The 223,357-nt window shown below is 41.7% G+C and overlaps 2 protein-coding genes across 5 annotated transcripts; one reads left to right on the top strand and one right to left on the bottom strand.

The window, feature by feature from the left end:
• Nucleotides 1-15,793: 15,793 nt before the first annotated feature.
• On the bottom strand, nucleotides 15,794-150,070 carry LOC144600165 (drebrin-like). 4 transcript variants are annotated; one of them, XM_078411640.1, is made up of 15 exons: nucleotides 149,895-150,070; nucleotides 66,018-66,073; nucleotides 51,910-52,022; nucleotides 49,630-49,704; nucleotides 45,756-45,905; nucleotides 44,771-44,848; nucleotides 42,589-42,740; nucleotides 36,830-36,902; nucleotides 31,631-31,738; nucleotides 29,773-29,850; nucleotides 28,181-28,295; nucleotides 25,406-25,549; nucleotides 21,120-21,835; nucleotides 19,242-19,326; nucleotides 15,794-16,164 (listed from the first exon to the last, which is right to left on the bottom strand). In XM_078411640.1, exons 1-15 carry the CDS (start codon nucleotides 149,990-149,992, stop codon nucleotides 16,100-16,102), a joined length of 2,106 nt encoding a protein of 701 aa, XP_078267766.1. In that variant the 5' UTR covers nucleotides 149,993-150,070; the 3' UTR covers nucleotides 15,794-16,099. The 4 variants fall into 4 exon arrangements, with proteins under 4 accessions (XP_078267766.1, XP_078267767.1, XP_078267769.1 ...); XM_078411641.1 differs by having other exon boundaries at nucleotides 36,839-36,902; XM_078411643.1 differs by lacking the exon at nucleotides 31,631-31,738.
• A 34,105-nt stretch (nucleotides 150,071-184,175) lies between these two features.
• Nucleotides 184,176-223,041, top strand: LOC144600164 (zinc finger matrin-type protein 4-like). The gene is made up of 7 exons (XM_078411639.1): nucleotides 184,176-184,293; nucleotides 197,577-197,680; nucleotides 198,539-198,628; nucleotides 203,876-204,035; nucleotides 207,793-208,011; nucleotides 215,215-215,314; nucleotides 220,571-223,041. The coding sequence occupies exons 1-7, from the start codon at nucleotides 184,209-184,211 to the stop codon at nucleotides 220,644-220,646; spliced, it is 834 nt and encodes a 277-aa protein (XP_078267765.1). The 5' UTR covers nucleotides 184,176-184,208; the 3' UTR covers nucleotides 220,647-223,041.
• Nucleotides 223,042-223,357: the final 316 nt, after the last annotated feature.

Raw genomic sequence — 223,357 nt, 5'->3', positions numbered from 1 at the left:
TAACTGTTGATTTGCTAAATTCCAAATGTCGTCGCACTTCAAAAAGCTGTTAATTAATTGTAATGTGCTGTGGGACATCCTGAGGTAGTGACCTAACACTTCAAGTATGCATGTTGTTTTGTTCAATAACTTCATTTTTGTTATGCTATCTCATGCATCCCTTGAAGATATTGGTATGACCAGGATCCCTGTGTGTAAGGAATATTGGTTATTGATTGATACTTTACTGTCACGTGTACTTGTACTGCAAAGCATCTCACTGTACCAAGTAAGCAAAGGGCGCCGACAAAGTTACAAATTAGTCCCTCTTCCTTATTCCCACCCCAGTCCCTCTTTGTTCTCGGCGGCCCCCCATGCTGGGTCCCTCTTCGTTCTCAGCGCACCCCCCACCCCCTCCACGCCAAGTCCCTCTTTGTTCTCGGTGGCGTGATACTCTCCCATGCTGACTTCTGAAGGACTCGTTGTTTCACAGAGCTGAGTTAAGTCTGTCTTTAATGAAAAGACATTTGGATACTTAACACCACCTTGGTGAATTGTATTATTTGATTCTGCCCATTTATAATTGGACTTGTTGGTTCAACTGAGTAAAGACAACCCTATTCTGTTATATAGAATTGTTAGTCCTTTATTCTTGTACTTGGGGCTGGTGTGTGCATGTTGGAAGGAGGACGGGTGCTTATTTTGTTATTCCATCCTATGTTCTGTAATAATTATGATACTTCATTGTGGGGTGTGCAATGCCTTTCCCAGCCTCTACTCACATCAGGCTCTTCAAAGTTAAAGTAGACATACCACCAGGGCAGCTTGCAACCCAGTGATATGAATATTGATTTCTCTAACTTCAGGTAGCCCCGACATTCCCTCTCTATCCCTCCCCCACCCAAGTCGCACTAGCTTCTCGTTTTCACCCAACAAACATGCTAACAATGTCCTTAATCATCATTATTTTTTTGCATAACTTTCATTCATTGTTCTTTATCTCTCCACATCATCTATATCTCTCATTTCCCTTGTCCCTTATCAGTCTGAACAAGGGTCTCGACCCGAAACGTCAACCATTCCTTCTCTCCAGAAATGCTGCCTGTCACTCTGGTTTTTTGTATCTATCTTTAATTATTGGTCTACAAAAGAACAATAAAAATACTGTTTAAAAAAAAATAGAGAGTTGAACAAACCTTAGAATTTCAATTAACAAATGAATCACAAAACTGGTTTCTGTCTCCACAGTATGGTATGTGGTATGTGGTTAAATTTTTTACTTCTATTGAAATGTTAAACATCTCAAAAGTATGAAGGGAATTTTGCACTAATGTTTGAGCTATTTAGCTGCCTTCTGTTTGGAACAGAACTTGTTGGTTAATCATTGAAGGACAAATGTCCTCTTATTAGAAAATAGCTGCTAGCTATAATGTCTGCCATGAAACACATGACAGTTGTTTTATAATGGGTGTTCCACAATATGACACACTGCTGCTGAGAGCCACTTCTTTAAATATCCTGAAGGACTTGAACAGAATTTGGCCCAGACCTGACACACTGCTGCTGAGAGCCACTTCTTTAAATATCCTGAAGGACTTGAACAGAATTTGGCCCAGACCAAATTTCAGCCAATTGATTTTTGCAATATTGGTAATGAAATATGGAAACGGGCCCTTTAGTAGCCCACTGAGTCCACACTGATCATCAATCAATCACCTGTTCATACCAATTCCATATATCCCACTTTTGCATTCATTCTCTGTACATTTGAGGCAATTTACAAAGGCCAATTAATCTGCAAACCCCCACATCTTTGGGATGTGGGAGGAAATCAGAGCACTGAGGAAACACGGTGAATTTGTGCAAACTCCACAAAGACAGCACTCGAGGTCAGGATCAAACACAGACCTCTAGCACTTTGAGTCAACAGCTCCTCATTTGCAAGTGCATTCCTAGAAATTGAGCAATGATAAAGTTGCTGATGTAGTTCCAGAGACCTGGGTTCATCCAGACTCCTGGCACTGTGTGGATGTGCATGTCTTACCTGTGACTGTAGATTTCCTTCAGGTTCCCTCTCGTATCCAAAAAATGGGATGGTAGTTTAACTGTCCCATGTGTCATTGATCAGTAGAGTTAATGGGCATGTGGATGGGAATAAGTCATCATAGATAAACAATAGGTTCGTGGAACTGATGGGATTGTTCTAAGAAGCAGCATAGATTTGAGATGCTGAATAACTTCCCACATTGTAAGAAAATAAGAGTAAACAATCACAGCGTGGTCTTTTGAAGAATTTCATGGGAATTGCTCCCCTGTGTGATATTTTTTCTCACTATCACTGAAAAACAAATTATCCGGTCGTAGCCACAATCATGGGAGCTTGTGGTGTGTAAATTAACAGTTACTTCCCCACGTTATAGCATTAGCTACATTTGGAGTGCAAAAAAATATATTGACTACAATCTAGAAGTAATGGAAAGCACAATAATCTATTTTTTCCCATTTCCATGGAAAAATATTTCATCACAGATTTAGATATCAGATTAAATTCAATCCTCTTTATATAAAAAAAATTGTGTATCTCCACTGAGGGCTAATGTTCACTTTTCCAACACTTATCATTGGATTCTTGGGCTCACAGTCAATAAGTAAAAGTTTATCTTGTTACATATGCAGTGGGGTTTTCTAGGAGTTTCACAATTTTTCATTTGGTGAGTGATGGCAATTGTTGTGCTATATCTCTTGGTGAAAAATCTGCAAGTCATTGCTCTTTTGACCATTCTATATTTTTCACCCCCTTCCCTCCCCACACCATATATCAGATTAAGAATGCAACGACCACAGTATCAGAACAAATGACTAACTGAGTCTGTTTTGAAAAGGGATTTGTGGATATCTCAGCAAGCAAATCTTTCACAAACCAACCTCTGACCTGCTTTGGAATGTAGTTATGTTGTTTGTTCCTCCAATTGAAATGTTTAACTTCTCGAAGACAAGAGATTTTTTGTAGTGAAATGTGTTGAACTATTGAGTGTTCTGATGAATTATGTGGTCAAACTAGAAGTGGAGCCCAACAGCAAATTATTGAAAGAGAAATAATCACAATCTTTGAAAACATCTATTTATTATAAAAAATGTGACATGATGTGGCAACTCACGTAATAGCAATTTCATAACAACAAAAGTATTATACCATTTTGAACTCTACGGCTCTTTAAAACCACAAACTGCAAATTGCTTTGAACATCTTGTACTTGAGCCTAGTCTGTTCCACACCTTTGTTTTGATGCACGTCTTCCCCAGCTGGGGAAATTGTCAGCCTGATTTGTGTTTGATCTGCATGAACTGTGCCAGAGGAGGCCTGACTATTGGATCAGACAAAATTGTGTCTTGAATGCAACTCACAATCATACATTGCTAATCGTGGGGCCCAATTGTACATATAATATGGAACATAGAACAGGACAACACAAGAGCAGGACTGGCCCACAATATCTGTGCTGTACATGATGCTGTCCACCTCTTATCTGCTTGACCATATTCCATATCCCTCCATTCCCTGCATTTCCATATGCCTATCCAAAAGTCTCTTATGTGCCACTGGCATATTGGCACCACCACCACCAGTTCCAGGCACTCGCCACCCTCTGGGTTAAAAAATACTTGCCCCCTCACCTTAGGCCTATGCCCTCTAGTATTTGATTATTCCCTCCTGGAAAAAGATTCTAACTGTCTACCCTATCAATGCCTCTCATAATTGTATATACTTCTATCAGGTCTCCCTGCAACTTCTGGCATTCCAGAGAAAACAATTCAAGTCTGTCCAACCTCTCCTTACTGTTAAAGTTCATGCCATTAATTGAATGTTTTCCCATTTTGACTTCCCAAAGTGCAGAATGGAAAAATTCTATTTGCCTTTTCTCCACTTATTTAGACTTTAGACTAGCAACGTGGAAACAGCCCTTCGGCCCCACCAGCGATCACCCCGTACTCTAACTTACACACGGGGCAATTTTTGTGGGAATATGGGAGGAAACCGGTGAAAACCCATGTGGTCACAGGAAGAACGTACAAACTCCGTACAGACAGCGCCCATAGTCAGGATTGAACCCAGGTCTATTGTGCTGCAAGGCAGCAACTCTACCGTTGTTCCACTGTGCCACCCCTATAGCTGCAACTGATCTACAGCCATCTGTATATCTTGGCAGCCTCCCTCACAATCTGTGGCCCCAGAAATCCTAGTGTCATCTGCAAACTTACTAACCAACTCATCTACATTTACGTCCAAGTCATTTCTATATTTCACAAACAGCACTGGTCCCAGCACAGATTCTTGTGGATCTCTATTGGTCACAGATCTCAAGCCTGAATATTGCCCCTTCCGCCATAATCCTCTGTCTTCTATCAGTAAGCCAGTTCTGAATTCATTTGACCAAGTCACTGCTAATCCTGTGCATCTTAATCTTCTGGATCGGCCTACCAAGGGGAACAAATGCCCTACCCTCATCAATTACCTTAGTCTCCTCTTTAGAAAACTCAGTCAAGTTAGTAAGACATGACCTGTGGTGTATAAAGCAATGTTGACTCTCCCAAATTAACCCATTATCTTCCAAATAGGAGTAAATCATATCCCATGGAAACCTCTGCAATGGCTTGCATTTGACTGACGTGAGGCTCACAGGCACTAAAATTCCTTGGATTGTCTCTACTTCCCTTCTTAAATAAAGGAACAACAGCTACATTCCAGTCCTCCGGGACCTCACCCATAGATATTGATCAAGGCTCCCGTAATCTCCCACAATCTCCTCCTTTACCTCTTTCAATAACGGGATTTATCTACTTTAATGATCTTCAAGAGCCCCATCTCCACCTTCTTCTTAATCTCAAACAGCCCTTGCGTATTACTATTCTCCACACTGGTCTCACTGTTCTCCATGCCTTCTCTTTGGTGAAATCAGATGCAAAGTACTCATTTAGTGCCTTGCCTACATCCCCAGACTCCAAGCACAAATTCCCTCCTTTTTTCCTTGAGTGGTCCTTCCTTCTCCCTGGTTACCCTATTGTTTTTAATATAGGAATTTTAAAAAATTGGGATTTTTTTTTCTCCAAAGAGGCCAAAGCTATTTGTTGGCCTCTTTTGGCTCTTCGAAACACCCACTTTAGTTTTTTCCTCCATTCTTCATATTCTTCAAATGGCTCGTCTGTTTCCATCCTCTTAAACCTTGCATACACATCCTTTTTTTTTTTGGACCAAATTTACAACCTCTTTGGTCATCCAAGGTTCCCTTACTTTGCCATCCTTGTCCCTCCTCCTTACTAAAACATGCCTCACTCTAATTTAGTACCTACCTGAGAGGATTTTTTTTTTTAGAGATACAGCGCGGAAACAGGCCCTTCGGCCCACCGAGTCCGCACCGCCCAGCGATCCCCGCACATTAACACTATCCTACACACACTAGGGACATTTTTTACATATTACCTAGTCAATTAACCTACATGCCTGCACGTCTTTGAAGTGTGGGAAGAAACCGAAGATCTCGGAGAAAACCCACGCAGGTCACGGGGAGAGCGTACAAACTCCGTACAGACGGCGCCCGTAGTCAGGATCGAACCTGAGTCTCCGGCGCTGCATTCGCTGTAAGGCAGCAACTCGGCCGCTGTTATCCGTGCCGGATAATATCCATTTAAACCAGTTATTGCTGATTAAAGCCAGCTTGCACCAATTAAAGTGGAGGTGGTTTGTGAGAAAGGCATTCCTCAGGTAGAAACAAAGAACCACAGATGCTGGTTTATATCAAAGATAGACACAAAGTGCTGGAGTAACCCGGGCAGACAGAACCCGGGCAGACAGAACCCGGGCAGACAGAACCCGGGCAGACAGAACCCGGGCAGACAGAACCCGGGCAGACAGAACCCGGGCAGACAGAACCCGGGCAGACAGAACCCGGGCAGACAGAACCCGGGCAGACAGAACCCGGGCAGACAGAATCCACGGGCATGAACATTGAAGTGACTGATCATGGGCTGGAAAAGGTAACAGGATTTGATAGGTGGGGAGGTCAGAGGTCTTCATCCCCCAGGAGACCAGGAGGTCAATGTGAGCATCCATACAGCCTGATTTGGATGTGGTGCTGCAGAATGTTTAATGACTTTGCATCTGTTCATAATGTCTCACTGAATGTGTGACCACTGTTGCGACCTTTTCTGCTGCATATTTTCATCACTCAGTCACCAATAACCTCTCAGACAGGGTTCATATGTGACGTTAGAATGCTCCATCACACTGTCTCTCTTACTAACATCCCGCACCGAATATGTTTCTTGCAGCAGCTCTCACGTAATTGGCACGAGGTGCCCTCAGCGGCTGGGGGTCCGGTGCAGATCCCTTCAGCGAGCCCTCAAATGTTCATACCATCTAAGACCATGACATTCTCATACTTGGAACTCTTTCGCGTGTGCCTCTCCTCAACCTTCACTCTTTTTGGATTCAGCTAGTTGCTGACTGTGTAAGTAATATCCTCGCATTTATTCTGCTGCAACTACAGGGGCAGCACGGTGACGCAGTGGTAGAGTTGCTGCCTTAGAGTTGCTGCCTTACAGCGCCGGGGTTCGATCCTGACTGCGGGTGCTGTCTGTATGGAGTTTGTACTTTCTTCCCGTGACCAAGTGTGTTTTCTTCGGGTGCTCTGGTTTCCTCCCATCTCCAAAGACGTGCAGATTTGTAGGTTAATTGGCTTCAGTCAAATTTATAAATTGTCCCTGGTGTGTAGGATAGGGATAGTGTGTGGGGATTGCTGGTCGGCACGGACTTGGTGGGCCAAAGGGCCTGTTTCTGCGCTATATCTCTAAGCTAAACTAAACTCTAACCATGACCTGACCACTTTCCTTTCCTGACAAGCAAGCTCTCCTCCTGCTCAGGCAGTGAGCAACGAGTGAGCAACGAGAGCAGACTGAAGAAGGCACCAAATTACTTGAATTGACAGTGGCAGCCATTAGCATGACTTAAGCCAGCAGTTAATACAGAGACAGGATGTGCACATGGTGAGTCTCACAAACAGATAGCCTGCAGCAGAAGCATGGAGAAAGTGTGGCCAGGATGCTAATTCCTGGAGGATGAGGCCGCAACAGCTCTGCAGACGGGGACCAAGGAGACAGCCTTCGGAAGGTGGCCTGTTAGTTGTGTAATAGAACACGAGGCATTGACAGCTCTGCCTGACGGGTATGTAGATCACAGAAACTATTTTGTTAGTTTAAAGGTCTTTGTGGGGCCCTAAAAATGACATAAAAGATCCCTATCATCCCACCTAATTTGTTTATGAACTATAAGCATTCTGCCTTCACATACCCACCACTTGAGATATTTCACTTTGGTCAGAAAATCTTCACCTCTTGAAGTGCCAGATCTGAATTTAAATTCTTTAAACAGTCATACTTGTTTTTACCTCAAGAACCACCCGATGAATTTACTCCAGGTTAGTTTAGTTTTTCGCTATTACCACTCTCCATTCATCTTTAAGTTCCGGTTGATCTTCTCAATGATATGTTTGCAATTTCAGTCATTTTTTGATACTTGATAGCATGATCCAAATTTTGTGAGATTATTGGTCAATTTGTGAGGACTCATAAATCATCTTGCATCTCATTCCATCTTTCTGCAATTTATTATACGCTTGTGTTGGTGTGGGTCTGAAACTCATGAATGTCTCAGCAAATTTTGGTCCCGTAAATTCAAAATCAATGCTGGTGTTGAGGATGCTTGAGATGTTTACACCATTGACCATTTGATGAATATTGCAGATTTTTTTTCAAATGACCATACATGCAATGCCACCTAGTGGTCTCCAATTTTATTTTTTTTGCATCCAGAGTCCGTCCAAGCTGAATTAAGACTCCAGTGAAAAGATCCAAAATCCTTCTCCCTTCCTCCCACCCCTATTCCTTCACCATAACTTATTTCTTATGATAGCGATGTGTACTCACATGGGGCAATGCCAAGTTTTAGCCAGGGATCCATTACCAGTACCTACCTTACCCCAGCAGATTTAAAGGTGTATCTCCATCTATCATTGTTCTTAATTTTTAACAGTCCACCAGAGGGCAGACTGTTCTCAGATTTCCAATGCATGAAGGTTGTTTAACTCAAAATAGCCAGACATTGATTACATTTCTGAAGACAAAAGAGATAGTAAATGCTGGAATCCTGAACAAAATATAATGTGGTGGAGGAACTCAGAGGATCAGGCAGGTTCTGTAGAGGGGATGCTCAGGTGACATTTTGGGCCGAGACCCTTCTTCAGACTGCTGTGGAGGGGGGAGGGTGGCAAGTGATAGGCGGATACAGGTAAGGGAGGTGATTGGTAGATGGGTGGGGATAGTGGCAAAGAATAGAGGTGAACAAAAGGGTATCAAATAAGGAAGGAAGATGGGCAGTTATGTAAATTGACAACCAAAAAGATTGACGATGGCAAGGCTATAGACAATGCCTATCTGGACCTCAGCAAGGTCTTTGATAAGGTTCCACGTGGTAGTGTGCTCTGGAACAACAGATCGCATGGGATCCAGCGAGAGCTAGCTCACTGGATGCAAAATTTGCTTCATGGAAGGAAGCAGAGGGTGGTGGTGGAAGGGTGTTTTTCAGACTGGAGGCCTGTGACGAGTGGTGTATCTCAGGGATCGGTGCTGGGCCCATTGCTGTTTATGATTTATAAAAATGATTTGGATGAGATTATACAAGGCATGATTAGTAAGTATGCAGATGACACTAAAGTGGGTGGTATCATAGTGAAGTCAGTTATCAAAGATTACAGCCAGTTCTTGATCAGCTGGGCAAGTGGGCTGAGAAATGCCTAATGCAGTTGAATGCAGGTGTGCGTGGTAGAGGGATCTAGGAGTACAGGTGCATAGTTAACTGAAAGTGGCATCACAGCTGTCATGAAAAAATAGATCATTGAACAGTACAGTACAGCAATGAGCCCTTGGCCCACTATATTTGTGCAAAGCAAGATGCTTCCATCACCATATTTGACAGTGCGTTCCAGGCCCCGATAACTCTGTAAAAAAACCTGCCCTGCACATCTCCATTAAGCTTTCCCCTCTCACCTTATAGCTGTGCCCTTTAGTGTTGGACATTTGCACCATGGGGGAAAAAGGCTCTGACTCTCCACCCTATGTCTCTCATAATTTTATATACTTATATCAAGTCTCTCTTCAACCTCCAACATTCCAGAAAAAACAATTCGTCAACCAACCTCTCCCTGTAGCTGAAACTCTCTAATTTAGGCAGCATTTTAGTAAACCACCTCTGCACCCTCTCCCAAGCCCCCACATGTTTCCTGCCCTGGGGCGACCAGAAGTGCACATAATACTCCAAATGCAGCCTAACCAAAGTCCTATAGAGCTGTATCCTGACACTTATATTCAATGCCCCAAGCAATGACTGCAAGCATACTATAAGCAGTCTGTAAGCATACTATACATCTTACATTGGCCATCATCTGTCAGGATATTGAATATAGAAGAACCCCGGAAAAGGGCAGGCAGCTGGCTCGGGCAGAGCCCTCTTCTGCCTGGCGCCGTAACTCAAAGATGGCCAGCTTGGCTAGGCCTAGGAGCAACCCATCCACGACATCTTCGGCAAGGGTGATCTTATTGAGATGAATAAAATCATGACAGGAATAGATGTCTTTTTCTCAGAGTAGGGGAATCAAGAATCAAAGGGCAGAGAGGGCAAAGATTTAATAGAAACCTGAGGGGCAACTTTGGTCACTGAGGTTGGTAGATTTATGGGATGAGCTGCTCGAGGACACATATTGCTGGACTAACTCAGCAGGTCAGGCAGCAACTCTGGCGTACATGGATAGGTGATATTTTGGGTCAAAACTGTTTGTGTGGTTTTGTGCATTAACCAGCATCTGCAGTTCCTTGTTTCTACATTTTGAGCAGTTAGAAGATGTAGTTGAGGCAGACAGTATAGCAGCATTTAAAAGGCACATGGACAGGTACATGGATAGGAAACGTTCAGAGGGACATGGCCCAAATGCAGGCAGATGGGACTAGCTTAAACAGGGCATCTTGGTCAACATGGCAGGTTTGGCTGAAGGGCCTGTTTCTGTGTTGTATGAATCTTTTGGAGTATTGCATGCAGTTCTGGTCACCACATTCCAGGAGAAATGTGGATGCTATGGGGATAGTGCAGGGGAGGTTCACTAGAATGCTGTCTGGATTTGAGGGTTTCCTTGCACATTCCAAAGACGCGTACGTTTGTAGGTTAATTGGCTTCTGTATATTGTCCCAAGTGTGGTAAGATAGAACTAGTGTGTAGGAATGAACTGCAGATGTTGGTTTACACCAAAGATATTCACAAAATGCTGTAGTAACTCCGCGGGACAGGCAGCATATTGAACTAGTCTATGGATGGTTGGTGTGGACTCGATGGACTGCTCTCTAGGGTTCAGATGGAATGTTTAACATCACCACAATCATTTCTGCCTTATTTTTTCCAAAGCTCGGAATGTTTCTATGAAAACATGCTGTATCTCTAAACTAACCAAAGAATGGTTCCATTTCCAGATACACCAACTGGTGAGCTAACATTAATTTAGCCTGTTTAAATGCACTTGTTCACCATAAATATGTCAACACCCTGTCTACAACTGTCTACATATATTTGGTCTCACTACTTTTATTGGCAAAAGACTTGAATTCCAGAGGTGGGAATGACCAGGATCATGATCAGTTGCAGGGGTGATTAGCAAAGGAAAATATCAAATCAGCTTGTAAGAACTTGAAGGAATTGCAGTATCCCGATGGAGTCCCACTCATGGATGCTCCTTCCCATTCATGATGACATTTGCTGAAAATTACATTGTTCCAAAATAATAATCTCATTATTTTGGATGACATTTATTTCCAAATGAATGACAACATTATGCTTATTTCCTCACGTGGCTGAATCTCATTACCAATGCTCATTGTGTAGCTACTTTGTGAACAAACACCATTTAGATAAAAAGTTGTTAATGAGGACATATAAATGAACAATTCATTTAGGAACACAAGAACAAGAAAAGGTCACTTAACACTGAACTTCTATCCTCTCTAGACCTTTTCATTTCTAACCATCTACCCTCTGTAGACCTTTTCATTTCGAACTCCCCTTAGACTACCCTGGACGGCATTCTACCCTCTTTACACCTTTTCATTTCAAACTGCCGGCAGGATATCAACCGTCTTAAATTTTCTACTCCCCTTACCTCACCCCCTCTGAACGTAGAGCCCTTCACTCACTTTGTAACAATCCAAAAATTATCATCGAACCTGCCGAAAAGGGTGGTGCCGTGGTAGTCTGGCCCGCTAACCTCTACTAGACTAAGCCTAGGCACCTCCTCTTGGACACCTCCGCCTACTTAGACCCATTGTTTCTGCCAGCTCTTGCCCCACTGAAATCATTTCCATATACCTTGATTCCATCCTATGCCCCCCTGATCCAATCCATCTCGCAAGCCCAGGCAAATATGGAATATTCAATGCCACTCTCCAGTCCACATTATGAAGTGGTGTCACTAAACAAAGATTTTCCATAATTTACAAATGCCACATGTCTGCTTGAAATTCACTTCTAGACTGATCTTAGTAGGAGATTCTCTTTGCAATTTATGCTTTAAATGTTTTCTTCACTGCCACAGTTTCTCCCACCATCCCATTGCTGTTTTCTCCGATAATGGAAAGCACAGTGGCACAGCAGTAGAGTTGCTGCCTTAGTGCCAGTAACACGGTTTCAATCCTGACTACTTGACTATGGGCGCTGTCTGTATGGAGTTTGCACGTTCTCCCTGTGCCGGCATGGGGTTTTTTCCGGGTGCACCCATTTCCTCCCACATCCCAAAGATGTGCAGGTTTGTAGGTTAATTGGCTTCTGTAAAAAGCTCCTAGTGTGTAGGATGCACAACTGGGATTACACAGAACTAGTGTGAACGGGTGATCGATGGTCAGCATGAACTCAGTGCGACAAAGGTCTTAAGGTCATAAATGATATTAGGTGTACAATTACGCCATTTTGCCCATCAAGTCTACTCCACCATTCAATAATGGCTGATCTATCTCTCCCTCCTAACCCCATTCTCCTGCCTTCTCCCCATAACCTCTCACACCTGTACTAATCAAAAATCTCTGCCTTAAAAATATCCACTGACGGCTTCGGCAGCCTTCTGTGACAAAGAATTCTACAGATTCACTACCCTCTGACCAAAGAAAATTGTCCCCATCTCCTTCCTAAAGAATGTCCTTTTATTCTGATGCTAAGTCCCAGACTCTCCCACTAGTGGAAACATCCTCTCCACATCCACTCTATTAAAGCCTTTCACTATTCTGTATGTTTCAATGAGGTCCCCCTTCATTCTTCTAAATGCCAAAGGGCCTGTTTCCATGCTGTATCTCTAAATTAAAAACTACCAGTAATTGTCTCTAGAGCTTTTACAGTAATTTGAATGATTTAAGTACCTGACATATGGACCTCACTTACATTATTATTCTAAAAATACATCTAAAATCCCCCCACAGAATAATAATTAAGCCTTTCAATAAAGATTATATGATAGCCATGCCTGATTCAGATCACAACAATCCAATTCAATTAATCAGATCCTCCGTCATGGTCCAGCATTATTTTGGGCATTAATCTGATGATGTCAGGGGAGGGGGCGGGATTAAGATAGGATGTAGTCGGAGACAGGAAGTCTAGTCTGAAGAAGGGTCTCGACCCAAAATGTCACCCATTCCTTCTCTCCTGAGATGCTGCCTGCCCCGCTGAGTTACTCCAGCATTTTGTGTCTACCACTGCCAGGGATTTTCTTTGAACATCTCCCTTTGTAATGCACAAAACAAATGCTGCATATTGAATTATATTAGCAAAAGTTCTATCCTTGAATAGGATTATTTTGGGGAAACTGGTGCCCGTGCGTCTTTAAGTCAATCATTCAGAAGCCTGGTCAGAAAACACCACAAACATTAGGCAGCAAAACCTACAGGGCTCACTGCTACGTCTAACGTGGGAATAGTTAGGAAAAAAATTGTTGGAGATATTTGGCAGTTCTTAAGAACATAAACCAAAGCAGGGTAAGGCTATTGAGAATTCTGTTCCGGCTCTACATGTTTCTTATAGCTGCTTTTCTGTAATAATGGGGACGAGCTGTGGAGTATTTCCCTGACTGAGTTTGCCAAACAGTTATGTACAGCTAAGCTGGCTCTCTGATTCAGTTAGCGTTGTTACTTTCTTATAGCCTTGTAAATAATCTTCTATCAAATGCAAATGGATGACGGTGGAACAGCAATGGCAGGAATTTCTGGGAATAATCCAGAAGATGCAGGATCATTTCATTCCAAAGAGGAGGAAAGATTCTAAGGGGAGTAAGAGGCAACCGTGGCTGACAAGGAAAGTCAAGGACAGTATAAAGCTAAAAGAGAAGATGTATAACATAGCAATGATGAGCGGGAAGCCAGAGGATTGGGAAACTTTTAAAGAACCACAGAAGATAACTAGAAAGGCAATACGGGGAGAAAAGATGAAGGTAAGCTAGCCAAGAATATAAAGGAGGATAATAAAAGTTTCATTAGGTATGTGAAAAGGAAAAGATAAGTTAAGACAAATGTGTTGTCCTTGAAGACAGAAACAGGTGAATTTATTACGGGGAACCAGGAAATGGCAGACGAGTTGAACAGGTACTTTGGTTCTGTCTTCACTAAGGAAGACACAAACAATCTCCCGGATGTACTAGGGGAGAGAGGATCAAGGGTATTGGAGGAACAGAAGGAAATTGACATTAGTTAGGAAATGGTGTTGGGTAGATTGATAGGACTGATGGCTAATAAATCCCCAGGACCTGATGGTCTGCATCTCAGGGTACTCAAGGAGGTGACTCTAGAAATCATGGACGCATTTATGATTATTTTCCAATCTTCTATAGATACTAGATCAGTTCCTGTGGATTGGAGGGTAGCTAATGTTATTCCACTTTTTAAGAAAGGTGGGAGACAAAACAGGGAATTATAGACCAGTTAGCCTGACCTCGGTGGTGGGGAAGATGCTGGAGTCAATTATAAAAGATGTAATAGCGGCGCATATGGATAGCAGTAACAGGATCGGTCCAAGTCAGCATGGATTTACGAAGGGGAAATCTTGCTTGACTAATCTTCTGGAATTTTTTGAGGATGTAACAAGTCAAATAGATAAGGGAGAACCAGTGGATGTAGTGTACCTGAACTTTCAGATAGCCTTTGATAAGGTCCCACACAGGAGATTAGTGGGCAAAATTAGAGCACATGGTAATGGGGGAAGGGTATTGACATGGATAGAAAATTGGTTGGCGGACAGGAAATAAAGAGTAGGACTTAACGGGTCCCTTTCAGAATGGCAGGTAGTAACTAGTGGGGTGCCGCAAGGCTCGGTGCTGGGACCGCAGTTATTTACAATATATATTATTGATTTAGATGAAGGAATTAAAAGTAGCAATAGCAAATTTGCAGATGACACAAAGCGGGGTGGCAATGTGAACTGTGAAGAGGATGGTATGAGGATGCAGAGTGACTTGGACAGGTTGGATGAATGGCAGATGCAGTATAATGTGGATAAATGTGAGGTTATCCACTTTGGTGGCAAGAAGGCAGATTATTATCTGAATGGTGTCAGATTAGGAAAAGGGGAAGTGCAACGAGACCTGGGTGTCCTTGTACATTAGTCACTGAAAGTAAGCATGCAGGTTCAGCAGGCAGTGAAGAAAGCTAATGGCATGTTGGCCTTCATAACGAGAGGGTTTGAGTTTCGGACCAGAGGTCCTTCTGCTGTTGGACAGGGCCCTGGTGAGACCATATCTGGAGTATTGTGTGCAGTTTTGGTCTCCTAGTTTGAGGAAGGACATCCTTGCTATTGAGGGAGTGCACGAGGTTAATTCCTGGGATGGCGGGACTGTCATATGTTGAAAGAATGGAATGACTGGGCTTGGATTTACTGGAATTTAGATGAGAGGGGATCTTATAGAAACATATAAAATTATTACGGGATTGGACACGCGAGATGCAGGCAACAGGATCCCGATGTTGGGGGAGTCCAGAACCAGGGGCCAGTTAAAGAATAAGGGGTAGGCCATTTAGAACTGAGATGAGGAAAAACTTTTTCACCCAGAGAGTTGTGAATTTGTGGAATTCTCTGCCTCAGAAGGCAGTGGAGACCGATTCACTGGATGCATTCAAGAGAAAGTTAGATAGAGCTGTTTGGGCTAGGGATATGGGGAGAAGGCAGGAACGGGGTACTGATTGTGGATGATCAGCCATAATCACATTGAATGGTGGTGCTGGCTCGAAGGGCCGAATGGCCTAATCCTGCACATATTTTCTATGTATCTATGTATCTATTCAATTTCCCTTTGAATTTTAGTAACCGACTGCTTTCTCAACAGTACCTCATGGTACTGCATTAAAAAAACATGCTCGTTTTTCTTGCTCTCCAGCCTTCCTCCCACTGGAGTTAGTTTTTTTAAATTTACTCTATTCTGCCATAGCTTGGAAATAAGATGCTAAGGCATTGATAGAGCTAACATTAAAGCACTCTGAAGATAGTTGTCTATTTGTTACTTTGGTATGCTACAAGTGTTTATCTAGAAATCAGGTCAAGTGAAAACACAGGTTGGACATCACAAGTTATGAGCAAACAAAATGCAAGTAGTACAATTTCCAAGAGGGGATGAAATAGAGCAAGCAAGGAACGACAAGGCCAGATTGTATGGTATGTATGTACAGATGAGGCCTGGTTTGAAAAGCTGGATTTTCAGAAACTGTTTATTTTCATACAACAGCAATTAGCATTTCACAAAATTTGTGCTTTTGAAAATGGTACTTGAAAAGCAATTGGTGATAGTTAACACTGCTAGTCACATAATATCAGCTTCAGCAGACTATACCTAGCAGCTGTGAGTGGAATTAATATACAATAAGGTTAATTTAGAAAATAATACATTCAAATTATTACAATTAAAAATAGTAAACACAGACTAAAATGAAAACTTAGCAGTTTTTGTCATTTTCATTTACGAAGCATATTTGTCATACTGGAGGGCATCACACAACAAACTCAGTCTGCGGGGGAATGATCCGGGTCTGTGTCAGTATCATTGTCGCAATAAGTAATATCAATTTCTGAAAACAAGAAGGGAGAAACAGTAAGATGTCCCCATGGTTACACGGCAAGTATGCAAATAGCTTGGTTATAATATTCTATAGCAAGGCATATTCACCGGGTTGTGGATTATGACGCACAGACTCGAGAATGGTTGGATGCTCCTGGAAAGTGAGCAGGCTTAATGTGTGTGAGAGGAGAAAGAAAGGGCAATGGGAGGGCAGCTGTAAAACAATGTGGTAGGAAAGAGAGCAATTTTCTATCCAGGAACAGAGAGAGGGCAGCCGTTATTATACAACAAATGGAGAGCAGATAGATAAAGACAACAGTAATTTGGAGAAACTCCACACATTTCTGAGCATGCTTGCAAAATTAATTCCATAATTTTCATTCTCACCATCTGGTTTGGGGTTTTGGCTGGGAATTCAAGTAGGTGGCAATGTTTATTTCAGTTATCTACAATTCAAAATGGACTCTTCCCAAGAGTAAAATACCAGAACAACTATTTCTGGGTTGTTTTCGACAAATACACAAATTTTAAACAGATCCTCAATGATAATGATCATAATCACCTTATTGATCAAGAAATGTAATGTTGATTTTTTTCCCCTGAACTGCACTGTGGGGAAACCTTACCCTGTTAAGACTGCAATGGTTTAAGAAGGTGGCTTTTCACCATGCGCTCAAGTGCTATTAGGGAGTGGCAATAAATTCTGCCTTGTCACCACACAAAAGCATAAAAAGATATCCTATTGCTCATCCAATATTGTCCCCTAGTGCCTGGGTAGAAGCTTAGACGTATGCACAACTAATCAGTAACCATCTCTGTAGGCAGCTGAATGTCGGTTTTATAATCAATAAATAAACAAAATCCCACATTCCTCTCTTAGATCTTTATCACATCAGAGTCTCAATATTTCCTGATGTATTGATAAAGAAAATTCTGCACAACCATTCTTGATGTCATTGACACCATTATCTGATGAGGTTATGAAGATGGAAGTTTGTAGGGTGATCAAATTACAATCCCTTCTGCAAAACCTGTTTATTTTGTCTGGATAGAGCATGTATCGCAATGTGAGTGCAATGAGTATTTATTTCTACTAATCATAAAATATGCTTAGACATTGAATTTTGAAAGTTTAACCAACGCAAACCAATCCAGAAACCTACTTGGAAAAAGTATGTTTTACATCGAATCTCGATGAATGTTTCTGTGCAGAAATTATTCTTTCATTTTGGCTTTAAGAACTTAACTGCTGGCTATCAATATATATATATATATACTACTGACTGATCCCAATTGCTTGAAGATGGTCAATCCATGGAATGAAAGTGTTGATTGTATTTAATTTTAGTAATTTAACTGATTTTGAAATTGGGTGTGCTAAAATTATTACTGTTTCTAATTTAGTTGCACTCTGAGACTATATTGCACTCTGACAATATTGTTTGTAATTAATTGAAAACAACATAATTTTAGCAAATGCATTGTAACCCCAAATTCAAAACCCCCCCAACCCTTGTGTTGCACCCTTGTGTTTGTTACCTGTTACTGAGGACACCTCATTCCCTTGGTATGCTGGGTTAAAAAAACTATATAAACAACGGGACAGTTTCAAAGGAGTTACTATTTCTTGGACTTAAGACTATTAAAAACTTTGGAATGTGCAAAACGGTGACGAGGTGGTTCAGAGAAAATGACTGTATTGATCAAATGCACAGGTTGGGCAGAGAATAATAATTTCAGCAGGCAAATCCAGAAGGAAGGCATAATTTTAAAATTAGAGCTAAAGTTAACTTGGGAATCAATTTTGTCAGAAAAGGTTTTAAGAATGCAGCTCTGTAGAAATTATAGAAATTATCATAGCTAGCAAAATGTAAGAGCACTATTATACAGGGTGGATACACTGGATAAATCCATAAAATGCCTTATTCGTATGTCAACTACAACAATCAAAAGTGGCAATTGGTGGTTATCAAGTAGGGATAGTGGGCAGGGAGGTCCTGTCACAGCACATTCCCTTAAGACATGTTTGTTGGTCTGTACTTGACCACAAGGACAGAGGTCAGTGTCTGCAATGCCCCATCTTTTTATGTTGGCTGCGAAGCGACCAGCACCAGTTCATAGCCTGTTCAGTTGAACCCAGGCCTTCCTGCGGAGGTTGTTGCCTGGAGGGTGTGGTGACCAGGTCTCAAAGTATGGCTGGAGTCCTTCTGGGACAGCTAGTGCTGCATTGCTCACTGCATCCAGACTCTCAATGTATGGGCGCAGAGGCTTCCGTGAGCACAACCAGCATGGGGCATCCTTCTCATAAAGGATGTCATGCAGAAGGTGGTTAGACATAAAATGCTTGTGATTAAATGGACAGGGATCTGATGCGATGAATGTAAAATTCACAACAGTGTACATCCCAATTGGCATCTTATATGCGCTCCTGCATAGTATAAGAATTGTATTTGACTGGAAGCCTGTGACTAGTGGTGTACCTTGGGGTTCGGTGTTGGGCCTATTGCTGTCTGTCATCTATATCAATGATTTGGATGAGAATGTACAAGGCATGATTAGCAAGTATGCAGATGACACTAAAGTGTGTGGTATTGTAGACAGTGAAGATGGTTGTCTAAGATTACAGTACGATCTTGATCGGTTGGGCTGAGGAATTTTTAATTTAATTAAAACAGAGAAATGTAAGGTGTTGCATTGTGGGATGTCTAACATGGACAGGATCTACACAGTAAATAGTAGGACTCTGGGAGTGTTGTGGAGCAGAGGGATTTAGGAGCGCAGATGCATAGTTTCTTGAAAGTGGCATCACAGGTGGATAGGGGTGGTCAAGAAAGTGAGGGAGGAGGGGGGGGATGACTTATGGATCTGGTTTGTAGTGTCATCTTTGTTCTCCAAAGTCATCCTTACTCCTGGTCATTTAACATAGAAGGAGGAACCTGAGAATACTCAGATGTCCTGGTCTGTTTCCCCTGCACTTGAAAGAAAGGAATGATTGAGATGGGAGAGAATACATGTTAAGTACAAAGTGCCTTTGGGAAGTTCAAAACTGTGAAGCGTTAGCATGACAGGGAAAAGTCAGCTTCTCACCTGGTATTTTACTGCCAGTTTCTTCTACATGTGATTGGAATTTAATATAGTCATCCTGCGGTGGACTAAAAAAATCTTCAACAGCCTGTAGAATATAAATCATAACAGTTAATGAAAATTATAGGATGCAGCAAGATATACTGAACTGTATCTAAAATTATTCAGACAAAAGATAGCAAGTGCTTCACAGAATTATTTGACTTGGAAGCAAAGATTTGACAATTAGGGTTTTCATTTACATTTTACTCTCTATGATGATCTATTGCTTAGAAAAATACCTCCCTGAAAAAAAAAGAGATCAATTAGGTTTGATTTAAAAATGAGACAAATATGGGAATTTAGCCCAGCTGCACCCTTCCTTTCTCCATCTGTGACTCAGTGTAGAGCACCTGTCTTCCATCGCCTTCCATGCTACTCTGACTTGAAATCAATGGGTACTGTTCCTTCTGAATAGAATCACAGGAGGCGGTTGGAGCTTCATTATGCCAGAAATGGCTCTTTGAAAAAGTGTTAATAATGTGCCAATGCATCGTGTTCCAATTTGTGATGTTCTAATTATTCCCCAGTGCTTTATTATGGTCTTATAGATACAGCATGGAGTCTCGCCAAACAATAATCACAGATGCACTAGCTCTATGTTATCCTACACACTAGGGGCAATTTACAGAAGCCAATTAACCTCCAAATCTGCACGTCTTTGGAATGTGGAATGAACTCGGAGCACCTGAGAAAACCCACATGGTCACAGGGAGAACATACAAACTCCATACAGACTGCACCCATAGTCAGGATCGAACCCAGGTCTCTCGAGTAGTGAGGCAGCAACTCTATGCTGAACCACTACTGCCAATATGAATCCATAAATCCATATGAAATTCACTTTAAAAATTACTATTGAACCTGCGACTAACAGTCTTTTAAGCAGGTCAATTTAGATTTTAGCAAATCATTGAAAACTTACCTCCATCGCTTTTGCAATTAATTTTATATCCTCTGGTTGGAGACAGTGGGGACATATATTGCTTAGTTACTCTATCAAAATCCTCAACTGTTAACATGGTCCCCTTGAGGATATAGATTCAACAAGAGATTACACAAGGGTTCAGAAAGTCAAGGCATCAAACAAATTGACAAAAAAACAAAGTGCTGGAGGAATTCTGAGTCAGGCAGCATCTGTGGAGGGAAATGGATAGATGATGTTTTGGGTTGGGCCCCTTCTTTAGCCTGATTTAGACTATCAAACAAATTAACAAACTGTATATACAAATCTCAATAGGTTGTATCAGGTAAAAAATTAAGGCAGGAAAGAAAATTAATTGCAACTCACTCTTTTATTTATTTATGCCTCAATAATCTCTTGGAATGTTTGCATTGTAAATATATCAAATGTTTTTTGGGCACTCCTATATTAGGTTTGGTATTTTCAGTGTCAAAATTGACTCTGCCTCAACATTTCATTTCATCTCATCTTTAGAACGGCATATTGTATTGTATTTTACTATTTCCAACACCAGCTAAACCTGTAATCTGAGTGATTGTCAGTGAAGTGCTACATTGTACAGCGTACACAATTGGCTCACACTTCATTCATTTCAAATATTTCCCTTACCAATCCAAAAATTTAAAGTCAAGAAGAATGTTTGCTCAAGGCTCAGTTTATGCATAAAATTACTGAATGTAATATGTCCTGCATCGTTGTTAACTGTCCGACTACATCATTTCTAAAGCTAACTCTGACATGATGGTACATTTTGATTAATATCATATCAAACAGTTGAACTCCATACCCTTGCTGTAACTGAAACCAAATTAAAAATGCTTCCTGCTTTCAAGCATAATAATGGGCAACTTGCAAGTATCCTTTTTATGTTATCTTACCTCTACATCCTGGGGCTTGGGCAATTCCTGCATTCCAAAGCAAAAGTCTCCACTCATCTGGTGTGAGCTTTCAAGCTCTATCAGGCTTGGAATATTTTCCCACTGCTGTGAATCAAGGCAGTCTGGAGGTGGTGCTGGCAATCCTTCATTATTATCAAAACACAGCAAGTTGTCTTCCGCATTTCCTTCACTGTTCTGTGGCTGCTGTTGTTGTTGCCCTACTTCAGTAGGCTCTAATTCCGCATATTGCCCTGCTGATTCCTGGAGGTTTACAAGCAGTTGGCTATTTGCATCAATGTCTGCAGGTGTCTCATCCAGTGGTGGCCTTTTCATATTTAAAATCAGTTCCATGTTGTCATTATTGGTGTAGATCAATGGCTTCTCTGCGATAACACTGTGGGATTCAGATGGCAGCTGGTCTATTCCATTGGGCTCCATAAAGTCCAGTAAGTTCTCATTCACTTGTGGAAAATTGTCATTCGTTTGTGGCTTCCCAATGTCTACCAGGCTTTGTCCCTCAGTACTTGTGAAACCTCGCTGGTCAATGTGCACTGACTCTTCAGTGTGTACGAAGCTGGGTACCTCAGGCCATATGGGGATTGGGGTGTCAATATCTATCAGGCCAGGTTCTTCAGTATAACTTGGCACATTCTGTTCTGGTAATGGCTCTTCACATCGAATCAGTGGCTTTTCTGGAAAGGTAGGTGTAGTCTTGTCTAGATAGAACACAATTGATAGAGTCATTAAATTAAATGTAGGCATGTCTCAAGTTACTTGTTTTCCCTATGGTGCTATTGACCCTTTGAGTACTTGCCGTCCATCTACTTATCTACTTACTGCTATAATAAATTGTGTGCCACTCTCTGGCCATAGAAATGCACTGTATCAAAATAATTATAGGTTTGGTCTCATTCCTAACCTTTTAACAGAGCCCTGAAAATTTTACCTGTTTTATTTTGATTCTATTCCCTTTTGAAATTTACAACTGAATTTATTTATAGCACTTTTGTATGCAAAGCATTCCTGATCACATCTACTTGTGTATACATTCTCCTCGTGTTCCCTCTAGTTTTGTTTATTCACACCACAGTGCACCACATCTACACTGACCTTATTGCCCATTTGCACTAAATCCCATTAGCCTGCAGTCGGACCCTATCCATCTAAATGCCTCTAAATACCAGCTGGCAGGATTACTTGTAGATATCTTTAACCTCTTCCTACTCCAATCTGAGGTTTCCACCTGCTTTAAGAAGACTACGGCCATTCCAGTGCCAAAGAAAAACAAGGTTGTGTGTTTAAATAACTACCATCTAATGGTTCTGACATCCATCATTGTAAAGTGCTTCGAGAGACTGGTCATGGCTCACATCAACTACCTCCCAGGCAGCCAAAATTCATGTATTGCCGAAACAAACCCAAACCAGATACCATTTCTATGGCCCTACATACATCTCTGGAACAACAAGCTAGCAAGGACACCTACGTTTAATGATTATATCTCTTCCTTCAACATTATAATTGCAATCAAACTCCTGGATCCAAGACTCAGTATTCCCCACTGCAACAGGATTCTGGCCCATAAGCATGGCAATCAGTAAGGATAGGCAACAAACATCCACCACGATAATCCTCAACACAGGTGCCCTGCGAGGAGGCTGCATTCTCAGTCCTTTACTATACTCCTTACACACTAACAACTGTGCAGCAAAATTCTGCTCTAACTCCATTTACAAATTTGCAGATGACACCATCGTAGTTGGCCAGATCTCAAACAATGACGAGACTGAGTACTGGAAGGAGACATGGTGTCAAGACAAATACCTCTCCGTCAATGTCAGCAAAATGAAGGAGATTGTTTTTGGCTTTAGGAAGCGGGATGGAGCACATGCCAGATAGTGCTGAAGTGGATATGGACGAGGGTCATACAGCATGCAAACAGGCTCTTCAGCCCACCTTGCCCATGCTGACCAAGAAACCCCATCTAAACTAGTCTCACATGCCTGCATTTGGCCTATATCCTTCTAAACCTATCCTTTCCATGTACCTGTCCAAATGTCTTTTAAATGTACCTATCACAATTACCTCCTCTGGCAGCTCGATCTATATACCCATCACCCTTTGTGTGAGAAAGTTGCCCCTCAGGTCCCTATTAAATCTTTCTCCTCTCGCCTTAAACCTATGTCCATGGTGATGAAGTACTTTGAGAGGTTGGTTATGGCAACTCCTACCGCAACAAGAACCTGGACCCACTACAATTTGCCTACTGCCACAACAGCCAATATTATTGTTTGTAAAAGACAGACACAAAATGCTGGAGTAACTTAGTGAGTCAGACAACATCTCTGGAGAAAATGGATAGGTGACGTTTCAGGTCGGGACATTATGGTATTTACGGAGTACTATGTTTACATATCTGTTGTGCTGCTGCAAGTAAGATTGTAATTGTTCCACTTCAGAACATGTGAAAAAACACACTTGACTTGTGGATTATTTTCCACTTGGATTTCTTCTGAAGTTTTCATCAAAGTCTATCACTACGGAATGCTTCACAAAGAACAAAATACTTATAAACTGGTCATGAGCTAAAATGTACAGCCGCAGAACAATCTTTAGAACTTCGCTGGTTTACAGATATTTGCATCATTGATAGCCACAGGTGAGGTGCCAGAAAACTGCAGTGTGGCTAATTTATGTCTTTATTAAATAAAGCCTTTGTTAAATAGCTGCGAGAAAAAGCCTGGGAACTAGAGACTAGTGAGCCTTCCATCACTGTTTGGTAGATTATTGGAGGAGTTTCTGATGGGCAGGATCTACATGCTTTTGGAAAGGCAAGGACTAATTAGAGATAATCGGCATTGCTTTGTGTCTCATCAATTTTAATTTTGAAAATGGTGATTAAATGGTGATTAAAGATTAATGAGGGCAGTGCAGTAGATATGGAATACATGTATTTTAGCAAGTCCTTAGACTAGTTGCTGACTTGTAGGGTGGTCTGGAAGGTTTGGATCACATGGCATCCAGTGTGAGCTAGCCACTTGGAAACAAAATTAGCTTGTCGGAGTCAGATGGTGGTGGTGGTAGAGGGGTGTTTTTTTAATCTGGAGCCCTGTTATAATGGAGCACCACAAGGATCGATGCTGGGTTCACTGTTGTTCATTATTTACATCAACCATTTGCATATGAATGTAGGTGGCATGGTTAGAAGGCTGAAGAAGGATTTCTACGATTACAATGTGTGTCTTGAACAACTCTGCCAGTGGGCCAAGGAATGGCAGGTGAAGATTAATTCAGAGATGTTGCAGGGTGGTAAATGGTAGAACCATGCAGAATGTTTTAGAACAGAAGCCTAAAAGGGTGTAAGTACATTGTTCCCTGAAAGTGGCGACAAAGGTGAACAGGGTGGTAAAGAAGGTGTTTTGCCTGCTTTCGCTCATCGGTTGGGATATTGAGTGCTGGAGTTGTATCATTATGTCATAGATGTTGGCGAGGCTATATTTGGAGGACTGTGTATAGTTCTGGTTGTACTGCTATAAGAAGGGAGTAGGTGAATTGGAAAGAGTGTAACAAAGATGTGTGATAATGTTTTCTGGTCTGGAAAGTTTGAGACAAAAAGTATCCTACAAGTATCCTTCTTATCCTACAAGAAGCTGCAGGATAAGCTGGGTCACCTTTTCTCACTGCAGAGTAGGAGGTTGAGGGGCGACTTAATAGAGGCATCTCCAATCACGATAGGCGTAGATAAGGTGAATAGCAGTCTTTTTCCCAAGGTAGGAAAGTCAAAAACTAGAGGGCATAGGTTAAAGATAAGAGGAGGTACATTTTCATACAGAGGAAGAAGCACATATGGAACGAGTTGTCAGAGGAAGTGGAGGAGGTGAGAACAATTACATTATTTATAGAACACTTTGACTGGTGTACGGGTAAGAAATATATGGACAGACATGCGCTGGGCACAGGCAAGTAGGACTAGTTTGCTTGGTTGATATGGATGAATTGGGCTGACCGGCTTGTTTCTGTGTTGTATAGTTCTATGACTCTTTTCACTTGTTTTACGAGTCTTCTTCAGCTACAAAGAAATATAAATAGATTTACAGATGTTTGACAGTTATACTATAGCAAAAAGAGAAATGCCCATTATTAAGTGAAGCGAAAAACACCAGTCTCTTTTTTTTTAAATCAATTTTTGGACTTTGAATTCTGCCTGATGTGAATGCATCAAACAAAGCCTATGATAATACTTCGATGTTTAAACATTCAGTTCGCTTTATTGATGAGATCCATACCTGCGTCCAGAATTAAATTTGGAAGCTCTTCCTCTACAGCTTTTTCATTCTCCTTATATATTGGTGCTGCAACAATGCTTGGATCAGGAGCACTGAAGGATGTTATGTCTTCCAATCTGGTCGGCTCAAATTGGGTCTGGTGGACTGTGGAAAGGGTTGAAAGCAAAAATCAATATAGAATAACTGCCAAATCTCAAACTTAAAAGGAAAAACTATGAAACATAACTTGGTATTTTTTAAAATATATACATTGCTTGGTCAGTTAGGCAGAATAAATGATCTAGAAGTTTGATAATGTGACCACTGGGAACTTGTGAAACTAATTAATCTTAAAATAATCAGAAAATTAACAATACGAATGTTTTAATAGAGGTGTATGTGGTAGTCAAAAATACTCATGCACGCACTCAAGAACAAAACTTGTAGAAGATAAAATGACTTTTTTAGATGAGTTGTGATTAAATTTTAAAATGCTCTTTACAAATAACCTAGCAGATTATTTCACAACCTTTATTTGAACATGTTTACATGCAATGGAGGATTTAATTTCCTGAGAGTAGTCATCAGACTTTTCCACAAACATTGCCAAAGAGATTTTTCTTGTTAGGGACAATAATTAACCAAGGACTAAAATGCCTCATTCTTTTTATTTTAAACGGGTTTTGCCTTTAATTAAAGGATTGATTAAAATGATGAATCAACTTTATGCCCCTTGCAAAAATGCAGAGTAATTCATTCTGTACAGCCTGGACTAATGACTGTAAAAGGCTAATTTTGCTTGTCAAGTATCGGAATTGATATACGAACATCTTTTCCAACATTGGCAGAATCCAAATTCACCTTGAAAGATTGAAACTTTGACACAAACAGCACGCAAGGATGACAATCAAGTGAAAGTTGATATTAGAAGGTAAGACACTAGCTAAGTACTGGATTTGCCTTTGAGGCACACAAGAGTTTACCTTTGTAGCACTCAGGAGAGATAGGATTTCAGAAAGTCAGTGGGATGGACCTTACCTTCTATTGCACAACAGAAGACAAAAGATGGAACTGCTTTTTTGGCACACAGAGAAGACGACATTGAAGCAAACAACAAAAATAGGAAATAGACACAAAAAGCTGAAGTAATTCAGGAGGTCAGGCAGCATCTCCGGAGAAAAGGAATAGGTGACGTTTCGGGTCGAGACCCTTCTTCAGACTGAGAGTCAGGAGAAAGGGAAACGAGAGATATCGATGGTGACACAGAGAGATATAGATGATGATAGAGATAGAGGACAAATTAATGAAAGATATGCAAAAAAGTAACGATGCTCAAGGAATGGTGGAGCCCGCAATGGCCCTTGTTAGTTGTGGGCTAGGTGATAACGACTTACACAGACAATGAAATTCAATAGGATGACAGTGAAATTAGTACGACGCCTGGGGTGGGGGAGGGACGGAGTGGGAGGGGGTGCAAGGGTTACTTGAAGTTAGAGAAATCAAAATCTATTCTGCTGGGTTGTAAGCTGAAATGGCTGAATTGTAAACAAAGATAGGAAGGCGGAACTTGCTTTCTGTGGCTGGCAGGAAAAGACAAATGAATTGGTTTTCCAGTATGTGTATGCCAGGAACATGAAACTGCTTTCTAAGTGACAAGAAAGGCAGGAACATGAAACTCTTGGGGGCATGCAAGGACTGCGCAATAGTTGAAATGAGACAGTAACACGTACAGTCAGAATCATTGGGGCAGTTGAGGATGATTCCTTCTGTACAGCCTGGACTAATGACTGTAAAAGGCTAATTTTGCTTGTCAAGTATCGGAATTGATCTACGGACATCTTTTCTTACATTGCCAGAATCCAAATTCACCTTGAAAGATTGAAACTTTGACACAACACCCCCCCCCCCTTTCTCACCAACTCTGTATCTCTTCCCATCTGGCCTTAGGTTGAACATGAGTATTTACCCCCTACACCTGGCTGTACTGAACAATCGGCAGTAACGGACACTGTCTCTCCCCGTCTTCCGTTATCACAAGGGTTTACTGTATCAGTAAAACCTTTTCCCCGAGCTGTAATTCAACTTATCCCTAAGTGGCTCAACTTCAACCAATTAAACTAACCATTACATCTGGACTCTGGGATGAGTGATCCCAGACTCAATTACATTAGCTGGTCCAGCTGAATACATCTTCACCACTTGTCTAGTTACTTAATTTGAGACAACCGAACATGCTTCCCCCTTTGTGTCCTTTCGCTGTGAGGTGCCCTCCCTCCTTTTTCAGCTGCATTATTTGATTCAATCACCATTTCTAACTTCTATCTGACATCATTCACACCACTCTGCAGAACTCCCGACCAGATTATTCAACATGATTAATTCCATTTCATGCTGTGGTTATTTCATAAGCCTCTGATATCTCTCGATACCACCGTCAATTAGATGTCATGATTGTTCTGTTACAGCCCAAGTGAAACATTGACATCTGCTCAAGGTATCATGTTAAAAACATTAATTATATTAGATTAAAATTTTACCAGTAGCATTTGGCTTTACATTATGTTGTTTACCTCAAATCTTGATGGTGATCGTCTCGCTGCAATCATTTCAACAAGCATCCAAACAGATAGTAATGTGAGCAACTATTTTATTTTAACTGACATTCAAATGGATTTGATGATGGACAAAACTATTAACTCTGCCATTTCAGTGGAAGGAATTTCATGTGAATTAGAAGACGAGGAAAGTCAAGAGGTTGATGTCGTGGCAATGAGAACAATAGAGATTTTTTCCTACCTGGTCTTTGACCTGAAAATTGTGCAGTCTCAAAACTTGTTGTCATGGCTCTTTCTCGCTGCTTAAAAAATTCCCTTGGATTTCCATCCCGCAGTGCAATAAGGGCGGCAGCTTCCTGATGGGAGAACACATGAAAGAGTTGAGCTACTGAAGAAGGTACTTCTGATTGAGAATGATCAGCCATGATCACATTGAATGGCGGTGCTGGCTCGAAGGGCCACATTGAATGATCAGCCATGATCACATTGAATGGCGGTGCTGGCTCGAAGGGCCGAATGGCCTCCTCCTGCACCTATTGTCTATTGTCTATTGTCTTACTACTCTGGGGTGTTTCATATGCATGGTTATGAAGCTTTTGTGAATCACCTTTCGCACCATGTGCCTTACAGGAGGATAAGGTACAACATCTAGGGTTTACATAGAGCCTAGTTTAGATACAGAGTGGAAACAAGCCCTCCGAGCCACCAAATCCACACTAACCAGCAATCCCCACATACTAACACTATCCTATACACACCAGGGACAATCTGCAATTTTACCGTAGCCAATCAACCTACAAGCCTGTACGTCTTTGGAATGTGGGAGGAGACCGGAGATCCCAGAGATTACCCATGCACATCACAGGGAGAACATACAAACCATGTACAGACAGCACCTGTAGTCAGGATATAACACGGGTCTCTGGCACTGTAAGGCAGCAGCTATACTGCCACGTCACCACCCAGCTTCACCGGAAGAATGGAAGAGCTTGGAATGGGAATCAGACAGGTGACTGGACCTTTGGATCACATTTATAGAATTATTATTGGTGAGCTAGACTCTATTTAGTCTCCCCACCAAAAAAGCGACTACGTTGGGAGCCTCAAATATGCAGCACTAAATTGGAAAAGTACAAATCGCTGCCTCACCTAGAAAGGGGAGTGGGTATTTGTAGAGGCAAAGAGTGAACCAAAGCATCTTGGCATACCTTCTCTACACCTGAACACTTGCGCCATTCAAAAATCCAGATTTCATAAAAGATAATTGATATGAAAAGAAAATTCTCCATGACAAGTGCGTCCTGTTGGTGGCAGTGGCTACAACGTGAGCTGCAAAAACAGCCACGTCAACCGGACTGTGCAATGGGTGAAGGAGGGCTTACTGGTACACCTTGTGAGTTAGAGTTGGCGCCTGAAGCCGGAGCTGGGGTAGCAGTGCGAGCCGGGGTGGTGTCGGCAGCTCCATCCGCTTCAACTGAAATCCGTTATAAAGGGATCCCTTAAAACAAGAGTTTACTGTAGCTTCAATTATGTCATCACTTATCCAGCCCTGCCTCTTCCAGGGCTAACACTGTAGAAAGGTTGTGTGAAGAGCTTGTTGATGCAGAATTCGCACCAGTGAAAATGAGAGGCTGGAGGTCTGACAGAGTTAGACTCTATCTAAACTCGGCTGCAGCCGCGGGCAAAATGCTCAGGAGTTTCTGTCAGATCAAATCTATTTTTCCAATACTATTATTTGTCACAACATAGCTCCGAGATTATTTTCAGTATTCCGTGCACAAATCAATTTAAAACTTACGAATGAATCACATTTTGAGCACATTAAATACTCACTGCTGCTTTCTCAGCTGAATCGCTGATCTTGGATCCCCTGTTCTCTTCATCCTCTTCTATTCCCTCCTTCTGCATTTCCTGTTTGGAAATGGATATTTGTTTATGAGCATCATTTGAATATCATTGCTAAAAATCATACTGCAGCACTTTCTCCTATTGCCACATTAAATCTGGATGGACTCATGTCGGTGAGCAAGGGATGATTATCACCATAGTGAAATGAGAAAAAACATTGCTAAAATTTATAAAATTAAGCATACTTTATCAGTATAGGATTAGAGCAGCTACCATCATCTCAATACATTAGACGGATAGAGTCACAGAGTCATGCAGCATAGAAACCGGCCCATTCGCCCAACTTGCCCACAAGGAATCAGTGCCCCATCTACACTAGTCCCACCAACCTGTGTTTGGCCTTTTTGCCTCTAAACCTATCCCATCCATGTACTTGTCCAAATGTTTCTTAAATGTTGTGATAGTACCTCCTTCAACTACCTCCTCCAGCAACTCATTCCATACACCCACAACCATCTGTGTGAAAAGGTTACCCCTTGGGTCCCTATTAAATCTTTCCCCCCTCACCTTAAACATATGTCCTCTGGTTCTTGATTCCCCTGCTCTGGGTAAAAACCTTAGCATTTATTCTATCTATTTCTCTCATGATCATATACACCACTATACGATCACCCCTCATCTTCCTGCGCTCCAAGGAATAAACTCCTAACTTGCTCAACCTCTTCCTATAACACAAGCCATGGCAGCATCTTCATAAATCTTCTCTACACGCTTTCCAGCTTGAAAACATCTTTCCTATAACAGGGTGACCAAAACTGAACACAATCCTCTAAATGTGGACTCACCAATGTCTTGTACAACTGTAAAAGAACCTCCCAATTTTTACTCTCAAAACTCTGATTGATGAAGGTCAATGTGCCGAAAGCCTTCCTGATCACCTTATCTACCTGTGATGCCACTTTCAAGGAACAAAGCACCTGCACTCCTAGATCTCTCTGCTCCACAGCACTCCTCAGAACCCTGCCATTCATTGTGTAGGTCCTGCCCTGGTTAGACTTCCCAAAACGCAACACCTCTCACTTCTCTGTATTAAAATCCACCTGCCCAACCGATCAAGATCCTGCTGCAAATTTTTACAATCATCTTCACTATCAACACTATCATCTTCACTATCAACAATACCACCCACTTTAGTGTCATCTGCAAACTTGCTAATCATGTCTTGTACATCCGCATCCAAATCATTAATAAGTAACAGTTACAGGCCTCCAATCCAAAAATACAATCTTCCACTGTCACCCTGTGTTTCCTTCCATGAAGCCAATTTTCTATCCATTCAGCTATCTCTCTTTGGATCCCATACAATTTAACCTTCCAGAGCAGCCTACCATGCGAACCTTGTCAAATGCTTTGCTGAAATTCATATAATCAACGTCTACAGCTCTGCTGTCATCAACCTATTTGGTCACATCTTCAAAAAAATCGCGAGACGCAAACTCCCACATATAAAAGCATGCTGACCATCCCTAATCAGCCCTTGTCCATATCTTTTTATATATCTTTATACATATATATATATATTTATATCTTATATCTTATCCTTCAGAATACTCTCTAGTAACCTTCCAACCATTGATGTTAGGCTCACTGGCCTGTATTTCCCTGGCTTTTCCCTGCAGCCATTCTTAAATAGAAAGCACAACATTTGCCACCCTCCAGCCTTCCGGCACCTCATAAGTATTTAATGATGACTCTTAAATCTCAGCCGGGCACCTGCATTTCCCTCTCTAGTTTCCCACAGTGTCCTCGAATATATCTGATCAGGCCACGGAGATTTGTTTACCTTCGTACACGTTAGAACCTTCAGCACCTCTTCGATGTAATACTGACTGCCCTCAAGACACTTCCATTGACTGCCCCAAGTTCCCTGGTCCTCATGTCTTTCTCCATGCTAAAAATAGAGGAGAAATACTAATTGAGGACTTTGCCCATCTCCTGTGGCTCCAGTGTTGACCGCTTTGATTCCCGAGAGGCTTCATTCTTGCTCTGGTTATCCTTTTTCCTTTAATGTGTTTATAAAATCTCTTGGGATTATTCTTACTATTATCTGCCAGAACCATCTCCTTCTCCTTTTTGAACTCCTGTTCCTTTTTTAGCGTGCTCCTCAGTTCCCGACACTCCTCCAGGGATAGGCATGATCCAAGCTTCCTATACCTGCCCCATGCCTCCTTCTTATTCTTGACCAGAGCACCAATTTCTCTTATCATCCAAGCTTCCTTATGCCTTCCCCTTCACTCTAACAGAAACGTGCATGATCTGGACTCTTGTCAGCACTCTTTTAAAAACATCCCAATTTCCAGACATTCCACCCCCCTCCCAACAATCTAGTTTAAACCCCCCCCCCCCCGTGTGGCACCAGCTATCCTGCCTGGCAGAATATTAGTTCCCCCCCAGTTAAGGTGCAACCCATCCCTCTTGTACAGGTCACCCCTGCTTTAGAAGAGATCCCAATGGTCTGGAAATCTGAATCCTTGCCACCGGTACCAACTCTTCAACCATGTATTTGCCTCCGATACCTTCTTGTTCCTACCCTCACTAGCATGTGGCTCTGGAAGCAATCCAGAGATCACTACCCTGGAGGTCCTGCTTTGTTACCTAACTCCCTATACTCATTTTCCTGCACCTCATTCCTTTTCCTACCTATGTCATTTGTGCCAACATGCACAACGACGTCCAGCTGCTCACCCTCCCTTTTGTGAATGTCATGCTGCCACTCTGAGACACCCTGGACCCTGGAAACAGGGATGCAATATTTCATCCTGAAGTCTCGACTGCTGCCTCAGAATCTCCTGTCTACACTCCTAACAAAAGAGTCACCTACCACTATGGCTCTGCCTGATGTCGCCCTTCCCTGCTGAGCCTCGGAGGCGGCTTGGTGCCACTGCCCTGCCTGGTACTGCTGCTCAGCTTTGATATATCATCCCTCCTGTCCCCGACAGGAGCCAAAAGGGTATAGCTGCTTTGAAGGAGGATGGACAGAGGGGTCCCCTGCACTCCATTTCCCTTCCTCGTGGTCACCCACCTTCTCTGTCCCTGGACCTGCCATCAATTTTTATGCTTCAATTATAAATTCAAAGTTAGGTGCAGTGTGGATGACATGTTCAGGACTAAATAGAACTGAAGCTTTAGAAGAACATCATACTCTATTATGATTATGGGTCTTATTGATTACTAAATAATGGGATTATCAATAAATTGTGCAAAGAGTGCCTGGAGCATGACACTGCACTTCCTGTGACTAGATTATTGACGGGTTTGTTTTTCAGATAACCATATTCTCAGACAATTTCAGGCTTTAATAATATCTTCAATAATAATAAAAAATAATATTTAATAATAACTTCAGAGTATCAACTTCTCTCATGGAATAACTTTCCCCAACTAACTGATTTCAGTGTCTAGGTGTAGGGAATTATCCAACATATGCACCCATTCCCCATCTCAGAAGCACTTTTATTTCAAATTGATGTTTGAAATATATAAAATACTGGCATATACATAATATCAGCCTGGGTTAAGATCTATTCAAAAGTACCTTGGTTGTTCAATATAATATTTTCCAGCAGGCCAAACTGCTAGCATATTAAATTTTACACCTTATCTTATTTTAGCTCATTTTAAGTTAGATTAGATGGTAACAATAAATCTTTGTCCCATTTACAAGATTGAAATAAGATGCCTCATTTATGTAGAAAATATGAATGCCATCTTATTCCCTTCCTGTACGAGTTTAACTTTCCACTTTATTTAGAGTAAATGACTGAAAATAAATATATTAACCTAATTACTTATATAAAAGTAGTGTCATGGTCAAATTACTGGACTGGCACTCAGAATTCTGAATCACTGGTTAAGACTTGATTGTTCATATTCCATAATGGTAATTGGGGAATTTAAATTCAATTAAAAAAATGACCGAATTGCTGTTTAAAAAAACATCGAGTTCACTAATGTCCTTAAGAGAAGGAAATCTATCATCCTTATCCTGTCTAAACTCCAGGCTGACAAATTGTTTTCTCGGCTTTGGTGTAATCAGGGATGAACATGACATTAAGCAGTGCCATTAAGCATGTACAGCTCATAGAACATAGAAAAGTACAGCATAGGAATAGGCCCTTCGACCCACAATACCTGAGCTAAACATAATGCCATCTGTCTACACATGATCCATATCCCTCCATTCCCTGCAAATCAATATACCTATCTAAAAGCCTCTTAAACAAAACTATTGTATCTACCTCCACCACCTCCCCTGGCAGCACCAGCCAGCCATCCACCACCCTCTGTGTAAATATCCTTGCCCCGTACATCTCCTTTAAACTTTGCACCATTCACTTCATAGCTATGGCCTCTAATCTTGACATTTCCACCGTAGGCAAGGCAAATGTGGGTCCCTTGAAGACAGAAGCAGGGGAATTTATTATGGGGAACAAAGAAATGGCAGACGAGTTAAACCGTTACTTTGGATCTGTCTTCAATGAGGAAGATACACACAATCTCCCAAATGTTCTAGGGGCCGGAGAACCTAAGGTGATGGAGGAAATCCACATTAGGCAGGAAATGGTTTTGGGTAGACTGATGGGACTGAAGGCTGATAAATCCCCAGGGCCTGATGGTCTGCATCCCAGAGTACTTAAGGAGGTGGCTCTAGAAATAGTGGAAGCATTGGAGATCATTTTTCAATGTTCTATAGATTCAGGATCAGTTCCTGTGGATTGGAGGATAGCAAATGTTATCCCACTTTTTAAGAGAGGGAGAGAGAAAACGGGTAATTATAGACCAGTTAGTCTGACATCAGTGGTGGGGAAGATGCTGGAGTCAATTATAAAAGACGAAATTGCTGAGCATTTGGATAGCAGTAACGGGATCATTCCGAGTCAGCATGGATTTACGAAGGGGAAATCATGCTTGACAAATCTACTGGAATTTTTTGAGGATGTAACTAGGAAAATTGACAAGGGAGAGTCAGTGGATGTGGTGTACCTCGACTTTCAGAAAGCCCTCGACAAGGTCCCACATCGGAGATTAGTGGGCAAAATTAGGGCACATGGTATTGGGGGTAGGGTACTGACATGGATAGAAAATTGGTTGACAGACAGAAAGCAAAGAGTGGGGATAAATGGGTCCCTTTCGGAATGGCAGGCAGTGACCAGTGGGGTACCGCAAGGTTCGGTGCTGGGACCCCAGCTATTTACGATATACATTAATGACTTAGACGAAGGGATTAAAAGTACCATTAGCAAATTTGCAGATGATACTAAGTTGGGGGGTAGTGTGAATTGTGAGGAAGATGCAATAAGGCTGCAGGGTGACTTGGACAGGTTGTGTGAGTGGGCGGATACATGGCAGATGCAGTTTAATGTAGATAAGTGTGAGGTTATTCACTTTGGAAGCAAGAATAGAAAGGCAGATTATTATCTGAATGGTGTCAAGTTAGGAGGAGGGGGAGTTCAACGAGATCTGGGTGTCCTAGTGCATCAGTCAATGAAAGGAAGCATGCAGGTACAGCAGGCAGTGAAGAAAGCCAATGGAATGTTGGCCTTCGTAACAAGAGGAGTTGAGTATAGGAGCAAAGAGGTCCTTCTACAGTTGTACCGGGCCCTGGTGAGACCGCACCTGGAGTACTGTGTGCAGTTTTGGTCTCCAAATTTGAGGAAGGATATTCTTGCTATGGAGGGCGTGCAGCGTAGGTTCACTAGGTTAATTCCCGGAATGGCGGGACTGTCGTATGTTGAAAGGCTGGAGCGATTGGGCTTGTATACACTGGAATTTAGAAGGATGAGGGGGGATCTTATTGAAACATATAAGATAATTAGGGGATTGGACACATTAGAGGCAGATAACATGTTCCCAATGTTGGGGGAGTCCAGAACAAGGGGCCACAGTTTAAGAATAAGGGGTAGGCCATTTAGAACGGAGATGAGGAAGAACTTTTTCAGTCAGAGGGTGGTGAAGGTGTGGAATTCTCTGCCTCAGAAGGCAGTGGAGGCCAGTTCGTTGGATGCTTTCAAGAGAGAGCTGGATAGAGCTCTTAAGGATAGCGGAGTTAAGGGGTATGGGGAGAAGGCAGGAACGGGGTACTGATTGAGAGTGATCAGCCATGATCGCATTGAATGGCGGTGCTGGCTCGAAGGGCTGAATGGCCTACTCCTGCACCTATTGTCTATTGTCTATTGTCTATAGGAGACTTGCTTGGATTAAACTTCATCTGCCATTTCTCCGCACATTTCTGAAGTTGATCTATATCCTGATATATAATTTGACAGCCTTCCTCACTGTCCACAACTCCAGCAATCTTGGTGTCATCTGAAAATTTAAAATAATTTAAAATAAAATAAAAATAACCCATTTATATTTACGTCCAAATCATTTACACATATCACAAACAACAGTGGTCCCAGCACGGATCTGTGCAGAACTCCACTGGTCACAAATCTCCAGCCAGAATAATGCCTTTCCACCACAACTCTCCGTTTGCTATGAGTAAGCCAGTTCTGAATCCACACGCCCAAGTCATTGTGAATTCCATGCACCTTAATCTTTTGGTTCAACCTACCAAGGGGGACTTTATCAAAAGCCTTACTAAAATCCAGGTAGACAACATCCTCGATACCCTCATCAATCACTTTTGTTAGCTGCTCAAAAACTCTCATAAATGAATAAATAAACATACTCAATCCGTCAAAGTAATGGTCTTTAAGGGTTTGTGTTGGTGGCACGTGGAATGCAACGGCACTTTTTTGATTGATTTATTGTATGATGCAGCTTGGAAACAGGCCCTATCAGCCCATGCCGATCATGATTATCCGTGCACGCTAGTTCTAATAATTGTTAAAACCTACAAACCTTTGCTGTACAAACTCATGAGAAGGTGTGAGAAAGATTACCAGGTTGGCTTGAAAATGCTGAGGTCAGTGAGTGTCAGGAGTGAATTGTTTTGCAGCATCCAGTTACGCAGGATACTATAATGAGAAGTAGCTACCTCACTGACCTTGTTGATGTTCTGGCCCAATGCATCTTTGATTTCATTGACTTCCAAGCTTTGCAATTTTTTCCTAAAATTAGAAAATACATTTATACAAAGTAATTAATTTAACATGAAAAGGCAATTATCTTGCTGAGGTCGCCTTAAAGCAGCATTAAATAGGGCCTCTTCCCAACCCTATCACATCAACCAACTTTTGTAGGATATACTTTCAATGTTATTAAACTCAGAATTAGCCACCATCATATTGTTTGGTCCATTGTCCTCCACTTTCACATGGTGAAAACTATAAAACCTGCAGTACAAAGAGCTAAGTTATAATTGGTAGAATAATGCTGTTGTCCCCAGGAAAAGTAAGTAAACGAAAGATGCCAGTATTTGTCTGTTCAAGAGATTCAAGATTCAAGATAGCTTTATTTGTCATCCAATATTGGACGAAATTCAGTCACCCACAGTCCAACAATAAAAGCATTAAATAAGCATTAAAATTACACAACCCCAAAAAACCCCCAAAACACAGTCCAACAATAAAAGCATTAAATAGGCATTCAAATTACACAACCCCAAAACCCCCAAGAACACAGTCCAACAATAAAAGCATTAAATAGGCATTCAAATTACCCAACCCCAAAAACACACAAAAAAGAAACATCCATTAAAGAAACATCCATCACAGTGAGTCTCCTCCAGTCCTCTCCTCACTGTGATGGAAGGCCACAATGTCTTTCCCTTCTCCTGCTGTCCTCGCCCGCAGTCAGGTTGTTGTGGTTGCAGGCCGCACCGGACGGTCCGCAGCGGGCCAAGCCCAAGGCGAGTCGCAGCCGCTCCTGCAGCCTCCGAAGACGGCCGGCTCCGCCGATGATAAGTCCGATCCGGGGCGGGCGAACACGCTGCTGCTGCTGCTGTTGCTGCACGTCGGGGCGGTCGTGGCTCCCGACATTGAAGCCCCCGCCCAGCAGAGAAATATCCCGCGGCATATCTTAGGCCGCGCCGGACGGTGAAATGTCCTCGACCCAAGCCCCGCGATCCGGGGCGGGCGAACCCGCTGCCGCTGCCGGAGCTCCCGATGTCGGCATCCACGCGGCCCGAGCCTAAGGCGAGTCGCAGCCGCCCCCGCAGCCTCCGAAGACGGCCGGCTCCGGTGATGGTAAGTCCGATCCGCGGGCTCTGCGAACCAGAGCCCTGGAGGCCGACAGCTCCAGGAGTTGGGCCGATGGTAGGCCGCAGCAGGAACGGAGACACCACCCAGAAAACAAAGGTCGGGTCTCCGTTCGGAAGGGACACATATTTACAATGTTACAGTTCCCCCCCTCCCCCCCACATACACACATAGTACACAAACACAAAAACACCACATCACAACTACAATTAAGACAAAAAAAAACAACAAAAACACAAAGACAAATGGACCGCAGGTGAGCCGCAGCTGCTAGGGCAGCGCCGCCATTTTGGTCGATATGAAATAGCAATTAGCAATATGGAGATGGACAAATTGAACATTATTACCATTAAAATGTTGAAGGATCACGAAGGGACAAAAATAAGGATTTTTTAAGAAAGTCTAAAATATAGTAGTAAATACCCCATACAAAGTATCTCACACTTGCAACATTCTTCCTTTTTCAGAAGACTTCCAAATTTTACTGATATATTAAGATTCATTATGAAGTAACAGAAATAATACTTCTAAAATTTTCATTATCAGTTACCTAATTCTCCAATCTATATTTAAGGAAAAGGGATGAGAGCGGTCCCAGGAAACTAGAGGACCAGGACAGGCTTTTTTTTTAATGCAATGAGCCATGGAGCTCCTTCCAGGCTACAACGAGTTGCTCTTGGCAGATGGCAGGGTGTTTTTTTCAAAGAAAAGATTTGATGAGCGTCTGCACTTTGGGAGATTGTGCAATGCTATCAATGCTCACACCTGTACACGGCAGAGGTAGAGTTGCTGCCTTACAGCGCTTACGGACTCGGTGCACCTATAAGCATATAAGTGTGAGGTAGACACAAAATGCTGGAGTAACTCAGCAGGTCAGACAGCATCTCTGGAGAGAAGGAATGGGTGACATTTCGGGTCGAGACCCTTCTAAATGTGAGGTGTTGTATCTTGGACATTCAAACCAGAGCAGGACCTTCACAGGGCTCTGGGGAGTGTTGTAGAGCAGATGGATCTAGGAGCGCAGGTGCATGGTTTATGGTTCTTTGAAAGTGGCTTCACTGGCAAATAGGGTGGTCAAGAAGGGTTTTGGTACATCAGTTAAGGTATTATGTATAGTAATTGGAAAGTTATGTTACAGTTGTATACAATGTTAATGAGGCTACATTTGGAGTAGTGTTCGGTTTAGGTTATTATGCTATAGGACGGATGTTGTTAAGCTGGAAAGAGTGCAGAGAAAATTTACGAGGATGTAGCCAAGATTTAAGAGGGTGAGCTACAAGGCGAGGTTGGGCAGGCCAGATTATATTCCTTGGAGTACAGGAGGATGAGGGGTGATCTTATAGAGATGTACAGGATCATGGGGGGAATAGATAGGGTGAGTGCAGCCATTTACACAGAGTAGGGGAATCAGGAAGAAGAGGTCATAGGTTTAAGGTGAGAGGTAAAAACTTTAATAGGAACCTAAGGGGCAATGTTTTCACTCAAAGGGTGGTGGGTATATGGAACAAACTGCCAGAGGAGGTAGTTGAGGCAGGTAGTATATAACATTTAAAAGACATTTGGACGGGTACGCGGATTAAAGTTTTAGAGGGATATGGGCCAATGCTGGCAGATGGGACATTAGATACGGCATCTTGGTTGTCATGGGCAAGTTGGGCCAATTGTTATAGTGATTCAAGCCCTCTTGTTTCTATGTTTAAACTTCCACATGCAAAATGTGCCAGAGAGCTAGGGAACTAAATTGGAAAGCCGCACTGAAATTACAGTACTCCATTAACTAACACCTGCAACAATTGTTATGTGTTGGGAGGTGTAGAGAAAACTTACAGCACCTTAGCACTAGTGCAGAAGTTGGAGTATCATGGTGCTCCTGGGACGATGTGCAGAGAGTTCCACCAACTTAAGGTCAGTCTGGTAGACAGGCAATTGCAAAGGAAGGAGAGAAGGAGGCACCAACACTCTCCTTGGCTCCACCATGGCTGCAATGAACTCCTGCCTGGTTTATCACCATTTGCAGGTCCTGTCCCAAAGCTGTCATCTAAGATTTATGCAGCTTCATTTTCTGAGCTAGTGGGTGGGAGCATTACATCAAGTTGCAGTGTGTCTTTGTTATCGCTGTGCTTTTGGTGTTTCTATGCTGGATGATCAGATATAGTTCCTGGCTATCTGAAAACTAAGGGTCTGCTGGGGAATATGATGGGAATGAAGATGTATATACTTGAGCCATCTGCAGATTGTAAATCAGATTAGATTGGGTGCGGAGGTAAAGGAAGATGAACCGAAAGATAAAGTATGAGGAGAATAGCACCCATATTCTAAAAATGCTCAGCACCATCTCGTCCACAGCGATCCAGACGTGCCTGTGATTCCCCTTGCTTAGATCCTGTTGGCTCCAGTTATGTACCACCTGGTTGTGTAAGAAAGAGGACAGTGTGCCAGTTAACTGTGTTTGGATGATAAGACTGTCAGAATTGAATAACTGGCAGCAAGTCCTAGTTTTGAGAAGTGGCTATGAACTATGCAGCATTGCCAAATATGTGAGGATTTGTTGAAGCATGTGGAAGTTAGGTATCATCCTGATTGTTTGGGAAATAATGGAAGGATGGTGAAGGGAACAGTGTGTCAAGCAAATGTTGCCTGTCTGACATTTTAATTATGACGTTTGACACTGACCAATCTCAATTGTTTCCAAACCGCTTGCAACGTGCATCCAGGTCTCAGCGTTAGACTCCTGCCATTGACCTGCATTGATATTTGCTGCCAGTAGCTATTAACTGTGGGTCTGACGCACAATTTGCCCCTCAAGATGCAAGGAAACGCTGTTCTTTTCATTTTACTGAAGCTCAGTGCCTATACTCCTTCACCTTGTTCTTAACTGTATCTCAGGTCAGATTCACTTCCAGCACCTTTCAGGGCACAATACACATCACCTAACTTAAATAGTGCCATCACGTTATAAATTTAGGTTTACTGCTGATATGTACAGCCAATGAATACTGACATTGGAACTAATGAAGACCTCAACAACTGATGACAGAAGAATTCTCTCTATAATAAAGAAAAATCCCCAAACACCTGTCCGACAGATCAGAAACACTCTTCAGGTGTGGATTTGTCAATGACCACTGTCTGCAGAAGACTTCATGAACAGAGGCTACACTGCAAGATGCAAACCACTGGTTAGCCGCAAAAATAGGATAGTCAGGTTAGTTTGCCAAAAGTCCTTAAAAGAGCAACCACAGTTCTGAAAAAAGGTCTTGCGGACAGATGAGACGAAGATTAACTTATATCAGAGTGATGGCATGAGCAAAGTATGGAGGAGAGAAGGAACTGCCCAAGATCCAAAGCATACCACCTCATCTGTGAAACAAGGTGGTGGGGGTGTTATGGCCTGGGCATGTATGGCTGCTGAAGGAATTGGCTCACTTATCTTCATTGATGATACAACTGCTGATGGTAGTAGCATAATGAATTCTGAAGTGTATAGACACATCCTATCTGCTCAAGTTCAAACAAATGCCTCAAAACTCATTGGCTGGTGGTTCATTCTACAGCAAGACAATGATCCCAAACATACTGCAAAAGCAACGATGGAGTTTTTCAAAGCTAAAAAAATGGTCAATTTTTGAGTGGCCAAGATAATCACCCGATCTGAACCCAATTGAGCATGCCTTTTAATATGCTGAAGAGAAAACTGAAGGGGACTAGCCCCCAAAACGAGCATAAGCTAAAGATGGCTGCAATGCAGGCCTGGCAGAGCATCACCAGAGAAGACACCCAGCAACTGGTGATGTCCATGAATCGCAGACTTCAAGCAGTCATTGTATGCAAAGGATATGCTATAAAATACTAAACATGACTACTTTCATTTACATGACATTGCTGTGTCCCAAACATTATGGAGCCCTGAAATGGGGGGACTATATATAAACACTGCTGTAATTTCTACATGGTGAAACCAAAATGTGTAAAAATACCCTTTATTAAAATCTGACAATGTGCACTATAACCACATGTGATTTTTTTCTTTTACAAATCTTAAATTGTGGAGTACAGGGGCAAATACAGAAATAATGGGTCTTTGTCCGAAACATTATGGAGGGCACTGTAGATATCAATCAGCAGGTGAGGACTGATCAAGCTCCATATTCTTCGTTTACTTTTAATTTAGTCTCTTTTATCACTGATAATCTTTGTATATGGACATTCAAGCGAAACGTAAAGGCAAGAGTACTTTTGTGTTTGTAACACAAGTGACAATTGGTAGCAATTTAAAAGATTACAATGTCTTTGAAAAAGTATTTCCAGCAATTTGTCATTGGATGATGTCAGAAAACCCACAAGATCCCAGCATCCTTTAAAGCAAAATAAGCTAGCCTGTAATCATTCCCTGCTGTTATTCTTTCTGCTTTTCAAAATCATGAACTGCTGGTAGACATCTCAAAGTGAAAGTGCCATTATTAAAGTGGCTTTGCTGTGCAGAGATGATAATGCTTTTGAATCACACAGCAAGCATTAAACAACTCACAGCACCGTCCTCAAGACAATTTTCCATTACCCGCATGTATGGAACATGTAACCCACACAGCAACCATACCTTTCTTCTTCTATCTGTTTCTCTCGTTCTCTGTATCTTTGCTCTCTCTCTTCTTGTTCTTTCTTTTCTTGCTCCATTCTCTCTCTCTCAAATGTTTCTCTTTCTTCAATCACTTTTTTACGCTCCTCTTCTTTTCTCAGCTCCTCTTCTTTCTGGAGGGAAGGAAACAATAAGAAAATGTGAGATCAGAAAAGACATACTGCAGTGGTTCAGGAGGAAAGGGCCAATGATATGTGTATTAGCACATCCTTCACGGGGAACAGAGAGCACTTTACACTTAATGGAAGGAAAATGATTTTGCTTTGATGGAACAGAAAAAGAATTAAAAACAGAAAATGTGGAAGAACAGCAGACCAGGCAGCCGGAGTGGGAAGTTAAATAGTTAGTGTTTCAAAACTGGGACCTTTCATTAGAAAGTTGGTGTACTGTTGAAGGGTCCTGTATAGAGAATGTTAACTGATTCTTTTTCCACAGATGCAGAATTTAAAATATATATTTTATTTCTAACTTGCAGCATCTGCAGGCTTTTATTTATATTCATAGAAACATTCTTAAAAAAAAGGAGCAGGCCATTTAGTCCCTCAAGCCTTGCTTCACAATTCAACAGCTAATCTACTACTTCAATATCCCTGTAAAGAACAATTATCTTATCTTCAACTTGACACATTAACCGTCCACAGATGCTGGCTGAACTGCGGAGCGTTCCAGCATTTGCTGTTCAAATTTCAGTTTTATTGCTGATGTTCTCATTGTTAACTTTCATCTGGACAATCAGAATAGGTCAGCGATTCATCTGTAATAACCTAAATACACTTAAAGAGGAACATTTGACAGCAAACATTGAGGGAAAATATCAGTCTTGGTCGAACTGGATTTATATCTTGTGTCATCTGCTTGAATCGTTCATTTGAGGTTGCTGAAAAGCTTGCCTGCACTCCAGGACCATAGAGCCAGTCCCAGGATTATAGTCCTGAGAACTATGCATTGGCCAATTTCTCTGTAAATTGGAAACATCCATTTTCCATCCCATATCACTTTCCATACAATTGCTATATATTTTTTAAATCTCACCGAATATTCACCCTAATGCTACCTGCCATGAAACCACTGGAAATATATACCACATCCAGTCATTAATGAATACTATGAAATATTTTATTATTATTGCTAATAATAGTACAACGCTTGAATTTTTTTAAACATATGGGAGAATTTGTGTTAAGTTGGATTTCTGTAAATTAGGTCATTTGTAGCATGGGAAGCCACTGTTTCTGGCATTTTCTGAAAATAAAGATACAGTGAATTAAATACTGTAGAAGTAGGTCCTTTAAGTAGAATTGATAAAATATGGCTACTTTGCAAGTTTTCCAACTAGGGTTGGGAGGCGAGATAGCGGAAGAAAAATATGTCATGCTTTCTTTTGTCATTGTATAAATTATATGGCATTGTTTCCAATTGTTAAATACATTGCTTGCCATTGTCAGTTTGTGAGTGTTGTGTTAATCCAGGCTCCCAAATAATAACAGCATACTTTATATTACAATATTTATACACTGCGCTCCATAATGTTTGGGACAGTCCCATAAGTTATTTATTTGCCTCTGTACTCCACAATTTGAGATTTGTAATAGAAAAAATCACATGTGGTTAAAGTGCACATTGTCAGATTTATTAAAGGGTATTTTTATACATTTTGGTTTCACCATGTAGAAATTACACCTGTGTTTATACATAGTCCCCCCATTTCAGGGCACTGTACATAGCACTAATTGTCACAGTGGATTTACAATTGTCAATAACTTGTCTTCAATGACAACCTTCAACCTAGTCCACACTTCCCAATAAATCCCAATAGTGATGATGATCAGACATGAAATATGTGACATGAACCATTCTGTTTCTGGTATTGTGAAATTTAGGAACAGAGTTGGAACCAATTCAGAAAGTTCAAGTTATGCCTGTGATGTATCAGGGCAGATCCAGGCAACCTAGGCTAATCCTGGTCAGCAAAAAATAATTTTAGAGTTGCTATTTCCATCTACCAGACTTATGGAAAAGTCCTATACATATTCCGTGATCAATAAATCTATTGCTTAAACAACATAATGTAGAAGAAAGAGAACAAAGAAAGCAAAAATGACATTTTCCCATTGGTAACATCTCACAATGATTCGAGTTGTACCTTTGCTTGTGCCCAGAATAATTCTCGATTGATTCGTTTCATTTCAATTGCAGCATTGGTCTTTTGGTATGTTGTTCCCTGCAACAAGGCAACATGAAGAAATGAAATCAATTGTTATTGAAAGATGGAGATTATTGCCACTGAAAGACAAGCTGTTCTGCACGACTAATTTGATCTTTGAAATTTGCAATATTGATTTGATCCTACCTACAACCATTTGACATAGAAAGAGGAAGTTTTGCTAAACATCTCTGGGACTTTATACTTCCTACTTAAATTTACGTAGGCTTCTAATGATCAATCAAATCGGGTACCAGGAGCACTAAGACTATCCGTTGTCAGTCATAGCTACATACAGCATGGAAACAGATCTTTCAGCCCAACTCGTCCATACCGACCAAAATGCCAACTGAGCTAATTTCATTTGCCCACATTTGACTCATATCCCTATAATCCTTTCCAATTATGTTCTTTTAAATGTAGTTATTGTACTTGCCTCAACCACTTATTTTCAATCTTTTTCCCTCTCTCCTTCAATCAATGCCCACGAGTTCTTGATTTCCCTATTCTCCCCTCCCCCTCCCCTCAACCCCACTCGCCCCCACCTCCCTCCCCTGTCTGCAGGCATTATATTATTTTTGACATAAATACCACACTCATCCCAAAGATGCTTAGTATTGGTGCAAAACATCACTCTAAAGCCCAGCAATTCTTCCAAATTGATTATTTAATGTTTCTCATTTTGATTAACCTTCCAACACTTATATGTTAAACAGTAAAACTATGATACAATCAATCATTTTACACTAAAGCACAACTATCTTTCAGTATACCCCCATCTTGATTGGGCAGATATACTTAACATTCAACCTAATTACTTTAATTAGCTGAAAGGTTGTGAATGGATAACCTGTACATGCATGTCTTCCACTGCCAGTCTCCAACACCGTGTACCTTAATTATTGTCAGATAGTCTTTTACTCACCACTGGGCCCAGTAAATCTTCGTCCTCTTTAAGGTGGAGTCGGCGTAACACTGGGCTTGAAATGTGCATAGTGCCATTAATCAACTTCTGCCGTATAGCAGTGGAATCCACATCCTCAGGACTGCTGGCATTAACAATAACATTTGCCCCCTGTTTTGGAATTAGGAAAAGAGAGTAGGTAAAGCAGATAGGTAAAATTAAGCATAATCTTTATAAGGAAGCTGAAAAGCATTGTTTAAAACATCCTCCACTCCCTTTTCTTCCATTTCCCCCCAGCCGTTGAAGGAACTGATTGCAGTTTGTCATGATATAAGGTCATAAGGAATAGGAGTAGAATCAGGCCATTTGGCCCATCAAGTCTACTCCACCATTCAATCATGGCTGATCTATCTCTCCCTCCTAACCCCATTCTCCTGCCTTCTCCCCATAACCTCTGACACCCATACTAATCAAGAACTAACCTTCCAATACTTATGGGTTAAACACTAAAACTACGATACAATCGATCATTTTACACTAAAGCTCCACTATCAGTATACCCCATCATGTTTTCCAGCTCATCATCAGCCCCATCTTGTTTGTGAATGTTGCTAATCTTGGTTTACTTTATATTTACACCAATGGTAGGAAAATGCTTGAGATCTCTTGCAAGAGATCTTGCAATTACATTTTGTGCAGAACAGGATAATAAAGGACGGTCAGCAAGGCTGGTCCATGGCAGGCATCCTCTTACACACTGGATTGAGTTTTTTGAGGAGGTGACATAGGTGATTGATGAGAGGTGGTCAGTGGATGTTGCCTTCATAGATTTTTTTTAAGTTCTTCATGTTAGCCTGATCCAGAAGAAGCATAGGATCCATGATGGCTTGGTTGTTTGATTCAGAACTGGCATAACTTAAAAGACAGAGGGTAGTGGTCGAAGGGTGTTATTCTGGATGGATGTCTGTGAGCAGAGGTGTTCCATAGGGATCTGCGCTAGGACTTCTATTATTTGGGATATATACAGTATAAGTGACTTTGAGGTAAATGTAGATGGGCTGTAAGTTGTAAGTTTACAAATGACACCAAAATTGAAGGAGTTGCAGACGGTGAAAAAGGCTGTCAACGGTCACGGCACGATTTAGTTACAAAATGGGTAGAGAAACAGCAGATGGAAATTAATTCAAGCAAGTGTGAGGTGTTGGGGTTTGGGAGGTTGAATGTAAGGGAAAAATATACAGTTAACACCATTGATATACAGAAAGACCATGGGATCCAAATCCATAGTTACAGAGGTTCAACTGCTAGAGCACTGTGCAATTTAGTCGACTTAACCAACGAAAATTTAAGAATTCCAATGTACATTTGCAAGAAGAAATTCGGAGACCAGGCTATTGTGATAAGTGGAGAGATTGTTTACACATATTTTCTAGAGTTTTAGAAGGGTGATATTACACAAACATATTTATCTTTATATGCTAGATGTTTCCTGTGATTAGAAACTGTAAACTAGGCTCACATTCTCAAAATGAAGGGCTGGTATTTATGATCAAAATTAAATGAGGAGAACTTTCTGCAGTGGAAGCACATTTGGAATTCTCCATCCTGGAAGATGGTGAATGATAATGTTTTTTTCCCCAGTTAGTTAACAATAGATTCTAGGCTACTAAATGCTTGAATGGACTTGGAGCCAGAATCTGAAGGCACGGTGACATGGCAGTGAGTGCTGCCAGTCTTGTAACCCAGCTTTTGATTGCAATTTTCAGTGCTGTGGCTGTGTATATTGTGATAGTCACTGATTGAGTTTCCCCTGGGTGTTCAGGTTTCTTCCCATTTTCCAAAGTTGTGCTGTGGATTACTGGTTATTGCAAATTACCCCTGGTGTAGGTGGGTGATAGAAACATTGAGGGAACATACACACACAAGAGAGAAAAAGTTACAAGAAAATAATTGGTGATTAAATGGGACAAGTGACAATTTTTTTTTTTTTTTAACTGGTTCTATCATACATAATAAAGTCATAAAGTCATATACATACAGCACAGAAACAGGTCGTTCCAGCCAAACCCGTCCATGCCGACAAGGGTAGCCCACAAAACCAGTTCCATTTGCCTGCATTTGACCCATATCACTCTAAAGTTTTCCTATCAATCTATGTGACCAAATGACTTTAAAATGTTGCAATTGTGCCTCCTTTGCGATACTTTGTCTGGCAGCTCGTTCTAGTGAAAAAATTGCACCTCAGGTTCTTATAAAATCTTACCCCTCTCACCTTAAACATATGCACTCTAGTTCAACCTCTTCTACTGCATTTGGCTGCCTTTACATCTTCGAGATCTAGCATAGACTTGGTGACGGTTTCGCTAAACGGTGCTCTGTCTGTCAAGGCCAGCTGGATCTCCCAGTTGCTATTTTAACCCCCCTTCACATACCAACCTTTCTATCTTGGGCCTCCCCCATTAGCAGAGTGAGGCCCTATGCAAACTGTAGGAACAGCACCTCATATTCCGCTTCAGTAGCCTCCAACCTAAAGAATGGATCGACTAGGCTTGTATTCACTGGAACTTAGAAGGATGAGAGGGGATCTTCTAGAAACATATAAAATTCTTAAGAGATTGGACAAGCTAGATGCATGAAAAATGTTCCCGATGTCGGGGGAGTCCAGAACCATGAGTCACTGTTTAAGAATAAGGGGTAGGCCATTTAGGACTGAGATGAAAAACTGTGTTGTGAATCTGTGGAATTCTCTGCCACAGAAGGCAGTGGAGGCCAAGTCACTGAATGTTTTCAAGAGAGAGTTAGATATAGCTCTTAGGGCTAATGGAATCATGGGATATGTGGAGAAAGCAGGAACAGGGTACTGATTTTGGATGATTAAATAATCATATTGAATGGCGGTGCTGGCTCGAAGGGCCAAATAGCCTACTCCTGCACCTATTTTCTATGTTTCTAACCAAACGGTATGAACACCGAATAGATAAATTTTAAGTAACACCCTCCCCTTACCCTTCTTTCTTGTGGACCCCCACTGCACCCATTTCTCTGACTGCCTTGCCTTTCTATCCTGTAAGAGGCAAAGGCTTGCTGAAGTCCATATCAACTACATCTATGGGTCTGCCCTCATCAACCTTCTTGATTACTTCTTGAAAAACAATCAAATTCATAAGACAGTCCCCATGAACAAAACCATGATCTAAAAGAATAGTAATTTCTATTGAATGAGCTGGTTACCTATTAGTGCATTAGTGTTACCTATTAGTGCATTAGTGCATTACATATATGTTGTTGTTGTTGTGTTTCTTGTATGTGCCTCGAGAGCAAGCATCAGCAAGATATTTCACATATAGTTTATGGTAGATATCGACATTCCAGCTGTTCTGTAAAGATTACTGCATATGAGCCGAGAGCTTGAAACAAATTATCATCGCAATACAATGAGACCAACTCCTCATCAGCTCCAAACATCCCAGCTCGTTATCAATAGCCAGACTTCCATATTCGTGAAGGCATATAGTCTTCCCAGCACTCTGTAAGTTCCTAAACCTTTCAATTATTAATTTGAAATTTCACTTCATAAGAATGGCAATTACATCTAGCAGCTGCTCCCAAGGAACAGCATAACTGAAGCATTTTGACATTGGATGATTCGCTTATTTTAATCATTCAGTTTATGAATCTGCAGCAGACTAAGACTCAAGTAGCAGTACACAATTGACGAGGAGAACTCATTCAATGGGTTCTACTGAGGCAGATAATGTAAAAGTGCCTTACTTGATAAATTGGGTAATTGCGAGGAAAGCATATTTCTCTGACTTAACAGGTCATTGCCAATGACTGAATTAAATCTGGGGCAATTTATTTTGCCATAATATTAAGTAAACAAAGACACACTTGCCTGGAAAAAGTCTGCAATTGTGGGCACGTGGCTCGCACAGGCGCATTTTCGATGATCGTCCACATCTTCACCCACCTAAGGAAAAAAATTACAAAGTGAAAGCCTCACCAAAACAGTTTCAAATACTGCAGTTTATAGGAAAATAATCTCTCAGATCACTCTCACGTCAAATGACTATCCAAATTGAATAAGAAAAAGAATAGCAAAAGTAAACCCTCTGGAGATTGATGAAAGAGGAGGAGTCTATTGCGATTGCTGGTGGAATGAAGCAGCAATAGGTTGGGTCTTTCAGAGGATACTGAGAAGTGAAGCATGGAGCTGTCGGTTTTGCTCAGAAGAGGTCAGTCCCAGGATAGCTGCAAGGGTACTTATGGGATGGTTTAGAAATTTCCCACAAACTCAAGTCATCCCTGCAACAGCTTTTTTCTCCTATCGTTAACAGGATAAACAAAGGTTGTATAATTAAAGCAGCTGAAATATACAATAAACATAAAAGTTTAAAGGTATTTATACCTTGAAACAATGATTTGGATGTTGTAGCGAAATGCCAGCAGCTCTACACCTAATTTCCCACATAAGAGCAAGTTTAAGAATTCCACATGAGCATGTGTGAAAGAGGAACCCCAAAATCTGCACCACAGCTGTGGTTCATTGTTTCTTTGTCAATGGCCCACCAGTGGACTCCACATAGATTCCAGTTTGCCAGCATTTACAGTGGGGCTTCTTCATTAGAAATGGATGTTTGGACCTGCACACTTATTTAATAGGAGAACAATGAGCATTTTAGGTCAAAGTATGCAGTAGTATTCATAGATTACTTAAAAATTGTTTTAATTTAAATGTTTTAAAGTTTAAAAAAATTTCAATGCCTTGATCATTTCAAGTATTTTAGAAGTTTAGTTTTGAGATGGAGTATGGAATCAGACCCTTGGGCCCACCATGTCCATGTCGACCATCAATCCTCCGTTCACAGTAGTTCTGTTATACCACCACCATATTCACTTCCCCATCGCCCGGCGCGGCTCGGCCGCGGGACTGAACAGCGCCCGGTGCGGCTCGGCCGCGGGGCCTTCCATCGCCCGGTGCGGCGCGGCCGCGGGACACCATTCTGCTTTAGTTAAACATTTTGTTCAAGATGACAGCGCCGTTGTGTTTGGCTGCCTGCCACTGTATGTTTCTTTTTTTTCCTAATCAGATGTGCAGCACTTTGGTCAACGTGGGTTGTTTTTAAATGTGCTATACAAATAAAATTGACTTGACTTGACTTGACTATACACTAGGGGCATTTTATAGAGGCCAATTGACATGTCTTAGGGATGTGGGAGGAAACCGGAGCCACCGTAGGAGACCAATGGTCAGGAACAAACCCGTAGGAGACCAATGGTCATAAACTCCTCTTTGATTTTTCCTACCACTTAAACACACTACCAGGTAACTTACCAGCACATTTTGCAGTGTGGGAGAAACCCAGGGGATGACAAGAAGCCTGCGCAGTAGCAGGAAAAACATGCAAACTGCACAAAGGCATGTGCCTACGTAGGATTGGATTCTGGAACTGTGAAGCAGAATTGCTAATGGCTAATTGTACGCCACCCTAAATAAGCTGCAGTGGACATCCATGCTGAGGATCAGCTAGCCTCTTTCGGCCAGGGAAATCACAAGGGCAGGTCTGAAGCCTTTTTGTCGGTCAGCGGTAAGAGCAGGCTGCTCACAGCTGACATGCTAGGAACTTACTATACATTTATTTTTAGTGCCAGATGGGTCATAAGTAATAATTATTACTCAAAAACTTACTTGACCTAATGTAATTAGGTGTAACATTTTCTATAAACATCAGAAAATGGAAGTTAGTTCAAGTAATTTCCTTGAAATCTCCTGAGTAAATGTCCAAAAGCACAGAATGTAAATTCATATGTAGGAAGGAACTGCAGATGCTGATTTAAACCAAAGATAGATATAAAAAGCGGGAGTAACTCAGTGTGTCAGACAGCATCTCTGGAGCATTTTGGGTCAAGACCCTTCTTCAATCTGAAGAAAGGCCTTGACCCGAAATGTCACCTATTTCTTTTCTCCAGAAATGCTGTCTGTAAATTCATACTGGGTTACTAATCCTCTCCCCAGCTTTTGAATTTCCGCATTAACCACACAAACCTGAAAGACATTGTGGCTGTCAGTTTCAGCCGGAACACATGCAGTCGTGTCCTTGGTATACTCTGGAGTATTCATTTTTGGCGATTAGCATCCATTAAAAACAATGCAACGAAAATGAAAACCACATACCCAGTTTATCAGGACATATTTGGGCAGGCCAGAACCAGAGTCCTTGATGCTGCAGAATCCATACATCACACTTTGATTGTCAAACTTTGTGGCGATTTCCTGCAGACCACCCGCTGAACCGTGAGAAGGAAACACTTGTCAGAGATGTTAAGAGCACATAAAAAATGACCGTGGTCTTTCCACAGATCTGAATCTTGCTTTGAAATAACACTGCCAGCAATAGGTTTTAGCCTTTACACATCTGAGGGATTAACCTTTCACTCCCCAAATTCCTTGACTAATTGGTGGGCTTGTCAGCGTAAAACAAAGACCAGGAACTGTCTGGATTGCTCAATTCTGTTAAAAATTCTGCAGAACGTGGGACATTTTAGCTGATGAAAGACAGGAGAACTCTGGGATCCGAGGCTCCATACCATCTGTTGCTCAAGTTTACCTGCTTCATTTCAGTAAAGAAAAAATTTCATAATCATAATGTGTTTGTGCGAGGCCAGGGAACAATTAACACCCGTCAATGTGAAACATAGCTTGTTTGAATATTAGTATGCTCTAGGGCATTCATTCTTGATGACTTGCATTCATTAAATACAATGCAATTAAAATGATAACCACATACCCAGTGTATCAAGACATATTTGGATAGGCCAGAGCCAAAGTCCTTGATGCTGCAGTAAAGGCATGACCCAAGGTGAACAGACATAGTGACAGGAAAGGGCAAAAGAAAGATTGGTATTACATAAGAAACAAAAGGAGTAGGTCATTTGACCTTTTCTGCATAATTTGTCCTTTGGTTGATATTTTATCTCAGCTCCTCTTTCCTTATCCCTTGATTTCCTTGCTATCTAAAAATATATTACTGGCAGTCTTGAATATGCTCAGTGACTAAGCCTCCTCAGCCACCTTGGGGCATGAATGACAAACATTCATCACCCTCTGGGTGAAGACATTTCTTCTCATCTTAGTTCTGAATGCCTGACCACTTATTTGGAGACTGTGGGCTCTGGTTCTAGACATCTCAGTTAGGAGAAACAAACTCTGCATCCACTCCATCAAGCAATATAACAATTTAGTATGTTTTAATGGCATGATGGTGTTACAGTTAAGGCTTTTTAACTGTAGTTGCCTTTAAGTCCAATTGTTTAACACTTCTCTTTCCTGCAATGAATAACCAAACATAATTTTGTTCACTCAAGATGGAAAACCATACCAAACAAACATCCCCCTGTCTTTATGTGTCAATCTTAGAATTCAACTGATCTTTGAGAGCAAGATCTACCTCTGGGGTATGTAATAAGTGCTCTATTCTGCATTACATTTGTACATGAGATCTTGTGTTAACGTCTCATTATTTTTCCTCCCAATTTCACTACAGAGATGAGAATAACACTACCAAAGATATGCTAATAGAGATCATCTTATCTTTCTTTCAAACTCCTACAAATTTCTAGTAAAGTGAATTAGTCTTTTGATATTAACTCAGAAAATTAAGATCTTAAACCTTTAAAAAAGTTTAGAGCAAATGATCAAAGGAAATTCCAGTTTCCATTTGTTTTTTTAATGTGTGCACGTGGATATTGCTAACATATTGGGGCATGGTGGCAGGTCATGTAAGTTTCCTTATTGGAGCTATTTATGATGTTTGACCATCACTGCAGAACCTCAAACAGTGGGTAGGTGGGGACTCGGCGTGTCCTCTGTGTTCAGAGGTGGCATCGTTGAGGCCTATTTTGTCAGGATGTAAGACTAGTCTTTCTCAAGGACGGTATACTTGGTGGCATAACCAGGTCTTGAAATGTATAGCTGCAGCAATTGAGAGGAGGAGAGCACTGGTGAATTTAGTATCCGTTAGGACTGTAGAGTATAGATATTCATTTTGTCTGTGAGGGAGAGAAAGTTTTCAGACGGGCCTAATTTTGATAACCCTATGTTCTTTAATAAAACATTTAATAAAATTCCTGAATTTACACAATATAAATTAATAATTGGAGGAGACTTCAATTGTACATTAGATTCATACTTAGATAGATCATCAATGCAAAAAAAAGTAAAATCTCAATCAAGTGTATTTCTAAATTCATTTATTAATACCACTAATATTAAGGATGTTTGGAGAATAGAAAACCCAACTGGACGGGAATATTCATTTTACTCACCAGTACACAAAACATACTCAAGAATAGATTATTTTTTAGTTGACTCTACGTTTATTCCATTTATTTATAATTCAAAATACCATAACATTATAATTTCAGATCATGCACCGGTAACATTCATGATTAAATTAAATGGAATGTCCGAGAAACAAGCATATTGGAGATTTAACCCACAAATTTTGAACGAAAAGTCATGCCAGGAATATATTATTAAACAGATTCAAATATTTTTTGAGGTAAATGACAACCCCGACACACCTATTTCTCTTATGTGGGAAACGTTTAAAGCGTATGTTCGAGGTACATTAATTTCTGCTCAAGCTTTTTATAATAAAGAGAACAGGATTAAGCAACAAACATTGGAAAGTGAAATTAAACAACTAGATATAGAAAATGCGAGAATGCCATCTACTCTAAAACATAATAAAATTGCTGTATTGAAATATAAACTAAATAAAATGTATTCAGAACAAGTAATAAAACTTTATCAAAAAACAAAACAATTACATTTTGAATTTGGAGACAAACCACAAAAACTATTAGCACGTCAGTTACGAAAAATGGAAGGGGAAAAAATAATTCAGAAAATTAGAACAGAGACAGGAGAATTATTAAAAATGCCCAAGGACATAAATGATAGATTTCTCCAATATTATCAGAACCTTTATTCAACTAAAACCGTAGCACAATCAGAAGGAATAGCAGACTTTTAAAAAAAATGTAATTTACAAGGTTTAGATTCAAAAGATAGAGAAGTACTAGAAAGGGAGATTACGATAAAGGATATTGAGGAGTCTATTGGTTCTTTAAAAAATGGTAAAGCAGTAGGACCAGATGGTTTAGGCTCCGAATTTTATAAAAAATTTTATGATTTGCTTAGCCCACGTTTACATAGACTGTATGAGTATATATATACTCAACAGAAACTTCCAGATACTCTAAATGAATCTATAATAACACTTATTCCTAAAGCTGATAAAGATCCGGAAGACCCGGGATCATACAGAGCAATTGCACTTTTAAATACAGATCAAAAAATTTTAACTAAAATACTAGCGCATAGATTAAGTACAGTGATGAATAAATTAATACACCCTGACCAAACAGGCTTCATTCAGAAACGATATTCATACTATAATCTAAGAAGATTATTTAATATTATATATTCCAAGAGAATTATTAATGAAGATCTAGCAATAATCTCACTTGATGCTGAAAAAGCATTTGATCAGGTTGAATGGTCTTATTTATTTTCGGTGATGGAAAATATGCAGCTAGGGGAGAAATTCTGTACATGGATAAAACTGTTATATACAAATCCCACGGCCAGAATATTTACAAACCAAAGGTTGTCATCGAAATTTAGCCTATCTAGAGGTTGTAGACAAGGATGCCCGTTATCCCCATTATTATTTGCGCTTGCTATTGAGCCACTGGCAGAAAGAGTTAGGGGGCATCCGGAAATACATGGATATAACACAAAGGACACAGTGAATAAAATTTCTCTATACGCAGATGACGTATTAATTTACATTACAAAACCAGAAATTAGTATTCCAAACTTATTAAAGCTAATAACCCAATTTGGTTCACTTTCAGGATACAGAATAAATTGGAATAAAAGCGAAATTATGCCAATAAGGGAACATAATAAACAGATAATACAACAATTTCCATTTAAAATAGTAAATGAAAAATTTAAATATCTAGGTATCTATGTAACTAAGATATATACATCATTATTTAAAGCAAATTTCCCCCCATTACTGAACAAACTACATAAGAATATTCAATATTGGAAAACACTCCCTATCTCAATGGTTGGCAAAATTAATGCCATAAAAATGATTTTTTTACCGCAAATATTATACCTTTTTCAGACAATTCCGATATATCTGACAAAAAACTTTTTAAAAAAATTGGACTCTATTGTTAATGATTTTATCTGGGATTATAAGAATCATAGGATAAACAAAAGACACTTGTGTAAATCAAAAATAAATGGAGGCCTGGCTTTACCCAATTTTTTGTTTTATTTCTGGGCAGTTAATATTAAAAATATGAATTTCTGGTTGGAAGAAATAGATCATCAACCAGACTGGTTAAAAATGGAAAAGGAAGATTGTTTACCTTTTGATATTGGTTCGATATTATTTGCTACGTCTAAATTAAACAAAAAAATTTATAGGGAAAACCCTATAATATTTAGTGCTATACGAATTTGGAAACAATTAAAAAAGACATTAAAATTAGATAATTTATCACTTTTTCTTCCAATTGTGAATAATCCTTTGTTTAAGCCTTCATGGGTAGACGGGGGTTTTACACAATGGAAGGATTATGGAATTAAAAATATGGGACAACTTTATAGGGAAGGCACTTTTCTGACATTTCAGGAGTTGCAACAGACTTATGGTCTTCGTGGAAATGATTATTTCAGATATCTTCAACTTAGAGATTATGTAAAATCGAACTCCCAAAATTTTCGAATTAGAAATTCAGAAATTCTTGATGAATGTTGGAACAAACATCCTAATACAGAAAAATTAATATCTTATATATATAATATCTTATTAGACAGTGACATTCCCTCCACGGACTTATACAGACAAAAATGGGAAAAAGAATTAAACCAAGTAATTACGAAAGATACTTGGGAAGAAAGTTTGCAACATATACATCAGTGTTCACTAAACGCCAGACATTCTCTAATACAATTTAAAGTAATACATAGGTTACACTATTCAAAAACAAAACTACATAAAATTTTCCAACATATCTCACCTAAATGTGATAAATGTCAACATTTAGAAGCTACATTATTTCATATGTTTGCAAACTGTATAAAAATTAAAAAATTCTGGGTAAATATTTTTAGCATAATATCTAAAGTAACCAGCACACAATTGGACCCAGATCCAAAATTAATTATACTCGGAATATTAGAATTAAATCAAACATTTAGAACAACACAAAGAAACTTTATGGATTATAGTTTAATAACAGGAAAAAAATTAATTCTAAAATTTTGGAAAGGCCCTACGGCCCCCACAATCAAAATGTGGATTATAGAAATGACGGAGACCTTAAACGTGGAAAGAATCAGATTCTCCCTGTTGGATAAACAGGAATTATTCATTGGAATATGGTCTCCTTTTATTGATTACTTAAAGGGTCAGAATGGTTCAGCACAGGAACCTGACTAGCACTCGGACTAAAGAATGGATGAAATGCTATACTTTGAAATGTACGAATATATCTCGAATGAAGTTTTTGTTATTTTAATAAATTTCTCCACTCTTCTTTAACTAACTTTTTCCTTATCTTTATAATCTGTTTTTGTTTTTGTTTTTATTTTTCTTCTCTCTCTTTTCTTTCTTTACTTCATCTATTTCTTTAGTTCTATCTAGTTTAAAAAAAAAAAAGGGGCAAAAGGTATTGGAGACAATATAATAATAATTGACAATATTATCAATTTAAAAATGTATGACTGTAAAGATGTAAACAGGTTATGTACCTATCTCCAATAAAAAATTTATCTCAAAAGTTTTCAGACAGGCATAAGTTAGGTCAGCTAAAAGGAGCTAATGAGTGGCAAATGCAAGTAGACGGGACGAAGGCTAGTTGTTCCGCAGGGAATAATTAGTTCTAGTTTGAGGCCAGATATAGTGTTATGGTCAGTTAGTCAGCAGATAGTGTATTTTATAAATATAACAGTGCCTTGGGAGAGCTCAGTTGATGAGGCTTATGAAAGGGAAAAGCTTAGGTATGTAGATTTGACAGCAGAAATTAAGCAGCAAGGATGGAAAGCAAGAGTACGTTGAGTAGAGGTGGGATGTAGAAGTTTTATAGCGAGATCAACCACATTGCTATTTGGAGAGCTAGGGATTCGCGGGCAGAGTTTGCGTCAGGTTGCAAACGAGCAGTCAGAGGAGGCAAGGCAGTAGGTGGATTTGATGGAAAAGATACAGTACTAGTTGGGGGTAGAAAGGTAATGTATAACATGTGGTAAATGTATTCCTTCTGGTTTTATATGTGAGGGTGATATTAGTGGCGCTATGATTGTTTGTTGGAGGGTTAGGATAAGTGTAAGACAGTACGTGGATGTTTAGCATTTATTTGAGTGTTGAATCTATCGTCTGTAGTTTTTTTTAACTTAGTAGATATTTACATAGTTAGTTGCTTAGTAGTGCATACTGGCAAGTAAGACCATGTATTGAGGAGGGGTGGTTCTGGGACCCCAGAACTAACTGTTGAGTCTTCCCGAGGTATTGTGGATCTAACTCAATGAAACACCAGTGAAAGGCATTGCCCACTTGATAACCTCAATAATATACTGGCGTCTACATCCCTAGTTTTTATTGTCCCATAGTTTAACTGTGTGAAGGCAATTTAGGTTCTCATGTGGCATTGGGGTTGTGTTTCTTGGTTAACCATTTAGCTTGTGTGTTTGTCAATATGTAGACTGCTTATTACTGAACATGAAGGTGATTATCCTACAACATTTATATGTATAGGTAGTTTAGATATTACTATGGCATTGGGCTTGGTTTTCTTGGTTGAGCACTTCTCCTGGTGTTATCACACAAGTACTTTGTCTTTTAATAGCAATTCTCATCCCTTAGTTCCATTGACAAAGTGTCATCCTGACCCATGACTACTCTTCACTGGATAGGAAGTTCTCAGATTTATATTCAATGACAACAGTTAAAGATGGATGATATATTACCAATACAAGGTCGTGCATTACTTAGAGAGCAACATTTGTCCTTTCTGGTGTTAAAAATTGCAGGTTTGGGAGTAGTCATCAGAGTAACATTGGAGAGTAATTGCAGTTCCTTTTGAGATCGTCTACGCTGCAGTCCACTGGTGGTGGAAGGAAAGAATGATTTGTGCGGTTGGTGGGTGGAGCGATCAAGCTTGGTGCTGGATAATGCCAAACCTCTTTAGCATTGGTACAGCTGCACCCATCCAGGCAAGTGGAGAGTACTCAATCTTTGACTTGTGCTTTATCAATCGTTTGGGTGCGGAAAATGAGTTAAGGATGCAGGATACTCCCGCTCTGACCTGCTCTTGTGCCTACCATATATTATGTGCCCACACCAGTTAGGCTTCTGGTTAATGGCGACACCCAATGCTTTGATGATACAATTTGTGATAGTACTACCACTGCTGTCAGTGGTAGTTGGTTATCGCCCCCCTCGCTGGAAATGTTCGCTCTCTGGCTCTTCACTGGAATGAAGGTCTCCTGACATTTATCAGTCTATACCTTAGTGTTGGTTAGATCTTACTGCAAGCAGGCAAAACAATGTCCATGGCCCTTTTCCTGTGCTTAATAACTAAGAGTTCCAGATTATACATCATGTTTTGCTCTGCTGAATGTGCCAGTTCCAGTCTAAATATAACTATTTTTCAATGGGATTTCACTTGCTCGGCGAGCTTGAGATTAAAGAGCTCAGTATTTCAGGAAGATAATTTATTCATGCTCAAATGCAGCTCGAGGCAACAATACAAAAAAATATTACATCACACGTTTAGCAATACAATCTCAGACATCCACACAGCAGAATGAGCTTGCAATACATTTTCAACAGACTAAGGGCAAATATTTTAGACATTTTTTAACAGTCTGTTGAAGGCTATTTACATTTCAACCAGTCACATAAACCACCCTGTGGAGTGTCAATTAAAATACAGATCAAAGGGAATTACTTTAAGGAATCCAAGAAACCCAGCAGCCTGACACCCCTTTAAAAAGAACAACCATTGCCTTCAAAAGTCACATTAATCTAACAGAATAATTCCCCTCCACTTTGTCACACTAGACAGTTCTCTCACCATACTGCTGAGGGTGACAGCAGGAGGAGGCTGGTAGGAAGGAGAGGGGCTGTGCTGGAAATAAAAGCTGAAGTCAGTGTGAGATGCTTTTTGACAGCTTGGACCTTTGCAACAGATGGCGTATGTCAGACTAGATTACATTACTGCAGAAATCAGTTCAGATTCAATAAATTACTGAGCCTGAAAGTAAAATCTCAGAATGGTACTTTATTAATGTTTCTCGTGTTCCAGGACTGCTTTTTATTTTTAAAAGTACCTTGCAATTAAATAACAAATGGCAAAGATGTTTAGGGCAGGGATTCCAGTTTCCCTTGATGACCGAGCTTAGTGCTGCAAGACTAGACAAGGGGCCAGAGTTGGGGGATCAGATCCTCCTTGTAGGACTGGAAGAGGTTTCAGAAATGGGGAGAGTTCAGATCATGATGCAATTTGACCAAGCAGCTGAGAAATTTAGTCTCGAATCAATGAAGCGCAGGAGAAATCTAGAGTTAAAATATTTCATTCAATGAGGGACAATGTCACAGGATTAAAAAATAGATCCGGGATGGGAACAAGAATCATGGAAATGTTACAGTAAGGGCGGCCCCTTGGCCAATCGAAACTAGAGACAGCGGTCCGTTCCATTCTCTGCCTCTTTTGGCTGCCTCGCCAACAGACTGTCTGTCCTTTCTTCTTTTTGTTATTATTAGTATGTGTTAAAAGTATGTTTTAATGTTCCTTGGCTTGTTTTATGTGGGTTGGGGGAAACTTTTTTTCAATCTCTTACCTCAACAGAGATGAGATTTTTTCCGTATCGTATTTCCGTCCCCACAGCGGCCTATGATCGTGGAGTTGGCAGCCTTTCCTGGAGACCGACGGGTGCTTCAAGCCACGAGGGTCTATGGGACTTTAACATCACGGAGCATGCGATCCCCTTGCTGGGGATTGAAGCTCCAACCGCGGGGCCTATGGACTTTAAGCATGAAGCCCGTGGTCTCTGGTAAGAACAGGCCGACTAGGGAGCTCCATGCCGCGGATAGAATTTCAACCGCCTCGACACGGGAGTTTCGATCACCCCAACGGGGGCTTCGATCGTCGGCTGTGGGGGCATTGATTGCCCCGACTGCGGATAGTTTGACTGCCCCGACCACGGGAGAACAAAGAGGAAGTTGATTGAACTTTATTGCCTTCCATCACAGTGAGGAATGTGGAATCCGCTGTGATGGATGATTATGTTAACTTTTATGTGGTTGTGTGTCTTGTTGCTTTTCACTTAGTATGGCTGTATGGTAACTCAAATTTCACTGTACCTTAATTGGTACATGTGACAATAACCTGACTTTGACCTTGAAACCCTTTTTCTTCAGCCCTGTAATTGTCTTTCCTCAAACATGTATCAAATTTATTTCTGAAAGTGACAATTGAACCTACTTTCAACATATTTTTAATGCACCAAATTCCAAATTGTGAATACTCAGATTGCAGAAACAGTATTTTCTCATGTCACCACTGCTTTTTGTGCTAGGATTTCGACCTCTGCCTTTTCTCTTTATTGGCTCAGTCTGCACCCATGATGAGTTTCATCACTTGTATCAAATCACCACTCACTTTCTCTGCTTAGCTTGTGAGTGAATCAGTATTTTATTGATATTCAATGCAAGTTGGTTTAGTGCACTTTACCACTATTTATAAAGCTCCTGATACCATCAACTTTTTAAAATATCGCCCTTTGACATGGCCTGCCATTTTCAAAGATCTTTCTTTTCCTGTAACCACATATAATGTTTATTTATAACTTTGGCTAAATTGTCTTTTTTTTTGTTTTACCCCACCAAATGATATCATCAATTGGAATAATTAAAATCATCCTCCGTAAAACAAATATTCCAGTATATTCCCTTGAGGGGAAAAAGGTAAGACAACAAAAGCTAGAGCCCTTGCATGGCAAAAGAGAAAGTGTAATTTGAGGCAGAAAAAAGGACCAAAAAAAGGGCACAAAGTACTGGCGGCACGGTGGCGCAGAGGTAGAGTTGCTGTCTTACAGCGGTTGCAGCACCAGAGACGGGGGTTCGATCCCGACTATGGGTGCTGTCTGTACGGAGTTTATACATTCTCATGATTGCGTGGGTTTTCTTCGAGATCTTTGTTTTCCTCCCACACTCCAAAGACGTACAGGTTTGTAGGTTAATTAACTTGAGTTTGTATACTTGGTATAAGTGTAAATTGTCCCTAATAAATGTAGGATAGTGTTAATGTGAGGGCACCGATGGTCGGCGTGGACTCGGTGGGCCGAAGGGCCTGTTTCCATGCTGTATCTCTAAACTAAACTAAACTAAATAGCAGGACTAGGCAGCATCCCAGGCGAACATGGATGGGTGACGTTTTGGATCTGGACTGGATAGGTGACGTTTTGAAGTGTTCCAGTCCAAAACATCACCTATTTGTGTCATTTTTTGTAAGCAGCATTTGTATCGCCAGAAAAAAGGAGCAATATGACTGATATCTGGGTGACTGTACTGGCGAAAACCAGATTAAATAAAGAAAAATCAGGTGAAAAAGGATATGAAAGGAACAAAGTAAAAGGGGCTGGTAAGACCCCTTGTTTCCAGTTCTTTTCATCTATCTGCATCAAACAAGATGCTATTAAAGTCATAATTTTAAAAAAGATGCCTAGAATTAGTGGATGGACAAAAACAATAAAAGAGTTTTGGAAATCTTGGATGTACATTAAGTAGTTATGTCATGAGGTTGAGATGGTATTGTAGACAGTGAAGATAGTTGTCACAAATTACAGCAGGATCTTGATCAGCTGGGCAAATGGGCCGAGGAAAGGGATCGAGGAGTACAAATACATCGTAAGTACAAAGTAAGTGGCATCGCAGGTAGATAGGCTGGTGAAGATGTGTATTGGCACGCTGACTTTATCGGTCAAGGAATTGAGTATAGAAGCTGTGACATTATGTTACAATCATACAAAATGTGGTGAAGCCATACTTGGAATACAGTGTTCAGTTTTGGTCACCCAACTGTAGGAAAGATGCTACTAAGCTGGAAAGATTTATGAGGATGGTGTCAGGACTTGAGAGCCTGATCTACAAAAAGATCTATCTATCCATGTCAATGATTTGGATGAGAACAATTAGCAAGTTTGCAAGATTAGCAAGTTTGCTGATGATACAAAAGTGGGTGGTTTTGCAGATAGTGAAGACGGTTGTAAAATATTGCAGCAGGATCTTGATTGATTGACCAGGTGGGCTGAGGAATGGTTGATGGAATTTAATACAAAGAAATGTGAGGTGTTGCATTTTGGGATGTCTAACATGGGCAGGACCTACACAGTGAATGGTAGGGCTCTGGGGAATGTTGTAGAGCAGAGGGATCTAGAAGTGCAGGTACATGGTTCCTTGTAGGTGGAGTCGCAGATAGATAGGTTGGTCAAAAAGGCTTTTGGCACATTACCCCTCATCAGTCAGAAGATGGGAGGTCATGTTGCTGTTGCATAAGACGTTGGTGAGGCCGCATTTAGAATATTGTGTTCAGTTCTGGACACCATCTTATAGGAAATATGTTGTCAAGCTGGAAAGGGTACAGAGAAAATTAACGAGGATGTTGCCAGGACTGGAGGGTCTGAGCTATAGGGAGAGGTTGAGTAGGCTGGGTCTCTATTCCTTGAAGTGCAGGAGGATGAGCGGTGATCTTATAAAATCACGAGAGGGATAGATTGTATAGATGCACAGAGTCTCTTGCCCAGAGTGTGTGAATCAAGGACCAGAGGACACAGGTTTAAGGTGAAGGGGAAAAGATTTAATCGGAATCTGAGGAGTAACTTTTTCACCCAAAGGGTAGTGGGTGTAATGGAAAAGCTGTCAGGGAAGATGGTTGAGGCAGGGACTATCCCAATGTTTAAGAAACAGACAAGTATATGGATAAGACAGGTTTGGATGGATATGGATCAAACGCAGGCAGGTGGGACTAGTGTAGCTGGGACATTGTGGCCGGTGTGAGCAAGTTGGGCTGCAGGGCCTGTTTCCACGCTGTGTCACTCTATGACTCAAAGAGGTTGGGCAAGCTAGGACTTTATTCTTTGGAGCACAGGGGGCTGATAGGTGATCTTATAGAGGTAACCCAGCAGGTCAGACTATGTGGAAAGTGAAAAGCAGCCAATATTGCAGATGAATGACCCACATAAGAACAGGGAAAACAAGTTATCAAACCTGTTGAACTTGATACCAAGTCTGGAAGACTGCAATGTGCCCTGATGGAAAATGAAGTACTCAAGATTACATTAATATTCTTCATGACTGTGAGGAAGTAGTGAAGGAGTTTTTATTTTGCAATTTCCACCCCATTGCATTAGATTCCATAAGACACATCTTCATCCCTTCTTAATTACATATCAATCAAATAACTTTATCAACTATTTATCCATACAGTGACCATGGCCTTACCCTATTGAAAATATCCCCCCTCACTTGCATTCTCTTCAATTTTGAATTAACTTGATTTTTCACTCTCCTAGTTCGAATTAATGGTCTTCAAAACATAATTTTAACTATGTTTCTGTTTCCTCAGTAGTTCCCTGACCTTTGGAGTGTTTGGAGCATTTTCACTTATTATTTCAGATTTCCAGCATTTACACTTGTCTGATTCACGATAGAAAAATGGTAACGGAGGAAAGATACAAAGCAAACGCTTCTAATCAGGCTTCATGAGAATGTTATCTGTGTGTTTATAACTCAACAAGAAAGGAGACATGAATTTTTTTTTTAAATGTGAGAAATAGTCAGTAGATCAGTGGAGAAAGAAACTGAATTAATGTTTCAGATGGATAACCTTTCATCAAAACTCCCCTTGATCTGCTAAGTACTCCAGCAATTTTTGGTTTTATTTCAGATGTTCATCACCTGCAGTTTTTTGCTTAATAAACGATAGAACATAGAACAGTATCGCACAGGAACAAGCTGTCTGTGCAGAACACGATGCTAAGTTCAACAAATCTCTGCTTGAATGTGATCCATATTACTCCATTCCCCCACATATCCATGTACCTATTCAAAAGCTTTTTAAATGCCACTATCATATCTGCCTCCACCTCTACTTCCAATAGTGCATTCCAAGCATCCACCACTATCTATGTACAAAACCTGTTCCACTCATCTCCTTTAAACAATGCCCATCTCTGTTTAGAGGGATATGGGCCAAATGCGGGCATATGTGACGAGGGTAGATGGGGTATCTTGGTCGGAATGGGAGAGTTGGGCCGAAGGGCCTGTTTTAATTCTGTATGACTCAATGACTCTCTCACCTGAAGGCTATGCCCTCTATGCCCTAGTGATGGAATTCATGGCTACTGTTTCTTCTATTCCGAAGTTTTGAACAAAAAGAAGCCAAGTCCAAAAGGTAAAGTGTTAGAATAGAACATGTATTATGTATTATGAAAAGTCTAAAAATAAAAATGAAGCAGGTGAATTATATCCAGAGCCCCAACAAATCAGGATGTCTAATTCCATCCATTTCCCAATCTGAATAACTGGATGATGATAGTAATTGGACTATTTCAGAACATTGCCTTAATATCACATTCTGCACTGACACAATCCTATCTATTTTGAAAACATGGCAATAATAATCAAGGAATTGGCCTCACCTTTACTCCAATGCTTTAACAGCAGCCTTACACAACCTTCCTCCACCTTGACAGAGAAAATGTTCTAATAGCTACTGACATTTGAAAACATTCCACCTCTCTTTAGCTTATTAGTGAACAGGTTTACACATCTCAAGAGGTTTAGATATTAAAAGGAATTTGGAAGGTCATGGACCCTTATAATTAGATATCTGCCAATGCATCACACACTTGAACAGCAATCCAACAATTTGAAATTAAAGTTGGAGATTATTTAAAGGCTGTCATTGTCCATGTCTTCTGCGGATCAATGCACAGAACCCATGGAGTGCAAATCCTTGAAACCTTCTGCAGACTTGGGAGGCACATAATTCCTTACAAGAGTGTAATTAATTGCTTTGCTGTAGAGTATTCTGCAATTTTTACTTACAAATGATGGCAAGTCTGGACCAAATCCAGCTGGAAAAACGTAATGTTAACTAGACGCATAAATCTAGCCTGCATTAGTCACATACCTCCTGAATCAGCTAATATCAGATTGTCAGTGTTATCTTCATAAGTGTACAGCGCCCTGTGGAGAAAAATAATTCAGATCAGTTAATCAGCTTAAAGGCCATGGGATTTGGCTAAGAACAAAATGCGATGCATGATACTCAGAATTTTAAGTCAGTGACAAGATACCCTGAAGTACAACCGTTTCATGTCAATGCTCAAATAAACCCAAATATAAGATATGCTATATTAATTTTAGATTCTGTGTAATGAACAAGGATTCAACAATAACAAATACCTTTAATTTATAGTCTTAATGAAATCAAACAACTCAAAACATTGATTAAATAATCAGAAGACACGTGATAAAGGAAAGACTGGATTGTTGAATTAAATAAATGATGAAAAGAACTTTACCAAACTTTGGAAGAAGTGGGAATAGTCTTGTTAATATTAATGTTGAATTGAAATAAATTCTTGATCCAGAGCCATGCAGGCAATCAACATTGAGGAGTTTGAAGAAGGAAGATGAGTAATCTCAGTTTAATTTATTTAATTTCCTGCAAGAACTTTCTAGAAAGTCTCTTCCAAGATCATCAAATGAAACTCCAGAATGTCTACTCTAACCAACCATACTTATTTTTGACAAATCACTTTCCAGCATATGACATTTCCATTGCATCAGCTGCTCAGGAGTTATTGTAGTCCATCGTGATTTATCATTTCAATCTGTTGCTGATATTTATCACCTTCAAGTCTGTTCCTAACCAGCTAATTATTCCGTTTATTTTTAACATTTAATCAAACGGCAGAAACAAACACATGCAAGTGCACTTATGTATCTATTGTTCCTAGGAAAGAACATACGACTGTTTTATTCTCATTTTGCGAATGCTAATTTTGAACTTGTATCGTCAAATTCTGCATTCAGAGTCCTAGTTATATAATCAAAAAGTGTTCTCAGAATGTTTCAAAATTGAATAATATGGGGATACAGGCGAGTTCTAACCTCTAAAAATGACACTGTCTTTCTCAGATGTTGCAGAGGTTGTCCTGTTTCAATATAATGACCTCTTTCTTGCAACTTTGGAACAAATGAGATATTACTGGTCTCTGAATTTGTATATGCAGCAAAAACAAATAGAGATTAAGTGGTGGTTGAGCTGGTAGGTGAAAATCCTACCCTGAACACTCTTCTGGGATATCCAAGGTAAATTTAATGACATCTCACTTACATTTGATGTGCTGTAGCCATTTTTCTAGAACCTCAGTAAACTTGGCTTGAATCTTGGCTTGAATCTAGTACAGTGTCGTGGAATGCCTTCCACGAGATCAGATCCCAGAAATCACTTTGCTAATCATGAAGCTTGCACTTGTCAGAATGGCTTCATTTAAATTAGAAATGCTTCCATGTGGAACAAAACAGTCACTGGAAGACCTCAGCAGATCAAGCAACGTCTGAACCTCAAAGAGATGCTGCTTGACCAACTGAGTTCTTCCAGCATTCTGTTTATGTTCTAGATTCCAGCACCTGCAGTTTTCTTTGCCTTCTTGCTTTAAAGATGGACTCTCTGACCAAAGCACCAAAAGGAAGCCAACTCTGCCACTGCTCAGCAGTTCTTTTGATAGTAGTGGAAGTGGCCATGGCAGGATAATTTAGGCATTCAAAAGGAAATTATCAAGGCACCAGATGTCCTCGCTTATTACAGCACAGAAAGTGATCATTTGTCCCATCAGGATCATGCTGAGTCCCAACACAGCAATTCCTACAGTGCAATTTTCCCTTCTTAATTTTCTGTTACCCATTCTCCATTATATGCCCATCCATTCCTCTTCACTCTATTTGAACTTATCTACACACTATATTAATTTAAAACAGACAATTACCTTTGACGTATGACAACAAACCAGTTCATCCTGGGAAAATCCTCACAGAGAAGGTAGAAAGTCCACACACACAGCACGGGGTCAGGATCATACCGGGTCCCTGGAACTGTGATGTGACACTAACAGCCTTTTAATCAGGCCACCCACATGCATAACAGAAGAAATGCAATTAAAAGTCCATTAAAAGACTATTAGTCGATACCATTTCAAATGGAGTTCAAGATTAATTTCTGCCACTTGTATGTGATATTTTGGCCACAGCATACTTTTATTTCCTCAAATGCCAATCTTACAAATAACCTAAACCAGCAACAGATTGAGACAGAAATAACCCATTTATTTTGACATGAGCTTAAACATGCTTAGGGTAGTAAAGTGCACATGACGTTGGCAACAAGTCCAACGCTTCATTAAGAGCCAGATACACAAAATGGGAAACTCCTCCACATTAGAATCCAACACCACTGAGAAGCATAGTTTAGTTTAGTTTATTGCCCCATGTACCTAGACACAGTGAAAAGTTTTTTGTTCTGTGCCAGCCAGTCAGTAGAAAGATAATACATGATTACAATTGACCCATCCATACTGCACAGTACATGATAAAAGGAATAATATTTAGTGCAAGATAAAGTCCAGGAAGGTCCGATTAGAGATAGTCCAAGGGTTTCCAATGAAGTAGATAGTAGCTCAGGATCGCTCTCTAGTTGTTGATAGAATGGTTCAGTTGCCTGATAACAGCTGGGAAGAAAGTGTCCCTGAATCTGGAAGTATGAATTTTCACACTTCTGTACCTCTTGCCTGATGGGAGAGGGAAGAAGTGGGAGCGGTGAGACTCATCTGTGATTATGTTAGTGGCCCTGCTGAGGTAGCGTGAAGTGTAGGAGTCAATGGAAGGGAGGTTTGTTTGCGTAATGCTCTGGGCTGCGTCCACAATTCTCTGCAATTTCTCGCGGTCTTGGGTGGATCTGTTCCTAAACCATGCTGTGGTGCATCCCGATAAAATGTTTTCTACGCATAGCCCAGGTTTACATCCACACAATCACTCACACTGAGGATCCATTATCAGTTCTGACACAATGAAGTAATATTAGAAATGAAAAGTACACTTAGCAGACTGACAATTTTCTTGCAAGTTGATTAGGCTTGTGGCTAATTTTATCAGATTACAGGCTCGCCTTGGAACAGCAATTAAGAGACAACAAAAAAGGACATAAAGCGCTGGAGGTACTCAATGGGTAGGGTAGTCTCTCTGGAGAACATGGATAGGCGACATTTTGGATCAGGATCCATCTCCAGATTGATTGTCGGAGGACGCTGGAAGAAAGAAGGGGCAGGACAAAGCCTCACAGGTAAAAAATAGGTTGATACCAGTGAAGTTTTTTTTTGATAGGCAAATGTTGGACAAATGCCAGAAATGAAAAGACAAAAGGTGTGCAATCAAAGGATTACAGTGTTGGAAATTGTGAAGCTAGAGGAAGGGGCATTGATTATAAGAGTCAGGAAGTTATGATGCAGCTTTATGTAGAGGCTTTGAAGAGGTCCTCTCAGTAACCCAGTAAGGTCTCCATGGCCCTGTGCACAAAGAACATGCCATCTGCAGGTAGTGTTCTCATCAAGTCTCCCTGCCCCATGGATATTGTCCACAATCCACTCCAAAGACATAAAGGTGTGTAGGTTAATTGGCTTGGTACAAGTGTAAATGGTTCCTAGTGTGTGTAGGATAGCGTTCAGGTGCAGGGATCGCTGGTCGGTGCGGACCCGGTGGGCTGAAGGGCCTGTTTCCGCGCTGTGTCTCCAAACGAAACTAATCTGCCATTTAGATCAATCAATTACTGCTCATGAAGTAAGGCTGCTGCCGGCATGCAACAATCTGAATGAAAGGTCATTGCAGAATGATTAATTGCACTATTAGTTGTAAATGAGGTTGTTTTAAAAAAAACTATTCTAAGTGTGTTCAGCTGCAGCCTCTCAAGGGCCACATTGAGGAACTAGAGCTGCAGCTGGATGACTTCAGGATTATCTGGGGGTGTGAGTGTGCCATAGATAGGGGTTATAGTGAGGACCAGATAGATGGGTAACCACCCATCTGGACTCCCCTTTATTCTTAGACTGTGGCCCCTGGTTCTGGACTCCCCCAATCCTTAGACTGTGGCCCCCTGGTTCTGGACTCCTCCAATCCTTAGACTGTGGCCCCTGGTTCTGGACTCCCCCAATACTTAGATAGTGGTCCCTGGTTCTGGACTCTCCCTGGATCTTGGGGTCCAAGTCCATAACTCTTGAAGAATGGCAACATAAGTACATAGAGTGTAATCAAGGCTTATGGTATGCATGCTTTCATATGTTGGGAAATTGAGTATAAGAGAAAGTAATGATGCAGATTTATAGGACTTTGGTGAGGTCATATTTAGTGTGTAGTTCTGGTTGCCCCCATTGCAGGAAGGATATGGAGGCTTTGGAGAGAGTGCAGAGGAGGTTTACCAGATTGATGCCTGGATTAAGGGGCTTCAGCTACAGGGAGAGACTGGACAGACTTGGAGTGTGGTGACTGCCTAGATCACCCCCTGGTGGCATTTAAAAGACTTTTGGACAGGCCTACAGATATGCAGAGAATGGAGGGACAGCGATTATGTGCATGACTGCAAGTAATGGTCTTCGCATTATGTTTGGCATGGACATTGTGGGCCAAAGGGTCTGTTATTGTCAGTACTGTTCTATGTTCTAATATGTTGGAAAATAACTGCAGATGCTGGTACAAATCGAAGGTATCACAAAATGCTGGAGTAACTCAGCAGGTCAGGCAGCATCTCAGGAGAGAAGGAATGGGTGACGTTTCGGGTCGAGTCCCTTCTTCAGACTGAAGAGTAACGTAACGTAACAGCTGTAACGTAACTTCTAAACTCAATACCCTGACTGATGAAGGCCAAAGTGCCGAAAGCTTTCTTGACCACCTTACCTGTGACCCCATTTTTAAGGAACTATGTATCTGCACTCCTGGATCCCTCTGCTATGCAACACTCCCCGACCCCATCCATTTTCTATGAAGGTCCTGACTTGCTTAGATTCCCCAAAATGCAACACCTCACATTTATCTGCATTAAACGCCATTAATCATTCTTCTGCCTGCTTGCCCAATTGATCAAGATCCTGCCATAACCTTTGACAACCATTTTCGCTATCTACAATACTGCCCACTTTAATTTCATTTGCAAACTTGCTAATCACGTCATATACGTTCTCATCCAAATCGTCGATATAAACCACAAAACAGCAATGGGTCCAGCACCGAACCCTAAGGCACACCACTAGTTACAGGTCTCCAGTCTGCAACCTTCCATCATCACCTTCTGCTTTCTTCCATGAAGCCAATTTTCTATCCAGTTGGCTAGTTCTCCTTGTGATATAACCTTCCAGAGTTGCCTACCATCCAGAACCTTGTCAACGAGATCTGGGTGTCCTAGTGCATCAGTCACTGAAAGGAAGCATGCAGGTACAGCAGGCAGTGAAGAAAGCCAATGGAATGTTGGCCTTCATAACAAGAGGAGTTGAGTATAGGAGCAAAGAGGTCCTTCTACAGTTGTACCGGGCCCTGGTGAGACCGCACCTGGAGTACTGTGTGCAGTTTTGGTCTCCAAATTTGAGGAAGGATATTCTTGCTATTGAGGGCGTGCAGCGTAGGTTCACTAGGTTAATTCCCGGAATGGCGGGACTGTCGTATGTTGAAAGGCTGGAGCAATTAGGCTTGTATACACTGGAATTTAGAAGGATGAGGGGGGATCTTATTGAAACATATAAGATAATTAGGGGATTGGACACATTAGAGGCAGGAAACATGTTCCCAATGTTGGGGGAGTCCAGAACAAGGGGCCACAGTTTAAGAATAAGGGGTAGGCCATTTAGAACGGAGATGAGGAAGAACTTGTTCAGTCAGAGAGTGGTGAAGGTGTGGAATTCTCTGCCTCAGAAGGCAGTGGAGGCCAGTTCGTTGGATGCTTTCAAGGGAGAGCTGGATAGAGCTCTTAAGGATAGCGGAGTGAGGGGGTATGGGGAGAAGGGAACGGGGTACTGATTGAGAGTGATCAGCCATGATCGCATTGAATGGCGGTGCTGGCTCGAAGGGCTGAATGGCTGAATGGCCTACTCCTTCACCTATTGTCTATTGTCTATAAATACCTTGCTGAAATCCATATATATGTCTACAGTCCTGCCCTCGTCAAATTAATGTAATGCTTGTTTTGTTGAATACCCAATGAATATTAGGTCTTATTCAAGGTCTGACCAAATGTTTTGAGCAGGAAAATGAAAATGTTAACATTAACAATCCAAACGCATCTTCAATACAAAAAAAATGAGGAATGTATAATTTATATCGGATGTAATCCCAAACACTCCCAAAAATGTACCATTAATCGAACAATAGTGCAAGTTTCAGAGAAGTGAAAATTACCGATACTGAATATCTGATATAGAATGGAAATAATAATAATAATAATAATGCATTACATTTATATAGCGCTTTTCAAACACTCAAAGACGCTTTACAGGGATTACTAGAACATAGAGAAGAAAATAAATAGATAAATAAGTAAACAAACAGAAAAAGGAGACAGAAGGTGAGGTGACGGTCAGTGGTTGAAGGCAGTGCTGAACAGGTGAGACTTCAGTGATGTTTTGAATGTGGTGAGTGAGGAGGAGTCTCTGACAGTTTGGGGTAGTGAGTTCCAGAGGGTGGGAGCAGCGATGGAGAAAGCCCTGTCCCCCCAGGATCTGAGTTTGGTCCGGATGGGGGGGGACAGAAGGTTGGCAGCAGCAGAGCGGAGCGTGCAGGTGGGAGTGTGCCTGTGGAGGAGGTCAGTCAGGTAGGATGGGGCCAGGTTATGGAGGGCTTTGTAGGTCATGAGGAGGATTTTGTACTGGATTATCTGGGGGATGGGGAGCCAGTGGAGCTTGTGAAGGACGGGGGTGATATGGTCACGGATCGGGGAGTGGGTGAGTAGACGGGCAGCGGAGTTTTGAATGTATTGAAGTTTACTGATGAAATAAGCTAAACATTCAGCAAGTCAGGCAGCATCTGTGGAAAGAGAAGCAGAGTTCAGTTAAAGAAATGTCAGAACTCTTCCTCTTTCCACAGATGCCACCTGACTTGACAGCGATTCCAGCATTATTCACTTTTCTTCCTGGCTTCAGTGTTATTCACTACTAATGGTTGCGGTAGATTTCACTGATCTAGTGCACGTATGCTGGAGGAGAAGCATAACACATTCGTGCCGCTGCTGGAATTTCTTTTAAATTGAGAGTAGGGGATAGCTACTATCGACTGACATCTACTCCAAACCTACCGACTCCTAGTTATCTTGACTACACTTCCTCCCACCCTGCCTCTTGTAAAGATGCTATCCCCTGCTCTCAATTCCTCTACCGCATCTGCTCCCAAGATGAGGCTTTCCATACAAGTACATCCAAAATTCCGGTGTTAATGTTTAAAAAGCTGTTAATGTTTTCTTTGACAGCCGAAATAGCATTACTGGTGGGCTAATAGGACAAGTGCTTCACCATTTCACCTCCTCCCAACAATCTAAAGCTGCAAACGAGTCCTTCACTCCACTACCCTACCCACAACCCCCGTACCCCCATACTCATTGACTCGCCAACCTGGCCTCTCCCATCCCTCCTTCCATTGTACCACACAGTTGCAGCCTGGCATCAAATAACCAGCCAGCCAACCTCTCAACTCTGCCTGATTATTCATTCCAAAATGATCACTCCCCTCCCCCTCACTTCTGCTGCTGTAAACACACCAAGGGCTCTAAATCTAGCTATTGAACTGCACATATTTTAAAGTTTGGCTCTATCAGGATGCACGGTTCTGGATGCTAGGGTCTTTACTAAACCTGTAGCATTTTGTACAGATGGCATAGGTTAGGTTCCATCTGGGTTTACAAAAAGCATTTGAATTTCTTTTTTCCACTTCCTAAACCTACAACTGGAAAAAAATGCTTTGAGAAATGTGTGAAGTAATCTGAGACAAATAAGCAAAATGTCACACTTCCACCTCCTAAAAACGACCCAGTCTATCAAACAGTTGTTCTTCTTCACTCCCCCCCCCCCCCCCCTTGTGTCTAAAAACGCACACACTCACACACATCCTTTTTTTGTACCTCCCGGCGGCAGCCTGGTGCCAAAGGACCCACCCAGTCAACAGTCCTAAATCCAACCTTTCAAATCTGCCTGATACTTCATTTGAAAACCATCCCCTTCCCATCCACAAGAACGAGGGATATTTCTTCGAAAAAAATCAGATTGCTATTATTCAAATTTCAGTAGGAATTGGCAATATTTAGTAATGCATGATATTCTTTTAGCAGCATAAGAATGGATAGGAATTGTTCTAATCTCAGTAATTTATGGAGCTTCAAATCATCCAGTGGCAGGTTTCTCAGCTGTGATACATTATTTTTAGACTGTTGTGTAATTGTATTTTGGGCTCCACAATTGCATTCATTATCAGTTAAAGTCGATGGTGTCAGGTGAAATCTTGTGAATAGCAAAACAAAAAAATCCCAGAAAGTGTGCTATTACTAAAAAAGATAAAAATTGACTTGACCGCCTCTCTATGCATTAATAAAAAAAATCTCGAAAATCTGAATGCTAACGTGAAGAGTCATGAGGCAACACTGCAGACATTAGAAAGTGAAGTTGCAATTATGGATTTGATGAAAACAACCTCTCTAAAGAGATAAATCTCTCTTTCCATTTTCGAGTACCAGGAACATCCTTTGTGAAGGCCTATTCAGCTTTAACCTATTCATCCTATATAATGTCACTCACCAATGGTATTAAACCAGTGTAAGAGATAATACTTCTCAGCCGCCCACATTGCTTTCACATGGTTAAAAATAACTTGCTACAGCCTATTTCCCTCAACCTTTCTAGCTAGTCACTGAAAACTGTGTAACTAATGCAGATAATGCAGTTCCAGTCTATAGTCATGTGCTGGATACAACTTCAATAACTGACTCAGCATAACCTGTCCTCGTCACTAATAATGCTCCTTAAAAAAACCTCCGAATGCTGCTGGATACCTGTTTTCAATGGCTCCCCAAAATCCAATGGTCCATACATAGCAGATGAAATGTGTAGGAAGGAACTGAAGATGCTGTTTTAAGCCGTAGACACAAAATGCTGGAGTAACTCAGCGGGACAGGCAGCATCTCTGGAGAGAAGAAATGGGTGACGTTTCGGGTCGAGACCATTCTTCAGGTCTAGACCCGAAAAGCCACCCATTCCTTCTCTCCAGAGATGCTGCCTGTCCCGCTGAGTTACTCCAGCATTTTGTGTCCATACATAGCATGCAGATGTCCAGAATAACACCCTTCCACCACTGACCCTCATGTTCTATGGGAAAGCCACTTCTTAATCCAAATTACCAAATCACTGTGAATCCCAAGCATCTTAATCTTCTGGATCAGCCTACTACAAAGAACCTTGTCACATGCCCTACTAAAATCCATGTAGATAACCTGTAGACAATATCCACTGTCTACCCTCATCAATCACCTTTGTTAATCCCTGAAAATCTCAATCAATTTTGTAAAACAATCTGCCGTGGAAAAGCCATGCTGACTGACCCTAATTATTCAATACTCTTCCAAATCAAGTAAATTCTATCCCCAAGAATCCTCTCCAACAGCTTCCTTCCAATTGATATGAGGCTCACCGGCCTTTAATTTTTTGGATTATCTCTATTTCCCTTCTTAGATAAAGGAACAGCAATGGTTGTTCTCTATCTTCTGGAATCTCACCAATGGCAAGGGAGGATACAAACATCTTTGTCAAGGTTTCAGCAATCTCCTCTCTTGCCTCTCTCAATAACCTGGGATGGATCTCATTAGGCCCTGGGGACTCATCCACCTTAATGCTTTTCAATAGACCCAACACTACCTCTCTTGATCTCAAAATTCTCTACATGTTACGGTAGCGCAGCGGTAGAGTTGCTGCTTTACAGCGAATGCAGCGCCGGAGACGCAGGTTCAATCCTGACTACGGGTGCTGCTCTGTAAGGAGTTTGTACGTTCTCCCCGTGACCTGCGTGGGTTTTCTCCGAGATCTTCGGTTTCCTCCCACACTCCAAAGACGTACAGGTATGTAGGTTAATTGGCTGGGTAAATGTAAAAAAAATTGTCCCTAGTGGGTGTAGGATAGTGTTAATGTACGGGGATCACTGGGCGGCACGGACTTGGAGGGCCGAAAAGGCCTGTTTCCGGCTGTAGATATATGATATGATATGATATGTTAATCTTCCCCACATTGATCTCAACATGCTCCATGTCATTTTGTTGGTGAAGTACTCATTTTGTCTTGTTTTGAGCATAACTCTCTTTTATCCAAGAGTGATCCAACCCTCTTCCTCGTTACCCTCTGGTTTTTAATGAATGTATAAAATGCCTTATAAAATGTCTTTAATCCTACTTGCCAAGGACATTTCATGGCCCCTTCTGGTGCTTCCAATCTCCTGCTCAAGTTATTTCCGGTTTTCTTTATATTCCTCAAAGGCCATGTCTGATTTCATTTTTCTAAACCTTACATATGCCTTTTTCTTTCTTTTTGACCTGACTTACAATCTCTCCCACCATCCAGGATTCCCTTACCTTGCCATCCTTGTACCATGCTACTTACTGGAATGTGCCGCTCTTAACCTCTGATCGGCTGGTCTTCAAATGTCTCTCGCCGTCAAGATGTAGATTTACCCAATACAGCTACTCCCAATTTATTCTCCTGAGCTTCGGTCTAATGGTGACCATTGCCCTCTCTCAATTCACCAAAGGTCTTTAACCTTTAATTTTTCAAAACTATCTTAAAGGTTTCAAGGAACCATCCTGAACACACCTAATGAATTCTGCCCTGTCCAAGTCTCTTAGCTGAGGAAGTCCCAGTCAATACCGGGGCAGTTAAAATCACCCACATTAACAACCCTGTGCTTTTCTGGACTATTGGATGTTATTCCCTGATTAATTATTCAACTTCCCCAAATCATTTATCTCCTTATCTTTCACATCTGAATTTGTGGCTTCAATGTGATTTAATTGGATTGGTGTACAATCTTCTTAATATCAGCAATATTGTTGGAGAGAAAATTAATTAAGGATGAGAAATTCTTCCACCAAAGGAAATACAATAATCTTGTGAGATTTAAATCCATCTAGATTTGGGAAATCAAAGTAGCAGAAATATTATAGAGGATGAGTTTATCGACTATATTTCAAACCATGCAGAAACTGCATGTCAGACATTAATTAGGGAACATTTATTCTGAGAGCTTCCCTTGTAACGAGATAACGTGAAGTAGTGAATTCATATTGAGAGATACTCTGAGGGTGGGGGCCCCAGAAGCAGATGAAAAAGAGTGAACACACAAAGATGGAAATACCATGCTTTGAGAGAATTACAGATCAGTCAAAAATGGGAATGTTGAATTTTAAAACCAGTTATAAGCATGACAATGTCTGTGCCAAAAAATGATGCTAAAAAACAACTTTATCTACCTGCACATAATCCATATCTCCCCATTCCCTGCATATCCATGTGCCTCTCTAAAGGGCTCTTCAATGCCACGATTACATTTGCAACCCCCCATCTCTGGCAGTGCATTCAAGGCACTCACTATCCCGTGGAAAAATTTGTCCTGCACAACTCCTTTAAATCTTGCTCCACTCACCTTAAATCTATGACACTTAGTAGGTATAATAGTAGCATTTGAGAGGTTTATGGATAGGCATATGGATATATAGAGAATGAATGGATATGGATTATGCACTGGTAGATAAGAGATGGTCTTGGCATCACGTTTGCCACAGATTTTATGGGATGAATGGACTTTTCTTGTGCTGTACTATTCGATGTTCTATAAACATATATTATGTCTTCCTGACTCTTATACTCAATGCCCCAACCAATGAAGGCAAACGTACAAAATGCCTCTTTATCAGTTTATTTGTTTTCCCTCTTTCAGGGAGTTATGGATTTGGACCCCAAGACCCCTCTGTACATCAATGCTTTTAAGGGACTAACCATTATATTTTCCCTTTGCATTCAATCACCCAAAATGCAATACCTCACACATGCTCGGGTTAAACGCTATCTGCTATTTCCCCGCCCATTTCTGTAGCTGACCTACATCCCACTGTTTACTTCAACTGGCTTCCTCGCAGTCTGTGACCCCCCCCCCCCAGTCATTCATATACATCCCAAAGAGCAGAGGCCCAATAATATAACAACTTATCCAATGTGGCTAATCCGTATTAGCCGGGACATCCCGTATTTTGGGCTAAATTGGTTTGTCCCGTACGGGACCACCCTTGTTCCATATTAGTTCTGGACGGTGCTGTAGGCCCGGACGTTGTAGGCCCGGACACTGTAGGCCCAGACACTGGAGCCCAGGGGCCTCTGTAGTCCCAGACAGTGTTGGCCCGGGCGCCACCTAACAGACGTTGTGCAGCAACCCACCTCCCGGCCCGGGCGGCTGCCATTGGTGGAGCGGGAGCACGTGGCCACTGGCTGTGTGAGGTCACGTGGGGCGCGGGGCGGTGTCGTCTCCTTGTCCATTAATTGGGAGTGAGGAAGTTGGCAACCCTGAATGTGGCCTCAACGTCTCTGTACATTGTGCACTACCCTTACCTTGTGACTTCCTGGTAGTTCAAACGTCTGACAATCTCCACCAAGAATATATCCATTTATTCTTCTGTCACAGATTTCTGTGGTAGAAAATGGGTGGTGCAGACTCAGTGGGCGGAAAAGGCCTCCAACCTGTATGATGCTCAGACAGCATCTCATTCAGTGAGATACTAGAACTGGATCCTTAATAGACATAAAATGCTGTAGTAACTCAGTGGGACAGGCAGCATCTCTGGAGAGAAGGAGTGGGTGACGTTTCAGGTCGAGACCCTTCTTCAGACCGAAGGGTCTCGACCTGAAACGTCACCTATTCCTTCTCTCCAGAGATGCTGCCTGCCCCGTTGAGTTACTTGAGCATTTTGTGTCTATCTTCGGTTTAAACCAGCATCTGCAGTCCCTTCCTACGCACTGGATCCTTAATGATCAAGACTATTGTAGCTACAAAGCACTCGATGGTCACCATGCATGAGTTATTGAACAGCAGCTCGAGGGAGAAGAAATGGGGCATGTCAAAAGAATAGATGTATGTTTGACTCATGTTCACATCTTTTTCCATCATCTAGAATCATGTTCTTGGATAAATTTCATAAATATGAAATAAATAGAAAATATTGAGAATTTTCAGTGGTAGCAACCCAGGACAGAAACAGTTAACATTTCGGATTAATATCGTTTTACTTTAGATTCTCATCATTTTGCAGTATTTCGTTTTCACTGTAAAGTTTAGGAAAAGAAGCTCTGCAATGCGGAGAAAAGTAGAAATCAGTGAGGGAAGAATCTGAAAAGGCTGGTTGCAGGAGAGATCAAATGACAAAAGAGATGAGGAAGTATAAAAAATAAATTTCAATTTCAAAAGAAGAATTCTGCAAATGCTGGAAATCTGAAAATAGAAAATTCTGGAACTGCTATTGGAAAGTTCTTGAATTCAGAGTTAGTTTGGAAGGCTGTGGTATATCTGTTAAAGGAAGAGATGCCACATTTGATGCAAACATTGAATAGCAAGAACAATTCAATTGAAGGACCGAGGGATCAGAGTATTTGAAGTGTCAGTATTTGAAGTCGGGGGCAGATATTTGAAGTGACAGCTGACCAGATACAAGGGTTTCAGTTGTGGATTGAATTGGGAGTACTTAATGCAATCTAAAGTTTCCTTTTTCTACATCTTAAAATAGTTTACCTCTAACTTTTCTGATTAATGACCACGAACCTGAATGTTAACCCTGCTTATCTCTCTGCAAATGGTCCTCGACTTTTTGCGTATTTTCCAAGCTTTTCTGCTTTTATTTCAGATTTATTTTACTCTTCTGATATAAAAATATCTCTTTTGAAGTAAAAATAGATAGTGGTCAGATCAGGCAGCCACTGTGTAGAATGAAAAAGCGTTAAAGGGTTTCAGGTTAATGACCTATTCAGAGAAATGAAAAAAAACCTTGGGTTATTACAAATTGCTAATGGTGTAAATCAACTCCTGCCTTGGAAATGATTGGGAACTGCTTCAATTCGCCTATTTCCATTGCAGGTCAACAGAAAATGTTATCTCACTGGCTCTCCAATCTGCTCTGAACTATCTGGATAACAGAAACACATATGTAAGACTGCTGTTCATTGACTACAGGTCAGTATTCAACACCATCATCCTCTCCAAACTCATCACCAAGGCTCCAAGACCTGGACCTCTGCACCTCCCTTTGCAACTGGATCCTTCCATCACTACAGACCTCCATCAGTGCAGCTCAGTAGAACATCTCCTCCTCATTGACCATCAGTATAGTGGACCTCAGAGCTGCATTCTTAGCTCCCTGCTCTACTCTTTTACACCCGTAACTGTGTAGCTAAGTCCAATGCCATCCATCGCTGATGATACCACTATTGTTGGCCGAATCACCAGTGGTGATGAGTCCGCATAAAGGAGAGAGATGGAACACCTGGTTAAGTGGTGCCACAATAACAACCTCTCACTCACTATCAACAAGACTGAGGAACTAATCATTGACTTCAGAAAGAGAAGTTGGGATACCACACGGCAGTATTCAGCAGTGGGTCAGTGGTGGAGTTATCAGCTTCAAATCCCTGGGTGTTAACATTTTGGATGATTTGACTTGAGCCCAGCAGCAACCATGCTGTAACCATGAAGAAGAACCAGCTCTTCTCATTCTCTGAAGATTAACAACATTTGTTATGCCGCTGAATAGTGTAATAAACGTTTACAGATGTACTTTAGAAAATATCCTGCTTGCATCATGACCTAGTATGACAATTCTAATGTGTAGGAACGCAAGAGGCTGCAGAGAGTGGCGGACTTAGCCCGGCCCATCACATCGGAAGCATCTACACGAGGCACTGCCTCATGAAAGCGGCATCTATCATCAACGATTCCCAACATCTGGACCTTGGCCTCTTCTTACTGGTACCATTGGGCAGGAGGTAGAAAAACTTAAATTCCCACCCTACCCCACCAGGTTCAGGTAAAGACATTTTTTGCACAATCCTATTTATTATTACCTTGACAATGGAACACTGCATTCTACCTCTTGCACTACCAATGCCTTTTATTCTAATTATGTTTTTGTACTAATGCTTTGTTTTTTTCTGTGTTTTTTTTTCTTTTAGAAATTTTGCACGCAATTTAACTAGTTTATGTTCAATTTCTCTTTGTGTTGAAGTCCATGTGCCCGTGATGCTGCTGCCAGTAAGTTTACCTCACCATACTTAATCATAAGACAATAAACTCAATTTGCCTTGAAATTCTAAGGTGTGGGGAAATGAGAGATGGGAACATTTTGTGAGAGAACAAAATGGAGGAAAGATTAAATTATAAAATAAATCATTGCACAAGTGGTGATTTTCCTTTAACTTCCTCAAGTTTTTCTTACAGTCACTTTTCCAAGGATACTATTTTCATTGCAAACTCAGAATTTAAGAAAGGTACCATGACGCTAACTGAAAAAAATTAAAAAAATTACCACTTGCAGGTGCACACTGCAAAGCTAAATGGGACAAGTAATTCTCACCACGTGAGTAGTTTTGATCAATGGTGAAAAACCTATCTAATCATCCAAGAATCCCCCCGAGGGGAAGGGATTGAAAGGAAAACAAAGGGGATAAATAACATCAGATTGAAATATTTCCAGCTTTCTCTGGTATGCAGTTGTGACTGTTACAATTAACTGTACATTCCATCAAAACGTTTTTCAATCATGATTTTAAGAATCTCCATAGGTATTATTCATGGTTTTTAGCGTGTGATTTGGGAAAATCGATTTAACATACAGGGAAGACAGAAGCCCTTCTCTTCAATCCATGGAATGTGTGTCAAAGTAAAAGCAAACATTTCTAACCTGGCGGTCACAGTTGACCCCATGATGACATTTATGTCATCATTGAAGGAAACTCCATAGGAATGGACAAAGCTAGCCAGCCTGCCATTGGCTGAACAATTCCTCATGCATTTCTTTGTTACCTCAACTCTACCATTCGATTGTGACCTTTCCCCTTATTGTCCTGTGAACCTTTTAAAGACAAAAAGGAGCAATAATGACGGCTACATATTTGATGTAGTATCCCTGCATTTTGGCAAAAGCTTGCAGACTGGTCAAAACACTAAGCCACTCGAAGAGCACATATAGGATCCAATATCTGCTGAGTCACAAGAAACAAAGAGTGGTGACTGAAGAATCTTTTTGTGACTGCCAAGTACTTACCAGTGGGGTTCTACGGGGCTCAGTGCTCAATCTCTTGCTTTTTGCAATATTTATTTGGGATACAGAAATTTCCAAAATATAAAAAAACAGCTGTGTGACTGGCAATAAGGAGAAAAACGTTGGATATCATACATGGTCTATACTGGAGTTTAAAAAAAATTTTGACACGGGGAAGTGTGAGGGAATACATCTGGAGAGGTGTAACAAGAATTCACAAAACAGTAACATTCTGATAACCCCCTATCAGATTACTGAGAAATCCTGATGGTTCAGCATCTGGTTCATGTGTGCTGTTTCACTTGCCTGGGGTCTCATTTCTCATCTGCTTTTAAATCCTCACCCTGCATTCTTTTTAAATTTAAAAGGTTCACTGGAAAATTATATTACCATGACTACCGAGTAATATCTTGGGGGGAAAAAAAGTGAAATAAAAGTGCAACAGGCTATTAAAGGGAATAGCATCCAATAGTCCAGATTTTTTTCTATTCTGGCACTACTAAGGTCTTGAGTGTGCTGGATTGACAGATTTTACATTGACGGATGTAAAAGGCCAGATATTGAGCAGTGTGGAGGAATAAAGGTTATTGGAATATATATCATTATGCAGATTATAAAAGGTGCCGTGGCAGGGATACAAGGTGGTTAAAAATCTTTGCAGGATGTTTTATACAAGGTATAAAATATGAGTAGGAAGGTCAGTTCAGTTTAGTTTATTGACGTGTGTGCAGAGGTACGGTGAAAAGCTTTTGTTACGTGTTATCCAGTCAGCAGAAAGATTATACATGATTACAATCGAGCCAGTTAGTGTATAGATACACGATAAGGGAATAACGTTTAATGCAAGGTAAAGCCAGCAAAGTCCGATCAAGGATAATCCGAGGGTCACCAAAGAGGTTCTCAAAGAGGACTGCTCTCTGGTTGTGCTGAAGTACTATCTACCTCTTTGGTGACCATCAAGCTGTCGAGCGGAAACCATATCCACCTACAGTAAGTCACAACTTCAGTACTGCACTTCCAGTTCTGGTCACCACTTTGCCGGAAAGATGTTATTACACAGGAGAAGATGCAGAAGAAACTTATGAGGATGTTGCAAGTGCAGAAAAATTGTACCTATTTGAAAGATTAGATAAAATGGAATTGTATTCTTTGGAATAAATGAGACAGAATTAAAGTACATATAGCTGAGAAACTGTACCTCGTTCCATCAAGACTTCCTTATCAAACACTTTAGCAGGGGTACTCATTAACCAATGCCTCACTCCTAAAAATTCTCACTGTTCAAAAACGTGAATCTGGTTGGTGCAGGACAAAATTGTTTGTGATATTTACACCTAGGAGCTTGAAGCTCTTGACTATTTCCACTATTGTATTGATGCTGACTGGGATGCGTCCACCAACTCATTTCCTGAAGTCAATAACTAGCTCTTTTGTTTTGTTGACATTGATGGAAAGGTTGATATTCAGGGAGGTTGTTATCTTGTCACCATGTTTCTAAGCCATCTCCTTCCGGTACTCAGTCTTGCCACTGTTCAAGATCTGGCCCATACAGTATATTACAAATACCTTATAACTATTTATAAGGTATTTGCAACCTTATAAATAGAGTTAATGTCAATATGATTGGACCAGGACAATCATGGAACGTGGGAGGAAACGTTGGTAATGTTGGTAATATTTGGTAACGAGGGAGGAAATGTTGGTAATATTTGCATCTAGGAACTTGAACCTCCTGACGATCTCCTTTTCAGCATCGTTAGTACAAACTGGGGGTGTGTACTCCATCCACAGTTGCCACCCAGGGGCTAATGTTATCCCCCTTTTTTTAAAAGGAGGGAGAGAGAAAACAGGAAATTATAGACCAATTAGTCTGACATCAGTGGTGGGGAAGATGCTGGAGTCAATTCTAAAAGACGAAACTGCAGAGCATTTGGATAGCAGTAAAAGGATCGTTCCGAGTCAGCATGGATTTTCGAAGGGGAAATCATGCTTGACTAATCTTTTAGAATTTTTTGAGGATGTAACTAGGAAAATGGACAGGGGAGAGCCGGTGGATGTAGTGTACCTTGACTTTCAAATAGAGCACAATATAAGTAACACTGCACCATGTATTGTGGAGCATTGCTGTTGAATGAAGGGATGCTGCACTGTTAAGGTGGGAATGTGTTTGCAGGGGTCAAAGGGAGTTTGACAGATAAGTGATGAAGAGTGCCCAAGTCTTTAGGGTGCCCAAGAACATCCTGGTCTAGAGACTGGTACTCCTGACAGGATGTTGCCAGGGAGGGTCTCTGTCAGAAAACAAAAGCATTGTCTGAACACCTCCAGTGCAGAGAAGCCCGCAATGCACACAATTATCCATGCTCCCAATCCTGACTGCCTTCTGTTCCTGTAGACTGAAAGAAAATCAGAGGTACTCTTCTCCTTGAGAATGGAGTTTAGGTGACCTCTGTAATGTGGCTGCAAGCAGCAAATTGTGAGATATGGCAGCGATCAACAACAGCAGCTAGGAAAGATTAAGCAGCAAGAAGGTGAGAGTGACGATAACTCCAATTGAGAGGGGATTTGAGGAAGATTCTTTTCCAGGGATTAGTGGAAATCTGGAATGCATTGTGTGAGGAGGTGCTGGAGGCTGGACTCGCAATGTTTAATAAAATATATTGGAACACCAGGGCACAGAAGCACTTGAGACACCATGGTATATACGGCCATAGGATGTTTGTTGGGAATTGTGATGCCCAAGAGCAAGATAACATACCTCATGACATAGGGCAGCATAGTGGCGCAGCGATAGAGCTGTTTTATCACAATGCCAGAGACCAGAGTTTGAACCTAAGTAAGGCCGTTGTCTATGCGGAGTTTACATTTATCCCAGTGACTCCATGAGTTTTCGCCAGGTGCTCCAGTTTCCTCCCACGTTCCAAAGACGTGCAGGTTTGTTTGTTAATTGGCTTCTGTAAATTACCCTTCTGTAAATTACAATTCTGTAGATTGTAGGATGCTAAAGTGGGATAACATTGAAGTAGCCTGCATGTGATCAATGGTCACACCATTGACCACCCGCATACTGGGTCCATGGACTCAGTTGGCCAAAGACTCTGTTTCCACACTGTATGTCCACTGTTAGTTTGTCACATAGTTTAGTGGAAACAATCACTAAACAATGTATGTTTCCACTAAACTAAACAAAACCAACCCTCAGAGACGACCAACAGGTGGCAATAAAGCAGTAAACTCCATGGTGATGAAGTGCTTTAAAAGATTGGTTTGATGCATGTTAACTCATGCCTTAATAAGGACCTGGACACAACAATTTGCCTACCACCATAACAGATCGCAGGGGATGCTATCTCGCTGGCTCTCCATTTTGCACTGGATTACTTGGACAATAGCACATACGACAGGCTGTTCTTCATTGACTACAGCTCAGTGTTCAACATCACAATCCCCTCCAAATATTTCATCAACCTCAGAGAACTCTGCTCATTCCTAGGTAACTGAATCCTTGACATCCTCATCAACAGACCGTAATCAGTATAAATTGGCAATGACATTTCCTCCTCAATAACCATCAACACAGGAGCACCTCAATGCCATGTACTCAGGCCCCTGCTCTACTCTCCCTATTTCCATGACTGTGCAGCCAGATACACTCCAATGCCATCTTTAAATTTGCAGATGGTACCACCGATGTTGGATGAGTAATGGGCAATGCTGAGTCAAGAGTACAAGAGGATGGTTGAAAAACTAGTTGAATGGTGCCAGGACAATAATCTTGCTCACAATGTGAGCAAGACCAAAGATCTGATTGTTGATTTCATAAGGGGAACACACGGGGTCCATGAACTGGACTTTAATGGGACAATGGTGAAGAGAGTCAATAGCTTTAAATTCCTGGGCATTAATAGCTTGAAGATCTGAGTCCAGCACATCACTAAGAAAACTTAACAACATCTCTACTAAACTGGAGGATTGAGGTGATTTGTTATGTCGACAAATACTCCATCAAACTTCTATAGGTGTATGGTAACGAATATACTGACTGATTGCATCATGACCTGGTTTGACAACGAGAATACCCAGGAATGAAGGAGACGACAGAGAGAGGTAGACATTGCCCGATCCATCACAGGTGTTGACCACCATCAAAGGGATCTATAAGAGGCAGTGCATCAAAAGGACGGCCAATATCACAAAGACCCACGCCATCCTGGCACTGTACTCGCCTCGCCACTGTGGGAAGAAGGAGCCTGTGAACCATAACCATCAGGTTCAAGAACACCTTCCCAGCAGTCATCAGACTCTTGAACACCACACAGGACTAACCTCAGAACTATGATCTATGGACTCTTCGGCTTAGCGCTATTATGGTTACCGAATATTACAGTTATTGTTATCGTATTATTAATTATTATATTTATCTGAGCTATTGCCTTTACAGGCTTGTTAAGCTTCAGCCAGTGACAATTTCATTGTTCCATTGCCAGTATGCATGATAATTAAACACTCGACTTGTAAATTGGCTGTCCTTTACCTCATCAATACCAAGCATTGATTTCTTCCCTCTGCACAAGAAGACAGAGAGAGAGAGAGAAGACATGCAGAGAGAGAGCAAGAGAGAAGCCAAAAACTAGCTGCCTAGCGCTAATTATTGCCATCTGCACTGGCTGAAGTATTAATGTACATTGATACTAAAACTGATTTTTATTTTTAAAATATAATGTTAGTCCAGTCACTTCTAACCAGTGTATGGGTCCTGACCTTGCAGGACACAGCTTTAGATTGCTTGTGAAATCACTGCATGAAAAAATGTTCCTCTGTGACAGGTAGTTGGCAAGAGAGCACTGTGATTATCACCAGCATCTCCATAATCAGTATACAATAAATAAAACCATTTGCAGACTTATCCTGACAACACCTCAAACCAGTCACAGATCTAAACCACGTTTCTTGGCTGATGTGCAACAATGTTGGCAAATCCAATCATTTTCTGAACAAACCATGCATGTGGAGCATGATTCACTTCTGCCTGGCAGTATCAATTCCAAGTATGAAGGAGGTTCTGGACATGAATCATTTGCGGGACCAGCAAAGACAACAAAACAACTTAATTTTTTAGCGGGCAAAAATTCTGTTTTATGATGTTTATGCAGTAAGGGAACGTTTACAGAGCAGGAGGCCAACACTGAGCACAAAGCAAACCACATAATGCTGGGGCCAGGATTTGAATAACGATTGACATGAATTTCCTGAACTATGAAAAACACCTTAGTTACATTCATTCTTGCATTTAAGAAAATTTAAAAGCAGATCATCAAAACTGTGTGCAGCAGATCTGTGCTAATAGTGGGAGCAATTGCGTTGATCAGTTCGGAGTATCACGAGAAATATAGTGGTAAAGAATTTGGCGCATACATTTTAAGTGCAATTTAAAACACAGTGAATAAAGGGACACATCTGTGATTAACAGTCCATGACTTTCTGATGGGGAACTAAAATAGATCCTTGCCCAGCCTTCAGCCCACACAGTGAATAGGCTACATCAAAGCACACTCTCACAAAGACCCTGCTATGGAAATGATTCACTGATGAGTCCTCTTTCATATCTCATTGGACCTGGTCAAAAGCCAGTGATAGCCAAGTGCAGCCAAGGAACCAGCTGCCAAATTAAACTGCAGCATCTGCCAGATATTCACAGGAGGCTTGCATTTAAATAACAGTAACTATTTCCTGACTTTCTGCACCCTCATGGCCAGTGGTTTGGTCAAAGATGTATATCATCAGATTCCAGCCTGTATTCAACCCATCTGTGTTGATATCCTATTCCCTTGTTATATTCCACATATGTAGAAAAGATTGACCACATCCTATCAATGAGACTAACCTGAATTTGAACCAAATCACGAGAGCTGAAGATTATTTTGCCAACAGTTTGGTGGTCCATTGTTTGACAGAAGAACCAAGTGGGAGAAAATCAGCAACAGAAAACATGGTGGTGAGAGTGGATGTCATAAGCAAGGTTATGAAAAACTAACACAAAATAAAGAAGATCATCAATGGTAATTTGTTTATGGTGAGAAACTGGAGATGGTAGAAGCAGGACTGTCAAGTCTCTAGTTGACAGCAGAGGTTCAAAAATAATGTTGAATGCAAATCTACAGTTAATGGCAACATTAGTGTACAGAGGGATCTTGCAGCTCCATGTTCATACATCCCTGAAAGTGGCAACACAAGTAGATAGCGTAGTAAAGAAGGCATATGGTATGATTGTCTTCATAGGTCAGGACATTGAGTATAAGAGCCAAGAAGTCATGATGCAACTTAATAGGACTTTGGTAATCTGTATTTGGAGTACTGCATACAGTTTTGAGAAGAATGTGGAGAGTTTGGAAAGGGCGCAGAATAGCCCTCTGCTCACTCTGCGACAACAGCCCTCAGCTCTGCAGCAATCCTGACTTGATAATCAAACCCGCCAACAAGGGAGGTGCCTTTCCGGGTTACATTCGCGCCCGGGTGGTATTGAAACATATGATTATTAAGGTATTGGACACATTAGAGGCAGGAAACATGTTCCCAATGTTGGGGGAGTCCAGAACCAGGGGCCACCGTTTAAGAATAAGGGGTAGGCCATTTAGAATAGAGATGAGGAAAAATCTTTTCAGTCAGAGTTGTAAATCTGTGGAATTCTCTGCCTCCGAAGGCAGTGGAGGCCAGTTCTCTGAATGATTTCAAGAGAGAGCTAGATAGAGCTCTTAAGGATAGCGGAGTCAGGGGGTATGGAGAGAAGGCAGGAATGGGGTACTGATTGAGAATGATCAGCCATGATCACATTGAATGGTGGTGCTGGCTCGAAGGGCCGAATGGCCTCCTCCTGCACCTATTGTCTATTGTCTATTGTATAGTCCATGTTTATGTAAAGTCAGTATATCAAGGATGGAAAGAAAAGTTGAGCCATGAGCAAAGATAAAGAGGGGAAAATCAATACAGTCAGTTTATATAGAGTTACAATAGGGAGAGCTATGACATATGGATTTCAGCTAAAAGACCCACAGGTTTAACTTGATGATTCAGCAATATGTAAAAGAATTATAACCTTGATAGTGGATTACATAGCATCTGCTTTTAGACACAATGTGGCCCAACATTGGCTTAATGAGGACGATGGTACAAAAGGTCATTTCCAAGTGAAATAGTACCAGAAGTGAAAATGGACTGGGTGCTGCAACATAGTAGTTTTACCAATATCGGATGTACACCAAATGTGTTGCCATCACGAATAACAATTCTGCTCATATTAATATTAACTGGAATGGAAACTCCACACAAAGATCATAAGGTCATAAGTGATAAGTAAAGAATTAGGCCATTCGGCCCATCAAGTCTACTCTTCCATTCACTCATGGCTCATCTACCTCTCCCTCTTAACCCCGTTCTCTTGCCTTCTCCCTATAACCTCTGACACCTGTAGAGTGCTGCACAGTACAGCACAGGAACGGGCCCTTTGGCCCATAATGTTTGTGCCAAACACGATGTCTACCAGAACTGATCTCATCTGCCTGCACATCACTTCCTTCACTTCCATGTGCCTATCTGAAAGCCTCTTAAATGCCACTATCGTATCTGCCGCTACCACTACCCCAGCAATGTATTCCAGGCCCCCAACACCCTCTGTTTAAAATAAACTTGCCCCACACATCTCCATTAAACTTTCCCCCTCTCACCTTATAGCTATGCCCTCAAGTGTTGGAAACTGTCACCTTGGGAGAAACGTTCTATCTACCCTATTTATGCCTCTCATAATTTGATATACTTCTATCAAATCTCCCTGCAACCTCTGACGTTCCAGAGAAAACAATGAATGTCTATCCAACCTCTCCCTGTAGCTGAAACCCTCTAATCCAGGCAGCATTCTGGTAAACCTCCCCTGCGCCTTCTCCATAGCTTCCACATCTTTCCTGTAATGTAGAGATCAGAATTGCATGCAAAACTTTAAACGCGGCCGAACCAAAGTCCTAGAGCTTCATCATGCCAACAATCATGGAATCTCCTAGTCAAGCCCCTTCACTGTCTTATATGTTTCATTAAGATCTGTTCTCATCCTTTCACACTGCTCAACCTTTCCCTGCAAGGTAATCTCATCATCCTAATGAACCTTCTCTGAACTGACTCCACTGCAAATATTTCCTGTTTAAATAAGGGAGAGCAAATCTGTATGCAATAATCTGGGCCTAGTTTTAAGATTCAACGTTGGAAGCGGAAAAATAGCTATATGCAATTTAACAGTTTGAGCTTTTTGTTAAATTAAAATTGTCAACTGGTGCAGGAGTGGTCCATCAAACTACACTGGAAAGCTTTTAAGCTTCCTGCACAATCATGCCTCTCCCAGTTAAATAATTGAGGTTCCTAACAGATGGATGTGGGATAATAAAACTGTTGAGACCAAGGGAAGGATTTCCTGTGTATTTTCCCAAGAGGAAGTTGTGGAATGAAGTAAATGCCAGTTATAAATGATCAAAAACATATGATCACAAATTTCTTTTTTTTTAAAGAACATGGATAGTGGCTGTGGAGGCCAAGACATTTGGGTATTTTTAAAGATGAGATTGGCCAATACTTGATTGGTAAGGGTGTCAAGGATTATGGGCAGAAGGCAGGAGAATGGGGTTGAGAGGGAAAGATAGATCAGCCATGTTTGAATGGCAGAATAGACTCAATTGGCCAAATGGCCAATTTCTACTCCTATGACTTATGAACCTATGAGCAATTAATGCTGCTGCTTCTTAACCACAGATCTGGGTTCTATATTAACTTCCAGTGCTGCAGACTGTGTGAAATTTGCATCTCCCTGTAACCACATGGGTTTTCTCTGAGTGCTTCGGTTTTTTCACCCATCCTAAAGATATACTGGTAGGTTAATTTGGTCACTGTGAATTGCAAAGTGGCAAAAGACTCAAAGAAGGAGTTGATGGCCTATGAGAGAGATTATTGCAGGGAAATAGGGAGGATGAATAGGATTGATAGGATTGTTTTACTCTGAGCCATCATGGACCCAATGGATGACAAGGCCTTTTTTAAAATAAGGAAGTCATGTGGATAGGAAGTTCAGGATTTTGACCAAATCCACATAGGCCAGAGGATGATCGAGTTATAGATGTTGCAATGTGCTTGCTTGCTCAGTCATTCTAATTGGGAGAAGTAACAGATTAGGGAGGCGCGACTTAGGTGAAATGTTGCACTGCAGTGCGCACGGATGATGGTGGATGGGGTGTCAAAAAGCAGTTGGTCTTGTCCTGTCTGGTGTGAAGTTCTTGAGTGTTGCTGGAACTGCATTCATTCCACCACTCTTGACTTTTGCCAGCTAATTATGGACAGACTTAGAGGGAGTTGTGGGGCATAGAATATACAGGCTTTGATGGAGTCGTGTGGCCATAATACCCGTGGCTGAAACAATTATATTTGTGGTCATTGCAACTCTTGGCATGTTGATACCAGTGTTGCAGCTGCATTGGAACTCTCTAGCAAAGGTTACTACAAACGTTGGTGCAATGTCAGGGGTTGCAATGACCTCAGTGATCTGAATGCTATTTCAGATCAAGGATGGGCCCAATGGCCTTCTTCTGTGTCACAATATATTAGATAGGTCACCATATTGAGTTGGAAATCTATCACTTTTATTGGTCAAAATCTTTAGCTTCATACCTAATAATATTACATATTATCACACAGGTTATCAAATACGTACTGAATAGTGACAGGCATGGAAGGAGCAGATGTGGAGAGGATATTTCCACTAGTGGGAGAGTCTAGGACCAGAGGTCATAGCCTCAGAATTAAAGGACGTTCCTTTAGGAAGAAGATGGAGAAATGTCTTTAGTCAGAGGGTGGTGAATCTGTGGAATTCATGCCACAGATTTTATTTAAGGCAGAGATAGATAGATTCTTGATTTGTACAGGGGTTATGGGGAGAAGGCAGGAGAATGGGGTTAGGAGGGAGAGATAGATCAGTCATGATTGAATGGCGGAGTAGACGATGTGCCAAATGGCCTAATTCTGCTCCTATCACTTATGAACATGAGGTTACCATTTGGCCCATCAGATCCCAACAGAAGAATCCCCTCCTTATTTCCCTGTGACCTTGAAACTTGGAGATGGTCATTGCCTGACATTTGTCAAATGTGATTTCCATTAACTTCAATGTTTTTTTAGGGCTTCTTGAAAATTAACTCAAACGCTGCCTTCATGCTAAGGGCAGTCAATCTCATCTCACCTCATGATGTCAACTCTTCCATCTGCATTTGGACCAGAATTGTGTGAAGCCAAGTAGTCTTCAGGGAAGACAATGTGAGCATCAGACAGCAGTTTACTGGTGAATACAAGTAACCTGATAGGACTATGTGACATTTTCTGTTTTGTGGGTGCTTGACAGTAGAGTAAATGAGGGGCAGCAATTGGCTAGATGTGGCCAGCATACCCTAGCAATTCTTTGGTTTCATCAGGATGATGCCAGTGTTGTAGCTACATTCTAATAGTGGGGCGAAGATTACTGATAACTTTGGAGCAAGTCTTCAACGTAACAATCAAATGTTATTTAGTCTTTCCTGTCTCCACTGTGTCAGAATTATTTTCCTTCTGCTTGTGTCGCAGGGTCATTCTGGCAGTCATGTCGAATACTTGCTGAATAGTGACAGGCATGGATGGAGTGGATGTGGAGAGGATATTTCCACTAGTGGGAGAGTCTAGGACTCTAGACTCAATATTCCTTCAATATTCAATATTCCTACTCACTCTTAGCAATAGAGATTTAACTCCCATGCTTAGAATACCTGTAAGAAATCTGTAAATGGGGTTGGCGCCACTGATGTTGAAGCTGATACTATATGGTTAGCTGTGGGCTGTTAAGGCATTAAAGACTAAATCTGCCCTGCGTGTCAAATAGGTTCTCTCTCACTGCACCCCGTCACTGCAGCACACAATCAGTGCTTTAACCATTCAAATCCCCCTACCTGCACTGCAATCTGACTCCTGCCATGGAACGTGATGGGCCTGAATGACCATTCAACTGGCCACCTCTGAACCCCAGCCCAGCTCCAAACCAAATTGTTCATCCAAGCACAATCTCACAGTACAGCACAGGAACAGGCCCTTCAGCCCCCAATGTCTGTGCCAAACTGGATGCCACAATAAACTAATCACATCGGCCTGCATGTGATCCATATCCATGCATGTGCCTGTCTAAAAGTCTCTTAAAAGTCACTATCATAACAGCCCCCACCACCACCCTCACCAGTGGGTTCCAGGCACCCACTACCCTCCATGAAAGAAAAACTTGACCCGCAAATCTCCTTTAAGCTTTGCCATTTAATCTTAAAGCTATGCCCACTAGTCTTTAACCGCCGACGCCCTGACGCAACAATTTCGACTGCCTGACCGCGGGAGAAGGCGGCAGGGAAGAGAAAGACATTCTGGCCTTCCATCACAATGAGGAGGTGACTGGAGGAGACTCACTGTGATGGATGTTTTTTTGTTTTATGTTGGTTTTTGTGATTGTGTGTTTTATTGCTTTCTTTTTTTTATTGCCTCTCATTGTTGATTGTGGGTAACATGTTTTTGGATGACAATAAAGGCTATTCTATTCTATTCTATTCTATTCTATTCTTTCTTTAACTTTCCACCCTGGACAAAGGATCTGACAATCTACCCTATGTAGGCCTGTCATAATCTGATGGACTTCTATCAGCACTCCCCTCAACCTCTGGCATTGCAGAGAAAACAATCCAAGACTGTCCAACCTCTCCTTAAAGCCAATACCCTCTAATCTAGGCAGCATTCTGGTAAACTTCTTCAGTACCCTCGCTGAAGCCTAAACACCCGCTCTGTATTGGGGTAACCAGATGGCATGCAATACTCCAAAGGTAACCTAAACAAAGTCCAATATAGCTGTATCATGATTTTCTGACTCATACACGATGCCCCGACCAATGATGGCAAAATACTATACATCTTCTTTACCAATCTATCTATTTGTGTTTAAGAAGGAACTGCAGATGCTGCTTTACACCGAATATAGACACAAAATGCTGGAGTAACTCAGCGGGTCAGGCAGCATCTCCAGAGAAAAGGAATAGGTGACGTTTTGGATCGAGGCCCTTCATCAGTCTCAGGGAGGGAACACTGCGGGTGGCACACAAAATGTGAATCACTGCCCTGCACCAACACCTCAAACACCTGTCCTACCTTCCATGTTTCTACTCTCACAAGAACAAGAACATGATACTGGGAGAATTCCAGGGATTACTACCCTTTAAGTCCTGCTTTAAAACCGTTTGCCTAATTCCATGTATTCACTCTGCAGGAGCTCATCCCTTTTCCTGCCCATGTCATTTGTTCCAATGTGCGCAATGACTTCTGGCTCCTCGTCTCTCCTCTAAGAATGTTTTGCAGCCGCGCTAAGGCATCCTGTACTCTGGCACCATGGAGACAACACACCATCCTAGAATCCCATTTGCTGCCACAGAATCTCCTGTCTGCCCCCTAACTAATTAGTCTCCCATCAGAAGAGATTTGCCTAGCATCACCCTTCTTTGCTGTGCCTCTGAACGCTCAACCTCCCCCCCCCAAGAGTATCCAAAAAGGTATAATTCTCGTGATAGTACCTGGCTCAACTATCTCCTCTGACACAGCATTCCATGTACCTACCACCCTCTGTGTGGGGAAAATGTCCCCTCAGGTTCTTATTAAATCTTTCCCTATACATTTGAAAAATAGTTAAATCTCAACATTTAAGTCATTCTTTTCTAGATACTAGGAGACTGCTGTATTAATCGTCAAATTATGTTTTTTTGAGTTTACAGATCTAGGAAGATTCAGGTTCAAACCCTCATCGATAGCCAAATTAGTAACTTGAGGAAAGGCCTTGCTCCCACCTTAGCTTGCTTCCAATCTACAAATCTCCAAAATCTGCAAAATTACAAACATCTAAAACAGGCTGTAATATAAATTGCTAGGCACTTATTTCACCAAATAGCAGGTCTTTTTTGTTTGCAATGGCCTACAAAAAGAAATAAAATGGCTTGGGATGCACTATTTCATGCTGGCAGAATGTCTTGGTGGTGGTAGAAGGCAGGGTGGTAAGGTTTGCTGGGTTGCAAATCATATCATATCATATCATATCATATATATACAGCCGGAAACAGGCCTTTTCGGCCCTCCAAGTCCGTGCCGCCCAGCAATCCCCGTACATTAACACTATCCTACACCCACTAGGGACAATTTTTACATTTACCCAGCCAATTAACCTACATACCTGTACGTCTTTGGAGTGTGGGAGGAAACCGAAGATCTCGGAGAAAACCCACGCAGGTCACGGGGAGAACGTACAAACTCCTTACAGTGCAGCACCCGTAGTCAGGATCGAACCTGAGTCTCCGGCGCTGCATTCGCTGTAAAGCAGCAACTCTACCGCTGCGCCACCGTGCCGCGAAAGCTTGTGCCAAATAACTGTGAGGGAGTGCAACAATTCAATTGAAATACAACTATTTTTAAGATCTTGCTTAGAGTCCAGCATATTGATGCAATCAAAAAGAAAGCCCACCAATACCTCCACTTCCTTAGAAGATCGAGGAAATTCAGTACATCGACAAATACTCTCTTGAACTTCTAAAGATGTATGATAGAGAGTGTATTGACTGGTCGCATCATGGCCTGGTTCAACAACTCAAACGCCGAAGATCATAGGGGATTACGAAAAATGGTGGACACAGCCCAGTCCATCACAGGTATTGGCCACCTCACCTTTGAATGGATCAATAGGAGGTGCCGCCACAAATAGGCAACCAGCATCAAGGACCTGCACTGCATGATCCTGACCACAATCGCATTTCACTCCTGCCATGGGGAAGAAGGTATAGGAGTCTTAAAACTGTGACCTTCAGGTTCAGAAATAGCTTGTTACTAACAACCATCAGGCTTGCAAACACCAAGCCTGCAAACACCTAGCCTGCAAACACCAACTAAACTATGAACCCACTTGTTTGCACTAGGGATGTTTGTTGTGGAGGGAATGGATAGACTACGTTTGGGACCTTGCTTCAGACTGGAGAATTTCTCAAAGTGGCCATACTTTTATGAGATTTTGCACTGTAGCAATAAAATGGAGACACAAGGACTAGCAGATGCTGGAATATTGAGCAAAACATAAAGTGCTGTAGTAACTCAGTGGGTCAGGCAGCATCAATGAATTGATGACGTCTCGGGTCAGGACCCTTCTCAGGCTCGTTCCTTCTTCAGTCAGGGTCCTGAATTGAAACGTTGACTATCCGTCACCTCCACAGTTTCTATTTGACCCGCTGGGTTACTACGGCACTTTGTGTTTTGCTCAAGATTCCATGAAACGCAGTTACTGGTATTTCCAAAATGTAGACCATTGTCGTCTATGTCCTGAAAGCACTTCCTTAAAAAAAAAGTATATTTGTTACACTTTTAAAGCAAAAAAACGTGACAAGATGCAACATAAAATTGAATTGAGCTGCGTAAAATGAAAGAAGGTAAGTGACATAAAGCTTGGTTAAAAGGTCATTTTTTTCCACTTATTCATTTTTCAGGATCTGGGCAGCATGTATTGCTAATCTATAAATGGCCCGAATAAAGTGGCTTGCCAAGAGATTGCAGTCAACCACATTAATGAGATTCCAGACCACAGCAGACTAAACCAGGTAAAACAACAGATATCTCCAAGGACAGTCATGGGATTTACCAGTAGTTTTCTTCAAGATCCACGACTACTTAATGGAAAATTTCCAGAATCTATATTGTCATGGTGGGATTTCAATTCTGTTCTCTGAAATCTTACTTAAGTAATTTAAATACAATCTACCCTCACTAGTACAGTCTTGTTTAGAACAGTAATGTCACCACTGTCTCTTTAAAAACATAGGATGCTTGTTACATTGTGGGAGGATATTTAAATTGACAAGCAATTTCTTCGATTGACATTTGTGCAACAATGCTCTATTAAACAATGTAACAAACTGCCTTTGGTACTTTTAGCTTGCAGTATCAACATTTACATTTTAGCTCTTAAAAAGAACTTTGTATTGTTCAATTAATTATTTCACGGAGTGACCGCTAAGTGATTGGAGCGAATCCCTTACTCGGTTATAGTGGACAATTGGCAATAACGGACATCATTTTCCCCCCTCTGATCCATTATAACGAGGGTTATCTGTATCATAACATTTTCTAGTGATGAGGAGTTTTTTCAATATGCAATAGTCTTGGGAACTTGAGGGGCTGAAGAAGGAAGTGAGGAAGGAATTTACAAACAAGAAATAAAACAAACACTGGCAGACATATGCAGTTAATTAGGTACGGTGTCAATGAATGAATGGGACTCAAAGACACAATAGACATTATTTTGATACAAATAAACTGACGAGTTACAAACGGGAGATTGGCCAAGAGAGAATTGAAATATTTTGAATTTCAAGAGGTATTAAAAGGTATGGGTGGGAGTTTCATCAGGATATAAACTGCAACAGAAAGTGATACAAACACAAGTTTGTGATAATGCAGTAAAAAGCTGAAAGCTCATCTAAGGCCTTTGGATGTAGTTTGGTTCAACCTCAGGCAGTGGTTGGTATGATACATATACAAAGATATGTATGTCACATAAACAAAGACAAAGAAATAAGATGGTTAAGTTAATTTATTACAATCAGTTCAAGCCTCAACTTACTGATGCACAATTATATTACTTAATAACTTGAACAGAAATTGTTGAGCAAAACTGAGGAAGCTTAATGTACTCTAACCACGAGGAGAGTGACTAGAGAAAAAGAAAGAGGAAGACAGGCCCCAATATCGTCTATGCTTACTGAATTGTTCTCACTTCTTCTAAAATGTTCTTCAACATGAACTTTTAAAATGCCAAGCCTTTTCAATTTAGTTAAAGCAAGTTTTGCCAGGAAACAGACTATGTTAGTGCAAGCTATCTGCTATGTTCAAATAAGAACGATAAATTACAGCAGTAGTGATCCTGCCATTGAACTATAAAATCAGCTTTATAAAGCTGCAATTCTGAAAACCAGAGAGATTTTGAGCAACAAAATTGTTTTCTGTAAATTACCCCTGGTACAGGTAAATTACCCCTGATGACAGAAGAACCAGGAGAAGTTGATGGACATGAGCCACAGAACAGGTTACTGGAAAATAATTGGGGAGGGGGGATGAAATTGATGGGTTTGCAGAGAGTTTATGTCTGAATGGCTTCCTTATGTATCATAAGAGCTATATATAACATAGTTAAAGGAAAAGATATTTGAATTTAGAATCTTTATTTTAGCTCTCTTTTTTAAGTCACTCTTTAAGAAACTGGAGGAAAGCTAGTAATTTAAGCTAAAACAAGGCCATTCATTTATAAAATAATTTTCAATGTGCAAATTGGCCTTTCTTAGTCTTGATTTCCCTATAGAAGCTGACTTTCTACAATACCCTCAGTGATAAAGCATTAAAACAACATACAACACATTTAGTCATTTGATATAATTTCTCAAGTGGCATCAACAGTGATATAATCGTTCAAATTGAAGAAAGTGTTAGATGAAATAGCATTGTTGGAAAATGCTCAGAACAATGATGAGGGTTCATATTAAATCAGAAAGGATACCTTATATGCCTGAAAGATATCCTAAGATAAATAAAAGGGATGGGAATTGGTTTATATTGGTGCAAGAAATGCAGCCCAAACTCATGACAACTAAGTGATTGCACTCATTAAAAAATTGTAAGTATTGAGAGGTTTCACTGAATTCTGATATGGAAATCTGTTATGAAGTCTCCAAGAAGATATGGAGACACAACAGACTGCAGATGCTAGAATCTGGAGTATATTTAGTTTAGGAAAATGTGTGTCAAGCAAACCAGCCACGTGCATCGGAACGAAAGCTGTATTCCTCCTTTGTCCTTCTCTTCCACTTCTCAATGGAAAACAAATGGAAATCCAACACCCAAAACACAATTAAAACCGGACATGTTCTTAAAAATGCACCTAACCTTTAGCAAGAGATCCTACGTTTCTACATCTCTTCTAACTGAGCCCAGATTAATTATGTTTTGTACTGGATTAGGAAATGCATTCATAGTCTTCCACAGGTGCCAAACAGATTATCTCATTTATCCACTTCCCCATAGCTCAAAATAAAAGAATTGAAATACAGGAAACCAAACCATAACCCAACTTCCCAATTGTTACTTTCATCTCCTGTTAAAATATTTTGGGAGTTGATGTCTCTAATTACTGCATTTTCAATATGCAAACATAAATCACAGATGAATAAGTGATTCAGCAATAACACCAATTTGTATTTCAATGTTTTATTTGTTAGCCATTGATAATATTAGACATGATACTAATTCAGAAGTTCTATCTGGTTCAGTCAATTCCAAAACAAAAACAATTAAAATTCACCCGCATATGTACAATGTGATAATGAATGATAGAGTTGTACAACACTACACCACAGCACATTAAAACTTGTCATCTGTTGCTGTAACAGTTGTAATGGAGATAACATTATATTGAAACATATGTATTGTGCAAAATAAACCTCTGGAGCCAAATAAATGTGTGCAAAATTGAGGAATGTAATAACGTAATTTTTTTCATCCCTTCATCAGCATTATTTAAAAGATTAAGACTGCATTGGTGTCTCAATTTCATTGTCGCAGCTCTCTGAGGCAGAAAATTCCAAAGATTAGATCTCTCCACATAAATAAATTCTGTTTGAATTCAGTTCAAACTGGCTAACCACTTGTCCTTATTATACTTTCTGGTTAGAGGAAACTCCCTCTTGGCATCAATCCAATCAGTCCCTCTCAAAACCTTCCATGTCTCAATGAGATCACCTCTCATTCTTCTGAATCCCAATGAACCAATGTCAATCGTTCTCAGTCTGTCCTCATAGAACAACCTACTAATATCAGAAGGTAGACACAAAATGCTGGAGTAATCAGCGGGACAGGAAGTATTTCTGGAGAGAAGGAATGGGTGACGTTTCGGGTCGAGTCCCTTCTTCAGACTGACCCGAAACGTCACCCATTCCTTCTCTCCAGAGATGCTGCCTGTCCCGCTGAGTTACTCCAACATTTCGTGTATACCTTCGATTTAAACCAGCATCTGCAGTTCCTTCCAGCACTGCAAATATCAGTTCAATCTAGAAAATCTACAATGTTCTAATTCTGAGGCAAGTATATCCTTATTGGATAAGATGAACAAAGCAACATGCAGTGCCTTGAAAGAACTCTTACCAAAGTTGCTGAGGTTGTCCAGAAAGGCATTTTTGCTTTTCTCCTATTATCCCTTTGCAATGATGGTCAATGTACCTTGTGGCTTGATCTTTGCTTGAGATGCACATTTACTTTCTGTATCTCATGAAACACCACAAGGAGATCCCCGTCTGCTAGCATTTACCAGTTTTCCTGTTCAACGATCCTGTTTTTCTACTCTTCCGACCAAATTAAAAAACTTATTAAAAATTTAGGTTTTCCTACAGTATACTCATGACATCTTCTTGATCATTCAAATAACCTGTAAACATACCTTTGAAGAATCTTTCACTTCTCTTCATAGTCATAAAGCATGGAAACAGGCCCTTCATCCCTAGTTGACCACACCGACTAACATGCCCCATCTACGTTAGTCCCACTTGCCTGCAATTGGCCCATATCGTTCTAAGCCCATCCAATCCATGTACATGTCCACATGTTTTTTAAACATTGTGATAGAACGTGCCTCAACTACCTCCTCTGGCAGCTTGTTCCATATACCTACCACCCATTGTGTAAAAAAGTTGGCGCTCAAGCTCCTATTAAATCTTTCTCCACTCACCTTAAATGTATGACCTATGGTTCTTCTTCCCCTACTCTGGGTTAACCAGAACTATTACACCTTTTAGAGCTGCACTGAATTTGCAGTCTCTAAACATTCCAATAGTCATGCAAGATTTTGCTGTGTGACTAGGTCAAGTTGTTATTTTACAAAAGCACTGGCAATAGCACTTCAATGACAGGGCAAAAGCCGTTTGTGTGTGTGTCAGCAGAACAAGGATTAACTGTGGAAGCAAGCTTATGACAATTAATCACCATCACCATCACACAAAGCACAGATCAGAAACGCATCCTCGGTGTTGGAATTTTCTAGAAACGTCGATGACTTTTTGATGTTTTCCCAACATATTTTAGTAAAATACTTGTTAGATTTAAATAAGAGAACAGTCTAATTGGTAATAAAGTGAGCAACACAGCAATCCAGCTGGTAGAGCTGCTGCCATACAACTCCAGTGACCTGGGTTAAAACCTGACATCTTGTGCTATGCATATGAAGGTTGTGAGGTTACATGGTTTTCTTCTGGGTTCTCCAGTTTCCATCCCCAGGTTAATAATATGCAGGTTGGTAGGCTAATTGTCCATTGTAAATTGTCCGTAATGCGTAGAAGAGTAGTGGAATCTATGTGGCGGTGGGAATATAGGCTGGAGAACCTCACGTCAGTGGTAGGGAACCCAGTGGAGAAGGTTCAACCATATGGAAGGGATTGTGTTAGTTAGGGACAGTCAGCATGGCTTTATATGTTCAACTTCATGTCTTCCTAACGATTGTTTTTTTTCAGGAGGTGACAAAGGTAATCGATTATGATATACAATACAATACAATATATCTTTATTGTCATTGTACAGGGGTACGACGAGATTGGGAATGCGCCTTCCATACGATGCAATAAATTAATTAGCTAATCAGTATAAATTTAGACAACCCAGTGAAACAAAATTAGAAACAGTTTTAAAACAGAATAAAGTTCAAGTAGGTCTGTGCCGGTTTGCTGTGCGATGTGACCATCCGGCTCAGTAGGACTGGTTCATAGCAGCTATGGCCCTGGGGATGAAGCTGTTCCTGAGTCTGGAGGTGCGGGCGTAGAAGGCCTTGTATCGTCTGCCCGATGGTAAAATTTCGAACAGACTATTGCAGGGGTGTGAAGAGTCTTTGTGAATGCTGGTGGCTTTTCTGAGGCATCGTGTGTTGTAGATGCCCTCCAAGGCTGGTAGCTGTGTTCCGATAGTCTTCTGAGCTCTATGGACTACCCGCTGAAGAGCTCTCCTCTCTGCCTCCGTGCAGCTGAGATATCACACAGGGATGCCTTGCGTTTCGATGCTCTCTATGGTGCAGCGGTAGAAGGTCATCAGCAGCTGTTGGGGCAGACCAGACTTTTTCAGTGTTCTCAGGTAGAACAGTCGTTGCTGCGCCTTCTTGACCAGCGCAGCAGTGTTAGTGGACCATGTGAGGTTCTGCACCTCCGCTCTGTATTTTGTTTCATCACCATTGGTGATCAGCCCGATCACCGTTGTGTCGTCTGCAAACTTGACAAATTTTACAAATTTGACATATTTTACCATCGGGCAGACGCTACAAGGCCTTCTACGCCCGCACCTCCAGACTCAGGAACAGCTTGGTCACATGGATTCAAACAGGCTCACTCACAGAATAAAGAGCCTTGTGGTGGGCTTTATTCTGGCTGGAGGTCTGTGGCCAGTGGAGTTCTGCACAGATCTATGCTGGGACCCCCGCTTGTGATATACATAAATTCCTTGGACGTAAATGTACATGGGTTGGTTAGTAAATTTGCAGATGACACCAAGATTGCTGGAGTTGCAGAGAGTGAAGAAGGTTGTCAAATAAATCAACTGCAGAAATGAGCAGGATGTAGATCAACTACAGAAATCAGCAGAGAAATGACAAATTAAGTTTGCAGGTATGAGGTATTGCACATTGGGAGGTTGAATGAAAGGGGAAGGTACACAATTGATGCCATGACTCTTAACAGCATTGACATGCAGAGGGATCTTGGGTCCAGGTTCATAGCTCGCTGAAAGTGGCGACACAGGTAGATAAAGTGGGAAAGAAGGCATATGGCATGGTTGCTTTCATTGGTTGGGGGATTGAGTATGAGTCAGGAAGTCTTGATGCAGTTCTATATAACTTTGGTGCGGATGCATTTGGAGTACATAGACAAGTACAGTTCAGGAACAGACACTTCAGCCCACAACGTGTCAACTATAATGTCAAGTTAAACTAATCTCCTCCTTCATGCATAGGAAAATAACTGCAGATGCTGGTATAAATCGAAGGTAGACACTAAATGCTGGAGTAACTCAGAAGGGTCCCGACCCGAAATGTCACCCATTCCTTCTCTCCTGAGATGCTGCCTGACCCATTGAGTTACTCCATCATTATGTGTGTACCGTCCATGCATGTAATTCTGGTCACCACATTACAGAACGAATGTGGAGGCTTTGGAGAGGATGCTGAAGAGGTTTTCCAGAATGTTGCTTGGATTAGGGGATATTAGCTACTAAGGTGTGGGTGGACAAATGTGGATTGTTTTCTCTGGAGGTTCTAGAGAGACCTAATAAAAGTATATGAAATTATATGAGGATAGGTATGGTAGACAGTCAGAACCTTTATCCCCAGGGTGGAAATGTCAAAGACTAGAAGGCATAGCTTTAGAGAGATGGGCTTGGCTAGTTTTTCTTCACACAGAGGATGGTGGGTGCTTAAAACACGCTGCCAGGTGCGGTTGTGGAGGCAGCTAAGATAGTGGTGTTTAAAAGTCTTTTTGAGAGGCTCATGGATACGCAGAGAATAGGGAGATATGGATGAGATAAATTTATCTTGGTGTCATGTATGGCACAGAATTTTGGGGCAAAGGTTCTGTTCCCATGCTGTACTTTCCTATGTTCTTTGTTCCAAGGTGCTTATGGGAATTCAGGAGAATAAAATGGGATTAATGTAGGATTAGTATAAATTGCTAGTTAATGGCTGGTGCATACCAGTAGGGTTAAGTGTCTATGTCCATGCTATATGCCTCCAAGTACATAAATTTAAGCCCTTTAATTTGAAACTTTTAAGCTGTATAAATATTTTAAAGTCAATAGTTGCAATACAAACCCATAGATCAGGAAATAACAAATGGTGCAGAAGTTGGTGCTTATGTGCGTCAGCTCTATGGACCCGACTCCAGGTACCATCTGTATGCATTTCACATGTCCATCCGCATCCCAGAGATTTGCTTTATATTACTCCTTAATGCAAGTAGCAAAAGAATCAAAAGGGAAAGTTGTCAGGCATTGCTCTGCGGGGAACTGTCCGAGTGTTGACGGGCAAAATGGCTGGCATTCTATGTGGGTTTGCTCTGCCAGGAACTATCCCAGTGTTGATGGGCCAAATGGCCTTGTTCTGTGTTGTTATATGTAATAAAGTGGAAAAGCTGTGGATGGAGTGAAATGCACAAAAGGCACCCTTTAAAATGACTGTAAATTGATTTTGAGGAAGTGATAGAAAGAACAATTGGGATGGCATTAAATTAACCACACGATGGAAGTAAAGGGACCTGCACCAATTCTCATCTAAATAGAATCAGTACATACAGATGTGACAGCCCTCCTGCCAAAGAATAATGAGGACAATTACTAAACCTTTCAACAGTGTGAAAAAAACGAAGTAAAATGGATAATCATTTTGGTCTATTTACTTTGTCCTACAGAAATGCAATGCCGTGTGCAGTGATGCAATATGATTAACAGGTTGAGGTATATTTAGCCTATTGCTATGTCACTGACTGTGGCCTTTACTTCAGCCAATGGTACTGAAGGCTGACAGCCACCTTCAAATGTCCCAGTAATAATTCCAAACATTCCAATTATAATGATAGCTGCATCCAACCATGAGATTGAAGAACTGCAGTGATGTGTCAGATGATGAGCTGCAAGGCTAGTTTGCTGGACCACCTGCCAGATAAAAGATCACACATTTTAGCTGGGAGGAAAACAATCAGAATTCGAATCATAAAGCGGAAATAGCGAATTCAGAAATAAAAGTTATTCTTTGGTTAAGAAACACCCTAAGATAGTAAAAATGTTCTGCCAACAGACCCAAATATCTACAAGAGTATCACCTGTAGCCAATCTCTACTCTGTGATGGCAGAAGATCACCAAGGAAACAGCTTTGGCACATATTTACATATGCAATGCTTTTTCAAAATTATTGCTTTGGGAATCATGTAGATAGATCATGTGAATTGTGGGGCCTCTTTCAATTGATTGCAGTAGAGAGGAGAAAGCTAGAAAAGAGATTATGGGGATGGGACAAAGCCAGGCAAGTGATAGGTGGATACAACTTAAGGGGATGCATTAAGCGATAGGTGGACTAAGTGACCAAGGGGACAAAAGGATGGCAGATAAGGAGAGAAGAGTGGTGAAATGTAAAGCAAGAGGGAGGAATGTAGGTGGAAGGGTACAGGAGGAGATGAGGGAGAGGTAATAAAAGGGAAATAAGGGACTCAGGGATAAGAAATTAATGAGTGTATGAAGAAAGGAAAGGATCAAGGTACTGTAACTGGGGGTGGGAGATTGTGGGTGAAATGGTTGTGCAACGGGGTACAGGTGTCGGTGTGCTTTTTTTTGGCCATGTTGCTGATGAGACTGGACCAGGGCAAATTATTGGTGATATTTACGCACAGGAAATTGAACCTCTCAACCATCTCCACATCACCATCATTGATGCAGACTGAGACATCACTTCCTGAAGTTGATGACCGGCTCCTTCATTTTGCTGACACTGGGGCAAAGGTTGTTGTCTTGACACCATGCCACTAAGTTCTCTTCATATCCTCTGCCTTGTCATTGCTTGAGATCCAGCCCACTACTGGTGGAATCATCTGCAAACCTGTAAATTGAATTAGACCAGAATTTGGCAATATGATCGCAAGTATAAAGGGAATATAGTAAGGGACTGAGAAAGCAGCCTTGCAGGACATCGGTGTTGAGAATTGTTGAGGATGATTTGGCACCTATCATTACTGATTGCTGGCTATAAATCAAGAAGTTCTGTTGCAGAGGATGGTGCCGTATCCTAGGTCTGGGAGTTTGATTTGAATTATGGTGTTGATGGCGGAACTATGGTCAATAAAATAGGTGTCTGACATAGGTCCTTGTGAGAGATTAGTATAAAGCCAGGAGATGGCATCTGTCATGAACCTATTCTGTGGTAGAGAATTCCAGATTCACCATTCTTTAGATGAAGAAATCTTTGGTGAAATTTATGCATGTTAATCTGCATCTACATTTTCCCATTCACTCATCTTGTTCAAATCACATTGGAGCCTTTTTTACTCTTTGATAAGCATGATTTCCTTTTAATAAACCCATGCTGACTTTGTCCAATCCTGTTAATGCTTTTGGTGTCCTATTATTTCATCTTCCAGCACTTTTGTGCTACTCGTGAGTCTTATTGGCTGTAATTCTGTGGGGGGTTTTTGCCTCCTTTTTTATATAATGTGGTTCCATTTGTTGTCCTCCAGACTCTAAAGAACTTTGAAGGGTAAACACCAAAGTATCCACTAATTCCAGGACCTACAGCGTAGGTTTACTAGGTTAATTCCCAGAATGGCAGGACTGTCATATGTTGAAAGACTGGAGCGACTAGGCTTGTATACACTAGAATTTAGAAGGATGAGAGGGGATCTTATCATATCATATATATACAGCCGGAAACAGGCCTTTTCGGCCCTCCAAGTCCATGCCGCCCAGTGATCCCCATACATTAACACTATCCTACACCCACTAGGGACAATTTTTACATTTACCCAGCCAATTAACCTACATACCTGTATGTCTTTGGAGTCTTATCGAAACATATAAGATTATTAAGGGGTTGGACACGTTAGAGGCAGGAAACATGTTCCCAATGTTGGGGGAGTCCAGAACCAGGGTCCACAGTTTAAGAATAAGTGGTAGGCCATTTAGAACAGAGATGGGGAAAAACTTTTTCAGTCAGAGAGTTGTAAATCTGTGGAATTCTCTGCCTCAGAAGGCAGTGGAGGCCAGTTCTCTGAATGCATTCAAGAGAGAGCTAGATAGAGCTCTTAAGGATAGCGGAGTCAGGGGGTATGGGGAGAAGGCAGGAACGGGGTACTGATTGAAAATGATCAGCCATGATCACATTGAATGGTGGTGCTGGCTCGAAGGGCCGAATGGCCTACTCCTGCACCTATTGTCTATTGTCTATTGACTATTTTCTTCAATACACTAGAATGTGGATTATTAAACCTTGGAGGTTTTTCAGCCTTTAGACCTATTATATTCCCCAATATTTTTTTAACTTGTAATGATTTTCGATTTTCTCCCTTGCATTAAATCCTTGGATCTTTCACATCATATCTGCAGATATCTGATGTCCACCTTTATGAAGGTAGAACCATGATATGTGTTTAATTGCTCAGCCATTTCATTGTTTACAATTATAATGTCCTGTTTCTGATTGTAGGTGACCTATATTTGTTTTCACTATCCCCTCTCTCTCCACATTTTTATATAACAATTATAATGTTTTTATGCTCCCTATTACCTCACTCTTGTATTCCATCGTCTAAATGCTTTTAATGCATCTTTGTTCATTTTCAGGTGTCCCAATTCTCAGCCCTGCTGCTGTACCAGCCATTTTAAATAATCCACTGACATCCCTACGTTCCTTCATCAAACATCGTTAAGCTCTCATTCTGGAGTTACTTTTATTTCAGACAATAATGAATAATTTAGAAATGTATTTTTATTAATTTGGAATGGTAACCAAAAATGATCAAACGGACGTGAGTAGTATTGTACAGTGCATTCAGAAAGTATTCAGACTCCTTTGCTTTTTGCACATTTTGTTACGTTACAGCCTTATTTTAAAATGGACTCAATTTTTTTTTAAATATCATCAATCTACACACAATACCCCATAATAAAAAAGCGAAAACAGGTGTTTAGAAATTTTTGCAAAGTAATTAAAAATAAATAACTAAATATCACATTTACATAAGTATTCAGACCCTTTACTCGGTACTTTATTGAGGCATTTTTGGCAGCGATTACAGCCTCAAGCCTTCTTGGGTATGACGCTACAAGCTTGGTACACCTGTAGATTGGGTAATTTCTCCCATTCTTCTCTGCAGATCCTCTCAAGCTCTGTCAGGTTGGATAGGGAGTGTCGATACACAGCTATTTTCAGGTCCCTCCAGAGATGTTTAATCGGATTCAAGTCCAGGCTCTGGCTGGGCCACTCAAGGACATTCACAGACTTGTCACGAACCCACTCCTGCGTTGTCTTAGCTGTGTGCTTAGGGTCGTTGTCCTGTTGGAATATGAACCTCCGCCACAGTCTGCGGTCCAGAACGTTCTGAAGCAGATTTTCAGCAAGGATCTCTTTGTACTTTGCTCCGTTCATCTTTCCCTCGATCCTGACTAGTCTCCCAATTCCTGCTGCTGAAAAACATCCCACCACCATGCTTCACCGGTGCCTGGTTTCCTCCAGACGTGATGCTTGGCATTCAGGCCAAAGAGTTCAATCTTGGTTTCATCAGACCATAGAATCTTGTTTCTCATGGTCTGAGAGTCTTTTAGGTGCCTTTTGGCAAACTCCAAGTAGGCTGTCATGTGCCTTTTACTGAGGAGTGGCTTCCATCACCTCGCTGGCCAAGGCCCTTCTCCCCCGATTAGTCCGTTTTGCTGGGTGGCTAGCTCTATGAAGAGTCCTGGTGGTTCCAAAGTTCTTCCATTTAAAAATGACGGAAGCCACTGTGCTCTTCGGGACTTGCAATGCTGTAGAAATTATTTTATACCCTTCCCCAGATCTGTGTCTCGACACAATCCTGTCTCGGTCTACGGACAATTTCTTCATCTTCGTGGCTTGGTTTTTGCTCTGAGATGCACTGTCAACTGTGGGACCTTATATAGACAGGTGTGTGCCTTTCCAAATCATGTCCAATCAATTTAATTTACCACTGGTGGACTCCAATCAAGTTGTAGAAACATCGCACGGATAATCAATGGAAACAGGATGAACCTAAACTCAATTTTGAGTGTCATAGCAAAGGGTCTGAATACTTATGTAAATGTGATATTTCAGTTATTTATTTTTAATTACTTTGCAAAAATTTCTAAACACCTGTTTTTGCTTCCACATTCTGGGGTATTGTGCGGAGATTGGTGATAAAAAATGAATTTAATCCATTTTAAAATAAGGCTGTAATGTAACAAAATGTGGAAAAAGTGAAGGGGTCTGAATACTTTCTGAATGCACTTTATTACATTGGCTTTTAAACATTAACCATGAAACTCCTTCATTGGGACAAGACAGGCCTCCACAGATTACGTTCATTTCACACCAAATAAGACTCAGCAAAATGGAAGAGAGAACTCTTGAATATTAACATGAATCATGACAGGACAGGTATGTAGGTTAATTGGCTGGGTAAATGTAAAAATTGTCCCTAGTGGGTGTAGGATAGTGTTAATGTACGGGGATCGCTGGGCGGCACGGACTTGGTGGGCCGAAAAGGCCTGTTTCCGGCTGTATATATATGATATGATATGATATGATATGATATGATATGATATGATATGATAGGGCTGGCAAATCAATTACATGTAAGCAGGTTCAGAAAAGAAGTTTGATTTGCTGTACATTGAAACTTGGCTCACATGCCCATGTTATGATATTGTAATCCATTAATTGTTTTACCAATTAAATAGAAAATAAATGTACCATTTTTTACTGGTGACAATAAAAGATACTGTATGGTTACTCACAAGAATTAACCTGTACAAAAAAATTACCATGTTACTTGTTTGTAGAATATTTCTGGAATGCTAATGAATTGGATGCTTACATTAATCATTATTACTGGATATTTTAAACTAATCAATCCATATTAAGCCTCCCCTGATTCTGCCACAAAAGTTAGTGACATCATTGCACTGTTGTATTCTGCACCCTCCCCCTATGCATGCTGTTGTACGTCTCTTATTCCTTGGCACATGAAGTGTGCAGCAAAGATTATTGTGTAACTTGGAAAAGAATACCATGTATTGCTGTTGCATTGCACTTAGTGCCTTTGTTCAAAATGGACTTCATTACAACAAAATTACCTGAATGTGCACAGTCAGGCTGGCAGGCACCAGATTGGTTCAGCCTGCATGACCATAACCTATTTCCTTTACCATCTGGGGTGCTGAGAATGTATTTGTATTGACATAGAGCTCTAATTTATTTTCTGAAGTAGCTGGTGACTTCTGTTTTTTTTTTAAATGAACCACATCTGCTCAAAGGTCTGTTTTGACTGCTTACCTGCAAATTATATAAGGGGATGAATGATTACTCAATTTGATATCCTGTAGGGACAGGATTACTTTAACTTGTTTGCTCTGGTGCAATTAACCAAGCACAACATGATGTTTAGCTGATCTGTTGGGGAAGTAGGCTCAAAGTCTTGAGGGTTGATCTTATGAATAAGCTGTAAGTGGATATCATAAGGTCATAAGTGATAGGAGCAAAATTAGGCCTTTCGACCCATCAAGTCTACTCTGCCATTCAATCATGGCTGATCTATCTATCTCTCCCTCCTAACCCCATTCTCCTAGCTTCTCCCCATAACCCCTGACAACCGAACTAATCAAGAATCTATCCATCTCTGCCTCAAAATATCCATCGATGGTCTCCACAGACTTCTGTGGCAAAGAATTCCACAGATTCGCCACCCTCTGACTAAAGAAATTCCTACTCAACTCCTTCCTCAATGAACGTCCTTTAATTCTGAGGCAATGATCTCAATAACCTCTTGTCCTAGACTCTCCCACGAGTGGAAACATCCTCTCCACATCCACTCTATCCAAGCCTTTCACGATTTGGTAATATCTAGAAAAAGAAGGGATCTTGGGATGAATTGACATCAATTTCATTAACTAAATAGGCTGTCAGTGTGGAGGGAGCAAAAAATATAAACTTTTCAAGCATGCAATTGAATAACCAGTTACCATACCATTTTTCTTCAGTGATATATTAAGGAAGAAAAGCTAGATAGGATGTCTTTCACATAGAGCATGGAATCTCTGTGAAAACACTTAGAAAGTTGTCCTGATGCCCGTATTAAACATGCATATGTAACCTTGGCTGCATTGCAGATTCTTTCAACTGAAATCAATGCAACAGAATTTGGGAACAAAGTACAACCTGCCTGAATCCATTTATCACATGCCGGTTCGTACTCTACGCTTCCCCTCATCTCTCTCCACCAGCTTTCTCTCTTCTACTCCATCGATCTGAAGAAGCGTCCCAACCCAAAAGATCGTTTGTCCATTTATCTCCACTAATGCTGCCTGACCTGCTGAGTTCCTCCAGCAGTTCAATTTTCGCACAATATTCCAGCATCTGCCATCTCGTGTCTCAGAGTTAAATGCATTTTGCAAAACAGAACATTGAGTATCAATTAATTAATTTTCTGCTTAAGGCTACAGTTTCCAGGACTGTCGGTTTTGCCAAAGAACCTGTGACTTTATTGATCTATGCTCTCTGATCATTATTTAACTACACATAAATAATGAGCAGAATATGCTACCTAATCTTTAAATCCCTCTCAATCCAGTCTTAATTTTAGGACTTGCTCTATGATAAAATGCAAGCTTAACATCCGACGTCTTATTTGTTGTCTCACTTGAAATAACATTTGGCCAAGTGGATTTTAAAAAGTGATGTCTATGTCACACTTAACAATAATTGCCACTGCATGATTTTAACTAGATAAACAATGTCATCCTTATCGATCACCGTCTTGTCAATTTCAGCAATTTTTTTAATAAAGGTACATCAACAAGCTATATGGATTTCAAAGTTCAGTGGGATTATTAAAAGAGAATTCTGCCTCCGAATTAAGATCATAAGCGAGCTGCTAACCCTGAACACTGGTGATCTAGTTATATTATTTGGGAACAATTGGAAGAACAGCATCAAATAGGTTTCAAGTATCTCAATGTGATTGAAACATTTTGGTACTTAAGATACTGACAGAAGAGTGATCGAGGACACTGATACGCTGTCAGCCTTATGTACTTGTGATCTTTACCACTCCATCCTATCCCCACCCTCACACGGGTCCAATATTGTAATTTACTTATTTAACCAGCCAAATGCTTTCAAATCTCCACAGATGTGCTTTCAACTTTACTCGTGTAAATATTTAACACTAATTATAGATTTGATGTATCACTGCACATCAACTTATTCCAGTCCCACACCACCTGGTGTTCCCTCTTGGCCTATCAATTCTTCTGAAACAACTTCTGAGGTCAGAGGCTCATGTAGATAAACAGCAGATGCAGGTCCATGTAATAACAGCATGATGCATTGACTCAGTCAGTGCCTCCAAGTCAGAGGTTGCGAGTTAGGCATTGTTCCATAATTCAATTGTGCAACTTAGGCAAATTTTCCAGAGCAGCAAAGTGGGAGTATTGCAAGGCTGTTCAAAAGCAATATTAATCACAGTCTGTCCATTCCAGGAGTTATTAAAATTCAATGTCATTTTAAAATAAGACTAGAGTTCCCTAATTAATATTCCTCCCTCAACAAACAACCAAGATAAATACAGTGTAGGAAGGAACTGCAGATGCTGGTTTAAACCGAAGGAAGACACAAAAAGCTGGAGTAACTCAGCAGGTCAGACAGCATCTCTGGAGAAAAGGTATAGGTGACATTTTGGGTCAAGATCCTTCTTCAGAAAATACTGATTCATTCATTGTTGCTTCTGAAAAATAAATAATTTGTGTTTCGAAACATCAAGAGATTCCAAAATGCACCCAATTAAGCAATTTTGAAGCAAGTTAGCCATAAATATATATAATGTGATTGATGAACAAATATCAGACCACAGGAAGAATAACCTGTTCTCATGTCCATGTAAGCGAACAGATGGAGCCAAAGTTCAATATCTCATCTGAAAGACAACACTGCATTCTGTCAATACTCCACCAAACTGACAGCTTTGACTGCATTTCAGTCTCTTAATTGGTGTTCAATCCTTCTGGCTAACGCTCCAGAGTTGAAACGGTTACTACTATTATACTGTAAATGTAATAAGTTATCTACATTGCTGTTTTCTTATTCAGTCAATTTGAGACACTACCTAGGTATTCAGAAGATAGACACATGTGCTGGAGTAATTCAGTGAGTCAGGCAGCATTTCTGCAGAAAATGAACAGATGAAGTTTTGGGTCAGGACCCTTTGAAGCTGAGTTACTCAGCATTTTGTGTCTATATTTGGCAAACACCAACATCTGCAGTTCCTTTTTATTACATTAGGGATTTAGAAGTACAATCTGTCGTTAAAACAAATGTTCAACTAAGACCAAGGTGCCCAATAGAGCTTTAACAATCCCTTATGTTCAGATGCATGAACAAGTTACACAGAATCGCATTGTCCAATTATGACTGAAAGACAGAAGAAGTTTTGCAAGATGAGAAAGGATGAGGAGTCCAACAACCAAATCCCAAATTTAACATAATGCACAATATGCAAATCTCTCTACAATCTCAAGCAGTTTCTTCTAAACACACACACACACACACACACACACACACTTCTTAACTGTCAAATCTGTTTTTTCCTGGCATCATTGCTTACCATTTTCTTAATCAAATATTAAGATTCAATTTATCTCTATTTATTATAATTTTAAAAGCCAGGTTTGAATCTCCTCCGTTTCTACGTTATTCAAATGTTCCCTGTTGTTTTTTAGACCACCAGCACATTATTCCTACCATCAATCTGGCTATTTAAAACTAACATATGTGCACAATGATTCTTTTGTTCTGACTAAGTGTCTCCAGGCATCTCTTTTCTTTAAAAGACACAAAGTTCTGGAGTAACTCAGCAGGTTGGGACCTTTCTTCAGACTGATTGTAGTAGGGGAAAGAAAACTGGAAGAGAGGTGAGAGTGGGACAAAGCCTGGTGGATGGGGGTATTTGATTGGGGGATAGTTGGACAAAAGCCAATGATGAAAAGCCAAAAGTTGTGAGATAAGGAGAAAAGGACAGAAGAGGTGTTAAATGCGAAGCCAGAGGAAGGAATATAGATGGAAGGGGAAGGAGAAATGGGTGCACATCCAGGTGGAGCACAGCAACTTCTTCTTAAGTACCTTGGGATTGAGGATCAGTTATGTTCATTCCGAGTCAGATAGGCCAAGTAGTGGCACATGGAGCAGACAGGTGAGTAGAATATGAGCTGGTCACTTCTTTAGCAACTTATGCTCCTCATGAAAGGTCTTGTGGTTCCCAATACCTGTCTCCATTGCTCATTCCACACTTTTTGAGAGGTTAGAGCTGAAGATTGCCAGGGATCTTTAGTGGTGTTGCATTTCTTCAAGGCAGTTTCAAGCACAACTTTGGATAGTTTTCCTGTCTGTCTGTCCGATAATCATTTCTCATGACAAAGCTCAGAACAGAGTATCTGTTTCTGGAGTCTAGTTATGGGCATGTGATTGGCATGTCCTGACAAAGTAGCTGAGTAACTATGGCCTCAAGACTACAAATCTTGGTCTGGATAATGATGCTGACAATAGTTTGCTTGTTCTTCAGGTGAATTTGGAGAATTTTATCATATTACTAGAGGGTGTGCACCCGCTGGGTGCAAATCTCTGCTGCGGGCAGTCCTGCGGGCAGTTCTGCGGGCGCGGCAACCCCCATTGGGTGGAAACCTCTCCTGCGGGTTTGTCAACCCTCCCCAACTGATGATCCGTGGACCCGTTGCCGGCCGGGGAGTGTCCCCCGGGGCTGTGGGCGGGCGAGGGGGGGGGACAGGGAAGGGCAGAGGGAGCCACTCACCTCGGCCCCGTGAGGCCAGTGTTGCGGGCAGAGCGAGCCGTGGATCCGAAACGTCTCCTGCAGGTCGGTGGTGAAGGGCGGCGACGGCCATCTAGTTTGACCCTCTGCCGCCGCGCTGCACCACGGGAGGAAGGTCAGGCGCGGGCACGCCGGAACAGACGGTGGTCCTCCCGCTGGTCCTCCCGAGAGGGGGGGGGAGCGCATTTATTAAAGTTTATTAAGTTAGATTGGAGCGACTAGGCTTGTATACACTGGAATTTAATTTAGAAGGATGAGGGGGATCTTATTGAAACATACAAGATTATTAAGGGATTGGACACGCTAGAGGCAGGAAACATGTTCCCAATGGGGGAAGTCCAGAACCAGGGGCCACAGTTTAAGAATAAGGGGTAGGCCATTTAGAACGGAGATGAGGAAAAACCTTTTCCACTCAGAGAGTTGTAAATCTGTGGAATTCTCTGCCTCCGAATTCTCTGGATGCTTTCAAGAGGGAGTTAGATACTCTTAATGATAGCAGAGTCAGGGGGTATGGGGAGAGGGCAGGAACGGCGTACTGATTGTGAATGATCAGCCATGATCACATTGAATGGCGGTGCTGGCTCGAAGGGCCGAATGGCCTACTGCTGCACGTATTGTCTATTGCCTATAATTGTTTTTAAAAAGTAACCAAATTTGATTTATTGAGACCGCGGGGGAATGGTGGGTAGGGTGGGCCTAAAATTGTGGCGATGTCGTGTACCGTTTTGGCTGTATTTCCAGAACAAATTTCAAATAAATCCATATACCCACAAACAAGATGAGAGTTTTAGTAATATAATGTATATATATAGATACATCTTCAACAGCTTTCTTCCACCACCCGTTCATTTAATCCAATTTTATGGTTGCTTCCCCATCTATCCAAATATAGCTTTTCTCTTTCATCTCTAACAAAGATGCACCAGTGATAGAGTGAATTGAGGGTGGGAGGGGATATGGATCTGCTGGGCCTAATCTGTGATACAAAAGAAAAACACTGCTGATACTAAAAATACTTTAAAATAAAAAATAGAAAATGCGAGAAAATCTCAACAGGTCAGGATGGATATGTATAAGAAACATAGAAAATAGGTGCAGGTGTAGGCCACTCGGCCAGCACTGCCATTCAATATGATCATGGCTGATCATCCAAAATAAGTAGCCCATTCCTGCTTTATCCCCATATCCCTTGATTCCGTTAGCCCTGAAAGCTACATCTAACTCTCTTTTAAAAACACCCGGTGAATTGGCCTCCACAGCCTTGTGTGGCAGAGAATTCCACAGATTCATAACTCTCTGGGTGAAAAAGTTTTTCCTCATCCCAGTCCTAAATGGCCTACCCCTTATTCTTCTGTGACCCATGGTTCTGGACTCCCCCAACATCGAGAACATTTTTCCTGCATCTAGCCTGTCCAATCCTTTAAGAATTTAATATGTTTCTATATGTTTCTATAAGATCCCCTCTCAACCTTCAACCTTCTAAATTCCAGTGAATACAAGCCCAGTCGATCCATTCTTTCATCATATGTCAATCCCATCCCATCTCAGACCTCCCATTTGTTGTCTGTTTTCCTCCCCTTTCCTCTGCATCTCAAAATCTCTAACGTTTCCCAGTCCTGCTGGAAGGTCATCATCATGAAACCTTACATTGGTTCCTCTTCCGTAAATGCTGCCCAGCTGCTAGGCACTGTCTTTCTTGTGTACTTAAGTCTGTTTCTGTGCTCTGGTACTGCGAATATACCGGGACGTCACACAAGCCTCACCCATATCTGTAACTCACTCTGGACAGAGTGGCTTTCCCCTTTATTTGACCTAAGTCGATAGTAGAATGAAGAATTTATTTTGCAGTGTTTGAAGGTAGACAACATGATTTCTTACCTCTCTGCAGTTATCCACAATGGGTAGCAAGGTTAATACATTGGGGAGTACTGCAGAGGCACAATTTCACTTGCAAAGATGGAATGCTGTTTCCATGACAGCAGCAGCTGCTCCACAAGCCCGGTCCTTAATCAATATGAACAGGATGGACATCTGCCAGAACCAGGTGGTAATCTATTCCCACTGGTTGTCAAAATGATTTGCTTACATTGAATTGGCTACCACCTGGTAATCTTAGTACCACATTTCTGAAAGATTTCCATATAAATTCTTGCCGCATTATATCGCGAAAGCTATCTCCCAGGACCAAAATGTTAAAACGAATAATGATTCTAATTCAAAATACATTATTAGGCTGAGTGAAGAAACAGTTTGATTAGAGCAAGGCAATTAAATTAAGACCTCTTCCAAAAACATCTTTTCAGGTCCTCAAACCGACTACTGAACCTTCTCTGGCTAAAGATCCTCTAGAGATATTTATTTATCTCAAACAAACCTATTCCATCCATGTCAAATGCTGTCCATACAAGGTTTGTCCTACTGTGGAATTTTTCGTTTTCACCTTTCCTGCTGCAGAGCAGCTATGAGAAGAAATTTCATTTGTAGTTCAGCTTTTCTTGCTGGGGGTGTCAATTAATAGAATGGGCCCAGTGAGAGATGCCTTCGTCCCAAAGTAACTATATGCGCATTTGGTCTGGAACACACATAAAAGAATATGGGCTAACAATATTTCTGTACATCAGGGCTGGAATAGAAGTGGAGTGGCAGCTGCTGTCCTATACTGTTATGATCAAGTCAGTGAATGACAGGAGCCACTGTGTTAATGAGATCTCGAGAGAATTCTTCACTCACTTCAAAAGCATGTCTACATTTTGTTGAGAAATGGCATTTACTTCAGTTGCAGCAATGGAAATTAATGATCAGCTGCAGTGGGTTCAAGCATGAGCTGCAAAAGAAAATCTAACAGCGGTAGAGTTGCTGCCTTACAGCGATTGCAGCGCTGGAGACCCGAGTTCAATCCGACTACGGGTGCTGTCTGAGTTTGTACGTTCTGGCAGACTCGGTGGGCCAAAGGGCCTGTTTCCACTCTGTATCTCTAAACTAAACTAAACTTGAAGAGTAGGATAGTCGCTCTTATCTAAATTACTACTATCCGTAATTATTTTAGATGGGAGTGAATTAGGGACTGTGTATTTGTGACTCTCAATAAAACAGACTTTATCTAAGAGACGACATCACTAATAGGTCGAAGAAATGTTATGAACAATCCTCAGATGAAAAATGGAAGACTAAATATTCCCTAATAAATTAAATTACATTTACTTCAGGTCTTTTTAACAGTACAATGGGACACCAGGGATGAAAGTGCAAATACGGTTCCAATGAAAGTGAATAATAGTTGATTCTATGACTGGATTTACAAATTGAGACACCTACACAAAAATCCATTGGGGACAACCTGTATCATTGCACAAATTCATGCCATTTGTCTCATTAATTACAGAACTGGTGTTTTCTCTTCACAAGGATGTTCCAGACCATATGATATCGAAAACTATTTATAGATTCCAAAATGCAGGATCTTGAGAGTGGTAATTTCTGGATTACTATAGTGCACATGCTAATAAGGGTAGCAATAGGAGGATAGAACGGAGTTGGTGCAGGGGACAGGGATACACATTTTTGGGCCATTGGGATCTCTTCTGGGGCAGAGATGACCTATACAAGAGGGACGGATTGCACCGTGAACTGGAGGGGCACCATCAGCCTTACAGGGAAGTTTGCTAGTACTATTTGGGAGGGTTTAAACTAGAATGGCAGCACGGGGGGGGGGGGGGGGGGGGGGGGGGACCGGAGCAATGGGTCATCAAAGGGAAGGGCTAAAGAGAAAGTGGAGATTATGATAAGTAAGTCTCAAAGGAAGAGTCTGATTGAGTTTTTTCCATGATGTGACCAAAAATGTTGATGCGGGCAGAACTGTAGATATTGTATACATGGATTTGAGCAAGGCATTCGACAAGGGTCCACATGGTAAGCTGCTCTGGAAGGTCAGATCGCAAGGGATCCAAAGAGGGACAGCTTGGTTCTTGGTCCTCCAAATATTACAAATGGAATTTAAACTGGAGGTGGATGGATAGAAAATTGCCTTGATAGAAGGAAGCAGAGGGCATTGGTGGAAGGTAATTTTTCGGACTGAAGACGTTGATGGTGTGCCTCAGGATTCAGTTGGGCCCATTGCTGTGTCATCTATATCAATGATTTGGAGGAGAACATACAAGGCAAGGTTTAGCAAGCTTGCAGATGACACTAAAGTGGGTGGTATCGTAGATAGTGAAAATGGTTGTCAAAAAATGCAGCAGGATCTTGATCAGTTGTGCAGGTAGGCTGAAGGATGTTGATGGAATTTAATCCGATGGAAGTTAATCTGTAGGAATGTGATATGTTACATTTTGGGAAGTTTAACAAGGCAAAACCTACAGAGTGAATGGTAGGGCTCTGGGAGAGTTGTGGAGAAGAGGGATTTAGGAGTGCAGGTGCAAAGTCCCATGAAAGTGGCATCACAGGTGGATAGGGTGGTCAAAAAGAGTACAGAGTGTAGGGTGGGATGGTCAGGATCGAACCCGGGTATTCGGGGCTGCAACTCTACCGCTGCGCTACTGTGCCGCCCATGGAGTGAGAAAGTAGGATCGCACAAAGATAAATAAATCCTGCCATTGTGGCAGAGATGATACATGGCCAGGGTGAAAAGGCGAGAGTTTAACTGATGGGAAAAAAATGGGCAGAGAGTTCAAACTGGTTGCACCAGTCCTGGGCTTTGGTGACATGGAGGGTTCTAGAAATGCGAGGTGTTCTCGATCGCTGACGGACTGATATTCAGTTCTGGGCTACCTCCTCGCCTGGTCTCCCTTACGCCCTTAGTGTCGGAGGATGTAGGTGAGGTACAAAACGTGTACTTTGCATTTGTATTCACCAAGGAGGACGACCTGGAGGACAGCGAGATCAGAGTGGAGAATACAAGTATGCTTGGGCAATTTGAGATTAAAAAAAGGAGGTGGTGCTGAAGCTCTTGAAGAGCATTAAGTCCCCAGGGCCTGATGGGATCTATCCCAGGTTATTGAGGGAGGCAAGATAGGAGATTGCTGGGGCCTTGATGTGGGTCTTTGTTTCTTCTCTAGCCACAGGTGTGGTCCCGGAGGATTGGAGAGTGGCCAATTTTGTTCTTTTATTTAAGAAAGGAAGCAGAGAGAATCCAGGGTACTATAGGCCGGCGAACCTCAAGTCAGTTGTAGGGAAACTGCTGGAAAGAATTATTCAAAATAGGCTTTACTCCCGTTTGAAGAGAATGAGCTAAATAAGTATAGCCAGTGCAGCTTTGTATGCGGCAGATCGTGTCTTATTAATTTGATTGAGGTTTCTTTGGGGAGGTAACAAAGGAGATTGAAAAAGGTAGGGTGGTGGATGTTGAATACATGGATTTTAGTAGGGCTTTTGATATGGTCCCTCATTCCGATCCAAAAGATTAAGATGTATAGGATTCGCAAAGATTTTGTCATATGGATTCACAACTAGCTTATTCATAGAAGACAGAGGGTTGTGGTGGAAGGTAGATATTCTGGATGGAAGTCTGCGACCAGTGGAGTTCCACAGGGATCTGTGCTGGGATCTCTGCTGTTTGTGATAAATATATAAATGACCTAGACGTAAATGTAGATGGGTTGGTGACACCACCAAAATTGAAGACAGTTGCAGACAGCAAGGAATGCTGTCAGAAGATTCAGCGAGATTTACACCAGTCAGCCAAAAAATTATGACCACCTGCCGAATTTGCTGTTGGTCGTCCGTGTGCTCCGAGCGCTGACCCACCGAGGCATGGACTCTACAAGACTCCTGAAGGTGTCCTGTGGTATCTGGCACCAAAACATTAGCAGCATGAGCATCTGTGGGATGTGCTGGATCGACAATATATAACCATATATATGCTGGACACAATGGTTTATATATAGCTGATATATGAATGATATATGAAGCTGGACACAATAGTTCATTGTCAAAGAACCATCGAGTCTCCAAGATAAATATGTTTATCTTAATTATATGTATATGTTTATCTTAATGATCTCTGCATCTTTTATGAAGGCATATTAAATTTGTGGAACCATTTCCGTGTCATTAAACACTGCAATCAATCAGTACCTTACTTAAACATTAGATTAAGAGAATTTGAGATCTTTATTTATATCTTATGAAAAGCATCCCAACTTCAACTTCCTTTTCCTAGTGGTCATTAATCATCCATGGCAACATACTTTTAAACATAGGCTGCTGCTTTTTATTGGTTTTACAGAGTCTCTGCATTGTTTCTAAAACTATGACTTTATCTCCTTCAAAATGTGAACAATATCTTCCTGATTTATTCTATTTCAGAACAGATTCTGATTGCCTTTCTTGTGAGTGCTGCCAAGTCCCGACTGTGGTCCTGCACATATTTTGCAACGTTGCTTTTGCTTGCACAATCATTCAGGATAAATTAGACCCACCTCAAATCTGCAGTTGTTGCCAGGCTCAATTAAGGCTGCTGGTCGTGACGAGTTTCTACCCCCGAGGAGTATGCTGCTTTTTCAGTGTCTATTTCTGCAGCTGGAAATTAGTTTTTTTTGCAGAAGTTTTATTGGCGCATTGCCTGCACAAAAGTATTGGAATTGCTTCTCTAGCCTCTGAAATTCAGCAGGTTTTTAATGTCCTCTTCCCCCATTTCTACAACTCCATCCAGTGGGGACTAATTAAAAGCAGGTGTAGCATTTCCTCATAGCCAAACCTTGTATGCATTTATCATAGGAGAAGCAACAATGCAGGAGCGTTAGAAAACAGTTAGAAAATAGAGGCCCTATGGGGGCATTTTGGTCAAATCAAGTTTATTATCATAGGCACAAGTACAGTAAAGTACACTGCAATGAAAATCTTGCTTGTAGCAGCATCACAGGCACATAGACTTACATAACATAAACACAAATTGTAGATAAATTACACATAGATTCTACAAGAGAGTAAAAAGAAAACCATGCACAAACAACTCATTAGTGCAAAACACAATTAGAAAACAAATCTACGGCAGTGCAAAAGGTGTTTTTTCGTGTTCCATTGCTGAGGTAGGATTAAGGTTGGGCAGGTCAGTTCAAGAACCTGATGGCTGTAGAAAAGTAGCTTTTCCTGAACCTGGTGGCAAGACACTTGAGACTTCTGCACCTCCGGAGTGAAATTTCTTGGCGACATTCAATGACATGGGGATCTGTGCCCATGATGGACCAGGCTAATTCCACCACTCTGCCATGGGTGCAATAGACCAGAATGCTTTCTGCAGTGCAAGTGTAGAAGCTTGTTGGAATATTCAGTGGCACAACAAATCTTTTTTAACTTAAAAAAAGTAGGGACCACCCATATAAGATGTGCAAGAATCGATCAGGTGGTTTCTGTCTCTGGTTGTATAATCCTAAAGGATTGTTAGCACAGCATCATAAGTTTATTGCATTTACTGTACAAAGCTTGGGTGCCCTGGAGTAAAGAATGCCTGTGTATGGCAGTGGCTGTTATTTAGGAATTTACAAAAAAATGAATTAACTAGGCAGAGTAAGATGTCAAGAAGAGGAAATATCAAATGGTGTGTAAAGAACGTGTTCCATGCATTCCTGGCTTCCAATAACGTACCCTGTAGAGTGTATAGACCAAGCTACAAGTTGTGTCATTTATTCAAGGCTTTTCACAGACTAAAGGGCCTGTCCCACTTTAGGCGATTTTAAGGCGACTGCCAGCGACTGTCAAAGTCATAGAAGATCGCTGAACTTTTCTTTTACCCGACGACAATGACCACGACAATGACCACGACAATGCCGAGTCAGGTCGAGATTACAGCGTTTTCGGAAACATCGCAAAATTCCCAAGCTATCGATGTTTCTACGGCATCCTAATTTTCGCTGAAATCATTGACAAGTCGGTAAGTACGTGAGAGTTTTGAACTATAACACCTTGTATGGGTTACTTAAAAACCAAGTATCACTGTAACAAGGCATAAACTGGATTTACTTCCAGTTTACTAATAGCTGTATTAAAAAAAAAATTTTTTAAGTGGTTAAGTGGATTTTTGTGAAAGGTGTGTGGGCATTCTTTGAAAATGTACGGGAGATGCATATCTGGTTTCTGGGTTGCATATCTGGGTTGAGAGCCTACTTTAAATGTAATGGCTGATGGACATAAACATCGTGAAAATTCCCAAGCTTACTTGACCGTCAAACTGTCGCCTCCAATCTATCTGTCAAATGTCCTGACGGTAAATAAATTGGTTAAACACAAGCATTATGGTATTTTGAAATTACTTTACTTATTTTAATATAATGTGCTTCTAAATGCATCTAAGAGAACCTAGCAAACGTGGGGACAGCAGGCGAGAGCGCCCGCAATAAGCAACGATACCTGGCGATAAGCCAGCTGTCGCCAAGAAATTTCACTCCGGATGATTTCTCAGCGACACGCTGAGATCCACTACGATTCTTGGAAGACTCCTCACGATCGAGCCCGCGACACCTGGCGAACTGTCGGCGACAGCCTAGTTGCCGGCAGTCGCCTTAAAATCGCCTAAAGCGGGACAGGCCCTTAACTATGGAATCAGACAGCTGTTAGTCAATCCTTCGAAGCATTCAGTATTAATAATCACTGTAAAAATAAAACTAATGTATAGACTACAGTGAGAGCAATTCTCTGAGAGAAATTAAAAAATTTGAGGAACTAGATGGCACTAGCAACAAAGAGCGAATCATAAAATAACATTAGCACATGTGGATTACTCTCATATACAACCATTGTGAATACACAATCTGTGAGTTGCTGCTTTAGGCACAATACTTTGTAACAATATGTAAACCTCGAACATTAGTCATTAAACCAAGGTCTCCCTGCATCTCACAGGGTATTGGTTTGAGGTCATATTTAAATCGACATTTCTCCCTCTCACACAATTTTCTTGGGCTCTGGTTTGGTCTCGGATTGTGGTAAGGTGACATTAAGTTAGAAGCCTTAATTATAACTGTTTTGTAGTTGGGTTTTCATATGAAAACCAAATACAAAGTGCAGGAGTAACACAGCAGGTCAGGCAGCATCTTTCAAGAACATCATCAGGTGACATTTCAGGTTGGGAGCCTTCTTCAGATGTGTGTGTGCACGTGCATGTCATTGAGAAAGCTGGAAAGGAGAATGGGCAGGACAAAACCTGGCATGCTATAGGTGGATACAGGTGAGGGGGGGGGGGGTTGGTAGGTAGATAGTTAGATAAAGGTGAAAAGAAAAAAAAGGTGAGAGATAAGGATAGAAGTGCAAATTGTGAAGCCAGAGCAAGGAATATAGGTGGAAGGGGAGGGAGAGGGAAGAAATGGGTGCGTGTCTTAGTAGGGCAGAGACGAGGAGGGACGGAAAGTGGGGGGAAATAGTTCAGAGGTTAGTTATCTAAAATTTATGAATTTGATGTTCAATCATTAGGTTGTAAGCCAAAGGGAAGGGCAATTAAAATGATTAACAACCAGGAGATCCAATAGGCTTTGTTGGACTAAGCACAAGTGTTCAAGGAAACAGTCGTGTGGACTATGTTTGATCTTGTCGATATAAAGGAGGCAACGTTGGAACACCAGATGCTTTAGATGAGGTGCCCGTGAAAGACTCCTGGATAAATATGAGGGCGAAGGTCTGTATGGGAATGGGAAAGAGAGTTAAAATTGTTCGTAACCGAGAACTCCAAAAGGTCTTGGCAGACTGAGGCAAGTGTTCAGCGAAACTGTTTTGCCAAGGCCTGCTGGATCTCCTAGCTGCTAATCATTTTAAGTCACCTTCCCATTCTGCCCTGGGCCTCCTCAATTTCCAGAGTGAGGCCAATGCAAACTGGAACAACACGTAATTTACTCCAAGACTGCAGTTTCTTGTCTCTCCATCTTTCTCCTGTGATACTATTCAAGACTCAGAGTGTTCTATTGTCATATGTCCCAAAATGGAGCAATGAATTTTTTACTTGCAGCAGTACAACATATGTAAACATAGTACTCAGTGGACACCATAATAATTAACAAAATGTTCAATATATAAAAACAAATAATATTGTGCAAAAACAAAAACAATAAAAACATTGCCCTAATGGTCTCGAGTGCAATCAAGGTAGTTTGGAACTTATTTGTAGTGTTTAATAGCCTGATGATTGTTGGGAAGAAGTTGTTTTTGAATCTAGATGTTACAGATTTCAGGATCCTATACCTTCTTCCCGATGACTGGAGTGAAATGTGAGCATGGCCAGGGTGGTGTGGGTCTCTGATAATGCTACCTGTCTTTTTGAAGCAGCAACTTCTGTAGATCCTTTCACTGTTGGGGAGGTCAATACCCATGATGGGCCGGGCATTTGAATTGTTGAACCAGGCCATGTTGCAACCAATCAATTTGCTATCTACTCTACACCTGTAAAAGTTCAAAAGAATATACATCAACGTATCAAATCTCCTCAATCTTCTAAGGAAGTAGAGGTATTGATGGGCTTTCTTTATGATTGCATCAATGTGCTGAGTCAAGCACAGATCTTCAGAGATAATGCATGTCAGGAATTTAAAGTTTTTAACTACCTCCAAGTCGATGAAGACAGGACCATGGGTCCTAAGTTCTCCCACATTCTTCAATATTTCATTAGTTTGAACTATTTATTAATATCTAGTCTCTACCTCGATAACCAATTTTGGTTCTGTTCTTATCATTAGTTCTAGAACATACAGGTTGGTTCTTTGAGTTTAGTTTAGAGATATAGTGTGGAAACAGGCCCATTGGCCCACCGAGTCCACACCGACCAGTGATCCCCGCACAGTCTTTGGAATGTGGGAGGAAACTGGAGATCCCAGACAAAACCCACTCAGGTCTCGGAGAGAAAGTACAATCTATGTTCAGGCAGCACCTGCAGTCGGCACTGAACTTGGGTCTCTGGCACTGTAAGGCAGTAGCTCTATCACTACGCCACCATGCTGCCCTAGCATCAATAGACAATAGACAATAGACAATAGGTGCAGGAGTAGGCCATTCAGCCCTTCGAGCCAGCACCCCCGTTCCTGCCTTCTCCCCATACCCCCTCACTCCGCTATCCTTAAGAGCTCTATCCAGCTCTCTCTTGAAAGCATCCAACGAACTGGCCTCCACTGCCTTCTGAGGCAGAGAATTCCACACCTTCACCACTCTGACTGAAAAAGTTCTTCCTCATCTCCGTTCTAAATGGCCTACCCCTTATTCTTAAACTGTAGCCCCTTGTTCTGGACTCCCCCAACATTGGGAACATGTTTCCTGCCTCTAATGTGTCCAATCCCCTAATTATCTTATATGTTTCAATAAGATCCCCCCTCATCCTTCTAAATTCCAGTGTATACAAGCCCAATCGCTCCAGCCTTTCAACATACGACAGTCCCGCCATTCCGGGAATTAACCTAGTGAACCTACGCTGCACGCCCTCCATAGCAAGAATATCCTTCCTCAAATTTGGAGACCAAAACTGCACACAGTACTCCAGGTGCGGTCTCACCAGGGCCCGGTACAACTGTAGAAGGACCTCTTTGCTCCTATACTCAACTCCTCTTGTTATGAAGGCCAACATTCCATTGGCTTTCTTCACTGCCTGCTGTACCTGCATGCTTCCTTTCATTGACTGATGCACTAGGACACCCAGATCTCGTTGAACTCCCCCTCCTCCTAACTTGACACCATTCAGATAATAATCTGCCTTTCTATTCTTACTTCCAAAGTGAATAACCTCACACTTATCTTCATTAAACTGCATCTGCCATGTATCCGCCCACTCACACAACCTGTCCAAGTCACCCTGCAGCCTTATTGCATCTTCCTCACAAGATTCTTTCGCAAGAACCTTTAGTGTGAAGAAGGGTTCCGACCTGAAACGTCACCAATCCACGTGCTGCCTGACCTGCTGAGTTACTTCAGCCATTTTTATAAACCAACAACTGCAGTTCCTTGTTTCTCTATCCTTAGTCTCTGCTTGTGTTTCTCGTTAGCTGAAGCACTCTTTCAATGCTTCATCATGGTAAAGTCCCCAGATATTCTCCACAACTATTATATTTGGTCCAATTACAGAAGGCACTCGTGCAAAAACCAGTCTCAAAGCATCTCGAGGCTTGTTTCAGTGCTATCTAAAGGAGACCTGCCTAATGGAGGCCACAGTTCATGAAGTTCAGATAGGAAACCAGATTAGATAGTTCTCCTTTAAGTAATATTTACCCAGCTCTCCCTCAGGCCCAAATTGCATTCCATCCCCACCAACTCAATCTGCCTCCAACACATCTCCAGGCAACATCTTGCCCAGTCCATCCAACATTCCTATCTCATCAATTCCCAGAAGCTGACATCACTATAACTCACTGGCCTAACCCATCCATAGAACAGTACAGCACAAGAACAGGGCCTTTGGCCCACAATGTCCGCGCCAAGCATGATGCTTCGTCCATCTATCTGTGCACAATCCATATGCCTTCATTCCTGCTTATCTATATCCTTATCCAAAAGACTTGTATCTTCCTCAATCACCATCAATCTTCAATTCCTCAATCACAGTGCTCCACTCTCCACCTGCTGTGTGAAAAGAAGAAAAAAAAACTTGCCCCACACATCTCCTTTAAACTTTGCCCATCTCACCTTAAAACTATGCTCCCTAGTATTTGATTTCATCCTAGGAAAAAGAATTTAACTGTCTACCTTACTTTGCCTCGTAATTTTATGTACTTCCATCAGGTCTCCAGCATGGAGAAACCAATCCAATCTCTACCTGTAAACCCAAAACCCTTTTCGTCCCTGAGCCATTTCTTCTGACATTGATTCCTACATCCCTACCAATCATCAGCTGTCTATTTTCCATGCCAATCCCTAACCTGAACGCCCGAACAATCCCTGGCCAGAGAATTTATCCCTTAATCCTTTTCTTCAAGTTCTTCTCACCCATGACATTCTCATGCTCCCCAATGGAACCCATATGCAGGTTTACCCAATTTTAATTGTCTGCAGTGGTAAAGTTCACCAAGGAAAGACATTGTGTGCAAAGTGTGTTCAAGAGCATTAAAATTTTCTTGGCTTGTGGTGCATCTATACCAGTCATTCAATTTCTAGGCCTCGCTGTTGTTCTGAACTGCATGTGTAGTGGGTTAGCTTTTCTTCGCCTTGTATAACTTTCTTCAATGACCCCCCAGGTAAAGGGGGAGAAAATAACTAATAACTCCCATTGGAATGTGGTATTTTAGGCAAGGATAGAATAATGTCTCTTGTGGTCAATTAACTCACCCACATTCAACATCCAAGATCCTACATCAAAAATGATCATGAATGCACCACTAGAAACCTGCCAATACCCACGGCGTCATATTACTGCACAAATCTCTGACTTCATGAGATCAACTTAAGCTTCCCTTCCTCCAATTTAATAATTTTGCATAATTTACAGCCTGTAGGTTATTTCTGGTAAAGACTATTTAACTTGAAATTATTCTTAAATAACATATATAACATATAACAACTACAGCATGGAAACAGGCCTGTCCGGCCCTACCAGTCCACGCCGACCATTCTCCTTGACCTAGTCTCATCTACCTGCACTCAGACCATAACCCTCTAATCCCCTCCTATCCATATACCTATCCAATTTACTCTTAAATAATAAAATCGAGCCAGCCTCCACCACTTCCACCGGAAGCCCATTCCATACAGCCACCACCCTCTGAGTAAAGAAGTTCCCCCTCATGTTACCCCTAAACCTTTGTCCCTCAATTCTGAAGCTATGTCCCCTTGTTGGAATCTTCCCCACTCTCAAAGGGAAAAGCCTACCCACGTCAACTCTGTCCGTCCCTCTCAAAATTTTAAAAACCTCTATCAAGTCCCCCCTCAACCTTCTACGCTCCAAAGAATAAAGACCCAACCTGTTCAACCTCTCTCTGTAGCCTAAATGCTGAAACCCAGGCAACATTCTAGTAAATCTCCTCTGTACCCTCTCCATTTTGTCGACATCCTTCCTATAATTTGGCGACCAGAACTGCACACCATACTCCAGATTCGGCCTCACCAATGCCCTGTACAATTTTAACATTACATCCCAACTTCTATAATCGATGCTCTGATTTACAAAGGCAAGCATACCAAACGCCTTCTTCACCACCCTATCCACATGAGATTCCACCTTCAGGGAACAATGCACAGTTATTCCCAGATCCCTCTGTTCCACTGCATTCCTCAATTCCCTACCATTTACCCTGTACGTCCTATTTTGATTTGTCCTACCAAAATGCAGCACCTCACACTTATCAGCATTAAACTCCTCTGCCATCTTTCAGCCCACCCTTCCAAAAGGCCCAAGTCTGTTTAATGTTTAACATTTACCATATGGTAAGCCACGGAAATACATTCCTGTTGCCAAATGTCTACCAAGATTGTTGACATTCCAGCCTTCGACTGATAGATATAATGGAAGATATATTTTTTCCATTTTCAGGTAGTTTGCATTTGAAAAAGCAGGACAAGGAGGACTGCTTTTAATTTGTGCATCACCTCAGCAATGCGACTGGTACCCATCTTTAACTATATATAAAAGCCAAAATACAAGTCCAGGTGAAAGTTATAGATCTACCAATGGTTCAACAAGGAACAGGAATCCTTTCCAGTGTTTTCAGAAAGAACCGATGCTAACTGGTCATTCATCTCAGTGATGTCCGTGGTACTTCACCAATGGCTGGTATACTTTCAGCTGTCAACCCCTTAACCTTCACTTCCCTTTCCTGCCTCAAGATATTCCTTAAAACATACTGCTCCTCATTGTTTCTTTATGCAGTTCATGTCAAAGTTTACTTGATTATTTCGTTAATGGTTCCTCTTAATCCAAATTTGTTGCTTCTTACCTGCAGAAGAGTCACTAAATTTCTAAAGGGAAATGTGACAAACAATTTGTATCATCTTATAAAATCGTGATTCATCACATGCCACAAAGCAACTGTTTTATTTGTTTAGAAGGCAGTGAGGGTGTAAGAGTCTGACCTCATGTCACCAAGGAACACTTCCCAGCACTCCGCTGTAGAGCAAGCACAAGAATTAAAATGGCTGCTGCCTCCATTTCATCTTTTCAGATTGAAATAAAACAATGAAAAGAAGATATTTTAATAATGCAATTAAATATGTTAAAATATTTAAATTTCTTGCAAATTCATGTTTTGGATGCTCACCTGTTTTCATCCAAACCTGTAAATGTTCCTAAACCAGCATCATTGCTTACATCTCTGGAAAATCTTTGAGAAATTTCAAAAGAATACATCTATAAGATTTTAGTGTTACTAAAACAGATACTTCTTCAGACACTGTTCCTCATGCAATATTAGGTATAGGTAATAGGTAATGTTCACTTCTTTAAGACTACACCTCTTTAAGCATTCTTTTCTGAATAACTCTTCTCTGGGTTGCAGTGTTTTGTACAAAACAGACTGTGAAGAGTTCTGGAATAAACTACACACACTTTGGAGTCTGGAGGGTGAAAGACTTAAAAACATGTGGAAGTCAACCTCAATCCACCACATATCAAGTGCCATGAAAATGAGAATGTATCAGGACATGCTCAAGGGAACTACTATTGAATGATGAAATGTTTATTCCATTTAAAATTGAGCTCCAATAGTGCAAATAGAGAGACTAATTTGAAAATAACTTACTGTTTGGGTCTATTGGGGTCATAAAACTCAGGAAACAAGCATAAGCAAAAGGTAGTTGCCCTAGGTTAAGTGTTTGTCTAAGCACTTCTAGTGGACTAGAGGGTTCTTTCGGGAAGCCCCCAGCTTAGTAGATCAGTTCCCTCCAGCATTCCCCACATACTCTCCCTGAACCACGATGCAAAACAAAAACAAGTTGGTCTTTCTCCGCAACCCAGGCATCAATTTCTCTTCCCTGATTGACAGAGACCAGATAAGAAGCAGAACTGAAAGACATTAAAACGTGTCCCAACATTAAGATTAGGAAGATTGTCGTTCCCCTGATTATGTTGGTTTGTTTGGTTGCCTCATATGCTTGCCCTGTAAATATAAATATAATGGCTGATGCGTTGACACAAATTTCTCATATTAAGCAACATCTTTGGAATAAAAAGGATGGCCACAGTTAAGTCTTTGTAACTCTTGAGAGAAAGGCTGCCTGATGACCCAAGGTCAGCTCATGCCAGACTATGTACTGTGCCCCTTGTTCATAATTTACTGTGAGGACCTGATCCTGGGTCACACATCTATTCCTTCACTGAAAAGCAACACTGGTTAACATGGCAGGAATTATAAGTGCAACAATAGGCAAGTTAACCCCAGTCCTATGCACTAAATTAAAGCTTGAATTTATTATTTAAAAAACTGTACAGCTGTTTGTCTACCAGTTCTGGCTTTCATATCAAACTGGTTTGGTTTAGTTTTGGTTTATTGTCATGTGTACCAAGATGAAGTAAAAAACATTCTTTTGCAGGTTAAATCTAACTGGAGAGCCATTTTTCTACTTGTTCTGATTTCCATGTTAAACTAAACCCAGTCCTGCAAATTCCATCACGGCACCTCTATGTTTGGAGAAAGGGGATTTTGCCAAGGCCCTGCACTTTATTCCTTATTCGCATTCCAATTTCATAAGAGATTAAAGACTGAAACATGGTTATTGCAAAATCAATAGTAGTACAACCTTGAGAAGGTTATTGAGAAAACAAAGAGACACTTTCAGACTAAACTGGAGGATGTTCGGCCATTTTGACAGCTTGGAGAATGATACCTCCACACTTGCACACTTTTACCTCCGACAAAGCTTAAATCACAATGATGCATAATTTCTGGACAAGTTTAATGCTTTCTATGCTCACAAGGGAGAACAGTAATGTACCTTCATGGTCTTCCACAGGTCCCGTTGACCCGTTTACAGTAAACCCTTGTTGTAACGGACCTTGTCGAAGAGTGATGCCCCTTATTGCTGAAGATGGTTAATAGACAAAAGGACACAACGTGCTGGTGGAATTCAGCAAGTCAGGATCTCTGGAGAACATGGATAGATGATATTGGGACCCTTCCTCAAGACTGATTCAGTTGGCTGAGTTACTCCAGCACTTTCTTCACCAGTTTGCACGGCTGTTGATGTGGCTCACGTTATAGCCTTCCACATGACTCACTATTTTCAGGCCTGTTCCCATGGGGCTCCATCGCCTCACCTGCTGTCGCTTCCAAGATGGTGTATGTCGACAACGGGAGATGGAGGCTGCGGCAGCGAAGGTAGGCTGGGGGGAAGGGAAGCGGCCGAGTGGACAGAGACGGGTGAAGCAAGTGGCGGTGGTCATGGGATTGGATAAAGATAAACCAATAGGTGAGAGGGGCTCGAAAGCTGGGGCTCCAAACAGCCGGGGAGGCGGCAGGAGCCAAAGATGGGTCAGCAGATCATTCCATTCATATTCTGTTTACAATGCCATCTGTGGCCACTTAGGGAATTTCAAATGAGCTCTCTTAATTTTGTCTGGTTTATATGGGGGGGGCGGCAACCATTGATTGCCGGAAAATCAGGTTCAACCTCCCTGTATTAACCTTCGCTTCATCTAAAGGATTTGCAAGGGTGCTGCTATCGGCAGATAGATATCATCAAAGACCCACACAACCCTGACCACACTCTCATTTCACTGTTACCATCAGCACAGGACTCTAAGAACCATTACCTCCAAGCTCAAAAACAGCTTCTTCCCATCAACCACTTGAACCAGACAGCACAATCGTAACCACAACCCTACCTCAGCAACAAACTGTTATAGACTTTATATAGGATGCATTAAGCACTTTGATGTGCATTATTATGGTCTGGTTACCTAGTATTAATGATAATTTGTTGTATTATTGTATATTTATTTGTTGTGTTGTGTTATTGTGCCTGTAAAGCTGCAACAAGTAAGAATGTCATTGACGTGTTCCTGTTGCATATGACAATTAAACACTGTTGATTTCACTTGGAGTCATACATTAGGGAAACATGCTTTTCCGTTAATCATTTCCACGTCAGACATCAATATACGAATTGCATTTTCTGGAACTGAGCCTATAGCCATTTTGCTATGATGCATCATAAGTGTTTTTAAATATTGTCGATGTACCAGTCTTCATCACTCACCCAGTGTGTTCCGGATTTCAATCACCCTGTGGCTGAAAACAATTCAACCTTATATCCACTCTAAATATTCCTCTCCTCACCCAAATTTGCTGCAGCTTGAGAAAGACACCCCTTCCAAGGGGAAGATTTCTCGCCATCTGTTTTGCATAATTTTGCATACCCCAATCAGGTGCCCCTCTCACTAGGGGTGCCCTCTTGCTCATTAGTAAGTTCTCCACTCCCAGGAAAACAAATAGTCTCTCTTTACAGCTGAAATGCTTCCATCCCGGGCAATATCTGACAAACCTCATGTGCATCTTTCCTGTGCAGTCATGGCCTTACTAGAGTGCGGCAACTAGAATGCACCTGGTGCTTCAGCTGTGACCCAACCAATAGTTGTACCATCATCACCAAAATAGTTCTCCATAATCTCCTTGCTCTTATATTTATGCCTGTCTATTGAAGGCAAGTATCACCTATGCTTTGTTAAGCTTCTTATCTACCTGTGCAGTTGCCTACATAGATTCCAAAGTATGAACACCAAGCTCCCATCTTCCCCAGGTTCCATACAAAAATAACTGCAGATGCAGGTACAAATCGAAGGTATCACAAAATGCTGGAGTAACTCAGCAGGGTCAGGCAGCATCTCTGGAGAGAAAGAATGGGTGACGTTTCGGGTCGAGATCCTTCTTCAGACTGACATCAGTCTGAAGAAGGTCTCGACCACATCAGTCTGAAGAAGGGTCTCGACCCGAAACGTCACCCATTCCTCTCCAGAGATGCTGCCTGACCCGCCGAGTTACTCCAGCATTTTGTGATACCTCCCCAGGTTCCATCATTCATTGTATGTATCCTAGCACCATTAGCACTCCCAAAATGCACAACATCGACATTTTCAGATTTAAGTTCACTGCTTTGCAAACTAATCAATGTCATTCTGTTTATTGACCAAGGCACAGTAAAAAAGTGGGAAATTGTACTAGAAAGCATGTTTAGGGGCAGCTAGACTGCCATGTTCAGAGATGAGAGCGCTCTAAAGGGTGCCAAGCAGATTAATGAGGATGTAGCCAGTTGAAAAGTTTAGTTAGGATAAAAGAATAGCTGGACTGGAATAGCTTACCATTAATCAAGCTCTTTCAAATTAGTGGCCTGTATGGATATTTTCCATTTTTATATACTCGAGTTAAATTAATGAAAGGGCTTTTGCAAAAAAATATTTCCCCATTCAAAAGAAGCTTAAATTCTTGCGCTTACTAAATATTGGAGGAGGCAGTCATCACATTTAACACAATGGGGGCGAAAACTCCACGTGCTATAACCTACAAGAATGCAATCAAACAGCTCAAAAATATGATTATTCTGAATAGTTCTTTGGTAGCCTACAGAGACATAATAGGTTGAATGGACTCCTACCCTGCCGGAAATGTCCATGATTCTTTGTAGTGACTAACTCTTCAGCATGCAACAGAAGGCATAGCAAGAATTGACAAAAGACTTCTACAGCATCCTAACTCTCACATCACAGAGCCATTTTGCATGTCTCAAATATTTTTGCCCTGATGAAGCAGATTGCTTGACATTTATAAAACAGACAGATAATTGTGTTCATTTTCAGGTCTTTGCTCAGCTGCTTCCTGATCCAAATATATTTAAAACTTCTGGCAAGTTTGGAATATCTGAAATAAAGATACATTGTTAGCAGACCTCATCTTTGTGAGCCTTCACTGCGAGTATGTATTAAATTATCCTGTTGACAATGTGGTTCAGTCAATGCCCTCTCCTTACAGCAGCAGACTAGCCAAACAAAGGTATAAGAAAATAACTGCAGATGCTGGTACAAATCGAAGGTATTTATTCACAAAATGCTCGAGTAACTCAGCAGGTCAGGCAGCATCTCAGGAGAGAAGGAATGGGTGACGTTTCGGGTTGAGACCCTTCAGACTGACAAAGGTGGTACACGAGTAGAAACTGCAGTGCAGCAGCTTTGTTACAAGACTGGAACTCCAGAGTCCTAGATTATTTCACGAGGCAAATTAAAGTTCAAATTCATTTCAGGGATTTGTGAATTTGAATTCAATTGCAAAAGACTGGATATTAAAAACAAAGAAGAATTGACCGGTAATCACCATTAATCATTGATGATTCTGCGATTGTTTTTAAGAAGGTAAATTACCACAGCATGACCCAACTATACACAACTCCCGGCACACAACAAAATGGTTAAAACCATGCCCAGATCAGGTGGCAGCATTCATTGTGTTCCTGAAAGCAGTAAGTCAGTTGTATTAAAAAATATTTGAGATAGACAATAAGTGTTAGCACTTGGTATCACGACCCACATCCAGAGAATGAGCTTTAAAGGTGGCCTTTCATATTTACACTCAGTTGTCTTGCACTTTATTTTTAAATGGCCCATCAAGTCAGGGCTGCCACTGCCACCTCTGCAACCAAATTGGCAATACAGAGGCACCCAACTTAAGTAAGTCATCCCTTGTGTGTCGGATGTTACACTAGTTGGAAACGTAAGTGCTACTGCTTGTAAAATGAATACTATTCGACATGGAGGTGATATGGGAGCTCTGACATTGATTTCTGTGGTGCTGCTGAAAGTAAGAATTTCATTGTGCTATCTGGGGCATATAACGATAAAACACTCTTGATTCGTGAGACCACCTCGCTGTCTGTGGGCTTAAAGAATTGTGCAAGTTTACGCAAGATGCTGATTACGCGACAGTGATTGCCTGTATTTGAAACTGTTCCTTTCAACTTTTCTATGCTGCGTATTCTACAAAGTTAATTTCATTATTTGAGAGTAGTACAGATGGCAACAGCCTATTCCACAAACATTTATCTTTGGTCTCTTACTGAAAGTAATGTGACCATCCGTGGGTAGATTTTCTTACATGCATCCCAATAACTAGGCTATTGAGTCTGGGAATCTGGGTCAAAGGCTTGCTCATTATTCCATCAACAAAAGGTCAAGCTTGGATGAGCATGTTTACTTACTACATGCGACTGATGTCACCCATTCCTTCTCTCCCGAGATGCTGCCCGACCCGCTGAGTTACTCCAGCATTTTGTGTCTACCTTTGATTTAAACCAGCATCTGCAGATTTTTTCCTACCTATGAATTATCTCTTGCTTCCTTAAATCTTTTGTCTACCCAATAAACTCAAATAAAACAACAGTTTAATATAGTGCTTTAAAAGTTATTGAATGGAAAATAATCACCAATTCATCAAACCAACAGAATATGACATCTGCCGCTATAGTGGGCTCAGTCAAAAACTAACATTCATCCAATAATTAAGTTTGATTAGAATCATGTTATATAATGTGCTAATTTATTGTAAATATCATAAATCAGGAATGCTCATCATGAGCAGAGATTCTGAAAGCAAGTGTTAACTTCTTGAAAATCATCCGTCATCAATCTTTAGTCATATGGAAAAGATACTAAAAGGAGGAAAAGAATGAGACGCTGGTACTTACGATGTTGCCCTGGGCTTATGTTCAATCTTGAAGCATCAATATAGTTGGGTTTTTTTTAAACATACAAAATTAATACACATTAGTTAATAAAGATACTGCCTTACAGCTTCAGCTGCCTGGGTCCAATCTGTGGAGTTTGTATATTCTCCCTGTGACCACATGGGTTTCCACCCAAATCCCAAAGATGGGCAGTTTGGTAAGTTAATTGACCTTTGTAGATTGCACCTGGTATGCAGATGACTGGTAGAAACTGGGAGGAGTTAAGAATATTGGGAGAATTAAAAAGGGATTAGTGTATGATTCGTGTAAATGGTTGCAATGGTCAGCATGGGTTTAGTGGACCAAAGAGCATTTCTATGACTGATGCCAGAATGCAATGGTAAAATAAAATACAGATTGTTAAATTAACTTATGGAATAACAGGAGATGGTATCTGCAGTAGCACTGATTAAAACAAAATATCGATGTGGTGACATTTCTTAATTATATTCCTGAAAATAATCAAGATTTATAAAGTATTTATAGAGAACATTACCATCACGAATCTATATTTTTAACTAGTGAAAACATACGTAGGCCAGTTTTATACATCTCTTGAGAAAATAATTTTACTGTGAGACTGTAGCTGAAATGGCAAATGACATTTGTCATGCTGAGAGCATTATCCAGCTGATAGAATATGGAATGGCTTCCCCTCTACTTTGCATGAGAATCAGCAAAAGGAGCAAAGTGCACAGTTGGAATTTGGCTCCTCATTACAGCACCATTATTTGCTTTGGATCTGCAGTTGTATAATGTCTTAATGACCTCCTTTCATATTTGGAAATCATCCCATCAGGATTTTCAGTCAAGCCACCAAAGCAGATGAAGTATTGATTAATCACTGACAGCAATTCCAGAGACAATTCAATGATGATTAAATATCCAATGACTGCTAGTAGCACAAAATATAAAAATATAATACCAGCTAATTGGATGCAAGGGTTAGTGTTTCTTATGTTTAGCATTAAAATGCACAATGTCACCACAAACTATGCGAGTGAATTTGTGTCACATGCATATGGCATTGCAAGAAAAATGGCTACTCGGACTCACTTTTTACTAATGTGTGGATAAATGCCTTTCTTGATTACATAGCAAACACCTGGTACCAGTGGGTCCCGAGACTCTGTTTTCATCACCACCTCGGCGTGCGTAGCAGCTTTAGTTCTGCACACTGCTTTTGATATTCTGTTGCACTCAGTTATGACTAAAACATTTAAAACCATATGCACAGATGCATGGACGGGTAAGGTTTAGACAGATATGAATCAAACAGGAGCAAATGGGATTAGCTTAGATGGGTGCTTGGATGGCATGGATGAGTTGGGCCGAAAGGTCTGTTTCCATGCTATAACTATGATTGAGAAAGAATGTTGTTGCATTTTTGCAACCAAAAACAGCTGGAGATCTCACACAGTTAAACGTTTAAAATAGATTAAGGAAAAGATAAGATTTAACAACAAAGTTTTTATTACAAGGCAATATGCTCACCCCCCAGATGCAGAGGGTGATGATAGTGATTCACATGGAAAGACCTCATTGCTAGGCCAATTAAAACACTCATCCATCAGAAGTTCTTGGAATCAAAATGTATTGGTAATTATAGAGGTTTGAATAACGACAAGGCTCTTCCGGCTCTTCTTAATAATTTAAAACTGAATAAAAATCCCCAAGTGCATTAGTGTCAGCTGTCGTGCAGTTGGCAGCAGTCTCACCTGATTCAGAATTCCTGGTTCAACTTCCAATCCAAAGACTTAAACACAAAAATTGAGTCTGACACTCTGGTGTAATAACGAGGATGTGTTACACCAAAATATTTAACTGAGGCAGATATTGTAAAAGGTTCCTTCAGAAAATGGGGACATGGATTTAAAGTATTAGAATCAAGTTCAATGTTCAAATATGAATGCAACACATTTGCAAGGAAAAAAAAAAGGCAAAATAACTGCACTGTTGAAAGTAACACAAAGGACACAGCAAGGTCATTTAGTCCATCAAACCCTGTTGGTTTAATGAAAGATCAATCCAGCCAGCCTCACTTCACTCATGCTCTACCTAAAAGTCTCATTTTCATTTCTTTCAAGTACTTAGTAAGTGCCCTTTTGAACAGCACAAATGAATGTGCCCACTACTAATGTATGCTACACCCTAACCACAGTATGTGAAAATATATTCCTCATGTCACTTTTGGTTATTTCAAATGAACTGTTACTTTTAATGATTTATGAACAAACTGCCCTAAATCTGTTTTCCTTTACTTCCAATTTATGTTGTTTTTCTCCATCCTATCAAATGTAACACACACATTTTTCCACATTGAATTTCAGGCCATGTGTCCACCCAATCTAGCAGTGTGTTTATATTTTCCTAGAAGTCTATTATTATCTTCCTAATAGTTCATTATGCTTTCAACCTTTTGTCATCTAAATTTTGCAAATTATGCCCTCTACAAATCATTACTTCATTGAGTTTCTTGGGGAAGTGACGAAGGTGATCAATGAGGGTAGGGCGGTAGATGTTGTCTCCATGAGCTTTAGCGAGGTATTTGATAAAGTCCTCCATGGTAGACTATATGATTAAAAAATGTACAAGATTAGTAGGTTGTACGGATTTAGAACTATATTATTAATAGAAGACAGAGTTGTGGTGGAAGGATAATATTCAGGATGGAGGTCTGTGACCAGTGGAGTTTCGCAGGGATCTGTACTGGGACCGCTGTTATTTGTGATTGTAAATTATTTGGATATATACGTAGAAGGGTTGATTAGTAAGTTGAGAGTCAGGACGTCATGCTGCAGCTTTGTAGCAGTTTGGTTAGGCAGCATTTGGAGCACTGCATGCAGCTCTGGTTGCCCCATTACAGGAAGGTTGTGGAGGCTTTGGACTTGGTGCAGAGGAGGTTTACCAGAATGATGTCTGGATTAGGGGTTATTAACTACAAGGAGAGGTTGGACAGACTGAGATTGTTTTTCAGGAATGCCAGATGTTGCGGGAGACCTAATAGAATTATAAAAAATTATGAACTTTCTAATTATGAAAAATTAGACAGTCTGAATCTTTTTCCCCATGGTGAAAAAAAATCAAATACCAGAGGGCACAGCTTTAGGGTGAGAGGGGCAAAGTTTAAAGGAGATGTGCAGGGCAAGTTTTGTTTTACACAGAGGGTGGCAAGTGCCTAGAATGCACTTCTGTGGTTGGTGGTGGAAGCAGATATATTAGTGGCATTTAAAAGACTTTTGGATAGGCATATGGATATGCACGAAATGGAGGAATATGGGTTATGTGCAGGGTGATGAGTAATGGTCATGGCATCATTTTCGGCACAGATATTGTTGGCCGCAGGGCCTGTTCTTATGCTCTACTTTATGATCTACGTTCTATTAACATCTGTTAAGAACAGTATTGTCCCTTGTACCCAACCATGGAGAACTCAGTTGAATACCTCCCACCAGTCTGAAAAAAAACTGTTCATTAATCCTCCTTCAACTAGTTTTATAGCTATACCTGATTATTCCATGAAAATTAATCTTAATGATTAACCACATACACTACAACCTACTCCGTTACCTCATCGAAAATATCTTGTTAAGCACAATTTGACAAAATCCATATTTTCTGATCAGTCCCCACTTGTTCTAGTTTCTAAGAGCCTCCACTATCAAGGTTAAAATGACTGGCCTATGTTTGGTGTGTTTATCCTTGCACCATTTTAAAAATATGTATGTAATATTTACAATTCTCCATTCATATGTCACCAACCCAAATACACAGGATTATCGCATGTGATGCCCACCATTCACTCACCCGTCATGGGTGCAACATGCAGCACTCAGCAATCCTGTTGAAAGCACCAGTCAATACGCGATTGTCAACCATTGACATGTGAAGGAAGTCACATGACTAAACCCCACAAGAAATGATAATGTCAACCATCTCCCCAAAAATCATAAATCCTTCATTATAAAGCCCGTCTTAAAAATATTATAAATGATTTGATCCAGAAACTGTTGACTGCAAAAGGTGTTCCAACACAACAAAACCTGAGTTAGGTCATTTGACTGAAACTCCTCCAGCTATGCACAAGTTCTGTGTTTAATGCCCGAGCAACGTTTATACACATCAGCTGATATTGATCCTCAACTTTGTTTAGGTCAATGTTAAATGCAGACGGGTTTCCGCTGGGGCTGATATTTGAAACTGAGAGTTGTATTGAGCCATGCGATGTTTGCAGATCCTGAGAACAGGACAGAAAAGGCATCAGCTCAGACAATGAGCTACTGCCTCATATCTCATGGACGAGAGCTGAGCCATGTTAGACTCCAGTGCTTACTTTGAATACAATAAAACAGTTAAGAAACTTTGATTAGTTCAGAAGGTAAAAAATGACTGCCCCATTGCATCCAGGAGGCTCTCTTGTTTGGTTTTACAGCTGCAAGTGATGTCATTTGGAAGTAGTGCCTAATTACTTTCTCGATGTAAGTGCGTCATCTCAACTCGAGTTTCAGCTGAAAATATATTAGTAGTGCCCATTTTGATACACTCAGCATATGTATTTAGGGGGAGTGTGTTAATTAACATTAACGACTGACTGATTTGACATGGATTTCAATTGCACTTTACAATTGAGGCTCAAAATGTCCTGTATTTCAAAAACACCAAAGTGCATGCTAGAATCTGTGTACTGAGCCAATTTAACGACACAATCACGGATAGGTGGTTTAACTGCTATTATAGTTTATCATTTAACTTACTTTTGAATGTTATGTTTGCAGCACAGATGTTATCCTACTGGGTGGATACCTGTACCTACTGTTGCAGTTCACAAGTCCAGGTTTGCCAAAGAATTCCAAGGCATCCAGGATGGTTTAGGGACATTAGGGACTTACCACTCTTTGTGTAAAAGGATTTGCCTCGCACATCTCCATTAAACTTTCCCACTGCAGATGCTGGTTTACATGGAAGATAGACACAAAATGCTGGAGTAACTCAGTGGGGCAGGCAGCATCTCTGGAGAGAAGGAGTTGGTGACATTTTCAGGTTGAGGCCCTTCGAAGTTGTGACCTCCAAAATGCTCTTCCACCATAACACCTGGCCAGAGTTATTTATCAAGGCAAGGTCCAGTATGGTCTCTCCTCGAGTCAGACTACATACAGTTAAACCTTCTTGGATACACCCAACAAATTCTGCCCCATCTAATCTCCTTGCACCGAGTAATTCCCAGGCAATATAATGGAAGTTAAAATCACCCACTACAGCAACCCATTGTACATCTTATGAACAAACTCCAGCTACTGTTAAAACAATTGGAGTTCTCTGACCAAATGCCAGGTATGTACTATAAAATATCAGCATAACCTAATTGAACCAATATTTTGAATAATTATAGAGAATGAATTAATCAGATTTTCAAAATTTCACCAAAAATCTAAAATACAAGATTAAATAAAGTACACAAGGGAAAATAGTAACAGGACATACCATGAAATGATAAAGTCACAGCTGACTGGTATTCAAACTGCAACTAACTACATTAGTCTGACGTCACATTATATTATTACCTAACAAAAATGATGGATCTCAGACGGAAAATTGTTAATTGAAAATTACCTGTTTCTTTGTGTGGAAATATATTGCATATTTTTAGCATCTTTTTCCATGAGGTCCAAGCCAGCTTTCTTCCAAGAAGGTCTCGACCCAAAACATCACCCATCCCTTCACTCCAGAAATGCTGCCTGTCCAGCTGAGTTACTCCAGCATTTTGTGTCTACCTCCAGAAAGGTTTGGTTCCAATTTTTTTTATGTTCTCTTCTCCGAGACTAACCCAGCAGAAAGGTTACAATGTACGCAATTGTAGTGTTTTAAATGTTTAAATAAATTAACCCGAACAGTGACACCTTTATCTAATTGCCCCATTCAACTGATCCAAACCCCAAAGATGCAAACTCATGTTTATTTCCTACTCTCCCATAACCCTGTACTCTTATTTTCCCATCTCCAGCCTCTATCCTCCAGACATCATCTCCTCTCTGCTGGCAATGCAGAGGTCATTTGTTTATATAACATATGCCTCTATCACACTTGACGTGCAACAGAATTCCATTACCAGAAGGCCTCACTCGGTGTGCGTGTGAATGCTAATAAATGTTGCTTTAACATGGTAAAAGTTCAACCTCAATATAAAATAAACCCTTTAATATGACCCTGTCCAACATTTGAATAAATTCCCAAAAATTCCATGATGTTCTTCAGACATAATCTCCCTTTATCAACCATTGTGTTTCCTATTCCGTTCTATCACATGGCTCCAAGTGCTGAACTGTTATGCCTTTAATAATGGATTCCAATTACTTCCCAAATTGAGCTATTTGATTAACAAAACTATAAGAAATTGGAAGATGGCAATCATTAAACTGTGAGATTCGGAATTTTCCAATCCAAGAAAAGTACAGAGATCAAAGGAGCATTTGGAAGACTGAAACATTTCAAACGTTCCTCAATTACTTTCTTTGAAACCTTAGCTTGGAAACTGTCAAGTACAGAGGATCTATCGGGGTTTAGTGCCTTTTTTAATTAAAATAGTTACTAGCTTATTTTAACTTTCCAGTCCAAGCTCCGGTCACAGAGTCATGAAGTAATACACCACAATCAGGCACAACTCGTCCAGTCTGACCAAGATTCTCCATCTATGTTGGTCCTATTTGCACACATTTGGTCAACATCCCTCCAAACTTTTCCTATCCATCTATCCAAATGTTTTTTAAATGTAGTTATTGCACCTGACTCAGCTACTTCCTCTGGCAATTTGTTCCATATAACCTTCACCCTCAAGTGAAAAAGTTGCCAGTCAGATTCCTATTAAATCTCTCCCCTCATACCTTAAAACTATACCCTCTAGTTCTAGATTATCCTATCCTGGGAAAAAATACACTGCATTCACCCTAACTACTCTCCTCGTGATTTTATACACCTTGATAAAAGCACCTCTCAGCCTCCTGCACTCAAAGGAATAAACTATTTGATTCATTCTTAGTATCTGTAAAGATTTCAGATATATTATCCACTTCCTTTACTCAAAGACAGATAAGAAATTTGTTCCGTTACCTACTTTTCATTTTCAATATTACAGGAACTTTTTTTTTTTAAAGAACCTAAAGTTATCATTTTTTAAGTGCAGGAATATTGCCAGAATTACTTCAGAACACTGAAACACCAATAAGATCATAAGACTTGAGTAGAATTAGGCCATTCAGCCCAACGAGTCAACTCTACCATCCAATCACAGCTGATTTATTTTTCCCTCTCAACCCCATTCTCCTGTCTTACCTCCATAACCTTTGACACACCTCCTAATCAAGATCCTCCACTTTAAACATACCCAATATCTTGGCTTCCACAGCCATCTGCGGCAATGAACTGCACAGCTTCTCCACCCTCAGGCCAAAAGATATTCCTTTACACTCTTAAAGGTATGTCCTTTTATTCTGAGGCTGTGCCCTCTGGTTTTAGACTATCCCATTACTGGAAACATCCTTTCCACATCTACTCTATCTAAGACCATTATTATTCGGTAGCTTGACTCAGTACAGCCCCAGAGCCTTCAAACACTCCTCATACTGTTAACCCAATCATCCCCAGGATTATTCTTGTAAACCTCCTCTGGATCCTCTCCAAAACTAGCACATTGTTCATCAGATACGAGAACCAAAATTGCTCACAATATTTCAAATGTGGCCTTACCAGTGTCTTATAAAGCCACAACATTACATCCTTGCTTTTATATTCTAGCCCCCTCAGTATTGCATTTGCCTTCCTTACTACAGACTCAAGCTGCAAATTAACCTATTGCGAATCCTGCACTGCACTCCCAAGTTCCTTAGCACCTCCGATATCTGAATCCTCTCCCCATTTAGAAATTGATTGATTGATACTTCATTGTCCCGTGTACTCAGTACAGTGAGATTCTTTGTTTGCATACAGAACAAATACACAGGAGTCGCCACATAAAGGGCGCAGACAAAGTGCCAAAATGATTCAATATCGTGCCTCTTCCTTCTTTCCTCCCACCCTCCCGGGTCCCTCTTTGTTCTCAGCACCATCAATTCCCTTATCCAGATCATCAACATATAATGTGAAAAGTAGCAACTCCACCCCTGCAGAACACCACTCGTCACCGGCAGCCAACCGAAACCAATCACCTGGCCGGGCTCATTTTCCAACACAAGGTCCAGTATGTTCACTTCTAATGGTGATGCTTATTGCTCCAAGACGGCGGCATCTTGAATGCACTCAGAATATATTACTTTTCTAATTTGAGTTGCTCCACTAATTTAAGAATTAAAATTCCATCTTTGCCACATCCCAAATCAATTGGGACATTTTTTAAGAGAAAGTGTTAATTGAAAAGAGGCACCAAGAAAAATGGGAATAGAGGGAATGCAAAAAATGGGTAGGACCGAGACCAAAGAAGGAATGTGAAAGAAAAGCGCAAAGCATTAATGAAATAAAGCAGATTAACGAGATGCAAAAGAAGCAAGAAAAGGTACAATTAATATGGACGCAAATCTGTTCAGCACAAATTGTCAAGCTTTGAAGTGATTATTACATTTAAGTGGCTTCTATCTGCTTTGGTTACCTAGGTTGATTCAAAATTATTCCCCATGGCTGAAAATCAGTATGGATGGTGATGAAAGAAAATTCAGTGGGTAGCATAAGCAGCAGCATGGCAGGGAGCGAGGAAGGACAGTCGTATTGAATTGCAGTTATGTTAATGCGAAAGTCCTGACGGGCAAGGCAGATGAACTCAAGAGGGTGGATAGGTACGGGAGACTGGATTGTTGTAGCCATTACAGAAACCCAACTAAGACGGAGACAGGCCAGGCAGCTTACTGTTCCAAGGTACATATGCTACAGGAGAGATAGAGATGGGGGTAAAAGAGGAGGGCTTGTTGCTGAATTGATCAAGGAGAATGTCATAGCAATAGTCTCAAATGACATTACTGATGGCTTATTCTGTGAGGTTATATGGGTGAAGCTGAGAAAAAAAAAAGGGGGGGGGGGATGTTCACCTTGTTGGGAATGTACTACAGGCCCCCAAATAGTTAATGGGAATTAAAACAGGAAAATATGCCAGGAGATTGCATACAGATTCAAGACTAATAAAGTTGTTATCGCAGGGGATTTTAATTTTCCCAATATAGACAAGGACTGTCATAGTACAAAGGCATAGACGGGGAGGAATTTGTCAAATGTTTAGTTTAAAGATACAGCATGGAAAGAGACCCTTCGGCCTACCGGGTCCGCGGCGACCAGCGATCCCCGCACATTAACACTATCCTACACCCATTAGAGACAATTTTTACATTTACCAAGCCAATTAACCTACAAACCTGTATGTCTTTGGGATGTTCAGGAAAATGTGTTTAGAAAAGGCCCAAATAGAAGGAAAAAAGTTTGATTTACTCTTATGAAATTGGGAAGGGCAGTGACTGAAGTGTTAATGGGTGAGCCTTTTGGGACCAATGACCAGTGTTCTTTTAGCTTTAAGTTAGTTATGGATAATGACATGGCGGGCCCACGTGTTAAAATTCTGAAATGGGGCAAGGCCAATCTTGATGGTATTGGACCAGAACTTGCTCAAGTCAATTGGAAAATGTTGTTTGCAGACAAGGAATGAGTGGAAAGTGGGATGCTTTTAAAAGTGTGATGACCACAGTTCAGGTTATGTGTATTCCTGTTAGAGTTACGGGCAAGGTAGTTGGGCATGAGGAAGCTTGGATGACAAAAGAAAGGGAAACTCTAGTCAGTAAAAAGGAGGATTCATGGGACAGGTATAGGAAGTTGGGATCAAGTATATCCCTGGAGGAGTTCCAGGAACTGAGGAGCATACTTAAGATGGAAATCAAGAGGGCAAAAGGGAGGCAGCAGATAGCTCTGGCACATAATTTAGAGGGGAATCCAGAGTTTTATGGGAAATCTGGGAGAGATTTTAGGTACATTAAGGAAAAGGTGACTAGAAAGAGAATGGGGTCTCTCAGAAACCAGTGATCATCTTTGTGTGGAGCTGCAGGAGATGGTCAAGTTCCTCTATGAGTATTTCTCCTCTGTTTTTACCATGGAGAAAGACAAAGACTGGGAAACTTGAGATAGTTAATGGGTGTCTTGAAGACAATCACCATTATGGTTGAGGAGATCCTAAGGCATACAAAGATAAACAAATCTCCCAGGCTTGATAAGATATATCCAAGGACACTGTGGGCAGCTAGAGAAGAAATTGCAGGTGCCCTGTCTGAGATCTAAGAATCCACATTAGATACAGGTGAAGTGCCAGAAGACAGGAGAGTGGCTAATGTGCCTCTTTTCATGAGGGGCTGCAAGGAAAAGCCTGGGAAGTATAGACCAGTGAGCCTAACATCTGTGGTAGGCAAAGTTACTGGAGAGTATTCTGAGGGACAAGATATATTTTCATTTGGGTCAAAATTGGCTGATATGGGATAGTTAGTTGGTTTTGTATATTGGAGTTCGTGTCTCATAAATCTGATTTTGAAGTAGAAGCAAAAAGGTTGAGGAAAACTTAGATGTTGTCCAGATGGACCAGCAAAGCATTTGATAAAGTTCCACATGGTAGGCTGTGCTGGAAGAATAGATTGCATGGAATCCAGGGTGAGCTAGTAGATGGGATAGCAAATTTGCTTCATGGTAGGAAGCAGTGGGTGATTTTAGAAGGTTGTTTTCGGACTGGAGACCTGTGACGAGTCGTGTGCCTCAGGAATTAGTGCTGGACCCATTGCAATTTGAGGTTTATATCAAAGATCTGGATGAAAATATTGACAACGTGATTAATAAGTATGCAGATGACACTAAAGTGGGTGGCATCATAGATGGTTATCAAAATTTACAGCAGGATCTTGATCAATTGGGCAAACGAGCTGAGGAATGGTTAAAGGAGTTTAATGCAGATAAGTGCAGGGTGTTGCATGTTGGGAAGTCAAATCAGAGTAGGACCTTCACCATGAATGGCAGGGCTCTGGGGAGTGTTGTAGTGAAGATGGATCTAGGATTGCAGCTTCATAGTTCCTTGAAAGTGGTGTCACAGGCAGATAGGGTGGTCAAAGTGGTTTTTGGTACATAGCCTTCATCAATCAGGTATTGAGTATACTAGTTGGGATGTTATGTTACAGTTGTACAAGACGTTGGTAAGCCCATATTTGCAGTATCATGTTCCATCACCCTCCTATGGGAAAGTTGTAAAGCTAGAAAGAGTTCAGAGAAGTGTTATGAGGATGTGCCAGAATTTGAGGACCCGAGCTCTAGGGGTTGGTTGGGCAGGATAGGATTTTATTCCTTGGAGTGCAGGACAAGGAGTGTTCTTATGGAGGTGTACAAGATCATGAGAGGAGTAGGGTATATGTATAGAGTATTTTACTCAGAGTATGGGAATCATGAACAAGAGGACATAGGTTTAAGGTTAGAGGGGGAAAATCTAATAGGAACCCGAGGGGTAACTTTTCCCCACCAAGAGTGGTGGGTATATAGATTGAGTGCCAGAGGAAGTAGTTGAGACACATATTATAACATTTAAAATACATTCAGACATTTGCATGGGTAGGAAAGGGTTAGAGGGCTATTGGCTAAATATGGGCAGGAGACGAGTGTAGATTGGGCATCTTGGTCAGCATGGGAAAGTTGGGCCTGAGGGCACATTCCATATGACTCTGACTCATGTAAGTATCAGCAAAACACAAACGTCAAAAGTGGTAATAAATGGAAAAGGCCTGTACATCAGGCTCATTGGATAATATTGAATACCATCAAATCTAGAAATAGATTTGATTTGCTTCGACTCAAGGATTTTGTCCAGTCCTTTTATTGGATTTCTTTTAAAATGATGTAGCTTTGAATAGATAAAGAAAAATCCTATTAACATAGGGATTAAGAACATCCAGAACTATAATATGAAAGTTCAATACTGGAGCACTTTCCTGTGTTTTTTTTTTTTTAAACATCGCTCCCGGAAAGAAACTGCAAACCACACTGCTACCAAAACAATTTCCATATCATTTAAACATTGCTGAAAAACACATGCACAACACACAATGCCATAATTTTTTTTTATAACATTCACTTCAGACCGACTAGATTGCCAAGGCAACGAGTGATGCATATGCAATCTTATTTTACAAATGAAATTCAGAAAATTTGAACAAAAGGCTTGAAGTATAATTCAAAAACATTTGCTAATTACATCCCCTCCCCTCCCTTCCCCGTGTGCCGTTATAATCAATCACACCAACTGCATTATTCGTCACAGATCACAGAGGGGATGGTCAATAAAATAACCATTATCATCGTATAACTCCATAAAATGAACAAGATTGCATTTGTCATCGCATAGGGCACACAAAGCATTGGTCACACTGCACAGATGTTCAGGCACCTAAATAAGCCCAACGAAATGTGTGTGGGTGGTGGTGATAAAGAGAGGGGGGGGAGGAGAGAGAGAGAGACAGAGAAGAGACATAAATTGCGGCTTGATTTGCATCTGATGAGTTGCATTGTCCTTTCAGCCCGCGTTACAATGTAACAAAGGCAGAGATTTGGGCTTCACCGATTGCCACCTCTCCGTAAGCGCAAGGCGTTGGGGGTGCAGAGATTTGTCCATCACACAACACCCTTTAGCGGCTCAAATTCTTCGACATAGCAACTTCAGTCCACAAACACTGGGCAAACCAGGCGCCCCAGGTACTAACGTCGTCCTCTGCTCTGCCACCAGCAGCGATCACTTAGTGCAGTGCACGCACCATTTAATATTTTACAACCATAACAATTAAAATTTGAATCGAAATATGTTTTCAGTAAATATAAACAATCCATTCTCGCATGTGAGACAACATAATTAACTGCAGGTTTTTCATGGTTATATTTAGCAACGAAATCTCAAGGGTACAGAGGACGATTCCGACACATCATTAGTTAAGAAATCAAATCCATTATATAATAACCATAATTTGAGTTGATTTAAATATGAATATTTAGTAACGCATACAGCACGTACAATTTAGTACCAAATAAAATGTATATTCATGTGTTGCATCATGATAACTCCTCGCATCCGAGGGTGTCCTATTGTTCGCCCGGAGCGAGGCGCTCGTGCATTTCCCTGGTCTACAATACCCAGAGCCAGGATCTGCTATGATTTACCATCTGCATCCCTCCATCTTCATCTCTATCCCCAACCCCCGCTCCACTGCTAAGCCCCTGTCCTCCAATCCCGCCGGCTCTGAGCCGATATGCTCTTACCAGTCGGTGGAGGTCTTTTCGTTGATGACATCCTCGTAGGCTATGAGTAAAGCGAGCCTGTTATTACTAAGGTTCAGCGCCATGGTCCCTGCTCCCATTGAGATCTTTCCCCGGCTCCGAAACTGCAGCTGCGCTCGCTCGGAAACTGAACAAAGACTCCTCCCGCACTGCGCCGGGTCCTAGTGCCTGGGATGGTATCCGCCCCACACTGAAATTGAACAAAGACTCCTCCTTTACTGCGAGGGGTCCTAGTGCCAGCACCGTACCTGCCCAGTCTCAAACTGAACAAAGGCCCTCCAGCCACTTCACACACCGACTATTAATAGCTTGACATCCCGCCCCTTCGAAAAAGTAATCACGACTCCTCATCAATAGGTCAAGTCAAGTCAATTTTATTTGTATAGCACATTTAAAAACAACCCACGTTGACCAAAGTGCTGTACATCTGATTAGGTACTAAGGAAAAAGTGATTCTAATCCTTGCAATTCCCCACCATTAAACTGAACAAAATTTATCATATTCCTGTTCTTATACTGGACTGGTCAAATTTCACAGGGTCCTAGTGCCTTCAATTGTATCCACCCCACTCCACCTTGAATCTAAAAAAAGATTCATTGCATTCCCATGCACCTCGTCTCCATACTACGTGTCGTTCAAATATTCTGAAAGTCCACACTACATGTTATGCACTGCTGTTTGTCTTGCTAGCTCTGAAACTGAAAAAAGAAGTTTTGCACACAATATCAAGGGCTTTTATCTGCCACCTTAGTGCCACTCTAGAATTAAAAAATAAAATGTCTTTGACCACTGTATTGGGCACATGAACCTTGCTCTGGTCCATTTTGAATCAAAACAATGACTCCTTCCAATCCTGAATTGGATCTCAAAGTCACCAATTTCACGAATGGCAAAACAGAAAAAAAAATCTGCAATGCATTAGATGAAAACATCTGGCAGCAATTTTGTCTACACTGAGACTGAATAAATACTATATTACACTATCCTCTGTACACCCATCAAGATCTGCCCACCCCTGTATCAAACCAAAAATACATGGTTTACTGAATGTTGTATGATATAATTAACAAGCTTAATATATTTTTATAAAATAGGAACAGTTTCAGAATGTAGACTGAATCCTTCATGAGCGGAAACATTGCTATATTGAGGATAAAACAGCAGGAGACAAGACTACCACATAAAGATGAGGGAACTTAGAAAGGTTAATGGAGATATCTTGTAGACAGTCTATTACAGTCAAGGAGGTGCTGAACACTCTAAAACATCTGTAGGTAGAAAATTCTTCCGGGTCTGATCAGATTTATGCAAAGCCATATTGGGAAACTAGCAAGGAAATTACAAGAGTCCTGAATGAGATATATGAATCATCGTTAGAAATAGGTGAGATGCTGGAAAACTGGAAGATGGCGTGTGTTATGCTTCTATTTAAGAAGTGTTGCAAAGAAAAGTATTGGAACTATAGATGGGTAAGCCTAACATCTGTGGCTGAAGTTACTGGAGAGGATTCTGAAGGATAATATATAAAACATAGCACAAAAAGTAAGGAAATTTGTGTTTGGTAGATTATTTCTTTGTTGTAACAATGCTTCTTGGCAATAAATCTTATACCGTTGGAAAGCCTGTTTATTTCCCTTTTAAATGGTGCCACATTTGTAAGGAACATGCATTTGTGGGATGAGCAGCAGAGCTGAGTATGTGGGTTGCGCCCATGAAAAATCTGCCAAATCTTTGCCAATGCCAAACAGCTTATTCTGCCATTGACTTGTTCGGTGTTGTTTGGTGGATTGGATGATTGAAGTCTGAAGAAACAAGACATATTGGCAATTTAACAATTTATTCATTTAATAAACAGGAGCCCCAGTAGCGTGTGGAAGAACCATACACAGCCACAACAGCCTGGCACCTCCTCCTCATGCTGGTCACCAGCCTGGTCACACACTGTTGTGGGATGGCATCCCATTCTTCAACCAGCATTTGTCGCAAGTCAGCCAACGTGGTTGTGTTGGTCACTCTGGCACGAACAGCACGCCCAAGCTGATCCCACAAGTGTTCAATGGGGTTGAGGTCAGGACTGCTGGCAGGCCATTCCGTCCTCTCCACTCCCAAATTCTGGAGGTAGTCTCTGAGAAACCTTGCTCTGTGGGGGCGAGCATTGTCATCTTGGAGGATAGAGTTCGGTCCCAGACTGTGGAGATATGGGATTGCCACTGGTTGCAGAATCTCATCTCGATATCTCTGCATTGAGATTGCCTCCAATGATGACAAGCCTCGTTTTTCCAGTGAGGGAGATGCCGCCCCACACCATCACACTGCCTCCACCAAAAGATGTTACTCTATCGGTGCAGCAATCAGCATAGCGTTCTCCGCGTCTTCTCCACACTTTGACCCTATGATCCAACTGCCGTAGGCAGAATCTGGACTCATCACTGAACATAACGTTCCTCCACATGTTCAGGTTCCAGTGCACGTGTTGCCGACACCAGCGCAAACGGGCCTGATGGTGAAGGGCAAACCTTGACTGCAAATCTGTAGAAGACAGCGTACGGTTCCTAAGTGCTGACAGGGTGATGAAACGGTCTTCTTCGGGTGTCGTCTTCTTGGGACACCCACTTCGCGGCCTGTCTCTGACATCCCCCGTTATATGGAACTTGGCCTTCACTTTGGAGATGGTACTAGGGCTCACTTCAAATAATGCCGCAACGTAGTTTTGCGGAACACCAGCTTGAAGTTGCCCTATCGCACGGGCCCTATCCAGATCAGTCAAACGTGGCATGCCGATTCTTGGAGCAGACACCTACTGACCACGGTAGCAGGGCCCATGCTCACAGATGCTGCCAATCAGGCACCTGATTGTCAGCACCTGGGGGTACCAGAAGCTCAAAACAAGAGTCAATAGCAACAGCAGGATAAGCTGTTTGGCATTGGCAGAGAAGATTTGGCAAATTTTTCATGGGCGCAACCCATATACTCAGAAACCATGAAACTGCAAACTGCAGAGAAGATTTATGAAGATATTGCCAGGGCTCAAGGACCTGAGCAAAAAGGGAAGATTGGGCAGGACTTTATTCCTTGCAGTACAGAAGGCTGCAGGGTGATTTTTTTAGAAGTGTATAAAATAATGAGGGTATTAGATAGGGTGAATTTACAGAGCATTTTTCCCAGGACATAGGAATCAAGGTGAGAAGGAAGGTAATTAGAAGGAACCTGAGGGGCAATTTTTTTTCACTACTTCATGGGTATATGGAACGAGGCACCAGAGGAAATGGAGGTATGCACAATAAGAACATTTTAAAAAATTTGCAGGGTACATGATAGGAAAGACACAAAGTGCTGGAGTAACTCAGCAGGTCAGGCAGCATCCCTGGAGAACATGGAGAAAAAGACCCTGATGAGTGTTATCTACAGGCCTCCAAATAGTAGCCAAGGTGTAGGGTACAAATTACATCAGGAAATAGAAAAGGCATGTAAGAAAGGTAATGTTACAGTGGTCATGGGGGATTTCAATGTGCAGGTAGACTGGGAAAATCAGCTTGGCACTGGATCCCAAGAGAAAGAATTTGTAGTGCTGATGGTATGGCTTTTTAGAGCAGCTCGTGGTTGAGCCCACTAGGAAAAAGGCAATTGTGGATTTGGTGTTATGTAATGAACTACATTTTATTAGGGAGTTTAGTGTGAAGGAACCGCTAGGAGGCAGTGATCTTAATATGATAGAATTCACCTGCAATTTCGGCCCCATAGCAGATGTGTCCACGTCGCGGGGCTGGAAACAAGTGATGGCTCCCACAGATTATCACCGGAAGCTTGTGTCCTTTTCAGGACGGATGATGTCATTGATGTAACATTTGGAACATAGATGATGGACACGAAAGAAGACCTGCAGTTTCAAAAGGAGAAGGTGAAATTGGATGCATCAGTATTTCTGTTGTAAAGTTAACTACAGAGGCATGGTGGAAGAGCTGGCTTAAGTTGATAGGGAACGGCACCCTCTCAGGAATAACGGTGGAGCAGTAATGGCAGGAATTTCTGGGAGTAATTTGGAAGGCGCAGGATCTTTTCATCCCAAAGAGGAACAAACATACTAAGGCGAGAATGAGGTAACAGTGGCTGACAAGGGAATTTAAAGATAGCATAAAACTAAAAATGATTGCATATAATATTGCAAAGATTAGTGGGAAGCTGAAGGACTGGGAAGCTTTTAAAAACCAACAGAAGGCAACTAAAAAATCAATAACTGAAAGAGGTGGCTGTAGTGATTGTGGAGGCATTAGTAGTGATCTTTCAAGAATCACTAGAATCAGGAATGGTTCCAGAGGACTTCACTGTTTAAGAAGGGTGAGGCAAAATATAGGGAATTATGGACTCCTATATATTGTCGAGACCAAGCGCAGGCTCGGCGATTATTTCGCTGAACACCTTCTCTCAGTCCACCTAAGCCTACCTGATCTCCTGGTTGCTAAACACTTTAACTCCCCCTCCCATTCCCACACTGTCCTTTCTGTCCTGGGCCTCCTCCACTGTCAGAGTGAGGCCCAGCACAAATTGGAGGAACAGCACCTCATATTTCGCTTGGGCAGCTTATACCCCAGCAGTATGAACATAGACTTCCCTAACTTCAAGTAACTCTTGCTTTCCCTCTCTCTCCTTCCCAGTTCTCCAACCAGTCTAACGGTCTCTGAGTACATTTTATCTTTGTTTATGAAGAAGGGTCTCGACCTGAAACGTCACCTGTTTCTTCTCTCCAGAGATGCTGCCTGTCGCGCTGAGTTACTCCAGCATTTTGTGTCTACCTTTTATCTCTGTTTGCTCTGTTGTTACCTTCTCCCAGCTAACAATAATCTATTCTACATTTTCCTTGAACTTCATCCCATTTGTCCTGTTTTCACATTTTACATTTCCTTATCTATGTATCTCCCTCTCCCCTGACATCAGCCTGAAGAAGGGTCTCAACCCTGGAACGTCACCCATTCTCTCCAGAGATGCTGCCTGTCCTGCTGAGTTACTCCAGCATTTTGTGTCTATCTTTGGTTTAAACCAGCATCTGCAGTTCCTTCCTACATAAAGAAAATTATAGGCCGTTTAGCCTGACTTCAATGGTTGGTAAGATTTTACAGACCATTATTAAAGATGAGGTTTTGGTGTACTTGGAAGCACATGATAAAATAGGCTGGTCAACTTGGTTTCGTGAAGATGTTGCCTGACGAATCTGTTGGAATTCCTTGAGGAAGTAAATAGCAGGATAGACAGGGGAGAGTCAGTGGATGTTGTCTACCTGGATTTTCAGGCTTTTGATGAAGTGGTGAACGCGAGGCTGCTAAAGAAGATGAGAGCCCATGGTGTTAGAGGGAAGGTACCAGCATGGATAGAAGGCTAGCTGACTGGCAGAAGGCAAAGAGTGGGAAAAAGGGCACCTTTTCTGGTTGGCAGTGACTAGTTGGTTTTGGTTCTGCTTCATTTTACATTGCAGACATTCCCCAACTTACGTGAGAGTTACGTTCCATAAACCCTTACGTAAGATTTTACTCTAGTCAGAAACACCTTAAAACTAGGTAGAAACAAAGAACTGCAGATGCTGGTTAATATGCAAATCGGCACAACATGCTGGTGTAACTCAGCGAGTCAGGTAGCATCTCTAGAGAATATAGATTGGTGCCTTCTTCACAGTGCATCACCTCTCCATGTTCTCCAGAGATGCTGCCTGACCTGCTGAGTTCCTTCAGCACTTTGTGTCGTTTCACCTTAAAACCATTGGCGTGGTCTGCACCGGCAAATCCTTTCTCACCAGCTGCCGTACAGTCCAGATGACGAGGCTGTTGTTATAGCTCATGTTGTAGCTCCTGGATGACAGCACTTTCCACAGGCCATCGCCACTGAGAGCACGTGTGCGGTCACCATGGGGCTCCGTCCCCTCTCACCAGCTGCCATTTCTTCCTGTCGGCCATCGACTTGTCCCCTCACCCCTCCACCTCTGCCTCCTTCTCCTTATCTCGGTGAGTCACCAACTTATTCTGTCACAACTCTGGGGGAGATGGAGGAGGAAATGGCAATGGAGAGGGGAGTAGCGGAGTGGACAAAATGATGAAAAAAAGAGGAGGTGGCGGTGGAGGGGGGAACGGACAATGCAACAGCCGACAGAAAAAGCTGCAACTGGTGAGAGGGGAGGGAGCCCCACGCTGACTGAGGACATCCTATTGGAGACGATGGCCTGAAGAAAACATTGTTGGCCAGGGGCCACAATGTGAGCCGCAACAATAGGGCGGCATAGTGGCACAGCAGTAGAGTTACATAGAAACATAGAAAATAGGTGCAGGAGGAGGCCATTTGGGCCTTCGAGCCAGCATCACCATTCAATATGATTATGGCTGATCATCCAAAATCAGAACCCTGTTCCTGCTTTCTCCCCATATTCCTTGATTCTGTTAGCCCTAAGAGCTATATGTAACTATTCCACCGGGTGGCGCCACCAGCACTGGCTGCCTCGCCAACAGTCTGTCTGTCCTATTTATTGTTTTTATTATTTTAAGTATGTGTTAAAAGTATGTTTTAGTGTTTCTTGGTCTGTTTTATGTGTGGGGGGGGGGGGGGGGATTGGGTGAAACTTTTTTTCAATCTCTTACCTCGACGGAGATGCGATTTTTCTCCGTATCGTATCTCCGTCCCCACTGCGGCCTAACATCGAGGAGTTGGCGGCCTTTCCTGGAGACCAGCCTGTCGCTTCATGCTGTGGGTGCGGCACGGACTTTAACATCGTGAAGCTTGCAATCCTTTGCCGAGGATCGACTGTGGAGAGCTCCAACCATGGGGCTCGTGGACTTTAACATCGTGAAGCCCGTTGTCTCTGGTAAGAAGAGGCCGACTTGGGAGCTCAATGCTGCGGACCGTCCCAACGCGGGGAATTTCGATCATCCCGACGAGAGGGCTTCAGACAGTCGGCAACGGCGGCTGTGGATGGTTCAACAGCCCCGACCACGGGTGAACAAAGGAGAGTTTGATTGAACTTTATTACCTTCCATCACAGTGAGGAATGCGGAATCCGCTGTGGTGGATGTTTATGTTAAATTTTATTTTATGTGGCTGTGTGTCTTGTTGCTTTTCACTTAGTATGGCAACTCAAATTTCACTGTACCTTAATTGGTACATGTGACAATAAATTGATCTTGAAATCTTGAAATCTTAACTCTCTCTTGAAAACATCCAGTGAATTGGCCTCTACTACCTTCTGTGGCAGAGAATTCCATAGGTTCACGACTCTCTGGGTAAAACGTTTTTCCTCATCTCAGTCCTAAATAGCCTACCCCTTATTCTTAAACTGTGACCCCTGGTTCTGGACTCCCCCAACATCAGAAAAAAATTCCTGCAACTAGCCTGTCCAATCCCTTAAGAATTTAAAATGTATTGCTATGTATATAGATTTTTTTTTTAAATCACACAATATGCTTCTGCTGATGCTATTATCCACGATAAAATGCTCTCTGTTTTTACTTACAGTCAATTAACATGCTTCCTTCTTAGGAAGAGTATTTTGGAGATGATGTAATTCAGCAATCCACATGACTGTGGCAAATTTAGATGCAGTAAAGTGACCAAAAGTGCCAGTTGAAGAATGTTCTTATGGGAAATAAATTCTACTCGTTCTGGAACCAATGTTGTTCAGAAATCAGGACTCATTTAAATACTGAAAACAGACACAAAAGACCAGAGTAACTCAACGGGTCAGGCAGCATCTCTGGCGAAAAGGAACAGGTGATGTTTCGGGTCAGATCCAACCAGTCTGAGTTGCTGCCTTACAGTGCCAGAGACCGGGTTTAATCCTGACTACGGGTGCGTTCTGTATGAAGTTTGTACGTTCTCCTTGTAACTGTGTGGGTTTTCTCTGGGTACTACAGTTTCTCTAAATTAAACTAAACAGCTGCATTGACCAGACAGTGTGGCAGCTGGTAAATAATAATAATAATAATAATAATATTCATTTATTGTCATTGCAACGAGTACAACGAAATTAAAAAATAGCCGATCCTGACGGTGCGTAAAAACATATATGCAATAAATGCAAAAACAAATAAATACAATTATATTAAGTACAAAAGTTTTAACAGTGTTGCCTAGTGCAGAAGGTAGTGTTCAGTTCTCGTATGGCCCTGGGGTAAAAACTGTTCTTAAGTCTGTTTGTTCGGGATTTGATCGACCTGAAACGTCGACCAGAGGGCAGATGAACAAACAGACGGTGGCCGGGGTGGGATGGATCTTTTATTATTTTGCCTGCTCTACTGAGGCAGCGTAGGCTGAACAGGTGCTCCAGGGAGGGCAGTGAGCAGCCGATGATCTTCTGGGCCGTCGTGATGACCCTCTGAAGGGCCTTCCTGTCCTTTTCTGAGCAGCTGGCATACCATGTGGTTATACAGTATGCCAGCACACTCTCGATGGAGCAGCGATAGAAGGACATCATGAGCTTCTCCTGCAGGTTGGTTTTCCTGAGGATCCTCAGGAAGTGGAGTCTCTGCTGTGCCTTCTTCACTGTGGTGATGGTGTTGGTAGACCAGGTAAGATCCTCTGCGATGTGCGTACCCAGGAACCTGAAAGCGGGTACCCTTTCCACACAGACCCCATTGATGTAGAGTGGGTCGTATTCTGCACTGGTTTTCCTGAAGTCAATTATAAGTTCCTTTGTTTTGGAGGAGTTCAGGACAAGATTGTTCACTGAACACCATGCTGCCAGCCTTTGGATTTCATCCCTGTAGGCTGTCTCATCTCCTCCTGAGATGAGTCCAACCACAGTCGTGTCATCCGCGAACTTGATGATGGTGTTGGTGGGATGGGTGGGGGCGCAGTCGTGAGTGTAGAGGGAGTAAAGGATGGGGCTCAACACACAGCCCTGTGGTGAGCCGGTGCTCAGTGTAATGGTGGAGGAGAGGTGAGGGCCTATTTTGACGGTCTGGGGGCGGTTGGTCAGGAAGTCCTTGATCCATTGGCAGATGGTTTGGGAAAATCCAAGGTCAGAAAGTTTGGTGACCAGTCTGCTCGGGATGACCGTGTTAAAGGCAGAGCTGAAGTCGAGGAAGAGCATCCTCACATAGCTCCCCTGGTGTTCAAGGTGGGTCAGTGCAGTGTGAAGAGTAGTGAAGAGCAGAGCAGTGTCGATGGCAAGAAGGGCTCAGTGGAGCACTTTGTGGGAGACTCAGCCGGGAGTTGCTCTCCACTACGCCTCTCATTCTCGCTCACCTTCCCAGTGTCGCACCGACAGTGACCGAAACTTGAAGAGCAGTGAACCCAGGTGACACAGTTATATCTATGAGGCAGACAGGAAGCTCTTGCCATCCTCTCGTTGCAATAGCATGGGTCCACCTATTGTGAATTATTAATGCAAGTGGAGTTCATGTATGTCACCTCTTACTTAATTCGGGGAGTGCCTGTTAATGATCTGGATCATGGCTTTGTGGTCAAGTTTGGGGATGATACAAAAATAGTGGAACGGCAGATAATGTTGAGGAAGCGGGGAGGCAGGAGGATGGAGTTGAGAGATAACAATAGATTAGCCATGATCAAATGGCGAAGCGCACCCGTGGGGTGAATGACCTAATTCTGCTCCAATGTCTTATGAACTTATGAACAGGCTGAGAGGCATCTGGAAAGGTACTTCAATGTGGACGTTACGGAGGAATATGGAATTAATGTTGGCAAATGAGATTAACACAGATAGGCAAAGTGGTCTGTTTTGACACAGAGGGGGAGAAGGGCATTTTTTTATGATGTACAGCTCTATGACTTTATATGATAAATGATGTTGTAATGAAGGTTCATATGCTTTTCTTCACAACTAATTTGCCTTCTGAAGATTACAAAAGTCTGTATTATAACTAATAATAAAAGAAATCTTCCCACCCCTCACTTGCTTAATTTCCAGGTTAATTATTTTTGCCTTTTTTCCTGAGGCAGTTTCCTGGTATATCCAAAGTCAAAGACAAACCTGGAATTGTTCTGGGTTCTCTTATTCAGACATCACAACCAGAGTGATACAGCAACAGTAAGGATTACTGATACATCTGAATTTAGCAGAAAAATAAACTTAAATAATTTCTATTTATTGAGTTGTAACTATCGGCCATACTACTGCAGGGATTCACTATAACTTCCTTTAGAACAATAAGGGATGGACAATAAATAATGGCCTTGTCAGTGAAATGCACATTCTGAAAAATGAATTAATTCCTTTTATAATGGCAGTTTCTATACCTTCTCAAAGTCCAACTTCGATAGCCTTTACTGCTCAGGGATGTGGTGGAGATATAGCTTACGCACACACCGTACTCTAAGATAGCAAAAACGAATCTTCCAAATGCTGTTTCTTGATTAATTGGTCTTTATTAAACTAGCACAAATCAAGAGAATAATTCATAACTTATCATTCTTACCAACTGTTTCCTGTTCAGACAACACAGTCGTGACCGTGCTGTTGTTACCGTGTGTTGTTACCGTGTGATTAAAAAACTGTTTTCTCTCCATCCTCCGAGACTAAACTGATCACCAATCTCTGTGGCTATGCTAGCCTCCTCAGGTGTAGACACGCCCCTCTACGTATCAAATCCCACCTTCCAAAGTACAGACAGATAGAAACTAGAAATATTAAACATGGCCATGATATGATAAAAGTAACTAATTTAAGCATAAATGGCTCCTACAGAACATATGAATGCACTTGGTGCTTTGATGAAGAAGTATGTATTGAGCTTGAGTATAATGTGCAGGGTGACATCCTGACCACGAATGATGGCTAAAGCCAATAATGGTTAAGGCATCAAGATAACCAAAATATTTAAGGTCTGGAATTCAAAAGGATGTCTGTAGAGCATCAAATATATTTACATGTATTGTGGATAGATTTCAGTACTTGCAGGAAAGATCCAACTGGTTAAAAAAAAAGTCACTATTAAGAAAAGAGCCATGTTATCAACCTGAAGCACAGGATAGCTTTAAACCAATTATTTATTCATTCATTTTTGGGGATTCGGCATGCTAATAAGACCAACATTGCCATCCGAATTGCCTTTGAAAAGGCTGGCTAAAGGCCCTGTCCCAGTTAGGCGTTTTTTAAGGCGACTGCCAGCGACTGTCACAGTCGTAGCAGGTTGCCGAAAAAACGGTGACTGGACCCCCCCTACAACAATGTCGACAACAAGCTACAACAACCTACCACCTAGTCGACGTCAAGCTACAGCAAGCTACCGAAAACCGGCAATCCAATCGTCGCAAGTAGTACGTCCACCTACGACCGCACCTACGACAACCTACCACCACAGAGGCAACAACCTATGACAACGGAAGTCAACCTACGTCCACCTGGGACAAGCTACGACAAGCTATGACCCTGAAGACTGAAGACAACTGAAGACAATTCACGTTTCACCCACTTTCCCTATAAAAGGGGGTGTACGGTAGGGTTTCCAATCATTCTGCATCATGACTATTTCAAAGTGATGCCATGAGAAACTACTCTGAAATACAATAACTTCATACATCAATTTTCCGTCAAAATGTCAAGAATCTCCTTTATTGATATACAAACAATTTTTTTTTAAAGATTGATAAGAACATACAACAGTGCATACAAAAATATTGTAATAAACTTCAATAAATTTCAATAAACTTCAAACTTTAAAATTCAAACTTTAAACAGAATACAAGTGCAAAAACATACAAAACCTAACATCATTTATGAACATATCACACTGATGGATGATCAGATCAAGCCCACACTTGAAATTCACTGAAATCAGCACCGGCGACAACCTTAATCACCTGGCGACAACCTGGTGACGACCTACTTCGCCAGGCGACAACCTGTCGACGACCTCCGACAGCGCCCACGTCAGGAGACGTCAAGCTACGCTCATTGGCGTCAAACCAACAGTTGCCGAAAAATTTAAAGCCTTCACAAAATCCAGCGATGACCAAAAAAACGCTGCGACTCTTTGAAGACTACTCACGACCATGTCCGCGACACCCCGGCGACCGTGCGGCGACAGCCTAGTCGCCTGTAGTCGCCTAAAAAATCGCCGAACTGGGACAGGACCTTAAGCCACCTCTGAGTCGCTGCTTTTTTTATTTTCTTCTGTTGGGAAAACATTTTCTGTATTTGGAACCAGCAACAATGAACCATTAATGTATTTTCACATCAGAATGGCGAGTCACTTGCAGGGAATCTGCTGGCAATGGGTTGCCTTTGTTGTTCTTGGTGTGAAGGTCACAGGTTTGATAGGTAATGTCAGAATATCCTGGAGGAGTAACTGCAGCACACCTTTCAGACGGTGTACACAGCAGCTACTCGTTTATTTGTGCTGGAGAGTAATGAATGTTTAGGGGGCTATTCAAGATACCAATCCAGCAGACGGGTTTGCACTGGATGCTATTGAGCATCTTGAGAAATTTTGAACCTGCAATTGCCTAGAAAAAGGAATGCATACATCATGGTCCCGACTCATGCCTTGCAAACGAGGAAAGGCTTTGAGGTTTCACTCATTTGCCACAGATCTCCAGCTTGAAAAATGCCCTTCAAAAAGAAAGAGTTCTAGGAGTAAGCCAGTTCTGAATCCATACGACCAAGTCCCTGTGAAACCTGTGCATTTTAATCTTCTGGATCAGCCTACCATTGGGGACTATATCAGATGTCTTACTAAAATCCACACAGACAACATCTACTGACCCACCCACATCGATCATTTTGCCACCTCCTCGAAAAACGATCAAGTAAGACAAAGCCATGGCAAACAAAGCCATGTTGACTGTCCCTAATTAGCTTATTCCCAAATGAAGAATCCTCTCCAATAGTTGTGAGATCACAGTCTTGGCCAAAGGCAGACTGAACAAAGGTGTTCAGTGAAAACGAATGCCCAGTGCTCTGTGCTCAGTTTCCCACTAAATTAGGTTTAAAGAATTCTTAGAAGGTATATAAAGAGCAATTATTTCCAATGTTCGGAGATTCTAAGGATAAGGAGGGGGGGTGGTGTAGTTTAAAAATGAGGATCTGGCATTTCAGGGGTTAGAAAGTATTCTGTACATGGAGCTGCTAAAAATGTGAAACACTACTATAAATGTCATTGTCAAAATCTGAAGGTTGAGCCAGGAGGAATCTTATTTCATTACACATTTTATAATGGCATCATAATACAAAGTTTTGGATTTAGTCTGAGGATCAAGTCTCAAATTCTTACGACACTAACTAGGCTTGTGGGAAACTACGCACTAAGCACTGGACAATTCAATACCTATAGAAGCTAAGGATGGTCATCTTAAGTCAGCAATAAGGTAAAATTGATGGTTTATTTTAAACATGGTGAGAAATCTGCAGAAATTGAGTGAGTCCCCAATGATTGCATTGAATATTGAATAGTTAACAGACCTGAGAGGGTAAATAATATTATCTTGTTCCTATTATCCAAAATTGGGAAAATGAATTGATTTATAAATGATGTAGATGTTATCATTAATCACAAGGACTATTACAATAATTAACTGCAAGTTGGTTAATGCACCTGGCAGCAATACAAAACTCAACCTGAAAACTGGATGGAGCTCTTTCCATTTCTCTAATTGGTTCCACTCAAATTATGCCTTTTAACTGGACTTAACTAATTGCAAAATGTAAACTAATACATTTCATTTCAGGTGATTAATATTATGATTTACCAGGCTTTGAATAAAATATATGCAAGAAGTGAACTGGATCATTCAAACTGAATTTCCCAAATCATGCAGGTTTTTCAATGTTACCATCTTTTTTGCAAATTCATAATGTTTTGGAATCTTCAGTACAAACTATGAGCTTGAACTCCCACTGCAAGGTACAGTTCACCTTGGTTCTTGCTGTACAGGTCTTACTTTTTTAAATTGACTTGTTCTGAATGATTCTGACCTGCCCATGCCAAGATACAATGCCCAGGTTAAACCTGAAAAATAAATGCTATCACCAAATAATTTGGGTTGGCTTTAGATCTAAAACCCAAAGTTTCTGCTCTGAGTTGCAGACTTTTATCAACATTACAAGTTGAAAATTCAGGATTTCCAAGGGGAAGGGGAAGCAGATGCCCCACAATTCCATTCAGCTGATAACTATTGGCAGGACAACTGTACTTTGCAATTGGACTCTTCTTGGAATTTAGTAGAGCAATACACCCTTTTGCAGATTTTCCAATACTGAGGCTAAGAAATTTGCCCAATAGTCCAAGTTCAACAATTTCATTGATTTGAACAGAAAATATTGTCTGGAACTAATTTTGTTTCTTTTCAAATAACCTGAGTTGATTTAAATGTATTTCTGTGCGTTTAATTGTTTCTTCGTTTTTTAAAAATTAAGTAACTAAAAATATTTAATAATATGTTTTAGTCTTTAATAACGTTCGTGTTTTTTGACGTTTGTGAGAGATGTAAGCTTGGAAGCAGAATTTACAGGTTCTCAAAGGAATTCTAAGGCCAAGCACGTCAGTTTTCCTTGGAAAGACCTTATACCAACCGCACCATTTAGCTGGGACCCCAGTACCTGACATGACTTCCCCAATCAGAACGTAAGAGAATTAGAACATAAGAAAGAAGCCAGCTGGCCCCACAAATTTGCCCCAGCATTCAGCATGATCAATGCTGATTTAGCTCAATTCCTCTTCGGTGCCAGTTCCTCATTGCCCTCAATTCTCCAGATTTCAATCATTTATCTACGTCCATGTTAAATACTGAATAATCTAAACTCCACCACACTTTGGGGGGGAGAATTGCAGAGATTCGCCATTTTCTGTGAAAATAAATTTATTTTCTCCATTTTAAATGACTGGTTCCTTAGCCCTGTAACTACTGTATGTCTTCTGGTTCAAGATTCTCCCACAAGTGAAAACATCTCACTTCTCCTTTGTCATGCCCCTACAGGAAGGTTACCCTGCATACTTCTAAACTAAAATAATTCAAAATCAACCTATTTTGTCCCTCTTGATAAGAAATATCTTTTACCCGGGTCTGGTAAATCTCCTTTGGACTGGCTCCAATGCTACTATATCTTGTTTAGGTAAGGGGACCCAAACTGTGTACAGTACTTCATGTGTGACCTAACCAAAATCCTGTACAACTATAACAAAACTTCTCCATCCCATAACCAATCCCTTTGCAATAAAGGCTGATATGTCATTTGTCCTTTTAACTACTTGTCCTTTTAACTACTAGAACAACCAATTCAATTTATACTTCACTCATTTGTAGTCACTATCCATTTCAATAATAATCAGCCTTTTGATTCTTCTTAGCAAAGTACATGACCTACATTCTGGTTGGGCCGCTTCTTCAGATTCTTCAGCCCTTCTTCAGCCTCTGAAGAAGGCTCCTATCCCGTAACGTCACTTATCCACATCCTCCAGAGATGCTGCCTTACCTGCTGAGTTACTCCAGCACTTTGTATTTTACAGCAAGGATTTGGCTTAGCAAAGGAGTCAAGGTTTATAGGGAGAACAAACTGGTACTCCACCGGGACATTCATTGTAATACTTCAGAAATAATGGACTGAATCTTACTGGCACATTCTAGTCCTTATACAGTGAACCACCATGATTTGTTTATGTGAATGCCTGTAAGTTCAGGGCTTGAATGCACAGAACAGTTCAGCCTGTGCCAAATATGATGCCAAGTTAAAACTGATCTCATCTACCTATACATGATCCATATCCCTCTATTCCCTGCACTTCCATATGCCTATCTAAAAGTCTCTTAAACACCATAATCGTAACATATAGTTGTAAGCTATAAGCATAGAGATAGTTTGCCCCACCTTGTCCACGCCAATCAAGATGGCATTCTGGGTTAGTCCCATTTGTTCACATTTGACCTATATTCCTCTAAACCCTTACTGGCCATATATCTTTCGAAAGTCATAATTGTATCTGCTTCTATAATTTCCTCTGACAGCTCATTCCAGATTTAGCAACCCTCTGAGTGAAAATGTCACCCCTGAGGCCCTTCTTAAATTTCTCCCCTTTCACCTTAAGCCTATGCCGTCTAGTTTTAGAATTGCCCCTCATGAAGTAGTACACCTCAGTAAGTAGTACACCTCAGTAAGGTCACCCCTCGGGCTACCATACTCCTATAAAAAAGTCCCAGCTCCATGATGTTAGGCCCCAATGCAGATGGAGATACGACACAGAAAACGTCGCATCTCCAACGAGGAAAGAGATTTTTAAAAGTTCCCCCCACCAACCCCCCCCCCCCCACCGACCCCCCCCCCCCCCCCCCCCACATTATACAAAACGAAAGATGCACTAAAACATACATTTAACAAAAGACTAAAAACAGCAAATGAAGAAAAGGATGAGACAGACCGTTGGCATGGCTGCCATCGTATGGCGCCACCTGGTGGACCCCAGGTTTGGGGTCTCACTAAAGACTGCTGCATCATGATGTCCCAATTTTTGCACTAAATACCTTCTCCAATCAAGACAAACATGCCAAATACTTCCTTCACCACCCGGTCTACCTGGCTTGCCATTTTCAGGGAACCATGCAGCAGTACGCACAGATCTCTTTGTTCTATAACCTCTCCAAAACTTCTTCAAGGGCACTCTCAGCCTCCTGGATGATCCTGAAGTCTTCAAACTGCAGCTCCAGTTCCCTCTTGTGGTCAATCAGGAGCTGCAGCCTTGTTCAATATCCAAATGGTTCAATGCTTCAATGGTTCTTTATTGTGACGTTGTAGCGACCATAGAGATTGGTCCTGGGAGTCGAACCCTCAGATTGGCCAGCAAGGTCACGTGTGGGTGCAACCGTAGGGATTGGTTCAGGGAGTGAGCCCGCTGATTGGACAGCCTCGTCACATGTGGTTTTGGCGCCCAAAACCAGTCAGTTAGGAGACTTCTTCGAAGTGAACAGTTAGAATTAATGGTTGTCTGTAATCTCATTCGTTATACTTTGTGATCGAATATTGCTGTCGCAATAAACTTCTTCAACAAAGAACGAGCCTCCAGACTCGCCATATTGGTGACCCCGACGTGTTCCAGCCGATCACCTACCATGAGTGAACAGGACGCCTCTTCTTTGGTTCCTACGCCCGGCACACCGCAGCTAAATGCGGTCAGCGTTCACTTTCCGTCGTTTTGGGCACATCAACCACAATCTTGGTTTGTCCATGCCGAAGCCCAGTTTCACCTAAGAAACATCTCAACGGACGCGACAAAGTACTATTACCTCGTCAGCGCCCTACCACCGGAGACGCCCGCGCGGGTGATGCGGTTCATTGTCAACCCTCCTGCAGAAGACAAGTACGAGGCACTGAAGGTACTCTTGTTACGGACCTTCGGATTCAGTAGGCATGACCGAGCTAAGAGGCTTATGCACCTACCGGATCTCGGAGATCGGCTGCCATCCGTTCTCATGGCCGAAATGTTGGCGCTAGCAGGTGAACACACGGATTGCCTCATGTTCGAGCAGGCATTCTGAGAGCAGCTTCCCGAAGATATCAAGCTCATGCTCACGGATTGTTCTTTTAAGGACCCCGTGGCATATGCAGAGAAAGCTGATGCGCTCATGGCGTCCAAATCAAAAAGAAACAGTTCGATCAACAAGGTCTCGGCATCAGCGGGCGGGCCACAGTGGCATCAAGATGGCGCCGCGTCTCCCGCCATTTCTCCAAAAGCCCGCCAAAAGGATCCGCACAAGCGCGGCTGGTGTTATTACCATCTACGATGGGGTGGAGAATCCCGCAACTGCCGCTCACCCTGCACCTTCTCGGGAAATGCCTCGGCCGATCGTACATAGAGGCGGTTGCGATTGGCCAGAACCGACGCCTCTACGTCCGAGATCGATTCACGGACACGGAATTTTTGGTTGACACGGGAGCCATAGTCAGCATCGTGCCGCCGACCGACCTCAAGACCCGATCGGGTAAGACAGGGCCTACCCTCATCGCGGTTAACGGCAGCCCCATCCGCAAGTACGGTACGCGGACAATGTCCCTGGCTTTCGGCACCCGCACGTACGAATGGCCATTCATCATCGCGGAAGTCGGTCAGGCGATCCTGGGCGCAGATTTCCTCTGGGCCTTTTCACTAGTCCCCGATGTCCACGGTAACGGCCTTCGACCCTCCGCCAACAGCGATGAGCCCGCCGCTCCACCGGCCGCCACCCCGCCCAGCCCGACTGTCCAAGCCGTCGTCGCGGCCCCCGACCCATATGCTGCAGTCCTGGCGGAGTTTCCGGAGCTGCTCGTCCAGCGGTTCGATGCCCCTTCTGCCAGGCATGGCGTAGTCCACCACATCCGCACCGAGGGGCCCCCCGTTTTCGCTCGGGCCAGTAGGTTACCACCCGACAAGCTGGTGGTGGCGCGGGCAGAATTCAGGAAGATGGAAGAAATGGGCATTGTCCGTCAGTCCGACAGCCCGTGGGCCTCGCCGTTGCATATGGTCTCCAAAGTATCTGGGGGGTGGAGACCACACGGCGATTATCGGCGCCTCAAGGCCGTCACCACGGCCGACCGTTACCCCATACTGCACCTCCAAGACTTCTCGTCTGGACTGGAAGGTGCGTAGTTTTCTCCAAGATCGATTTGGTGCGGGGCTACCACCAGATCACTGTGCGCCCGGAGGACATACCAAAGACTGCCACGATCACTCCGTTCGGGTTGTTCGAATGGTTGGTATGCCTTTCGGTTTAAAGAACGCGGCACAAGCTTTTCAGCGACTCATGGACCGTGTTGGTCGAGATTTGCCTTTTGTTTTCATTTATTTAGATGATATCCTGGTCGCCAGCCCCTCGGAGCAGGAACACCTGGCCCACTTGCGGACCGTATTCCGGCGGCTCCAAGACCACGGGCTCATCATCCAACCCTCCAAGTGTCAATTTGGCCTCCATTCTCTTGATTTCTTAGGGCACCGCATCACCCCTGCCGGCGCCACCCCTTTGCCCGAGAAGGTGGAGGCTATCCGTGCATTCCCGCGGCCCACCACAGTGAAGGGGTTACAGGAGTTCGTGGGCATGGTGAACATCCACCATAGGTTTGTCCCGGCAGCAGCACGGGTCATGCGCCCGCTCTTCCAGTGACTCGCGGGCAAACCGGTAGAATTAGAATGGTCCGCGGCCGCTGAGTTGGCCTTTGCAGCAGCTAAAGCGGCTCTGGCAGACGCCACCATGCGAGCGCCTCCGCCCCCACGGCCCTGACGGTCGATGCGTCGGACGTGGCGGTAGGAGGGGTTTTGGAACAGCAGGTGGGTGGCCTTTGGCAGCCCTTGGCGTTTTTCAGCCGACAGCTGAGTTCGGCTGAGCTGCTGTCCGTCACTTTAGGTATTTCCTAGAAGGCCGCCCGTTTGTGGCCTTTACGGACCACAAACCGTTGACTTTTGCTTTTTCCAAATTGTCCGACCCATGGTCGGCCCGCCAGCAGCGGCACCTGACTGCCATCTCTGAGTTTACTACCGATGTCCGTCATGTCGCGGGTAAGCTTAATGCCGTTGCTGACGCCCTGTCACAGCCCGCTGTTTCCCCCATTTCAGCGGTGGACTGCGAAGTGGATCCCCAGGAGCTTGCGGAGGCACAGCTCCTGGCAGACACCGCCTCGGCATACTGGTCTGCCACTTCGGGGTTGAAGTTGGCTCAGGTGGCCTGCGGGCACAAAAGTCTGGTGTGATGTTTCCCTTCCTCGTCCCAGGCCGGTGGTGCCGGCCTCCCTCCAGCGCCGGGTGTTTGATGCCATTCACGGGCTGGCGCACCCGTCCATCCGCTCCACCTCTGCCTTAGTGGCCGCTCGGTTTGTGTGGCATGGCCTGCGAAAGCAGGTAGCCGCTTGGGCCCGTTCCTGCGTTCCCTGCCAGACCGCTAAAGTTCACTGCCATGTTCAGCCCCCGGTGCAAGAGTTTGCGGTTCCAGCGGTCCGTTTTTTCCATATTCATGTGGATTTAGTTGGACCTTTACCTTCCTCCCGGGGCTACACTCATTTGCTCACGGTGGTGGATCGATTCACCCGGTGGCCGGAGGCTTTCCTGTTGTCCGATACCTCCGCTGCCTCTTGTGCCCGGGCCCTGGCCCTCCATTGGGTGGCCCGTTTCGGTGTTCCGTCCGTCATTACCACTGACAGAGGGTCCCAGTTCACCTCTACCCTCTGGGCCACGCTGGCGAAGCTGTACGGCTCCCGGTTGCAGCACACCACGGAGTACCACCCACAGGCTAATGGGCTCATGGAGAGGTTCCACCGGCAACCTAAGGCGGCCCTCAGTGTACGGCTGGAAGGCCTGGACTGGGTAGACCAACTTCCCTGGGTCCTTTTGGGCATTCGGACTGCTCCTAAGCAGGATCTCGGTGCTTCGTCCGCGGAACTAGTATATGGCTCGCCACTTCGAGTGCCCGGGGATTTCCTGCCGGAGTCCTCTGGTCAGCAGCCTTCAGTTCCGTCGGTTTTGGCATCACTCCGGGCACGCGTGGGTTCCCTGGCTCCGGTTCCTACTTCGCGTCATGGGTGTTTCATGGTACACGAACCGCCTGCCTTGAAGGACTGTGAGTTTGTGTTTCTGCGTAGGGATGCCCATCGTTCCCCGTTGCAGAGGGTCTATGAAGGCCCGTTCCGCGTGTTGCGTAAAGAGACGGTCACCTTCACCTTGGATGTGGGCGGCAGGAGTGAGCTCGTCTCGGTGTCCAGGCTCAAACCTGCGCACTTGGATCTGGACAGCCCTGTCCTGGTCGGCCAACCGCCTCGGCGGGGCCGTCCTGCTGCAGTTCCCCCCGATCCAGGACCCCCTGCTCCTGTGGTTCCGGCAGCCCCTCTCCTTACTCGTTCTGGTCGCGAAATCCGGCTCCCTGCTAGGTTCCGTACCTCGGGTTCTGGAGGGGGTCATGTAGTGACCATAGAGATTGGTCCTGGGAGTCGAACCCTCAGATTGGCCAGCAAGGTCACGTGTGGGTGCGACCGTAGGGATTGGTTCAGGGAGTGAGCCCGCTGATTGGACAGCGTCGTCATGTGTGGTTTTGGCGCCCAAAATCAGTCAGTTAGGAGACTTCTTCGAAGTGAACAGTTAGAATTAATGGTTGTCTGTAATCTCGATCGTTATACTTTGTGATCGAATATTGCTGTCGCAATAAACTTCTTCAACAAAGAACGAGCCTCCAGATTCGCCATAACGTATGCACGGCACAGCAAAATTCTTTTGCACAACCCACAAATGCACAGTCACCATATTTTGGCACTGTTTACAAAGAAAAAATCCAGAGTCCCAAGTGCAGTCCACATGCTAGAATTACTGGAGCACCCTCGATCCAGGTAAGCCCAGGTCAGCCCCAGGCTGCTGCAGGCCCATGATCCGTCATCCCTCTCCTCGCCCGACCATCCGTGTCCCAGGGGGTACTTCCTGCAGCCAACATTGAAGGTGCTAGAGGCAATACCCCGGTCCCTCTCCTACTAGCCCGCTCCTCACGTCCGTTGCCTCCTATGTCTCCCTCCTTGACTTCCCAGTCTTTCGAGGGATTTCCGAGCTTCCCCCTGTAGGCAATGGTCCACTGGGCCCTTTTTGCAGCGGTGAACCAGGCCTGTGAACAAGTGGCCCGGACACGTCGTTGTTCTCAGGGACACTGGAAGACCATAGAACAGTACATCACAGGAACTGGCCCTTCAGCCCACAGTGTACATGCTGAATAAGATGCCAGGTTAAACAAATCTCTCCTGCACGAGATGCCTGTACGAGATGCCTATCCCTCCATTCCCTGCAATTCCGTGTGTCCATTTAAAAGCTTCTGAAATGTCATGATCACATTTACATCCACCACCAACCCCTGGCAGTTTCCAGGTACCCACCACTCTCCGTGTAAAAAGCCTGCCCCTCACATCTCTTTTAAACTTTGTCCCACTCACATTAACGTTATGCCCTCTAGTCTTTGATATTTCCACCTAGTATATAGAAACATAGAAATATAGGTGCAGGAGTAAGCCATTCTGCCCTTTGAGCCAGCACCGCCATTCAATATGATCATGGCTGATCATGTCAAATCAGTACCCTGTAGCGACCATAGAGAATGGTCCTGGTCGTCGAACCCTCAGATTGGCCAGCAAGGTCACGTGTGGGCGCGACCGTAGGGATTGGTCCAGAGAGCGACATCGCTGATTGGACAGCGTTGTCATGTGCGCTTTTGGCGCCCGAAAAGAGTTAGTTCGGAGACGTCTTCGAAGAAGACAGTGAGTTTTTGATGGTTGTCCGTTATCTTGTTGTTAAACCTTTGTATTCGAATATTGCTGTCGCAATAAACTTCTTCAACAAAGAACAAGTTTCCGGACTCGCCATATTGGTGACCCCGACGTGATCTGGGCGATCACCGACCATGAGCGAACACGACGCCCCGTTGTTGGATGCTGCGCCTGGCCCACCGGAGTTAAGCGCAGTAAGCGTTCACCTTCCGTCGTTTTGGACACATCAACCACAATCTTGGTTTGTCCACACCGAAGCCCAGTTTCATTTAAGAAACATATCGACAGACGCGACGAAGTATTACTACCTCGTCAGCGCTCTATCGCCGGAGACGACCACACGAGTGATGCGGTTCATCGTAAATCCTCCTGCGGAAAGCAAGTACGAGGCCATGAAGGCACTGTTACTACGAACCTTCGGGTTCCATAGGCATGATCGCGCCAAAAAACTTCTGCACCTACCGGATCTCGGAGATCGACTGCCGTCCGTTCTCATGGCCGAGATGATGATGCTAGCCGGTGAACATACGGATTGCCTCATGTTTGAGCAGGCTTTCCGAGAGAAGCTTCCCGAAGATGTCCGACTTCTGCTCACGGATTGTTCTTTTAAGGACCCAGAAGCATATGCAGAAAAAGCTGATGCGCTCATAGCGGCCAAATAGAAGGGAAGTGGTTCGATCAACAAGGTCTCGACATCAGTGACCACGCCACAGCGACATCAAGATGGCGCCGCGTCTCCCGCCAGTCCTCCAAAAGCCCGCCAAAAAGATCCGCACAAGCGCGGCTGGTGCTATTATCATCTACGATGGGGTAGAGAATCCCGCAACTGCCACTCACCTTGTACTTTCGCGGGAAATGCCTCGGCCGATCGTACATAGGGGCAGTTGCGATTGGCCAGAACCGACGCCTCTACGTCCGAGATCGATTCACGGACACAGAATTTTTAGTGGACACGGGAGCCATTGTCAGTATAGTGCCACCGACCGACCTTGAGACCAGATCGGGTAAGACAGGTCCTACCCTCATCGCGGTTAATGGCAGCCCCATCCGCACGTTCGGTACGCGGAAGATGTCCCTTGTGTTAGGCCTCCGTACGTACGAATGGCCATTCATTATAGCAGACGTCAGACAAGCGATCCTAGGCGCAGATTTTCTCTGGGCCTTTTCACTGGTCCCTGATGTCCGCGGTAACGACCTCCGACCCTCCGCCAGCGAGGAGCCTGTCACTCCGACAATCGCCTCCCCGCTCAGCCCTACTGTCCAGGCCCCTGACTCGTATGCTGAGGTCCTGGTGGAGTTTCCAGAGCTGCTCATCCAGCGTTTTGACGCCCCTTCGGCCAGGCATGGCGTGGTCCACCACATTCGCACCGAAGGCCCTCCCGTTTTCGCTCGGGCCAGGAGACTACCGCCAGACAAACTGGTGGTGGCGCGGGCGGAATTTAGGAAGATGGAGGAAATGGGCATTGTCCGTCAGTCCGACAGCCCATGGGCCTCGCCGTTGCATATGGTCTCCAAGGCATCTGGGGGGTGGAGACCATGTGGCGATTATCGGCATCTCAATGCTGTCACCACGGCTGATCGCTACCCCATACCGCACCTGCAGGACTTTTCGTCTGGGCTGGAAGGGGCGGTGGTGTTCTCCAAAATCGATTTGGTGCGAGGATACCACCAGATTCCTGTGCGGCCGGAGGACATACAGAAAACTGCCACGATTACTCCGTTCGGGTTGTTCGAATGGTTGCGCATGCCTTTCGGTTTAAAGAACGCGGCACAGGCTTTCCAGCGACTGATGGACCGTGTGGATCGGGGTTTACCCTTTGTGTTTATTTATTTAGACGATATCCTGGTCGCCAGCCCCTCAGTGCAGGAACACCAGGTCCACTTGCGGACTGTGTTCCAGCGGCTCCAAGACCACGGGCTCATTATCCAACCCTCCAAGTGTCAATTCGGCCTCCCTTCTCTTGATTTTTTAGGGCACAGAATCACCCCTGCCGGCACCACCCCTTTGCCCGAGAAGGTGGAGGCTATCCGGGCATTTCCCAGGCCCACCACAGTGAAAGGGCTGCAGGAGTTCGTAGGTATGGTTAACTTCTACCATAGGTTCGTTCCGGCAGCTGCGCGGGTCATGCGCCCGCTCTTCCAGTGCCTTGCGGGTAAACCGGTAGAGTTGATATGGTCCCCGGCCGCAGAGTCGGCTTTTACAGCAGCTAAGGCAGCCTTGGCAGACGCCACCATGTTGGTCCACCCGAGCCCCTCCGCCCCCACGGCCCTGACGGTTGATGCGTCTGACGTGGCGGTGGGTGGGGTTTTGGAGCAGCAGGTCGGTGGCCGTTGGCAGCCCTTGGCGTTTTTCAGCCGGCAACTGAATTCGGCTGAGCTGAAGTATAGCGCATTTGACCGAGAGCTTCTGGCCCTCTATTTAGCTGTTCGTCATTTCAGGTATTTCCTTGAGGGCCGCCCATTTGTGGCCTTTACAGACCATAAACCATTAACATTTGCATTTTTCAAATTGTCTGACCCATGGTCGGCCCGCCAGCAGTGGCACCTGACTGCCATCTCCGAATTTACCACCGATGTCCGTCATGTCGCGGGTAAGCTTAATGCCGTTGCTGACGCCCTGTCTAGGCCTGCTTGTTCCCCCATTTCGGCGGTGGACTGCGAGGTGGATCCCCAGGATCTTGCGGAGGCACAGCTTCTGGCGGATACCGCCTCGGCATACCAGTCCACCACTTCGGGGTTGAAGTTGGCTCAGGTAGCCTGCGGGTCGGAAGGCACAAAAGTCTGGTGTGATGTTTCCCTTCCCCGTCCCAGGCCGGTAGTGCCGTCCTCCCTTCAGCGCCGGGTTTTCGATGCCATTCACGGGCTGGCGCACCCGTCCATCCGCTCCACCTCTGCGTTAGTAGCCGCTCGGTTTGTCTGGCATGGCCTGTGTAAACAGGTAGCTGGTTGGGCACGTTCCTGCGTTCACTGCCAGACCGCTAAAGTCCAGCGCCATGTCCAGCCCCCCGTACAGGAGTTTGAGGTCCCAGCAGTTCGTTTTTTCCACATTCACGTGGATTTAGTCGGGCCCTTGCCTTCCTCCCGGGGCTACACCCATCTCCTCACGGTGGTGGATCGGTTCACCCGGTGGCCAGAGGCTTTCCCATTGTCCGATATCTCGGCAGCCTCTTGTGCCAGGACTTTGGCCCTCCATTGGGTAGCACGTTTCGGGGTTCCGGCGGTTATTACCACCGACAGGGGGCCGCAGTTCACTTCGTCCCTCTGGACCACGCTAGCCGAGCTGTACGGTTCCCGGTTACAACACACTACAGCATACCACCCCCAGGCAAATGGGCTTGTGGAGAGGTTCCACCGTCAACTCAAGGCGGCCCTCAGTGCGAGGCTTGAAGGCCCGGACTGGGTAGACCAACTCCCCTGGGTCCTTCTGGGTATCCGGACTGCTCCTAAGCAAGATCTCGGTGCTTCGTCCGCGGAGCTAGTGTATGGCTCGCCACTTCGAGTACCCGGGGATTTGCTTCCGGACCCCTCAGACCAGCTGCCTCCAGTCCCATCAGTCTTAGCATCGCTCCGGGCACGGGTGGGTTCCCTGGCCCCAGTTCCGACTTCACGTCATGGGTGTCCCATGGTACATGAACCGCCTTCCCTGAAGGACTGTGAGTTTGTGTTTTTGCGAAAGGATTCCCATCGTGCCCCGTTGCAGAGGGTCTATGAAGGGCCGTTCCGGGTTTTGCGTAAGGGGACGGTTACCTTCACCTTAGACGTGGGCGGCAGGAGTGAGCTCGTCTCGGTGTCCAGGCTTAAACCTGCACACTTGGATCCGGACCAACCAGTCCTGGTCGGCCAACCCCCTAGGAGAGGCCGGCCTCCGGCAGTTCCGATCAGTCCAGGACCCCCCGCTCCGGCTGTTCCTCCAAGTCCGGAATCCCCGGCTCCTGTGGTTCAGGCTGCCCCTCTCCTTACTCGTTCTGATCGCGAAATCCGGCTCCCTGCTAGGTTCCGTACCTCGGGTTCTGGGGGGATCATGTAGCGACCATAGAGAATGGTCCTGGTCGTCGAACCCTCAGATTGGCCAGCAAGGTCACGTGTGGGCGCGACCGTAGGGATTGGTCCAGAGAGCGACATCGCTGATTGGACAGCGTTGTCATGTGCGCTTTTGGCGCCCGAAAAGAGTTAGTTCGGAGGCGTCTTCGAAGAAGACAGTGAGTTTTTGATGGTTGTCCGTTATCTTGTTGTTAAACCTTTGTATTCGAATATTGCTGTCGCAATAAACTTCTTCAACAAAGAACAAGTTTCCGGACTCGCCATAACCCCATTGCTGCTTTTCCCCCATATCCCTTGATTCCTTTAGCCCTCAGAGCTAAATCTAACTGGCTACCCTATCTATGCCTCACATAAATTGATATACTTCTAATAGGTCTCCCCTCAACCTCCGACACCCAGGAAAAACATTCCAAGTTGTCCTACATCTTGTAGCCCTCTCCAAAGCCTCAACATCCTTCTTATAATAGAACAACTGGAACTGCAGATAATACTCCAAATGCATCAGAGAGTCAAACAGCATGGAAATAGACCCTTCAGCCCAACTTGACCATGCCGACCAAGATGTCTCAATTTTTGCTAATCCAACCTGCCTGCGTTTAAGTTTAGTTTGGTTCATTATTGTCAATGTACTGAGGTACAGTGAACAGCTTTTTGTTGCATGGAATTCTGTCAAGTAAAAGACAATACATGATTACAATCCAGCCATCCACAGTGAACAGATAAAGATAAAGGGTACAACATTTAGTGCAACACTCCATCCAATAAAGTCTGACTAAAGATAGTTTTACAGTCTCCAATGAGGTAAATGGGAGGTCAGAACTGCACTCTAGCTGATGAGAGGACCATGCAGTTGCATAATAACAACTGGGGGAAAAAAGCTGTCCCGGAATCTGGAGGTGTGGGTTTTCAAACTTCTGTGCCTCTTGCCTGATGGGAGGAAGTGACTGGGGTGAGACTGGTCCTTAATTATGCTGGTGGCCTTGCTGAGGTAGCGTGAAATGTAGATGGAGACAATGAAAGGGAGGTTGGTTTGCCTGATGGTCTGGGCTACGTCCACAACTGTCTGCCATTTCTTGTGGTCCTAGATGGGGCTGTTGCCAAACCATGCTGTGATGCATCCCACTAAAATGCTTCCTACGGTGTATCGGTAGATATTGGTGATGGTTGTTGTGGACATGCCGAACTTCCTAAGCCTTTTAAAGAAGTAAAGGTGTCGGTGTACTATACTGGTCATAGCTTTGATGTGGCTGGTCCAGAACTAATTGCTGATGATATTTATTCCGAAGAACTTGAAGCTTTCGAACATCTCTCCTTCGGTACCACCAATGTATACCAGGGTGTATGTACTGTTTTGCTTCCTGAAGTCAATCACAATCTCCCTTTGTCTTGCTGACGTTGAGGGCAAGGTTGTTGTCTTGGCACCAGGTTATGAGAATCTCAATCTCCTTTCTGTACTCTGTCTTGTTATCATTTGATATCTGGCCCACTACGGTGGTGTCATCTACAAACTTATAAATTGTGTTGGATTGGTATATGGCTGCAGAGTCTTGAGTGAATAAGGAATATGGTAGGCTGCTGAACAAGCATCCTTCCGGGGCACCAGTGTTGAGGATAATCGTGGAAGATGATTTGTCACCTATCCTCTCTGATTATTGTCTGTTGGTCAGGAAGTCAAGGATCTGTTTGCAGGGGGAAGGTACTGACTCCATGTTCCACGAGTTTGGAGATGAGCTTGGTTGGGATAATGGTGTAGAAAGCAGATCTGTAGTCTATGAATAGAAGTCTGACGTAGGGATCTTTCTTATCCAGTTGTTCCAGGGAAGTGTGTAGGGCCAGGACAATGACATCAGCCGTGGATCTGTTGCAGTGGTGGGCAAACTGCAGTGGATCCAGGTTGACTGGTAGGCTGGATATAATGTTTTCCATAATCAGGCTCTTGAAGCACTTCATGATGGCAGATGACAGGCCATTGGATAGTCGTCATTAAGGTATGTATTAGATTGGTGGTATTAGATTAAACCTTTATAACAATACTAAAAGTATAAACAATAATAAGTGTAATCTTATAAGAGTGGTATTTTTTTTTAAACCTTTACAGTTATTTAAAGTTCAATAGTTAGCAAAAAATATAATTTAAATATATTTTAAAAAATCAAAATTAAACGCAAACCAAATTTTAACTTTTAGTATAAATGTCTGTTCAAATGTTTCTGGTTTTATGTATTTGCTTTTTTTCATTCTACCCCTTCCCTTGTTATCACCTATCCTTGTGCTTTAACTCTTTTCTATATTTCTTAAATTCATTACTTTTAACAAAAATCTTAATTTCACTGACTAAACAACTGACAAAACCTCCATTGTTCTCAAGGCAGACAACTGCACATTTCCACTGTCATAAAGAGAAATAAGTGCTTACTGACATCATCCACAGACAGATAAAACTCTATCAAAAGATACGTCCAATATTCTTTGCTCTTCCATGACAGAGCAGATAGCTTCTCTTTGTTAGTTCTTCAATCAGTTTTAATGCTGAATATAGATAATATGTAAATTTTCAGGAATACAGGCCTAGCCGACACAACTACTCACTATAGTCCCAAATCATCGTTGCTAATCAGCATTTTATGCCACTCCAAGGTTATATTTCCTTCCTGGTTTATTTACCGGCACTGAACAGAATAATCTAGAAGAGAGTGCAGGCATTAACTTTAGAGTTGTATCCTTGATGTTATGGCAAAAATCCATTTGACCTTTTTATATATTTTGCCTTTACACAAAGGGTTCTTCAGTTAGATTCTTGCTCGTCCATAGTTCTTGTCTTCTTGAAAAAAAAAATCTGTGGTGTTTAATTAGAATCCAAAATGGATGACTACACATTCAATGCTGAACTCCATTGTCATCGTTTTCATCACTCCCAATTTGTTAATGCCGTTTCTCAATTTTCTGTTTCTATCTACACTATTTACTGCATGAGGGTGTTGATCTGAAAAGTCACCTATCCATGTTCTCGAGATGCTTGACTCACTGGGTTACTTCAGCATTTTAAAAAAATCTTTCTTTGGTAAATCAGCATCTGCAGTTACTTGGTATTACACTATTTACTGTTAGCAATGTCATTAAAAGGTTTTACTGGTTTGGGAACTATCCAAGTCTGTAAGAAATTGCAGTGAGGTGGGGATATAGCCCAGTCCGTCACGCAAACCAGGCTATCCGCCTCTGACTCCATGTGCACTTCACGCAACCTCGGAAAAGCAGCCAACGTAATCAGAGACTTGTCTCACCCTGGTCATCGCGATTTTCATTGAGATTTTTTTAATTTTTAAAGGCATTTATTTTAAAGAAAAAAGTGCGATTTTTCCCAACATCACAATGGCAACCCAATGAGTTATGGGCCCAACGGGTCCACTTGGTCTAGTTCATTATAAAATAGCCACCACCACAAAATAGCAATAGGTAACTGAGAGAGCCCAGTTAACAAATAATATGTGAATAATGAACTTGATAATCAGGTGATCATTCAAACCTTTACAGGGACTGAAGTAATACCCAAGCCAAGTATTACTATACATGGGGAGGAAAATTCAATTTTCTGGCTTGACTACAAAAAATTGATCATTATTATATTGCTATTTGTGAGAGCTTCCTCAACTAACCTCGTAGAGTGCAGAATTTCCTCAGTAATGATTGGTTCACGAGCTTAGATATTTGTCGGTCCTGAACTGAAAGTTGAACCTGGAACTTTATGAATCACATGTGAGGGTGCCACCAAGCAAGACACAATCAAGCAGTAGCTTGAATTCCACCAGTGCAGGGAACAGGAAAGCCATGAAGATATTTAAAATAACTACAAGTTCTAGACTTAGTAATTTAATCAGCTTAGCTTGGAAAAGGTAGAGTTACATGTCTTTAATTGCACAGGTAAAAATTAGGTGTATATATATCTCAGGAGCAATTTTCTCGAAACAGCAGTAGCTCCTCGAGTCTGCTCCACTCCTCAATCAAGTCATGGCTGAGGTGAATGTAACCTTAATTTCACATTTCCATCTATCCCAGTAATGTTTCACTCCATTACTTGATTAGTAAGTGTCTATTACCACTGCTTAAAGATATTAAAAGATGCTGCTCCCACCACTTCTTTGAGGAGACGTATAATTCTGAGGAGAAAATAAAAAACTCAAAATATTTGTTTTAAATGGCAATATTTTTAAGCAGTGACCGACCATTTTATATTTATTTCAAAAATAAACTTTATTAAAAAAGACAAAGCTCTTTACATTTTTAGTGTTGCTTGTTTTATACATTCAGTGTGGTTAGTTCTATACACAGTGGCATTAGCACTTTTTTTTTTACACAGCACCATTGCAGTTGATACCACTGCAGGTCTAATAAGAGGAAGCAGCCTTTAAATGTCTCCACTGCCAAAACACCTCAGGATCTTATGTATTTCACCTCCCACTTTTCTAAACTCCATTGAATAAATCTTTCATCAAGATAACCCACCTGTTCCACATTAATCCAATGAACATGTCTGACCTGTGGCAGATGCAAGATTGGTCTTCCTGAGAGTTAATCTTTTGAAAGCTACTGGCCCAGGTGGAAACAGTGGCTGCATCCTCAGGACCTATGAGGATCAGCTGGGAGGGGTATCCAAAGACATTTTAACCTCTCACTACTTAATTCTGAGGTCCCCTTCTACATCAAGAAGGATGGTTCAAACGTTGTCTGATAACAGCTGGGAAGAAACTGTCCCTGAATCTGGAGGTGTACTTTTTCACACCTATCACCCGATGGGAGAAGGAAGAAGAATCATTGGCCAAGGTGTGACTCGTCCTTGATTATACTGTTGGCTTTGCCGGGGCAGCGTGAGGTATAAATTGAGTCAATGGAACGGAGGTGTGTAGGAACTAACTGCAGATGCTGGTTTAAACTGAAGATAGTCACAAAATGCTGGAGTAACTCAATTCTGTCAGACATCTCTGGATAGAAGGAATGGGTGACGTTTCGGGTCGAGACCTTTCTCAGTCTGAAAAGGGCTCTCTTCAACTGCAGATTAAACCGAATATAGCCAAAAATGCTGGAGTCATTTTGTTGCTCCAAAATGCCGTGTCAGGCAGCGTATCTGGATAGAAGGAATGGGTGACATTTCGGGTCTAGACCCTTCTCAGTCTGAAGAAGGGTCTCGACCCAAAATGTCACCCATTCCTTCTATCCAGAGATGCTGCCTGCCCTGCTGAGTTACTCCAACATTTAGTGTCTCTCTTCAACTGCAGATGCTGGTTTAAACCGAAGGTAAGACACAAAATGCTTGGGTAACTGAATTGTGTCAGGTAGCATCTCTGGAGAGAAGGAATGAGTGACGTTTTGGGTCAAGACCTTTCTCAGTCTTAAGAAGGGTCCCGACCCAAAACGTTACCCATTCTGGTTTTTGTTTTTTATGACTGTTGGCAGATCAATTTCCCTCCTGGGATAAAATTCTATCATATTCCATCTATCCAGAGATGCTACCTGTCCTGCTGAGTTACTACAGCATTTAGTAGTTCTCTTTAGCGTGAGGTGTAGATGGAGTCAATGGAAGCGAGGATGGTTGGTTTGTGTCAAAGATAGTAGTGGAGCAAGATGGACCACTCCGTCGAAATCGCGTATACTGAAGTGTAGTACGCAAAGGAGTGGAACGTCTGCGATTTTAGTAGGCAAAACCCGCCGTTCGCTATGCCTCTCGCAGTGTAATCAGTGTTGTGGGGGAACAGTATGCGTGATGATACCGTTAAAATGCAGAAAATATCTCATCTATCAACTCACATTTTTAAATTATTTTTATTTTTAAATATTTTCCCCCTGCTTAATTTCTCTGATTTTATTATTTCTTAATGTTTCTGCCCATTTCCCTCCCATCCTTCCTCCCCAGCGCCCTCTTTTGTGAAGTTTCCCTTGTATTGCTCAAACACACACTCTGCACAAATGTAACTTATTATATATATGTGTGTATATATATATATATATATATATACACATACACACATATATATAAGTTAAATTTATATACACACATATATATAATAAGTTAAATTTATATATATATATGAATGTGTGTGTGTGTGTATGTGTTTGCGCGTGAGAGGCAAGATAGAGATAAATAGATCTCAAAGTTCCTTCTCATGGATCAGAAGCAACTTTGATTTAAAGCAACGCTCTATTTCTCTCTTCATCTTATTTTTCACATGATGTACATAAACCATAAAGACAATTTGACCTTGTAGAGAGATTGAAAGAAAACGGTTGCTAAACAAATAATTAGAGGAAATCACAAGAAGCTAGATATATATATATATGTGTGTGTGCGTATATACACACACACACACACACATATATATATATATATGTGTGTGTGTGTATATACGCACACACACATATATATATATATATATATTTATTTATATATATAATTTCTTTCTTGTGATTTCCTCTAATTATTTGTTTCGCAACCGTTTTCTTTCAATCTCCCTATTATATATAATCAGTCATGCACACATTTCTCACCACATGGTTCTCCCTATCATGATCATTGGTCTCTCACATACATTTCATTAGGGCCTACCCATACATATTCGCAATCAGTGACATCAAACTTATTTCCAGAAATCCTAATATTGTGAACAAAATACGTATGAACACATGTCAAGATATTTTTTCATTCTTTTCATTATATATTAGTGTAATAAAATGTAATGCATACACACCTACACTGATACAGAAGTGCTAGCTTCAGACATGAATAATGTACATTGCTACCATAGTTTAGTTTATAATTTAACATATAATTGAGGTCAGTGCAATATAACCCTCACTTTTGTGAAAAATGAGTTGCATGCATTAACACGATTCTTACCCACTACCCTACAACCTGTAAAAATTTCATATTTAAATTCAACGAATAAGTTGGTCAAATAACATAGGCACCTTCTTGTTTTTTTTGTGATTTATGGATTTTTCAAATGTGAATATCTCATGACACATTTATGGGTTAGCAGTATATTGCACCAACCCCCTCCAATTTTACATCATTCAAAAATAAACTTCATTTTTGATAACAAGGATAACACTTTTTATTTCTGTGATTCATGGTAAGATTTACATCATTTTGTGTGCGAGATATACAGGGTTGCACTGTTTCGCATATTAGCTAACCAATGAAAAGATCAGGTCCTGACTTATACCAGCTCTTCAACTCACACCCCCTTGTCTGAAGAAGGGTCTCAACCTGAAGCATCACCCACCCTTTTTCTCCAGGGATGCTGCCTGACCCGATGATTTACTCCACCACTGTCTATTTGAATTGGATTCATGCTTCTGTACCACGTCAGGCAGCATTGGTCATTTTGGTGGCTGTCAGGGGCTTTTTAACTAATCAATCCACCAATTCAAATTTTCTTGAATGTCTTTTCAATTATATTGTGGATACAGTAGAGTTCTATTGTTTGCAAATATCTGCTTCTATGACTTTTTAAAAACAAAAAAAGATACAGCTCGTGGAGGTGAAATTAAAATTAACAGAAAAAGTAAAGAACAGTTCATTAAATATGATCAATTGGCCTGATACAGAGTGGATCTCTAGTGTAAATATTCAATCAGTAGCATCCAAAGTTTAAAGATCACGAAGCAGCAACTCTTCAAGAAATAGTTATAGATGTCAACTATCAACTTATCCAAGTTGAACAAAAATAATTGTTTGCAAACATTTTATATATAAATCACAGTAGTGAACACTGCCCAGTCTAGCATACAGAATCTGCTTACTAAAATGGCGCTGAAATTTACCCACGGCCTACTGCGGTTTTTAGAGTCGAGTGGTCAATCTTGCTCTTCTTTGGTTTGTGTGATGGGCTGGTCTGCGCCCACCCCAAAACCACGTGACGAGCGGCTCTGTTTCCAAGGAAACCACGAACTTTCTGGAACCGTTCCTCCAGTCTCGGGCTGGGGCGGTTGCGCTCGCGCGAGACTCTCCTCAGCCAGTGTCGCGTCTGCCCCCCCCCCCGCCCCCCCCTCCCCGCTGTTGCGTCGCGGACTCGGAGCACCAATGGCGGCGGAGAGACCGATCCCGCAGTTGATGGAAAGCTTCAAACCGGCAGGTGCCGGAGACAACTCCACCGGCAACGGGGCTGGTAAGCGCCGCCCAGGCACACTCGGAGATGAACATGGAGCAGGGGTAGTTTCCAGGCTACAAGAAAAAAAAAATGTTGTAGATGTTGTGGGAATATGGAGGTTGGGAGGAAAGGAAGGGAGAGACGCGCATTCTGCATTGAGATCGGAATCAGAGCGAAGCTGGAATCGGCAGCCGCGGCCTGGTGCAGCTAATGCTCTGGCAGGGGGCCGCTCGATAAACTCAGGATCCACCACATAGCGCAGCAACAGCATCTGATCCCATGCCATGCTGGAAGCCCATCTCTGATCCTCACCCCCCAGTCCCAGCACATACCTCCTCCCCGCCCCGTGTAAAGCCTCTCGGTGAAGAGGTGATGATCACCTGTTTCCCGAATTAAATGCAGCTTTTACTTATGAGAGCTGCCCGATTACAACTCGAGCAAAATACTGCACATCTGAACATCTAGAAAGTCTCAAACCAAACTGCATCTTCGATCGGAGAACTGGATCCGACACTTTATTAAGATCTACTATTTTAGCACTTTTGTAACCTAATACATAGGAGCATTGGAGAGTATGTAGAATTACAGTTATACTCTGAGGGAAATATGTTTTTTTGTGCTATTTTTAATTTAACATAGAAAATAGGTGCAGGATTAGGCCATTCGGCCCTTCGAGCCAGCACCCCCCATTCAATGTGATCATGGCTGTTCATCCACAGTCAAGTCAAGTCAAGTCAAGTCAATTTTATTTGTATAGCACATTTAAAAACAACCCACGTTGACCAAAGTGCTGTACATCTGATTAGGTACTAAGGAAAAAAAAAAGAAACATACAGTAGCACGCAAACAGTTCACAGCGCCTCCTCAATGAGCCTCAAACACTAGGGAGTAGAAATAGGTTTTGAGCCTGGACTTAAAGGAGTCGATGGAGGGGGCAGTTCTGAAGGGGAGAGGGATGCTGTTCCACAGTCTAGGAGCTACAACCGCAAAAGCGCGGTCACCCCTGAGCTTAAGCCTAGACCGCCGGATAGTGAGTAGCCCCAAGTCGGCCGACCTGAGGGACCTGGAGTTAGAGAGGGGGGTTAGAAGATTTTTGATGTAGGGGGGGGAATGTCCATTTAGGGCTTTATACGTGAATAGGAGGAGCTTGAAGTTGATTCTGTACCGTACAGGGAGCCAGTGGAGAGAGGCCAGAATCGGGGTGATGTCCTTTTTACGGGTACCCGTCAGGAGTCTCGCTGTGGCGTTTTGGACCAGTTGCAGGCGGGACAGGGAAGATTGGCTGATCCCAGTGTATAGGGAGTTGCAGTAGTCTAGGCGGGAGGAAATGAAAGCGTGAATGATTTTTTCTGTGTCGTCGAATTGGAGGAAAGGTTTGATTTTAGCTATGGTTCGAAGTTGGAGGGGGGGGGGGGGGGGCAATAGGATGACCTCAGACTTGCTCTCATTTAATTGGAGGAAGTTCTGTGCCATCCAACATTTTATGTCCTCAAGGCAGTGTAAGAGGCTGTTTAAATTTGACTGGTTGTTGGGTTTCAGGGGGAGGTAAAGCTGAGTGTCATCGGCATAGCAGTGGAATGAAATGCCGTGCCTTTGAATGATTTGGCCAAGGGGGAGCATGTATAGAGAGAAGAGAATGGGGCCTAGGATGGAGCCTTGTGGAACTCCGCAGGAGAGGCTAGCTGGAGCAGAGGAATAACTGCCTATGTTGATGGCGAAACTCCTATCTTTGAGGTACGAAGCGAACCAGCTCAGGGCAGTGCCATCAATGCCAAACGCGTACCGGAGACGGTCAATAAGGATGGTGTGGTCCACTGTATCGAACGCTGCGCTGAGGTCGAGAAGGAGCAGGATTGCACAGTCGCCGGTGTCGATGGCGAGAAGCAGGTCGTTGTGTACCTTCAACAAGGCAGACTCTGTGCTGTGGTGGGCTCTGAAACCTGACTGGAAACTTTCCAGGATGGTGTATTGGTGCAGGTAGGGCACTAATTGGTTTAGAATTGCCTTTTCAAGGACTTTTGACAGGAATGGCAGTTTGGAAATGGGTCTGTAGTAGCTAGGCAAGGTGGGGTCTAGGTTAGGTTTTTTCAGTAGGGGCTGGACCACCGCGTGCTTGAAACTGGTTGGAACAGTGCCAGTGGCCAGAGAACTGTTGATAATAGAGAGGATGCTGGGACCGGCTATTGCAATGACATCCTTCAGAAGGGCAGTGGGGGCAGGATCAAGGGGGCAGGTTGCAGGTTTCATAGCGGAGACAAGCTTTGCAAGGGAGGATAGAGTGACGGGTTGGAAGCAGTCCAATTTAGATGAACAGACTAGTGAGACAGCTAGGTCACGGGTGGGAGGGGAAATGTTCATTCTAATGTTCTCAACTTTGTTGGTGAAAAATTTAGCGAATTCTTCGCACTTACCAGGGGACCCAACTAAGCTGGTACTGGGGGCGGGACATATGACAGAGGTAATTGTTCTAAATAGGACCTTGGAGTTATGAGAGTTTTTGGAATTCAGTCAGTATCCCATTCCTGTCTTCTCCCCATATTCGTTGATTCTGTTAGCCTTAAGAGCTCTGTCTAACTCTCTTTTGAATGCATCCAGTGAATCGGTGTGAGGCAGAGAATTCCACAAATTCACAACTCTGGGTGAAAAGATTTTTCTTCATCTCAGTTCTAAATGGCCTACCCCTTATTCTTAAACTCTGAGCCCTGGTTTTGGACTCCCCCAACATTGGGAACATGTTTCCTGCATCTAGCTTGTCCAATCACTTAATAATTGTATATGTTTCTCTAATATCCCCTCTTATCCTTCTAAATTTCAGTGAATACAAGCCCAGTCCTTCCATTCTTTCATTGTATGACAGTCCCGCCATCTCAGGAATTAGCCTCATGAGCCTACGCTGCACTCCCTCAATAGCAAGAATTAGGAGACCAAAACTGCACACAATGCCCCAGGTGTGGGTCTCACCAGGACCCAGTACAACTGCAGAAGGACCTCAACATTCAGATAATAATCTGCCACCTTGTTCTTGCCACCACAGTGGATAACCTCACATTTATCCACATTATACTGCATCTGCCACGCATCTGCCCACACACCCAACCTATCCAAGTCACCCTGCATCCTCACAGCATCCTCTTCACAGTTCAACCTGCCCCCCCAGCTTTGTGTCATCTGCAAATTTGCTAATGTTACTTTAATCCCTTCATCTAAATCATTAATATATATTGTAAATAGCTGCGGTCCCAGTACTGAGCCTTGTGGCATCCCATTAGTCACTGCCTTGAATTCTGAAAGGGACCTGTTAATTCCCAAGCTTTGTTTCCTGTCTGCCAACCAATTTTCTATCTATTGTCAATACCCTACCCCCAATACCACGTGCTCTAATTTTGCCCACTAATCTCCTGCGTGGGACCTTATCAAAGGCTTTCTGAGAGTCCAGATACATTACATCCACTGGCGCTCCCTTATCCATTTACTTGTTACATCCTCAAAAAATTCCAGAAGATCAGTCAAGCAAGATTTCCCCTTCATAAATCCATGCTGACTTGGACCGATCCTGTTACTGCTATCCAAATGCGCTGCTATTACATCATTAATAATTGACCCCATCATCTTCCCCACCACCGATGTCAGGCTAACTGGTCTATAATTCTCTGTTTTCTCTCTCCCTCCTTAAAAAGTGGGATAACATTAGCTATCCTCCAATCCGTAGGAACTGATCCAGAATCTATAGAACGTTGGAAAATGATCACCAATGCGACCACGATTTCAAGAGCCACCTCCTTGAGTACTCTAGGATGCAGACCATTAGGCCCTGGGAATGTATCAGCCTTCAATCCCATCAGTCTACCCAACACCATTTCCTGACTAATGTGAATTTCCTCCAGTTCCTCATCACCCTTGATCCTCTGTTCCCTAATACTTCTGCGAATTGTTTGTGTCTTCCTTAGTGAAGACAGAACCAAAATACCTGTTCAACTCGTCTGTCATTTCCTTGTTCTCCATAATAAATTCATCTGTTTCTGTCTTCAAGGGACCCTCATTTGTCTTAACTATTTTTTTCCTCTTCACATACCTAAAGAAGCTTTTACTATCCTCCTTTATATTCTTTGGCTGGCATACCTTTGTACTTCATGTTTTCTCCCCATATTGCCTTTTTAGTTACCTTCTGTTGTTCTTTAAAAGTTTCACAATCCTCTGGTTTCCCGCTCATCTTTGCTATGTTTGCTATGTTCTCATGCCTCCATAGTCCCCTTTGTTCAACTGCAATACTGACACTTCTGATTTTACCTTCTCCCTCTCAAATTGCAGATTAAAACTTATGTTATGGTCACTACCTCCTAATGGTTCCTTTACCTTGAATTCCCTTATCAAATCTCGTTCATTACATTACACTAAATCCAGAATTGCCTTTTCCCTGGTAGGCTCCAGTACAAGCTGCTCTAAGAATCCATCTCGAAGGCACTCTACAATCTCCCTTTCTTGGGGTCCAGTACCAACCTGATTTTCCCGCTCTACCTTCATATTGAAATCTCCCATAACCACCGTAGCATTACCTTTGTTACATGCCAATTTTAACTCCTGATGCAACTTGCACCCTATATCCAGGCTACTGTTTGGGGGCCTGGAGATAACTTCCATTAGGGTCTTTTTACCCTTACAATTTCTCAGGTCTGTCCACAATGACTCTACATCTTCTGATTCTATGTCACCCCTCGCAAAGGACTGAATTTCATTCCTTACCAACAGAGCTATCCCACCCCCTCTGCCCACCTTTTCAATAGAACGTATAACCCTGAATATTCAGTTCCCAGCTCCGATCCTCTTGCAGCAATGGCTCTGTAATTTCCACATCATCATGCCTACCAATCTTTAACTGAGCTTCAAACTAATCCACTTTATTTCTTATTTTAGGTTCTTATTTTACCTAACTCTCTTATCCCTTCTTGAACTTTCCGTCCCATTAATTTGGGTGTCTTTCGTAACTTTTCCTGCACTCTCTTTCCCTTTAACGCCATCCTTATACTTCCAATTTGTCAATTCCTCTCCCCCCCCCCCACTATTTAGTTTAAACCCACCGGTGTAGCACTAGCAAACCTGCCTGCCAGTATGTTGGTCCCCCTCCCGTTAAGGTGCAACCAGTCCCCTTTGTACAGGTCACCTCTACCCCTGAAGAGATCCCAGTGGTCTATAAATCTAAATCCCTGCACCCTGCACCAGCTCCTTAGCCACACATTCAGATCCCCTATGTTCCTGCCCTCACCAGCACGGGGTACTGGAAGCAAACCAGAGATAACCACCCTAGAGGTTCTTCTTTTCAGCCTTCTTCCTAACTCTCTAAACTCATGTTGCAGAACCTCCGTCCTCTTCTTCCCAATGTCATTTGTAACAAAGTGCTTATTGTACTTGAGAAGATTACCCACCTCCTTGACCTGCTGCACTCTGTGTTAAAGATGCTCCTTTAATGAAATATGGTGGAGAGTGACACCAAGATTTTCCCTTGGTGATAAACGAATTGTGATATTTCCAAGTTAGGTTGATTTGCAGTTTAGAATGAAATTTGGATTTGGTGGTGTCCCCAAGTCCTATTGTCTTTCCAGTAAAAGGAGGTGGGATTCTACCAAAAGAAAGCTTTGAACGATGCAAACATTCATTTAACCTGATGCTGTATACTAATGCAAGAGTCATGAAAGAAAGGAATTAAACAGAAATAACATAATGAACATTGATCAATTATGTGAAAGATATTGGACCTGAAGGTGGAACATGCTTAGCCTTGCAGATAGTGGAACAACTTTGGGGGGGGGGGTCTCACAATGCAGAGAATGGGTCTTTTTTTGTTTCTCATCAGTGATCATTCATATGAGGTGGAAGGCTAATGCTTTTGAGTGTCATGGAGAAGTGGTTAAATTTACCAGTTGAGGTACCGTTGGCTAGAATTTGTGCGTCACAAATGCTGTTTCCCAATTTTCAGCCCAAATCTGAATATTGTGAAAGGAGATGAGATTAGTTTAATGCTTCCCTGAGGAACTTTTGTTGTGATAAACAGGGATTGAGAAGATTGACCATCAGCATTCATAGTCGTCTTCCTTTGTGTTAGGTATGAACAAAGTCCATGGAGATTTTTTTTCTCTTAATTCTCATTAACCAGCTATATATGATTGTTGCATGAGCCGAAGCATCATTTGAAAGGAAAGATTCATTTTAAAAGAAATGTAATCAAAGAATCTTATAGCCAAGTTATATCAACTGAAAGCTCGTACATACCCTGGATTTGGAATTGAAAGTTCTTTTGCATTTTAAATGCTCCAAATTTCTTTTCTGGACAACATAGTATGAATGTAAGTGACTTTCTGTTATCTTGTCTCAGTGACAGTTTCTCATATATGGCCTATATGGTGAGCGCCAATCTGACTGATTTATGGGACTTGTGTTAGGGCGCTATGGAATATTGTGAGTAGTTTTGGGCACCCCATTACAGCAACTATGTGGAGACTTTGGAAAGACTGCAAAGGAAGTTTACCAGAATGATGATTGGATTGGGGGGTATTAGCTGCAGTGAATGGTTGGACAGACTTGGATGGTTGTTCTGGAGTACCAGGGGTTGAGGGTGACATAGTTGGGATAGATAGTTAGAACCTTTTTCCCAGGAGAGAAAAATCAAATACTAGAGGGCATAACTTTAGGATGAGAGAGGCAAAGTTCAGAGGAGATATGTGGGGAAGTTTTTTTACACAGATGGCAGTGAGTGCTGTAAAGCACTGCCGAGGGTGGTGGTTGAAGCGGATCTGTTAGTGGCATTTCAGAGACTGTTGGATAGGTTTATGGATATGCTGGGAATGTTGGGAAATGGATTATTTGCAGGCAGATAAGTGATGGTCTTGGCACAGACATTGTGGGCTGAAGAGCCTGTCTTTGCTGTACGGGTCTATGTTCTCACTGATGTACTCATTAAGACACAGGAGACCGCTGGAGCCATGCACGCTCCCTGCAGAGCAAGGCCACCCACCATTTCTGATTCTCTTCCCTTTACTCTTGAAGCCAGCAACTTATTCTCTCTCACATCTCTTTTGCTACTTACTTATAGCAATGGAAAATTTATAGTACCTAATTCACCAATCAGCACATCTGGGTTTACAACTGGTTCCATTCCTGGTTGATCCGTTTATGTAATTCTGAAGTGTGGATTGGTTCATATACTTTTCAGCAACAAAGAATAAAATGTGGAAATTTTAATTGCATATTGCCATGCAACATCTCCAAGTTTGCGGATGATACGAAGCTGGAGGGCAGTGTTAGCTGTGAGGAGGATGCTAGGAGGCTGCAAGGTGACTTGGATAGGTTAGGTGAGTGGGCAAATGCATGGCAGATGCAGTATAATGTGGATAAATGTGAGGTTATCCACTTTGGTGGCAAGAACAGGAAAGCAGACTATTATTTGAATGGTGGCCGATTAGGAAAAGGGGAGATGCAACGAGACCTGGGTGTCGTGGTACACCAGTCATTGAAAGTAGGCATGCAGGTGCAGCAGGCAGTGAAGAAAGCGAATGGTATGTTGGCATTCATAGCGAGGGGATTTGAGTATAGGAGCAGGGAGGTTCTGCTGCAGTTGTACAGGGCATTGGTGAGACCACACCTGGAGTATTGCGTACAGTTTTGGTCTCCTAATCTGAGGAAAGACATTCTTGCCATAGAGGGAGTACAGAGAAGGTTCACCAGATTGATTCCTGGGATGGCAGGACTTTCATATGAAGAAAGACTGGATAGACTCGGCTTGTACTCGCTGGAATTTAGAAGATTGAGGGGGGATCATAGAAACTTACAGAATTCTTAAGTGGTTGGACAGGTTAGATGCAGGAAGATTGTTCCCGATGTTGGGGAAGTCCAGAACAAGGGGTCACAGTTTAAGGATAAGGGGGAAGTCTTTTAGGACCGAGATGAGAACGTTTTTTTTCACACAGAGAGTGGTGAATCTGTGGAATTCTCTGCCACAGAAGGTAGTTGAGGCCAATTCATTGGCTATATTTAAGAGGGAGTTAGATGTGGCCCTTGTGGCTAAAGGGATCAGGGGGTATGGAGAGAAGGCAGGTACAGGATAATGAGTTGGATGATCAGCCATGATCATATTGAATGGCGGTGCAGGCTCGAAGGGCCGAATGGCCAACTCCTGCACCTATTTTCTATGTTTCTATGTGTTTCAAAAGTTGACCAATAAATTCCAGCAGCAAGTGGTAAAAGCCACTACCATCCCATATAGTTCTCCCACTACCCCAGTCATCCTGAATCAGTCTGAAAAAGGGTCTCAACCCGACACGTCACCCATTCCTTCTCTCCAGAGATGCTGCCTGTCCCGCTGTGTTACTCCAGCATTTTGAGTCTACCTTCGATTTAAACCAGCATCTGCAGTTCTTTCCTACCCCAGCCATCCTGTTCCTTTCTTCTCCTGTTCATCTAATTCCTCCCTATTCCTGATCCCCTATTTCCCATTATCACCCCATCTCCCTCTTCTACCCATATGCCTCCTCTTTATTATCTAACACAATTTTGTCTCCATTTGTCACTATAGCCTTTGTCACTATATTCAGAACATAGCCTCTTGGAACATGAAACAGTACAGCACAGTGACAGGCCCTTGGCCCACAATGTCTGTACTGAATACCAGGCGGGTGAATTTTCTGCGTTTACGGGGAATTCCGGCATTTTTAAAATTCTTTTTCTGTGCTTTTTGGCATGATTTCCACGTTTTTCACTTTGCCCATTAAACGGAGAAATCGGATCGAAAAAAAGAAAGAAAAATAAATAAACTTGTATTGAATATATAGACTTGTATTGAACACTAGGGTTCCGCTAGAGGTCGCTAGGGGTTCCGCGAGAAATCCCCCGCGCCCTGAAGTCTCCACGAAAATGTGACACCTTTGCTGGGCCTCATCGAGGCCTGATCGGAACTTCCATGGTCGATCGGTGGGTTGAATTTGCAACCTGCTGGAGCCAGCACATTTATCCCCAGAGCCGACTTTCTTGGCCTGCTGGATAAACCAGCAAAGCTCTGGAACCAAGAGAGCCAGAAAATCAGTGGTGGAACTGTAATGAGTAAATATTAAATTTGAGTGCAAGATTATAAATTAATTAAAACAGGGTTAAAATATAAAACACTGCAGAAAATACTACCAATTACTACCTTTTTGGGCTGATAATGAATTAATGTGTGAATATACTTCAAAATGTTATTAGTATACAGTGGCATATTCACATTATTTTGTAATGTCTGTTTTTACCTTGAAATACACTAAAAGAGGCTTGAAACTGGTAATTTTGTGTGTAAATTTTCAAAAATGTTCCTAGCAAGCACTCGGCTCTTTTCCTCTTTTCTTTTTACCTCACTCACATGCTTGGAATACATTGCCATTAAACTAATCTCTGCTGGCAAATGATCCGTATCGATACACCATGACTCAACTATATCGATGCCTTTCATTGTTTTATATACTGTAAACCCTTGTTTTCACGGACCTCTTGAAAATGAATTTCTGTTATAGTGAGACCTACAGAACCTCACTACCAGGCCGAAATGCCGACGCTGGCCCCTTCCTCGGCCGTGCCTACCGGCGCCACCCCCTTCCTCACCCACTTAGCTTCTTTGGCTGCGCCTGCTGCCACCACCAGTAGTGTTGTGTTGAGACTGTGGAGATTTGTAGCTTAGGGCAGGTAAGGCTTTGCTTTAATGTTTCAGCTGAAAAAAGGCACCTCTGTCAATGCAGTTCTTGCTCAGCCTACATTTTATTATTAGGTCTCTGAAATGCCATAAATTACACTTGGTTATTGCGAACAATCAGCAGTAAAGGATACCATTCGCCAGAGAAAACAATTTATGTTTGTTCAACCTCTTTATAGCTAATGCCTTCTAATTAATTGTTTGAAAGATACAGCATGGAAATGGGTCCTTTGGCCTACCGAGTCCACACCGACCAGTTCATACTACTTATCCCACTATCACATTCACTCCATTCACACTGGGGTTAAATCATAGAGGCCAACTAATCTAGAAATGTGTTTGGCTTTTGGATGTGGGAGGAAACCAGAGCAGCAGGAAGAAACCCATGCGGTCAAAGGGAGAACATGCAAGCTCCAGGTAAACAATCCAAGGTCAGATTGAACCTGCGTCTCGGGCCCTGTAAGGCAGCAGCACTGCCAGCTGTGCCTCTGTGCTGCCCCAGGCATCAATTTAGTGCACCCTTGCTAAAGCCTCCACATCCTGCAATGGGTGATCAGAACTGCACCCAATACTCCAAATGCGGCCTAACCAAAGTCCTATAAAGCTGCGACATGACTTCCTGACTTACTCAGCGCCCTGACTGATGAAGGCAAGCACACCGCTATCTACTTGTGTTACCACAGTCAGGGACCTCTGGACGGTCTCCAAGAACCCACAGTACATAATTGCTGTTGTGTCTGTGTCTCCATTTATGATATGTTGTGTGTTGGATCTCTCAAACTTTTTTGCCTTTGGGCATAAATTTCCTTAGCCTTCTTCATCCATGCTTCTGAGCTCCATAGCTGAAACTGTTTCTCCAACTAACTTCTTGCTTTTTCTTCTTGTAGCTTTGAGAAGGTTAATGTCACCTTGAAAGTAGTTCTGCCTGAATATTTTTGTCAATCTGGTTAGTTTTTCAAGACCAACTCCTGCGTCAGGTGTTTTTATATTTATGTTAAGTTTGGGATTGCAGATCTGCAATCCCAAGTTTGGAATTGCAGATTGCAGATTGCAAGAATATGATTCTTCAGACCCAGTCTGAAGAAGGGCCTCGACCCGAAACGTCACCCATTCCTTCTCTCCCGAGATGCTGCCTGACCCGTTGAGTTACTCCAACATTTTGTATCTACCTTTAATAAAATATCAGTTCTCCACTTTTTTAGTTCATTTCTAATATCTGCACATTTTATGGAATATCATTTTGATCGTCTTTATCCTTATCTTGCACAAGGTGCAGTCATGCAGCATCAGTGAGCCTCCTGTGATTCATGCAGCAGCCATGAGTGAGTGGCACAGAAGATTGGCTGCACTATTTCACATTAACCTATGCCCGTTGTGTCAGTGTTACTTCAACAGGTGTAGATCTAGGTTTTGCTGAAAACAAGCCATTTCTAAAAAAATATAGCAGTTGGGTTCCGGAGCACTCGCAAAATGAAATGTGCTGAGGAAGGGTTGCTGACCCAAAACGCTGACTGGTTTCTCTTTCCACAGATGCTGCTTGACTGACTAAATCTTTTCAGGATTTTTTGCATTTGTTTCAGATTCTAGCACCTGTAGTTTAATTCACAAAGCTATTGCTCCATATCAAGGACTAGGTCAAGTTTGTATTTTGCTCTTTATTTAAAAAAATTAAATTTGGTTGTATTAAGGTCAAAGGGTAGAACAGAACTTAAATGATTCTGGCATTTTCCTGCTGTTGCACTTGTTACTTTTGCTGTTACTTTTGCATGTGTTCTTGATATAAGAACACAAGAAATAGGGGGAGGAGTGATCTGTCCCTCAAATCTTCCCTGCAGTTCTATAAGGTCTTGGTTGATCTAATTTTAAATTCAACCTTCACTTTGCTGCCTGATCCCCATAACTTTTGATTAGTTGAAGATCTCAAAATCTATCTCAGCGTTAAATATTCTTGACAATAGCCTCCATAAATCTCTGGTTGGATATTAAAAAGATTCAGTCTTTGAGAGACAAAATTCTACCCCATGTCAGTCTTAAATGGGTAACCGTTCCAGCCTGAGGCCATTTAGCTTAGTTCTAGATTTTTCCAACAGCTAGATTTTTCCAACAGTTGAAACATCCTTTCAAAATTTACCTCCTCAGGACTTGTATATTTCAATTGAAGCATTTCTCATTTTCTAAATTCCAGATTGTAAAGGCCTAATCTGCATAATTTGTCCTCATTTTATTTCTAGATGAATCTAATGAAACTTCTGTTCTCGGTCTCCAGAGAAGACATATTTCTTCTGTATTTCTTCTTAAATAAATAGACTAAAACTACATAAACTATTCCAGATGTGGTCTCAACATAGTCCTGTACATATGTAGCAAAATTCCCCGCGTTTGTACTTCATTTCATTTTGCGAGTTCATTTTTTACACACAAAAATACCAACGTTTATGAACACCACCATTGAATAATCTTGCACCATTCAAATAATATAATGTTTTGTTATTCTTCGCAGCAATGTTCTTGCTATTCTTCCACTTTATGCTTGCCATTCTCTTTGCCATTCCGTTAACTTTTATGTCCTCCCGATGCATTATATTCTTGTCATATCTTGCCAACTGGCATCTATGTCATGTCATGATAACCCATGTGATCCGTTTCGGATGAATCCTGGATTATTGAAAGAAGTATAAAAGAAAATTGCAGAGGCCCTAGCCATAATCTTTGAAACATCTGAAAATTAAGGAGTGATACCCAAGGACTGGAGAATTATATTTTTTATGTTCTTTAATATAAAAAAGATTTCCTAGATGTAAATCTCGGAAATACAGATCAGACAGGTTAACTTTTATGATGGAGAAAGTTCCATGGGTGATGTTACAGAGATGTATAAAATCATGAGGGGAATAGATAGGGTGAATACATAATCTTGCCCCAGGGGAGGGGTATCAAGAAGTAGAGGACATGGATTTAAGGTGAGAGGGGAAATATGTAATTGGAATCCGAGGGACAACTTTATCATACAGAAGGTGGTGGGTACATGGAACGTGCTACCAGAGGAAGTAATTGAGGCAGGTACAATAATAATATGAGTGAGTTGGGCCTCTTTCCATGCTGTATGCTTCTGACTCCATGATACTACTCAACCAAACCTAGGCAGGTAAATGTAATGAGCAAATAAATGTCAGTTGAAATTTAATGATGAGAATGATGCCTGCATTTAGCAAGGTGAAGAAAGAATAGTATAGACTTTAGAGGGCATAATTCTAAAATGGGTAGAAGAATAGAGACTTCCAGGGAAATAGGTGCACTGTTCTTGGAGAGGATCTGGGCATTTTGAGAAAGATGTTTATGAGCATATGAGATACTACACTTTTGCCAATCACCTTCATAGAGAACAAAAGCAAGGAGGTCACAGTGAACTTTTAGGAAACAGTTTTTTGGCTGGAATTGTAGTATGCACATTTCTTGAGAGAAGATGAAAGTTACTTTTTTTTTTAAATGGTGTATATACTTTAATGAAACAATGAATGTACAAGGAAGACAATAAATATGGCAAATTAGCACTGTGCTCTTTCAGTTTAGTTCTTTTGATTTTCTTTCGCAGTACAAAAGATCATCGAGGGAAATAGTGAGCTCTTCACAGATACTCACTGCAAAGTGTGTAATGCTGTGCTGATTTCAGAGTCCCAGAGACTAGCACATTATCAGGTAATAAAATAGCAGACCTATTTCAATTTGCATTTGACTTAAATTTGAATGATCTGTTGTTATACTGAATAATTAACTCTGGGATCATGTGTCAGTTTAGATCCATCCTTATTGATTTCAATGGAAATTGTAGATCTTTGGATTTGTAGATAAAGAACATGGTAAATTTCTAATTTTGCCTCAATTTAATGCATTTAATAGTTGTGGGCTTTTGGTAAATTTTGTCATTTTTTAAAACAATTTTAATACATTTTATTTCACTTAATAATTTTCAATATCTCTGAATAAATGATTAAACAAATACTCAGAGCTTTAGTAGTTAGTTCCTTGTTTCAACATAGTCAGATTGTTAATAGCTCTCAGGACAGTGCCTCCTCAATGAATAGCTGGAAGCTCTGTTGTTGCTCAGGGTATACTACTGGACTCTGCAATGCTCTGGGCCAGTGATATTCAAGTTTGGCAGCTGGATCAGTTAAGTGCTAGTATGGGGAGATGGGGCTACTGAGATCTTGCCCTATAGTGCTGCGGCATTGCTTATGCAATCTGGCGCAGCAAAATTTGAAACTTAATAAAAAGCTAAAGCTTCCCAATGGTGGAATTAATTAGCAAGAATGGATGAAATGCTTTCACTTTAATAGTTTAAAAAAAACTTGTTCAAGTTATTTCAATGCAATTATTATAATTTGCTTTACAGCAGACATTAATGCATGACTTTTTACTGAAGATGCTAGCTTTTAACGGTGTTTTATACACCCCATTTAATCTATTATATCATTAGTTTATTGACAGCCCAACTGAAAGTACTCTTTGTCCTCTAGGTGTCAATTACTTAATACAATATAATTTCTATTTCCACAGAGCAAGAAACATGCCAATAAAGTACGTCGGTATGAAGAGCTTCATCAAGATGGCGAACCAGTTGCTAAAATAATTAAAAAAGATCCTACTGTAAGTTTTTAATCATTGAATGGTACAAAGCATAAGGAGGCTTTTGGGCCCATCATGCCTGCTCTGGCCCTTTGTCTTGAAATCTTAAAAAGTGAAATGCTTAGTATTGAATGCAGTTCTCTGGCTGAGGCCCAGCTTGTGTTTAATCCTGAAAATTTAATGCAGCATTTTCCCCACATTGCAGAGGAGTTGCATTCCCAGAAAACAGTCCGTAACAATCTTCTGAAAAGGAACCTCCTTTTCCCCCCCATTAAATCCCATGTTATAAGTTTAGATACATTCCCATGTGATGTTTCTCTTTCCTATTAAGTCATTTTAGAAGTGATAACATAGTGCCCTACTGCTGTTATTTAACAGCTGATGCCAACATTAAACGTGGGATGGACAAGGCTCAGGCAAAAGAAACAACAAATTTTCTAATTTCTGTTTTTATTTTCAAGGCATTTTATCAGATGCACAAGGTTTGTGGATTAGGATAGGTATATAAAGTATCAGGTGGATATCAGGGCAAAAGAAGGGATTCAAGGTTCATGAGTCAAAGTGCTATAGGAGTTCAGGAAATCACACAAGAGACCAGATATTAGAATCAAATATACGGCATCAAAATTAATCTGCTGGAGAAACTCGGCAGGTCCAGCAATATATATGGAAGCAAAGGGTTAGTCAATGTTTCAGGTTGAGACTTGGCAGCAGTCACAAACATTGACTATCCTGTTGCCTCCACAAATGCTACTTGAACTGCAGAGTTCCTCCAGCAGTTTGTTCTTTTTTAAGTTATATGTGTAATGAGTTGAAGTGCGGTGACTCAGTGGAAGTGGAGTAAAGACCAAGGGGTTACTTTAAGGAGCTGGTCATATATACTGTGGCTCCTTGCAATGTGACGGATCAGAGAGAATGAGGGATGGTGATGAAGAGCTTGGCAGCCATGCACTCTGAAATGTCTATCTACGTCACCAGATTGGTTAGAGCATGGCAAAGAAGTCACTTGGCTGTGACTGAAAACCAAATTGATAAGAGTAATTCAAATCTTATTGGCTTACTGTATTTAGTATCCAAAAAAGATTTGAAGGAATTTGTAATTCCTTACATATTTTGTCATTATTTACTTCCCCTCCCCCTCCCCCAACAAATTTCTCAATAGTAAATTCTATTTTGTGTAGTGCTTTGTGAATTCTTTAGACTTTGGAGATACAGCGCGGAAACAGGCCCTTCGGCCCACTGAGTCCACCAGCGGGCTAGGGACTTATTTTTTACAATTTTACAGAAGCTAATTAACCTGCAAACCTGTAAGTCTTTGGAGTGTGGGACGAAACCAGAGCACTCGGAGAAACCCCATGCAGTCACAGGGAGAACGTACAAACTCCGTACAGACAGTACCCATAGTCAGGATTGAACCGGGGTCTCTGGCACTTTAGAACAGCATCTCTATCGCTCCACCAGCTGTAATGCAGAGGACACATCCCTCAGTTGAAAGAACCCAGGATCCTTTATGCTTTTAAAACTTATTTTACCACCTTCACAGACTTGTACGGACGAGCCAGATTGCCGATTTCAATATTTAGTTTATTCTTTATTTTTTCAATTCAATTGAATATTGAATTCTCTTTTCATTAAATTTCATCTCCCTTACCTGTTCTGTGCAAGTCCACCTAATGTATTACTACCGTCCTCCTGAATTACATTTGAGTTTTGAGTCAACTGTAGGCTTCAAAATTCTGCCCTGAATAATGTATCCATGACTACCATTAATACATTTCAACGGGTACAGTGGTCCCAATGTGAATCTTGTGGAATATCTGGAAAGTATACCATACTTTAGATCACTAAATGAATCCATGCCTTTACTGTTTTAATTCTGTACTTTGATTTTACTAAAGCATGAAATTACCTTGTAGTTTGTAATATGCCTTTTGAATGTCCATATAAACATCATTTTGCACAATTTTCATCAACTCTTTTTGGCACTCCATCAAATACATTTGTCCAGCATGATTTGTTTTTAAAAATTGTAAGCATGGAAGCGTAGAATGCTAAAGACAAAGAGCCAGGCAATAGTAGCAAAATGGGTAATGATGCAGAGTACGTCAGGAAGGGACATTGCGTACAAACATAAGAGTATGCCTCCAAGTAAGAGCAGAGCAAAATGGGGAAAGGACAAGATTGATGGCCTTTATCTGAATACAAGCAACATTCATAACAAGATAGTTAAATTAATGGCACAAATGGAAATAGAAAATGTGCAGTCTATAATCCATTGAATGTGTGTGGTTGCAAAGTGATCACAGTTTCTGAAAATGACAACCTAGATGTTAATTAAGAAATAAATGAAAAAGTAGGAGACTTGTGAGAAAAAATATAATTGGCCTGTAAAAGTTTCTAAAGATATGTGAAAACGAGAGGTTAATTTGCACCCCTTGCAGACTGAGATAGGAGTAAATATATTGGGAGATTTGGAAATGGCAGAGAAATGAAACAAATATCTTGTATCTTCACATGAGAAGGCACAAAACGTCTCTGGAACGAGCAGAGAACAACAGGTCTTGAGTGAATAAGAAGCTGAAAAAAAATAGAATTAGTTTTAAAATTAAGTATAAAAGAAATTAATGAGACTGAAAGCTGAGAAATCCCCAGGATAGTGAAATCTATCCCAAGTTTTGAGAAAGAAGGGGGTGGAGTCAATGGATGTGCTGCTTGTCACCCTCCACAATGCAGTACATTCTAGATTGGTTTGATTATTTAAAGAAAGAGAGAAAACATTTACTAAACTAACCTGTTAACTCCAGCAGAGAAAATACTACAGAATTTACTATTAGTTGGAAAATAATAATTACATGATTGGGCAGTCGGCATGGATTATCATATCATATCATATATATACAGCCGGAAACAGGCCTTTTCGGCCCACCAAGTCCGTGCCGCCCAGCGATCCCCGTACATTAACACTATCCTACACCCACTAGGGACAATTTTTTTAGACATTTACCCAGCCAATTAACCTACATTCCTTACAGTACAGCACCCGTAGTCAGGATCGAACCTGAGTCTCCGGCGCTGCATTCGCTGTAAAGCAGCAACTCTACCGCTGCGCTACCGTGCCGATTTTAGGAAGGAAAACCATGTTTGGCAAATCTAATTCTTTTGAGGTTGGGAAAAGCAGAATAGAAAAGGAATGGAACCAGTAGATTTGGAAATGGCAGAGAAGTTAAACAAATATGTGGATTTTCAGGTGTTGTACACCTTCAGAATATAAGGTGTTCCATATTGTACAAAATGAGATCACATGGGATTGGGAGTAATTTACGTGTAGATAGAGAATTGGTTAATGGACAGAAAATAGAATAAGCGGGTCATTTTCAAGGGCCAACAATGTTTCATTCTTGTATGTACCGGCAATGAAACTTGCTGCAGCTTAACAGGCCCTTTAATGCAATGACACATAAATAAATATACAATAATCAATAATGCAATAAATTCATAATCAGTAATACTAGGTAACCACTAGGTAACCACACCATTAAGGTGCAAAACTGAGGCCCATATAGTAGTCCTTAGTAGATCATAGTTGAGGTGAGGTTGTGATTGGTTTATGCAGTGTTCAGGAATCTGATGGCTGCTGGGAAGAAGCATTTTTGATCTTAAAGCTTCCAGTTCTCAGGCCCATGTACCAACTTCCTGATGGTAGTAGTGAGATGTAGGTGTGGCCTAAGTGGTGTGGGTCTTTGATCATATTAGCTGCCTCTTTACGGAAAAGCCTGAAAATAGGTTGAGAAGTTGTGATTATTGGAGTGCCATATGGCTCAATGCTGCTGTCCACAATCTGTATCGATGAATTAAATAAAGGGACATAATGCAATTTATCTAAGTTTGCTGCTCATACTAAGTTAGTGTACGTTGTGAGGAGGATGCAGACAGGCAAAGTGAAAGCAAATGATTCTTAAACATCACTATCGTATCTGCCTCCACCACCACCTCTGGCAATGTGTTCCATGCCACTCACCGTGTAAAAAGAAAAGTTGCCCTGCGTATCTCCATTAAACTGTACCCCTTTCACCTTACAGCTATGCCCTCAAATGTTGGACATTTCTGCCCTATTCATGCATCTCATAATTGTATATACTTCTATCAAGTCTCCTCTCAATCTTTGAAGTTCCAGGGAAAACAATCCAAGTCTATCCAACCTCTCCCTGTAGCTGAAACCCTCTAATCCAGGCAGCATTCTGATAAACCTCCTCTGCACTCTCTCCAAAGCCTCCATATATTTTCTGTACTGGGGCACCGAGAATAATGGGGCAACCAGAATTGCATGAAGTACTCCAAATGCGGCCTAGAGAGTCCTATAGAGTCCTATAGAGCTGCACCATGACTTCCTGGCTCTTATATTCAGTGCCCCAGGAATGAAGGCAAGCAAACCATATGCCTCGTTTACCACAATAAAGTAAACATTGCAGATTAATTGGGAATGGAAAAGGTATGCCAGAATTCTTTCAAAATCTGGTCTCAAAACCCTGGGAAGGACATACTTGCAACAGAGTGATTAGAGTGATCGTGGGATACAGTGATTGTCTTCGAAGAACAGGGCCTGTATACTATCATATCATATCATATCATATATATACAGCCGGAAACAGGCCTTTTCGGCCCTCCAAGTCCGTGCCGCCCAGCGATCCCCGTACATTAACCCGGGCTGTAGTGTCTGAAAATAAGATGTCATCCATTCAGGAGTGACTTGAAACAAAATGCCTTCACTGAGATAGTAAATCTTTGGAATTCCCTTTCGAAGAAATTCAAGAAGAATTGGTTTCTAAGCATATTTAAGTCCAAGTGTAGAATATTCAAGAATTCAAAGGATCTAGGGTTACTCCAGTAAAGTGGTGCTGAGATCTTATTAAGAGGATAATAGGGGCTGGATGACTTGCTCTTTCTTCTGTGTTATATGTTCTTAAACATGATCAATAAATTTTCATCCATTACAACTAACACCTAAATATTGGACCTATTTTATTATTGGATTATTACCACAACGTGCACTGAAATATAGTGAAAAACTTTGTTTGCATGCTATCCAGTCAAATAATATATATAAGTACAATCAAGCCATACACAAGTACAATTGTTAGTGCAAAAAGGAAAATACCAGAGGTCAAAATGTAGTATAATGGTGTTTCAAAGCACTGTGATATATTTTTTTCCTACATGAATGTTAGATGTGGAGTTAATGAAAACAGTAATTTTTGAACCTTGCTACAGGACAATAGCAATGGAGAAGTTGATCGGAATAAATATTGTCCACTCTGTAATGTGACCTTTACGGCGCCAGTTGTTGCTCAGTCTCATTACCAGGGAAAGAACCATGCAAAAACTCTGAAACTCAAGCAAAAGCAAAATGAAACTATCCAAGCATCCTCTGGTAAGTAAACCTGGTACATTGTCATGGCCAAATAATTAAGATTATGCTCCTGATTTTCAGGAATCTACTTGTATAAGCTGGTTTTCAGCAATCTGTCCATTTGCAGTCATAAGCTTGGGGAAAATGACACTGGAGCAGTAGAGATCGGTAAGTATAGGTGAAGAACTGCTTTGGTGATATTTTTTAATATCTTCCTTATGAATTTAATAATGTCTTTTTAGATTGGGAACTGATTCTGTCATTTCTGAATGACAGCATTCAGCGTGTTCCCAAAGTAAATTGTGTTTTATTTTAAATCTTTGACTGATTTTTATAGTCAAATGAAAATATATGTGCAGCACAGTGGTGCAAAGCTGCTCCCATAAGGCATCAGCATTAGATTAATTCCTGATCTCAGGTGCTTACTATGTGGGGTTTGCAGGACAACATAGGTTTGAACACGCATCCCAAAGATATTCAGGTTGGCAGGTTAATTGGCCACTATACATTGCCTCCAGTGCATAGGTGAGTGGTAGAATATGTGCGGAGTTGATGGGAATTCAAGAAAAATAAAATCAGGTTATTGGAGGTTGGGTGAATGATGGTCAGTGCAGACGGTTGGTCAAAGAGCCTGATTCTATATTGTATGACTCTAGAATTCTGACTATGCCTATAATGTATTGAAATAGTAAAGGTACCAAGTAGCATTGAAAGGTTTACACACTAAGGCTCCTGGGATGGAATATGGATGTTTGACATAATAGTTCACATGTGTCATTGTAGAAAACAGATTTGCCACCAAATATTTATGCAGACTATTATGGGAAATTAATTGAGTGCAATGACTAAAACATGGAGATTTATAGAAAGGCCAAATTTAGGTCTGTCGAATAATTCAAAAATGCTCTGAAACTGAATAAGGAGCCAACTAGTAGCACATGAAGCTCAGGCTGAACTCATTATCAGAGTGGAAAATCAAGTAACTAGGAAAAAATGCAATGACTCTATTTTAAACTGAAATTAACGACCAAATCACTGTGTTTTTGAGAATACTTAATTAAATTCATAATTAAAGATGTGACGAAGCATTTTCATGTTGCTTTTGTTCAGGTTTAGATGAACAAAAATTCTAACCTAGACCTATATGTTACATTGGCAGATTTGACAGTCATCCCAGCAAAAGTAATTATAGACTTTAAAAAAAGAAAATAGCCAACCTGTCTGGTATTATAATTTAGTAGAATAAAAACTGGCCACTGATCTCTTGCTGGTCAAAATTATAATAGCAGATTTGTGAAGACTTGAAACCTTGCTGTTATTTGGTGCATTGTACTTCAAATATCCCTCAGAACTTAGTGTAAGTATTTTAAACAAAAAAAATGTTTTTGGCAGCTCTGGTAACTGTGTTTGTTACTGGAGGTTCTGAGAGCCAAATTACCTTTATTTGCTATTTTGCTCAAGGAAGAAACATTAGGCAGAATGCCAGGATAAACTCCCTATTCTTTTCCAAATAGTGCCATTAATGATTAATTTTCAATTAATTTTGAATTAAAAAAATTCTCCTGATGACCATTCAGTCTGACTATTGATATGTGTAAACTAATGATGAGGGATGTCCAATTTCTGTAGGCTTGATGAACTGTTAATAGTTTTGCAGACTAGTTCCATCTGGGGTCTGATGAATAAAAGCAACTGTGAAAGAAGGACATAGTGAACCATTCAAAAGACAGTGAATCATTATAAGAGTATTATTGTTATTATTGTATTTCCTTGATTATAGAGTGAAACAATACCGAGGCAAATTTGGCTTAATTCTTTGGAACCTTATAAGGCTGATTATCCTTAAAAAACTAGAAGTTCTAATAATAAATGGCTAAAACCTTTGTCTGCACTTAACATAGAACAGTATAAACACAGGATCAGGCTCTTTGGGACACAGTGACTGTGCCAAACATGATGCAAAGTTAAACTAATCTCTGCCTGTGTGCGACAGATAGCCTTCTATTCCCTACATATCTATGTGTCTATCTAAAAGCCTCTTAAACACTTTTGTATCTGCTTCCATTACCACCCCTGGCAGTGCATTCCAGGCACCTACCACTCTCTTAAAAAAAATGTGCCCAGTTCCTCTCTTTAAATGCACCTGATCCCCTAACATTAAAGTTATGCCCTCTCGTCATCTATGATATTTCCATTCTGGGAAAAAAAATTCTGACTGTCCTATCTATGCCTCATAATTTTATATACTTCTATCAGTCTACCATCAACCTCGTTCACTCCAAAGAAAACAGTCCAGATTTGTTCAATCTCTCCTTGTAAGCTAATACCCTCTGAAACAGGCAGCATTCTGGTAAACCTCTTTTGCACCCTCTCCAAATCCTTGATGTCCGATGTCCTTCCTGCAATGGGACAACCACAACTACACGTTATACTGCAAATACAGCCTAACCAAAGTTTTAAATAGCTGCAACACAACTTCCTGACTATGGTGCTCGATGCCATGACCGATGAAAGTAAGCAGACTATACACCACCTTTACCATACTATTTAATTGTGTTGCCACTTTCAGGGAACTATGGACTTGGACCTCACGATTCCCCTGTCGTCATGGCTATCCCTCGAGGTCGAGGATGATGGTTTACGTTCTGTTTTTATGAACTCTGGTGGCTTATGAGTCCAATCCTGACTTTGAAAGTTCTTTGGCATTCAGGGCAGGTAATTCCAGATGTCAGATTGGGCTTTGGTTGTTGCTGCCTCTCTTTCCGTTTACTTCTCTTTTCTTCTGATTCTGCGCATCTGTTGCTTGGATTAAACTCCATCTGCCATATCTGTTCTATATTTCGCTGCATCGTTTGACAGTCTTCGTCACTCGCTGACTCCACCAATTTTGGTGTCATCTAGAAATTTATGCACCAACCCATCTACATTTGCACCCAAGTTGTTTAGATATATTCACAAAACACAGAGGTCCCAACCTTGCAGATACCTGCAGAACACCACTCACTGGTCACAGATCTCCAACCAAAATAACAGTAGTCCACCACTGGCCTCTGTCTTCTATGGGTAAGCAAGTTCTGAATTCAAAAGACCAAATCACCATGGTTCCCATGCATATTAATTTTCTGGATCATCTTACCACGAGTTATCAAATGCCTTATTTAAATCGAGGTGACAACATTCACTGCCTTACCCTTATCAATCGCCTTTGTCATCTCCTAAAAAACCCCATTGATTTCATAAGACATGACGCCGTAGGCAAAGCCATACTGATTGTCCCTAATTAGCCCGTTCTCTTCCAAATGAAAGTAAAGCCTATCTCAAAGAATCCACTTCAATTGCTTCATTACCACTGATGTGAAGCTCACAGCCCTATAATTTCCTGGATTATTTCTACTTCCCTTCTTAATTAGATAGAGCTCTAGGGGCTAGTGGAATCAAGGGATATGGGGAGAAGGCAGGCACAGGTTACTGATTGTAGATGATCAGCCATGATCACAATGAAAGGCGGTGCTGGCTCGAAGGGTCAAATGGCCTCCTCCTGCACCTATTTTCTATGTTTCTATGTTAATAAAGGAACAACAATGGCTACTCTTGTGTCCTCCTGGATCCTGCACTTCTTCTAGAATTTATGAGAGCATTTAATCATAAATGATTAAGATATTTATCTCTCTATACCTGTTTAAGTGAACGCTGATTTGTTTTTCTTTGTTCAGGAATTATAAATGATACTTTCATTTGATCAGCAAGTGATATGAACAGATTCAAACTTGTTTTCCAGTTGCAGCTGCTCCCAAGGTAAAGAATGAAAATGCTCCAACTTCTACTGTGCAGTCCAGTGATGAATCTGGGAGCAGTGATCCTGACAAGTATTGTAACCTGTGTCAAGCCTTTTTTAACCATCCTGCTATTGCCAAACAGCACTATGTGGGGAAAAGGCACAAGAAGCGTGAAACAAAAGCGAAGTTATTGGAGCAACTGGGGCAGGCTGATAGCAATTGTAAGTATACAACTTGTAGTCTGCCGGAACACTAAATGTTGCATGTTGATACTAGGATTAAATATTGAAAATGCACAATAAGCTCCACAAACATAAAATAAAGGTTCTACACCTGAAATGTTAAGCCATACTTTTATTTTGGTCTTTCAGATGCTGACAGACTTTGTGTTTGTCTGTTTGTTTTTATTTCACATTATTAATATATTTAAGTTTTTATTTTGATTTCAGGGATTGACTACTGTGGTTCTATGATTTTGTGAATTTATTCGCGAACAACTGAGCAAATTTACAATCAAATATGTAATAGTCCAGCTAGGGAAACCATGCAAAGAATATCATTAAAATTGTTTACAAAAGTACCTTAAGTTCTTTTGTTTTCTCAAATATTATAATCTGTAGTTCATGCAAAGAACACATCAGAAAATGTAAATTTGGACACAAATATATGGACAGACTTTAGATGTTGCTTGTTTTAGTTTGAAATTGTTTCATGAGGGAAATACACCACCTAATATATTTCAAGACTGATAAATCTTGCCATATTGTACTGTGGAAATGTGGATGCCAAAAGAATGCAACTGTGTCAGAATTGCAGTTCAATTTTTATCTCTCCCTGAAATCCAGTAGAATTACTTTTTGGATAGACACAAAAAGCTGCAGTAACTCAGCGGGACAGACAGCATCTCTGGAGAGAAGGAATGGGTTTTGGGTCGAGACCCTTCCTCAGACTTTTCAATTACTTTTATATTATTCATACCTTATCTCTCGTTAGGATTAGTACATACGGAAAAAATGAAAACCATTGCTATCCAATATGAAATGTTAATTATTTGTTCATTCCAGTCCTTCCCTTGAATGTGTACGCTGTTGATTTAAAACAAATTGTTAAATCGAAAGGAATTTTTAATGGCTTATTGTTGATTAAGCATGAGATCACTTTTGAAACTTATCTGAAATACAGTTAAATACCAGAAAAGAACATACTTGTAGTTTTACTGCACCATTTGAAATCTGTGCAATCTTGCAATGTTTGAAACGTCATCTCTAGAATTATTGCTGGGATGCTATTGCGCAGGTACCTTGTAGTAGCTTTCTCTATTGACTAGACTGAATATTGATGTACATAATAGCTAATGTGCATTCAGTACTATCCGATGGCAGTTTGATTAATAATTGATATATCTGCCATGGCACTATTTTTATTTGCACGTGTGAACAGATTACTCCTTGAATAGCCTTCGCCATTTCTGAAGAGCATTTGCTATAATGCTGTAAGAGCATTATGCTAATGCTATAAGAGCATTTGGAATATTATTAGCCTGAACCTTGAAACACAACTACACAATAGCTAAACTATTAAAGGCCAAAGATTAATTAACCTACAAACCTGAACATCTTTGGAATGTGGGAGGAAACTGGAGCTCCCAGAGAAAATGTACAAGCTTCGTACAGACATCACCCGTATTCGGAATCGAAGCTGGGTCTCTGGCGCTGTGAGGCAGCAACTCTACCGCTGTGCAACCCTGCATGAAAGAAAGCTTGCGGGGAATACAAAAACTGACTGTAAATGCTTCTATAGAGATGTAAATAGGAAAAGATTGGTGAAGACAAATGTAGGTCCCAGACAGTCAGAAACAGGTGAATTTATAATGGGGAAACAAGGAAATGGCAGACCAGTTAAACAAGTACTTTGGTTTTGTCTTCACTGAGGAAGACACAAACAATCTCCCAGAAATACCAGGGGACCGAGGAGCTAGTGGGAGGGAGGAACTGAAGAAAATCCATATTAGTCAGGAAATGGTGTTGGGTAAACTGTTGAGACTGAAGACAAATAAATCCCCAGGGCCTGGTGGTCTGCATCCCAGAGTACTCGAGGAGGCCCTAGAAATCGTGGATGCATTGGTGATCATTTTCCAAAGTTCAAAAGACTCTGGATCAGTTCCTGTGGACTGGAGAGTAGCTAATGAAACCCCACTTTTTAATAAAGGAGGGAGAGAGAAAACTGAGAATTATAGACGAGTTAGCCTGACAGTGGGGAAGATGCTTAAAGATGTGATAGCAGCACATTTGGAAAGCAGTGATTGGATCTGTAAAAGTCAGCATAGATTTATGAAGGGGAAATGATGCTTGACTAATCTTCTGGAATTTCTTGAGGATGTAACAAGTAGAATGGATAAGGCAGAGCTAGTGGATGTGGTGTATCTGGACTTTCAAAAAGCCTTTGATAAGGTCCCACGCAACAGATTAGTGTGCAAAATCAGAGTACATGGTATTGGGGGTAGGGTATTGACATGGATAGAGAGCTGGTTGGCAGACAGGAAGCTGGGACCCCAGCTATTTACAATATATTTTAACGATTTAGAAAAAGGAATTAAATGTAACATCTCCAAGTTTGCGGATGACACAAAGCTGGGTGGCTTTGTGAGCTGCTAGGGGGTTGCTATGAGGCTGCAGGGTGACTTGGATAGGTTGGGTGAGTGGGCAGATGCATGGCAGATGCAGTACAATGTGGATAAATATGAGGTTATCCACTTTGGTGGCAAGAACAAGAAAGCCGATTATTATCTGAATGGTGTCAGATGAGGAAGAGGGGAGGTGCAATGAGACCTGGGTGTCCCTGTAGATTAGTCACTGAAAGTAAGCATGCAGGTACAGCAGGCAGTGAAGAAAGCAAATGGCATGTTGGGCTTCATAACGACAGGATTTGAGTTTAGGAGCAAGGAGGTCCTACTGCAGTTGTACAGGACCCTGATGAGACCACACCTGGAGTATTGTGTGCAGTTTTGGTCTCCTAATTTGAGGAAGGGCATTCTTGCTATTGAGGGAGTGCAGCGTTGGTTCACCAGGTTAATTCCCGGGATGGCGGGACTGACATATGATGAATGAATGGATCGACTGGGCTTATATTCACTGGAATTTAGAAGGATGAGAGGGGATCTTATAGAAACATATAAAATTCTTAAGGCATTGGACAGACTATGCAGGAAAGAAATTCCCGATATTGGGGGAGTCCAGAACCAGGGGTCACTGTGTAAGAATAAGGGGTTGGTCATTTAGGACTGAGATGAGAAAAAGTTTTTTACCCAGTGAGTTGTGAATCTGTGGATTTCTCTGCCACAGAAGACAGTGGAGGCCAATCCACTGGATGTTTTCAAGAGAGAGTTAGATGGAGCTCTTAAGTCTAACGGAATCAAGGGATATGGGGATAAAGCAGAAACGGGGTACTGATTTTGGTAGATCAGCCATGATCATATTGAATGGCGGTGCTGACTTGAAGGGCCGAATGGCCAACTTCTGCACTAAAATCCAAGGGAAAGGCATATAAATTGGTCAGAGGAAGCAGCAAAGGATTGGGAGACATTTAGAATTGACAACAGAGGAGGACAAAGGGTTAATTAAGAGGGGAAAAGGAGCATGAAAGAAAGCTTGGGGGGGAAGACAGAGAATGACTGTAAAAGCTTCTTTAGATATGTAAAAAGGAAAAGATTAGTGAAGACAAATGTAGGCCCCTTACAATCAGAGACAGGTGAATTTATAATGGGAATCAAGGAAATGGCAGAAACAGCTAAGCGAGTATAGATGCTCCTCGACTTATGATGCTTCGACTTAAGATATTTCAACTTTACGATGGTGCACAGCAGTAGAGCTGCTGCTTTACAGCGAATGCAGCGCTGGAGACCCGGGTTCGATCCTGACTACGGGTGCTGTCTGTACGGAGTCTGTACATTCCCCCCGTGACCTGTGTGGGCTTTCTCCGAGATCTTCGGTTTCCTCCCACACTCCAAAGACATACAGGTATGTAGGTTAATTGACTTGGTGTATGAATGAATGAATGAATGAATGAATAAGTTTATTGGCCAAGTATGCATATACAAGGAATGTGCCTTGGTGCTCCGCTCACAAATGACAACACAAACATACAGTTAACAATTAAGAATAAAGCATAAACACATCAAAACAATAAGGATACACCATTACGGTCTAAACATGTGGGTGAAAATAAACCAGAGCAAAAAAGAGACTACAGACTTTGGTTATTGAGTAGAACTATCACTAGTGGAAAAAAGCTGTTTTTATGTCTGGCTGTGGCTGCTTTGACAGTCCGGAGTCGCCTTCCAGAGGGAAGTGCTTCGAAGAGTTTGTGGCCAGGGTCAAAGATGATCTTGCCTGCTCGCTTCCTGGCCCTTGCAGTGTACAGTTCGTCAATAGGGGGAAGGTTGCATCCAACAACCTTCTCAGCTGTGCGAACGATCCGTTGCAGCCTCTGGATGTCGTGCTTGGTGGCTGAGCCAAACCAGACCATGATGGAGAAGGTGAGGACGGACTCAATGATAGCAGTATAGAATTGGACCATCATTGCCTGTGGCAGATTGTGTTTCTTCAGTTGCCGCAGGAAGTACAATGTGTAAATTGTCCCTAGTGGGTTTAGGATAGTGTTGATGTGCGGGGATTGCTGGTTGGCGTGGAGCCGGTGGGCCGAAAGGGCGTGTTTCCACACTGTATCTCTAAACTAAACTAAACTAAACAACAGCAAGCCGCAGCTCCCAGTCAGCCACGCAATCAGGTGTATTAAATGCATTTTCGACTTACGATCCTTTCGATTTACGATGGGTTTATCGGAACGTAACCCCATCGTAAGTCGAGGAGCATCTGTACTGTGGTTCTATCTTCACTGAGGAAGACACAATCTCCCAGAAATACTAGGGGACCAAGGATCTCGTGGGAGGGAGGCACTGAAGGGGATCCACATTAGTCAGGAAATGGTGTTGGGTAAACTGTTAGGACAGAAGGCAGATAAATCCCCAGGACCTAATGGTCAGCATCCCAAAGTACTCAAGGAGGTGGTCCTAGAAATCGTGGATGCATTGGTGATCATTTTCCAATGTTCTATAGACTGGATCAGTTCCTGTGGACTGGACGGTAGGTAATGTAACTCTCCATCCTTTTAAGAAAGGATGGAGAGAGAAAATAGGGAATTATAAACAAGATAGCCGTACATCGGTAGTGGGGAAAATGCTTGAGTCGATGGCGGTTGAATGGTGGTGCTGTGTCGAACCAGGCCCACCTATTTTTATATGTTCTATGTTTCTATTTTCTATGTTTCTACTTAGCTTAACATCTTCTTTGAGGAAATTAGGTTTTGGTGAGATTTAATTGCACAGATATGAATTCTAACCACTAAAATTATAATTTATATCTCACAATTGAATAAAACGTCAAATTAAAACATGGGATCAAGCACCAGTTTCCATTATGCACCTTTCTCAGTATTGAAACAAATGTGATTTGTTCATAGGGGAACATTAGGCTTTTTCTTCCATTACAGACCTTCCTAACTCTTCATTTTTATTACTTAGAATTTCATTTTGTGTCCTTTTTTACTTATCTAAATTTATTATTTAATTGAAAACCTGTTTGTTGACACAGAGACTAGAGGTTTGGTTAATTCTGGTATTCACTGCAAAAGCAGGCTTTTGTCAAAGAATTTAATGTGGAAATATAAATGAGAATGAGAGAAATTTTAAAATATTCTTTAAGTTCTTTTTTTGACATACAAGTATGAGCTTTTCATTGGGCAGTTGTGTCTAAGGACTTGAGACAGTTAAGTGTCAATAAGGTTATTTTCCTCATTACACGGATTGTTTGGTTCCCATGATTAAATTCATTTCTGAATTTGCAATCCTAATCTCCAAAGATTTGGTAGATATGTGTAACTGAAGGTTTTTAGTTTTTGGATGATCTTTTGTTGCACAAAGAATTCCTATAGAGCAATAAAGCCTGAATTTTCAATGTAGTAAATGATGTACAATTTGCTTCAAACCTATTTTTGTGATGCTTTTATGAACAATTTTACCACACCCTGCAATACATTGCATTTGTCCATATAAATAATTTTAGATTCTGTGTGAATCAATGTAGTTTTCCTGATCACTAATGGCTGCTTAAAACAGCTGAAAGGTGAAGTGCCACCAAACGTTTTCCACCTCTGCGTATCCCAGATCTGACAAAGTTAACTGTAAGAAAACTGAATGCCCAATGTACTATGAGTGACCAAATTAATGAATTAATTGTGGGGTTTGAGAAATATATAAAATACCTTCCAATTATTATTTTTAAAAGTGATTCATTTTTCTTTTTACCAAAACAGCCACACACATTTTAACATAACATATGTAAGGTATTAGTTAAATATATTTTATACATGGAAGTTAAATTTTTCAAGAGGATAAACTAGATAATAATTTTGGAGTACAGGAACAAATATAGATATTAGAAATGTTCAATAAATATAAGAAAATGCAAATACATAAAGGTTTGGTTACTATCTTTTGAAGAGAATGTAAATTGATCAATTATGAAGAACGGTCCCGATCCGAAACATCGCCTATCCATGTTGTCCAGAGATGCTGCCTGGCCCGCTGAGTTATACCAGCACTCAGTTATTCCAGCACTCCTTTCTAGGCTGAATAGCTTACTCCTGTCATATTATTCTGGAAATCCAATTCAAAGCATTTTTGGAAAATCATTATCTTTACTAAGTCAGCTAATCTGCTTTGTGTCTATGAAATCTAACGTTCTCTCTATAATCAAATGATTTTTTTCCATATATCTCCCTGATGTCTGAATGTATAGTTGTATAGCCCCATCATTTTATTCAAAGCTCATATACAGATAATATACAGATTTCACACACACTTGTCAACAAAGCTTTTCACTCTATCTGGGTATGAGTGACAGTAACAAACTAAACTAAATCTACGCCAAGCCCTTCTCTACCGTTGGATAATCTATTGATCTTTTACTGTGAACATCTTTTTAAAAGCATCATTTCAGATTCTGCATGAAATCTAATAACCTATCTTTTCTTTTTACAAATGCATATTGATCTCTTGGGTTTTCATTATAATTAACCATAACTTGTAATATTAGTCGGAAAATGCATATTGGTGCAGGGCAATATGCATTTTTTATATCTGTTTCCGTAACATTGGTGCATTTGTTCTATTACAGTTTTTTAGAGCAATTTTACCTTGCTTTGGACATGGGTAAGAAAATGGGAAGGGTAGGGAAAAGAAACTGATCAGCTGAGCTACCGTTATAACATTTCTACTTTTGTGAAATGTTCTTCATAGGCAGGTAATTGTATTATTTAAAAAATGCTTAAAATATAATGGTAGGTAACTAAATTATAATCTTTCACAGCTGCTTCTGCTAAAGGCTATCCCTGTAATATCTGTAACATTGTACTGAACTCAATAGAGCAGTATCAGGCACACATCCAAGGAACCAAACACCAGAACCAGTAAGTACGCTTGCATGTTCTCTTTAAACAGACCTATAAAGGTTGTCCTATTGTTACCATGACTAAAAATCAATTTTGGACAGATAAAAATGTTTTATAAGTGAAAGAAAGTTTGTTTGGCTTGTGACAGGTTTGAGCCCATTGGATCTGTGCCTATTGTATTTGATTTAAAAAAAGTTTAATATAACTTACATTAGTAATCTGGTGTATGAAGGAATTAAAGTTGGAAAGTATGCATTTAAAAATGGATTCATGTCATGAACTTTGTATTCATGTTTCTGTTGAGAAATAACTGGTCTGGATAGGTAACTATAGTCAGACATCACGGAATAAGGTTCATCAGCCCAACCTGACCACACTGACCAAAATGCCTCATCTGTGCTAGCCCTATTTGCTCTTGTTTAGCCTACAGTGCAATCAGATAGTATTCGGACCCCTTCACTTTTTCCACATTTTGTTACGTTACAGCTTTATTTTAAAATGGATTAAATTCTTTTTTTTAATCATCAATCTACACACAATACCCCATAATAAAAAAGCGAAAACAGGTGTTTAGAAATTTTTGCAAAATAATAAGCGAGTTCGGTATTCCGACTGAGCATCTGCAGGTCATAGGTCGTGGGGGCAAAGAATTGTCACTAGCTCCTCTGCCCCATGTAAACAATCTTTGTTTCAAACGTTTTTTCCAGTTTTTCTCCGTATAGGTAAGAAAATACTGTTTTCCAAACTGTTAATTTGGTGTATACATGGTTAATTGGTAAAATCTACGATGATTTTGTAGGTTTTGCTTTATGCGGCGAGTTCCCCTCAGCTCTCCCCTACTCTTTATCTTGTCCTGGAATTGTGGAACCGCGGCAGGGACTGGAGGCAGAAACTAGTCCTTGTTTCCTCCACTTTGGGACAAATAATCTGTCTATTCCCCTCATTATTTTATACACCTCTTAAGCTTCTCCTGCACTTCAGCGAATAAACACCCATCCTGCCCAGCCTTTCCCGATAGCTCAGGCCCTCAAATCCTTCCAACATCCTCGTAAATTTTCTATGTGCTCTTTCCAGTTTAATGCCATCATGCCAAGAGCAGGGTAACCAAAACTGAACAAAATGCTCCAAATACAGCCTCGCAGCGTCTTGTACAACTGTAACATAACTTCCCAATTTCAATGCTCAATTTCCTAACTGAGGACCAATGTGCCAAAAGCCACTATCACCACACTATCTACCTGCAACCCTGCTTTCAGAGAACAACTAGAGGGTGTGGACGCGTTGGGTCCAAACCTCTCCTGCGGGCCCGGAAACCCCCGTTGGGTCCAAACCTCTCTTGCGGCCCGGCAACCTTCCCTCAACTGATGACCTGTGGACCCGTTGCCAGCCAGGGAGTCTCCCCCGGGGCCGTGGACGGGCGAGGGGGGAGAGGAAAAGGGAGAGGGAGCCACTCATTCCGGCCCCGGGCAGCCATTGCAGCGGCCAGAGTGTGCCGTGGACCCGTTGGGGGCAAACCTCTCCTGCACCCTCTCCTCCCCCGCTAACCCCTCTCCTCACCTCTCCCCGCCCCACTCCCCCCTCCTCTCCTCCCCTTCCCCTCCACCCCCACTCCCTCCTCTCCTTCGGCCCAGATGCTGCCTAATGGAAGTTGCATAGCATCCTGCCTCCCGGCTCGGGTGGTCACCATTAGTGGAGCGGGGGGGGGTGTCCTGTCTCGTCCCGGTGCGGGGGGTTCAGTGCAGTGGGTAGACGGCGGCATCTCTCCCACTGACGGTCCTCGGGTCAATGCCTCGGGTCAATGCCGGGCTCTTTCCCCCCGCCTCCCGGCCCAGATGACCACCGATGCCGCATGACTCTGGGTGGCGTGGGAAAGGCGCTGAGCCAGCCAGGGAGAGGAGGGGGGAAGGGGGAGCCGAGGGCAGGCCCAGCGCCAGGCCTTGACCTCCACCGACCCCTGGCCTCACCACCTTTGCTGCCGCCTTTCCCCTTGGCCCACCTCAGGCTGCGGTTACCCGGTCACGTCCAGGCCCAGGCTCCAGCTGCTTCCCCCGGCACCGGGCCTGGCTCTCCCGCCGCTTCGGAGTCGGCAAACATACCCCCAAGAGACAGGCGGCTGAGCCCTGCTCCTACCAGGATCAACGGGCCACAATTACACAGGTGCGGTCGCATTTGTTCTGCGCATACGCGGATGCGGCGACCACCTTACGTAAGTGCCAGATCAATGGAGCCCCAACTGCGCATGCGCGTTTTATTAATCTTTAAAATGTGAATAACTTTAAAAATACAACATCGATTTCAATGAAATTTCTGCCATAGGACCACGGGACGACGGTGAGTAAGGTGGGCCTAACATTGTCAAGCTATCGTGCCGTTTTGGCTGTAGTTCAGGAACAAGCAAACAAACGAGAGTTGTAGTAGATAGATGGATGGACGGACGGATGTATGTACATACTCACTCCTAGATCCCTCTGCACAATAACACTCCACGGGGCCCTATCATTCACTATAGGTCCTACCCTGCTTTGACTTCGTGAAATGCTGCAGTTTACATTTATCTGAATTAAACTCCATGAACCATTCTTTGGCCCACTTGTCTAACTGATCAATTCTATTGTAATTATTCATAATATCTTCACTGCGATACTGTCTATTTTAGTATAATCTGCAAACTTAATAAATCGTGCTTTGTAGGTTTAGATTTAAGCTTATCATTTTGATCACCCTGCTGTAGGAAAGTTATTAAGCTGGAAAGATTGCAGAAATAATGCAGAATTCTGAGGATATTGCTAGGACTTGAGGGGCTGAGCTACAGGGAGAGGATGGGCAGGCTCGGGTTTCACTCCTTGGAGTGCAGGAGGATGAGAGGTGATCTTATAAAAGTGAAAATTATCATGACGGGAATAGAAAGGGTGAATGCACACGGTCTTTTACCCAGAGAAGGGGGATCAAGAACCAGAGGGCATAGATTTAAGGTGAGAGAGGAAACATTTAATAGGAACCTAAAGGCAACTTTTTCGTACTGAGTGTGGTAGGTATATGGAATGAGCTACCAGAGGAGGTAGTTGAGGCAGGTACTATAACAACATTTAAAATACATTTGGACAGGTACATTAATTGGAAAGGTTTAAGAGGGATATGTGCCATATGCAGGCAGATGGGACTAGTGTAGATGGTGCATCTTGGTCTACATGGGTAAGTTGGGCTAAAGGGCCTGTTTCCATGCTGTATGATTCTCAGAAAAAAAGGTTTATCTGAGATGTTAATCCTGGGAAGGCAACTAACAATTTGGAAGATTAGTATTGACAAATTTTGATTGACAAAAATTACTTTTATAAGTCTTATGAATTTATCAGTGTATCTGCTGCTGAAATATTAAAATACCTCTATATTTGTGGAAATAATCCAAATGTTAGACATGGTCCAGAAGATTATGTTCTAATGATTGTTCACAAACTAAAATGATTGTATCGTCATGTACTAGTTTAAAATTCTTAGTTACATGGCCCCGTAGCTCTGTTTCAAAGGATTATGCAGAGTGCATCATTGTTATAATGCATTCACATGGACATCCTGCGATTTGAAAACCATGTACTCCATTTACATCTGCATTTATTCCAGAGTTACTCCAGCATTTTGTGTCCATCTTTGGTGTAAACCAGCATCTGCATTTCCTTCCTACACACCATGTTTAGAACTGTTGAGTGGTACTGAACTGGGGACAAGCTCTGTTGTTTAAGACAGATTCTGGAATGGTTGAAGGAAGCTGGATCTTCCATCAGATCTTCCAACTAATTTACAATGTGGCTTCATAACTTGCCACTGAGGTATTTGAGCTTGACCTCTGGATTATTAATGCTGAATCACCACCACCAAAGATGATCTTTAAGTTTAGTTTACAGTTACAGTGTGGAAACAGGCCCTTTGACCCACGGAGTCCACACTGACCAATGATCACCCGTACACTTGTTCTATCAGTGTGTTCTATCTTACACACGAGGGCTATTTTTACAGAAGCCAATTAACTTATAAACCTGCAAGTTTTTGAAATATGGGAGAAAACTGGAGCACCCGGAGAAAGCCCACGCGGTCATAGAGAGAATGTGCAAACTCCATACAGACAGCACCCGTAGTCAGGATCGAACCAGGGTCCCTGACGCTATAAGGCAGTCGTTCTATTGTTGTGCCACTGTGGCGCCGTAATGGACCTGCCACTTTTCATAAATTCCGATTTTTACAGATTTACTTCCTTTGAATACCATTTTTCTTTTAGAGAGCAGTCTGTTTTATTTAATTTGAAGCATCTCCACTTTGAAGTATCTCCATTGTTCTTATACCATTTTACCAGACAGTCTTTGTTTCTAATATACTTGGTCGAGATCCCCTTTTAACTTTCTAAAACTGATCCTCTTTCAGTTGAGTTTATCTTTGTATATATGTGAACTTGTCTAAGCCTAATTATGATTGTGTTCAGTTTCCCAAATTTGTTACACTGAAAATACGCTCCATTAAATCCACTACATTGTCCCAAACTAGATTATTTGATTGGAAACGTATTGATTATGCATAAATCTTCTAACGCATTCAGGAATTCCTTCTTGTTCACTTACACTTTTTTTTCCAAACTACATCAAATAATTGAAGTTGCCCTAAAATCATTAATGTTTTGTTTAAAATTTACAAATTTAAATTTTAAATGATATTTTGCCATAGTATAATGACTGCTTTTCTGTTTTTTGGCTCAAACCAGATAGATTTAGACATTGCTTTCTACACAGCTGCAAGATTGCCCATATACCTGAGCACTTTTTGGAATAATATTGTGCTAGAAGGATACTGCTACCTTTAATCTGATTTTTTTTATTGGGTATAAAGCTGGCTAAATGTTTTACATGTCAAAACCAATTTATCACCTTAATAAATTTGGTATAGTTTTGTTTGAAGAGATCACCATATCAATTTTTGATGCTGAAATATAAAAACTGCTTTCTGCAGACACATTTATAAAACAGTATTTAAAGACTTTGTAAGCACTTTGCAGATGAGTTAACTTTGAGCATACACAAGATAATTACCTAAAATATATCATTTGGTCTTTTTTGTATTTACACCCAAATGCATAGCTTTGAGATCAGCTTAGATTTTTTCATTTGACAAAGAGGCAATGTGTGAGATTGCTTTTGCAGGAATAGTTTTAATCAAAGCTGCTTTGCTGTGTTCAGTGTAACAATGAATGCATGGACTTGTTTTCAACTTTACTCTTTTGCTTTCCCTTAGTTTGAAACCTAATGAATTTACTGCTGCAGAAGATAATGAAGAGGGCTTTGAGATTTTTAAAGAAGATGTCATCTAAGTGTTGGCAGGTGGTTTCCAGGTCAATGAATGTTACTCAGAGTAGAGGCCAGTTTGACTATGTTCATGTTTGGATCTGCATAACTTTAAGTAAAACATTTGTATTGAAACAACAGTCCATAATTCTGAGCTCTAGGGCCCAAAATATTTTGTTTTTAGTTTTTATGTTCATGCAAGTGACTAAAGGTTTGAGACTAAATTAACTAGGTTTAGTTATGTGGTGCTGTGGTCATGCCTTTCTAGCTCAGTGTGTTGATATCTGAGAAACTTGTAGCCCCACCTCTTGAAAAACTTTGTTTCTTAAACATTACCTACAGTGCCCTCCATAATGTTTGGGACAAAGACCCATCATTTATTTATTTGCCTCTGTACTCCACAATTTGGGATTTGTAATAGAAAAAAAATCTCATGTGGTTAAAGTGCACATTGTCAGATTTTAATAAAGGCCATTTTTATACATTTTGATTTCACCATGTAGAAATTACAACAGTGTTTATACATTCCCCCTTCTGTGGACAGTTGTCATTGACAAATCCACACCTGACTCCTGTTTCTGATCTGTCGGACAGGTGTTTGGGGATTTTTCTTTATTAGAGAGAGAATTCTTCTGAAATCAGCTGTGGAGGTCTTTGCCTGCCAGTCCCTTTGCGATTAGTAAGCTTACCAGTGCTCTCTTTCTTCTTAATGGTTCCAAACAGTTGATTTTGGTAAGCATAAGGTTTGGCTGATGTCTCCAACAATTTTATTCTTGTTTCTCAGTCTGATAATGGCTTATTTGACTTTCTTGGCACAACTTTGGTCCTCATGTTGATAAACAGCAATAAAAGTTTTCAAAGGTGATGGAAAGACTGGAGGAAAGACTAGGTGCTGAGAGCTCTCCTATACCTGCATTAAGGAGGCATTTAAACACACCTGAGCAATTACAAACACCTGTGAAGCCATGTGTCCCAAACATTATGGTGCCCTGAAATGGGGGGACTATGTATAAACACAGCTGTAATTTCTAAATGGTGAAACCAAAATGTATAAAATATCCTTTAATAAAATCTGACAATGTGCACTTTAACCACGTGATTTTTTTCCATTACAAATCTCAAATCGTCGAGTAGAGAGGCAAATAAATAAATGTTGGGTCTTTGTCCCAAACATTATGAAGGACACTGCATTAAGCAGGTGTGTCTGTGGAGAATGATGTGAACCTGTGATATGGAAGAACACTTGCAAATAATTGCAACATAACTAGTTGGTTGCTTTTAAATTGCAGCCTAGGTGTGGTGACAATCTCTGACTTATGCTTGTAAATTATTACACATATGCCCAACAATATATTTGTAGTTTTGTCACCCCCACAATTAATCGACCTAACTTTGACAGTGAAATTCTTTTTGATTTTTGGAAATTTAAGGAGCCATTTTATGATGGTTGAAACACATTTTTTGTTGCATGTTACTGAGCCTGAAAACCTCTTCCAGCTGTTCAGAAATTGCTAACATGGATACTATGTATATGAGTGCAGTGTAAATTCTACTCCAGAAATAGCTGTCCACGTCTGTTTCATTGCGGTGTCTGTTTTTTGAAAAGGCCACTCTAGTCTGGTTGTGACCGAATATCGATATGTCATACAGAACTAATTATTGTAAATAAAATGTTCTGTGCTCTTTTCAAACTGATAAGCCCCCATGTAAAAATGTCTTCATTAGTAACAGTTTATTTAGATTCATGGAAAAGGTTCAGTGAAGGATCTTGTAAAAACACATTGGGATATTATTCATGAGTTAATGTAACATTTATCAGGAACACTTATTGATGTTTGTTAATTATTCCTATTGATTTGAATTTGTACTTTAAATTCGCGGTTTGTTTGTGGATGAAACTAGGGCTGCAGTTCAAAACTGTTTTTTACCATGTTTAATAAATGTAGTACCTGCAAAATGATCCAGCAACCCTTTAAATTGATACATGCCCCAAAATCAAATTAGCATACATTTCTAGACGTGAACATTCTTTCCAGAATGCATGACCAATATCAGGAAAATGTGGAGAAGACTGGAAGTTAGTACATTTGTATTGAATGTTAATGATTAGAATGACATAAAACCGTGCTCTTGTCAATATTTTATTGTATATGCATTGCTTTAAAAAAAAAAGAATTTGGCCTATATGGGGCAACAGAAGAGAAACAGCTATAATTGTCAATGTAACTGAAAACAACTGAATGTGTGGAGATTTTGTGCAAGGGTGTAACTAGGAGCTCAGTGTATTTTTCTGCACCACTGTAATTTGAGCTTCTGTTTTAAACACTTTGTCCTGCATTTTCCTTTACTTCATTTGCATAATTGTACCTCGAGATTTGTTGAAAAATCTATGACCCTTGACAATTTTGTACCTTCACTCTTCTCGTATATAATAAATGTAGAATTTCACTTTCAAATTCTTGGTCTGTGTTTAATCCTGAATTGCTGTACATCTTAATGTCTTTGAACATTAGCAATGCTCTAAATTTATTGTTCTTCTACATATGCAACGTACGCATAAACCTTATCAACTTTATTGTTACTTCACAGTTAAATTGATCTTGAGGAATTGTAAGCTGCAAATTGACTCTGCTATTATCTGGAATCCATTATGAAATACATGTCAAAGACAGTATCTTATATCCATAATATCAATTACTGCTCAGAGTTCTTTCTAATATCAGAGCCAAAGCCAATA

The sequence above is a fragment of the Rhinoraja longicauda genome, chromosome 14 (assembly GCF_053455715.1).
Source record: "Rhinoraja longicauda isolate Sanriku21f chromosome 14, sRhiLon1.1, whole genome shotgun sequence".
NCBI classification, from domain to species: domain Eukaryota; kingdom Metazoa; phylum Chordata; class Chondrichthyes; order Rajiformes; family Arhynchobatidae; genus Rhinoraja; species Rhinoraja longicauda.
Note: the sequence above shows the minus strand (reverse complement) of the source record. Positions and strands in the feature narration are given on the sequence as shown.

What these genes read in the sequence shown, in the direction of transcription:
- LOC144600165 (XM_078411640.1), bottom strand. Translation starts at nt 149,992, where the DNA reads ATGGGAGCAGGGACCATGGCGCTGAACCTTAGTAATAACAGGCTCGCT. An exon ending in GATATTAGCTGATTCAGGAG is followed by an intron (nt 52,023 to 66,017) that starts GTATGTGACTAA and finishes CTCACGGTTCAG; the next exon opens with CGGGTGGTCTGCAGGAAATC. An exon ending in AAACAGATAGAAGAAGAAAG is followed by an intron (nt 36,903 to 42,588) that starts GTATGGTTGCTG and finishes TTCTAATTTTAG; the next exon opens with GAAAAAATTGCAAAGCTTGG.
- LOC144600164 (XM_078411639.1), top strand. Translation starts at nt 184,209, where the DNA reads ATGGCGGCGGAGAGACCGATCCCGCAGTTGATGGAAAGCTTCAAACCG. An exon ending in TAATTAAAAAAGATCCTACT is followed by an intron (nt 198,629 to 203,875) that starts GTAAGTTTTTAA and finishes ACCTTGCTACAG; the next exon opens with GACAATAGCAATGGAGAAGT. An exon ending in GGGGCAGGCTGATAGCAATT is followed by an intron (nt 208,012 to 215,214) that starts GTAAGTATACAA and finishes AATCTTTCACAG; the next exon opens with CTGCTTCTGCTAAAGGCTAT.